Here is a 243,793-nt window from a genome sequence, read left to right on the forward strand (position 1 = left end):
GCTTTGGAACTTGTAATTACAAAAAGAAGTGTATCTGCACAAAAACAGCCAAGCTGTGAAAAATGGCGCAGCCTTAAAAAGCCATGGTGAGTAAAGTTGTGAAATCAAAGGTGGCTGTCAACAAATGGCTGCTCTGATGTTAATGCTAACAGATTTTAATAATGGCTGTGTGGATTGTTAAAATTTATTAACATCATTGCAGCCATTTGTTGGCCACCACCTTTGATTTCTCAACATTTTTTTTACCCAGGCTTTTTAAGGATGCACCATTTTTCACAACTTGGCTGTTTCGTGTGGATATATAGATACACTAACAAACTGTGGGTTATGCTAAAGACAATCTGCTATATTGTAGCTAAATACTGCTAGGAACTAAAAACCAACATCCTTGCTACAATACTCATATACCAGTGAAGAAATACAAAGTATAATCATCTTTTTTTCTGTCTTTATACTACATCAAATACCAACATTCATTTGTTGTTGTTGTTTTGTTTTGGTTATTTATTTGTTTTTGTTTTTTTTGTCTTTTTTGTACTAGGTGCTATGATGATCATTTTGATTATGTAAGCACTCATGTGTATAACTAATTGCATAAGTTGTTGCATACGTGATTGATATCTGTTAATGTCCATATGCCATGCCTTTTGCTATATTGTATTTTTTACTGCTTGTATACAGTGTATGTCACTGAATAATCTTTCTTTTTTGTTGTGTACATACGTGCACTATTTAAAACAAGGCCATAATATTAATATTGTCATCTTGCAGCAGTCAACAATGTTATATGCTGTGTGCTAACATGTAATGCATTAAAGTTTCGCTTGCGTGTGAGCATGCGTGGTTAGTGTGGATGTATCAATTGTCTGGATCTGCAGTCAACATTTCTTCTCTCAGTTGTGCATATATTGTAGCTGGCTGAGTCATAGCTGCAGTCTCAGTAGGCTTGCCTATAAACCAACTTTGAAACTTGCTCATTAAACTGGTAAGTTTTGCTATTAAATACGAAATGCTTGTAATCTCATACAAATGGCCAATGTACAGGTAGTATAGAACTGTACATCCGAATTCTGTAAGAGCAATGATGATGAGTGTCTTGAAAATGATACCATATGCAGTACTGGTTGTGTCTGCACCATAGTACATGAACAATATCACCTCACATCCTAAATTAATAGCATAACTGATATAGAGAAGAGCAGTTGTATTGTTCTTAAATGGTTTGAATCCACATAAGTAAATTGAGATCACTCCGAGTACCATACAGTAAATAGCCAATGTTTTAAGTGTGTCTAGTATTCCATTTCCTATTGCAAACACGATCGGACGAACCAAGAGATCTATTCCAAAATAGTAGTAGTGGTTGGCTTTAAGTGGAGCCTGACAAGCATCTAAATATGGCTTTAGATACTCACAAACAAACTTTATTCTGTACGATGTCTTTGTAAAAATAAGACAGAAATTTAAAGGCAGCAGAACACCAAGCAGTACCAGCAAGGATACTACAAACAGAGGAATGTACTGTTTACCAAATAGCTGGATACTTGAATCCCACAACCAGATTTTCTTCTGCTTGATGTAATTTCCATCTATCTCATGTACAGTAGCACTAGAGACTAAGACTTTAGCTGTTACCAGTAATATCTTACTGTATGATAACAGGAAGATGGTGGCCATTACTGGGATTGCTCTCTTTCTAGTAAGTCTCTCAACGTAACTGGAATATCTACTTGTTACTGCTAGAACACCAACAATACAGAGAAGATACAATGGGAAAACAAACTGTAGCCATGTTTTGTCATATTCTGTCATGCCATTATAGAAACATGTCTCAATTCCAAGATCCAGGTTACATAAGGATAACATTGCAAACAAGACTTTATTGCTAGATGGAAATGTATAACGGCTATTCACAGCAGTTAAATTAGCATATAGTATAAAGCCATTAATCTTACCATCCACTACTGTCAAGTTCAGAGTAAACAGACAAAACACTAACAATATTCCAGCTATAAAGAAAACTGGTAGTAACCACAACATGTCATTTGAACACTTCTTGCAGCTCAAGGAACCAAATGTAGCACTTAGCCCAGGAGGACATTGTCCACATTTCAATCCCACCCTGTGTCCAATACATTGAGTATTGGGATTATCTAACTTAAGGTAACTAGGTTTATCAGTACAAAATGTGTTACACATCTCAACAAACAAGATAGTGTTGGGTTTGGAGTACGATATCCAACTGTTAGCTCGACGATACAAAGTCTTAGACTCTATGTCACATCTCAGAGATGGAAATGCTGCTTGTAAGTACCTATTGCATTTACATGAACCGTTCCGATGCTCAAAGCCATGTGGACAGCTCTTTCTGAATCCTATGGGATAGCAGTAATGGTTGAAACTGGCAACGCTAAAACAAGCAGAACACGGCTCTGAAGTATTAGTAAACACTCTGTAAAATAATGGTACACAACTTTTGTGTATTGACTGTGACCAGTTTGTTGGTTGGTATGGCATTAACTGACACGGTTCAAGGTTATGTTGGGATCTAGCTGGTGCTACATTTTGCCAAAAATAAAACACAGTTGGTGTTATATTTCTGGTTGAAACTTGCACCAAATTAATAGGAATTATCTGGCCAGGGTATATTGGTGTGGTAGTAAAATTGTCTTTTAAGCAATCTGCTTCAGTAATGTTATCACAATAGCAAAATGTAACTTCTTGTCTTGCAATGATATTGGTTGTCATATCAAACTGGACTATACTTTTGTACACATCTCCTGGAGTGGAATTTTGGAATATGTTCTGTTTCCTCCAGTGGCAACTGTTTAATACTGTATCATATAATATGCTAGTGTAATTGTGATTGTTTCTGAATACCACGCTAAAGTTAACACTGTTGTTATTTGTGTATCCTTCATCTAAACTTCCTTTCCTCAAGAGGAATTGAAATATACAGGGATAATTATCCAACCTTTCTTTAAAATATATTAAAGATTTCGGCTGTGTTGATTTTACATTTAATGCATTATTGTTTGAGATATCCAAAGTGGCACCCTCTCTTAAGAATATCCAACTGTTCAGACTGATAATAACATCAGCGGTGTTAAAGGAAAACTTGTTGTGTCCTTCAAAAATTGGAACTGTTTTGTCATATACAAGCAAGCCTTGTGTTTTTGCTGAGTGTTGCAATGAATTGTTGTAAAACAAGGTGTCAATTAAAGTAACATTATGAATTCCTTTAATGCATATTTTAAAGCCACTGTTTGATACAAATGTACAATTTGTGATAGTTATTAATGCCATCTCCTCATGTGTTGGTAGTATCCAGTGACTTTCTGCAGCTTTGTTGTAGCTGAAAACTGTGGAGATAATTTCAAATCTCACTATCAATTGTGCATTTTTAATCAGTTTATTGAATTGCATAAAGTTTGCTGTGTTTAATTGAAATAAACAATTGCTTAGTTGAAAATAAGTAATTGATTTGTGTGGATGATTCCAGTCTGCCGGAGTGAAATTCAGAAATATTATGGGATAGTTTGTGCTCACAATGTTTGTAAATTTGCTCTTATTAATAGAAACTGAATTAGCCATGCTTGAATTATATTCAGTGTAAACAAGTGGAGTGTTTTGAGATGTAATATCTTTGATGCTGAAATTTACTATTGCAACATTAATTTTAAACATTTGCTGGTGAAAATACAAACCCATTAGGGAGGATATAAGTAAACCATTAACTGCTGTAAACAATTTCAGATTGGGTTGTTCACTCATACAACATATTATACAGTTCTGAATGAGAACATTGTTCTCCAATTGTATTTGGTTGTGATGGACACCATCTATTGTATCCACATACACAAGGATAATTCCACCCATTGGTCTGAGGGAGTTACCTGACAAGTTGTTATTGTGATACACTGTGATGTTTACAAGTGTTGATGATCCCAGTACATTTATACCAACTATACCATGGCCAAAACTGTTCTGAAATGTTATGTTGGACAACACTATTGACTGTACATTGAGTAAACTAATTGTTGTTTTAAAAATGAATGGAATGTCATTGACGAAGTATGCTTCATTTACTCCGCAATTCACAAATTTCACATTATGTATTCTCACAGCTATCGAGTCATTGATGAATATAGCTGTATCATTTGTGCATTTAAAAGTTACTGCAGACTTTCCGATTATTGATACATTGTTAACACTTTCTATTGTTAACCGTTGATCAAAGTTGTACTCACCTGACAAGAAGCATATTTCCGTGTGAGATGTTAAATACCTTGAGATGTTATGTTGAATGGTTGACCATTGTAGGAACACTTCTTCTGTTTCATTCTCATCACTGTAAGGTCCTCGTGTAATGTAATAGGTTGATATGCTATGAGCTAAAGTTCCCTGTACTGTAACAGCAATCAGCACCACCAATATCTCCTTCATGATACAATACACCTTCCTCCGCATTACATTATGATTAATCTGTTGTACAGGTACGATATATAAATGTTTTGTGGTACTGCACTATCAGTTTCAATTTTATAATGTTGTTGTACATTGGGTGTTTTCCAAATTTGTATGTACCTTTTGTAATGTTTACTGTTAAAATGCATGTTTACTGTTGAAACGCATGTTTACTGTTGAAACGCATGTTTACTGTTGAAACGCATGTTTACTGTTGAAACGCATGTTTACGATATTATCTATAACACTCAAGTGATATGACTACAACATATGCATAACTCCCAAGGATGCACAGCACCCAAGAGAGGGTGTGGGTATATTTCAGTCATATTATGAGTAAATGTGTAATAGGTACATGTATATACAAGGCGTTAGGAATTTTAAGTTTAATTAGGAAACATAGAAAGAAGTAGGGAAACAAGAGAGGTTGCTAAGCTATACCTACAGATATACTAGAGGACATATTTTAATCCGTAATTCAGTCATGGATATAGACTGAATTAGGGGTTAGTGTATCTGCAGGTGTAGGCAACCTCCCTTGTTTCCCTATTTTTTTCAGTTATCCTTAATCGAACTTAAAATTCCTAATTTTTCCTTATATTTGTTTGTTTCCTGTTTTGTAACATTATTTTATAACTGGTGATCCTACACATACCACATCATGACACCAGAGTTAATGTTTCATCTGAACACGCACCCCAACTATCAATTACTGACTCGAAAGTGAAGTGTCCATTGTGCTTCGCTTTCAGCTATGTTCAGCTCATTACACGGCGCTGCAAACAAAGAACAGTGGGAGAAATGCCTCTGCAATCAATACATCACAACCAAAAGCAAGGACAATTAGTTCAGATGTCCCTGACTATTGATTACTGAAGTGGCCAGTACACTTTGCTTTCAGTTATTTTCACAGCATTACAAACAAAGAACAGTAGGAGAAGACGCTCTGCAATCAACACAGTCACCACAGAAAATATGGACAATTCAAATTTACAAATGTGGGGTAAGTCATCACGCTACCGCGAATTGACACCTTGGGCTGTCAACAAAAAGAAATAGTACATATAGGAGGACAAGGAAAATCCATGATGCATGTATTGTATGTACTGTGGCATGCCAAAAGGCACGTCTATGGATAAAGCAACGTTAAACAGTGCAAAAATCAAGCCTTGTACACAGCAAAAATAGTGTTCCAGTACTACTTATTCTAACCCTGTCTTTATTCAGTATTGGAACAACTATTCTAAAAAACTCCCTATAATGAGACAAAACGAACCTCAAATCTATAAATGACTCAATTGTCATTCACTATTGAGGGCTGTGATCTATTTTTGTTTGAGCCAAGGTAGAATTTTTGGACTATTGGTTCCAACACCAAAACATAGACAGAATAAATACAGTCGGTATTTGTGTATGAATCATGTTCTGGTAGCCTTAGCCACACTTGCCTGAAGGAATCAAACAGGTAGGAAGTTAGTCAGTAGAATATTCCATTGAATAAACTTTTTTTTTTTAAATTCATAATCTATTGGAAGTATTTAGGGTTGTATTGAAGGCACATTTAGGCTTGGTTATACCTAACCAATACTGCCAAGGCACCAGGATAGCATTGTGAAGTTGGTTTTTGGGTGATATGTTTGGTCATAAAAGCCCATACTAAGCTATCTTTAGTTTCAACAAATGATGGTAACAGTGTGTATGTAGTAGTTGTAACATGGACACGAGTCATTTGCCTAAAATATACACACGGGCACGAGGGGTGCAGCCCCGAGTGCGAGTGTGTGTATTTTAGGAAAATCACAAGTGCCTATATTACAACTAATATATTCCACTTGGTTGACTCACCTGCAAGTGTGGGAAACTGCAGGAATGCTTCACGAGTGCATTTATATGGGACCATGTGAATTTTGATTGTGGATATCGTCATAAGAGCAATGACAGGGTGCTGCTGAGAGGCCAAACGTAAGTGTATTGACACAAGCATGCAGATCGCTTCGATTGTGGGTACATAATTAAACACAGGTAGCCCAAATGCAAGTTGAGCAGTTCATAGTGAAGCTTAAGTGCACTATGAAGTACTTACTATACTAGCCGTGAATAAACTGAAGCAGTGGATATGTTTACAGCACTACAATGGCCTAGTCAATTAAGCGCCATGCCCAGTCACTACACGCATTTGACATTGTACCAGGTGTCAAAGCAGCATTATAAAGATGATTCAAGTGCACTAAAGTACTTACTTTACTAGCCATGAATAAACTAAAGCAGTGAATGTGTTTACACTAATGGCCAAATCAATTAAGTACTACACCCAGTGTCTGGACTTCGCCACATGACTAGATTACAATCACAACAGCAATATAAACTAACCTGTGACCTTCTTCATTCAGTAAAACAGCATCTCAAAGCCCACAACTTATCTATGCTTTGGCTCACTTTACAAAACTAAAACCCACTATCAATCCTATGAAATATCACTATATTAACGCAGAAGAGATCACACAGTTTCATCAAAGAAATCACATGATTTCTTAGAATGCTTGGAATCCATTAATGCCATGAGAATAGGAGATAGTATTATATAGTTATACAACGGCCACGAGTGCTCTGCCTGATATAAACGCACAAGCCTGAGGGCCGTTAGGCCCAAAGGCAAGTGCGTTTATACAGGCAGAGCACGAGTGCACGTTGTATAACTGTCATGTACCACTCACCTAATAGGTGGGGAGAGTCTCGCAAGACAGCTGTAACACTTATAAAGGCCAGGTTTGTAACATCGATTGTGGGTAACCAAGCCGGACGCTGCGATGACGTTCCCCCTGCAGTACTGCAGCCACCTGAGATATTGAAAGCTAGTACGCTATGGGTTATATCACTAACCTGCATTCGCTGTTCGACTCTCATCATGTAGTGTTCAACATGCCAGCGTGCCATATAGACTAAGCACCAGACTAATCGCCATAGTGATTCTCTCGAGCAAAAAAAGCAGCTAAATAGACGGTTTAAGTAAACAAAACCTAACTACTAAACGATACTAGTCTAATTCTTACTATTCACACTGGCTAAACTCGAATCTGGTGGCATGACAAAACTTTTTTTTTGGAGCAACCGAAGAAGTGCTATATAAAGGGAAAAAGCACTAAATACAGCTACAATACAAACTACTCTACAACTAATTACAACAGGGGTTTGGGGAAAGGAAAATCAGAGTCCTCACGCTGCAAAGCCCAGTACCGTAAAATCATATGGGCATTGTTCATCCATAAAGAAACTGAAAGTTGTTGTAACAAATGTTTATGAGCCTGTTTGGTTGACGCACCACTTCTGGCTGTGGTGTGTTCAGCGATGGTACAAAGGGTTTGAAGCGCAAATGGTGACCAAACACCAAAAGTTTCTACAACAAGCATGACAAACTGGTTACCACAATCGAACGTAAAAGTTAGTATTATTTAGAATATATTTGTTTTATTGAGTCATTGTCGAAGTGGACTACAATTTAATCTGGGCTAAGATGGTACCAGATTAGTAAGGTATATAATTACGTTTATATATATGTAGACTAGAGTTGTGGCCACCCGCTTTGGCTTTTTCAATCGCCATTGGCTGCTTGTAAACATTATACGTATTGGTGACGTTGTGGCCCACAATCGACCTTTACATGTCAGGCTATAAAAGAATTGTGAAGTGTCTTTCCACCTATTAAGTGAGGTGTCGTAGTGGTCTTCGCCACTGTCACTTGTGCTATGCTGCACAAAACCGCAGCCAGTGCAATATCTGTATATTGCACCGCGGTCGGTGCATTATTTAATAGTTATACCATGGCCACTTGGGATTTGCCTGATATATATGCCCAAGCCCGAGGGCCACAGGCCCGAGGGCGAGGGCATATATATCAGGCAAATCCTGAGTGGCCATGGTATAAGTAATATATACCACTCTGGCATGCTCACCTAATAGGTGAAGGAAGACAAACCTGCATTCACCACATTACTTTTATACAGAGGTTTGCAAAAATCGATTGTGGGTTTAAATTGTGGGCATAAAAAAGAAATGATTGTGGGTTTCACTGGTTGTAGTGATACCATTTTAAACCAAATAACCACTTTGTGGATGAATAAAGTTACCTAAGGTGCTAAAATAAACACTTAGACATATAGGTTTTGAATGATATGTACTCTGTAGAAAAACAATCCCCACATTGCAAAAATGATTATTTAGTGATGCTTAGTAACTGAACTATGCAATTCTGACTCACTCAATTCTTTTTACTTCACAACAATGCCCCTAACTAAATCAACATGTTTAACTCAAACCCACAATGCAAAACTTTAAGCAGTTCTAATTCAAACCCACAATGCAAAATGTTAAGCATCTCTATATAAATAATCAAAGGGAACTGAAAGGCAGTTGTGGTCAGGGCTATATCATGATATTGCCCTAACCACAGGGTGATATCTAGATATTGCCCTGTGGTCAGGGCAATATGTGATATATAACCCTGTGGTTTCCTTTGATCTGAGATGTCAAAGTGGTATATAACTTGTTGTGGTCTACAAAACCACAACCAGTGCGTTATAATGCACTCGCTGTGGTCTCCAGCAGTGCAATATACAAATTATGGCATTGGCAGTGCCTTTGAACTGCCCACGCTGAGTGGTACATATACAAGTTATATCCCTCCTAGGAGGGATATAACTTCTACATACTACCTCCATTCTTGTTAATACATTCCTGAGCACTGTTAGCAGACTATTATACCATTATACACCTTCCCTTCCCTTTGAAGTGAGGTGTGAAAGTAGCATATATCTAGTTTGTATAATGAGACTATTTCCTGTTGAGTGTTGAGTTACTGTTACACATGAATTTTATCTCTTCTATAATGGAATATTTCAGTATGAAAATGCCACTTTGTTCACAATCTCATGCCTCTAGGTTGGCTATCACAGCTTATTATTGTGCTAACAAATATTTGAAAAATGTATTAACAAATCGAATAATATGATGCCAACCAAATACTTGAATAATTGTTTTAGCACTACTAACTATTTGTTGTAGTTTTACATATCAAAGCATCAGACTTCTTTCATCATGAAACCCAACTTTGCACATACAGCGGAACCTCAGTTATCCAAACCCCTTGGAACCAGGAGTGGTCCATACATCTGACAAGTCCATATCTCTGAAACTGTGTATAAATAACCTTAAAAGAACCTAACAGTATCAGCTACCCTAATAGAACAGTCATGCAGTCATTTTTGTAGTTCGGTTAACCGAGAATTCAGATAAGTGGGGTCCAAATAACTAAGGTTTGACTATATATCACTTACTCCAAGCTACCTTTTTCTTCTCAATAACCCATGGTATACTGTAAGTCTATCCAACAACAAAACAACATTACAGATATGCTGAATTACCTTCTATGCCCAAGCAGAAGGAGGATTGCTTACAAGATTAAAACTTATAGTACCTCAGCCAACTCCTATGTCAAATACACATTTGTGTATTCCCTTGGTGGGCTTCTCAGCATTTGAAGCTGCAACTTCACCAGAGAATCCCCTTCACTAGACAGACAATGAGTATTTAGCATTCACAATTGTGCTATTATGTCGAGTTTTTTGCAGATTCAGTTACTAATGAATAGAAATACATCATTTGAGCAAAGTAACAACAATTGTGGTTATATGTACTGACAATGTAAAGCCACTTTGGAATTTGTTCACTATGACACTAGCAAATGAGTCAAATAAGGAAGATTCACATTAACCTTAGCTGTTATCGAGTTATGCTTGTCTGAAGGCATCAGTCAGGTAGTCAGTCAGGCAGTCAGTCAGTCAGTCAGTAGAAAATTCCATTTAATAATTAAAAAAAAATTCCAATAGCAAGTTGTTGAATGCATTTCGGGTTGATCTGAAGGCTTGTTCTGGCTTTGTTTTGCCTAACCAATACTGTTTCATCATCGTCTGGGAAAAGTGAGGCTGGTTTTTGGGTGATGTTTTTCATGGGCCATGCCTACTCCTTTGTGGTCCCTACTATACAGTACTGTCGTACTGTATAATAATTAGAGACCCACTACACAGTTTGGAGTTACAGCAACTACGTAACTTGTATTAGTATAAACTATAGGGTTGATCAGTGTTGGACTAGTCTACAATGGCTACTATTATAACACTACTATAGGCTTGGTTAGTATTATAGGAATAGTATTATTTGATGGAGGTTGTCACACTGACAGTGGTCCTATTGACAACTGTTGTTGTCTCCATTACTTCAATGAAAAGTTTTCAGGAATCTATGCTGTTGCTAACTTCTGTGGGGTAAAATGTTCCAATTTCAAAGTGTACTGTGATGCTTCCTCAGGAGGAGGGGGATGGATGATTATTCAGAGAAGAGATGTCAAATTTCCACAGAGGATGGATTGAATACAAAAATGGATTTGGTAGCCTGCACAATGAATTTTGGTCTGGACTGAGAGATATGCATTGTGTAACTAACCAAGGACAATGGGAGCTATGTATTGACTTCACCTTTAAGAATGGAACCAATTAAGTTATACCTACACTGAAGCCATTTTAAAGCAGGACCACCAAATGATCAGCATAGGCTCAGTGTATCAGGATTTACTGGAATCACCATGACTGATCCTTTTGCAACATACTCTCAAATAGAAGGCCATTCAAAATGATGGACCAATCACAAGGATCACACTGTCCTATTAATGGTCATGCTAGTAAAGCACCAGGTGGATAGGGGGTATGGTAACAATTGTTCCTACATTAATCTCAACTGCAATTGTGGCGGACCATATTGCTTGGTAATTGGTACAGTCCAACATTTATTGAATTGAAGATACGCTCTGTTGGGTATGAAATGTGATGCAATAAGTTGAAACATAGTACTCAAACTATTTTTGGTGTTCAAAGTATTAAATGCTATATTTACATTGCAAAACTATTGTACTGATTGTTTGTAATGTTGATCTGTATTTGTGACCGGGCCTGCGAAAACAGAGTATGTGGGCACAAACTACACCCCATCACTCTACGGGTCATATCTCAGTACTGGAAAAGTATATTTCGCGTCTGTAACTTGCATCATGATGCCAATTAAATGTGTACTATTTAAAGCTGAAAATTGCAACGCCATAGCATAATGGTACAAAATGTTATGAGTGATGAAAGTGTGAAAAAGTAGGCAAAAATCATGTGCCCACATGCCCTATTATCGCAGGCCCAGTCACATTTATCCTTTGAAGTGCATTTTCATATTTAGACCCAAGTATTATATATCTATTCCATTGGGCCATGTAGAGTATTGGTATTGATTCATTACTCAAATTTGTATATCTAGTAAATATGATTGAAGGAGCATGCACATTATTAGTTTAAGCTATAGTCATTCTGCTGCATTCAGAGTACTTTGTACAGATTCTAGTGCTGTTGTTCCTGATTAGTTCTTTTGAAAAGGTGATATCTACTTTCAAGCAGCCAAGGGGACCCTGGAGCACCAGAACTTTTGTCAGAAGGTTAGTCAGAAGCTCAAAACACTACACCTGTTCTAATGATTCAGGTATCCACTTTGCAGCTTAGGTAAGTAGTATCCTATAATGTATAACTAGACCAAAATGCAAGATGCCTTTCACATTTAGCAAACTATCAAGTTTTCTAGTGGGAGTGGCGATGCATTTTTATACCTTTCTGGAGTTGTACAGTATAGGTAAATAATAGCTAGTTTGGTATGGTGCACTTTTGCTGTGTTCCAAACTGCTTGAATCGTTCGGACCGAAAAACTACTTTGTCATGTTTCCAACTTCCACTGAAGAAACCATTCTTGCGAAGGTGGAAACATGTTATCAGGAGAAAGAAGTTATAGCTTAACAGTAGCAAAACAGTTTGTAGTGAGTATTTTGTGAGTGCAGCTGGACATTAAGAACTGACAAAATCTGAAGAACAACAAGTTAAACTAAATGATTTGAGCATATTTATATATGTAGTTACAGCAGTGAAATATTACTAAAATTGCACATCTAAGTATCTAATTTTTTAAAGATTTTTCCTTGGGGGAGGGGGGAATGTCCCACAGGTAAGTTTGATGGTAACACAAAGGGACACGTTCACTGGACTGCCGCTGATTTGCTAATAACACAATGACCAAACGGTGGGTGTGTGGTTGTTGCAGATATTCGTGTAGCTACCTAGCTTGGCTAAACTAGTACCTGACCTTGCTATTGAATCAACCTTTTTAGCCTTCATGGATGCATTTCTACACACCATCCACAGCTTTATCTAGCTCCGAATACATGCCATTGATAGAAGCCATGATATCTTTAACTTATAGTATGTATACATGTAAAACATGGATGCAATTACATGTATTCTTGTTTGAATTGGCTCATTTGTAGTACTGCTTGACCTGCTAAAAGCATTTCACAATCTTTTTGTTCGAATACCTAACACAATATTTATGGGCAATCAAAATTTTCACCATACATTTCCAATGAAGAAGCCATAAATGCACTGAGTATTGCTCGAACTTGTAATGGAGCCAAAATGCACATGTCTGTTATTGACACCTTTACTGTCACCACTAATTATCTGGTTGGCTGAAATGTTAATTCGTTTGAGAAAAAAAATTAAGCTTATTTAAAGATTCTGAAATATAATATGTTATATAAAGAGCATTTATAGGTATAATAATTATTTACCCTATTTAAAAAAGCAGTCACAAGGTTTATCAAAAAGCAATTCCCACACAATAATAAAATTAACATAAAATTTCCATGTGCCACAGGCATTTGAATATAATTACATCATACCATAAATTTTAATGAAAGAAAAGGTTGACAAATCAGCTAAATTTACCCATCAAGCACCCAAAAGTGCCTTTAAGCTATATATGCTTTCAGATTATTTCTTGATTTTTGTTTTAGCTAATTTGTCAAAGCCAGATAAAGTGTGGATTGTCAACTTTTCCTTTTTCCTGTCAAAATTTCCTATCATGTGGTAATCCCAAGGAATATAATGCGAAAATAATCTTACAAGAAATTTTGCAGTTTTGAAAGTATGTCTTGCAATATAATTTGTACAGTACATGAAATGTTTCATTGATAAAAGTTTGTATGGACCATCATTGTTGTGTTCAAGGCATCTTATTTTGTCAGTAGTCCAAATTTATTATGTTGACACGATCATAATGATATGCTAACACTGCCAATACAAATTGAACATACAACAATATTTGTTTTAGCCTACAATATTATTTCTTACTCAAAAGTCAAATATTTGTGTATATCAAGTTACCACCAACAAGCTGATACATGTACTTATTATTATACAGTCTTGTTAACAATGATATTGGCATGACTATTTATGACTTCCTGTGTCACTTCTACTACAAGTCAATATTTACATACACCCTACTACCACCAGAGCAAGATATATTTGAGTTGTGGAATGTTAGAAATAGTGTACAGGGTTACATTTACGACACTTTCCATAATGAATCCGAGAACCATGTGTTTTCCATTCAAATGATGATTGTTGTATATAGCTATACCACCATCATTTGCATTCTTTAATTGTAAAATAATTTTCATATGTAAAAATTATAAAATTATTCCACACGATCAAGATACTCTAATAGAACAATCATTTACATAAATCATACAATAAATTTAATATTTTTTACACGAAAACTAACTTTTGAATGAAAAATAAAGCGAACTACACATTATTAAGATATTTCACCATCTTTCCTTTATAATACTATATAATTGCTTGCAGCACCCATCTGTTATTATGGGATAATGTTACAATACCTAGTACACCTAAACTATGTATGAGCTAAAGAGTACATGTGATCAAGACACACGGTAGTGTGTCGTGCGGCCCAAGAAGCCGGCGCGTAACACCCGTGAGTATATTGACAGGAAGAAAGAAAACGCAATTTTCGCACCTCCGTAGCTCTGTGCTTCCTTGATGAAACAAGACGATTTTTGCTGTGGACATTCCCTCCAACTGCAGCACTCCACATTCCAAATTTGAGCGAAATCGCTTCGCGCGTTCCCGAGATATGCGACTTCAAAAATTGGCTCAGTTTCTTCGGTTTTTTTTTCTTCTTATTTTTCTTTTTCTTGTCGCACACTTACAAAAACTGCTATAAAACGCGAACGCCATATCCGATTGCCTTGAACTTTGGCACACAGAAGGGGGATATAAAGGCGCATCTCGGTACCAACTTTGGCTGGAATACGATAAACAGGCAAAGAGTTATGAGCGATTATTCACGAAAAATAACACCAATATGTTGTCACGCCTACAGGGTAAACCGCGTATGGGAAGAAGCTGAAAATCGGTGGGTGAATAGGTTAACTATTGAACCTCAAACCTTTTGTGGTGTGAAAGAAATCGAGCTACAAAACAGGAAGATACAACGAAAAAACCAACAGTGTGTAACAATTACGCAATCGAGATTAGCTAATAAAAAAACGACTACTTGCCACGCCTACCAGATAAACCGCTTGGGGTAATGCTTTGAAAATCGTTGTACAGATGGAATAATCATCTTAGAAAGGCTCATCAATGGTGTAGAAGAATCAGACTTAAAGCCACGGAGTTATAACACGAAATCCAACTTGGTGCAGCAAGTGCGAGATCGAGATACTCTAATAGAGCAGTCATCCTAATAGAGCAGTCACCCTGAAAAGAATTCAAGAGATCAGCTAGAAACAAGAAACCTGTATAGAGATCAGCTACACACAAGTCACCCTGTAGAGAGATCAGCTAGAAGAAGTTACCTTGTAGGGAGTTCATGCAACTATGGAAAGGGATCACCTTGTAGAATTCAGCTACAAAGAAACCACCATGTAGAGAGTTCAGCTACAAACAAATCGCCCTGTGGAGAGATCAATAGAAGAAGTTACCTTGCAGAGAGTTCAGCTACAAAGAAACCATCATGTAGAGAGTTCAGCTACAAACAAATCTCCCTGTAGAGAGATTAGCTAGAAGAAGTTACCTTGTAGAGAGTTCAGCTACAAAGAAACCATCATGTAGAGAGTTCAGCTACAAACAAATCTCCCTGTATAGAGAGATCAGCTAGAAGAAGTTACCTTGTAGAGAGTTCAGCTACAAAGAAACCATTCTTTAAAGAGCTCAGCTGCAAACAAATCACCTGTACAGAATTCAGCTACAAATAAATCACCCTGTAGAAAGATGAGCTAGAAAAAGTTACCTTGTAGAGAGTTCAGTTACAAAGAAACCACCATGTAGAGAATTCAGCTACAAACTAGTGACCCTGTAAAGACATCAGCTAGAAGAAGTTACCTTGAGAGAGTTCAGCTACAAAGAAACCATTATTTAAAGAGCTCAGCTGCAAACAAATCACCTATACAGAATTCAGCTACAAACAAATCACCATGTAGAGAGATCAGCTAGACGAAGTTATCTTGTAGATAGTTCAGCTACAAGCAAATCACCCTGTAGAGAGATCAGCTAGAAGAAGTTTACTTGTAGAGAGTTCAGCTACAAAGAAACCATCATTTAGAGAGTTCAGCTTCAAACAAATCACCTGTAGAGAGTTTAGCTACAAACAAATCTCCCTGTAGAGAGATCAGCTAGAAGAAGTTACCTTGTAGAGAGTTCAGCTACAAACAAATCACCCTGTAGAAAGATCAGCTAGAAGAAGTCACCTTGTAGAAAGTTCAGTTACAAAGAAACCACCATGTAGAGAGTTCAGCTACAAACTAGTCACCTTGTAGAGACATCAGCTAGAAGAAGTTACCTTGTAGAGAGTTCAGCTACAAAGAAACCATTTTGTAAAGAGCTCAGCTGCAAACAAATCACCTGTACAGAATTCAGCTACAAACAAATCACCCTGTAGAGAGATCAGCTAGAAGAAGTTACCTTGTAGATCGTTCAGCTACAAACAAATCACCCTGTAGAGAGATCAGCTAGAAGAAGTTACCTTGTAGAGAGTTCAGCTATAAAGAAACCACCATGTAGAGAGTTCAGCTGCAAAGAAATCACCATGTATAAAATTCTGCCACGAACAAAGTGCCCTGTAGAAAGATCAGTTAGAAGAAGTTACCTTGTAGAGAGTTCAGCTACAAAGAAACCATTCTGTAAAGAGCTCAGCTGCAAACAAATCACCTGTACAGAATTCAGCTACAAACAAATCACCCTGTAGAGAGATCAGCTAGAAGAAATTACTTTGTAGAGAGTTCAGCTACAAAGAAACCACCATGTAGAAAGTTCAGCTGCAAAGAAATCACCCTGTAGAAAATTCTGCCAGAAACAAATTGCCCTGTAGAAAGATCAGTTATAAGAAGTTACCTTTTAGAGAGTTCAGCTACAAAGAAACCATTCTGTAAAGAGCTCAGCTGCAAACAAATCACCTATACAGAATTCAGCTACGAACAAATCATCCTGTAGAGAGATCAGCTAGAAGAAGTTGCCTTGTAGATAGTTCAGCTACAAACAAATCTCCCTATAGAGAGATCAGCTAGAAGAAATTACCTTGTAGAGAGTTCAGCTACAAAGAAACCATCATTTAGAAAGTTCAGCTTCAAACAAATCACCTGTAGAGAGTTCAGCTACAAACAAATCTCCCTGTAGAGAGATCAGCTAGAAGAAGTTACCTTGTAGATAGTTCGGCTACAAACAAATCTCCCTGTAGAGAGATCAGCTAGAAGACATTACCTTGTAGAGAGTTCAGCTACAAAGAAACCATCATTTAGAAAGTTCAGCTTCAAACAAATCTCCCTGTAGAGAGATCAGCTAGAAGAAGTTACCTTGTAGAGAGTGAAGCTACAAACAAATCATCCTATTGAAAGATCAGATAGAAGAAGTCACCTTGTAGAAAGTTCAGTTACAAAGAAACCACTATGTAGAGAGTTCAGCTACAAACTAGCCACCTTGTAGAGACATCAGCTAGAAAAGTTACCTTGTAGAGAGTTCAGCTACAAACAAATCTCCCTGTAGAGAGATCAGCTAGAAGAAATTACCTTGTAGAAAGTTCAGCTACAAAGAAACCATTCTGTAAAGAGCTCAGCTGCAAACAAATCACCTTTACAGAATTCAGCTTCAAACAAATCACCCTGTACAGTGATCAGCTAGAAGATGTTACCTTGTAGATAGTTCAGCTACAAACAAATCACCCTGTAGAAAGATCAGTTAGAAGAAGTTACCTTTTAGAGAGTTCAGCTACAAAGAAACCATTCTGTAAAGAGCTCAGCTGCAAACAAATCACCTGTACAGAATTCAGCTACAAACAAATCACCTGTAGAGAGTTTAGCTACAAACAAATCACCCTGTAGAAAGATCAGTTAGAAGAAGTTACCTTTTAGAGAGTTCAGCCACAAAGAAACCATTCTGTAAAGAGCTCAGCTGCAAACAAATCACCTGTACAGAATTCAGCTACAAACAAATCACCTGTAGAGAGTTCAGCTACAAACAAATCACCCTGTAGAAAGATCAGTTAGAAGAAGTTACCTTTTAGAGAGTTCAGCTACAAAGAAACCATTCTGTAAAGAGCTCAGCTGCAAACAAATCACCTGTACAGAATTCAGCTACAAACAAATCACCTGTAGAGAGTTCAGCTACAAACAAATCTCCCTGTAGAGAGATCAGCTAGAAGAAGTTACCTTGTAGAGAGTGAAGCTACAAACAAATCACCCTATTGAAAGATCAGCTAGAAGAAGTCACCTTGTAGAAAGTTCAGTTACAAAGAAACCACCATGTAGAGAGTTCAGCTACAACCTAGCCACCTTGTAGAGACATCAGCTAGAAAAGTTACCTTGTATAGAGTTCAGCTACAAAGAAACCATTCTGTAAAGAGCTCAGCTGCAAACAAATCACCTGTACAGAATTCAGCTACAAACAAATCACCCTGTAGAGAGATCAGCTAGAAGAAATTACCTTGTAGATAGTTCAGCTACAAACAAATCACCCTGTAGAAAGATCAGTTAGAAGAAGTTACTTTGTAGAGAGTTCAGCTACAAAGAAACCATTTTGTAAAGAGCTCAGCTGCAAACAAATCACCTGTACAGAATTCAGCTATGAACAAATCACCCTGTAGAGAGATCAGCTAGAAGAAGTTACCTTGTAGAGAGTTCAGCTACAAACAAATCTCCTTGTAAAGAGATCAGCTACCTTGTAGAGAGTTCAGCTACAAAGAAACCATCATGTAGAGAGTTCAGCTGCAAAGAAATCATCACTGCCCAAATTTCAAGGCAATAGCTCTTTCCAATCTGAAGTTATCAATTGTCAAAGTTGGCAAATTGGATGTGTGGAAGGCCCCTTTTCGCAAATCCGGTCACATATGTATTATATATATAATTGTACATCTACTGATAAAATATTTAAAGTACGTACATCTACTTCATCTATTCTTCGTCCTGTAGTAAAGAAAAAAAAACATACGTTTAAAAAGTCCCAAAGCTGGCCATAGGCTGGCTTTGGGGTATACAAATACAAAAAGAAATGAAATCTAATCCAAAACAGCCAAGCTGTAAAAAAAGTGTGCGGCCCTCAGAAAGGCTATGGTGAAAAAAGATGTGAAATCCAAGGTGGCGGCCAAGAAATGGCTGTGATGGTAGGTTAATGGTAAAAATTTTAATAACGACAATTCAGGTGAATTTTTGTGCCGCTTCACAAAATTTACCTGAATTGTCATTATTAAAATTTTTACCATTAACCTACCATCACAGCCATTTCTTGGCCGCCACCTTGGATTTCACATCTTTTTTCACCATAGCCTTTCTGAGGGCCGCACACTTTTTTTACAGCTTGGCTGTTTTGGATTAGATTACAGTTATCTCCACCAAAGATTTTGTGAAGGACAGATTAATGTATTCGTGTTATTACGTGGAACCTGTCACATAGATACAGTTTATAGGTCTAATCTGGGTGGAGCCCCTAATTGCTATAGATACTCGTAGTTATTTTTGAACATGCATCAAATAATGTAAACTGAAAAATGTATCCACTCTGTAAACCACATGTTTTGAGACAGCTGTAGCTTGTTGGACATAATACATCCATGGTGCAGAAAAGCTGGAAGAGGCCAAATCAATCCCAACTCAGACACTTGTTATTTTGTGATATTTTCAATTTTGAAGCCACCTCTTGTTAATTCTTAGATTTAGAGCTTATCCTTCTACTTACTCTATTAACTTCTACTAGATATGTTGCTATAGCAATATATATGAAAGTTAGGACTGCATGCAGGTGAGTGCTCCTGTTATTCTGTGTTGTGATTCTTGTGAATAATGGTCCCTTCAGTGCAGTTATATATGTGACCGGATTTGCGAAAAGGTACCTTTTCCACACATTTGACATACCAGCTAACAAAATGATGTAACACTTGACTCCTTATACTGATTAACTTGCTCTTAGTATCACAATGTAGCCAGATACTGTAGCTACAGTCATTGAAAATTTTAAGCAATTATATGCCATGATGAAAAAGTTATGAAGCTTTAAAGTTCAAAAAATGGGTCAAATTTTGTGTGTGAAAAAGGTACCTTTTCGCAAATCCGGTCACATATTGTGCTGGAACTGCCTGAGAAGTCATTACTTTACCAAGTCTTCTCTATATAGCTATATAGCCATTTCTCACATGCTCTGCTCAGGTCTGCTGCAATTTGATAACTGGCAAGCCATGTGAGGCTCATTATTTAACTGATCAGGCATGAGCTTCTATTTTGTGACTATACCACTGAGTCAGACCATTTCACCATGCAGCAACTGTCCATTTTCACACTAGCTGTATTGTATTAGTTGAACTGAATTACATTATGATACGGGATTCAGTTGTGCAGTCATCCATTGATTCACTTCTTTATCTCCAACTTTGAGGTTAGAGCAGAAGCAGAGATCACTGATCTGCTGAAACCATAATTATGCATTCTTCAAAAATGATGGGTGTAACGTATCACTGGACTGGTTTACTGGACTGGACTACTGGACCAAGGTTTTACACTGTTACTAAAATGATGAGTATGAGGAGTGGAGTAAGCAAAAACTGACCTCTAGTAATTTCACTACTTGTTATGCTCTACAACACTTATACACTTCTTAGTGTATTGTGTTTTGATTATGGTGATAGCTAACTGAAAATCATTTTACTATATTATTTGTGTTACCTATCTGTATCCTTGAACTAAAAATGAGTTACAATCAAAAAATTGTAGCTACAACATGAATAGCATGGAGAATACAGATACCATGTACCTATCCTTCCTAGGACAATCGATTGTAGCTAAATTTGTTCCTACATGTAATATACAAACTCATTGCACAACTGTAGGGTTTTTCTGCTTTCATGATTAGTTCTTACATGTGCTGGTTGGCGTATTATATAATGTGACCAAATTTATTAGCATTTTACAAGCTTGCTTTATCGTTGGTCAGCCATAACTAGCATATTCCCTGAAGGAGGTAAGGAGTATAGGTAATATGTACTGTAGAAGAACATAACAAGTAGTGAAATCACTAGAGGTCAGTTTTTGCTTACTTCACTCCTTACACTCATCACTCTAGTAGCAGACTGCAAGTTTTCTGAAGGCCCTTAGCTAGCAAGACTCAATAAAGCCAACCTCAGAATGTGTAAAAAACCAAATATATGTCAGTCCAGTGATTAGTTTCACCCAAAAAGGGTATTGGTTCAATCTTATAACTAGCTAGTAGCCAAAGAAACCCACAAGGTGCATTTGTGCCTTTGTGATGCTTTTATGGGCTACTGAACTAATTCCAGAGCATGTGTCAGGGATGTAACCAGGATTTTTTGAAGGGGAGGTTCCAACAGGTATATTAAGTTACCAGAAGGAGGGGTCTAGGGCAACAGCCCCCAGCCGCTGAGAGACTTTCAATATTTCTATGAATCAAAACTCAGCAAATAGCAATGCAAAAATAGTACATTAATGCATATAAGTGTCCCTGGGATGAAGCTAGTACTACATATACACTGATACAAATGGAATGACTTACAATCAAAAAATTGTAACTACAACATGAATAGCATGGAGTTATTTTGCATGCCCAAGTGATAAATTACTGGAGTTCTATATCTTTACTGCACACCAAAGTTATGGCATTATAAGATTATGTCAGTTTTGCATTTAATGTTATAATGTTTGAAAGACTCCACTAATGAAGCATGTTCTATTAGAGTATACGTGACTGCTCTATTAGAGTATATTAATCTTTTAATCAAGTTTCCAAGAGGGCTCATTACATATGCCTTTGTAAATCCTTCCCTGAGAGATGAATGCAAACCTTATAAATTGTTGTGCCATGCCATACTATTACTCACTCATTTGGTTCTGCCACACTAAATGGTGTGTTTATAGGTAAACTCAGAAGTCTAAATTTTACAGGGGGGGCTCCTGAGCCCCTTAAACAACCCCCTAAACTCCTGATTATATTGACCAACAATAGGTGGAGTAGTATGGCAGTGTTAGATACCAGTGGTCTTCAAAACATACATGAATACAAGTATTGCAATAATAATTATTACATTCAATTCTAAGGGTGAGATTTTAAATTCTGATACTGTAGACAGACCATTGTAAACATTGCTACTGTTATTAGATGAGACCATGATGGTGTTTAAAGTTGTTGACTGTTCTATTAGAGTACATTGCTTAAGCTGGTGAGACATGTCCTTCCTAATTGATTGCACAATAATAAAATACAACAGAACTGTTAGCATGTAGCACTAGCGGATGGCTCAAAAAGTTTAAACACAAAATAATTCAAGTAACTGCACTAAATTTTACAAGCACACATCTGTTTATATAGTACTACAAGGAGAAAGTTCTAGACCTACTAAAAATAGCTATAAAACTAAAACTCTAAATAAGTACACTCCATAAATAAAATTACACACCAAAGATAACACAGATAAACAAGAACATGTGTGGAATTGTGTTCAGTGGAATGAAAGATAGTTACATGTAACGATGACTAGGCCATAAAGAATACATATCAGTTCCAGGGACAACTCCATCAAAACGACAAAAGCTAAAATCACCAACGGTGAACAGTTTTCTATTATGAAACTTAGTCTGCAAATAGTTTCTTAATTCATACTGTATAATGTTGTAATCGTCCTCTTGGCAGTCAGTGTAAATCACTGCTTTTGACGAAATATGGAGAGATAGAAGATTTGGCGAATTTGCTACAAGAATGCTAATCCCTTCAGATGTGACTGAATTCACAGATAAAACAACATGTACTAGTCTGCCATGAGCTGATACCATCTTCATGAATATATCTGGAATGTTAGTGATTGTTGCATTAATGTATAACTGCTCCAAACTAGTAGTGGAGACTGATGAGATCATTAAACATGTGTCCGAATAGCATCGAAAAACTGTCAGCTCCTTACAGTTGGTAATTACATCTTGTATGATATCACAACGATTGTCTTCTAATTCACAATACCTTAGTGCTGGGAAGTATGACAATTTTGACCACTTGGCTGCACTTTTTACACACACATCGCAAAAATCCTCCTGATTAATACATTCCAACTGCAGAGCTTGTAAACTGCAACATCTTTGAAATAAGCTAATCAGCTGTTGACTATATGAGGGATCACTTTCTGTCCAAGGATAGAAAATAAAACAAGCTTCGATCACCAGATGTGTCAGATTAATGCCAGCCAAAATCTCCCAAAATTCTAAGTGACTTTCAACACCAGATGCTGAAATGCTCCTCAAACTTAGCCCACACAAGTCATGACAAAGTTGAGCGATTGTTCGTAGTCCTTGCAAGTTTGCTAAACACCGTTTACTATTATCTAAGTTAAGTCGTTGAAGACTGGGACAAGAAACAGCCAGTTGCTCCAAGTGTTCAGATTTAATTGATGAAGAACAAGCAAAGTCGAACTCAGTAACAAACACAAGATTATCAACAACCTTATTTAATACAACATTATTATTAGAAAAAATATCCTGAACATTACATGACCCAGACACCATTGCATAAACTGGTCTACCATCACAAACACAGTCAACCAAGGAAAAAGTGTCCCATGGTAAACCTAGAAATCCAAAACTACTAAGTTTTACATATGGCAAAATAGCTACCTCACCAAATTCTATCTGAAATTCTGGAAGCAAAGGGAAAAGGTTTAGTGGAGGTGTCCTCACATCATAATATAACTTAAAACAAGATGTGTAATCTTTTAATGGTGTGAAGTTCCACCGTAAAATTGACTCGATAAACTGTACTTCTACTACATTACGAAAAACCTTTTCTTTTATCAGATTTAAATTGCACGGGATAAACTCATTCTTCATCCACTTCTGTACCCATGGAGCACACAGTGAATGGTATCCTTCTGGTACATATACTGTCAGTGTCTTCAATCCACCAATCTGAAGTAACGGCTGGATATCAGTGCTCAACTGAACTTCTAGTTTCTCTAAACCTTCCATGTGTTGCACAGCAACTCTGAGGTCTTCAGAGTCTAATTTAGTTCTCGGTGGTAGACTAAGTTGTGTTACGTTGTCACAATGTATTAACATTTGAAACAACTTTGGTGGGGTCACGTGATCAGGAAATACTAATCGTTTGATGTAGTCTCCACAAGCCTTCAACACTTTGATCACAGAACGTTCCTCTCGACATTGATAAAGTGGCCATACAAACTCACTCCATAGTGATGGTGTTTCGCTCACAGTTCGTAGTGCCCGTGAAACGTATCGCAACTTCACTTTATCACGTGTTGTAGGTAAAAGCGATATGACGTAGACTAACAGCTCCACAGGAAGACTTAAGATGCTGGGCTTATCGTCAATGTCACGCTGTTCTGTGTCAAGTCTGAGTCTTTTGACTTCTCTGCTGTCCTCGTTGCTGTCACACATGGCATGGGCTATCGCTTTGTTCACTATGAGTCAGCATTATGACTGGTATCGGTTTTAATCTTTAATCATAATACTGACTCATTTATACTAATTATTTTATGAGGCGCTTATGGACTCGCCTCCAGTACTAGTCTCGTGCCCAGCCGGGCTCGCGCTACTGCGCGATGTTTGCGCATTAGCGCGAGCCGGGCTGGGCACGAGACTACCCCTGTTCCAGTAGCCTCACACATGGTGGCACGTTCAAATCAGGTGGCGCCCGATCCTCTGCATAAAGCCGCCAGAATAGGCGTGGTTGGAACATGGCAGAATCGTCCATCGTTTCAGAGTTTCTACAGCGTCTGGTTGTCAGTGATGTTGAAATTGGAAAGGAGATTGGTAGAGGATCATTCGGAGTGGTCCTAGAAGCTACATGGAAACAGTCTGTGGTAGCTGTAAAACAAATTCACTCCACTTTCTATAACATCAACGATCCTGATTACCGGATTTACAAGGAAACACTGTTTACACTATGTGAACGAAGCAGTCAACTGTCTCACCCAGACATAGTTCGTTTTATTGGCATACACTGTCCTCCCAGTAGAGTTCCCAATATCAGATAGTAATGGAGCGATTTCATTGTAGTCTAACTAAACAGTTGGAAGAGACACGAGCTACTGCTGCTGCAGGTGACCAGTTTCCTGTGGATAAAAAGTTATCAATTCTGTCGCAAGTTGGTAGAGGCCTGAGATATCTACACTCACAATCACCACCCATCATCCACCGTAACTTATCCAGTGACAATGTGTTGTTATCAGAAAAGTTGGAACTAGCAAAGATCAGTGATCTGGGGAGTGTTCGACTTGTGGACTCAAAGAGACAACTAGAAATTATGAAAACACCAAATATGGTCATGTTCATGCCACCCGAAGTGTTATCAGATGAGCCTGTAGAATATGGAGCTGAAGTGGATGTGTTCTCATTTGGTTGTGTGATGCTCCACACACTATCCCATCAGTGGCCCACTCCTTCACAACCTGTAGGAACTCAATCAGAAGTTGAAAGACGTCAGAAATACCTTGATGTAATAACAGAGCAGAGAGAAACATGGAAGATGAAGCCATTTGAATCAAGTGCGATCATTAATGTGGCAAAGAATTGTCTCAGTAATATTCCTAAGGATCAACCGTCATTGGAAGATGTGTGTTTGTACCTGAAATGTGTAGAGTAAGTTATACAATGTTCTTATATGCTCTGGATTTAGTGAGCCAGGGTTATATGGTCCTGCTTTTGCTGGCTGCTTTTTATAATCTCAGTGACAAGTCGTACAAGCAATCTGAGACCTTGATGGAGTTCTATTCAACCAACATTTTGTCTGTACACGTTCCTATTTCATTTTGTAAATAATTATTTGCTCTTCCTAATCAATTTCATGAAAAACTATCTAAAATGGTGGGAAACTTAGCTGTTGTTTGCTTGTATAGTAAGGTGTAATGTGTGAAAATTTAGTGCATGTAGATTCAACCATTGAAAAGCTACAATTCTTAAAATGGCCTTTCTTGATACTTGCAAAGTCTGTTGTTCCCGTAGATAGTCCCATCCACTTAAATTCATTGTAACAAAGCAATACTGCAGCGTAATATCATGTCACATGTCTATAACTGACTCATCCAATGGTACGATCCAGGATGGGGAATTTGGGGCAAATGCCTGTCCCCATCCCTCCCTTTGTGGAGAAGCCATACTTCTTTTGATTGAAATGCTAAACTTTGTTAGTCCATTATTTATATAACTTACAAAATAATATGCATCATATATTACTACCATTTGTCTAAAACACAAAAGTGCTGTCAAACTGTCACCCAGCACCTTCATACATACTAAATGCCTCTAAGAATAATTATTGTGTCGCTGGTCTTAAGACATTCTGGCCTTTAAACAGCTTTTAAGAATTTACAAAGGCCAAAATAGCAAAAATAAGAAGCAATACAATGGTGATTATTTGCTGCTTTAAAAATACAAGAGAATCTGCTCCTACAACTTAGCCTGTTTTTGCCTCTTCCCTTGCCAGGGATCTGCCCCTGGTATACTCTAAACACACCTCTAGACATTCATTTGATAAAGCAATTACATATATTCCTAGATTCTATGCTTGGTTGTTTCAGCTTTAGCAAGAAAGCTTGGTAAGTGGAGTGGTATTGAGATGTTGTGTTATTAAAGTGAAACCAAATATCACCTATTGGGGTCCAAGTGGTGCCTTCATATACATCTACAGGGGCGGATCCAGACTTTTAAAAAGGAGGTTCCACTCTCTAGAGTTGCAACTTTTCAGCCTAGCTGTAGGTTGAAGACCAAAAAAAAGGTCATCACCCAGAGCTGCTAACTATAGCTGCCCCTCACCATATAACTACTAGCTTGCTACACTGCTCCTCTTAAAAATACTGTGACTGCTCTATTAGAGTACTTCGATCTTGACTGCTCTATTAGAGTATCTCAAGTAAGAGAGACTCTTTCAAAAGGGGGTTCCATGGAACCCCTTGAACCCCCTCCCCCCTGGATCTGCCCCTGATGTATGCAATAAATAAGTACTTGATATGGAAAAGGACGTATCTTGCAATTATCATGTGATGAATTATCGCAGTTGATCATTTCAGCAATCAGGTAGTGACTTTGGTGGGAATCGCCCATAATAATGGTCACTGTAAAGTGCTAATAACAATAACAATTATTAAGTCACCATGGTGATGTGTACATCATATCACCATGGTGATGAGTAAGCACCATGGTGACAGCTTTTATGTGCATTTATTCTAAGAGGATGATTTCTTTTTGCATGTACTTTTTATGTTAAGTACATAATCTCTCATACAGCCATCAGTGACATGTTCTCAACTGTACTCTCTTTTCATAGTAGCTGCATGACTAGACAATACACACATGAGAAAGCAACTGATGACATAGTGGTGTGAATGGTAAGAGTGTGAATCTTATGCGTGGTTCTGAAACATATATAATATGTTATAAAGAGCATTCGTAGCTATAATAATTATTTACCCTATTAAAAAAAACAGTTACAAGGTTTATCAAAAAGCAATTCCCACACAATAATAAAATTAACATAAAATTTCCATGTGCCACAGGCATTTGAATATAATTACATCGACTTGTACATACATACTATATTGTTTGTGTAGTAAAGTCAGTTGGTTTGGAACTGTGGCTGTACCCGGCCCACTAACCTGCAAAAGTTAACAATTAATTTTTAAAAACATTTGAGTTCACAGAGTTCACCTCATGGCACAATGATGTTGTTGCTTTCTCACATTGCCTTTTGAAGGAATATGCACCAAAGAATGATGCATGCATACAGTAATAGTATTAATTATTATAGTGATCTCTGACAGTTTTATTAAGGAACTTGACTTCTTTAGCAGTGGAGTTCCTTCGTAACCTTTATCTGGTAAACCATTGTATTATGCCATAGCCAACGTGGAGGATAAGGTAGTAAAATGAATTCTGGGCAAACTATCATCAGAGGGCTTCTTTGTTGTAAAGGTCTTCAACCCTACTACTCCTAGTTATGGAGTATTAGCTGTACTGTTAATAAACATTGAATATGTGTCATACAAAGCCAGGAAACTATTGATTCACAGTTTATCACCAAATATTTTTCAATTGAGCATTCTTTCACAAAGCCCAGTATTGCCAGTAACTACTGTCTGTATACAAATTTGCCTCAAGGTGTGATCACTGCTTCTCAAGCTAACTATTGTTGTGATCCTCCAGTACTAGTATGTGAACAAGGCAAGGTATAAAGTACAGTAGGACATGGATGTCAGGAAACAACTGTTTGTATACTACACAGCTGAATATGAACTGTTACATCCAGAATTGATCAAAATCAATGAAAACAGTAGAACATTGTCTACAGTTGGTCCTTCCAAGATTGGAGTAGTTCAACTAACACAATAAGTTTTGTGACAGCTAAGTACATCTACAGCATGTCACCAATCTAGCCAACACACACTAAGAATACATGATGTGATTATGTGATAGTGAAGTAGATATAGTTGAGACTGAGTATTTTCTCCATACTCTTTGAAATGAACTCTTATCTTATAGTGTGTAGCAAGCTGTAGCCGCAACAACTAGCTAGCTCATTGCTCTGTTCACTATTGAATCCATCCACCAAACAACCAGTAACAAATTTAATATTTATAGCATGTTCTTTTCTTAGAACCATGAAATGACAATTCCTCAGTGAAATGCAACTACAAAAACCAAAGTAAGCACAGCAAGGATATATGAATGATGTTAGCTAATGGAATGTTTTTTTACACATCATGGGGAATATTTTAGTTGCATTATGTATGTTATTCTCCTCAAACACCAGCTGCAGAAAACCACATCACAACAATAACAACAAAATGGCATAATAACCACATCATGTGACCACTGGTACATGCCCAACACTTGACAAATATTTAGAACAGCCACTGTGTGGTGACTAATGAAAAAACATCTTAATTATTGCTGATGTCTAGAATGCATGTAATACAGGGTTGCTTGTAGCTTTGTTGTCATTAAAATGTATTTTGTGGCTTAGTGTTGCATGCATATATGGCTATTATCTTTATGAGGAACTGAACATTAATCGTATGTATTAGTGATGTGCAGTGATCTCATTAAAAGATTTACGTTAATATGATTTATAGAGATCACGGTTCTGGCCATGACATATTTGATTATATCATAACTCCAATAGATTATGGTGAGTTTCTACATTAGATACGATGTTACTTCTGATGATCACATGAACAAATCACATGAGACTGATAATGTTATATGTACAGTAGTATAGAAAATGCTAAATACTGTAATTCACTTTATTTTCATGCAAAAGATTTTTGTGATAAAATTTCGTGTAAAAATATTTTCATATGATTTACATGAATGACTGCTCCATTAGAATAGTTTCATGTTGTGTAAAAACTTCAATGTAAGAAATTTTTGTACAAGTTTTGCATATGAAAATTATTTTACAATGAAAAAAATCCGAAAATTATTTTACAGTGAAACAAAAAGCAAATTACATACATACACAAGGTACATTATCACTAATTCTTGTGCAATACGAAACTACTGATCAACAGCATACTGCTGGGTCCACTGTTTTGCTACCTCATTAAACTTGGCTAAGTCATCCTTGTACATCCTGGCTATCTCTGGCTCCAGTGGCTCATCAGGGTTAGGATCAAACAACAGTGATATGACTGATAGAAGTACTTTAGGCAGAGTGAGAGCAGGACTCCAATGATAGCTTAACACATCCAAACTGATGTAACCTGCATTGGCACCAGTGGATCCAATATTTGGATGGTATACATTTGTCAGAAAAGTGATCTTGGGTGGTTTGAAAGGATATTCTGCTGGGAGTATCACTTTAAGATGGAATACTCCACCTTCATAAGGACTATCAACAGGTCCCTTGATGGTTGCCTTCCAGTTTAACATATCATCTTCAACTGGACTAACACTGATCATTGGTTCTGGATTGGTTAAGATGATAAACAATTCTTTCTTGAGTCGTTTGGCAGTTGCTGGACTACACAAACAGACAGACAGTATACCCGCAAGCATAAAAACAACAACAGTTAAGGTTCAGCAGGTTTGCTTTCAACTTTAACTGACTAATCTCACCAAAATAAAAGTAATTTAAACTACTCATGGGCGGCTCCAGGAATTTTGGTTCCTGGTTTCTATTCCAGATTTTTCGTGATGAAAGACCTGTATCTTAGTGTGAGAAGCACACCAGCACAAAACACCAACTTAGGCGGTCTGGGGGCATGCTCCCCCAGGGGAAGCTTTGAAAGTAAGATACTCTAAAGTTGAATTTGAGAGCAATTTCAGCAATTCAACACTATTGTGGTATTAGGATGACTGCTCTTTTATCGCCATCTTGCTTTAAAAACCCCTCCCTGGAGCCCCCCTGACAGCCCATAGATAATTAGCTGATGAAAAGCTCATAACAAAATGGTACCATCAGTCACTAAAATCATGAAAATTTCCCTCCATAAATTTTACGGTGACTTACTTCATCACTTGAGAATCTCCATAAGCACGAGCTTCCTTCCTAGTAACATTAAAGATTAACTAATGACACATTGAATGTAAGCACCAGGGTTGAAACTGAGTCAACATTACTGAGTCATGATCAGGTGACCAATACCATGTAGAGGGAAATTTTGGTGGGGGAAACTTTGGCAAATTCAGCAATTTGCTATATACAAATTTGCAAAGTTTAACCTGCTTGCCTCAGATTAGCATGTTTATAGCTAAATATTGAGCTTGAATTTGTCAAAATTCATTTTGCCACATTCAATTTAGCTTGCTATATATTTGCCAAAGTTTAGCCTCACCAAAGTTTTCCTCTATACGGTAGTAATCCGGCTAGGTCAGACCTGGATCTTACCAAGTTGTACAGTGCCTTCTCATAGAGAAAGGGTCAAGACACTACATTCAAAATTGTAGCATGCTAAAATAAAAATTACTATGAAAATGGTTATATCTACTTTATAGTTTCGAGCTGTGCACCAAATGATTGAAATAGAGTAGTCATGCAACTCAATTTCAAAATAAACTCTGCATTATCTACCGCCAGCAATTGTCTATTTCAAAATGTGAGACGCACTTCTGTCATCACTACCATGCAAGGTACGTAGTACAATCAATTCAATACTGTACCTAATCACACCCAGTTGACCAGGACAAAATGTGACACAGATGACCTGACCTGGTTTCAACCCCTGGTGAGATAAATTTTTCATCTAGAGCTTTATTTAACAATTACTTATCACATACAAAATCACCATTAGTGATGCACCAATAGGAGATTTTGCCAATTAGCCAATATTGAGAATCATATAATGGCTCCAGATACCGATAACCAATCTGATGTTTATGAGTACCAAAATTTCACACATATTTTGTGAAACTACCGTGTTGTTTTTTTGGTCTTATTTTTATGAAAACAATACCATCAGGGTCAGCAATAATTAATCGGCTAAATAATCTGCTAATAATACCACCGATACTGATATTGCTGAAATTTGGTCGATAAACCAATTTCTGATTATGTAATTATTTACTGATTACTCGGTACATCACTAATCACCATATTTCTTAATATCATGATATTATTTTTTTTAAACACTGTACCAGTATCACTAGTAATTTGAATTTACCATGTAACCACAAAACAGAAATTAAAGTTGCAAATGAATTATCACTAACATTAATTCACGGCCTATCATCACATGCATTGATATAAAAAATGTCACACACTGACCAAAAATTCTACTAAAGCAATAATAAATAAATATAGCTCACAGTTTTATGACTTCTTTGTTGTCTATAGGGAAAAACCAAGCCTTATCTGGTGAATACTCTTAATAGTTATACACAGCTAGAAGAGCAAAACAATTGCATAGCACAGTGACTATACTGAAAATAAATTACAGATGCTTAATCATAAATCATAAGGACAACAGGCTACAGAGTTGGGGCCCGCACCATTGTGTTCACCACAAATTAGGGAATTCATCAAGGTACAGTTGCTGGCCTATATCTACCCACATACTTTCAAGCAAGAAGACCGTCAAGCTTAGAAATAGAGTCAAGCCGAAAATATTATGCTTTTGAGTAATGCTCAAAAATCCAGCCTATTATGCTCAAAATTATGGTTTCAAAATCAAGATTATGCTCTAGAGCTGACTGTTTTATAAGAGAGCATATCAGCATTTCCTGATTGCTGTAAAGTAAGTGATTGCTCTATTAGAGTATCTTGATATTATATCCACAAAGCATGAATAATCGACCAAAAAACAGTGCAATAATATTAGCTACATGGTTTTTAATATGAATTAAATGCAGTAATTATGTGTAGCGTGTTCACGTTTTTGCAGTAGTTTTGGCACACACATGTACATTTTAATTGAAATTCTTGAGTATTGTCCTATTGACATAATGCTTTTTGCCAGCCTATTATGCTTGAAGTTATATACCAGCATCATTGGCACAAGCCTACGTAGAAACAGCAATGATAAAGATATATTATATCACAATGGAGTCATGGCACAGAAAATAAAACAATATTCTAACTCTGCAAATTTGATGATACATAAGTTTAGTCTTCCTGCACTGTTTAGTAAAACAAATAAAATGTGCGTAAAATTGTTATAATTCAATTTTTTCTATTTTTACCCCAATGCATTTCAATGCAATTACAGAATTATGCAAACTAGTCAGGTTTTCACTCAGCGGGTCACAAATATCGTAGACCAATGAATATTTCTATGAAAATATTTAGGTTTTGATCAATTTCTTCAAATTAATTTCATAGAGTTACCATGGATACTTTATAGTTAAATTTCACTGCCAATTCCCTATTGCTTTAAAATTACGTTCATGGAAAATGAGTTACTAGTGCATTATAGATGAGATACTACCTGTTCTTTACTAAGCCAATTATTCTGATAATTGATATTAAGCAACACAATTAGTTGGCACCAAAAAGAAATGGTGCCGCATGCCCCCAGTTACCAATTATGGCTTCCCTTTGTAATGGAAATTGTCCACACTTTTCATGGCAGCTACTTTTATTGTAGAGGTTCTTTTCAAACAGGTCTTGATTCGTAATGCTGTATAACAGGTTGAACATAGCTAACAACAAAGCATAATGGATACTTCACTATTCTGACACAAGATGAATGGGACACAAAGAAGAACACTAGTAAGTCCATGAAGAATGCATTGTACATACAGTGGTATGCCAACAGGCACCTCTCGGGCTGAAGCGACGTCAAACAGTGAAAAAATCAAGCCTGTAGCCTGAGCCGTTATCGAGTTACGCTTGTCTGAAGGCATCAGTCAGTCAGTCAGTCACTAGAAAATTGTTTAATAGCTTTTAAAAAATTCATAGCAACTTGTTGAAAGCATTTTGGGTCAATCTGAAGGCTTGTTTGGGCTTATAGTTTTACCTACAACTAATACTGTTTCATTGTCGCTAAGGAAAGTGAGGCTGGTTTTTGGGTGATGTTTTTTCATGCACCACGCCTACTCTTTTGTGGTCCCTACTACACAGTACAATAACAGTACTATTGTACTGTATGATGCTCTGTTGGAAACTTCAGGCACTCCATACTAGTCTCATGTAACTAGGGTAGGGAGAAAAAGGTGTGGTACAGTTTGAATCCCACTCCTGTCTTGAAACTACCCCGTCTAATTGGGTAGCATTAACTAGTGTATTGCAGTTTTAAACAGTAGCTACTTGCACTAATCACAAACACACAACTAGAAATCAAATGAATGTCTAGAGGTGTGTTTAGAGTATACCAGGGGCAGATCCCTGGCAAGGGGAGAGGCACAAACAGGCTAAGTTGTAGGAGCAGATTCTCTTGTATTTTTAAAGCAGCAAAATAATTACCATTGTATTACTTCTTATTTTTGCTATTTTGGCCTTTGTAAATTCTTAAAAGCTGTTTAAAGGCCAGAATGTCTTAAGACCAGCGACACAATAATTGTTCTTAAAGGCATTTAGTATGTATGAAGGTGCTGGGTGACAGTTTGACAGCACTTTTGTGTTTTAGACAAATGGTAGTAATATACGATGCATATTATTTTGTAAGTTATATAAATAACGCACTAACAAAGTTTAGCGTTTCAATCAAAAGAAGTATGGCTTCTCCACAAAGGGAGGGATGGGGACAGGCATTTGCCCCAAATTCCCCATCCTGGATCGTACCATTGGATGAGTCAGTTATAGACATGTGACATGATATTACGCTGCAGTATTGCTTTGTTACAATGAATTTAAGTGGATGGGACTATCTACGGGAACAACAGGTTTTGCAAGTATCAAGAAAGGCCATTTTAAGAATTGTAGCTTTTCAATGGTTGAATCTACATGCACTAAATTTTCACACATTACACCTTACTATACAAGCAAACAACAGCTAAGTTTCCCACCATTTTAGATAGTTTTTCATGAAGTTGATTAGGAAGAGCAAATAATTATTTACAAAATGAAATAGGAACGTGTACAGACAAAATGTTGGTTGAATAGAACTCCATCAAGGTCTCAGATTGCTTGTACGACTTGTCACTGAGATTATAAAAAGTAGCCAGCAAAAGCAGGACCATATAACCCTGGCTCACTAAATCCAGAGCATATAAGAACATTGTATAACTTACTCAACACATTTCAGGTACAAACACACATCTTCCAATGACGGTCGATCCTTAGGAATGTTACTGAGACAATTCTTTGCCACATTAATGATCGCACTTGATTCAAATGGCTTCATCTTCCATGTTTCTCTCTGCTCTGTTATTACATCAAGGTATTTCTGACGTCTTTCAACTTCTGATTGAGTTCCTACAGGTTGTGAAGGAGTGGGCCACTGATGGGATAGTGTGTGGAGCATCACACAACCAAATGAGAACACATCTACTTCAGCTCCATATTCTACAGGTTCATCTGATAACACTTCGGGTGGCATGAACATGACCATATTTGGTGTTTTCATAATTTCTAGTTGTCTCTTTGAGTCCACAAGTCGAACACTCCCCAGATCACTGATCTTTGCTAGTTCCAACTTTTCTGATAACAACACATTGTCACTGGATAAGTTACGGTGGATGATGGGTGGTGATTGTGAGTGTAGATATCTCAGGCCTCTACCAACTTGCGACAGAATTGATAACTTTTTATCCACAGGAAACTGGTCACCTGCAGCAGCAGTAGCTCGTGTCTCTTCCAACTGTTTAGTTAGACTACAATGAAGTCGCTCCATTACTATATTGGGAACTCTACTGGGAGGACAGTGTATGCCAATAAAACGAACTATGTCTGGGTGAGACAGTTGACTGCTTCGTTCACATAGTGTAAACAGTGTTTCCTTGTAAATCCGGTAATCAGGATCGTTGATGTTATAGAAAATGGAGTGAATTTGTTTTACAGCTACCACAGACTGTTTCCATGTAGCTTCTAGGACCACTCCGAATGATCCTCTACCAATCTCCTTTCCAATTTCAACATCACTGACAACCAGACGCTGTAGAAACTCTGAAACGATGGACGATTCTGCCATGTTCCAACCACGCCTATTTGCGGCTTTATGCAGAGGATCGGGCGCCACCTGATTTGCACGTGCCACCATGTGTGAGGCTACCTGTACCGGGGTAGTCTCGTGCCCAGCCCGGCTCGCGCTAATGCGCAAACACCGCGCATTAGCGCCAGCCCGGCTGGGCACGAGACTAGTACTGGGGGGGGGGGGGGGGGGGGGGGCGAGTCCATAAGCGCCTTATAAAATAATTAGTATAAATGAGTCAGCATTATGATTAAAACCGATACCAGTCATAATGCTGACTCATAGTGAACAAAGCGATAGCCCATGCCATGTGTGACAGCAACGAGGACAGCAGAGAAGTCAAAAGACTCAGACTTGACACAGAACAGCGTGACATTGACGATAAGCCCAGCATCTTAAGTCTTCCTGTGGAGCTGTTAGTCTACGTCGTATCGCTTTTAGAGTAAAGTATCAATTATCGGACAATATGATGTTCGGACAGCTGCCATTCACTTCCTGGGAATCCTGCAGCTTTGGTTATTGTACCAAAAGGTAGGCTACAATAAGCAATAATTATCCTCCAATAATCAGCTTTGCATGATTAAAAGTTTAAGAGTTACAGCTAATAGTATGCTTAGTCCGATAAAATCTATGCTCGGATAAAACTATCAGTTGTCGGACTTTGATTTTTACTACCAGTAAACAATGTCCAATTTATTTCAAATTTGTATGCAATATACCTGTACTCATTAGCTATTAATGGCCATAAAATGGTTTCGTTATCTTTAGCATAGATGGAGTACGAGCTCCCCAAGTTTTAGCGGTATTGTCGGACGCCTTCCGCTTTAATTTAGCCATGCCCACCAACAGAGTTCATGCTTTTTGCAACAAATGCACCAGTGCTAAACCACAGAAGAAGGTAAATAAATATCTTTCAAGAGTAGAGGTGTGTTTTAGTTGATATTCAAGATATTTCTATTGGAACGCAGTATTTTTGGCTCCTAAATTAAGGAGATGCACGCTAGGTGGAAAAATGAAATTACGAGGCACAATTTTCTGACCAACCACATTTGTTAGTCTTGGTGCCTCAATCGCGAATACCACCTAGAAATGAAAAGATATTCCATTTTCTACCTTCTATGGATGCACAAAGCAACATTTTCGTCCTTTTTGTTTCACCCATACAAAGTAGAGAAAGAAAAGCCTTTCAATTTTCGTGACAGTATTTGTGATAGGACACCAAGACTAGCATATGTAGGTGGTCAGAAGGTGGTTTTGCATAACTTCATTTTTCCACCTCGCGCGCATCTCCTTCATTTAGGAGTCAAAAATACTGCGTTCCAATGGAAATATCCTGAATATCAACTTTAAAACACACCTCTACTCTTGAGAGATGTTTATTTACCTTCTTCTGTGGTTTAGCACTGGTGCATTTGTTGCAAAAGCATACAAACTCTGTTGGTGGGCATGGCTAAATTAAAGCGGAAGGCGTCCGACAATACCGCTAAAAATTGGGGGGCTCGTACTCCATCTATGCTAAAGATAACGAAACCATTTTTTGGCCATTAATAGCTAATGAGTACAGGTATATTGCATACAAATTTGAAATAAATTGGACATTGTTTACTGGTAGTAAAAATCAAAGTCCGACAACTGATAGTTTTATCCGAGGATAGATTTTATCGGACTAAGCATACTATTGGCTGTAACTCTTAAGCTTTTAATCACACAAAGCTGATTGCTGGAGGATAATTATTGCTTATTGTAGCCTACCTTTTGGTACAATAAACTAAGCTGCAGGATTTCCAGGAAGTGGGTGACAGCTGTCCGAACATCATATTGTCCGATAATTGATACTTTACTCTACCTACAACACGTGATAAAGTGAAGTTGCGATACGTTTCACGGGCACTACGAACTGTGAGCGAAACACCATCACTATGGAGTGAGTTTGTATGGCCACTTTATCACTGTCGAGAGGAACGTTCTGTGATCAAAGTGTTGAAGGCTTGTGGAGACTACATCAAACGATTAGTATTTCCTGATCACGTGACCCCACCAAAGTTGTTTCAAATGTTAATACATTGTGACAACGTAACACAACTTAGTCTACCACCGAGAACTAAATTAGACTCTGAAGACCTCAGAGTTGCTGTGCAACACATGGAAGGTTTAGAGAAGCTAGAAGTTCAGTTGAGCACTGATATCCAGCCGTTACTTCAGATTGGTGGATTGAAGACACTGACAGTATATGTACCAGAAGGATACCATTCACTGTGTACTACATGGGTACAGAAGTGGATGAAGAATGAGTTTATCCCGTGCAATTTAAATCTGATAAAAGAAAAGGTTTTTCGTAATGAAGTAGAAGTACAGTTTATCGAGTCAATTTTACGGTGGAACTTCACACCATTAAAAGATTACACATCCTGTTTTAAGTTATATTATGATGTGAGGACACCTCCACTAAACCTTTTCCCTTTTCTTCCAGAATTTCAGATAGAATTTGGTGAGGTAGCTATTTTGCCATATGTAAAACTTAGTAGTTTTGGATTTCTAGGTTTATTTTGGGACACCTTTTCCTTGGTTGACTGTGTTTGTGATGGTAGACCAGTTTATGCAATGGTGTCTGGGTCATGTAATGTTCAGGATATTTTTTCTAATAATAATGTTGTATTAAATAAGGTTGTTGATAATCTTGTGTTTGTTACTGAGTTCGACTTTGCTTGTTCTTCATCAATTAAATCTGAACACTTGGAGCAACTGGCTGTTTCTTGTCCCAGTCTTCAACGACTTAACTTAGATAATAGTAAACGGTGTTTAGCAAACTTGCAAGGACTACGAACAATCGCTCAACTTTGTCATGACTTGTGTGGGCTAAGTTTGAGGCGCATTTCAGCATCTGGTGTTGAAAGTCACTTAGAATTTTGGGAGATTTTGGCTGGCATTAATCTGACACATCTGGTGATTGATGCTTGTTTTATTTTCTATCCTTTGACAGAAAGTGATCCCTCATATAGCCAACAGCTGATTAGCTTATTTCAAAGATGTTGCAGTTTACAAGCTCTGCAGTTGGAATGTATTAATCGGGAGGATTTTTGTGATGTGTGTGTAAAAGGTGCAGTCAAGTGGTCGAAGTTGTCGTACTTCCCAGCACTAAGGTATTGTGAATTAGAAGACGATCATTGTGATATCGTACAAGATGTAATCACCAACTGTAACGAGCTGACAGTTTTTCGATGCTATTCGGATACATTTTTAATGATCTCATCAGTCTCCACTACTAGTTTGGAGCAGTTATACATTAATTCACCAACCACTAACATTCCAGATATATTCATGAAGACCGTATCAGCTCATGGCAGACTAGTACATGTTGTTTTATCTGTGAATTCAGTCACATCTGAAGGGATTAGCATTCTTGTAGCAAATTCACCAGATCTTCTATCTCTCCATATTTCGTCAAACGCAGTGATTTACGCTGACTGCCGAAAAGATGATTACTACCTTATGCAGTATGAATTAAGAGACAATTTGCAGACCAAATTTCCTAATAGAAAACTGTTCACCGTTGGTAATTTTAGCTTTTGTTGTTTTAATGGAGTCGTCCCTGGAACTGATATGTATTCTTTATGGCCTAGTCATCGTTCGTATCATTCATTCCACTGAACACATTTTCACACATGTTCTTGTTTAGCTGTGTTATCTTTGGTGTGTAATTTTATTTATGGAGTGTACTTATTTAGAGTTTTAGTTTTATAGCTATTTTTAGTAGGAGTACTATATAAACAGATGTGTGCTTGTAAAATTTAGTGCAGTTACTTGAATTATTTTGTGTTTAAACTTTTTGAGCCATCCGCTAGTGCTGCATGCTAACAGTTCTGTTGTATTTTATTATTGTGCAATCAATTAGGAAGGACATGTCTCACCAGCTTAAGCAATGTACTCTAATAGAACAGTCAACAACTTTAAACACCATCATGGTCTCATCTAATAACAGTAGCAATGTTTACAATGGTCTGTCTACAGTATCAGAATTTAAAATCTCACCCTTAGAATTGAATGTAATAATTATTATTGCAATACTTGCATTCATGTATGTTTTGAAGACCACTGGTATCTAACACTGCCATACTACTCCACCTATTGTTGGTCAATATAATCAGGAGTTTAGGGGGGTATTTAAGGGGCTCAGGAACCCCCCTGTAAAATTTAGTCTTCTGAGTTTACAGCAAAACCCTATCAACACACCATTTAGTGTGGTAGGACAAAATGAGTGAGTAATAGCATGGCACAGCACAACAATTTATAAAGCTTGCATTCATCTCTCAGGGAAGGATTTACAAAGGCATACGTAATGAGCCCTCTTGAAAAAGACTGATATACTCTAATAGAGCAGTCATGTATACTCTAATAGAACATGCTTCATTAGTGGAGTTTTTCAAACATTATAACATTAAATGCAAAACTGAGCATGATCTTATACTGCCATAGCTTTGGTGTGCAGTAAAGATATAGAACTCCAGTAATTTATCACTTGTGCATGCAAAATAACTCCATGCTTTGCATATTGTAGTTATATACAATTTTTTGATTGTAACTCATTTTTAGTTCAAGAATACAGATAGGTAGCACAAATAATATATATAGTAAAATGATTTTCGGTTAGCTATCACCATAATCAAAACACAATACACTAAGAAGTGTATAAGTGTTGTAGAGCATAACAAGTAGTGAAATCAGTTTTTACTTACTCCACTCCTCACACTCATCATTTTAGTAGCAGACGGCAAGTTTTTTGAAGACCCTTTGCTAGCAAGACTCAATAAAACCAACCTCAGAATGTGTAAAAACTTTAGTCCAGTAGTCCACTCCAGTGTTCCACTCCAGTGTTCCACTCCAGTGTTCCACTCCAGTGTTCCACTCCAGTGTTCCACTCCAGTGTTCCAGTCCAGTGATACGTTACACTCAATCATTTTTAATGATAACTGAAGAATGCATAATTATGGCTTCAGCAGATCAGTGATCTCTGCTTCTGCTCTAACCTCAAAGTTGGAGATAAAGAAGTGAATCAATGGATGACTGCACAACTAAATCCCATCACTGCTTGAAGTTTCTTGGTTTACTAGAGTAGTATATCCCCAGTATATCTATGGAACATTGTTATTTTAGTAGTTTTCAGTAAACCCACATTCACTGATGTTTTACTGAGAATTTAAAACCTAGTAAAACAGTTATGTTTCATATACTTAAAGTTACTGACATTTTACTATCAGTATAACTGGGTACAACTACAGTAAAGCAGCTTAACAAATTAGTAAACTAACAACCTTCAAGCAGTGCGTATCATAATTCAACTAATACAATACAGCTAGTGTGAAAATGAACAGTTGCTGCATGATGATCATGAAATGGTCTGACTCAGTGGTATAGTCACAAAGTAGAAACTCAGTTAAATAATGAGCCTCACATGGCTCAAATTGCAGTAGACTTGAGCAGAGCATGTGAGAAATGGCTATATAGCTATATAGAGAAGCACCAATTGACCTGGTAAAGTAATGACTTCTCAGGCAGTTCCAGCACAATAACTGCACTGAAAGGACCATTATTCACAACACAGAATAACAGGAGCACTCACTTGTAGTCCTAACTTTCATATATATTGCTATAGCAACATATCTAGTAGAAGTTAATAGAGTAAGTAGAAGGATAAGCTCTCAATGTAGAATTAACAAGAGGTGGCTTCAAAATTGAAAATATCACAAAATAACAAGTGTCTGAGTTGGAATTGATTTGACCTCTTCCAGCTTTTCTGCACCATGGATGTATTATGTCCAACAAGCTACAGCTGTCTCAAAACATGTGGTTTACAGAGTGGACACATTTTTCAGTTTACATTATTTGATGCATGTTCAAAAATAACTACATTAAAGTATCTATAGCAATTTGGGGCTCCACCCAGATTAGACCTATAAACTATTTCTATGTGACACAATCAAACAGATTCAGGTCATCAATCCCATGTAATAACATGAATTTGTCCTTCACAAAATCTTTGGTGGAGATAACTGTAATCACATGTACTCTGTAGTTCATTCAAAATTTAGTTTTTGTGTAAAAATATTAAATTTATTGTATGATTTATGTAAATGATTGTTCTATTAGAGTATCTTGATCTTGTGGAATAATTTTATAATTTTTACATATGAAAATTATTTTACAATTAAAGAATGCGAATGATGGTATAGCTATATACAACAATCAAAAAATCAATTGAATGGAAAACGCATGGTTCTCGGATTCATTAGGGAAAGTGCTATAACTCTGTACACTAGTTCCAACAATCCACAACTCAAATATATCTTGCTCTGGTGGTAGTAGGGTGTACGTAAACAGGAACTCATAAGTGCCGCAAGGTGTTTACGAGTTCCTGATGTAAATATTGACTCGTAGTAGAAGTAACACTAGAAGTCATAAAAAGTCATGCCAACATCATTGTTAACAAGACCGTATAATAATATAATTACATGTATCACCTTTTTGTTGGACAGGTGGTAATATACACAAATATTTGACTTTTGAGTAAGAAATAATATTGTAGGCTAAAACAAATATTGTTGTATGTTCAATTTGTATTGGCAGTGTTAGCATATCATTATGATCATGGCAACATAATAAATTTGGACTACCGACAAAGTAAGATGCCTTGAACACAACAATGATGGTCCATACAAACTTTTATCAATGAAACATTTCTACAAATTATATTGCAAGACATACTTTCAAAACTGTAAAATTTCTTGTAAGATTATTTTCACATTATATTCTTTGGGATTACATCAGTGGCTAAAAAAACTATTTTTTACAACTAGCCTAAACCTGAGACCAGGGGGGATACGTATAAACAAAAAAATTTTCTTTGTGTTTGAATTACATATTTTATATTTTGTGCTCTACAGGAGTATATTGTCATTATTGTTGTGTAGCAAAATGTCAGTGAACGGAATGATTGAAGGGATTTCAGGGGAGTGTGGGAGCATATTTACCTAGTTGAAACATAATTGTGGCAAGGGAAACAATTTGAGATACCTGGAACTAGGGAATAGAAAACAAACTTACAGTGACGTACAAGCCAATTCTTTAAATCAAATTATAGTTTTATAAGATTTTACTATAGCTATAAGTTGCAATTTTAGTGGACCAAAAGTGGAAAATTTTTGAAAATGGCAATCTCAAGACTGGATCTTGAGGTACTTTTAGTCAAATCCCTGTAAACATGCACAGCACATGTATGGAACTTTTAACTTTATTCTTTTCTGTGGTGCAGCTTGCTATTTAGTCTGACTTTTACTAGCCAAATCAACATTTACAACTAGCCAAGTCATTTACAACTAGCTTTTTGGCCACAACTAGCCCCTTTTTTAGCCCCTGGATTACATGATAGGAAATTTTGACAGGAAAAGTTGACAATCCACACTTTATCTAGCTTGGACACATTAGCTAAAACAAAAAAAGTAATGATCTAAATGTATACCTTTGTGCTTGATGGATAAATTTAGCTGATTTGTCAACCTTTTCTTTCATTAAAATTTATGGTATGATGTAATTACATTCAAATGCCTGTGGCAATTTTACGTTAATGTTATTATTGTGCGGGAATTGCTTTTTGATAAACCTTGTAATTGTTTTTTTTAATAGAGTAAATAATTATTATAGCTACGAATGGGGACTTCAAAATTGACACAATGTAAGGTAGCTACCAGTAAATAATTTTGAGGTTGCTTTTGAAAGTTCGAAGCACTTTTTTGCACTAGTCACATTAACATGTTTCATTATAAAATAACAATATATGTTAGTATAACTATTATAACATGCGTACACAATTAACACCTGCAAGTTGTCATGGTGATTATGATAACACTGTATAAGGGGCTGCTGCTGCTGAGTCAGGGGAGAAGGGATATAATGAGATGTGTTATATCTTGTGAGTGAGTCTACAAAATAAATTCCAAACAAAAAATTGTGGTGTGCACTACATAGAAATGAATTTTACGATGAACAAAAATTTGAAGCTGTATAGTGAAATGTGTTGAGCATAATATTATAATGTAATCCTGTGGCCTCATGAAAATGATGATTGTCAGTGGCTGATAAGTTAGTTAAACTTAGTTCGCCAGTTACCACCTAATGCTCTTGCAAAGTGGTCCTCGACTGAATCTGACACTGACGATACTTCAGAATGGACGCTTCGTTGTTGCTGTGTTGGAACAGGAGTTGTTTCCATTATCTGTCCACCACCGTCGTCTGTGTTCATTGGGGTGGGCACTATTTGGGATGACGAGTTTTGCGTTGACAAACTACCACCACTGCCATTGTCCATATTAGTTGCTAAGGTGACAATATTAGACCCACTAACACTTCTTAATTGGTGGTGGCCAGTCTCGGAGTTATTGACAAGATAAACTGGTTTGAAGTTGCTTCGTTGCACCATTGCTGCTTCATTATTATTTTCTACGGCAGTGTTTCCAGCCGCAGGGACCGCTGCTGCTATAGGTACTCCTTGAAGCATTTTTGCTACATCTTCACTGCTCAACGTAGTATTGCCTTGTTGTAGAAGAGTGGCAGCTTGGGCATTCATTTGTGGCACAAGCAGTGCTAACAAGTTAGGATCCATACTGATCATTGGAGTTGTGTAGTTTAGTGCTCCAGCTGCAGCAGCTTGGTGGTAAAGTCCTCCAGGAGTTAACAGTATTGTAGCATAAGGGTTTGTGGTGGCTGCTACTGCGGTGGGTACGTGGACATCAGATGTTTTCACTTGCTGGTCATGACTTGGGGGCTCATAGGAGGAGGCAGTTAGTTGTGAAGATGAATGATCTCGTGTGACTGGTGTTGTTGAAGTGTGGGTAGGTGTTGATGTGGCAATAAGGTTCTCAATGTTGTGTGGGTTACGTTGAGATTTTGTGGGAGTGGTAATTGTAGGTGTGACAACTGTCTCTGTGCTCACATGATCTGTAGATATGTACTCTTTCTGTTGTGCAGCATAAACTGCGGCTGCTGTGTTGGCAAGTGTGATCTGCTGCTGTTGCTGTAATGCTGCATTAAGTAGAGGAGTTCCGCTGGCGACAAAAGTGTGACTGTTAGGTGCCATTGTAACATTGACTACATTTGTGCTCGCTTGTGTGGAGGGCTCGTTTGAATTTGAAAGTGAATTCGTTGAGGCTGTAGCAGCAGCCGTGCTGTTTGACAATAGTCCTAAACTACGTCTGAAATGTTCTTCAACATCTAAGTGTCTTTCATTGAATGAGTCGATAGTTTTCTGATGTTGCTGTAGTTGTAGTTGCTGTGTTGTCTGTGGTGTAGTAGGCATGGTGAAGATGATTGGACCTTTCTGTTGTTGTGGTTTCTTTGATGTGGTTATACTGGCTGTGCTGTTGTTGGTTACCGTTGTCATGGTGATCTCCATGGGCTGCGGTTGTTGTACCTGCTGTTGCTGTGGTAACCACTGTACAGGTGTTATTATTGGCACTAAGTGTCCATTAGATGCTAACATTGGTCCAGTTGGGCCCATCACATACTGGAAAGATCCCTCCGGTAACATTCTATAGAATATACACACCAATAGGACAACTATACAAAACCTACTGACATAACATATGATGTGCACAAATGAATACCTAGCTAAATGTGTACATGGAAACACACTGTGTATACAAAATACACATGCACACACGCACATACTACATAATGTGACCACCTGAACAAGTAGGGATAATCTTTTTACAATGGATAAAAATGATAAGAAGTCATAAAATGAATCTCAAGAAAAAAGGATGCCTTTGCTTAGTGAGTCATATACTATATACAATATTAGCACACTATCACTAATCCTACTACAAAACTCAAGCACTAAACTTTACTTGTACCAACAACTTGTAACTTCATTTAGTGCTAATACACTAGAGGTGATAAAGGTAGCTCTATTAACAAGGCTTCATCAGAATGTTGCTAAATATAGAAGAATGTTGCTAAATATAGAAGCTAAACTCCCATGGGAAGGATCATGATAGGACATGGTGCAGGCTTCAATATCATATACATTGTCATGGAAACTAAACTAGTTTATTAAAACCCGATTAACCAGTTTTGACAAGCTAAAGGAATCAAATTATCAATAGGAATTTGATTACAATTTTGTATGTGTGGGAACCAATTACAGCAAATTGTTTGATAATTTCAATTAATAGCATTATTATCATAAACTGACCATTCTCCCTTGAATAGAAACACACAATTGGGGATTATTGGTCACATGTCAAAAACAATGTCAGCTGTTGTCTCTATACAAACCTCAACCAATTCAACCTCATTCAATGCTCTAGTGTTGAAACCAAAACGTGAAACTACAGACATGCCAGAAGAAGCCACTTATTTACCATAGCAAGCCTAGCTTGTTACCATTTGGAACTCGGACAGCAAAAAATACCGTAAGATAATTTTGGTGTTGTTCCATGGATCATTAAAAATGTAGTTCATAATTTCAAGTGCAACAGAGGACCTTCTCCTTTCAATTTGCATTTATGTGTCTTAAGATGAGCTATGGACAGAGCATTTTTGTCCATATAGTTGTTTGTGCACACAGCTATACACACACAGCTATACACACACAGCTATACACACACAGCTATATGAACAAAAATGCTCATGGCAAATTAAACTTTATGGATAAAGTAGTCTACGATTCAACAATAAAGAGTACTTCCAGAGGAGGGTGGAAGTGCTGCTCAAAAATATTACATTAATTGCATACCTGCTTAGAATTTCACGTGAGCCTCAATAGTCGCAATACAAAACTAGCAAACAGTGGGGATCACTGGAGATCATTAGATATTTAGATTGTACTTCGTGTAAGCATTACGATGATGTACTTTGTTTTGTAAAATCACTTAGTTTTCAGTGCAAAACTGATGAAACACTTTCACACGTAGTACGCTTGCATTAACCAGGTATGTATATTCTTCAACAAGGCAATGATGCCATACTTCGTTACACCATTTACACGATTTAGTTAATCGCAGAAAATGAGCATTTTGCATAATTCATTTTAATGGGCTTATTTACCGCTTCCACCCTCCTCTGGAGCACTTCTAGACCAGGCCATGTTTACTAACACATTTATACTCCTGTGACACATGACCACCCTGTCCTAATAGGTAAGTATCATATGTCTCACTTGCCTAATAAGGTAGTGGCAATTAGTGTACCAATTACACATGATAATTTAGATAAGAGAATTCTACAAATAAGGAAGTGTCACTTACAAACCATACATACTATATTTAGCAACACCACAATCAAGAACACAATTACAAAGTGCTCTATTGGTTATTTTTTCGCACACTATATTACAGACCATTTGAATATCTTTACTAATAAAATACTTTATAGAACTTAGCATGGGCGAGATCAAAGGGAAAGTGTACTTTAAATTTCATAAAGTACACTTTAGCGCAAACAGTACTTTATTGCCCACAAAGAGTGCATTATTGCACTTTATTGCCCACAAAGAGTGCATTATTACACTTTATTGCCCACAAAGAGTGCTTTATTGCACAATGTAACACTTTCACACCTCAGATCAAAGGAACCACCCGGGCTACATTTCATATGTAGCCCAGCTATGGGCTACAACTGGGCACTGATTATATAGACATAGATGCCGAAATCAATTGTGGGGATGGAATAATACTCACATGATTGGGATACACGACTTGGATTTCGCCATGTAAACCACACAGACGGAGAGCGTTTTGTTATCCTCGCCATCCTACGAGTTGAAAAACGTTGGGCTAAGGTGAAAACTAGTGCTATAGCTTATTCATTCGATCGTTTCTGCACGTTTTCGAATACAGACACACCCCCATCACGAAGCTACCACTCTGCATGGAGTAACCACTCTACAAGCAAGCTTACCTGTCTAGGCCTTAGTGAACTGCGTAGTTTTCCCATAAACGATTCAATAGCACTGATTAAAACATTACACTCGCATAATGTAAATTCTCCGTGATATTTCTAGGATATGTCCGTTTATCATAACCGAACGTAACCAGAACGTACTAGATGCTGACCCATAATCGAAAATTTTAGGTATGCATATACAATACATCCAGTGGCTGCACTCGTATTGGCTTGGGTGATTGATCTCCCTGCATAAGCTATCAGCCTAATAAGTGTTACCTGTAACATGGGCATTCAGGCTTTGCCTGAAATGTATGCCCTCTGCCCTCAGGCAGTCAGGCATACATATCAGGCAAAGCCCTCATGCCCATGTTACAACTATTACATAAAGCACACTTTGCGGTGCAATAAAGCACACTTTGCGGTGCAATAAAGCACACTTTGCGGTGCAATAAAGCACACTTTGTGGGTAATAAAGCACAGTTACCCACTTGCTCTAGTGTAAGCTAAGCTAAGCCCGCACCATTACGACTAATCACCCAAGCTGGTAAAGGCTGATAACCCTCACCGCACTGAGTGGTCAATCACCCCAGCCAATACAAGTTCTACCCACTGGATTGCTTTTATAGACATATCTAAATGCTACGATGATGGGTGGGAGAAGGTAACGTTGCTTTTACGTTTGTTAATGTAAAACCCAAGCCTGTCAAAATATATGATGATCATCTATCATGCCAATCTATGGTGAACTACATGTGAGTTACTTTAATTTGTGTGCAATCAGGCTGCTAATAATTCGTGCAACGCGTGTTACTTACGAGTCCTAGTGTATGGTGGAGCTATACAACTAGAAAGTTCCATAAATCATTAAAAGCATTGCCGCGAGTGCTATATGAAAAATAAAAGCACAAGGCCAAGCGCCGAGTGCTATACTTTTCATATAGCACTCGCGGCAATGCTTTAACATATACATATTGTCTGTACGTAACTTGGTACTATTGGTAGCTGCACTGTTGCTTTAATTGTGGCTGTGTAAGATTTATAGGAACTTCATTATAGTGAACAGCAACAGTCAGTAACATTATCCTTCGACAGTGACATAACATGTCTAAAATACTTTGTAAGATTTTAAAATGTGTCTACTTGCCATTCATTGGCTGATTTTCACAAGAGTCAATCATATTCAGTTGTAGTAGTACAGCTACTGGCATGCAACAACCTGGAAACCGTAAACACGCAATTCACTAGACGTGACCAGCATGTTGGCACCATGTGATCCTGTACGCATGTTCACACCTCACCACAGAGGTTCTAATAGTTCTTGCACAACCACAAATAGTGAAATGAAAGTCAAGTGCACAAGACAGCCTACAGATTAGGCCTGAGCAAAATTATTTCTTGTAAACTTCTAATATCCCGTTCACAGTACCTTCTAACCTGGATACAGCATTTCAAAATAAATTGCAGTATGAATCATTGAGAGGCCAAGCACAGCACAACGATATGGTTGCTCCAGACTAGGATACAGTGTGAAGTATTGTCAATACAATTTCTACCTAAACTACATTGTGTCATAGAAACTGCATGCAAATTTGGTTACAATCTACTCCAACATGGTATAGAATTGGGAACAAAAACTGCCTGTCTAAGTAAAAAAGAAAGAAACAGAATCCATTACATAAATGCCATTATTATACTGTATAAATGAAGCACTATTGTGCAAAACCCTTGGGGACATATGGATGTACTATCTCCAGATCTGTAGTGCCAGGTGACAACATGTATTGCTGCTTTGTCTCATTTTCTATAGCAGGGCCACGATTACTATGATCACCTCGATTAGCACACAAACCAGGCGTAAAATGCAATTCGTACCTAATGAACAACTTACAGTAGCTAACTTGCACAAACAAGCAGCAGTGAATAGAGTGGTAATACCTCGGACATCACATGGACCGTAGTCTTGTTAGGCATTAGCCTTTTATAGCATGCCAACCACGTGCTCCATGAAGGCTCGTTAATTTAAAGAGCCAAGAAGCTTCTAGTCTAAATCCGAGGGACCCACAAGAAGCCTGGCCTGAAATGTTGTAGATCGCTGGTAGAGTCTGCACTAGTTAACGACAATTAAGATCTTATGAAAATCTTGTCCTTGGTTTTGTGGAGTTTGTTGATCCCTCATCTAAATCAGTGGAGTATCACTAGATGTAATACACTATTATGGTTGAAAAGAATTTATTCCTATCACTTTTGTACACTGAGAGTTCATCAAGAAGCAAGGAAAGCCAAGACAAACAGCATAACTCTTGAAAAGTGTTTGTGGAACAATCCACACAATACAATTGTTAAACTCATCAAGAGAAGCCTAATGGCACCTTGTTTTTAACCTATGAATGAAGTACACAGCAATTAAAATGGTAACAAAAATTTACACAGCTGCACAAGATAAATACAGTAACCCTTGGCACCCTGAGGGTTAAATATTCACACAAACAACATCTTGTTTTACAAGCAGGGTTTGCTGACAAGTCATGTTGTGACATAGAATGTCAGACATGTGTGATACGAAAATTACTAAGTCCTGGAATGTTTGTAATGTTGTTGACATAACCCACAACAGAATGAGCTAATTTGATTGGCTGGAAGTCAATGCACAACATCATTCACACAGTCAATTTAGTCATTGTCCAGCCACACGAGCAACAAATATTCTTTAAAGGCATTCTAATGGCTTCCAGGAACAAATTTGTCCCTACAAGGATGGAAGGACTATACAATAAGTGCAGAGATCTTCTATAATCAGGCTGCTGTACAGAGGGATAGGACATGCTACTTCTAAAAATTAGGCAGCCATGCAGTTAATACTTCCCACTCTAACTAAATAGGCAATTAATCAACCATGTATATTTTATTCATGATATTGCTATTATTAATTCAGCTAGATAGTTGGATTTGTAAATACTGTAATTTAGCGTATTTCGTTATTCATGGATTATTTTGTAATTACGTTGCTATGTGCTGCTAACGAAGTGTAACTATAACAAACCGCTTTAAACCAGAAATTACGCACAGAAGTATCTTTTCAACTGGTTTATAGTGTGTCTATTGTGTTTTCTCATGCAAATTGTTTAGAGAAAGCCTTGAGGCTATCCTTCATTTTCGGTCGCATAAGTACGGGTAATGCCCCCTTTCAACTTGAAGGATACACTATCTCTGGTAGCCTAAGAGGCCTATTGTTTTGACGTTGTTAAACGTCTATAAAACCGAAACAGAAGACTGTTCACAAAGAGTCGCCATACCCGTGTGTCAGATCCAGCTGAGACCACCAAGAAGAAACCACCCCAGAGCAAAGTTTATGTGCGTGGAAGTTTAATACAGACTCAATTTAGCTTTCAATTCTTACTGCTTTTTACCATTTAACAATTTTACTTACGTGGGTGCGTACGGACAAACATAGACAGGTACACACACATACGCACGCACGCACGCACGCACACACTGTTACAAAAACAATTCAGTAAACCACACATGCACTCATAGCTGGCCTTCGGCGGGCTGTGGGTGTACCTGGTTTAAAAATCTCCAAATATATGGCAAGGTAGGTTTTATTGTTAACATCTGTACCAGTAAGCTACACAGAATATGAGGCAATAACTTAGAGAGAGGTGTTCTATTGTAACTTAGGGGGGCCACTTCATGATCGACACAGCTAAGACACATTAGTAACAGAAATGACATAGTGCTACAATAAGGGAGGAGAGGTAAGCTTAAAACACTTCACTCACAATGAATCATAGCAAACTTAAACTACTCAACGTATGAACTGAATTCAAAGTACTCCAGTAAAAATAATTGATATTTCCAACTCCTGACTATATTACATCACAAACTTGCAGTGTTAATCCCAGATGGAACACTTAATCTTTCATTCAGCCAGGCAACCATCAACAAAGTCTGAATTTGGAATAACTTGTGCAAAATTTCATTGACACTACTTCAACACACGACATCTCAAATTACAATTGTGACAACGAGATCAACAACAACCACACAAAGATACATAGAGATGTGTGCTTGAGGTTTCTCAGTAAGTGTCACTTCAACAACAGTGATGTTCAAATGTACCAGCAGAGAACTGTGCTACTTGAATGAATGCTATGACATTTAAAGATACAGAGCAACCTGATCTCTCAACAAACAGCAGCTATCAACAAGCCAGCTGAATCACCATTGCTTAGTAACCATTTGTAAACTAGAAGTGTCTCACTTACACACCCACAACCCTTATTATCTCATGTAATTTGTAATAGAGTAATCAATTGATCTACAGCAGCAAAACCATATTTGGTAGCCACCTCATTAACAAGATCACCTCATTCTAGAGGTGCATCATCTGTTATTATCAGTATAGATATTGTAATATCGGATATCACGATATCGGTAATATCAGAATCAGATAATTGTATAGCTTTATGTGTGGTTGATCTTGTAGCACTATGAAGCAAGAGGCTTGAGATGACAACTGTTTCATAGTGCCCGTGCTCAAGTGAAGCAACTTTTTATAGAAAATTGTTCCTGCTACACATTACTTTTAGCATCCTTATGGATTGAGACCTTAACCAGTAGTGATTTGAGGAACACCAGTAGGTGTCCGTTTTATGATTCACTTATGCAGTGAGTTAATTTTGCACATCTAACGATAAATAACCGTGTTTTCTTATATATTGGTACTTTCAAAGAACTGAAACCAGAGCTTTGATCCTCTTAAAAAAATTAATGCTTCATTCAAAGCGTAAGTCACTAGATCTAGATTTGGTTGCCGCTAATTGTGCAGTCGTGATGTAATGTTGACATGTAACAGTATGCCATTGGGACACAGCAGATGAAAATCATTTTACTGGTGGCTCCACAGCATTTAGCAGTAGCCATACAATAGTCTCGCCACTTCCTGGCAACCCATCCCACTTCCTGCACTGTTAAGGCTCCACAGCACACAAACTCTTGAGGCCACATAAGTGTACTACATCATGAAAGTAAAATCTCATTGTACTTTGGGGATGTTTAGGGAAAAGTATCCGAATAGGGCTTTCAGAAAACCATTCCTTGACTTCTGCTTGGTCCCATAATAACCCTGGTACCATTTAATCCTGGTACCATTTAATCACTCGAGTCTTACAGCAAAAATGCACACCGCGTTTTGAATAAACACCGGGTGCCTTAGTGCAAACATTTCTGCATATGACAAGATCAACAACAAAAGACCATAAGACTTGAATGTGTTATAGCGTGCAGGATATATTATTATTAGAGCTTTACGGTGGTCAGCACTGAAAGTCTGACAGCAAGATGTGCTATAGCCTTTGGATTACCTAATCTAACAAACAGGAGCTAGACACTTAATATATGTTGCATCAAGGAGAGTACAATTTTAAAATGATTCCAAAGAACACTGGCCTGTATATGGTCGCCCATCTTGTTTAGTGGCCGGGGTAAAAAGTTGCTCGAAAGAAACAAATAGCTGGACCAATTCGAGACAATACAGTAAATGCATGACATGAATGCACCCCTAATGACTGGATATACAATAAAGGTTCTTCCATACACATCAACTTTACCAATTTTGATGATAAATAACTGTAGATTGAAACTTAAACAATAAACTATTGACTGGTCAACAGCTTGTAACAAATGGTTTAATGGGAAAAAAATTGCAGAATTAAACAAAGTTATGCAATTGAGTGTGTGTGTGTTCTGTGTGTAGTGTGTACTGTGTACTGTGCGTGTAGTGTGTGTGTGTGCGTACGTGTGGCGTGCGTGTAGTGTGTGTGCATGCGCACATGGAGGTTCTGCTTTCCAAATCTGATCACCCATGCAGACCATCAACACACATTACATGCATATAGGTACATTACAACTGTCCTTTTAACCTCTACACTACCCACACTATAAAGCAATCTGTTAACACAATTATCCCACTAATCCCACACTCCTGATGAGCAGCTCTACTAAACATAATATGACTACATTGGAACCTTCTATGTAGCCTCGCGAGCCAGCCATATTTTCTGTATGTGCGGGCACATCATTTCTGTCTGAGGAAACTGTATTCTGCCTGCCTAAACAACTTGAAATTTCCCAAACCCACGCATAGCAAACCAGGCTAGCTTGGAAAATTAGGATACCTTGATAATTGGGACACTATTGGTTAGCCCCAAAGCCACAGGTTTTACTGTAAGTCGAGTTCAAACTAACAATTCACAATATTACATACTACTCCTCAACGACATGTGTTTTGGTCCAACTGTAAGGAAGACCACCAAAGTACGTTAGTAACAGCAGCAGCTGGTGAACTAATGAATTACAATCACCTGAATTTGGAGGCAACAGCAAGGGGAAACATGCATCAAAACAGAAGAATATTGTTCAAGCCAGAGTGGCCACTATTACAGATGGTCTACAAGTGGTTTAATGTCATGACAACAAGATACTGGTAACTACTAACATCACACAATGACCCAGCAACAGTTTGTGGTCTACAGTAAATCCTAGTTCCAAACATTGCTATTTGTCCAACAGTGTTGATCTAGCTAGCCACACAATCATTCATGTGAAACCACATTAGCCACTTCTAATAGATAGTGTACCTTATAAGGCAGTATTAGCACAGGATGAAGATACCACAGGAAGCTTGTAGGTAGAGCAAAGGGTCTTTTTTTTGTTATCAACTTTATTAACAGTTAGACCCCACTGGCAGAAGGAACTATTCTGTATCTTGTATTTAGAAACAAACCATTCAGTCATTCTCATTTATTAAATTCAAATTAATACTTCCTCTTTGTCCAGCTTCTGTAAATACCAACAAGTGCCTACAGGAAGTAGAGCCAACTGAGCTGTATAATGAGTTTAAATGGACTGTATAGAACATGTTATATAACGCCTAATGAAACAGCATATGTAAGCATTATGATTTTACACTGATAACAAAAATTAAAATTTCAAAGGGAAGTCCATAACTTCAACATATGTTCACACCATATGGTGATTTTGCACTGGTGTACTTTAACCCTCTAAAAGTGACCAATTAGCCTCAGGGGTCAAGCAACAACACACAAGACTACTACACAACAAGGCCTCAAGCATGCCTCAAGCATGCAGCAGTGGTGTTAACAGGTAACTCTAAACAGTGTTTAAAAGATTCATTGTTGATATTTAATTGTGGCAAGCAGCAATGGTGGAGTGATGAATTAGGCTGTGTGTTTTATTGCAGGGTGATAAGTGGTGCTGTTGTTATGGTAACAGATAACCTTGGTAATCACTACACACCTTGCCTTTATTTCTCTTACCATGGAAACATCATACTAACCAGTAATTGGTGGTTGAATTGAAATAGAAAATCAAATTAAGATGTGTAGTGTGTGTGTGTTATTGTGTTTTGCATGTGTGTTTTGTGTGCATGGTCAGCCCAAGTATGATGCTCACATTCAAGACATCAATTGAACAGCAACCCAAAAAATTGTCAGGAATTCAAGAGGTCACAATGTCATGTCTACATTCCATAGGGAAACCCACCAACTAAGTTACCAGTAAACTACAACACAATCATCATCACCAAGAACTGGATCAAGTAACAGAACTAGTCAGTGAAACAGTATCTCTCTATTCTAATTATAGCCCATCTGACAAACAGGTGAATGTTGCTACAGAGAAATTCTGGTAGGCAACAGAAAGAAAATCACTTTTTTTTTTTATAAATGTTAAAACACTCATCCAAAGCAGACAGAGAGAGTCTGTTACAAAAATATTGATAACACCTTGTGAAAGCATAGCATTATAATGAAACTAATCAAGATTGCTAATTGGTGGCAGTTTGAAATACCAACGTGATGGGAAGTCTTAACATGCCTTAAATGCTAACAATCAATTAGTACAGAGCACAGCAAAGGCATCCTTTTCTTGCAGCAGTGGCAGCAACCATTGAAGTTACCAGCCCATGAGCAGTGAATAGATTCATTGTAGTGGTCTGAACAATGAGTAGTGTTAATAGGTATTGACACACCCAGTGTAACAGAGTGATTGTTGTTATTGTATTGGTATTTAAATAGGAAGTGAGGTGAAAACAAAACATATTATTATACACATGTGTGAGCACGTACACACACTACATACATACACACAGCATGATGCAATACACTACACATACATGTACACACACACATACACACCAACAGTGTACACATACACACGCATGCACACACTACACACAAACCCTAATAAGCTACTATAAGTTTTCAATTAAATGAATTCAGCACTCTCATCACATTAATAAGTTTAAATTCTGACCAGATCTCAACCAGAAACTTCAACTGAAGACCAACAAGACCTCAAATTGACAGTCATTATACAATCATAGCTTTTGGTTTCATATACTAAACAAACTTTTCAGTTATTGAAAAGATGTAAAAAAATCATTCAAACCACACCTTTGCCATTGCAGTGGCATTCACAATATTAAAAGAATTTTAGCTTGCAAGTGTGAAATATTTTAAGTATTCCTTTAGAAAGCCTGTATGCCCAATTAGCACTGAACTTGCTGACAAAAATGAATTAGTAAAGGAATTGGTACAGCAAGGTGTTAGTAGAGGCTTCCAAACCTGTCATTCACACTGTGCGAGTTATGTCGGAGAACGCGCTATCTCCCGCACATACTGTTTAGTATTGAGTTGTACTAATTGACAATTTCCCAATTGCAGCTCATCAAAACATCATTTATAAAACCATCAACACAACAGCTAAGACGATGAAATGCAAGCGACTTGTACACCAATACAAACCTGAGCTGGATTAACGCTGCGGCTTGTTGATGGACAACTCTCGCTTCATGTATTAATTTATAAAAACAAGCACGCGATATACGATATATTATATTGGCTTACCCTGCCTGTGCGATTCCCGCGACGTTTTTCTTGTTAACTTCCTCGCTTGTCTCAGCGTTGGGTCGTTTTCTACTCGTATTAGCCATCATCTTCAATACCTTCGCCACCCTGACAATATACGGGAACTAGTAAACTACGTTTGCCTTATCACGTGGATTAACCGCGAACAGGATATTCTAAATAACGCCTCAGTTAAATCAACTTTCTACGAACAACAAGAGAAAAGAGAGCCACAGATTATTACATATAGCATTAACTAAGCTTATTGAACGTGTCCCTTAGTTACGATGGATGTGGCTTTGCGCATGTCTGTATGACATCATTGGCGGGTTACACCCAAAGCGTGCTAGTTTCCGGAGAATATAACGAAAAAGTTCACGTTCAGGGTAAAGATCGAGAGAGTCCTGACGCTTTGACAGCGTATACCGACAACAGGCTAGTGTACTGAGAGAAACTACCGTCAAAAGGTTTGTCAATGTTACTGTAACAAAACTGTGAGAATTTGGTTACCAACTTATCCGCTAAATCTTGCTGTGTCATGTTTCGCCCTCCCACACTTCTTGTCCGTTTGGAACTTGGTGACGGTTACCATTTGTGGCTGTTTACTGTACTCTTAAAACTTTTTTTCATTATCATTTCTTAGGCGTTGCGTTTTAAATACTTTAGGGTCAAAGTGACAGCTTGGTTGATTCCTATTAAATGCCGACCTTTGGGTTTGTATCCGTGTGGTCTGGTTAAATGTCTCATTTGTCATGTTTTTATTACTACAGTAAGCAAATTTAGGGGTCACATGGCTTTGAAAAGGATCAATAAAGAGTTACAAGATCTAGGAAGAGATCCTCCTGCTCAATGTTCTGCTGGGCCTGTTGGAGATGACCTCTTTCACTGGCAAGCAACCATAATGGGACCACCAGATAGCCCTTATGCAGGCGGAGTATTCTTTCTCACGATCCATTTCCCTACGGACTATCCATTTAAACCACCTAAAGTGGCATTCTCAACAAGAATTTATCATCCAAATATTAATTCCAATGGTAGTATATGCTTAGATATATTGCGTTCACAGTGGAGTCCAGCTCTTACCATATCAAAAGTGCTTCTATCTATCTGTTCGTTATTGTGTGATCCTAACCCAGATGATCCATTGGTACCAGATGTTGCTAGGATATACAAGACCGATCGAGCAAAGTACAACGAGTCAGCAAAGGAATGGACTCGCAAGTATGCCATGTGACCAATGGACCCAAAGTTGGCCGGAAATTTTGTACCATATAATAATTGTTATGTGGTTTATATAATGTAAGGCTTATTATGATGGCCACCGATCACATCTTTTTGAACTGTATGTCCATCACACGCCATTGTTTTAAGTTGCTTAATATTATTATATTTAACATAGTATGAATTGTGCGATTCTCTTTAGACACCTGGGAATGTTTGTGCCGACTTTGCATAAATTTGAGTGGGGTGCGCGGATTATATAGAATACAATGGCTGGGCAACCGTATCGCGAGACGGATGGCAGCGACGAGAACAGAAGACGGTTGGAAAAGATTAGTCCTAAACTTTCAAAAGACGATAGCGGCTTTCAAGTGGACAAGGTTATAAAGTTGCTCCACAAAGACGGGATATTGAAGAAATATGACTACGAGAAATTGTCCAGTAGAGACACGACCAAAGATAAGACCTCCGACTTAGTTGATGTTCTTGCTGAACGCTTTCAATCTGATGATGAGGAGCCAACGTACGAGGTGCTTGTTAAGGCATTGTTTAGGACAGGGCAGGAGAAATTGGCACGGAAAATTGTACCAGATTGGCCAGCGGAGAAGATCCCAAAGCAGGTTTATGTGAGCATGAAAATATTATGGTTATTTGCTGAAACCGGTCACTGTACACATACCTTAGAACTATTGGATAGAATTTCTGCAGACTCCGAAGTACCTTGTAGTTTTCAGCCTATAGTGTTACCGGGAGTACAAGGTTCTGTACACAAAGGACAATTTGATACAACAGACACAGAGATTTGTTGTGTAGCAACACATCGCAGTGACTGCAACACCGTATCAACTGCCACTGCTGTGGCTGTCAACGAATATGATCCCGACATGGTACTGTTTAGTGGGACGTGTGCTGGAAATGAGAATTGTACTAAAATTGGTGATATTGTGGTTTGTAAAGAAGCCTTCAATGTTGACATTGGTGCAGTTTATGGTCGGACTGGCGTAAAGTTTGATGCCAAAGCCGAACGTCCAGCAGCTAAAGATGTTTCAGCATTAGAGGTACACCTTAAAAGACTAACTGAAAACAGACAAGGACTGTGGATAGATAAGAGATATTACTTACAAGTTCCACAGGTATCTCGTAGGTATGAAGTTTACTGGCTTACCAGACTATATTTGGAGTTGGATGAATTAAAAAATGGAGGTGGTTCTGAATGGCTGAATAAAATCGGCTGGGACTTGACTAGCCTGAAAATCAACACAAATAATTCTCAGGTTTTAGAGACACACTTACGGTCGTGGAAAGGTAGGCACTTAATAGACTATTTAACCAAAGAGACTGCTACGTGGGAAATTGATCGTACTTCGCCACTTACAGCTAAGCCAAGTGATGACTTGGTAGAAAGAGTTAGCAGCGAACGTTGCTTTGAACCAAACTTTCCTGTCCCTGATGATTTTGACAGAGAACCTAACTTGGTTTATGCTCCAATTTGTACCAATGTTTCTGTGAGACAAGATGCAGGTCTGGTGTTTGATGAGGTAACTAGAATGAACCACAATATTGCAGCATGTGACACAAACACTTGGGGCTTGTACCAGCAAGCTGCACTGTGTCAGAAGAACCAGAGGTTCTTTGCCGTCAAAGGTGTTACCTCGCACGCTGATGGAATTGAAGAAGATGGACTGGTCCCCCATGTAGTGAGATTGTGTGGATTAGTATTGGTAGACGCCATAAGATATTTCAGAAATATTAAAGGACCGTCATGAATGAGAATTTGTGTTTGTAAATTTAAATTTGTACTTGCATGGCTTATTGTGCCATAGTCTCTGTCTGTAAGGTCCTGGTTAAGTGGTCTGCGTGGATATAGCTGGGTCACGCGATAATTAAGTAGGCGTGGTTCTGGATGGCGGAGTCGTTCATCGTTCCGGAGTCTCTACAACGTCTGGTTGTCAGTGATGTTGAAATTGGAAAGGAGATCGATAGAGGATCATTTGGGCTGGTCCTGGAGGCTACATGGAAACGGTCTGTGGTCGCTGTAAAACAAATTCACTCCACTTTCGTCAACAAGGACACGTTGTTTAAAGAATGTGAACGAAGCAGTCGTCTGTCTCACCCAAACATTGTTCGTTTTGTTGGCATACACTGTCCTTCTCCCGATAGAGCACCCAATATAGTAATGGAGCGACTTCATTGTAGTCTAACTAAACAGTTGGAAGAGACACGAGCTACTGCTGCTGCAGGTGACCAGTTTCCTGTGGATAAAAAGTTATCAATTCTGTCACAAGTTGGTAGAGGCCTGAGATATCTACACTCACAATCACCACCCATCATCCACCGTAACTTATCCAGTGACAATGTGTTGTTATCAGAAAAGTTGGAACTAGTAAAGATCAGTGATCTGGGGAGTGTTCGACTTGTGGACTCAAAGAGACAGCTAGAAATTATGAAAACATCAAATATGGTCATTTTCATGCCACCCGAAGTGTTATCAGATGAGCCTAGAGAACACGGAACTGAAGTGGATGTGTTCTCATTTGGTTGTGTGATGCTCCACACATTATCCCATCAGTGGCCCACTCCTTCACAACCTGTAGGAACTCAATCAGAAGTTGAAAGACGTCAGAAATATTTTGATACAATAGCGAGGAAAGAAGTATTAAAAGTTGAGCCGTTCAGATCAGTTAAAATGATGAAGAGATGTCTAAACAATTCTCCTAATAACCGACCATCTATTGTAAACATATGTGATTGCTTGAATTGTATAAAGTAAGTGAAGTACCATATAGTAAGTGAAGTACCGTATAGTAAGTGAAGTACCATATAGTAAGTGAAGTACCATGTAGTAAGTGAATAGAAGTACCATATAGTAGAAAACTTTGGTGGTACAAAACATTGACAAATTTGGTGAATTGTCCTTTAATTCACCAAACTTTTTCCACCCAAGTACATCATTTCTATATGTAATGTACAGTGACACGTAACGAAGTGTGGCGATTCATCCATCAATCAGATTTTGCTTAGGTTTTATACCGCATACTTTTGAGTATTAAATTACTCTAATAGATCACACACAATAAGCACTTCATGGTTGGGGGGTAGAGATAAGATGACTGAACTGTCTGGGGTATACTCTCTTAGGAAAATATTTAAAAATTTTAATATCCTGAGTATGAATTTCAGAGTATTTTTGACGGTGAAACAAACTTGAATCATGCCATCAAATACAATAGTGTATACTTACTTCTCTAGCTTACCTGTATGTCAGCCATGTTAGGATTGTTGGTTGATTCTGATTGATAATTGTAGAGTACAGTTATTTGTCCATCGATTATCCGAACTGTGGAAGTGATTGTTCTATTAGAGTATTTTGCCCGAAGTGTATGTTCTATTAGAGTGAGCTCTATATACAAATGTATGGGCTTTGGTTATCTGAACTTTTCCATTATCTGAACACACCTAGGGCCCAATGAGTTTGGATAATGGAGGGACCACTGTAATCTGAAATGTTGGTGGTAAGAAGACAGTTGAGTACTTAAGAGATGTCACAGAGGTCAACAAGTAATGAAGTATCTCAGGATGTTTTGTACTCCAATAAATTTGAGAAGTCATGTGCCCAAGTCAGTGTAGAAATATCAGCTATTCAGCGGGTAGGTAAAATTCGAGGAAAATGGGAACGGGACGGGAAAAGAAAGCGGGAACACGACCCACTAATAAAGGTCATCATACAATATACAAGTTGGATATAAGTTATATTTACAGCACAATGTTTCTTTGCAGCGTTGTTCGGATCCTTTCGCTAAAATTACCGAAACACTCTAATAGAGCAGTCACCTGCATTAAATATTCTAATCATACAGTACGGCAGTACTGTATAGTAGGGACATTGAAGGTGTGGGGGCGATTCGTGATATAAAATAACGCAAAAACCTGCCACAATTTTTCCTCACAACGACATGACAGTATTGGTTGAGTAAAACCAAGCCCAAAAGTGTCTTCAGATCGATCCGAAACGTTTCTATCAAGTTGCTACAGAAATTTTTTTTGTTAATTATTTAACGGAATTTTCTACTTGCCTGCCTGCCTGACTCCTTCAGTCAAGCGTAGCAGAAAAACTGGCTACAGCCCTAATTCTTTTGCAGAAACATTTCTAGTTCGCTTAAGAAGAAACCTTTGGTATATTGATAAACATACAATGCTTGCGCTATTGTTTTCCTTTTATCCTTCTTTACCATGGCCATCAGTCAAGGTTGTACCACTAAGTGTTAATAAACTACAGTACGGCTTCCATCTACCAGCATCAAACTATTTGAATACACGTGGTCGCCGGTTGCACCAAAAACATGCGTACGTCACTTGCTGTTGATATCGATCAGAGGGAGCAACTCACTGCGAACTATATAGCAATGTGTAAGTCAATAAATGTGACTGAATTTGACAAAACAAGGCTTCGACGCACAAAGCTTCGTTAGGAGATATGGCGATTTTAAGTAATCATTGTGTAATAACTTCCCAGTGCCTACAGCTTTGCAAACACAATTTGCACCAAGTATGCATCTATTTACTAGCTATCACTGAGTGGGTGTATACATTTCTGATACCCAAAATTAGTCCTGTTTTGGGCAACTTTTCTCGAGCGGGTAATAATATCACAGGTGGTAGTAATAGGGTGGGGGGTGGTGGGTGGGCTCAATATAGGGGTATAAAATGAAGCAAGAAGACGATTGGAATCCAGAGGCCAAGTTTGGGCTCTCCATGGCCCTCAAATCACTCCAAATTGACTGAGAACACTATTGGCGAGCTCTCTGTGAAGTCCCAGCTCACTACACACCATTATCACAAAGCCATGGCCATTCAATGGTACCAATCTCCCACTTGTGGCTTTGACAGGGTCGGAAGAAAGCTGCCACAGAAACCAGACTTGCCAGTCCTGAAGGAAGTACAGTGTGGAATATGATAATGTGTTAGGCCAGCAATCCATTTCTGGTAAAAACGTAAGTTTGATCTTGTGTGTGTGGAAGCCTTGTTATGTGAAATCCGGTCACAAATATAGTTTATTTAGTAACAATGTTAAACCAAGTCAGGTCATCTAGGTCCTGCTTTACAGATTATTCGGGTCTGACCCCACATGCTAAATTAAATGTGGACTCATAGTGTAGCTCTACTTCTTTCGTGAGCCACGCCCACTTACATAAATTATTTTCTGTAGACATATGGTAGCCACGCCCATTCATCAGTCCGTATGTATGCACGAATCCACGTCCATTATTGTCTGCAGGCTTATGTAGAGCCACGCCCATTGATTAGTTGTTATTGTATGAGTCATAATCTAGTATAATAGTGCTGTGATTAACTCTTTTAAAATATTGTGACTAGTTCTGTGAAAAGCAGGCTATTTAGTGGTCAAACTTGCAAAAAAAACTTCACAAACAAGTATAAGTGCACAGTAGGGATATTCACTTCTTATTGTTTTACAGTATTTGGACATTACGTACTATGATCCAGCTTGTTTCAGTACTTTTTATTGCAGCACTATACACTGTCCCTACTCTAATTTAAAATTCCTTATACTTGTAGTCAATAATGTTTTACTGACTATCCCACAGGTACCTACATTAAATAAAAGCCTGGTAATTGATGGAATATAGCTGTTGTAGATACAGACTAGCTAACTACTCTCTTGAAGCCATGCATAAAAATAGCATGAATAGGTTTACAAAGGATTCTAATTAACTAACAGTGTATACATATAGATGCGGAAAGTTGTGCCTGCAATATCAGGGAAAAATGTCACATGATGGGTGTGTGGTAGTTGCATAAGGAGACTGAGGACAATATGACCAGTCATGGGAAATAATGACCGGTCATGGGGACTCCTCTTGGAGTCACTTCAGCTTGACAAGCATACCAGTGCTACGTGCATACTCCCATCATATGAATTCTTATCTGGAAGCAGTAGGTGCAGTTTTTGAAGCATATAATAGGCACTCAGTTACTAGAGCACTTCGTAAATCTCAGTTTTTAATATAGTTGAATATTAAAAATATATATTATATTTGTTACTGTGCAGCAATCAAAGGATGTTTATTGTTTCAAAGGAGTAGCTAACTTTCAACATTAATGACTTAGCTACCTTATCTATAGTCCATCAATTCATAGGCTATCAATGTGGGTCCCAGGTGGGATAGTTAACTTTCTATTAGAGTATTTTAACACAGGTGACTACTCTATTTGAGTGTTTCTATCATTTTAGCGAATGGATCCAACAATGCTGTAAAGAAACATTGTGCTGTAAATATAACTTAGTATATTGCATGATGACCATTATCAGGCATCTTCCATAGGTTGTTCCCGCTTTCTGTTCCCTCGAATTCTACTTACCCCTATTCAGCAGCTTAATTATGATAGCTTGGCATGTGTGAAATATAATCAGTTATCTACTGCCTTGTAACTAGTCTATTTCTAGTTTTGCATGATAAATTAGCTACCAAGAAGTGGCGGTGTTGTCAATACATTTGTAGTAATAGAATTACTACTTGGCCATCAAATTGAACCAGAACTCTTGATGTTTCTCATTAATGTGTTACCACTGTCAATAGCTAACAAGATCAAATTAAGAGCTATCAAGCATATATGAGTTATTTATGTGATGAGAGAAGAAATTAAACATATTGTAAAGGTACATATCTTGGAGACATATAAGGTATAATGGAGAGTCTCACGTCCATAGGAAATGTCTCAGTCTACAACAAAAATGGTCCACTTCGAATTCTGTGTGGACATAGTTGCATTACTGACTGATACATCAAAATCAATATCCATTTATCCAGTACACACCGTCTAATACACTAGTACTAGTCTTTGTTGGCCACACAATACACTACGCCATGTGTCTGGATAACTCATGTGTGCATGTCTGTTATTAGGAAAGAATTACCTGCTGTAGTCAATGTGGGAAGGTGAGCTATTACAAGTTGATCACAGAATGGTATTTAACAACAACTGATTTAGGGTCAAACGACTCAGGAAGGAATTTTTAACTATCTTGGCAGATCCCCCACCTTCAATCAGTGTTAGTCCAATTGAAGATGATATCTTAAACTGGAAGGCAACCATCAAGGGACCTGTAGATAGTCCTTATGAAGGTGGAGTGTTCCATCTTTTAATAGCGTTTCCAGTAGAATATCCTTTCAAGCCACCGGATGTCACATGTCAGACAAAGATATACCATCCTAATATTGGATCCACTGGTGTTAATGTAGGACACATCAGTTTGGACTTGTTGTGTTTTAATTGGAGTCCAGTTCACAATATGTCTACAGTACTTCAATCAATCATATCACTATTGGTTGATCCTAACCCTGACGAGCCACTGGAGCCAGAGATAGCCAGGTTGTACAAGGATGACTTAGCCAAGTTTAATGAGGTAGCTAAACAGTGGACCCAACAGTATGCTGCTGATCAGTAGATCCGGTGCAGCTGGATACCCTGGTATTTGTGAACGGGCTGGCATGACTATGCCGTTGGTACATGTGTGTGTATGTAGTTTAAATCTCCAATACTCCATTTCATATTTGTATAATATTAAAAAAAATCTCATGTGATTTGTGAAGTGTTGATACATATAAGTATTTTGTGGCTGCCGGGGATTTAGAGGCACAACAATTACAAGGCGATAATGCGCATGCACGTGCATGTGACAATTAAGCTACGTTTTTTAGGGGAGTGGTTTGAGTACACGTGGTGATTAGATTAGATTAGATTATCAATTTTTGTCAAAGACATGGGTACACAAAAGGCACAGCCTACAAACGTGCTCCCCATACAGAACATACAAGTACAAAAAACAAACACATAACAGTAACACAAAAACAAAACACATGATTGTGTCTAACATGGCAGAGTTGCTCAGCATCCCAGAGGCTCTACAACGTATAGTCGTCAGTGATGTTAAAATTGGAAAGGAGATCGATAGGGGATCATTTGGGCTGGTCCTGGAGGCTACTTTATTGAGCGTAAGTGCTTCAATGAGTTGCGACATCTAAATATGCTGCTCAAGGAAAGTACCGATAGGAAAAATTAATGCCTCAATATGGTTTCATTGCATGAAGAAGGAAGAAGACTAACCTGATTGAAGATAAAAGGAAAGACAAGGCGCAGGGGACACACACTTGTCGGAACCCCAAAAGGTACATCCCCATTTGTTATTGTGGCATAAAATGGTGGCCATGCGCTACTTTATTGGCTTCTAGCCTTGCGACTGTGGTCAGGCAGGCAGGCTAGAAGTGAGACTAAATCCATGTTTTAGCAATTTAAAAAATTCTATATATATCCAGCCGCCTGTTAGTGTTTTCTTGTTTTTAATGCAGTATTTGATGTTAGATGGACTAATTCCATAAAGGTGAATTTCATTGTGTAAGATGTCTCTAGGATGATTTTTGAAGGCGGAATTTTAGGTAGCTCGTATCATTGGATCCGGCCCTACTTAAACAGTACTATGATAATGAAACAAACATTTCAATATAATAGTGCTTTAAATACAGCACTGTTGTCTCATTAAGTATGCAGTGAAGGTCAGTACAGTATTCTGGGCAGCTACCTTTGCTTCTTGTCAAGTGCCAACCAGCAACGTTGACAGTATACCATACCGATTTCTTTTTGCATAAAAACTAACACCTTCTACCATAAAGCCAGGAAAAATTTGGCATCAAAAATTTTTTTGTCGTTGAATATTAAAACAACTAATTCTTTTTTCACTGCAAAGCAAACTACCTCGTGCACGCGCACACACACTCACACACTGCATGCGCACCAATTGTTACATAGCGCCATGAGTTCATGAGAGACTTTTTGTTTGTTCTCCAGTACAGTAAACACCCAATCATAAGAAGCTTCTTATCACCAGCTTGGCAGAGCTACCAAGCTAGGGTTAATGGACTAGGGTATGATAGCTTAACAAGCTGCTAGTGTTCTGGTAATATCTACTAGCAGGGCAGACTTTTGGGCCTAGGCACAAGAGCTTAAAAAAAGGTAACTTCATGCTCACATTGGCAGCCTTCCACAAAATACTGATATAAAAATCCTTATTATAACTGCACAGTCTTCTCTGAATAGTGTGACTGCTTTATTAGAGTGATTGACTGTTCTATTAGAGCATCTTGATTTTGATATTTAAATTATTGATACCAGGACCTGGGCCCCGGGTTCTGGCTACTTCTCTGTCTACTAGAAAATGAAGTATGAAGTAGGAATCTAATTGATAAAAATTAGTGAAACAAGAGGTAAATGATGCTATTACAGCATAGCTTGGTGGGAAAATCCCTACATTAGCAATGGCAGATCCAGCATGAGCCATTTGGGGCACATCCCCCCTTCCCTTTTGTGGGGGGGACTATACTTTTGTGATTGAATTACCGAGGGGTTAGCAGCAATCTTAAAATCTCATAGGGTGATTCTGAAGATCTTTATGAAAGTTCCTGAAATATTGAAATCTGAAATATGTCAATTATCTGCAGTTGAAAGTAATTTTTGGTTTCTATGGCCATTGTGAAGGCAAAATTTTTCCAAAAAGTCTTAGAAATCTGTGAAACTGTTCAGAAATCTCGGAATCTTTGCTAATATCTGCAATCTCATAGGTGATATTGGGTGGTTGCTGCTGTGCCCTCATGAAATGCTAAACTTTGTCAGGCTGAAATCAATTTACAACTCATGAAAATTTGCATATTACCACCGTTTATTACAAACTGAAACCAAAGACAAACCAATTGTCTATAGCTATACAGGCAAACTATGCGCCTCTAAAAAATATAATTATTATTTCTGGTTTTAACACAACTATCTGTAAAGCCCAAAATTTGGCAGCGAGGCACTTACTAAGAGGTGAGTATTTCCTGCTTAAATATAAAGCAACTAACAAGAGAATCTGTTCTTTCCCAACTACCTACAACTTAGCCTGTTTGTGCCCCTCCCCTTGCCAGCTCCTGGATCCGTCCCTAATTGGCATGTTATAGCAATTATTTTGTTCACTGTTAAAGTCGGGGATTTTTCCACCGAGTATACCAGAATTCTCTCGTTTCACTACTTTTTATTGCTTGGATCTCTACTTCGTTTTAAAATTATTATACTAGTTTGGATGAAAGTTGCTAACCTGAAGTAATATGCACTGTTATCGAGGGATACCTGTAGAATAAACAGTAGCAAGGAAAACTTTGGCAATTGTACACCTGCAAAACTTCTGTTGTTGTTGTTGTTTTTTTTTGTTTTTTTTGAAGTAGGTGAAAACGTTATTGCTCTCAAGTTTGAAGTGCACAATTATGTCTATTGTTAGCTTTTCCCCTGAAATGTATGCCAAATTTGCTGGAGCTAGCTGGGTCTTTGTAGTATGAACATTTTGTAGCCTGTAAAAGCTTGAAGTAATCCTTTAGGAAGACAAGGTAAAGGAAGTGAAAGCCAGCATGGACAATGAGATGGATTTTATGTATGTATATATCATCTAGTGACCAGCTGAGCATGGTGTTACAACAACACTATGGGGAGAAATACCTGGACCTACCATTGAAAGAAAAAAGAAAGCAACATTCACAGGTTTAAGCCTATAAAGATGATACAAAGTTGTGGATACTTATCTTGAGTTGCACAGGCATACATACAGTTTAATAAATAAAATAATGTTCACTAGGTTCCCACTAGGGCTACTTTGAGATAATTAAGTCACTCTCTAGAGTTCCTATGGATACAAATACTTGAAATTAACAAGAAGACATCCTGACCACCTAGCAGACTCCTATAAGCATTCGAGTGTTAATCGGAGGCTGCCCAAGTCCAATCGTGGATTTTTTCTCCTTTTTCCACCTTTTCAAACATACTTCCTGTAACAACTTTAAACAGGCTATGGAACCAGGTGTCCTACAGACCTTCAGCACTTGTGCTGTAAAGTCTTAAAAAATAAAATAAATAAATAAAATTACCATGCAACAAGTCAGATTACAGCAGCTTTTCATTGGCGAGTTTAGAAGAAAGAATAGGAGAAGTATGCTTGTTCAGAAGGATGGGACTATTTGCAAAGTTAGTTGTTGAGAAGTTTGGTGCAATTAAAAGTTAAAAGTTGTTCTAGAAGTGTTGTACTCTGAATGTGGAGGTATCAGGAGGTTTGCATTTGGTAATTAATTGGGACAGCTTTGTCCCTGTCTCAGGCTAGCTAAGCAGGAGAGCAAAGATGACAACTGCCAGAGAACAATAGCATTTGAGTGTAGTATGATGGGGATTCTGCTTTAGTTGATGTGGAAAGGAAAGACCACCCCGTGTTCCCTTCTTTTTATTTCCAGCTGATGCAGAGAAGCCCAAGATGATATTACACCATTTATTGGGTCTCTTAAATAGTGTAGATACTCGGATTTGTGCAATAACCTACTCTTTGATGACTACTGACAAAATTCCAATTTGATCGTCCTCCATGTACTATATCATACAGTACGATAGTACTGTATAGTAGGGACCACAAAGGTTTGGGTGTGGCACATGAAAAATATCACCCAAAAACCATCTTTGCTTTCCCTGACGACGATGAAGCAGTATTGGTTAGGTAAAAATAAGCCAAAACAAGCCTTCAGGTCTACCGGGAACGCTTTCAAAAATGTTACTATAAAATTCAAAAAAATAATAAACAGAATTTTCTAGTGACTGACTTAGTGACTGACTGACTGACTGACTGACTGACTGCTGACTGACTGATGCCTTCAGACAAGCATAACAAATGCATTCTTTATGGACTTACCAGTGACCTTCTTTGTGTCCCATTCATCTTTGCTAACAGCAAAAGTTGTCGATTTGGCGGTGGCTTCTCTTTGTAACAGAAATCATCCATATTTTTCCTAGAGCTGGGAGAGTAGCTTAGGTTATCGCACAAATCGAGGTATCTTCGCTATTTTAGAGACCTGAAGAATGGCACAATAATCACCGAGGACGAAGGAATGGCACCGAGAGCGAAGCCCGAGGTGATTATATGCCATTCCGAAGGTCTCTAAATAGCAAAGATACCGTGGATTTGGGCAATAACCAATTTAGACTATGGCTCGTACGGCTCTGGCCAGTCATTGCCCGGAAATAATGGCGGCTTCCTGATCGAATTAGTGTTAAAACACCTCTCTGGTAGGCTTCCTAGATGAATACAATCATCTCTATTATCCAGCGATGTTTTATTCACACTCTAGTGATGATTTCTGATGGCTGTTGTAACTGGAATCCAGCTAAACATGTGACACATGTGACAAAAATTTTAGTCACGGGTATCTAACCAGTTCAGATACCTACCCGCGGGTATCTATTGGATTTTAAATACCTCGTTAACGACTAAACTTCAAAGCATACTATGCATACCATAGTCTAATATCGATTATGGGATTAATCGTGATTATTTTTGAACATCGTGATGTTGATATGTGACATAGAACAATCGTGATGTTGTGACATCATAAGTAAATGAACATTAGTAAATTCAAAAAGGGTGGCACATATACTGCTGTGGAAGAACTTGTCAATGATCTGGAAAACAAGCCAACACTTTGGAACAGTTCATTGTGTGAATTAATCTTAGCTACAACTGGTGATCGAATTTCTAAGCATAACACATCAATTATTTACTTTAACTGCATGCCTACAGCCTAAATCATATTGATCAGTTGTAAACAATTATCACCTTGTTTTGTTAAAATAAATCATTCACACAAAGTTATGTATATCCAATGCTATTAGTTTATAACATCGTCATGGTTATCATAATCATGATATGTTGCACCTTACAATCGTGAAGGTAACAAAATTTCATAATCGCTCAGCCATAATTTTTCCTAGTGGCTACTTTAGTTGCAGAGGTGCTATTTGAACAGTTGTTGATTCGTAATGCTATGTAAAGGGTGAAACATAGCTGACAACGAAGTGTAATGGATACTTCACTGTTCAGACAATAATTGGTAGCTGGGGCCTACAGCACCATTTCTTTCTTTTGATGCGGTATGCATGGGTTCACCAGCCATAATTTTATTTTTCAGACAAAGTTAACAAACAAGTACACAAAAAATTGTTTTCAAACTAGAGTAGGGACCATAGCGCATCGATAAAAAGTAGCTGGAGTAGTGCATGATATTAAATCACAGTAAAACATTAAGAAGTGTTATATCCCTACTGTGCTCAAGGGAAATGCACAGTAGGGATATAACACTTCTTATTGTTTTACTGTGATTTATTGTTTTGTGTACCTGTAGCCATTATGAATTATGAATGCAATAGAAAACAAGCCATAATCTTTTGTCACTATAGTTTTAGGAACCTTAATATTCTGGACAGTTGTAAATATATTCTTTATTTACATTCGTAAAGGGAATTTCCTCCACCCTATATTGTAGTAGCAATTGCCTATGGTGACAACTGGGATTAGTAGCATCTTGCCTTCCTTTCAAATACTAAGGTCTCCTTTATTACAATGGGGTAGGGTTTTGTTAATTCACTTTGCACCAAGTTAATGCAAATATCAGACAACTCCCCATCCATGAAGACTTATGTGTTCATTGCTTATGTCACTTATCGTGGCTAGTGGTTCACTGCTTGACTCACTGCCATCAGTGATCAAAACTGAGGAGTATATCAACATCATGCAGTGACCATGAAGCTGCTTTCTGCGAGTATGAGGCACCAGTGACAACACCTACAGTTTTCATTTGTGGATCATCAGAATTTAGTATACTAAATATATACATATATCTTTCTTCCTTTTTTTCCTTCTGTACGGTTTTTGTTTAGAAGTTAAAGGTTATAATGGCATGGCATTTTTGAATCTCCTTTTGACATGACTACAGTACTCTAGTATTTGTATGATACAGCACTATAGCTCCCCTAAGATGTAAACAAACAGTTCAGGGCATGTAGCTCACCTCCAGCTGGATTACTAGTATTGCTTTGTTAAATATGAACTAACATTATCTCATGGGATTGCCGCTGTTCCTTAAAAGCAACATATTGGTCTTGTGAAAGGGAATGATAAATGATGTCAGTGACAAGAAGTTCTCAAGAGTAGTCATGCAACAGATGGTTGCCAAAGCTATCCACTTATAGTAGAGAGGCAAGTGTACAATGGCAAAGGAGAAAAGAAACAAGCAACTCCTAGCTACAGTCAAAATCCAACATCCGACTCTGTGTCGGGAATGGTCAAACCAAGACAGGTTCTAGCTTAGGAAAACGTTTTAAGCCATGCAGCCACTATTGGTGCCAAGAGATTGTGCAAGAGCAAAGCCTGACCTTAATACTGGAAGATGCAAGTAAGTCGACAAAGAGATGTTTGTCGAATGTGGCTTGAAAGGCTGAGAAACAAAGCAATCACTGGAAATAGAAAAAAAATATTTTTGGGGTTTTTCACACAGGTATCACAAGAGTTGGTAAAGGATGATTATTGTGTGCTAAGACAATGGCGATATAACTTTCTGTATTGATTTCCACTCTCAACTTTCAAGCAATGTGTCTAAGAGCCAAATCTCCAGATTAGTAAATTTGCCAAAGTTTTCCACTACCTATGTTTTACACTATATGGTTTTATGTCATTGATATCACAACAGTATCACTACATTACCTAGATCTGCATGAGGTATATAAGATTCTCTTTTGCTCATGTGTCCGTATTTCCACCTGACCAGCTCTGTCCAATCATGCTTACTTTGAGAGTTTCACAAATGTTTAATACCATTATAGGAAAGAAACTCGTATTTGTGGTGATTCTCAAGAGATAATGTAATCTATTCTGATATGTAGTTACAAATGTGGGTACTATGTGTCTGTGTGTAGTTTTGCAACCACCAGATGGCTCAAGAAAGAATTATTCACCATCTTAACTAATCCAGAACCAATGATCAGTGCTAGTCCAATTGAAGATGATATCTTAAACTGGAAGGCAACCATCAAGGGACCTGTAGATAGTCCTTATGAAGGTGGAGTGTTTCATCTTGAAATAACTTTTCCAGTAAAATATCTTTTCAAACCACTGGACGTCACCTTTCAGACTAAGATTTACCATCCAAACATTGGATCCAATGGTGTTAGTGTAGAGCAAATCTGTGGTTTGGATTTATATTTTAATTGGAGTCCAGTTCTCACTCTGTCTACAGTACTTCTATCAATCATATCACTATTAGTTGATCCTAACCCTGATGAGCCACTGGAGCCAGAGATAGCCAGGTTGTACAAGGATGACTTAGCCAAGTTTAATGAGGTAGCAAAACAATGGACTCAGCAGTACAGTGTTAATCAGTATAGCCTTGTGTGTCATAAATCAACTAGTATACATGTACCCTTCTGTATGCATATCTATTACTTTATGTAGTAGTCTCATAAGATTATGTAGCGGTATGTATAGTGGTGCAGTAAGGCAGCAATACACAATGTGTCTAGTGATATGATACTGTAAAAGTCATTGGGAGGCATAAGGCATGGTTGTGAATGTAATTGTGAATTTGCTAAAGCCATATTAAATGTGGCTGAGCCGTTCTTCATTTCAAAGTCTCTACAACGAGGGGTTGTCAATGACGCTGAAATAGGGAGATTGATAGAGAATTATTTGGGCTGGACCTGGAGGCTACTTGGAAACAGTCTGTGGTGGCTGTAAAACAAATTTGCTGTAACAGCATCAACAAGCTGAATTATTACAAAAAAAATCTGTTCACAGAATGTGAACAAAGCAGTCAATTGCCTCACCCTAACATTGTTCATTTGTTGGTTTGCACTGTCCTTTTGAGAGCAACTTCATTGTAGCCTAATGGTTGGGAGAGACATGATCTGCTGCTGCTACAGGTGACCAGTTTCCCGTGTATAAAAGTTATCAATTCTGTCAAGTTGGTAAAGGCCTGAGATATCTACACTTACAATCACCACCCATCATCCACCGTAACTTATCCAGTGACAATGTGTTATCAGAAAATAGTGCTCGACTTAAGAACTCTAAGAGACAACTAGAAATTATGAAAACACCATGCAAATATGGTCATTTTCATGCCACCCAAAGTGTTATCAGATGAGCCTGTAGAATATGGAGTTGAAGTGGATGTGTTCTCATTTGGTTGTGTGATGATCCACACATTATCCCATCAATGGCCCACTCCTTCACAACCTGTAGGAACTCAAATAGAAATTGAAAGACATCAGAAATACCTTGATGTAATAACAGAGCAGAGAGAAACTCCTAAAAATTGACCATCGATGATAAATGTGTGTATGTACCTGAATTGTGTCAAATTAATGTAATGTGCAAGTAACTGTGGAGTGGCCTGATTTTACGTAACCATTATCAGGAGTGCACTAGCTTCTATCAATAAGTACGTAGATTTTACATTGCAGAATTATACTTGTTTCTTTATATCCTGTCATTGACATTCACTGAAATATCATACCAGATATATAGTCAAAGTTCTATATCCTAATCCGAACACTCTAGCTGCTCTGAAAGATTAAAAGTAGTAGGCTCACATTGTTTAGAAATGAACCAGTATAACATGTCCTTTATCTGTAGAAATACCTGTCAGGCTTTGATGTGTTTGTATATTGTTTACGCACATTCACACATTTTACTTGTATTCATAATTCTCAGTAGTTCCATCCAATTAATTTCAATGTTTTACTTTAATATCATTATAGGAAAGAAGCTCATCCTTTTGGCGATTCTCGAGTGATAGTGTAAGCTATTCTGTTTGTTATGTAGTACTGGGTAAAGTTTGTTAATGTAGTCTGGCAGTTGTCAGGCGACTCAAGAAAGAATTATTCACCATCTTGACCGATCCAGAGCCAATGATCAGTGCTAGTCCAGTTGAAGATGATATCTCAAACTGGAAGGCAACCATTAAGGGACCTGTAGATAGTCCTTATGAAGGCGGAGTGTTCCATCTTAAAGTGATGTTTCCTGAAGAATATCCTTTCAAGCCACCAAAGATCGGTTTTGAGACAAAGATATATCATCCCAATATTGGGTCCACTGGTGCTAAAGCAGGACTCATCAGTTTGGATGTGTTATATGATAAATGGAGTCCAGCTCTCACTGTGCCTAAAGTGCTCCTGTTGATCAAGTCACTATTGGTTGATCCTAACATTGATGATCCACTGGAGCCAAAGATAGCTAGTTTGTTATATGATAAATGGAGTCCAGCTCTCACTGTGCCTAAAGTGCTCCTGTTGATCAAGTCACTATTGGTTGATCCTAACATTGATGATCCACTGGAGCCAAAGATAGCTAGTTTGTACAAGAATAACAGAGTCAAGTTTAATGAAATAGCAAAACAATGGACCCAACAGTATGCTATGTAATCAGTAGTTTTGTTCTGTACAGGTGTTCATGAATAATTACTGTGTGTATGTATATTGGATATATTTGACCTACTGTATTTGTAAAAACTAAAACATGCATCAGTCATCTTGGCCAGTCTCATAAGTGTTGTACAGGTCATGCAAAGCGGCATGGTTTCCGCATACTGTAATATGTAAAAGTCGGCAATACTCTATCCGAACATTTAGTTATTCATTTTAATTTACTGGACGGACAGAAAATGTTTAATGCGTCAAGGACTCAAGGGGACCCAGTCCAAAAGAACACAATCACAACACATATGGAAACAGATCTAGATTCTTTGTAAGCATGTCAATTGCAAGTTTTGCAAATGTGAAATTTATATATAAGAGCATTCAGGGTTAGCCTGTTTTGAACTTGAAAGGGAGGTGAGGTAGCTATATACCTTGAACACATGTACAGCCAAACTATTCTATGCCAGTATCAATAATGTAATGTTCACCTTACCAGATTCGTTCTACTGCAAATAATATATATATATATATTAACTATGACACAGACTTTAGAAATGAATATACAGTGCGTAGTTAAAGTAATTTACAATTAATTTTCAGATCAGAGTGTTTACTACATTATTTATAAATCAAATGAATTATGTTGGAGGGAATTCCACAGTCTCATAGTCAATTGGAAGAATTATAGAAGGAGTGTAAAAAAGGTGCTGTCAGCTGAATATAATTCATGTACATGTGTCCATGCTAATTAGGCACAGACAGAGTTACGTAGTTATGTGGAATTGAATCTTCCTTGACTTGACTTCCACTTTAAGATGGGAGTGTGAGATATATTATTGGTTTAAACTGGGTACAATTGTTATTGCCTTCTGTATACTATGCCTTCATGTGTTAAGTCTGGAAATCCTATTAATTCTGAGTGACTATTCCATTAAAGTATTTCAAGTGGCTTACCATAGTGTTTGTATTTGGCTACACATTAATCAGGTTACTTTACTGCTATTTTAATGGTGTTATATATGCAATTTGCAATAAGCTTGACAATAATTACTCAAATCATCAGGATATTATTGTGTGCTCTAACCCTCAAAATTTTGATAAATCAGATAGTATGTGTGAATTATTATCGTGATGGGAAAAGATAAAGAATAAAGGTGCACATTTTGGAGACATCTAAGGTATGGAGAGTCTCACATCCAGAGGAAACATTTGTGACACTTTAAACTCCTTTATTGATTCACGAAATTTACATTTACGTATCTCGGCATTTATACTTGTCTGCAACTGATGAGGAAGTGCATAACTGGAAGGCTATACCATCAAGGAACCTTGCATGTAGATATATACCGGCATGTGTAGTCCTGGGATCATTTTCCTTTCAAGCCACCAGACATCACATTTCACTGAGACAAAGGAATTTCATCCAATATAGGCCAGTCAACTCTATGTACAATACTTCTATCACTCATATATTGTTTGATCCTAACCCTGTTGAGCCACTGCAGTAGCCAGATTGTACAAAGATGACTTAGCCAAGTTTAATTACGTAGCAAAACAGTGGACCCAACAGTATGCTTTTGATCAGTAGAAAATACCTCCCTGAAATGACTTATCAGTCTGGCTATGCCACTGGTATAGCTACATGTGCGCATTTTTAATTTTTTTATTGATGCTTTACGGCACAAGTGCTGAAGGTCTGTAGGACACCTGGTCCTACAGCCTGCTCACAGACTTTAGCTACATAAGGTGTGTGTCTAATAACCAGAGTGCATATGCAGTTTATGCGTTTATCCTGTGGCTGGATAGCAGTGCAACAGCACAAAAAGCGTGAGCTCGTAGATGTGGCACGTGACCTTTTTAGAGGCGTGCACGCATCATGAGTCTGCAAAAAATCGATACACTGTATTCAAACATGGCTGACTTGTTCATTGTTCCGGAGTCTCTACAGCGTCTGGTTGTCAGTGATGTTGAAATTGGAAAGGAGATCGATAGAGGATCATTTGGGCTGGTCGTGGAGGCTACATGGAAACAGTCTGTGGTAGCTGTAAAACAAATCCACTCCACTTTCGTCAATAAGGACACGTTGTTTAAAGAATGTGAACGAAGCAGTCGTCTGTCTCACCCAAACATTGTTCGTTTTGTTGGCATACACTGTCCTTCTCCCGATAGAGTACCCAATATAGTAATGGAGCGACTTCATTGTAGTCTAACTAAACAGTTGGAAGAGACACGAGCTACTGCTGCTGCAGGTGACCAGTTTCCTGTGGATAAAAAGTTATCAATTCTGTCACAAGTTGGTAGAGGCCTGAGATATCTACACTCACAATCACCACCCATCATCCACCGTAACTTATCCAGTGACAATGTGTTGTTATCAGAAAAGTTAGAACTAGCAAAGATCAGTGATCTGGGGAGTGTTCGACTTGTGGACTCAAAGAAACAAGTAGAAATTATGAAAACACCAAATATGGTCATTTTCATACCACCTGAAGTATTATCAGATGAGCCTGTAGAATATGAAGCTGAAGTGGATGTGTTCTCATTTGGTTGTGTGATGCTCCACACATTATCCCATCAGTGGCCCACTCCTTCACAACCTGTAGGAACTCGATCAGAAGTTGAAAGACGTCAGAAATACCTTGATGTAATAACAGAACAGAGAGTAGCATGGAAATTGAAGCCATTTGAATCAAGTGCTATCATTAATGTGGCAAAGAATTGTCTCAGTAACATTCCTAAAGATCGGCCGTCAATGGAAGATGTGTGTTCGTACTTGAAATGTGTTGAGTAAGTTTTAGTGTAGTGTGTGTGTGTGCACGCGTGTGCATGCGTGCATGTGTGTGGTTTTAAATTTATATCCCACTGTGTGGCTGTGTCAAAGTGTATACTGAGTGATATCTACCATACAGTTAGACATGGTATGGTGACTTTGCTATTGCGCGATAAGTGGTAACTACTTATCCTGTGGTGGAGCCACTCAGAATAGCTTATGATGACATAGCAACTACAAATGGTATTGCTTATCAATGAAGCAAACAGTCAAATGTGGAAAATGTTAACAAGTAACCACACCAGTACAGCACTTACACCTGCTAAATTTTACAAATAATGGACATTATGCTATTGCAATGGAAATGTCAAGACCAGTCTGTGTCACTTTTTAGTTCAACCATCAGTCCAAGCAGTGTACGGTGAATATTCCATTGCTTTATCTCAGAATAGTGCTCGCTACTTGTCAGTCTTTTTAGCTTTGGCATGTTACACAACACCACTCCACTAATCACAGACAAAGGCAAATAATACCTGGAAACTGCTGCTTCACCATCACTGTGGTTTATTGCCTGTACATGGTGCCTCTCTCTACCTGTAGTTATGAAGTTAATCTCTACACAACCTGGACGATACCTTGTGCACACTAGCATGAACTCAAACAGAAACTTACCTTTAATATCTGTAAACTCCCACACCCTCACTGTTATCACTCTTGTAGCAGAATACAACTATCACTGGTGTACCTGTAGTGTAGAGAATCGATTATCGACCTTGCTACTAACTCTTAATGAAACAATCACTATAGTGATTGTATTTCTTCAAGAATTCTTATGTGCAAATTTTAAAAATCAATTTCTAATCTTAAAACAATTCCAGTTTCTCCTTCAAGTGTGTATTATCAATGTACTGTAACTTGCATTAGCGTAAATTTAGATGCAAGTCACAGCTCTTATCATCTGAGAGCGGCTTTTATGACAATATTTCAGGGTTGCACTGTTGGCTACTATCCATGGTTGGCTATTATGAGCTGCAGCTATTAACTTGTAAAATACCATATGCAGTGGAACCTCAGTTATCCGAACCCCTTGGGATCAGGGGTGGTCCATAAGTCTGAAAAGTCCATATCTCTGAAACAACCTTTAAAACATTTTTAAAAATTTCAGTGTCTCAACTACCCTAATAGAACAGTCACTACTCTAATAGAGCAGTCATTTCCGTAGTTTGGTTAACCGAGAATTCCGGATAACTGAGGTTCCACTGTACTCTTTTAGAGCAGTCAAGTAATCAATATCCATGTACAATAATACTGAATATAGTATTAGTGATCGTCAAGGTTTACACTTTCTCAGAAACCAGCCTCACAATACCTTCATTGTGTCTTGGCAGTCTTGGCAGTATTGGTTAGGTAGAATCAAGCCCAAATGTCTTCAGAACAGATATATATTTCTGTGTCTGCTACTTATTTACACATGTTACTGATCCGACACCGATATGCCAAAACAAGGCTGATATAGCCAATAGCTGATCCAATTTTCGGTACACCTCTAGGCTATGGGGGTGATTTTTTTCACTGTTAGACATTTGCTTCGTGCCTTTTGGCATACCACAGTACGTACAATGTACAGACTTCTTGTGTCCCATTTCTTCTCACTGACAGTGCAAGGTGTCATTTTGCATGGCTTCCCTATATGTTTCTAACAGACATCATTTCATATTTCTGTAATACCTGAGTTGATTGCAGAGGTGTTTCTCGTAATATTCTTCATTTGTAACACTGTAGCGGGCTGAACATAACTGAAAATGTAGCGTAATGGCTGCATCATTTTTATTCCATTTTTGGTAGTGGATCCATGTCTGTACGTATAGCCCCTATAGCTACTATAAATGCAACTGTCTGGGTACAATAATATCATGATTCAACGAAAAGTATAACAACTCCCTTTCGGACCTTACATGTCTTAAAACTAGAAAACACTTACAAGCTTCCAGATATTTTTAAAAAAATTACCGACAGTTGAATTTTGGTCTGCTAGTCTACCTGCAAGGCTGGAGGCCAAGTTAAGCAGTGCACAGCCACCATTTTATGTCACAATAGCAAACTTACCAGTGGCATGAAGTGTTTGCCCCCTACACCTGTCTTTCCTTTTATTTTCAATCAAGCTGGTCATCTTGTCTTATTGGTCTAGTTGGTAAAATAGGAATAGTGACCCACCCCTTTAGTTTTTATTATAGCATATAGCTGTACACATGTGACTGTTCTATTAGGGTGACTGCTGTATTAAAGCGCCTCTCGCCTTCATAACAAAAAGTAGTATATAAAAATGAAGTAGGGGTCCAAGCAATAAAAAGTAGTGAAGCAAGAGATGAATGATGGTATTACAGCATAGCTCAGTGGAAAATCCTTACTTTGGTATCAGAATAATTGTTATAACATGCAATGTAGAGATTTTCTCACAGAACATGCTGTAATACCATTGTTCATCTCTTGTGTTACTACCTCTTATTAGTGATGCACTGATACCAATACTAGTATCGGTATCGACCCTATTTTGGCGGTATCAGACTTGTATCGGTAAAGCTAAAAATGCCCAATACCAACCGATACTTTAAATGACGTCATTTAATTACTTATCAAGATGGCAGCGTACATAAGCCATGAATTCCTTAAAAGAAGCCAGCTACTAGCATTATTAGTACAGTGGAAACTGAAGTAAGCCACGGAATAAGATTCATTGAAGCCATAAACTTATCTTCGCGTAATTGATAGCCACCAAACCAGCAAACTGCAGTTGATGGGATTAACAAATGAGTTTAGTAAGCTAAATCACTAGCTGTTTCTTGTGAGAAATGCCTGTGGGGAAAAGTATCAGTATCAGATCAGTATCGGCCATTTCTGGCCTCAAATGTATCGGTATCAGTGGCGTGCCCCCCCATCACTAAGTGATGTTTTTTTAAACTTCCGTCACAAGCTTTCCAGGAACTGACACGCAACCCAAATTACTGCCATTTGTGCGCTACTACGCGAGTGCACACAACATTCAACTCGTTTGTGAATGGTGATAATAATACGATGATTTCTTGCGCGTTACAAGCAATTAATAAAACGATGTGCTAAAAATAAGACATGCCCGAATCCCCAGGGGTTCCCCGTATAGACACTAGGCATTCACCGAACGAAAATATTAGACACAATTCTATATTTAGCCTACACTACTCACGTGATAGTGTATTTTTCGAATCTAAAGACAGATGACCCGCTCAAAGTGACTTCGCAACAGTCGCAACTCAGAAGTGACAAGTGATATGCAATGATGCTACAAACCTACGAGGTGATAAGTGTTAAATGAACCAACTTTATTTTCCCAAGTTAATCACACTGGATCTTCGTACATTGTAGTGGCATACTAGTTTAATTTTTTTCATTTTGTCAGCCAGTCAGATGATCCGTCACAAGCTTACAAATCCTGCTAACAGGAAAGGTATAGAGTTGGGATTTCGTGCCAATACATGGCGTTTGAATTTCGCCGGCTGAAGTGAGTAAGTTCGTCATACTATGCCAGTGTATAGTCTCGCGTGGCCAGACCGCTTTTTTCTCTTTGTCATTGGGTAGGGAGAAAAAAGGGTCTGGAACAGTTCGAATCCCACAATCGTCTTGACATGTCACGAGGCTACGTCACAATATGCAACCCATGCGCTTAAACTCCATTGTAACAAGAATGCCGCAGCACAACAATAAACAAAGACTTAGCTTACCTAAACAACTAACAACCGATTCAATCTATTATCGCCTCAAAGGCAGCTTTAGATGCTGATAGGTTTATAAATACGCGCTTGTAATTGATCGACGCAAGCGGCTACTATTTGAAAACACATCACGTTTCTTTGGTTAACACCCCCGAATTAACCGGGGAGTGTGGGATTCGAACTGTTCCAGACCCTTTTTTCTCCCTACCCAATGACAAAGAGAAAAAAGCGGTCTGGCCATGCGAGACTAGCCAGTGTGCTAGGACTGCAGCACAGACTGTGGCTGATGTAAGTAACTGTGACACATTGTATTTGTACTAAAATATTCACAATATAGTTCTACTGGATTGTGGACGAATTTGTTGGAGTACAGTTGTGGCACGTGTGATGATGCTCGACAAAAATATTTCCATTGATAAGTGATAACTGGTAGCAATCAGTAATGAAGTAGTTATGTAGCTAGTTACATACACGGTAAGCTGTAATAATACAACACCGTATGTTGGCTAGCCCATCATTGGGTCATTAGCCTTTTGTGCAATTACGAACAATGTTGAGTGTTTTGCCACCACCGTCTGGCTAGCTACGCCCCTGATCGGTATCGGATCGGTAGTGAAAAAGTGGTATCGGTGCATCACTACCTCTTATTGCTTCATTTTAAAATTAATAATTGTGACTGGATCTCTGAAAACCCGGTGTAATGTGCAAGTCTGATTAAAATGTGTAAAGCACTAGTGTATTTAAAAAAAACGTAAATTTTTAAAGCAGTTTTTTCTTCATAAAGTATTGTTCTAACAATAAAACGGGGATATCATCTAATTCACTTGACCAAGAGGAATTTGTTTCACATTGCAGTACACCAACTCATACATGAAAGTTGATTTTTCTGTTGTTGCTACTATATAGGGCTGTAACTCCAAAATTTAATGGCACACGAGCCTGAAACTTTGCCAAAACATACATTTGGCTATACAGATTATAAGTCAATAATCAAGATTTTGAAAAATATACCGTTGTGCTGGATTTGCAGATCCGGTCACAATTATACTAGTAGCTATAAGGCTTTGATGTGTTTCTCATCTCACACTTTTCTACATATAATTGTATCATAATTCTTAGTACTTCCGTTTGACCAGTTCCAGACATGCTGAGTGTTTTATAAGTTTAACCTGTATCCTTATAGAAAAGCTCGTCCTCGTGATGCTTCTGGAGTAATAATGTAAGCTATTCTGATAGTTAGTATGTGTGGGTACTATTTCTTTGTGTAGTCCAGCATTTGTCAAGCGAATTAAGAGAGATTTATTTACTGTCTTGGCCAATCCAGAACCAATGATCAGTTACGGTTTAGTTGAAGATAATATTTTAAACTGGAAGATAACTATCAAGGGACCTGTAGGTAGTCCTTATGAAGGTGGAGTGTTCCATCTTAAAGTGATATTTCCACAAGAATATCCTTTCAAGCCACCAAAGATCACATGTGAGACAAAGATATACCATCCCAATATCGGGTCTACTGGTGTTAAAGCAGGACACATCAGTTTGGACGTGTTGTGTTTTAATTGGAATGCAACTATCACCATGTCTAAATTGCTACTATCAGTAATGTCGCTATTGGTTGATCCTAATCCTGATAAACCACTAGGAGGACCATTGGAGCCAGAGATAGCCAGTTTGTACAGGAAAGACATAACTGCGTTTAATGAGATAGCAAAACAATGGACCCAGCAGTATGCTGTCGAGCAGTAGCTTTTATACTGAACAAGTGCTGTATAGTGTTTATAGTGATAACATCATTGCCGTATCGTGTGTATGTGTGCATCTAGCATTTATCCATACTCTATCATTCAGTTTAATGTATTGTCCATCAGTCTCATGTGATTTGTTATGTGACTATCTTCAGTTTGTGGCCGTAGAGTAATATTATAGTAGTGTAGTAAAGGTGGCAATGCACGTGTATGGGTGTGGCCATACTCTTTGCTATACCAGTACAAGTTACACAAGGCATGGTTTGCAAAAATCAAGTCAAACATGGTAAAGTGACTCATCTGTTTCAACATATCTCTACAACATCTGGTTGTCAGCAATGTGGAGAATTGGAACAGAGATCGGTAGAGGACCATTAGGGCTGGTCCTAGAAACAACATGGAAGCAATTCAAAACAATCTGCGGTTGTTGTAAAACACATTCACTCCACTTTTGCTAACAAGGAAATGAATGTGAACAAAGCAGTCAACTGTCTCATCCAAACTTAGTTTGTTTTGTTGGCATACACTGGCCATCTCTGATGAGTACTAAATATGGTAATGGAGTGACTTCATTGTAGCAGTTGGAAGAGACACGAGCTGCTGCTGCTACTGCAGGTGACCAGTTTCCTGTGGATATAAAGTTATCAATTCTGTCACAAGTTGGTAGAGGCTTGAGATATCTACACTCACAATCACCACCCATCATCCACCGTAACTTATCCAGTGACAAAAGTTGGAACTAGCAAAGATCTATGATCTGGGGAGTGTACTTGTGGACTCAATGCAAGCTGGGTGTAATTTAAGGCGGTTCAGTTAGCCCCTCTGAATTTTATTTTGTGAGCTTGTAGTAGGCAAACCAGGCTACAGTGTATATTAGTTTGGCAGCACAATATGCAGAAAATATGGGATCAATAGAGCTACAGTGGTATACGAAACTTATTATGATTATTCAAAAGGAGAGCAACGTCAAGGTGTGTTTTGAAAACCTTTATGAAACAATAGTAGTCATAACTACTCTAATAGAACATTCATTATTTAAAAGGCATTAGTCTGAATCCTGTTCATATTCAAAATTAAAATCATTAAAGAACAATTATATTATTATTATTACTAGTACTGTACAGTGGTTAGCTCTGAAGGTCTGACAGCAACTTGTGCTGAAGCCATAATAATTAACAAACTAACTCTTGTAAATTACTTTAAAAGTTGGAAGACAACTACTTCAATTGGGAGATGATTCCAAACCTTAGTTTTTCTCCCTTTATCTTATCCTGTGTAGGGCGTGAACAAATGTCAAACATTCGTAAGAATGTTTGTTAAGCTTAACATTTGAATGTAAATTTCAACATTAGTTATCTCATCCATGCTCAATTATTGTGGTTTTTACTTTTAAATGATTGTCTTTAACGTTGTGGAAAAGTTTCACAAATGTATGCAAACTTATCTTTCATACAGCATAGTATAATGTTTACAATGCAAAATATCATTTTGACAATGACAAACTAGTTTAACAGGTGTAACAACATTTGAACATTTGTTAAAAAAAGTAAAGAATGTTCTGTGTATGCCCTAATTCTGTGGTGAAGCCACTCAGACTAGCTCATGACGTCATAACAGCAGTAAACGATGTTGTTTACTAATACAGCAAACAGTCAAATATGGAAATGTAATAAGAAACCACCAGTACAACACTTGCTCTGCTAAATCTAATATATAAAGCCGTCTGTCTGACCATCTACAATTCCGATGATATCCAACAATTTTCTCACCAGCTGATACACATATCAAAGTGTGTTTTGTGCCAAATGAAGCGTTTCATCATCCAAGAATTACCTCACTTTTAAAGAAAGCTTGCATCGTTCGTCATTTACAGTGTGATTAGTGCAAGGTATAGACAAAAATTTGTTTGAATTGTTTCTGTAAACCGCAAGTAAACACCTATTCCATACAACTTAAGCATGCCTTTATAAACAACTTATAAATACACTCTAACCGCTAATGACATTTAGTCTATATGGTAAAGTATGAGGCTTGAAACTGGTAGGGTGTGAGTGTAAATCCCACTTGTATTGCTTTTTTTTCCAAACCTTTTGGTTACAACTTTTTCAACAACCTTTGTTGCTACTATTTTTTTCATTTTGGCAGCCTTTTTAGTAACAGGTGTCCTTTTCTCATGCTACAGTCTAACCTGTGTATTAAAGATACCTTGGGACTGACCAAAAGTGCTCTGATTATCAGCTGGGTTTCCTGATTTTTCAGGTCAGTGTACCTGGTAAGGGATACTTTAGGAGCTTTACCAAGTGTGTGGATTGCAATTTTAAGTGTCCTGATTAACAGGTTCCGCTGTATTGGTTGACTAATAGTTAATAAAACATACTTGTATTTCACATGATATTGAGTCTGGGAAGATTTTGATGTAGTGCTCAAAATTTCATTGATAAGTGTAAATCTTAATAGTTTCCAGGGCTCCTGTACTGTCCATCCTGTAGGTATCAGTGCATGCTACCCCTGAGTCTATAGACCGCTGTAGTTAGCTATGTTGTAGCTAGCTGTATTGTCTTAACAAAATAATTAAGATGTCTCTCAGCACTTATATAAAATGTCCTGCTATTAAAAATTATTTTTTTATACTCTGTTTAAATCGGTGGCATATTAGGTATACAGTATAATCGATCTTCACTGCTAAACGAGAATAAGCCCCTTCTCCCTCCCCCAAAATGAAGGAAATGAAAGCAGAGTGCCATCATAGTTAAAAGGTATGGCAGTGCAATCTTAATATTATAAATAGAAGGAAAAATTAGAATTTTAAGCTAGATTAGGGATCAAAGAACAAAAAAGCAGGGAACAAGGGAACAGTTAAAAAGTTGTGAAATGAGGGAGGTTGCCTATACCTGCAGATATACTAGTCCTAATCCCTACTCTTCTGCCTACAACCATGACTGAATTAGGTATTACATGTCCACTAGTATATCTGCAGGTATAGGCAACCTCCCTTGTTTCACAACTTTTTAGCTGTTCCCTTGTTTCCCTGCTTTGATCCCAACTAACTGATGCCTTCAGACAAGCATAACTTGACAATGGATAAGGCTACGGGCTTGATTTTTTCACTGTTCGACATCGCTTCATCCCGAAACGTGCCTTTTCGCCAACCGCAGTACATACAATGCACGCATCATGGATTTACCTTTGTCCTCCTTTGTGTTCCAATTCTTTTTGCTCACAATGCAAGGTGTCGATATGCGATAGCATGATACGGCTTCCCTCTAGAGGACTGTGTCATGTTTTTCACCCGCCTTTTCTGTAGTGACTGGATTCATTGCAGAGAAGTTTCTTGTACTGTTCTTCATTTGTAATGCTGTGTAACGAACGGAGCAAAGCGGCCTATTCCAGCTTAAAATTCCCATTTTTTCCTTCTACTTGTTTGTCTACTTTTTAAATAACACAATTATGACTACTGAATCCACGTGTACCACATTAAAAGAAAGAATGGCGCCAGGCATTCCATAAAATAATTTTGCATCTGAATGCACGCCCCAATATTCAACTATGCACTGAAAAGTGAGGTGGTTAGTCAGTAGAAAATTCAGTTAATACGAATTTTTAAAATTTCCATAGAAACTTGTTGGAAGGGTTTGGGGTCACTCTGAAGGCATTTTTGGGCTTGGCTATGCCTAACCAATACTGCCAAGCTGTTATGAAGGAAACTTGAGACTGGTTTTAGGGTGATATTTTTGGGCAAGAAAGCCCAAAACTGCATGATCCCTAATATACGGTACTACTGTACTGTATAATATGCATACCGAGCTAAACTGCCATACGAGTAAAGATCTACTGTACGTGTACGGTACAAAATACGCATATGGTATAGAGCACATATATATCATTATCGTACTGTATAGTAGGAACATTGAAGGTGTGGGGGCAATCCGTGATATAATATAACCCAAAAACCAGCCATGATTTTTCCTCACAATGACATGACAGTATTGGTTGGGTAATACCAAGTCCCAAAAGTGTCTTCAGATCGACCTGAAATGTTTGCGTCAAGTTGCTACAGAATTCAGAAAAAAAAATTATTCAACAGAATTTTCTACTGCCTGCCTGCCCGCCCGCCTGCCTGCCTGCCTGACCTGACCTGACGCCTTCAGTCAAGCGTAGGGGAAAAGTGGCTACAGCTACAACCCTATTATTTTGCAGAAACGTTACTAGTTCGCTTAAGAAAAACTTTTGGTATATTTGATAAGCATACAATGCTTGCACTATTGTCTTACCTTTTATCCTTCTTTACCATGGCCATCAGTCAAGGTTCTACCGCTGAGTGTTAATAGACTACAGTACGGCTTCCATACCAGTGTATATTGCATCAAACTATTCAAATACACGTGGTCGCCGGTTGCACCAAAAACACACGTGTACGTGACTCGCTGTTGATATCGATCAGAGAGAGCAACTCAAGGTGAACTATACAGCAATGTGTAAGTCAATAATATAGTTTATTTAGTAACAATGTTAAACCGAGTCAGGTCATCCAGGTCCTGCTTTACAGATTATTTTGGTCTGACCCCATGTGCAAAATTAAATGTGGATGTGTTGCTACACGTCATAGCATAGCTCTGCTTCTTTCATGAGCCACGCCCACTTACGTAAATTACAGTCTGTAGACATATGGTAGCCACGTCCATTCATCAGTGTGTAAGTATGCACGAATCCACACCCACTTACGTAAATTACTGTCTGTAAACATGTGGTAGCCACGCCCATTCATCAATCCATAGGTATGCACGAATTCATTGTCTGCAGGCTTATGTAGAGCCACGTCCACTGATCAGTGGTTATTGTATGAGTCATAATCTAGTATAATAGTGCTGTGAGTAACTCAGCAGATATTTAGTGGTCATGAGCTTGCAAAAAAAAACTTCACAAACAAGTACAAGAAAAAAATTGGAATTTTAAATTAGATTAGGGACAGTGTATAATGCTGCAATAAAAAGTACTGAAACAAGCTGGATCAGAGTAGTACGTAATGTCTAAAACTGTAAAACAAAAAGAAGTGAATATCCCTACTATGCTGTGCAGCTTGTTTCACTACTTTTTATTGCAGCATTATACACTGTCCCTAAAATTCCAAAATTTTTTCTTATACTTGTATATATATAGACTACACACATAGCTTACTACACTGCTTCTCTGAGGAATACTGTGATTTTCTATTAGAGTATCAGCTTAAAGTATCTTGAATTAGGGCTCTTTCAAAAGGGGGATCCATGGAACCCTTTGAGCCCTTCCCCCCTCCTCCCCCGTAGTGTCATTTCATTTTGACTCCCCCTTCTTTCCAAAAGTCTGGATCTGCCCCTGGTGTTTCAATCTTGTTTGACAGCCATCTTAAAAGTAGTCCACCACAACTGTAGTTGTTTCTGAACTACAGGGTACACCATTTGTAGCTGGAGTTTCTGTGTTAAAGTAATTGTGTGCAGTTCTAATTAACACATGCTAGGGGGTTTTCACTAAATCGTATATGACTATAGGTGGGCATGGCAGCCGCTCCTACCAAGTAACGTAGTCTTAGGAATGAGTGCAGGTATTTATGAGTTTCAAAGTATTTTTGTTAAATTGTAATAAAAATCCTACAGGTTATTTCAGGGCCTCCACACTACAATATTAATGACATTACCATCTGTTAGCATGTCGGCTCTAATGTCACCACTGCTTATAACAACCATGTGCATAGTGATGCTTAGTAGCTAATTATATAATATACAATTGTCATAAAATTTTGATGATGAAGCAGTACTGGTTATTCCTAATATTTAACATGCAACTACACAGAAGTGCCTTTCTTAGCCAGACCCCTTTTCACGTCCAAAAAAAATCTGTTTTTGATCTCATTAGTTTTCACAAGATGTTACAAAAAATGATGTGATAACTTTATGTGTTAATATATTATTGGTAATCACTAAATACTTCACAGATGTTATGAAACTCAGTGAACTATCAAATTAATTCTTTCATGACATAGAGCTCAAGTGGTGAATAAGCTGTGATGATCGGGTGAGATTTCTTAGGGTGAGGGTAAAGGTCATTACAAAGCTTGTAGTATGGTCTCAGATAAACAACTTTGTATTCTATTAGGGATATGATGGCCTCCCATTTAACCTCCTTGAGTAAAGTATCCAAATACACATAGCCACCTTCTAGTTTTGTGATTATGCATAGCAACTCTTCTCTATTCCAGATTGGTGGAGAATTCAGAGGGTTGCGGAAAGAAGGAATCATTGTCAAAGACTTTGTTAATTTAAGTTGTGCCTGACACAAATGAGAAGATTCTGTGGCCTTTATACCTCCGGAGACATAATCATAGTATATAGCACGCAAAAGAAGCATGTTGCCCCCACACACATTGTATGCTTCATCAAATAACAGAGGCTTCTGATCACGAAATCATTTGCTGGCAAGTTCTGTGTGTTCCAGTACATCTTAGCTTCCAGTTTGGAAAGATTTCCAATAACAATTGTATTAAAACGGTCATTACCTAGTAAATCTGTTAACCAGTTGTACACGAAGCTGTTGCTGCTGGACATAACCACTTGAAACAAGCCTTCCTTTGTTATTGACGCTAGCCAGTTAACAAATCTGTTTAGTTGTTTTTGTCCTTTGATGTTATCTATTACTGACTCTTGCAGAACATGTGCATCATAAATACACAGAACAGTAATATCCAGTCCTTGGTACATGCGACAGTGCAACACTTTCTGTTGAAGATTCATCTGACTGATCTTGTGTAATGCCTCATCCATAATCCTTGACTTGCCTGAGTTCACTGGACCAGTGATCAAGGTAAATGATGGTGGCCTTTGAAGAACACCAACCAAGAATTTAACCTCCTTTTCCCTGTTGAAGACGTTTTGTACTTCAGTGCTGAATGGAATCAAACCTGGGTTGATAACAGAGGTTGTCTTGCCAAAGTATAATCTTGGTGTCGTGTAGATGCTAACTGGATACCACATATGAGATAAACCTCTTAGAAAGTAGGGTAGCATCTTACCTAAAATTATAATTTTACTAAGTACAAACTGCTAAAGTTATATTATTAAATGAATAATGGTTGCTGTCCTAATTGTTTTATAGCAGTTAAATGCTGACTATGCCTGACACACACCAGCTCAGCACAAACCTGATATTTCGAGTCACTGATCACAAAGTCCCACTACATCCAGTGTTCTAAAGACTTGCTAATTATATGAAAAGATTGATGATTATAAGACAGTATATAACTTTGCAAGTAAATAACAAAAATGGTTTCATCCAATCTTCTGCTGTCTGTCTATAGAACCTTCATAAGGTATTGATAGCTATATCTATTTTGCAACAGAAAAGCCTTTTACTAAAGAACCATTCACATTACAATCATTACCACTGTTTATTACTCTTCTCTAGAACATCCTTTTAATGCAACTACCTCCTTGTCAATGAGCAATATGGTTTTAGAGCTGGGTGATTTTGTGCAATGCAATTACTCTTTGAAATGAACAATTGGACTGATGCACTTCAACAAGGAGTATTTATTTATTTATTAAGGCTTTACAGCACAAGTGCTGAACACCTGGTCTTACAGCCTGTTTAGAGTACCCATTAATGTCCTTGGGCTTTTGACTCTGTGCCCTACCAAAGGTTATTAGTTAAAGAGTACAGTATTCAAGGTAAACTACTGAATTAGATTAAGGCTTTTAGGCAACAGCGAGTAATGCCACAGGGCCACAGCCCACAGTCCGGACCACTTTTCATCTAGTCTTATACAATACAACATGTTTACACAATGTCAGTCTTTTTATTAGCCACGGCACATCACGCAATGCCACTCCACCAATCCCAGACAAAGACCTGGGAGATGCAGAGCTGCTTCATAAAATCATTAAGGTAGTTTATAGCCTAGCTGTACATAGTGTCTCTCTCTAGGAAGTTAATCTCTACACAATCCAGATGGAATCTTGTGCACACCAACAGGAACTCGAATAGATGTCTGTATACTCCCATGCATTGGGATATAAAGTCCTATAGGTGGGGAAAATATTTGGCAAATTGAACTTTGATGAGTTTAAATTTGACAGTTCCTCTTGCTTGCTGGGGTCTAGAGAATTTCAGATGACATCATGAAAGCCCAAGCAATAGTCATTATCAGTATAGCTGCATCCAAGGCCAAGGTTACCACAAGTACAGATGTAGCTACATTAGCTGTCTGGGATGCATCAGTAGGAAATTCACTTGGTAAGACCAAATGCCTTGCAGGTGCCTGTTCAAAATTCTGAGAAATGTTTAGCTGCAGCTGTGGGACCATGCTAGTATTAGTAGTTAGTATATCTACCAGATCTTTTGTCAGAAAAAGCTGCGTAGGTTCACAGGTCTCCCCTTGGATTTCTCTGTGTCTTGATCTGGTTGGCAGAGTTAAAATTGACAATTTCAGTGAAAATTCTCTGATCGCCAAATTTAATTCCATCACATTTTCTTATACAGTAGGTATTCATTTGGATGATATCATTGTTGTCACCTTTGTAATTGTAACTGGTGTACCTGTAGTGTAGGGCACTCACTTATCAGGATTGTGTGTTACTGCCAGTAGGTGTATGTAGAGCCACACCCATTATCAGTAAGGTGTAGACGCCATGTCTGTTGCTATCTGCAGGTTTACAGCCATGCCCACTGCCTGCATGCCTGCCACATTTGCAAGGCTGGACGCCAACAAAGCAATGCATGGCCACCATTTTATGCCACAATAACAGACTCACAGTGGCATGTGCCTTTTGGGGTTTTGACGGATGTGTACCTTCTGCACCTTGTCTTCCTTTTATCTTCTGGTCATGATCATCAATGCAACAAAACCATGTCAAGGTGTTAATTTTCCATATCAGCACTTCCCTTGAGCAGCATATTTAGACATCACAAAATTATCTGAAGAGCTTAGGCTGCTGTTAAAGGTACTGGACACCCAGTAGATACTTAATTGTATCTTCACAGCCCATGCCCATTAATGATCTTAAGAAGTTATTCCCTCTTCACATGACGATGTATAAAAAGCCATAACTTGGCTGTACTCCATCCTATTGACTTCCTATTGATGTTAGGGCTCTCACGATTAATTGATAATATCAATTAATTACAATTTTATGGTATATATAATATCTACAAATTCTATCTACATGGATTATGTATGCAATGGTTTATAATTTCATCTCCAATATCACTATAGGAAAGAAGCTTGTGCTTATGGAGATTCTCGAGTGATAATGTAAGCTATTGTGTTTGTTAATTATATAGTACATGTTTGGGTACTGTTTGTTTTGTGTAGTCCAGCAGTTGTCAGGCGGCTCAAGAAAGAATTATTCACCATCTTAACCAATCCAGAGCCGATGATCAGTTTTAGCCCAGTTGAAGATGATATTATAAACTGGAAGGCAACGATCAAGGGACCTGTAGATAGTCCTTATGAAGGAGGAGTGTTCCATCTTAAAATAACATTTCCAGTAGAATACCCTTTCAAACCACCAAAAATGACATTTCAGACAAAGGTGTATCATCCTAACATAGGATCAACAGGCCATCATATGGGGTGTATTAGTGTAAGATTGTTGTGCTGTGATTGGAGTCCAGCTCTCACAGTGTCTAAACTGCTCTTAGCTATTCAGTCAATATTGTATGAAGCTGATACTGATCATGCCCTGGAGCCTGACATAACTCGTGAGTATAACACTGACCGAGCCAAGTTTAATGAAGTAGCAAGACAGTGGACCAAGCAATATGCTCTTTGATATATAGTATGGCCTTGTGATGAAATTCATTTAAGTGACGTTTTGTAAGTTTTAACTTCAACGAAACAGTATTTTACTTTTTTGTGCCCACATGTGTGCACGGCTATGTAGTAGCTATAGTTTATTATTTATCAACACTGTAAAACAGAAGGTTATGCACAGTTAAGATTTAGCTATTAGTTGCAAAGTAATGATTACATAATGTACTGGTCCAGTGTCTGCAACTCAAAAATATGACAAGGTAGTAAGTTCCATGCGCCATTGTCTTGATTTAGGAGGTATGAAGGAGTAATTTTAGGTATCAGTGTTACAAAATTGATTATAACAGTCTGAACACATGGCATGATCTTGTCTGTAATATGTCTGGAGGTAGAACTCAGGTATGTATTTCGGGTGGTAAGTAAACGTTTTGGTTGAGAATATTGTATAACATGATTATGGAAAATTGTTTTCTTCTAGACTCCCACCTGAGTTCATTGAACATCTGTGTTACACTGGCATCATAAGTGTATACTCCTTTAACATATCTTGCAGCCTTTCTCCAAAGTGATTTTATCAGTTGATAGTAGTTGCATATTCAAGTTTCGGACGCACCAAACTGAAGTATGCTCTCTCTCTCTCTCTCTCTCTGAGGTGAGGTTCTTAAATTGCACTTCAATAGTGCAAGCATCTGGTTTGCCTTGAAAGTAATTGATTGTATATGTGACTGGATTTTGGAAAAACGATCCAAATCGCACATTAGAAGTTTCGAGATAAACGGTTTTAAAGAATTGAAGCCAGCATAACTCTCCAAGGATAGCAAGCACGCGTATGAAATTTACACAAAAGATGCATCAATCTTTTACCTTTCAAGTCACTTCCAGTACTTGTAGCTGCTTGTACAGTTTCCCGCCAAATAAGATAGAAAATCTGAGCAGTTGGACGAGCGAAGTAGTATCACGAGTGCTCACAAAGGGGTGGAGGCTGGGGGGATGTAGCAAACTGATCTACAGAGAACACGTCTGGTCAACATTATAAGGCTGTCCACCAGTAAACCACTGATTCTTGCCAAGCCAGGTCCTTCACAAGGCCTGAAACCGCCATTTGGGCACCCCACACCACCCAGAAAAGACGTCCATTAAAACCAGCCTCGTGTAGTTTGAGTAGTGCTGAGGGTCAAAACTTGTAGTACGATAGTGTAGCTATCCACTGGTGGTGTTAGTTTGATTTTGCCTGATGTGCGATTTGGTTCGGTTCTGTAAAATCTGGTCACATATGTTGATGCCACTTCAGATCATGATACCTAAATATTTATAGTTGACATTTAACAGAAGGTGGTTGTGCAACCTGTTGGGTGCATGTAGTAATTTTGTTTCTCCTAGGGTGTAAACCATTCATAGTAAAGCTTTCGATACATTTAGTCTCATCAGTCATCAACCACTTCTTTTGCCAATTTTCTAGTGCACTTAGATCTTCTTGCAGCTTCACAGCATCTTTGGGGTGGATGAATATTATACAGTCATCAGCAAAAAATTTGACTTAACTATGCAAAATAGTTTCTGGCAGATCATTTATATAGATGGAAAATAAAGTTGGGCCAAGAACTGTGCCCCGAGGGACACCAGAACATCTGGGAGAGGAGACCCCATCCAAGACAACACACTGTGTTCTGTCATGCAAAAATGATGAGATCCAGTTGTTTAGGTTGCCTCTAATACCGTACCATTCTAGTTTTACAGTAATCAGTTGTAGTGCATTAGTTGTTATTGTAGTTGTGTGTTGTAGTGCTATTATTATTGATTACTATTGATCTAATCCCGACACTACACATGCTGTCACGTGTCATTCCTGACCACGTGCAGGTGACGTTAGTTTTTACAAGCCAGATGGCTAGTCTCGTGTGTCCCACTCTACTAGATGGCTGGGATCAACATTCTTTTGATAGCTAAACCTCCACGGCGAGGGATTGATGCTTCAGCAGCTGAAATAGAAAGCGAGATAGAAAGAATGCAGCCTGAACATTTTGTTATCAATAATGTTCAATTAGGGGTAGAAATCGGTAGAGCCGGGACCACACGCCAGGATTACGGTAGCAAGATGGAACGACTTAGGGGGCATCTCCAAACTGATTTTGGTACGCTTAACGTCATAATGACGTAAGGGGGAAGGGGGGTTCAGCCCATGACGTTATTAATTTTTATTAAAGCAGTTATAGTGTAAACAGCTATAGAACAGAGAAAGTGACGTGATTAAACAGCTATACTGTTTGTAGACTATGTTTTCAGGTAAAGAATATAACGTTTTGTGATTCTATTGCCAATGCATTATTTTCATAGTGTGACGTTAAGGAGGGGGGGGGGGGCTGAAGTTAGCGTCATTATGACGTTAAGCGTACCAAAATCAGTTTGGAGATACTCCCTTATTAGTTGTTAATCAGCAGGACCCTCCAGGGGTATAATGCTGATGTGCAATTACATGTGTACAATTTCAATCCCCCCCCCCCCCGGGCTGGATGGACTGCCCTTGCCTACCACCCCCAGCACAAAGAAAGCACGTGCTGGACAACTGAATAAAAAGGACCAGATTGCTAAAAGTTTAAAAGTCCCTGTGCTCATCAATGCGGCCCATCTCAGGAGAGCCGGGCATCAGAGGAGCGATGCGAGATGGACCTACTTCCACGTACGCACATTGTAGCTGACCGAAGTAGAGAAAAAGACAATGTGCATCGGATAAAAGCCAGAGTCTGACTGTAACTAGTAGAGCCGCGGCGAGATAGATGGTCAGCCAAACGACGGTAGAAAACTATTGCCTCCCTAGTACCTCCAGTGGTCGCAAACACAAGGGGAGTGAAGGAGGCCTGCTCAACCTCTCTGAAACGGTCACCATACTCACGTTTCTTCTGTGCCTCGTGACGTCGATACAAAGAGGGGACACTGGTGTTGCAGTAGCTCGGTGTATTAGGATGAAACACCCTTACGTCAAAAAAGGCACTTTGCCGCTGCCCCCAGAATCCCCTAGCATGTATGTCTGCCCTAGCCTCATCCTGACGGTTGGCAGTCTTAGTTGCAATGATCTCCCCAGTAAGTGGCTGTAAAGGTGGCTCAAGGGCCACACCATGACATGTCTTGGAAAGCCACTCTGCAGTGATGTTTCGCAAAGCATTGTGGCGAACAAATGTGAGGCCTCCATGTCTGCAAATCATAGCATGATCCGCAGAAAATGGGACCCCACAAACACAGTGACTGGGTATGTTCAGGAGCTTCCAGCCATATCTAAGATGCAAGGCATCCCAAAATTCTTGCTTCATCAGATGGAATCCCTGCTCTGCTAAAGGCAATGCTGTCAGCCAGGCAGAAGCACCCGGTTCACTGTTCAGGTCTAAAACTCTTTGGGATTGTGACGAAAGATTAGATTTGATCGTAGAAGCCCTCCCCCTGAAAGTAGAGCGACGATCCTGATGAATCTGAGCCTTGATAGAACTAACGTCGGGTAGAGGGGCTAGTAGATTCTGAGCAACAATCAAAGATCTCAGAGAGTGTGTGATTTTGATAGATGCAGTAAACTGAGAATCAGCAATGTCTACAGGATTGACAATACCCAAGCCACCTAGGCGGCAGGGTAGAGAGAGCACATCACGCTCTAAGGCAGAACAAGCACCATGGCCAGTGAGGGCAGGGATCAGCTTCAAACGGATGGCATCCTCTAGAGGCTGAAACAGGGGCCCGACATTGGGGATGGCATCCTCTAGTGAATATGTTTTACTGCATGATACACAACTATTTGTGGTCCACCAGACAGTCCTTATAAAGGCTCCCTAAAAATCTTGTTTTGAACAGACTATCCATGGAGGCCTCCTATGTGTGGTGATCTTCCCAACATCAATGTATTATCCTAACCTATATTGATGGTATTATTAGTGTAGAGATACAGTGGGGAGCCCACGTGCACAAATGACCTACTCTTGTCACTTCAGTCACTATTGTGCCTGATGAGCCATTAACACCCGAGGCTGCTAAACTGTACAAAACTGACCAAGCAAGATATGATGAGCTCGAGACTGTAAGAGAGTGCATGGACTCACAAATATCCTAAGCTTTAACTATATAATAATATTATAGTAAAAATTAATTTGATTGCATATAAATTTCTCTTTCAAAAGCCACTGAACAAAATGTAGCTGATTGATACCCCAGAGATTTATGGCTGCTAAACACATAAACCAGTAGAAAAAATTGAGTAGAAAATATGGTGTCCATTTTGCTAAAGTATAACAATGCATGCATCAAAAACCACATGTGTACTGCATGCTGTACACATGTGTACTGCATGCTGTACACATGTGTACTGCATGCTGTACAAGGCCACTGCTGTAAAATAAGCTTTAAAAAGTCATTGCACTATGGCATTGTTATTACTACATGTTTTTACCATAACAGTTCTCAAGCCTTTAAAATCTTATCCATGGGGGAGGGGAGGGTGCGACACCCCCAGACGCCCTGAAATACTACTTTATATTACAGCCATACACAAGTAACAAAACAGTCGTCATGCTGTGCTCTGCTATATGCTCACTTCCATTGTACTTCTAACAACTGATCTGATCATTATACTGATATAGTCTGATGCAAATACAAATAATTAATGTTGTTCACTAACCATATTGACTGTGTCGACCTACAGCTGTATGCCACTCTGCTTCTGATCCTATAGCTGCTTGTTTGTCAGTCCTCCCTCAGTCTCAGCTGTTCTTTCCAACATTTTAATTCATTTAAATAATCATTAATAAACCATATTGCAATATAATACATATTATTTTATAGTGCTTTTTCTATAAACATGTCCCACACCCTCTTGTGCATGAAAGCTATGTACATACCACTTAACTATGCCATGTGTAAGAATTTATAACTAGGTTCAATTGCACATAAGGCAAAATTTGACTAGCTAGCACCTTCAGTAGATATCTAATGCACTACCATGGGGTCTACTAATTTTATGTTTCAGCAGTCCTGAAAGTGTATAATAATGTTTTTGAGGGTACTTTTAATAGTCACATTTTTAGAGACCTTCACAGTAAATTCAAATGGATCAATTCAACCTCCATGGGTAAATTTAACCTACAAAATTTTTTGTTAAAATGACCATCTAAAAGTAGTTATAACTAGGGTAGGCTTTTGGACTAAATTGGTCAAAATAACTAGGGTAGGTCAATATAACTGTTCACTTAGGATGTTGAAATAACATATTTGGGTAATTTCAGTGTGTATGGTCAAGTCTACTATGGCACAGATTAGATGACCAGCTACATGGTTAAATTTACAGTACACTAGCCGTTATAACATTTGACAATGTGTTACATCCCACAATCAAAAGTGAACATGGAGAACATAGGTTTTATCTAATCCAAAACAGCCAAGCTGTAAAAAAACAGTGCGGCCCTCAAAAAAGCTATGATGAAAAAAGATGTGAAATCCAAGGTGGCGGCCAAGAAATGGCTGTGATGGTAGGTTAATGGTAAAAATTTTAATAACAACAATTCAAGTGAATTTTTGTGCCACTTGGTCTTGGCAAAAAAATTCACCTAAATTGCCGTTATTAAAATTTTTACCATTAACCTACCATCACAGCCATTTCTTGGCCGCCACCTTGGATTTCACATCTTTTTTCATCATAGCCTTTTTGAGGGCCGCACTGTTTTTTTACAGCTTGGCTGTTTTGGATTAGATTTCATTTCTTTTTGTATTTGTATACCCCAAAGCCGGCCTATGGCCAGCTTTGGGACTTTTTTAACCTGTCTTTTTTTCTTTACTACAGGAAGAAGAAAAGGTGAAGCAGATGTACTTTAAATATTTCTGATTTTATCAGTAAATGTACAAATTATATATATAATACATATATTTATCATAGAACTCTCCATGGTGGTTTCTTTGTAACTGAACACTCTACAAGGTGACTTCTTCTTGCTGCTCTCTCTACAGGGTGAATGTTTGTAGCTGAATAATCTACAAGGTAACTTCTTCTAGCTGATCTATCTACAGGGTGATTTATTTGTAGCTGAACTATCTACAAGGTAACTTCTTTTAGCTGATCTCTCTACAGGGTGATTTGTTTGTAGCTGAATTCTGTGCAGGTGATTTGTTTGCAGCTGAGCTCTTTACAGAATGGTTTCTTTGTATCTGAACTCTCTACAAGGTAACTTCTTCTAACTGATCTTTCTAAAGGGCAATTTGTTTGTGGCTGAATTTTCTACAGGGTGATTTCTTTGCAGCTGAACTCTCTACATGGTGGTTTCTTTGTAACTGAACTCTCTACACGGTAATTTCTTCTAGCTGATCTCTCTACAGAGAGATTTGTTTCTAGCTGAACTCTCTACAGGTGATTTGTTTGCAGCTGAACTCTCTACATGATGGTTTCTTTATAGCTGAACTCTCCACAAGGTAACTTCTTCTAGCTGATCTTTCTACAGGGTGATTTGTTTGTAGCTGAACTCTCTACAAGGAAACTTATTCTAGCTGATCTCTCTACAGGGAGATTTGTTTGTAGCTGAACTCTCTACAGGTGATTTGTTTGCAGCTGAACTCTCTACATGATGGTTTCTTTGTAACTGAACTCTCTACAAGGTAATTTCTTCTAGCTGATCTCTCTACAGGGAGATTTGTTTGTAGCTGAACTCTCTACAGGTGATTTTTTTGCAGCTGAACTCTCTACATGATGGTTTCTTTGTAGCTGAACTCTCTACAAGGTAACTTCTTCTAGCTGATCTTTCTACAGGGAGATCTGTTTGTAGCTGAACTCTCTACATGATCGTTTCTTTGTAACTGAACTCTCTACAAGGTAATTTCTTTTAGCTGATCTCTCTACAGGGAGATTTGCTTGTAGCTGAACTCTCTACAGGTGATTTGCTTGCAGCTGAACTCTCTATATGATGGTTTCTTGGTAGCTGAACTCTCCACAAGGTAACTTCTTCTAGCTGATCTTTCTACAGGGTGATTTGTTTGTAGCTGAACTCTCTACAGGTGATTTGTTTGCAGCTGAACTCTCTACATGATGGTTTCTTTGTAGCTTAACTCTCTACAAGGTAACTGATGTCTCTACAAGGTCACTAGTTTGTAACTGAACTCTCTACGTGGTGATTTCTTTGTAACTGAACTCTCTACAAGGTGACTTCTTCTAGCTGATCTTTCTAGAGGGTGATTTGTTTGTAGCTAAACTCTCTACATGGTGGTTTCTTTGTAGCTGAACTCTCTACAAGGTAACTTCTTCTAGCTGATCTTTTTACAGGGCATGTTTGTTTATAGCTGAGTTCTCTACAGGGTGATTTGTTTACAGCTGAACTCTCTACATGATGGTTTCTTTGTAGCTGAACTCTCTACAAGGTAACTGATGTCTCTACAAGGTCACTAGTTTGTAGTTGAACTCTCTACGTGGTGGTTTCTTTGTAACTGAACTCTCTACAAGGTGACTTCTTCTAGCTGATCTTTCTACAGGTGATATGTTTGCAGCTGAACTCTCTACATGATGGTTTCTTTGTAGCTGAACTCTCTACAAGGTAACTTCTTCTAGCTGATCTTTCTACAGGATGATTTGTTTGTAGCTGAACTCTCTACAAGGAAACTTCTTCTAGCTGATCTCTCTACAGGGAGATTTGTTTGCAGCTGAATTCTCTACATGATGGTTTCTTTGTAGCTGAACTCTCTACAAGGTAACTTCTTCTAGCTGATCTTTCTACAGGATGATTTGTTTGTAGCTGAACTCTCTACAAGGAAACTTCTTCTAGCTGATCTCTCTACAGAGAGATTTGTTTGCAGCTGAACTCTCTACATGATGGTTTCTTTGTAACTGAACTCTCTACAAGGTGACTCCTTCTAGCTGATCTTTCTACACGGTGATTTGTTTGTAGATGAACTCTCTACAAGATAATTTCTTCTAGCTGATCTCTCTACAGGGAGATTTGTTTGTAAATGAACTCTCTACAGGTGATTTTTTTGCAGCTGATTTCTCTACATGATGGTTTCTTTGTAGCTGAACTATCTACAAGGTAACTTCTTCTATTGATCTCTCTACAGGGCGATTTGTTTGTAGTTGAACTCTCTACATGGTAGTTTCTTTGTAGCTGAACTCTACAAGGTGATTTCTTCTAGCTGAACTATCTCTTTCCATAGTTGCATGAACTCCCTACAAGGTAACTTCTTCTAGCTGATCTCTCTACAGGGTGAATTGTTTGTAGCTGATCACTCTACAGGGTGAATTGTTTGTAGCTGATCTCTATACAGGTTACCTGTTTCTAGCTGATCTCTTGAATTCTCTTCAGGGTGACTGCTCTATTAGGATGACTGCTCTATTAGAGTATCTCGATCTCGCACTTGCTGCACCAAGTTGGATTTCGTGTTATAACTCCGTGGCTTTAAGTCTGATTCTACTACACCATTGAAGAGCTTTTCTAAGATGATTACTCCATCTATACAGCGATTTTCAAAGCATTACCCCAAGCGGTTTATCTGGTAGGCGTGGCAAGTAATCGTTTTTTATTAGCTAATCTCGATTGCGTAATTGTTACACACTGTTGGTTTTTTCGTTGTATCTTCCTGGTTTTTAGCTCGATTTCTTTCAAACCACAAAAGGTTTGAGGTTCAATAGTTAACCTATTTACCCACCGATTTTCAGCTTCTTCCCATACGCGGTTTACCCTGTAGGCGTGACAACATATTGGTGTTATTTTTCGTGAATAATCGATCATAACTCTTTTCCTGTTTATCGTATCCTAGCCAAAGTTGGTACAGAGATGCGCCTTTATACTCCGCTTCAGTGTGCCAAATTACAAGGCAATCGGATATGGCGTTCGCGTTTTATAGCAGTTTTTGTAAGTGTGCGAAAAGAGGAAGAAAAAAAAAAACCAATTTTTGAAGTTGCATATCTCGGGAACGCTTGAAGCGATTTCGCGCAAATTTGGAATATGGAGTGCTGAAGGTGGAGGGAGTGTCCGCAGCAAAAATCGTCTTGTTTCATCAAGGAAGCACAGAGCTACGGAGGTGCGAAAATTGCGTTTTCTTCCTTCCTGTCAATATACTCACGGGTGTTGCGCGCCGGCTTCTTGGGCCGCACGACACACTACCGTGTGTCTTGATATACAATTTGAAACTTCTATAAGATCAGGTATGTTAAAGTATTAAGATGCAGTACGTAACAACTATTGCGAATATGTGATTACTGTATGTTATTACTAATGATGACTGACTTGTTAATTAATGTAAACAAACAAATAAACAAATATTTTGTGACGTGAGTTAATTTTACCACAGATGGTTAAAATAACCATGATGGTAAGGTTATTTCAAACACTTGGCTAGAGGTTGAAGAGACTTTAGGGCATCTGGGTAATATAACTATATCTTACAAAGTTAAAATAACCAAGTACATCCTTGGGTCATTACTACCAAAAAATCGGTCATTTGAATTGCAGGTAAAACAACCCAAAAATTTGGGTCATTTGTACCCATTTGAATTTACAGTGTTGCACGGTTTCTGTCCTAGTCAGAAGGATTTATAATTGTAGCTTTGACAGGAGAAGGATTGCTGGCTGTATAGTTATGGTCAGCTGGTTATGTGCAGTGGTGCAGTTTAGCTACTTGTGCAGAAACTTGCTCAGCTCTCTACTTTTCTCTTTATTTCTTGTCATTCATGTCATATGATGTACAGTAGATTGAGTAATGGTACCCTTAGGTTATCTTGTGCCCATTGTTCAGTTCAGGAAAGCTGCAAGGTTTGATATTAGAGATTCGATGGTGTGTGTGTGTGTGTGCTAAAGATTATAATATAGGTAATCACACACATTTGAGTGCAATTTTGGCTGTTACAAGTACAATTATTCACTAATTGCATGAAAATGTGTGTGATTGCCTACTAATCACATAGTGATCACCTTCCATGCTAGCAACTGTTACTAAGCAACAGAAATTTGAAAATAATCATGGCAAAAGGGTAATTATGTTTAGCAACCTTTGCTATGGTACAAATGAATTTGCCTTGGTAACAGTTACCTAGCAACTATTGCTAAGCAAATATTATGTTGTTACACTATCAGCATTTATCACTATGGCAATACCATTTGTCGTTTGGTTCCAATAGCACCATACTGTCAGATTAACAGTGCAATTTTAGAAACTACCAGTGTGATTTGGGATATAGTTGCACTCCTACTGTTTGGACTAAATGTATGGCAAACCAAATCACTATGTGATTAGGGTAAGAAGAGTGAATTTCTAGGACATATAAAATATTATATAGATCATGTATACACTTGGTGTAGACAGGGTCGCCCAGAGAAATTAAGGGGCCCAAGGCAAAGAGTTGAAGTGGGGCCCCAGGGGCAAGGAGGTTTCCATTCTGAATCACAACTTCACTCAAGCTGTAAGTTGAAGACCAAAAAATAATAATAATAAAAGGTCATTACATGCTGACAATGACAATAGCTACCCCTCACCAACCATATCTCCTTATTTATAAGCTTGCTACACTGCTCCTCTGAAGAAATACTGCAACTGCTCTATTAGAGTAGAGTATCAGATCTGACTGCTCTATTAGAGTATATTAATCTTTTAAACAGGTATTCAAGAGGCCCTCCTGGGGCCCCTTTCAGGCTGGGATCCGGGCCAAAATGCCCCAGTTTCCCCCCACCCCCCTGTGGGCGGCCCTGGGTGTACATGAATGCCATTTTTTTCTGCAGTGAGAGAAATTATTCATCAGGATAGGATAAAATCCTTGCTTCAGTCTAGAAGCCTATTCCAAGTCTTTCAGGAGCTTCTATACCAAACCTAGACTGAAAGTGCATGTTTTCAAATACAGTGTGGGGCAAACTCATTGTCAAATGTGCCTGTGATTTTATGTGACCACTCTTGATTGTGTCATCTTAAATAGATAATTTAGTAGAGATAGTTAGATAGTAGAGTGGATATCAATAAACACTGGCATGCACTGACTTGTCATAAACTTTATTTCTTCGGAGCACTTCACCTAGCCTGGCTACCGCTCTTTTTCATTTGCTTGCTTTGTCTGGTTTTTTTCTTTTTTCATTTTCAGCTCAGTTTATAGTTTCTCATGATACTTGAGCTCGTTTGTGGTCGCAATCGCATGTTTATCAATCACTTCTTGTGATTTTCATTGATAATTTAAAACATAATATGATGTAGGGTTCTAATAAGTATTAGTATCAATCACGTGATGACTCAACGCCGCATTAGAGGGGCGTGACGCATAGGAGGGGAACCATGCTATTGCGTTTCTCGCGATTGTATACCTAGCAGCCTAGTCTTGCTTTCACTGAGGCAGAGCAGGCGCTTAAAACTAATCGATAAGCCCCTGCACTGAAATACAGAGCGGTTTGTGCCAGACTCGAGGGGTGCTCAAAGCGATGCAAGGGTTACGAAATGAGAAGTTACATGCTTCACCACTCGATTCAGAAAGCTGTGAGAGAGTTGGACCCTATTGTGATGATATTTTCATTATCAATGTTCGATTAGGAAAAGAAATCGGAAGAGGAATACACGCCAGAATTGTGGCAGCGAAGTGGAACCTTTTAACAGTTGCTGTGAAAGAAATCAGACCCTCTGTTGTTAATGATATCAAGCTTCGGATTTGCAAAGAAACTTTCATGCAAGAATGTGTGCGAAGTGGTCGGCTGTCTCATCCAAACATAGTTAAATTTATTGGGTTACATTACCCTGTTGGTGCCAGCATTCCTAGATTGGTACTAGAATGGCTTCATTGTAGTCTTACTTGTCGACTGGAAGGGAACGATCACTGCCACCAGCCTATTAACTTCATTGAAAAGTTGTCAATTTTTGTGCACATTGCAAGAGGTCTTGAATATCTTCATTCACAATGTCCTCCAATTGTTCATTGTGATTTGACCAGTGATAATATATTATTGTCTGAAAAGGTAGCCAAGATTGGTAGTTTGGGGCTGGTGAGAATTGTTGATCCAGAAAGTCGATCTCAAATTATCAGGGCTCCAGGTACCAGGGACTTCATGCCACCCGAAGTGTTATCAGACCAGCCACAATATGAAACTGAAGTGGATGTGTTCTCATTTGGTTGTGTGATGCTCCACACATTATCCAATCGGTGGCCTACTCCATCAGAATCTGTAGGAACTGATCCACAAATGAGGGAGCAATCTGAAGTTGAAAGGCGTCAACAATACCTCGATATGTTGGCATATGATGGCTCAGTCGAGAATGATCAATTAGAGATGTTGTTATATGTGATCCAGGATTGCCTTAGTGATCTTCCAGTAGACAGACCAAAAATTTTTGGTATTTTGGAGTATCTGTAAGTGAAAATATAGACCGTTATAACTGAACCACAGTATACCTATATAGGATTTGTTTCCCATGGGTTTCTAGCTACAGTATATATTATGTGTGTAGATTTCTCTAGTATGTATGTACGTCTATTTCTTTGACTAGGGTATTATAGTTACAACACGCTTACGAAGGATATAACTAAAATATATGCACGACCTCCCAAGAGTGCATTTATTTAGCCATATTGAGTAATTGTGTTATTGTTATAACTATGATATTTTACACCCCAGTAGATGAAACATAGATAGCAATTTATAGTGAAACAGCACCTCAAAATCAGTAGAAATCCTTGATGGATCAGACATTTAGACTCTTTAGTGGTGCCACACCCATCTACTCCTGATTAGTGAGTTATCCACGAAGGAGACAGGAGTTCACTTAAAATCCTTTTTCTATCTCAAGTGAATAATACTTGGCTGATTTAGGTGCTTGTTATGAGAAACTTGTTTACTGTTTAGATAAGGATTTCGCGGAATGTGTGAAGTTGCACCATATATGGTAATTGTAACCACAAAGTGTGGTATATCAGTTATATACCACAGTTTGCCATGGTATATCAGTTATATACCACAGTTTGCCATGGTATATCAGTTATATACCACAGCGTGGCGCTTTTGATCTCAACAAGTATATACATACCACACCTGTGGTTGAGATCAGAAGCACACACTTTGTGGCTATGCTTACCATACATGGTGTAACATCACACAGTCTGCTAAATCCTTCCCTAAACAGTAAATAAGTCTCCAATAACAAGTGCCTAAATCAACCAACAATAATTACCTGAGCTAGTGAGTGTATAGGTGATGAACTCTTCATGGACAACTCAGTAATCGTGAGTAGATGACATGGCTCCGCTAAAGAGTCTGTTCATCAATGCATGCACGATTTCAATCTCAAACAGGTACTATTTTTTTACTATAAATTTCCATCATTAATCATTTCATCTACTGGGGTATATAGACTATAACAGGAATATGACCAAAATATACGCACTCTCCTTCGGGCGCTGCACATTCTTGGGAAGTTGTGCATATATTTCTGTCATATCTCTCCTAAGCAAGTTATAGCTATAAAATATATTTAAAATGAAGCAGGAATTCAAGTGATAAAAAGTGGTGAAACAAGAGACGAATGATGGTATTACAGCAAAGCTCTGTGGAATCATAGAAATGCTCTATACTTTAATCAATGAATTAATTTAAATATTTTTAAATTATTAAATCTCTATTATTTCAGTATCTCGGTTAATTCAATGCTTATATAGCTATAGCAGGGGATAGCTAGTATGTCTACATCAGCGTTGAAACCGGGTCGGGTCATCCGGGTCACATTTTCTCCGGGTCATCTGGGTCTGACCCGGTTTACATGTGAGAAACGAAATTGTTTATTTGACAACATGGAAACTTATAAATGCTAGTCGCATAGCTCTTTCATGAGCCACGCCCACTTATTGCAGTACAAACATATGCTCAGCCACGCCCATTTATTAGTAAGTGCAGTTTGTAGCCTAAAACTGTGCCCGTTGGCTGTCTGCAAGCTTACGTGAGCCACCCCCACTAATCGATTATTGTAAGGGCGCTTATAATCTCTAATCGATAAGCCCATAGATAATAGACATCCCAATAAGCCCCAGCGGATAGGGTCTGCGATGTACCAGACTAGTCTATAGTCTAGTCTTGCAGCAGGATAAATACTTTTGCGAGCCACACCCACTTCAATATATTGGGAAATTGTAATACTAGGTATGCACAAAGCCACACTCAATTGCTGTCTGTAAACTCACAGTAGCTACACGTGGAACCAAAACCCACTGACTGATTTTAAATTATAAACTCACCTGCTTAGTTATCATATAACTACTCGTTTACTCAATACTAATTGAATGCTCAAAACGTAGCTTCGCTCGCTCGAGACTACCTGAAATATAGCTCTTATCGCATGCCTCGGCTTTAATTAATCCGGGTCAAATCTGGGTCTGACCCGGAATTCTGTCCGGATCAGTGGGTCATCCGGGTCAGCAGTAGTGACCCGGTTTCAATGTTGATCTACATAGGTGCCTGGTTTTAGAAGTACGTTGCTCAACATCAACTTTAGTTACTGACTTGGCTAGGCGTAGTCAGACCAAATAAGTTGCATTCTCAGTCATGAGAGTCATCTCACCCTCTAGCATGGCTAATTTATGGATGGGAACTAATTATTTAATTTTGTATAGCCTAATTTTAATATTGGTGGTAAATACAAAATAGATGCACACACTGCTTTGTGATGAGACCAAAAAAATATGAATTTGTCATAGGTTTGTTTTTTTGTTTATTTACAGAAAGATTAATGGGACTAGTAAGCCAGTGCCACCAAAGAATAACTCAGGTAATATACATTGTTGACAAAAACGATTTACTGTGAGTTATCTGAGTGTATTTCAATGGTTGCTTATATTTCTTAAAGGGTAGTGACCTTTTCACTGTAAAGAACCTAGTGACAGGTGTTCAATTTAACAACTAAATTTTTTACCTTGAACAAAACTTTAAACATGTATGGGTTTACAAAGGTGCTAGGGATGTCCAAGTTACACCATCACCTGTAGAGTATCTGACTTGCATTCCCTGACTGAGGTTCTACAATGGAGTTGCTGTAAGTGGCAACTGTTGGGTGGTCAATGATCCAACAGCATACCATTTCATATATGTAAAAAAAAGGTTTCACCTACGTTGTAGAGTACTGGATAATGCTTGGGATAAATTTGACATCTTGTTATCCACTTAATTGCGTGTGTCTTGAGGAGAAAGATTTTCATATTATACTCAGCTTTGCAGCATTAACCAAAACCACAACAAAATTTTTCAAAAACAGGTTTATGTTATGGTATTCGGTCTTGTAAAGTTTGATGAGGTACATTAGGACCTTGATTATCTGAACCCTCGATTATCCAAGCAGTAGCAGTGACTGTTCTATTAGAGTATTTTGTCACAGTTGTATGTTCAGTTCAACAGAGCTCTGTATATAAATCAATGGGCTTCATTTATCCGAACAAATTCACTTATCTGAACACTTTTATGATTCAGCTGGCATACAGGTGTTCGGATAATGGAGGTCCTACTGTATCCACATTGCTTTTGTATACTGCCAACTTTTCTGTGCTAAATATATGAGTCAACTCATACTCATGTACACAGCTAAATCTTTATCTCTCCATTAATTGTTTCATGTCCAATGCTAATGTATGGAACTGCTAGGTCTAGCTGTCTCTATGCTTGTGTCATTGTTCATAATTTCTGCTTATCTAGCAGGCTTAGAGTGTTTCATTTACATTTTAAAAATGTATGTTCAGATAGTGTCAGGCTAACCTGGATAAGCATGTATACATAGGCATGTATATATGTGGATAAAGTACAGGAGTGTAATAGTGAATGTGCAGTACTAGCAGGGCATGCCTTGGACTGTAGTGATGCAGTGAAAAGAACTGGAACAAAAAGGACAAAAGCAAGTGTGTATTGTAACATATTTAAAGGCACACCTCGGGACAAAGTGACGTGAGCAGTGAAGAAATTACACATATGCATTGGAATTGCATTTTCTTTCTTCCTGTCAATATTCATGCTGGCTTTCTTGGCTGCATGCGTGTCTTGATCAAGTGTATTACCAGAAGCTTATATAAAGTAAGCTGGCTTCTTAAACAGCATTGGAAATACTGGCCATTTCTTGTAAGTAATGCTCATGTCAGGAGTAATAATTATACTTATCTTAATCAGATTGGCTGTAAAAAGGTGGTATCGTAAAGTGTCGATTCGCAATAGGGCAATGTGGCTTTTGATCATGCAGTCAAATGTTCTATTGGAGTAGCTATGGTATATGACTGCTCTAATAGAGTAGCTTGATCTTCACACACAATATTCTTCCTTATCATATTGAGAGTGTTCTTTAAGTCTGCAAGTACCACTTCATCCACTTGACCTATATTCAGTAGTCCCTTGTGCACTAATCACTGTTAATATAAATTTCTAATTTTACTTTATTATTATTAAGACATGTACTTTCTGTTTTCTCCAGCTAAATCAAAAAGGATATTGAAAGAGTTGCAAGAAATGGAAGAAAATGAGTCCCCCTTTGTTACAGCAGGTCCTGTTGCTTCCGATATTTATCACTGGCAAGCCATCATTATTGGACCACCTGGCAGTCCCTACGAAGATGGAGCTTTCATTCTCAGGATTAATTTCCCCACAGATTATCCCTTTAGACGACCAAGAATTGTGTTCAGCACAGAAATTTACCATCCAAACATTGATTTAAGTGGTATTATTAAATCTGAGATACTGGAGCTTTCATATTGGAATCCCTCTATGACCATTACCACAGTGTTGTTTCGCATCAGTGACCTATTAAATTGTCCTAGTCTTGACCCTGTGTATGTGGTGCGATCAGACGTGGCTGCTATGTATCAAGAAAATCACCCACAATACATCCAGTTAGCCAGAGAATGGACTCAAAAGTATGCCACATAAGTCAGTGCTGTGTGGCATATATTAAAGTTACAGTGCTACACACTTTACACTACATAACTTGACTGCGTGTGTGCTTGTTATACAGTCAACACAACATGCAATTCCTTGCTGTATCATAGTTAATGTATTGTATGTACTTGAGAGTCTGTTACATTACAAAACTAAGAAATACTGAAACAAGTGACATAATGGATGTGGGAGAATCTTTACTGAAAAATCGTACATGTCCAACATCAAGTTCATATGTACCCTGATGATTGCTAGTAGCTAGTCAGTTTGAACTTACCCACAATCTGCATGCTCTGAATGAAACATTAGGAATTTGTGGATGCACGTGGTCGTGGCAATAAACTACCTTTTCCCGGCCATACCAATCTGATCTATACCCAACAGTTATTATTGTACCAACTCATAGTCACTAACAAGCACTAACTCACCATGATGATATGTTGAATATATGTGCATCATCATAATGATAATTTTGCAATAATTATGAACATGTACCATGCCGTACAAGGTAGGTTTCATACATTAGTGAAACTTAAATCACAATGTTAAAAACAACCATTTTAAAAGTAACAACAACCATAATAATTGAGCGTGGGTGAGATAATGAATGTGACATTTGTTCATTCCCTACATATCATCACTATTGCATCCATAATTCATGTGTTACTTGTCTTAGTCATAGTTATGATTGCATAGTAGCATGTTAAAAGTTTCACTACCTTAATATTATCTCAACTTACATGTCAAGTCCATTTTCAGGGCAGTTAGATGGCATAGCCCAGAATTCGAAGCACCTAAATTTGCATTTAATTGAAGTGTAGTGTATCACCTGATTCACCTTACAGACCAGAATACAGAAGCCGCAAGTATAGCTATGTACTCTAGCTATTTAAAATAGCCACATGCATTGTAATATTCTTTGTCAATAACTATACGTATGGTGTCTAGTAACTGTTGTCATTCACTCCATCAAGTATGTGGACTCCTTTATCCACAAAATTGCCTTCTAAAGGTATAAGGTTTAGTAGCAGTATACCTTTAATGATCAACAAAATTAAGAATATTATAATATGTATTGATGTGTACTATCGAACTTATCGTAGCAACTAGGTGTAACAAACTACAATGTTATATGTTACAATTATATAATAGTGTTTGACCTCATGGTTTATACAACAATCTTAGATGATAAACTGTGAACCAGGCCTACTGTTGACTCTTGTACAAGCTAACTGTGCCGGTTGCTTTGTTAAACACAAGCAAATTGTATAACATTAGAAGTGCTACCCTAGTAATGACCTCTGAGAAAGTCTGTAAATATGTACAGGAAGTCCAGCTAGTGGTCCTATGCCATATAGCTATACATGTGCCAATGAAGCCTGAGCAGCTAACCAATGGACTAAAATAACAGCATTAACTTCTTGCCAACTGAAAGGTTCTTTTTTGATCACAAGATTGGATCTGGAAGCTATTGAAAGAAGTTAGACTATAGAAATTAATCCTAAACTAATTATTGACAATAAATTATTAACATTCACACCTATCATCATCCATTAAAATAGTTGAATGCAATCTGTTAAAATGACAATGATATACAACGAATTAATCATGGTGATGTAAACTCCTTTACAACTTTTCTAATAGTCTATAGCCATGACAACCAGTCCTCAGCAGTTGGTGCTGTCATGACAACTCGTTCCCCGTAGTCAAGGAGAACCTGTTATGCTTGATGTGTTGCTTGACTGATGTGGTGGCATCACTTTTGTCATCCATTTCAGCTACAGTACAATCCTTTAATGAGATACTTCCTGACAACTTACTCTCCTGTAACGGAGGACATCTTCCCAATACCCATTGTGAGATTGAATCCTGAGGCATTTTTGTCCAGCAGGCAGTAGTATTATTGGTGCTTCACAACAGACTTGTAGTAGAGAAATGGTAATTTTCAGGAGGTGATGGCTTTTAGGCCTCTCTATATACAGAAATTCTGTTGACTTATTATATGGATGTTTTAAGCTATCCTAGGCTACATAATGTTCAACATTCTTGGTCAATTAGAAAACTTTATTTTACACAGCCCCCATGAATACTAAATTATGAAGATTCATGATCAGATAACTGAAGTTATTTTACCTAGTCAGCACTTTACGTGTATACACAGAGACAGTATGTAGCTTTACATGATGGACACACCTTTCACCCTTTACAGTAGTAGCTACAAATATGGTGAATTTTCTCTGAGTACTGATAAACTTGCAAGCCTTCCAGTCCTGCTTAGCATGTTCTAATCTCTACAAAACAAACACAGTAGTGGGATTACTAACAGGGAAACTCTCCTTGCAATCGACCTCATAAGCCGAGTACCCGCTTCTCACCCCAGGCCCTAAGGTAGTCTGGCGCCGCCCGCCATTCGCAAAACTTTTGCGAAGGGGCGGGCGACACCAGACTAGTCCTGGCGCTAAAGTCTTCCTGCCCTGGGTATATACCCATGGAACAGCACAAAAGTATTTATCCATATATACTCGATCCATAGCTACGTCCCCACACTGCCACTCACTTCCTGGCGCGATTACAAAACATCGCATCGATGTGTATGAAGTGACGGGTTTTACCATAGCATAATAACATTCATTATAACAATCCAGATAAATGAAGTAATGAGACGTGACTGTATACCATTGTGGGTCATCCGCGATGTTTGATTTTGCGAGAATTTTTGTCGCATTTGGCGTTCCATAACAGACTACCTGTATATAGTAATTTCTAATAACTCGTACTTATTTGATAACGAAAATGCTCGCCGGTAAAGTGTTACTCATGACTGATTGATATTCGTCGAACGGCGCTCAAATATTAAGTCAAAGCCGTCAAAGTATTTCACTTTCAGCTGCTATATAGGGACTGAGCTATCCACGCAGTACCGCTAAATGTCACGATCGAGGTCACGATTGACTGGAGGTCCTGGTCATGCCTCTCATGGGATACCACACTCCCTACAACAATTTGTCATCAATGATATTCAGCTTGGAAGAGAAATTGGGAGAGGATCACACAGTACAATTGTAGAAGCACAATGGAGAGAGTCAACAGTTGCTGTTTTGGAAATTCACTCTGTTCTAGATGGTCTCAGTATATCCGAGCTTCAAGCATACAAGCAAAAGTACTTTCAGAACTGTGAACAAAATATCCGACTGTCTCACATTAACATTGCTCATGTTTTTGGCATATACTACTCTCCTGGTGCCATGTTACCAAGACTAGTAACAGAACGATTTCCTATTCTAACCGGTTGGTTGCAGGAACGCAGCCCTTTATTTCTAACCTCACAAACCAAGTTATCAATCATTGTTCAAGTTGCACGGGGTATAAAATACTTGCATTCACTCTCTCCTCCTGCCGTTCATTGTGATCTGTCAAGCGACAATATATTGTTAGGGGCAGACATGGTACCAAAGATAAATTGCTTAAATGCTAATAAATTTCTAGATGGAAGGATACTAGTCAGGGTGCCAGGAACCAGAGATTTCATGCCACCCGAAGTGTTATCAGATGAGCCTGTAGAATATGGAGCTGAAGTGGATGTGTTCTCATTTGGTTGTGTGATGCTCCACACATTATCCCATCAGTGGCCCACTCCTTCACAACCTGTAGTGACTGATCCTGTGACTCGTCAAATGAAGGCACAATCTGAAGTTGAGAGGCGTCAACGATATTTTGATGTTATGGAAAGCGACAAGTCATTTCAAAAGATACAGCTGGGTGTATTGATTTCTCTAATCAAAACTTGCCTCAGTAATCTTCCAAAGGATAGACCAACAATTGTGAGCTTGTGCAGCTACTTGGATCACCTGTATGTTTTAAACAAGGTTTATATGACATAACTAAATTTATAACTATTTTGTGCAGTATTATACCATAAAAGTGCATGCTAGGAATTGCCATCATAGCTATATACATAAATTACTAACTTCTCTCCAGCCAAATACGGTAATATCAAAGAGGTGAACATGTGTTCACTCCCAATGGTGGAACAAGTCATGTTTTTATGTTGTAAACATGTTTGCATGCCTGAATCATCCATACTAAATGTATTGGAAGCCTCATCACTCACTTGTTCTTACTGGTATCAAAGCACTTTATTGATAAACAGTTAGGGTGTTTAAAGGGCTTCACAATACTACTAAATGTTTGGGCAGCTGGCCAATGCAACAAGAGTTATTTACAAGAAATGAGTGCTCAGGTGAACGTGAACAGACCATAGTAGTAGTACAGGTTTGCAAATGCCTTTGGCCCCTTTTCTGTTACACCTTATTCAGTCTGTAAGTTAAGTCACTAGGTCTAAGTCCTTGTAGGGTAGGTAATCCAAAGGCTGCAGCACATGTTGCTGTCAGACCTTCAGTGCTGGTCACTGTAAAGTGCTAATAATAAATACTTTAGGTTTAAGGAAGAAAATCCATCCCTCCTGGAGGAAGACTGAGTGTGGCCCCGACTAGACATTGGGTGACCTGCAGTTCGAATCCTGGGGTTGGAGGGATTTTTTTCCTTACTTTGGTCCCTTTTCTGTTACACCTTATTCAGTCAGTAAGTTAAGTCACTAGGTTTAAGTCCTTGTAGGGTAGGTAATCCTAAGGCTGCAGCACATGTTGCTGTCAGACCTTCAGTGCTGGTCACTGTCATATTTACTGTTGTTTCATTGTGTGTATGCTGTAAAGTGCTAATCTATATATTAATTCTCTTCGCCCACGCACGTGTTTTTCGAGCACTGATCCGTCATTCCTGGTCGGATTTCAATCGGATCGGTACCATTCAATTCTAGAATTTGAGACAAATCTTATGATCCAGGATTGGTGGCGATTCGTTGAACTACGGAAAATAACCTTTAAACCACCGTAACTACCCTAGGAAGACACGAATTCGTCCATAACTTCCTTGAGACCCTTATCGTGTTACCAGCCTTCCTCATCCCAGCCTACAATAGATTTTTCACTCTCCTGTGGCCGACAGAACGAAAAACGTTAAAATCGAGGCCATAAAATTTTCAAACACAAACTCCTCCCAGGTTTTTCCCCCGATTAGCTTCAAACTCGCTAAATCAACTACCCGTCCATAACAATGTGTCATAAGGTGGTTTTCGTGTCTATCGTTACGTGCTAACCTTGGTTGGGAGATACTTATCACTGTCAATGGCCATTATAAGTTTATGATACGCGTATACGGCATCCCGGTATACACACGTTGCCAATAGAAATCAGATGACGTCATGGTTAAAATTTAATATCTAAAAGCTTACAGTGAGATAGGATCAATCACTTTTTCATGATTTAACCAATCACATCAGCGAATTTGATCATGTGATCTGGTGTGTACGCTATCATCCGGCAACTTAAAAAAAAAATTTTTTTTTTATCACACCCACCAGTATAAAAGGAGAGTTTTGTAGTTGGTGTGGCAAGTCTACGAGCTATGATCGGGCTATTTGACAGTCTACAGAGGGAAGACTCGCCGGGAATACACACACTCTGCACCCTGCTGTGCTGTCCACTACAAGGATAGAGAAGTGTCAACTACTGCGACACGAATATAAGCAGGTCAGGGACTACAGACAGACCTAAAACGTAGGATTACCAACAACACCACTGTAAGGGAGAAGGAAACAGTCGTAGTAGGTGTGGCAATTTAACGAGCTATGATCACTCCAATCAGGCTACCTAACAGGAAGATTCGCCATTATGAGAGAGGAAGAACGTATGATTACGTTCAACTACTCTAATTGAACATACATCTACCTTACCAGGCTACGAATCGTGGACAATATGTGACTGGATTTGCGAAAAGGAGTCTTCCGCACACATCCGATTTATCAACTTTGATGACTCGTAACTTTTGAGTGGAAAAGGCTATTGACTTGAAATTTAGTCAAAAGTGAGCATCAACATAGCTTAGTGGATGAAAAAAAGTTTCAGGTTAATGTGTTTCTTGAGCACTGAGTTATGGTATTCTGAGTTCATATAATTGGATTTGTGTGGAAGACCCCTTTTTGCAAATCCGGTCACATATCATGAAGTTGCTATTGCAGTCTTCAATGTGCAGGGAGACACAAGACACATTTTCACTCCTTGGTAACTCCACAGGGAGAGCTGAAACTTCTCGAAGCTCTATTACTTTATCTCCCTTGAACTACCCTAATCGCGATATCTACCCTAATTGAACACACACAACCTCTCTACGAACAATCAATTTTCAATCAGTCAATCTCTCTATAGTGACCACTCTTCATATGAAGGATTCATCTTGGTAATGCACCTTGATTCGGAACACAACATAATACAACTCTTCTCTATCCAAATCCACATGGTTGTGTTGACCTTGCTCAGTACAGCTGATAAACTTGAATACCCAGACTCAATACTGTACTGCATACACACTTTGTCATGCAATAAGTATACATAGTACCATGACTAGGATGTAGAAATGTAGCTACAATTCAGTTACTCAAAATTGACTACATAAATATACAAAATGTATGCGACAAAAGCAAGTTGAATTAGAACATAGCTCATTGTGGTGATGCATCAACTATTGGTAAATTGATCCTCATACCACACTCATACACTTTATGTTGGTTCATGCAACATCATCAAAATGAAGTTGAGTACATCCCTGCTGCTCAAAACTCATGCATGTGCATGGTTGTATTGGGACACATCTTGATACACCACCTTCATGAGAACTGTGTTCTGCATGAGTACTGCACAGATGTGCAGAAATTCCCTAACTCCACCAACATTAATATAACTAGATGTTAGTGCCACACATAATTGAGGAAATTATGCGTGCACATCAGTAGCTAGCGTAATCATGTCTTTGTTGGTATGTAATGATGTGATTACCCTTAATCATTAGTAATGTACAAATTCACACAATAGGACATAACAATTGTCTTAGTATCACGCGCATTTTGCGCGGGTACCACTAGTAATAATAATAGTAATAAATAATAATAACAAATATCTTGAAATACGCATATTACCCAATAACTGCATGTGCTTCCTACTCAGACTGCAGCTAACCTAAGCCTATCCCTACCTCTTGACACTATCCTCAATGTAACATTCATGTAATATTGTTTTCACATTCCTTAGATTTAAAAGTTAAAGCTTTGAGATAAATGGCTTGATTTTAACGATTTATTGGATAACTTTATTACACAACGAGGTTCTTCTTAACTTTGCATTTATTTGTCCAATTCATGATTGCAAATTATTGCTGTGTGTATGTTATTTGTCAAAAATGGCTGTGATGGTAGGTTAATGGCAAAAATTTTAATAACAACAATTCAGGTGAATTTGCATTGCCTCCTCCAAGTTTCACTAGGATTCAGCACCAAATTCACCTGAATTGTTGTTATTAAAATTTTTGCCATTAATTACCATCACGGCCATTTCTTGGCCGCCACCTTTGATTTCACATCTTTTTTCACCCTGGCCTTTTTGGGGGCCACACTCTTTTTTTACAGCTTGGCTGTTTTGGTTTAGATATCACTTCTTTTTGTTTTGCAAGCCACAAAGCAAGCCATAAATTGGCTTTACATGGTGCTTCCTTTAACTTGTTTTTTTCCTTCACTGCAGGAATTGTGGAACAAAAGAAGCAATTGTGTGCATGTATACCTTTTTGTCTGATTAAATATTTGTATATTTAACACTGAATGATTATCACATAGGTAATAAGGTGACTTCTTACATAACTGAACCTTTGCTGAAACTCTCATCTCATTGTTTGTAGTTTGCAAGTGAATTTACTGAAGATGACTGTTTGAAATCAGGTGACCTTGGCTTCAGTGACTTGTTTCTAGTTGAACTTTCTACATGGTGATTTGTTTCCAGTACATATTTCTACAAGGTGATTTGTTTGTAGCTAATCTCTCTATAGGGTAACTTGTTTCTAGCTGATATCTCTACAGGGTGACTTGTTTCCAGCTGATCTTTCTACAGGATGATTTGTTTGTACTGAGCTGATCTCTCTACGGGTGACTTGTTTCTAGCTGAACTTTCTACTGGGTGACTTGTTCCTAACTGATCTTTCTACATGGTGATTTGTTTCTAGCACATATTTCTATTGGGTGATTTGTTTGTAGCTGAACTCTATAGGGCTTACTTGTTTCTAGCTGATCTCTCTTCAGGGTGACAGCTCTATTAGAGTATCTTGATCTTGCTACACCAAGTTGGATTTCGTATTATAACTCTGTGGCTTTAAGTCTGATTCTTCTACACCATTGAAGAGCTGTCATGCTACAACTGGTCCCCCCGGACCAGTTGCAGCAACCATACTTGGCCCCCCTGGACCAGTTGCAGCAACCATACTTGGTCCCCCCGGACAACTTATGCCGCCACAGTTGGTCCCCCTCTGCCATTAGTGCTGTACAGATAATTACTCCATCTGTACAGCAATGCATTACTCCAAGCAGTTTTTCTGGTAGGCTTGGCAAATAGTCGTTTTTAATTAGGCCACTCCAACTTGATTTCCTGTTTCCCGTCCTAGCCAAGCAAACTTTGCCATGTGGGCAGGCGGGTGGCAAATTCCATTATTCCATTATGGCTAACTAGTACACATGAATACAGCTACACGTGTTTAATTTTGTACATGTCTATTGCACAGCTACAAGGCAGACAAGCCATGTTAACTACTACTACTACAGCTGCAGCATCTAATGATCATGGTGTACTTGTGGCCATTCAGTTCAACACGAGGATCGCTCAATGTGGGTGAGAAATTCGTATCCTAATCACTAACTTTAATATATCCTGCCTAAATAGTCAGCACACTTGCTGGCGCCATGCGTTCCCTTGTGTCTAATTAAGAATCCGGACTAAGCTAGCTAGTGTTACTAATAATACGTCAGTTTTAGGAATAATGGAATTCTGCTGTAATGGGGTGGATCTGGTGCTGCTTGTCTTTTTCACTTCTGAGGTCAGCAATTAGATGTTTGAGGGGTTCTAGATCCTCAAAGGGGTCCTTTTGGTCACTCTTTAGGATCAGCACCAATTGACCTCATTCAAGTAGAGTCAAGAATCCCATCAATTATGCAGTAACTCTTATTGCCTTTTTTCTTTGTACTTTTAATTTGTTGTTCTTGTTATTTTATTATTTCTTTTTGCAAAAAAAAATAAAAAATTCTGACTTGGCAAAAAAAAAACCATGCGGGAGGTGGATGGGAAATAGGAAATCAAGTTGGAGTGGCCTTAGCTAATCTCGATTGCATAATTGTTACACATTGTTGGCCATTTCGTTGTATCTTCGTGGTTTTTAGCTTGATTTCTTTCAAACCACAAAAGGTTTGAGGTTCAATTGTTAATTTATTCATGCACCGATTTTCAGCTTCTTCCCATAAGCAGTTTACCCTGTAGGCGTGACAACATATTGGTGTTATTTTTTGTGAATAATCGCTAATAACTCTTTGCCTGTTTATTGTATTCCAACAAAACTTGGTACTAAGATGTACCTTTATAGCCCCCTTCTGTGTGCAAAATTTCAAGGCAATCGGATATGGAGTTCGTGTTTTATGGCAGTTTTGTAAGTGTGCGAAAAGACGAAGAAAAAGAAGAAGAAAATGAAGCTAAGCCAATTTTTGAAGTCGCATATCTCAGGAACGCTTGAAGTGATTTCGCTCAAATTTGTGTGTGGAATACTGATGTTGGTGGGTGTGTCCACAGCAAAAATTGTCTTGTTTTGTAATGGCAGCACAGAGCTACGGAGGTGTGAAAATCGCATTTTCTTTCTTCCTGCCTATATAGAGCGATAACTTTTACGTCACAAAATTATGTTAAAATGTGTAACTGCAATTTCTGCTGGGCAAGAAGTTTTTTTAGTGTTTTACAACCAATAAAACAGACCTCTCAACTTGGAACTAGGGTTAACCTTGAGACATCCAAAGTGTATGGCCTCATACAACAGTGGGGCTCATGCACACACACACACACACACACACACACACACACACACACACACACACACACACACACACACACATTTTATTGATAAAAAAAAATGTCAACAAGCATGAACTAGCTATACTGCATGCATACTGCTGTTATTTGCACCTTATTTCTATGCTCTGTGGTGTTATTCTACACATAGAATCTAAGCAACCTGGAATTCCAAGCACGGTGTAGCATCATGTGAGTCACAAGTCTGCTATTCAGCTTTATGCCTATCTTTGTGATGACTGTAGATATCACTAATCCTTTCACTAGGTCTGAATCTGGCCTCTGCCCTGGCATGTGATATATTTCCCTCCCTCTACATTCATAACCAAGTCCATTTATAATCGATTAATGCTAGAAAAACTTATTTAATACTAAACAAAAACGAGAAGTCACCTTATCATGCTGTAATACAGCATTGGGCTACAGGTTAGCTCCAGTCTTTTATTGATTTGAGCGCCATAAATTTAAATGCTTATCACGTGAGTACTATTTCATATATTGAGTTGACAAAATTAAATGTTTTCGATTGTGGGTTTGAGTTTTGTTTACAGGCGACATAGATAATAGACACCCCATAGTAGGTGTGTCTATTATCTATGCAGGCGAAAACCATGAGAATTCTTGAGATCTGGAGCGTGACCTTGAGAAATTGGTACCTGACGGTGAGACCTTGAGAAGGGGCTAAAAAACTTGAGTCTCATGGTGAAACTGTGAGAGTTGAGAGGTCTGATAAAATAACAAGAACAACAAATTAAAAGTACAAAGAAAAAAGGCAATAAGAGTTACTGCATAATTGATGGGAGTCTTGACTCTACTTGAATGAGGTCAATTGGTGCTGGTCCTAAAGAGTGGCCAAAGGAGCCCTTTGAGGATCTAGAACCCCTCAGACATCTAATTGCTGACCTCAGAAGTGAAAAAGACAAGCAGCACCGGATCCACCCCATTACAGCAGCATAATTTGAGTCCCATTTATCTGATAACAAGGAAGCAAGACGTCTGTAAAACATGGTTGCTTCGTTAGCCATTCCTCCTGTGGCTGAAAAAATTAAAGGAGTAAAGGAACTCTGTTCAACTTCACGTATGTGAGCTTTGGATGAATGTTTCTTACACAATTCATGTTTTCTGTAAATGGCACTGGCACTGGTGGTACGATTACTAGGAGCGTGTGGGTTAATTAAAGATTTTAACATCAATGTAAGTTTTCTCACAACGGCCACCCCAAAAACCATTGGCGGAAATATTTAGTCGAGCACCATCTTCGATGTTTGATGAGGCTAAGATGAACTCCTCACCTGTAATAGGTTGTAAATATGGTTCAACATCCACCTCATGGCAGACCTCAGTAAGTAAGCTCGCTGTTAAGTCATGGATCTCGTTGTGACAGATTAAAGGGAAGCCACCGTAAAGGAATGTTCAACAGTGAGCTTAGTTCCACAGGCGCAATGTTGAGGAAGCCTGGCAGGATCCCATCCATATCTGAGAGCAACAGCGTCATGAAAGGCAGGTTTGTGAAGGGAATTATTGTGCTCCTGCAAAGGCAGAACAGTTAACCAATTTGAAGCTCCCTTTTCAGAAGCTAGCTCAATTGATCTCTTCAGACTAGTTGTAGCCCCTTCCAGTAAAGATGCTTTGTTAGAAGATGTCATGGAAAATTTCAAGCAATATATTTCATTTTTTATTAAAAGTTGTTCACCACGAATATCACTTGAGAAAGCACTGTGGGGGAAAGAAGTGGGGCAAATTCAATGGTGGGGCTCCTTCAAGAGGCTACAACTCGGCTTTTGGTCATTCAATCCGCATGAAACATAGAACAGAAGTTGGGAAAGACAATGAAAAATGTTTTTTGGCCATCAAGTTGGTTTTACCCAGGTTAAAAGAATAAAACAGCTGTTTTGGACTCAACTCGAGAAAGCGATTGTCACCAAACAACATTTCAGTAAGAAAGAATGATCAATAATGAACTATTGTACATCGATTTGTTGATATAAACATTGTGGAACTCTTCTATCGTACGTTTGAAAGTGTCCGACAAAATCTTTGTGTCCACACCTTTTTTGCCAATTATCAGCTGTAACTCGCCCAGCATGGATCAAACTAACCAGCACTACTTGAATATCTGTTATACTACTCTTTTCCTTGCTTCTGATAATGTGGTTTCATTTAGAGAGACAGTCCCAACAAAACTGAGGCGATGTAAACTCATGCTCCAATAGCATACATACATTTTCTGCCCCGCGGATGTGATTATGTAACTACTGTGACGTCAGGTGTTACTGCTCTATACTCAGGGTGTTGCGCACCGGCTTCTTGGGCTGCACGACACACATGGTAGTGTCTTGATCTAATCCAAAACAGCCAAGCTGAGAAAAAAGGTACATGTGGCCTTCCAGAAATAAGCTAATATGAATAAGATGTGATATCAAAGGTGGCAGCCAAGAAATGGCTGCGATGATATTATATTGTCACTTAATTTGTGACATTACAAATTAATTTCATTGCAGCCGTTTCTTGGCCATCACCTTTAATATTGCATCTTTTTCATACTAGCTTACTTTTGGAGGGCTACACCCTTTTTCCACGGCTTGGATTAGATATTTCTTTTTGTATTTGTATGTGCTGGCTTTTGTCTATCTTTTCATTTTCCTACAGGTAAACAGAAGAACTAGACTTTTGTACTATTTTGAAATAAATTTTTTAGTTGCTGAACATCGCATGTTCTATGTAGGGATCTCAAAACATGCTTGGTGCATGCATGTGTGGTTGGTTTTCATGTTTTACAGTGAAACCTCTATAATCCGACACTCATTGGGATAAGAAAATTGTGTCGGATTAGCAAGGATGTTGCATTGGGTTAGGGTTAGCATAATAAAAGTCTTTTTGGTATACAAAACAATGTCAGATTATTGAGGTATTCTGGATTACAGAGGTTTAAGATTAGAGAGGCTTCAGTGTAGTTACCTGATGCATTCAAAAAAGCAGTTTAGTTGCTAGGCATGACAACAAATCACAGCAAGGCCAACTGCTCCTTTAGGGCATCTTGATCGCATGGCTCTTGTGTATGTTTGGTAAAGGCTATTTTTATATTAATGTTTTTATGATACTCTAATAATATAGCACACATTTATTTTCTGAGCACTGCACATAGCTAGAATGTTCTTGAATTTCCATAGACAGATCTATGAAATTATAATTTATTCTGGTGTAGAACTTTCATTATGTAGAAATTAAGTGAAGTGAACAACTGACAACAGTGGCAGATTATGTAGGTGTGGCGCTTCCTGGTTCTAACCTTGAGCAATTTTTAAACCAGGAGCTCCCACACGAAGAAATTACTTTCCAGAAAAACCTGTGTTTGTTTCTATTATTTGTTTTTCTTCCACACTCACGTGAGCAAAAATGGCTAAAAGCAGCCTGTATGTGAGGCTATACAGTACCAGTTTGAAGCGGTTTATTCGTGTCAGCTTGAAAAACAGGTGAAGCAAGTTCCTGAAGACATTATGAATGCCTTTCACAATGGGTATATGGGCATAAAACAACTGAAAAACAGTGTATCTGGCTTCATAAACTATCAGAAGAAAGGGTGTGTGTCCTGTACGTATGCAAAAGAAATGAAGGGCAGCTTTCTCTAAACAATTCGCATGAGAAACATGACAGACACACCATATAACAGTTGAGAAGATAGTTCTGTGTGCAATTTGTGGTCTATTTGAGCATCATACAGTACAATTGTACTGTATAGTAGGGACCACAAAGGTGTGGGTTTGACCCATGAAAAACATCACCCAAAAACCAGCCTCACTTTTCCCTGACAATGATGAAGCAGTAATGGTTAGGTAAAACTAAGTCCAAACAAGCCTTCAGATTGGCCTGAAACACTTTCAACAAGTTGCTGTGAAATTTAAAAAAATTATTAAATGGAATTTTCTACTGGCTGAGTGGCTGAGTAACTGACTGACTGATGCCTTCAGACAAGCGTAACTCGATAACAGCTAAGGCTACGGGCTTGATTTTTTCATCGCTTTAGCTGAACATGTGTCTATATACTGCAGAATGTGCAATGCATTCTTCATGGACTTACCAGTGTCCTCCTTTGTGTCCCATTCATCTTTGCTGACAGTGAAAGGTGTTGATTTGGTTGTAGCACGTGATGGCTTCCCTACATAAGGGAAATCGTCCGTATTTTTCATAGTGGTTGCAGAGAACAGTTCTTGATTCGTAATGGTTGAACATGGCTGACAACGATGTGTAATGGATACTTCACTTTTCAGTTCAGACAATAATTGATAGCTGTGGAGCGCAGCACCATTTCTTTCTTTTCATGTGGTATGCATGGGTTCACTAGTCATAATAATTTTATTTTACAAAAAAAAGTTAACAAACAAGTACACAAAAATTTTGGAATTTTCCACTAGAGGAGGGACCATAGCACATTGATAAAAAGTACTGAAACAAGCTGGAGTAGTGCACGATATTAAATCACAGTAAAACAATAAGAAATGTTACGTATATCCCTACTGTGCATTTCCATTATGGTATCTTAAGCACAGTAGGGATATAACACTTCTTATTGTTTTACTGTGATTTAATATTGTGCACTACTCCAACTTGTTTCAGTACTTTTTATTGATGTGTTATGGTCCCTACTCTAGTTGAAAATTCCAAATTTTTTGATGTACTTTTAGATATACTTTGTCGTCTGTTCGAGCAAATGTTCCTGTTTTGCTCTGATAAATGGTGAGGAAGAGGCTTGTGCAAGTTTCACTTCATTGGTTGCAAACTTCTGTCATTACAACAATCTATTTCTCTTTGATACAAGCACAGCAAGTGTAACAAGGATGTTTGTGATGTAATAAATGGAATTCCAATAGAAATGTATCGTATTTCCTCGTATAAAAGCCCAGGGCGTTTATTTCTTATAATAAATCTGTGAACCAGCTGAAAAATCTTGTAGCAGCTGCTGTTGACATACCTTTGACAAGTCACAGGTTTCAGTAGACATATTGTTCTACAAATTACCCTATTGTAATCTGGTAGTACCCCTTGTATTAAGGTAGTGCCCCTGGCCTCCAGCAATTTATTTGATTGTGGCTTTTATATGAAGAAATATGGTACGTATTTAGTGATGTCACGTTATTGCATTTCCTAGCTATCCCTTTATATACTCCATGGTTTGAGTTACACTTCCTTAGCAATGCATAGCAATGTAATTACCAAATTAGCAACGTAATTACTAAATTACAAAATAATTCATGAATTTAAAAATACGCTAAATCACAATATTTACAAATCTAATCACTGAATTAATAATAGCACATAAGCTAAATTATATACATGTTTGATTAATTGTCTATTTAGCTAGTAGTATACTGCATGGGTGCCTGGTTTTAGAAGTAGCACAACACCAACTTGTTTCAATGCGTTGACATACTTTTGACAAGTCACAGGTTTCAGTAGTTGTAGTAAGGCTTGTTCTACAAATGACATTATTGTAATCTTGTACTACCCCTTGTATTAAGGTAGCTCTCCCTGGCCTTCATTTAGGTTCAGGCGTTTATTTGAATGCGGCTTATATATGAGGAAATATGGTACATATTTTCATGTCACATTATTACGTTTCCTATCCCTTTTATATACTCTATGGTTCGAGTTATACTTCCTTAGCAATGCAACATAATTGCCAAATTACAAAATAATTTGTGAATTACAAAATACGCTAAATCACAATAATTATTTACAAATTTAATCTAATAATAACAATAGCATGAATATAATCTAAATTATATACATGGTTGATTAATTGCCTATTTAGCTAGATGGGATAGTATTAACTGCATGTTGCCTACTTTTTAGAAGTAGCACAACATCAACTTGTTTCAATGCACATTATTTTTGCACTTCTTGGTGACTGTTCTATTAGAGTATCTCAATTATGTTTGTTTCACATGTTTACGTAATACTCTCAGTACATTTGGATCACAAAAAGGTCCATGCTATGATATTCAGCCTATCTGCATACCAATATTAAGTTGTTTCTATCAGTAGTTTACACTGTAGGTTTGAAAATTGCACTTGAAAATCACTTGTAATTGTGACCGGATTTGCGAAAAGGTACCTTTTCCACACATTTTACATACCAGCAAACAAAATGATGTAACAGTTGACTCCTTATATGGATTAACTTGCTCTTAATATCACAATGCAGCCAGATACTGTAGCTACACTCATGGAAAAGCTCAGGCAATTAAATACCATGATCAAAAAGTTATGAAACAAAAAAATAGGTCAAAAATTGTGTGTGAAAAAGGTATCTTTTCGCAAATCTGGTCACAATTTTATTGTCCCACCCTGAAGTATGTTTCAAATGGGCTATTTCTGTTTAGTTTACAAATGCATGAAAATTGTGTTTTCACTTGGTTCCTGTAAAATACACACTTTTCTGTTGCACACCTGGATGAGTTAGCTTTTCTTGACCACACAACACACTTTTGTGTGTCCTGATAGTATAGCTTATTTTGACAAAAGTATTGTGAAGTATGTGGCTTGTCTGTACATTTTTAGGGACAAAGATATAATTGTTGTACTTGAGAATGCCACCACTCCCAGTGTAGCGTAAGTTGTTATAAATGTGTATGCTCCATCTTTGAATGTGTGTATCTTGACCTGAAATTATGGGCTTTGTCCATCATGCAGCTATCAAGACACACAGTGGTGAGTTGAATTACCCAAAAATTTGGTACAGCACACCAGAGTGCTATTAACAGGGTAAAGAAAACATGATTGTCATGTATACCTACCCCCATACTACATTTAGAAACAATTTTTGCTATGGAAATCAGTAGTCTACACACCAAAGTTGAGTTCCTGTGGCATTCCTGAGATGCAAGCTTAAGAAATTGACTAATTTTTCTTATTTTCTTCCTTTAAGCATCTTCACAATCACACAGAGAGTTTGCTAGGGAAGAGAGGCAATGCATACACTTTTGATCTTATACTATACTTTTGATCTTATACTATAGTTGCACCATACAAATGTATTTCATGGATTTATAGTTAATGATGTACATATATAGTAACTTGCATTTATAGATGGCAGAAGCTGAGTTATAGCTGTATAGAGTCTGTACAATTGCTTCAAGGGTTGAATTGGATTTATTGTTTTGCTAGTGAACTTGCACTTTCCAAAGAGATAAATTACTTTTGGCTTATGAGTATACAACTGTTGATAATAATATTGTTTTATATAACAGATTTAAATATGAGTGGAAACTCACCTTTAAAGCAACTCGCTCTGAGCACTTGTGAAACTAGTTAATGTTAACCCTTTTGTCTGCTTTCAAATGCTGGCCTGTCACCTCTTTAGGATTAATGTTGGTACAAGACTAGATGATGTGAGCACATTCCTATAATGGGATGCATATCATGTGTTTTGATCTGCACTAAATAGAATTATCATATATCCATGGAAATGCCCAGTTTATATATATGTATATATACTTGTGCCTTTGGTCCTTGGTGATCATATTCCCAGTTAGTAAACATGTTTGTAAGCCTTGTTGTATCAAGTAAAATAATTCTAACTGCATTTCGTATTATCCTTAGTACTTGGTCATATAGCCACATTACATTTGCAATTTGTCCAACAAAGTTTTAAAAGAACTAGTGTCGGTGACCATAACTAAGTCACATTGTAAAGAATTCCAATCATTAGCTAATGGCTCTTACTGCAATTACTTAATGCACCATGGCCAAGCACACGTACGTTGAAGATTACTCTAGCATAATTGGCAGGGAGTGGAAACATTTATTTGTGTAGGCTGTGTAAGTTATTCTGTTCTATTCTTACTCTTCATCTCTAGGTACTTTCTTAGACACCTTAGTTTAATCAGAGCCTTGAATGGTGAATGAAAGTTTCTTCTCTGTTCTGTTACAAAATTGTGTAGACGCTTCTACCATGCATAAGACCTTGACAGCTCTGATCTTAATTTGTTGGCCCATTATGATCAACACATTGGACCAGTTTTAATGGTGTTCATGTGGTCAGTGCCACAGACTAATGAATCATAGTGTTTCTCTCATATGCAGGGTTCAAAGGTTGACTAGGGAGTTGAGAAGCTTCAAAAACCATGTAGCAGAGGCCACAATTAATGCACACCCAATTGGTGATAATGTGTTTCAGTGGCATGCAACTATTGGTGGTCCACCTGACAGTCCTTATGAAGGTGGAAGATTCTCATTAAGACTCCTGTATCCATCAAGCTATCCATTATACCCTCCTAAAGTGACATTCGTAACACCAGTCTATCATCCCAATATTGACCCTACTGATGGCACTATCAGTTTGGATCTTTTGCAGACACAATGGGCCCCATCACTGACTATTGCAACACTTCTCTTGTCACTTCAGTCACTGCTGTGTTCTCCTAATCCTGATGAGCCACTGGCACCTGAAGCAGCTAAGCTGTACAAAACCGATCGAGCAAGATATGATGAGACTGTAAGGGAGTGGACACTCAAGTATGCAATATACTAGACATTTCAACCTCTTGCAACTTTAATTTGTACTTGTATGAAGTGATAGATTTAATATTTTAAGGGAAATGCATGCAGTCAGGTACTATTAATGTAGCCACACACAGAAATTGTGTTTATATTATTTTTTAATAGTAGTACTTGTCAGATACTCTAATAGAGCAGTCAGTAAAATACTCTAATAGAACAGTCACAGCATGATGCATGTACTACAACTATTGCTGGGTATGAAAACTGTACACCTGCAGCAACATCCCATGGACACACTTAACCTCGTAGACGTTTTCTGCAAATACAATGCACCTCAGTCCTTTGTATGTCATTTTACATTACAATATACTTTAGACTCATCATACAGTACTATAACAGTAGTACTGTAAACTAACTAAACTGATGCCTCCAGCCAAGCATAGCTCGACTAGCCATGGATAAGGCTATCAGTTTGATTTCTTCACATATACTATCTGATGTCACTTCAGCCCGATATGTGTCTTTATGGACTTATACCTTTGTCCTCCTTTTTGTCCCAGTTCTTTTTGCTGACAGTGCAAGGTGTCAATTCATAGTAGCGTGATACGGCTTCCCTGTGGCTGTAGTGGTAGCTATTATACTTATGCCTGCATTTTCCATAGTAATTGCACTACTTCTCATACTGCTCTTCATTTGTATTGCTGTGTAATGGGCAGAACATAGTTGAAGATGAACTGTAATGGTTCAGAAATTGATTTTTGGGGTGGGTGCTCAGATGCAAAGTGCCATAATTCTTATTATGGCACAATTATTACATGGCTGGTGCCATTCATTAGCTCTCTTTTAGAAGCAGTATATGTGTGGATTCATTAGTCATAATTATGTTATTAAAAAAGCAAATAGAAGGAAAAAAAATGTATATAAAAATAGCTAGCAAAAAGGTAGTGAAACAAGATATACCTACAGATATATGTATAAATTATAGTTATAACATGTTTACAAGGGATGCGGGCCCTTGTGCGTATATTTTTGTCATATCCCGAGTAATTGTGTTATAACTGTTATATTCTACACCCCAGTAGATGAAATGATTATAGATAGCAATTTATAGTGAAACAGCACCTGTTGAAGATCGAAATCAGTAGAAATTCTTGATGGATCAGATGTTTTAGACTCTTTAGTGGTGCCACACCCATATACTTGCAATTAGTGAAGGAGACAAGAGTTAGTGAAGGAAACAAGAGTTAATCAAAAATCCTCCTTGCTCAGCTGAATAATTCTTGGTTGATTTAGGTGGGCAATTGGAAACAGTGGAAATGGAAACCAGAAATGGTCAAATCGTCATATAAATGCATGTACCCAAGAGTAAAACCCTTGTTTAGTGGCCACCTTTTAAAAACCACCTTCTTATAAGACCACCTCTATACAAAGACCACATTGTAATTAGATATCAAAGATGGCTAAGGACCACTTTGTGGTCACCTTTGATAAAAACCACCTCTTGGTAATAATTGGTAAGTTTCAAACATGTATTTCATGACTCGTATCAATATAATCTCTTTGTTCACACTTCACTTAAGTCATATACCATCATTGCTTAGTTTGTACCAGCATAGATAATACTATGGTATCAGAATGTGTCTCATACAAAAATATATTCCATGCAAGTGAAATGTAGCTAGTATACTACAACCTACTGTATCAACGATGATGACCTTAAGAGCCTAGTCTTTTTAGTTTTGTGTAGATAAAGTGGTCATGACATATGTAGGATGTTTGGAATCTAGCTATTATTGCAATGTGAAGAGGTGGTCTTTGTAAAAGGTGACCATGAAGTGGTCAGTATGCCTTAGCTATCTTTGAGATCTAATTACAATGTGGTCTTTGTACAGAGGTGGTCTTTATAAGAAGGTGATCTTTGAGAGGTGGCCACTAACAAAGGTTTACTCTAGGGTGCATTTATATGACAATTTGGCCGTTTCCATTTTCTGTTTCCAGTTTCCATTTCCACTGTTTCCAATTTCCCAATTTAAGTGCTTGTTATTAGAGACTTGTTACCATTTAGATAAGGATTTCGCGGAATGTGTGAAGTTACACCATATATGGTAAACGTAGCCACAAAAGGCATGGTATATCATCTTTTTTATGATGATATAGTTACTACAATCATTAGTACTTTGAATATTACTAGTGATGTCTGAAATGGTACAGTTTTGATTTTTGAACCCTTTTTAAAGAGTAAAAGTAATATTATTAAAAGTACGTTAAGCTGGTATAAACTTCCCCAATGGGATTTCGTAGAGCACATTTTACTGTAACAAAAGTAGTTGAAACTGTTTTTAGTTAATAGCTCAATGGTATAATGACTGGACGAAACTGTATTATCAGAATATCGCAATACTTTGTTGCATATCTTTTTTTGGAAATGTGAAGGTCTGGTTTCGTACAACTTTTATTTTTGTTTTCATGGCCTTAAAAGAAAACAGCACATAATGTATAATAAACAAATACAAGTGAACTTAAATACAAGCCTCAGTGACCTGCACAGCAATCAGTGCCTCAGCAACAGGACAGCGCAAACTGGACCTGGCACCGTGAATGCACATAATTGCAGATCTCTACAAGGAGAAGCTTAATTTATGTTTCAACCATCCCATTTCTACTCCATAAGAAAGACTGTGCTTAGCATTCAAAGGTTGGCCAATCTCCTATAAAACTGAGTGGCAGAATCATCCATTCCACCAGTAGTGGTGAAAATTAAAGGAGTAAGAGACATTCTCTACTTCATGAACCCGTTGTTGGTATTCACGTCTCTGTTCCTTATAATGACGTCGGTATGCAGAATGTAGGGGTTGATTTGAGGGTGCATTAGGGTTAAAAATTCTGACATCAAAGTATGACCTCTCAAATCGTCTTCCCCAAAAACCATTAGCTGCAATGTCAAGCCTTGCGTTATCATCACGATTAGCTGTTTTGTATTGAAGGGTCTCACCAGAAAGAGGCTGAAGGTGGGATTCAGTGACAACATTGTTACAGACCTCGGAAAGTAAATTGACAGTTAGATCACACACTTCATTATGTCTCAGAGAAGGAAACCCATCCTTTGGGCAAAACAGAGCATGTTCTATGGTAAAAGATTGACCACAGGTACAGGAAGTAGGGCAGGTAGATGGTAGCCAATGATAGCGAAGTGCAATTGCATCACGAAAAGCAGTTTTATGAAGCACAAAATTATGCGACTTCAATGAAAGACAAGAGAGCCAATTCGATGCACCCTTCTCCTGAGCCAACATGACTGAGGAACGCATGCTAGGAGGAAGTTAAATTTATTGGGTTACATTACCCTGTTGGTGCCAACATTCCTAGTTTGGTACTAGAATGGCTTCATTGTAGTCTTACTTGTCGACTGGAAAGGAATGATCACTGTCACCAGCCTATTAACTTCATTGAAAAGTTGTCAATTTTTATGCACATTGCAAGTGGTCTTGAATATCTTTGTTATGAACCGTACGCGTATTTTGCCCCGTATGCGTATGGGACATCCCATACACATATGGGGTACCCCATATGCGTATGGGGCAGATCACCTGCCCCATACGCATATGGGACGCCCATATGCGTATGGGACAGCTCTCCTTTCTGTTTTAGCTACCTGGGTTTGATGGACTGCCATCCCCAGCTCGCCCCAGCCGCAGGTGGCACGTGTATAAGTATTAGCTACAGACCCTGCCCAGGCCAGTCAGGGGCGATTGTGAGGTTTCCAGAAACTGAAATATTAATTGTTGCAAAAAAAATCGAGATGCCTTAAAACTAAAATAGATGTTGCAAACTCAGTGGCTGTTCTAGGATTTTTGTAAGGGGTTTCTGAAATAATAATGGAAATAAATAAAAGTTCTGAGGAAACCCAGCTAGAAAATTTTGATATTCTAGTAAGTTTTGAGATTCTAAAAGATTTTAGGCTACCTTAACTACTAAGCACTTAACTAATTTGTGGCAATGGCTCAAATCTTAAAGTACCAATCTCAGTGTGTCAAAATGCTGTGCAATGTTCTCTCAGGAGTACCACAAGGTAGTATCCGAGGGGCCACCATTATTATCAATGGTTTTCCAGAGAGTATTCGCTCTTCAATTCCTTTTCTGTTTGCTGATGATACTAATTGACCGTAGATTATCAATTCATATAAACCAAGGACTTAACATCATCTCACTCTGGAGCTGCAACACTAATATTATTTACAACGAAGCTGAATTTAGCTATCCATGTACAATTCTGGCCAAGAGCTTCAACTCTCCAAACAAAGCATTGCACAAAAAAGACCTCGGTTTGATTAATTTTACTGACAATCTGCAATTGTCAGAGCACTATAGCTATAAAATCATTGCAGGAAAAGCCTAACAAACCCTGGGCATGAAAAACAGCTAGGGCATGTGGGAACAAACTACACCCTATCATACTAAACGTCACGGAACAGAATATTTTCATTCTGTAACTTGCATCATGAAGCCAATTAAATGTTTGCTTTAAGTGATAAAAATTTCATTGCCATAGCATATTGGTATATGAAGTTATGAGTCAAGGAAGTTTGAAAAAGTAGACAAAAATCGTGCCCACATGCCCTGTTTTTGCAGGCCCAGTCACATATACTCACATTGGAATGCATTCAATGCAACGCAATGAAATTCATAATACATTCAATGCAGGTCAATGAAATTCATAATAAAATTATTAAATCTTTTAACTTTTAAAAACTCGACTTGAACAGCTACAATTGCTACCACTAATGTACACATACTACTACACAGTATGAACTCAAGGGGTTTGGATAACTGAGGTTCCACTGTATATACACTGCGTATCACGCATAATATTATAATCTTCATTTGTAACTACCAAGCATTTATTGTAGCTATAGCTATATACCATTGTTACCTAATGAATCAGCTCCTCTTAGCCATGGAGCTAAATCTGTGATATGGAAACAGGTATGGCAGTAGTGTTGAGCATAATGACACATTTAAATATCATAATTAGTATGCATGCTCCTTAGCTTAGTGACACTTTGTTAGCCTTAAGCACCAAATAAAGTGTAAAAGCAGAAGGCAGTCAGTATACTAGTAGCTATTAGTCATCCTTAGCAAGGTGTATGCAGCTATACTTGCATTTATGATGATGAACTTTCTGAATTAATTTGCTGTTGTGATTATGAGTCAACTAGATCTGCCAGGTCATGAAGACTGCATGATCTAGCTACGTAGCTACAAATGCCAGCACCATGCATAATCCACAGCATGGGGTCATATCAGAAGGTAACTGAATCAGATACAAATTTAACATTCGTAGACAAAAGTAAGTAAATATGCTATAGCTATAGCTACCTTATCAGACTGTCAATTACCAAGACTACAGTTTTGCTAAATGGCTGAGTTAGGAGCTATATACTGACTATAATCAGTTAAACCAACTAACACTTTGAATCAAACCACATAATATTATTATCACCTCTTATAGCCCATAGAGGAAAACACTGGTTAAAACAAAACCCACAATTTAAACTTCTGTAACTATAGAGATGCAACCCACAATCAAAACCATTTCCTGAAGAACTCTTGAAGAAGAAGAAGCTGCATATACTCTCCTTGAGCAGAGTTGAACAATAGGTATAATTACATAGACATCATTTGTGTTGATAGTGATGTATATACTGTAGTTCCTCAAATAAGCCTGCTTTGATACACATAGAGGATTTAGGGTTTTATTGGCCAAGTACGTACTAACTTAAAAAGGAAAGGGCTGCCCCCTCCCTAAATCCGCCCCTGTCATCTACCTGTAATCAAAACATCTCTTTAGTACATCAACTTAAGCAACATTTATAAACTATCTCCAGGAAGAATTCTTAATCTTGCAAATTTCATACTGTCTATTCTTATTATTGATGATCAGCCATTCCAGTTTTAACTAATTTCCACACTTTTAACACAATTAACTCTGATCAGTGACTCAACACAATTTACTTGTAATTCACTCATGCAAACACTGTGTGCAAAGCTGCAATTTGTTTTCAGGCTACAGGACCGTCGAGTCCTGTAGACCTCCAGCTTTTAAGCTGTGAAGTTTTAATAACTGTCAAATAAACTAACTGTAGAGCGAGAGTTGTGCTAAGTTGTAGCCTGACTGCTCTATTAAAGTGACTGTTCTATTAGAGTATCTCGATCACTTAATAGCTATAAAATCAAAAGTAAAGTTAAACCGTCTAGATTCGCCACTGCATGAAACTGTCAGGACTTGAAAAGCCGCTAGTTAGCTAGCCTAGGCTAGCTAGTTGGTCAACCAGAAGGTTTAAAATGAATTTTTATCATCTCCTTGGATGAAAGATCATATCAGAACAATTCAATATATTATTAATGTCATTCAGTTATAGTATGACAATGTACTGTTTGTTCAATTAGAATTTTTTAAAAACTGATTCTACAGAAACCTGTTAATTTTAGCAACTTTTATATGCTCACCTGTATAGCACGTATATCATATCTTTGATATTGTATAGAGAGAAGAACCATCAGTATTATTGATGACACAAACAATTACAATCAAATGTCCTCAGCAGGGGCGGATCCAAAGGGGGGGCTTTGGGGGCTGAAGCCCCCCCCCCCTTCATATTTAGGCTTTACTTAATCAATATGCTGAGCATTATAATGAAATTTTGTCTTAGCATAATTATATGATCACTAATAATACAAATACTCATAAAACCACCTTATAAACATCTTTCCAAGGTATTATCAGTGGATTTATGCTAAAGTTTATGCAACAAGGACCTGGATCAGCATTGGAGGCGTACAAGATCGAGATACTCTAATAGAGCAGTCAGCTAACTACTCTAATAGTAGGCATTCCAGTATCCGAGATTTTTTAATAAAAAAATTCTCCGTATATTCCCCAATAGAACCCTGGCACAAAATGACAACTCGTGTTCAACTTGGGATTGCTCCGTCGTCCGAGCTCCAATGAGGGTGAAAATCGCTGTGGGGTTTGTCCACACGCTGATCATCATGAAAATCTTAGTTTTATCGTGCGCGTTACATATAAGTAAGTTTTGTGTTGTTTTGTAATCTTTTCAAGCCTTGTAATGTATGTAGAATACTTTAAAAAATGTACGGTCGGGTGGAAGGTAGTCACTGGTGCTTACTTTAAAGCGCGTAGTTACTTCGCTCGGGTTAGCGATTTTCAGCTCCAGAGCAATTTTCTGATGGTTGTGTCATCAGCTCAAAAGTATAAACCACTTCAAAGTCGGCATAATAATGCCATAATTGAAACCACAACTCCACCTTAGGTATTGTTGCATCATTGTGGCACCTCCACTTTAGTTGTTTACCTTTATAAGTTGTTAACTTGATGTTTTTACTAACTTGAGATAGCCACTTGCCTATGGGCATACACCATTGTATTGAGAAGTGTGCAGTAGGTGAAACATATTTGCTCACCACAAAGCATACAAAGATCGCTGAGATCCAATAAGACCTGAAGTTACTCTCATTACATGTACAAACTTGCAGCTAGAAGCAACTGCAGTTTCAAGATAGTCCAGATTGCTAGATGGCTTCCTGATTCAATTGTGCCATTTTCCCCTGTAAAATGTATGGGGAGCCCTGGAGAAAAAATGTACCTTTTTTCAGTTTTTAAGCACTGTGCATGCCAAAGTAGCTAATTCCAACCCAACAAACTATATATTTCTGAGATCAGCAATCAATACTCTATCTATTGAGCATATAAAAAGCCCGTTTTTCCAAAATTTTAAGATCAGTCTGGAATGCCTACTAATAGAACATTCACTGGAAACATGTAGTTGATTCTGTTATGAAATTTTTCCAAATCTGCCTGCACCTATACATACAATGAAGTGCATTGGTCTGTTTAAAGGGCTTCATTCATCTACTTGTGTAGTTAATATGCACGGCAATACTTAATTCAGGTACACAATCTCCATTGAAAATGCTCTCAGATTCAATCTTGTATTGTTCAAATTTCAAAATTTTCCACTTTCGACATTATTATTCTAACATGCACCTATTCAGTGTTGTGCAATTGTGAGAGGGGTGCATCATGTACTTGGTTGTCTGTACCTACCCAAACTTTTCCATTAACAAAATGCTTCAGAGAGCCATACCTATAATCTATAGGCAGTATATAAAATATCTACAGGCAGAAAATATTATGAATTTTATGTGGAAATGTCCCCAAATTGCAATATTTAGCATCTATTTTTCAAAATTTTCCTTAGGGGGCATGCCCCCAGACCCCCTAGTTCCAGCATGTTGGGAAGTGTGCTTTGCACACCTCTACCCAAGAGATTAGTACCTTGAGTTAGCCCCCCCCTTTTATAAATCCTAGATCCGCCCCTGCATTGGATGTTCCATCGTTGCAGATTGACCGGTGTGGGGAGAGTGTCGGAGGCAGCCCGAAGAATAAAGAAAAGCTGGCCTGGATTGCATCCCAGTAACAATCTGTTCCAGGTACCACAACAAGATTCAAGAGACACTGAGTCCTTCAGCTTACATTGGACAGATAGTGTGTCTAGGTGTTTATCATAGCGTGAGCGCTCATCAGCAGCAGCCAGCTTCTTAGACTGCAAGTAAGGTGACGGGCCATTGGGATGGATGATAGCTGAGAGCGGGCTTTAGATAGGATGGAGTAGTCCGAGCTTTGTGTCTGCAAATACTCATCTCCCAAATGTAATTGCAGACCCAATTCCTGAATTTGATTATCAGAAGGTGCACTAATGCAGGACAAAAGGCTCAATTTTGCCTGTTTAGAAACCTGAGAGATGCTTGGACAGCACACCCCTGGATAATATAACACAGTGCGGGTGGCACTTCTTGGGAGGTTTAGCCATTTCTTGAGGTGCCGAGTGGCAATGTTTTCCATTTTAGTAATGGCACCAGTAGTGACAGAGTCTACAGAGAGGTGGAAACGTAGCAGGGAGACAATGTAGTTACGATAAAGCCACAACTTGTACTCTCCTCGAATAGGTAATAAATCGGTAGTGGACAAGAGACGAGATAGCACATCACACATTTTCTTACTAGCAGCCTTCTTGGTGGCACTTAAGGACACTTCAAGGGACTTCCCCAGAAACATGGTGCCGCCCCCAGTTATTAATCTTGTACTGCCCCCAGATAACTGAATTCCCTGTTGCATGTGATGACGACCATCAAACAAATGTGACACACATTTGACTGGTTTGAAAGAGAGATCTAAATCCTTGGCTCTCTGATACATTAGTTTGCCAGTGATAGTTATAAACGGTGAACAGAATGTAATGAATTGCCCGCCCACGCACAATTTGCGCCTTCGTTAAAATGGCCTTGCTCAAAGACGATTAAATGTCTAGGACGTAGTTTTCTGTATAAATACTTTGGTTTGTTTATCATGCTGTAATATTGTGCTGCTGTGTTATGCTGCTGTGTTATGCTATAATAATATTAATGCTTATAAAATTATTATTATTTTAATGATGTTTCTATTACTTTAGTGCACGGTGGGAGGTGGAAGCGTCCATGATGACGATTGGGCACTGCAATTAAGGTGAGTGTACATGTATGCTTTGTACAAAGAAGCCCACGTAGCTTATTATTATTATTATTATTGTTAATTAGCAAAGCCCACTAGGGGCAACACGCTAATGAGCATTACAATCACACATTATATTATATTACTTCAGCGTTCTTAAATGTTTCAAGATCTATCGTGTCGATGTTAGGAATTTGAAGGGAGTTCCATTGAATAATTGTTTGAGGGAGGAAGGAGTATTTGTACACATCAACTCTTGTTTGCAATTGAGTTAGCTTGAGAGGATGTTGAGCACGGGTGGAGGACACTGGAGTTGGTGACGGTAAGCAATGATCAGGTATTGCTAGTAAGTTCCTGACAATCTTGAATAGGAAGGTGAGTCTAGCAATTGTTCTTCTGTTTTCATTCAAGACTGGTTAACATGTCTGTGATGCTATCATGGTTTTGGTTAGATCTGTGCCAGGGTTTGTTCAAAATGAAACGAGCAGCGCGGTGTTGAATCATTTCTAGTTTACTAATACTGTGCAGGGCTCATCTTCTGTACAGGCTCAGCTTCTGTATAGTCTTTTTGTTTTTTTTGAGGGGTAGCCAATGCCCATGCAAAACACCGAAATGGTGTACCAAAGGGGTTGCCAACGCCCACGCAAAGCACCCAAATGGTGTGTACGAGAGTCCCAATCTTTATGTATTTTAAAAGCATTTAGTGAGATTGCTAACTAGTAACTACCTGTACAGTTGTTGATCTACATCTTGTTTTAGCTATTCGTGATCGATCATTGTCTACTTTGTTAAACTCACTTTCTCCATTATTTTTACGTGATTTAGGATTTGGTTTCTAAAACATTTGTGTATTTCTGATTGGATTTCTCACATAGTGTACAAGAGTCCCAAGGCATTGGCTACCCCTCGCTTTTTACCAAAAGTCAGTTCATCTCTAGTTGACAAAGGTAGTCTGACCATCTAATTATGATATTAGAATCTAAATTAAATTCTTGATCACAGATACACATTTCCCTTGTTGCTATATGTGGTGGACCACAAAATTAACTAATGTAAACAACCCTTACCATACCTTGTAGTGTTTTATTTTTATGTGAATATGTAGTGTAGTGTAGTGTATAGTGTGTGAGTGTGTGCGTGTGCGTGTGTGTGTGAGTGTGTGTGTGTGTGTGTGCGTGATAAAGATTTTTTTAAATTCACCAATTAAAATGTGACCGTTTTTTCCACAGGTTTACATGCTGGAGATCTGCAAACAGCTAACTTGAAAGTTTTATAATGATATTTTTTTTTAAAAATTAATACTTATTTGATTACATTTACAAAGTTGGATCATGTGATCAAAATTGTTTAACATGTTATTAGCATGATGTACAATGGCTATTGACCATTGAAAAGTTGATGAATTAAACATTCACGAAAGGTCGATCTCAAATTATCAGGGCTCAAGGTACCAGGGACTTCATGCCACCCGAAGTGTTATCAGACCAGCCACAATATGAAACTGAAGTGGATGTGTTCTCATTTGGTTGTGTGATGCTCCACATTATCCAATCGGTGGCCTACTCCATCAGAATCTGTAGGAACTGATCCACAAATGAGGGAGCAATCTGAAGTTGAAAGGCGTCAACAATACCTTGATATGTTGGCATATGATAGCTCAATTGAGAATGATCAATTAGAGGTGTTGTTATATGTGATCCAGGATTGCTTTAGTGATCTTCCAGTAGACAGACCAAAAATGTTTGTGTTTTGGAGTATCTGTAAAGTGAAAATATAGACCGTTATAACTGAACCACAGTATATCTGTATAGGATTTGTTTCCCATGGGTTTCTAGCTACAGTATATATTATGTGTGTAGATTTCTCTAGTAGCTATGTATGTCTATTTCTTTGACTAGGGTGTTATAGCTATATATAACACACTTACGAGGGATATAACTAAAATATACCCATGACCTCCCGAGAGTGCACATCACTCGAGGGAGAGTGCATGTGTTTGAGTAATTGTGTTATAACAGTGATATTGTACACCCCAGTAGATGAAACATAGATTACAATTTATAGTGAAACAGCACCTCAGAATAAGTAGGAATCCACTGGATCAGACATTTTGGTGGTGCCACACCCATCTACTCGCGATTAGTGAGTTGTCCACGAAGGAGACAAGAGTTCATCTAAAGTCTTTTTCCTAACTCAGGTGGATAATACTTGGCTGATTTAGGTGCTTGTTATTAGAGACTTGTTTACTGTTTAGATAAGGATTTCATGGAATGTGTAAAGTTGCACCATCTATGGTAAGTGTAGCCACAAAGCGTGGTATATCAGTTATACATCAGAGCACAGCGCTTTTGATCTCAACAAGTGTATATATATATACCACACCTGTGGTTGAGATCAGAAGCACACACTTTGTGGCTATGCTTACCATATATGGTGTAACTTCACACAGTCTGCAAAATCCTTCCCTAAACAGTAAACAAGTATCCAATAACAAGCGCCTAAATCAACCAACAATTATTACCTGAGCTAGTGAGTGTATAGTTGATGAACTCTTCTCTCCTTCACAGATAACTCAGTAATGCGAGTAGATGGGCGTGGCACTGCTAAAGAGTCTGTTCATCAATGCGTGCATGATTTCAATCGCAAACAGGTACTATTTTACTATAAATTGCCATCTATAATCATTTCATCTACTGGGATATAGAATATAACAGGGATATATGACCGAAATATATGCGCTCTCCTTCGGGCGCTGCACGTTCTTGGGAAGTCGCACGTGTATTTCTGTCATATCCCTCCTAATCAAGTTATAGCTATAAAAAAATATTTATAGTATATTTAAAATGAAGCAGGGATTCTAATGATAAAAAGTAGTGAAACAAGAGATGAATGATGGTATTACAGCAAAGCTCCATGGGAAATCATAGAAATGCTCTATGCCTTAATTAATGAATTGATTTAAATACTTTTAAGTTATTAAATCTCTATTAATTCAGTATCTCGGTTAATTCAATACTTATATAGCTATAGCAGAGGATAGCTAGTATAGTTACATACAGAGGAGGTTGGACGCGCTCTAAGCGCCACATAAATATATTGCCCTTAATTGCATTGTTTTATTTGTTATTTCACATGACCCTCAATAGTCATAATACAAATTTGAAAAACAATGGGGTTGGCTTGGGTTGATTAGATATTCAGATGGTGCTTCACGTAAGCTTCAAGGTGATGTACTTTTTTTTGTAAAAGCACTTGGTGATTGGGATGAAATTAATAAGTTGCGGTTTGGTGTGTAGAACTTCTCCAGAATTGTCATGTACGTATTCTATAATCAGAATAATGATACTTTACCGAATTAAACTGAGATCGATGTATAAACCTCTTCAATAAAACGAGTTTTGCATAATTTGCGGTTTTAGGGGTGCTTAAATCGTGTCCAACCTCCTCTGAGCTACATAGGTGCCTGGTTTTAGAAGTACGTAGCTCAACATCAACTTTAGTTACTGGCTTAGCTAGGTGTAGTACAGACTAAATAAGTAACATTTACAGTGGTCCTTCGATTATCCGGCCATTGATTAACCGAACTTTCGGTTATCCAAACTGTAGCGATGACTGCTCTATTAGAGTATTTTATAATATAAGGTGTGCATTCTATTAGAGTAATTGAGCAAGGCTCTGTATATAAATGAATGGGCTTTGATTATCCGAACTTTTCGATTATCTGAACACACCCAGGGCCCAACGAGTTTGGATAATCGAGGGACCACTGTAATAACATTCTCAGTCATGAAAGCCATCCCACCCACTAGCATGGCTAATTTATGGATGGGAATTAATTATTTAATTTTGTATAGCTTAATTTTAATATTGGTGATAAATACAAAATACACGCACACTGCTTTGTGATGAGACCAAAAAAAAGCATATGAATTTGTCATAGGTTTTTTTGTTTATTTACAGAAAGATTAATGGGACTAGTAAGTCAGTGCCACCAAAGAATGACTCAGGTAAATTGTGTACATTGTTGAAATAAATGATTTACTGTGAGTTATTGTGTATTTCCAATGGTATTTCTTAAAGGGTAGTGACCTTTCACTGTCAAGAACCTAGTGACAGGTGTTCAATTTAACAACTAAATTTTTTTACCTTGAGCAAAACTTTAAACATGTATGGGTTTACAAAAGTGCTAGGGATGTCCAAGTTACACCATCACCTGTAGAGTATCTGACTTGCATTTCCTGAGGTTCTACAATGGACCTGCATTTGCTCCAAGTGGCAACTGTTGGGTGGTCCATGATCCAACAGCATACCATTTCACCTACGTAAAGAAAAAGTTTCACCTACATTGTGGAATATTGGACAATAGTTGGGATAAATTTGACGTCTTGCTATCTGCTTAATTGCGTGTGTCTTGAGGAGCTTTTCATATTATACTCAGCTTTGCAGCATTAACCAAAACCACAACAACATTTTTCAAAAACAGGTTTGTGTTATGATATTCTGTCTTGTAAAGTTTGATGAAGTACCCATATTACTTTGTGTACTGCAAAAACATGTTTAATTTTCATATGAGTAAACTCACTCACGTATACAGCTAAATCTTAATCTCTCCATTGTTTCATGTCCAGTGCTAATGTATGGAGCTGCTAGGTCTAGCTATCTCTATATGCTTGTGTCATTGTTCATAATTTCTGCTTGCCCAGCAGGCTTAGAGTATTTCATTTACATTTAAAAAGTGCATGTTCAGATAGTGTCAGGCTAACCTGGGTAGGCATGTATATATGTGGATAAAGTACAGGGTGGTGTAATAGTGAATGTACAGTACTAGCAGGGCATGCCTTGGACTGTAATGATGTAGTGAAAGAACTGGAACACAAAAGAGGACAAAAGCAAGTGTGTATTGTACATACTTAAAGGAACCTCTCAGGACGAAGTGACGTTGAGCAGTGAAGAAATTACATATATGCATGGAATCGCATTTTCTTTTTTCCTGTCAATATCCATGCTGGCTTTCTTGGCTGCATGCGTGTCTTGATCAAGTGTATTACCAGGAGCTTATGGTACAGTGTATATATAAAGTAAGCTAACTTATTAAACGGTGTTGTAAATACTGGCCATTTCTTGTAAGTAATGCTCACATCATAATTATACTTATCTTAATCTGATTGGCTGTAAAAAGGTGGTATGTAAGGTGTAAATTCACAATAGGATGATCCGGCTTTTGGTCATGCAGTCAAATGTTCTATTGGAGTAGCTGTAGTACATGCTCTAATAGAGTAGCTTGATCTTCACGCACAATATTCTTCCTTATCATATTGAGAGTGTTCTTTAAGTCTGCAAGCACCACTTGACCTACAAACATTTCAGTAGTCCTTTGTGCACTAATCACTGTTAATATAAATTTGTAATTCTACTTTATTATTATTAAGACATGTACTTTCTGTTTCTCCAGCTGGATTAAAAAGGATACTGAAAAAGTTGCAAGAAATTGAAGAAAATAAGTCTCCCTTTGTTACAGCATGTCCTGTTGTTTCCGATATCTATCACTGGCAAGCCACCATTATTGGACCACCAGGCAGTCCCTACGAAGATGGAGCTTTCATTCTCAGGATTAATTTCCCTACAGATTATCCCTTTAGACGACCAAGAATTGTGTTCAGCACAGAAATTTACCATCCAAACATTGATTTAGGTGGTATTATTAAATCTGAGATACTGGAGCTTTCATATTGGAATCCCTCTATGACCATTACCACAGTGTTGTTTTGCATCAGTGACCTATTGAATTGTCCTAGGTTTGACCCTATGTATGTGGTGCGATCAGACGTGGCTGCTATGTATCAAGAAAATCACCCAAAATACATCCAGTTAGCCAGAGAATTGACTCAAAAGTATGCCACATAAGTCAGTGCTGTGTGGCATATGTTATCTTATAAAGTTACAATACTACATATACACGCTTTACACTACATAGCTTGACTGCTTGTTATACAGTCAATACAACATACAATTCCTTGCTGTATCATAGTTAATGTATTGTATGTACTTAAGAGTCTGTTACATTAAAAACTAAGAAGTACTGAAACAAGTGACATAATGGACGTGGGAGAATCTTTACTGAAAAATCGTATATGGAGAAACTCTCCAACATCAAGTTCATATGCATCCTGATGATTGATAGTAGTCAGTTTGAACTTACCCACAATCTGCATGCTCTGAATGAAACATTAGGAATTTGTGGGTGCACGTGGTCCATGGCAATAAACTACCTTTTCCTGGCCATATCAATCTGATCTATACCCAACAGTTATTATTGTACCAACTCATAGTCACTAACAAGCACTAACTCACCACGATGATATGTTGAATATATGTGCATCATCATAATGATAATTTTGCAATAATTATGAACATGTACCATGCCGTACAAGATAGGTTTCATACATTAGTGAAACTTAAATCACAATGTTAAAAACAACCATTTTAAAAGTAACAACAACCATAATAATTGAACGTGGGTGAGATAATGAATGTGACATTTGTTCATTCCCTACATATCATCACTATTGCATCCATAATTCATGTGTTACTTGTCTTAGTCATAGTTATGATTACATAGTAGCATGTTAAAAGTTTCACTACCATAATATTATCTCAACTTACATGTCAAGTCCATTTTCAGGGCAGTTGGATGGCATAGCCCAGAATTCGAAGTGTCTAAATTTACATTTCATTTAAGTGTAGCGTATCACCTGATTCACCTTGCTTTCTACAGATCAGAATACAGAAGCCGTAATTATAGCTATGTACTCTATAGTTAGCTGTTTAAAACAGCCAGATGCAGTGTAAAATATATCATTCTTTATCGATAACTATAATGATGTCTAGTAACTGTTGTCATTCACTCCATCAAGCACATAGACTCCTTCATCTACAAAATTGCCTCCAAAAGGTAAAATGTTAAGTAGCATTATACATTTAATGATTAACAAAATTAAGAATATTATCATCACTATAATATGTATGGACGTGTACTATCAAACTTGTCGTAGCAACTGGGTGTAACAAACTACAACATTGTATATCATAATACACAGTAGTGTTTTATACAATAATCTTAGACGATAAACTGTGAATCAGGCCTATTGTTGACCCTTGTAAGAGCTTACTGTGCCAGTTACTTTGTTAAGCACAAGCAAATTGTATAACATTAGAAGTGCTACCCTAGTAATGACCTCTGAGAAAGTCTGTAAATATGTACAGGAAATCTGTAGAATCTTTGCACTAAACCTCTGTTGAATGTGTACAGGTAATGGTCGTATGTAACATTTACATGTGCCAATGAAGCCTGAACAGCCAATGGACCAAAATAACAGCATTAACTTCTTGCCAACTAAAGGTCCTTTTTTGATCAGATCGGATCTGGAAGCTAGTTAAGACTATAGATATTAATCCTAAACCAACATAATTATTAACATTCACACTTCTAATTATCCATTCATGTAAAAAAATAGTTGGTATACAATCTGTTAAAAATGACAATGATATATATATATATACAATGAATTAATCATGGTGACGTAAACTCCATTATAACTTTTCTAATGGTCTGTAGCCATGACAACCGGTCCTCAGCAGTTGGTGCTGTCATAACAACTTGTTTCCCACTGGCAGTAGTCAAGGAGAACCTGTTACGCTTGATGTGTTGCTTGACTGATGTGGTGGCATCGCTTTTGTCATCCACTTCAGCTACAGTACAATCCTTTAATGGGATACGTCCTGACAACTTGCTCTCCTGTAAGGGAGGATCATAAGACATAGGATAGTTTAAAATATCTATATAGGGAGGCCTAAAAGCCACCACCCCTTGAAAATTACCATTTCTCTACTACAAGTACTATCTGTTGTGAAGCATAAATAATACTACTACCTGCTGGACAAAAATGCCTCAGGATCCAATCTCACAATGGGAAGGCATCTGCATCCCCAAGCAGGCTACATACTGTTCAACATTCTTGGTCAACTAGGAAACCTTATTATACACAGCCCTCATGCATATAAAAATTATGAAGATTCATGATCAGATAACTGAAGTTGGCCAGCACTCTACACATATACACATAGACATGTTGTTTTACATGATGGACACACCTTTGATCCTTTACAGTAGTACAAATAAATTAATATGGTGAATTTTTTCTGAGTATAAACTTGCAAGCCTTCCAGTCCTGCTTAACATGTTTTAATCTCTACAAAACAAACACAGTAGTGGGATTACTAACAGTGAAGATTGTGCTGTGCTTGTTACCTTCTTCATCAGAAAACCTTGTTTGATAACAGGACCAGCAGGATCACCTGGTGCGGCCTACAATATGATAATAACAAAGACTAATAATAAACTGGTAACTGTTAGTTTGTAAATGTTCATGTTAAAATAGGTAGTGCTGGCATGCCACACCATGCATATGTATATTGACAAGAAGGAAGAACACACAATTTTCACACATGCATATGATAGTTCCATGATCCCTTCTCCAAGCACATTATTTTTGCATCATAGCTGTCTGCCTGCCACATAGCAAATTTGATTGAATTTGAAAATGATGTGAACTTAGGCTAGCCATCATAGCAGTGCCTTTTGATGAAAAGAAGTAAGAGTTACAAATAAAAACCAAATACCTGTAAATCACAGGGTCTAGGTACTCTAATAGAGCAGTTGTCATAGAGACAGACATAGTGCACTCCTTAGGTAAAATGATGTAACAAAGACAATAAGGTTGCCAGTCAAAACCAGCCAACTTGATAATTCCCCAATGTGTCATTTGAGTACAAAGTGAGCTACCAAATATTGTCACCTACTTATGTACAACATTAATTTTGTAAAATTGTCTGATGGTAACTGATAAAGTACGATGTTTGCCAGGTTTCCTGTGCGTATATTGGAAATGATTTGTGGGCCTACAACTGGTTAGTCACAGGTGCACACTAGTGTGGATGGCTGATTTTCCACAGAGAAGTGGGCAACATTCATGATACTTAGGGAAAGACCAAGCAATGATATAATAATTTTGTTTTCTTTTTTTTTATAATTGAGGATAGCTATAGTGCTGGTCAGGGACGCGACTAAGGCACACCATAGTAATCAAGTATTTCAAGTGCCCCATTTCTCTTGGTTCCTTCTACTGTCACTTATACTGATGGTTGCATCTCACTTTGCATTGTGCATGATTGTGTGGAGCTAGCACTTTAGCATGATGCAATAAGTTAGTCTCTTGTGGTAATACTGTATGATCAGGCTCACACCATTCATGATCGTTTGATTTGAGTACTACTACAAATCTCAGTAGCTATAATTATCCCTGCTCACTGCATGAATGCTGAATTCATGATTGTGCACAGAGGGTTGGTGATACAGTTATAGCTATATAGGCCCAGCTGAAGGAACTTTAATCTTTAGGAATAAGATCTTTTTACAAAAGACATAAATTTGATGGGGAGAAAATAGTCACAAATGCATCTAATATAGTGAAATTCATGAACACTTTTGATTCCCAATGCATATTATACAATACATTTTGCCATCACTAAATACTCTAATAGAGCAGTCATGAAAGTGTAGGCTGTAACTATATAGATTTTGGTACTAAATAGGTGATCGTCAAGTGCAAGGTTACTGGTAGTGTGTAAGCACATGGCACACCATTACATGGTACACATACAGTACTCACATGGGTGCAGTCACACGTACGTACACACACATATAAGTGCTAATAATAATAATAATAACTCACAAGGGTTTTATCCAAGTCCTGAGTGTTTGATGCTGTAGTGAGCAAGTCATTATCATCAGATCTAGAGTCACTGTCATCGCTGCTGTCCAGTATAGGTCCAGCATGACCAGGGTTGAATGCACTCTAATAGGAATAGCATGAAGTTTAACATCCTCGAAGGTTTAATCTTACGAAATTAGATTAAACCTTCGAGGGCACCGTTAGTAAATGTCACGGCACCACAGCTGAAAAACTTGGCCGAGAAGAATCACTGAGGATGGGACGAATTTCGCTACTTTCGGGATCACGTGTCTTGATGTCTCTGCATTAAAGGGCAGCCCCGGAGAACGATTGCAGGCTTTGCCTTTCGTCAACCTTGTCTTACAAAAATCGATGATCTAATTTAATTAATCTAACGCACAGACCCAGCCTCGGGAACAATGTATAACATCAGCACCACAGGGTTACCGATTACATAGAGTATATAAGCCGGCATGCCCTATGTTCGACCACCATTGGTTCGGACGCGATTTTTCTTTAAACCTGCAAAGAAAATTTCTACTCTAATTGCTATGCCTTTGGAGAGGTCTAGGCCATAAACTCTTGCATGCAAAATTTCAGACCTGCAGCTTTCTTTGTATGGCTGCAGGGGCTGCAACGTGACCTGTCTGAATGTTCTCAATTCTCGGACAAAAGTATCTATTATCGGTCGAGTAGCACTGCTCGTAATGCTTGAAGCTGATCAAGTCTTTCTGTGCTTGATATAAAAGAGCAATTCTTATACTCTCCAATATATATGTAGACATTGCGGGATTAGTCAGGCTTATTGGGTGTGAATTACAAAGCTCCAAAGTCACCTCTGTCGTGCAGTCTTAAATTCGGCCACATGTGAAGCTCGTGCAAATCAAATAGTTTTTTTTTTTGTTTGTTTGTTTTGATGGGAAATAAAAAAAGATAATATAAATCAATAATAAATTCTCAAACATTGGGCAGAGAGGCAAACTCTGCCCAATCTTCTGATGAAGTAATTGTTGCCATCAAATAGTTACCTATATTGAATTCAAAGTTATTTTTATGAACATTGAGAGCATCAGCTACCGTTTCATAATAAATAGATACATGCACGATGACCACACCTTGATTTTTGCCAATAGCTACATTGCATTTAGGCTTCTCTGACAGTAGCAGCCTGGCTACTGCACCCAGCACACATATATCTACGCAATCCAAATCCACTTAAATGGGGTTTAACTATAACCCCTGTCTAAAAATGTCAAAATTTTCTCTCCAAAATGTCCAGGACATTAGCCAGATCGAAACACTCTAATAGAACAGTCACCCACTATACAATTTCTGCATACATTTGGAGAGTATAAGAGTTGCTCTTTCATATCAAGCACAGAAAGATTTGATCAGCTTCAAGCATTACGAGCAGTGCCACTCGACCGATATTTCAGAGTGGCACGGCATTCACGTGATTTGAATAAACGGAGCAATTTTATGTAGATCGCTGTCTGGAAACTACACGTGCATGGCTTTTGGCGCGCAAGTTGAGCTGTATAGTGTGAAACGGTACCTACTGTGTGTAGGTTTTGCATAGAATAGATTCTTGATGCTTCGGTGCGGGGATGAATTTAAAAGTTACAAGGATCTCCGAGAATTGAGAACATTCGGACAGGTCACTTTTGCAGCTCCTGCAGCCATACAAAGAAAGCTGCAGGTCTGAAATTTTGTATGCAAGAGCTTATGGCCTAAACCTCTCCAAAGGCAAAGCAAGAGCAAAAATTTTCTTTGCGGGTTTAAAGAAAAATCGCCTCCATACCAATGGTGGTCGAACATTGGTGGTTTACTCTAGTCTGGCGTGGCCGCACCTTTGCAAAGGGGCGGCCGCGCCAGACTACTAATTACAAGGGGCAGTCAGTACCAATAGTTAGTCCATCTGCGAATCAAGATATTAAATTATAGTTTGACAGTAGCTTGATCGCCTGGAATGGGGCCTTGATCATGATTGCTTTAACTAGCTAGCTACCAAGAAATTTTCGTGGTAGCTATTAATTTTCATGGATTGCCAAGAATGCAAGGAACTATGTTCTCCATGCAAATTGTTAAGACCCTGTGGTGTTGATGTAAGGCGACTATAAAGTTATACAATTACGATTTTAAATTCATTGTTCCCGGGGCTGGGTTATCGATTTTGGACAAGGGTTACACAACGGCTAGGCCTGCAACCGTTCTCCTCTTACAGAGACATAATATGTACAACTACAAGTGCAACCTCGGTGGAGTAGATGCCAAGGTAGATGCTATAGACCGGTCGCGTTCACGTGATCATTTCTTAAAATAAAAAGTGCCACGCGCTAAAAAGTCAAGAGGTCTTATAATACGAGGACTGAGCTATCCACGCCGTATCGCTAACTATAATGTCACGGTCGAGGTCACGATTGACTGGAGGTCCTAGTCATGCCTCTCATGGGATACCACACTTCCTACAACAATTTGTCATCAATGATATTCAGCTTGGAAGAGAAATTGGGAGAGGATCACACAGTACAATTGTAGAAGCACAATGGAGAGAGTCAACAGTTGCTGTTTTGGAAATTCACTCTGTTCTAGATGGTCTCAGTGTGTCTGAGCTTCAAGCATACAAGCAAAAGTACTTTCAAAAGTGTGAACAAAATATCCAACTGTCTCACATTAACATTGCTCACGTTTTTGGCATATACTACTCTCCTGGTGCCATGTTACCAAGACTAGTAACAGAACGATTTCCTATTCTAACCGGTTGGTTGCAGGAACGCAGCCCTTTATTTCTAACCTCACAAACCAAGTTATCAATCATTGTTCAAGTTGCACGGGGTATAAAATACTTGCATTCACTCTCTCCTCCAGCTGTTCATTGTGATCTGTCAAGTGACAATATATTGTTAGGGGCAGACATGGTACCAAAGATAAATTGCTTAAATGCTGATAAATTTCTAGATGGAAGGATGCTAGTCAGGGTGCCAGGAACCAGAGACTTCATGCCACCCGAAGTGTTATCAGATGAACCTGTAGAATATGGAGCTGAAGTGGATTTGTTCTCATTTGGTTGTGTGATGCTCCACACATTATCCCATCAGTGGCCCACTCCTTCACAACCTGTAGTCACTGATCCTGTGACTCGTCAAATGAAGGCACGATCTGAAGTTGAGAGACGTCAACGATATTTTGATGTTATGGAAAGTGAAAAGTCATTTCAAAAGATACAGCTGGGTGTATTGATTTCTGTAATCAAAACTTGCCTCAGTAATCTTCCAAAGGATAGACCAACCATTGTGAGCTTGTGCGGCTACTTGGATCACCTGTATGTTTTAAAGTGTGATTTGCAAGGTTTATATGACATAACAAAATTTATGACTAGCTTGTGCAGTATTACACCATAAAAGTGCATGCTAGGAATTGCCATCATAGATATACACATAAATTACCAACTTCCATAACTAGTTGGTTCGTATTCACCTGAGCGCCCAGCCAAATACGGTAATATCAAAGAGGTAAACATGTGTTCTCTCCCAATGGTGGAACAATTTATGTTGTAAACATGTTTGCATGTCTGAATCTCTATACTAAATGTATGGGATATTTTAAAGCCTCATAACTCACTTGTTCTCTTACTGGTATCAAAGCACGTTATTGATAAATAGTTAGGGTGTTTAAAGGGCTTCTGAATGTTTGGGTAGCTGGCCCATGCAACAAGAGTTATTAACAAGAAACAAACACTCAGGTGAACGTGAATTGACTAGTAGTAGTAGTACAGGGATGCCAATACCTTGAAATATGCATATTTACCCAATAACTGTGTGTGCTTCCTGTATACTGCTAACCTAAGCCTATCCCTAACTCTTGACACTATCCTCAATGATGTGATATTGATTTCACATTCCTTAGATTTAAAAGGTTAGAGCTTTGAGATAAATGGCTTGATTTTAACAATTTATTGGTTTAGATGACAACTTTATCACACAACAAGGTTCTTCTTAGCTGTGTGTATATATTATCTAATCCAAAAAAGCCAAACTGAGAAATAAGGTGCATGTGCATGGCCTTCCAAAAATAAGCTAATATAAGATATCACAGGTGGCAGCCAAGATATGGCTGCAATGATATTATATTATCACTTAAGTTGTGACATTAATTTCTTTGCAGCCATTTCTTGGCCACCACCTGGAACATTCATACTAGCCTATTTTTGGAGGGCTGCACCCTTTTTCCACGGCTTGGATTAGATATCATTTCTTTTTGTATTTGTATTATGCTGGCTTTTGTCTTTTTATTTTCCTACAGGTAAACAGAAGAATTAGAGACTTTTGTAGTTAATTTTACTTGCCAAACACCACATGTTGTATAAAAGGATCTCAAAATGTGTTTGGTACATACATGTGTGGTTGGTTTTCATGGTATACAGTAGTTATCTGACACATTCAAAAAGGCAGTTTAGCTGATAGGCATGACAGCAAATCACAACAAGGCCCACTGCTCCTTTAGAGTATCTTGATCACACGACTCTTGTGTATGTTTGGTAAAGGCTATTATTATATCAATGTTTTCGTGGTACTCTATTCTGAGCACTGCACATGGCTAGAATGTTCTAGAACTTCCATTTACAGATCTATGCAATTATAATTTATTCTGGTGTAGGACTTCCATTTGTAACATAGAAATTAAGTGAGGTGTACTACTGACAGCAGTGGCAGAGCATGTAGGTATGGTTCTAACCTTGAGCAGTTTTTAAACTAGGTGCTCCCACACAAAGAAATTGCTTTCCAAAAAACCTCTGTGTGTTTGTATGTATGTATGTGCGCGCGCGCGTGTGTGTGTGCGTGGGTGTATGTGTGTGTGTGGTATGTATGTATGTATGTGTGTGTGTGTGTGTATGTATGTATGTGTGTATGTATGTATGTATGTGTGTATGTATGTGTGTGTGTGTGTGTATGTATGTATGTATGTATGTATGTGTGTGTGTGTATGTATGTATGTATGTATGTGTGTGTGTGTGTATGTATGTGTGTGTGTGTATGTATGTATGTGTGTATGTATGTATGTATGTGTGTATGTCTGTGTGTATGTATGTATGTATGTATGTGTGTATGTATGTGTGTATGTATGTATGTGTGTATGTATGTGTGTGTGTGTGTATGTATGTATGTATGTCTGTGTGTATGTGTGTATGTATGTATGTGTGTATGTATGTATGTATGTATGTGTGTATGTATGTATGTGTGTATGTATGTATGTATGTATGTGTGTGTATGTATGTATGTATGTGTGTATTATTTGTTTGTCTTTCCACATTCATGTGAGCAAAGCTAAAAGCAGCCTGTATGTAAAACTATACAGAACTGGTATGAGGTGGTTTGTTTGTGCCAGCTTGAAAAATGGGTGAAGCAAGTTCCTGAAGACATTATGAATGCCTCTCATAATGGGTATATTGGCGTAAAACAAATGAGAAATGGTGTATCTGGCTTTGTAGAGTCACACTATCGTAGACAATTAGAAGAAAGGGGGTGTGTCCCATACTTGTGCAAAAAGAAATGAAGGGCAGTCTCAAGGCTGTCTCTAAACTATTTGCATGAGAAACATGATAGAGACAGTTGAGAAGATAGTTCTGTGTGCAATTTGTGGTTTATTCGAGCATCATACAGTACGATAGTACTGTATAGTAGGGACCATAAAGGTGCAGGCATGGCCCATGAAAAAACATCACCCAAAACCAGCCTCACTTTTCCTGACAACGATGAAGCAGTATTGGTTAGGTAAAACTAAGCCTTCAGATTGACCTGAAACACTTTCAACAAGTTGCTATGAATTTTTTAAAAAGATATTGAATAGAAATTTTCTACTGGCTGAGTGACTGAGTAACTGATTGATGATGCCTTCAGACAAGCGTAACTCAATAATCTATGGGCTTGATTATTTCACTGTTCAACATCGTTTCAGCTGGACACGTACCTTTTGGCATACCGCAGTATGTACAATGTAGTTTTCATGGACTTACCAGTGTTCTCCTTTGTGTCCCATTCATCTTTGTTGACAGCAAAAGGTGTCGATTTGGTTGTAGCACGTGATGGCTTCCCTTCATAAAGAAAATCGTATTTTTCATAGTGGCTACTTTGATTGCAGAGGTGTTATTGAACAGTTCTTGATTGGTAAAAGGTATACTTTGTCATCTCTTAGAGCAAATGTTCCTGTTTTAGTCTGATAAATGGTGAGGAAGAGGCTTATCACAGTTGAAAGTATATGAACTATAATTGCAAAGGAAGTTATTGTGCTTTTTGGGCCATTTCAATTTAAATTTGTGACTGTCTCTGGGAAAACCGTTCTTATCGCCCATTTAAAAGTATTGAGAAATGCTGGTTTTAAATATTCAGAGTGTTGTAGCTGGACAGTGGTGGTAGCTATGTATACCAAATTTTCACACGTTTTACAGCAATTTCTTACCTTCCAGATCATCCACTGAAGAAGTAGCCAACAGCTAAGTTTCCCACCATTTTAGATAGTTTTTAAACCGAAGTTGTCTGTATCAGGCGAGCTCCAGAAGGGTGGGAGGCGGGGGCCCTGGAAGCCGGGCAAGATGTTGTTCAAAAATTGAAAAGGAACGTATTGGGATGAATTAGGCCAAGTTATGGGCCATTCAGGGCTCAGAACTGGCTAAAATGAAAGGAAATTTACAGCACAGGTCATTGTCCAACACCACAGAGTTGTACAGCCACACACAGCCATCTCCTGGTTGGCCAGGACCCCATCAAGACTCCAGACCACTCGTATGGGTTGCCACTGTGCTTTAAAAAGCAGCCAGCAAAAGCAGATCACTTTACTCTGGTTGACTGTGACAGTGAAACTTGATAGTGCATTCATTAAGCTTTGTGTTTTTTTGTGAAAAAATCAAACTTCCCCGTCTTGGGAGATACGAATGGTTTTCACAGATCCAGTCACATTTATTCATTTGTTCCTTGTAGCAGCTGCTGTTGACACAAGTCATGTGTTTCGGTAGTCATGGGCTTGTTCTACAAAATTACGCTATTGTAATCTTAGGTAGTGCCCCCTAGTCTTCATTTAGGTCCAGGAGTTTATTTGAATGCAGCTTTTGTACGAGGAAATACGGTACACATTTAGTGACATCACATTGTGTTTCCTATCCCTTTTATATACTCTATGGTTCGAGTTATGCTTCCTTAGTAATGCATAGCAACACATTTACCAAATTACAAAATTCATGAAGTACAATACGCTAAATCGAAATATTAATAACAACTCTTAATTAGTTATTTAGCTGAATTAATAATAGCTACATTATATACATAGTTGATTAATTGCCTATTTAGCTAGAAGGAATAGTATTAACTGCATGGATGCCTGGTCTTTAGAAGAAGCACAACATCAGCTTGTTTCAATGCATTGACATACTTTTGACAAGTCACAGATTTCAGTAGTTGTAGAAAGGCTTGTTCTACAAATTACGCTCATACCGCCCCTTGTATTAAGGTAGCGCCCCCTGGCGGTCTAGGAGTTTATTTGAATCCGGCTTTTATACAAGGAAACACAGTACAAATTTAGTGACGTCGTGTTATTGCATTTCCTATCCCTTTTATACACTCTATGGTCGGAGTTATGCTTCTTTAGCGATGCATAGCAACATAATACAAAATAATTCAAAATAATTATGCTAAATCACAATATTTACAAATCTAATCTAGCTGAATTAATAATAACAATAGCATGAATATAAGCTAATTATATACATGGTTGATTAATTGCCTATTTAGCTAGATGGGATAGTATTAACTGCATGGATGCCTGCTTTTTAGAAGTAGCACAACGTCAACTTGTTTCAATTCACATTACTTTTGCACTTCTCAGTGACTGTTCTATTAGAGTATCTCAATATACGTCTGTTTCACATGTTTACCTAATACTCTCAGTACTTTCAAATCACGAAAAGGTCCTCACTATGTTGCTCAGCCTATCTGCATACCAATTTTCTATCAGTAGTTTACCCTGTACGTAGGTGTGACAAAAATTGCAGTTGCAATTTTTGAAAATCACATGTAACTTTGCACCAAGACCTGCTTTGCACCACTTCTCTACCAATCTGTTCACAAATTAGAAGGTAAATGCACTATAAAATACTATTTATGCCCTCCACATTTGAAAAGAATCCAATAAAGCTTGTGTGAGTTATGACAATTTTTGCAAATGGTGCAAAAAGAAAATTTAACAAGATAAAAATATGAAATAATACATAATAGAAGGTATGTACTGTAAAGGCATGCAACTTGACCGATTTAGCTCAAATTTGGAATGGAGCACCCTGAGGTATGTTTCAAATGGGCTATTTCTGTTTAACGTGTGTCGGAATGCATAAAAATTTTGGTTCCTTTAAAATACACATACACTTTTCTGTTGCGAAGCTGGATGAATTAGTCTTTCTTGACCACACAACACACTTTTATGTGTCCTTATAGTATAGCTTATTTTGACAAACATATTGTGAAGGATGTGACTTGTCTGCACATTTTTAGGGACAAAGATATACTTGAGAATGCCACCACTCACAAAGGAGCAGCGTAAGTTGTTGGAATGTATATCATGTGTTTTGATCTGCACTAAATAGAATTGTCATATGTCCACAGAAATTCCCAGTTTTTTATATACTTGTGCCTTTGATCCTTGGTGTTCATATTCCTGGTTGGTATACATGTAGGCCTTGTTGTATCAATTTTTGTCAGTAAAATAATTCTAACGCATTTTGTATTATCCTTAGTACTTGGTTGTGTAGCTACAATACCACCAGACTATTATATATGGTAGGCCATTTGTTTCAAAATGATTATTTGGTATGTGCAATGAATTATTTGGTATGTGCAATGAATTATTTGGTATGTGCAATGAATTATTTGGTATGTGCAATGAATTATTTGGTATGTGCAATGGATCATTTGGTATATTCAATGATTTTAGTGTTTTATTATTTTGTGACCTATATTTTTGCGAATTATATATTTTGCGTCGGTAAATAATTTGTGTTAGATATTGTTATCATAATCGGGTTGTTGTTTAGTATCGCTATAGAGCTTATGCAGGGGCGTGGTAATTATTTCTTAGCGCCTAGCTCTCACAAATGTAAGACATACATTGCCATTCAGTTGTAGGGGTACTGTATCACTTTAACAGCAACAAGGGGTAGTCATTTCCATACTGATACCACCAACTGATGCGCTTGTGACCGGGATCAAGAAGTTTAGCTACTCAATACCTCGATAAATTGAAGCTGATTTGTTGCGAGGAAGATCCTTACTGAAACGCTAGCTAGCTATTGAGTGGGCATGAATGTCCAGATGTACTGTATGGAGGTGTATATAACTACCTCAAACTGACACCCAGTCTTTATACACTCGAGCAACTAAAATCTTATAAAAAGTCGTCAAGAGGAGTTCAGTGTCGTAAACGGATGGATGAGTGATAGTGTTTGCACTGTCAGTAGATCAATAGTTCTTGTTTACAGCACTTGTAAAACATTCTCAAAGCTTTTCCTTATGCCATCATCATAAAATTCCTTGTTTCCCATCACCACCCGCACACAGTGATCAATTTTTAGGTAGCCACATCAAATTTTAATTATTTGATTATACTTTATAGATTTTATTTTATTATTTTCCAAAAATGTGCAGCCTCAGTTTGAGGATTAATGCACATATGAAGCATGCATACAAAATGTTTTAGATCACGTGTATACACTAGATAGAAGGAGGCACAGATTGACCAAGCTTTAAGGTAAATGCATTAGCTGTGCCTAGAAACATAGCAGAAGGGTGGAAGATACAGTCCTGCATGCAGCATGGCAGCTTCAAGATCGAGATACTCTAATAGAGCGGTCAGCGATTGAAATAACAAGAATCAAGTGTATAATAAATAATCACCTCCCGCCCACATTATTTTTTGTTCCATTGGGTGATGGGAAACAACCAATATAATAATGATGACCTAAACTGAGTGGCACTTTTCGAAGTGTCCCCTATTCTGAAATCAGCAAAATAGATTTCACCACACCAAAGCATAAGTGCAAGCAAGCTGTCACTGAAGGTTGTGGAGAGCCCACTACAAAAAAGTAAGAAGTTTTCTACTCCTAAGTCTACTGATTCTGATTTAGCCACTTTTCATTACAAAATGTCTGAAGGGCTGGGAAAAGCAGTTGTGCTGTGATTGATGGCTGAGTATAATGACTCGTATGTCCCACAAACAGAATCTGTGGTTTTATCTAAACCTTTAACAGACCTGCATGAACCAAGAGCAATGGAACTGACATACAATGACCTTTTGACCAAATATGAGCAAATTTATGGGTCTATATCTTTTACATTAACCAAGCAGTCATGGTGGAGGAACATACAAGAGATCAGAGTAAATGTCATGCTTGGTTTGACCAACGTGCAGGCAGCATAACAGTATCCAAGTCACATGAAGCCTTTCACACTAGCAAGTCAGCAACCATCTGTTTCTCTGATCAAAGTTATATGCTATCCTGAGTTTACATCCTCTGCATGCCAGTATGAGTGCAAGCATGAAGATATTGCCAGGGTAGCATACACAGAAGCTTGTCATAAAAAATGTATGGTGATACAATGTGGCCTTATTTTAGATCCAGAATTTCCATTCATGTGCCTCACCAGATGGTCTAGTCTATTGTGTCATGTTTTAGAAATCAGGTGTCTTTTCTCTTGCAAAAATAAGACATTCTCTGAGGCCATTCTTCCTTTTCCTTAGAACATGACAGTAGCACTTTAAGAAGATTATATGCGTGTACTATTATCAAGTTCAACTGCAAATGAAACTATGTCGTATACAATACTGCGATTGTGTAGCTAGGAAAGAAGATGAAATAGAAGGTTGAGCTGGATTCTGATTTTATTGACTCTGCTATACGTGATGTCAAGCCATTTATTAAATTAACCATATTGCCTGAATTAGTGAGAAAGTGGTTTAGAAGGAACCAATAATGCCACTACATTTGTCAGGCAGTACAGCTATTAGTGATGCAGATGGTACAAGCTCAATTGTTGATGTAAGCGAAGTAGATTCTACTGACTCTCAGGTTGGTGAGGGGGATGCCACTGCTAGCTTTAGGAACAATGATGTCCATGCTTCTTCAAGTTCTTCTAATGACCAGCAAGGGTACTGCTATTGCGGTAAAGTGGAAGATTATGATGTCATGATTTGCTGTGATAGCAGGGACTGTGTGATAAAATGGTTTCATTTTTGTGCTTACAAATAACTGGAAAATATGGCCAAAATGGAAAATATTATTGTCCAAACTGCCACAAGCTAAGGAGCTCAAGGAAATCAAAGAAGACAAAAATCACTAATTATTTTACATGTACATTTCAATAACATAAATATCAACAATGCACATTATTTCACATACTAAATATTAACAGTGTACATTATAAAAAGATAGGTGTACTACCGAGTCACAACAAGTACATAGTACACCTATTTTTATCAATAGGAGATATGCTCTCCTTAATCACCTTTGAGCATATTAATAAAAAGAGTTGATTGCAATATCGAAAACTTTTGCCTTACCAGCCCAATAACTCTTTCAACATGTATCCTAACTTGAGACAGCTGGCAATCAGTGTCAATTTCTAACTTACTTAACTGTTTTTTTCCCCTAGTAAAAGGATGTATCTTGATATCTGCACAGTGCAGCCTGATCAATTGTGAAGCCGCAATCCACTAAGATGACATCTCCAGGCAACAGTGTTGAAAGCAGAGTACAATTTTCAGTCAAGTGTACATCGGATACCCTTCCACCCCAGCCTTTTGAGTGATGCCTATTAAAAGTTTGTATGTGTTATGCTTCCTATAGTTCAACCAAGTTTGAGCCCTTGTCATGCCAAATCTTGATGTGAAATATTTAAGCACAATTTCTTAAGAGCCGATCAAACATGGAACAGCCAGAAAAATGGCATTCAGGTATATAGCTAGCAAAACTGCAAAAGACGGCAGCCCGGTATAAAACTTCATCTGCTTATTGCCATCTTCTAAACTCTGTCTGTCAGCTGATTGTAACCAATTGACCTTCATGTTCAGTTTGGCTTCTCTTGTTCTCAGGAGTTCAAGCTCTTCCATGGACTTATACTTATACTATTGGAGTAGTTCATCATAAATATTTCTTCAGCTCGTTGTAATCTATTGAGTTCATCCAACCTCAACATTTTTCTTACTCTAGCTCATTCACCTTCTCTTGTTTCTTCTTCTCTTAACAATCTCTCCCTCTCACCTTCATATCTCTTGCTCTCCTCCTCTCAGTAATCTTTGCTGGTTGTACATGTTTTTCTTTCTTCTTCCAGTTTCCTTCTGCTAGACTCTGCACTCCTTTGCTTTTCAGTTATCAGCCAGATTCTCGGTCTGTTCCAGTATCCTTCATTTTCTGGAGGCTGCTCTTCTTTGTCTGTGACTAGCCAAGTTTCCATTTTTGTCTCTTTGGACTGTCAACACATTTGAAGACAGAAGGGATGTAGTTCAATGCAAACTGGTTGTTAGCTACTCTTTTTCTCCATTATTGCATGTTTACCACTCGGCTACATACGACCGTATGCTTCACTGCATGGCCGGATAGCTAGCTATCAATCCTTTCTGTTGACATGCAGCACTGCAATCCATTTATTTCTTCGATCCAGATCTTTTGGAAAGTATAAAAATTCGATCCACTTTCTTTCGCACATAGATATTAAAGAACAATTCACAGCACAACACTCCTGTCCGGCCTAGTTTGGGATCTTTCATCCCCTACGGCAAATGGTGGAGCAGCTCTAATGCGTGTCAGCTTAAATTTGTGTGAGCTAGGCATTTAGAAATAATTACCACGCCCTCTGATAAGCTCTATAGCGATACTAACAACAACCCGTTTATGATAACAATATCTAACACAAATTATAGCCCGCAAAATAAAACACTACAATTATTGAATATACCAAAAAAGTTTATTGAATATACCAAATAATTCATTGCACATACTAAATAGTTGTTTTTTTGTTGTTTTTTTTATTAAGGCTTTACAGCACAAGTGCTGAAGGTCTGTAGGACACTTGGTCCTATAGCCTATCCAGAGTTGTTACATAAAGTGTGTTTGAAAAGGTGGAGAAAGGAGAAAAAATCCATGACTGGACCTGGGCAGCCTCGAACCTGCAGCCATCCGATTAATGCTCGAACGCTTACAGGAGTCTGCCAGACTGTCAGGATGTTTTCTCCTTGTCAATTTCAAGTATATATATATCCATAGGAACTCTTGAGAGTAACTTATTATCCAAAGTATCCCTTGTGGAACCAAATGGACATTATAATAGTTTATTTATTAAGGCTTTACAGCACAAGTTCATTGCACATACCAAATAATTCATTGCACATATCAAATAGTTCATTGCACATATCAAACAATCATTTTGAAACAAATGGCCTACCATAATTATACCACACATTACATCTGCAATTTGACCATCACAGTTTTAAAAGAATTAGTGTCAGTGGCCATAACTAAGTCACACTGTAAAGAATTCCAATCATTAGCTAATGGCTCTTACTGCAATAATTACTTAATGCTCCATGGCCAAGCACCTACAATAATACATAATTGTGTTGAAGATTACTCTAGCATGATTGGCAGAGAGTGGAAACCTTAATTTTGTTTGTGTAGGTTGTGTAATTTATTTTGTCCTATTCTTATACTCTTCATTACTTTTTTAGATACCTTAGAGCCTTGAATGGTGGATTTTTCTCTGTTACAAAATTGTGTATATGCTTCTACCATGTATAAGATCTAGATAACTGTGGCCTTAATTTGTTAGCCCATTATGATAAATAAATTGGATATAATCAACCAGTTTTATTGGTGTTCACATGGTCAATGCCACAGATTGATGTATCATGCATAGTGTTTCTCACATATTCATGCAGGGTTCAAAGGTTGACTAGGGAGTTGAGAAGCTTCAAAAATCATGTAGCAGAGGCCACAATTAATGCAAACCCAATTGGTGATAATGTGTTTCACTGGCATGCAACTATTGGTGGTCCACCTGACAGTCCTTATGAAGGTGGAAGATTCTCCTTAAGATTCCTGTATCCATCAAGCTATCCATTCAGCCCTCCTAAAGTGACATTCGTAACACCAGTCTATCATCCCAATATTGATCCTACTGATGGCACTATTAGTTTGGACATATTGCAGACACAATGGGCCGCAAACTTGACTATTGCAACAGTGCTCTTGTCACTTCAGTCACTATTGTGTTCTCCTAATCCTGATGAGCCACTGGCACCTGAAGCAGCTAAACTGTACAAAACTGACCGAGCAAGATATGATGAGACTGTAAGGGAGTGGACACTCAAGTATGCGACGTACTAAACATTTCAACCTCTTGCAACTTTAATTTGTACTTGTATGAAGTGATAGATTTAATATTATAATGGACATGCATGCAGTCAGGTACTATTAATGTAGCCACACACAGAAATTGTGTGTTTATATTATTTTTTAATAGTAATAACTTGTCGGATACTCTAATAGAGCAGTCACAGCATATGAAAATTGTGCACCTGCAGCAACATCCCATGGACACACTTAACCTGGTAGGAGTTTCTGCAAATACAATGCACCACAGTCCTTTGTATGTCATTTTACATTACAATTAACTGTAGACTCATCATACAGTACTGTAACAGTAGTACTCTATATTAGGGATCATGGAGTTTTGTACTTTCCTGCCCTTCAGAATCACCCAAAATTTAAACAGCTTCAATTTTCCTTCAAAACAGCTTGGTGGTATTGGTTAAGCATAACCAAGCCCAAAAATACCTTCAAAGCAGCCCCCAAACCATTTCAACAAGTTTCTATGGAATTTTGAATTTTCTGCTGACTTACTGACTAACTAACTGATACCTCCAGCCAAGCATAACTCGACTAGCTATGGATAAGGCTATCAGCTTGATTTCTTCACTTGTACTATCTGATGTTACTTCAACCTGATACATGTGTCCTCCTTTGTGTCCCAGTTCTTTCCGCTGACAGTGCAAGGTGTCAATTAAAAGTAGCGTGATATGGCTTCCCTGTGGCTGTAGTGGTAGCTATTATACTTATTGCCTGTATTTCCATAGTAATTGCACTACTTCTCATACTGCTCTTCATTTGTATTGCTGTGTAGTGGATGGAACATAGCTGAAGATGAACCATAATGGCCACTGCACTTTTCAGTAATTAATTTTTGGGGTGGGTGCTCAGATGTTAAAGTTCATATTATTGTGGCATGCCTGGTGCCATTCATTAGCTGTCTTTTAGAAGCAGTATGCATGGATTCATTAGTCATAATTATGCAGAAGGAAAAGATTTTATACAAAAATAGCTAGTGAAACGAGATACCTGCAGATATATATTACAGTTATAGCTAACATGATTACGAGGGATGAGGGCCATTTTTGTCATATCCCAAGTAATCATGTTATAACTGTTATATTCTACACCCCAGTAAATGAAGTGATTATAGATAGCAATTTATAGTGAAACAGTGCCTGTTGAAGATTGAAATCAGTAAAAATTCTTGATGGATCAGACATTTTAGACTCTTTAGTGGTGCCATGCCCATCTACTCGCAATTAGTGAATGAAACAAGAGTTAATCAAAAATCCTTCTCCTTGCTCAGGTGAATAATTCTAGGTGCTTGTTATTAGAGACTTGTTACCGTTTAGATAAGGATTTCGCGGAACGTGTGAAGTTACACCATAATTTTATATGGTAAGCATAGCCACAAACGGCATGGTATATCACTTTTTTTTGGAAGTGGTTACTGAACCGAAAGATTTTTATTTTCGTGTCTAGTGGTCTCCCCGAGCATTCGACTTTAGGAGACACACCCAGTAGTTGCCCCGAGCCTTCGATTTTAGGGGGCACGAAAGTAGCGTTAGGGTTAGGGTCGGGTTCAGCCTTGGTTTCTTCTCCACCTTTAAGTTACATTCTTCTTACTAGGGCTGCACCGATTCTAGTATCGGTATCGGTATCTGGCCGATACTGCTGTTTTCATGAAGTATCAGAATCGGCCATTGTATTGTTGCAGATACCGATTCTTATCACGTGCACGGAGAATAAAATAACGTTCGTTTACTTGCTTATTTTACTAGCACAGTGGACGCCTAAAAGCATCAAGTATAACACTACCAGCAAAATTACTGATCTATGCTGAAACCTACGCGTGAAAACGCTTTACTGAGAAAAAGATCGATATACTCTAATAGAACAGTCAATAACTCTAATAGAGCAATCAGGTAGAAGTGACTGTTTCAGTATTATCATTATGATATTATCTACACTTCTCCAGAAGAATACTGGAATATCCACTGGTTTGCATTTCAGTGACTTGAATCTTGATTGGCTACTTCATTATAAACATGAACCATACTGAAAAAGTGTACAAGAATACCATGAAATGCACTATATAATAAATGTGTGCACTATGAAGTAGCTACTTTAAGGTACTTGGTATCGGTACTTGTACTTGCAGATACTTCCCAGCTGAGTACTTGGTATTTGAAGTATCGGTAAAAAGTGGAATCGGTGCAGCCCTAACTATATGTAGTGAGACTACTACATGCATGAGTAACATTTATAAGGTAGAAAAGTAGAGCTAGTAGGGGTAGTGGGTAGCTAGCAGCAGTAGCACAGTGTTTAGTCCATTGCCTACAGCTCCAGTAGTTCAGGGTTTGAGCCCAGGCTGAGTTTTGTGTGTGTGTGTTTTTTTGTAGTTTTTTTTGTTTGTTTACTGACCTTTTTTGTCTAAGTTTTACTGTCAGTTCAATAGTGAGTCCTGCTTATTGTCAATTCAGTAACCACTGCCTTTTTTTCATGGCCTTGAAAGAAAACAATACTAAAGCAAATACAAAATACGAGCCTGCAGCTACCTGCACAGCAGTCGGTGCCTCAGTAACAGGACGAGCACAAACTGGACCTGGCACCGCGAATGCACATAATTGCAGATCTCACCAAGGAGAGAAGCTTAATTTATATCTCAACCATCCCATCACTACTCCGTAAGAAAGATTGTGCTTAGCACTCAAAACGTTGGCCAATCTCTTATAAAACTGAGTGGCAGTATCACCCATTCCACCATAGTGGTGAAAATTAAAGAAGTAAAAGAGGAATTCTCTACTCCATGAACCCGCTGTTGGTATTCACGTCTCTTTTCCTTATCATGACGTTGGTATGCAGAGTGTAGGGGTTGATTTGAGGGTGCACTAGGGTTAAAAATTCTGACATCAAAGTATGACCTCTCAAATCGTCCTCCCCAAAAACCATTATAGCTGCAATGTCAAGCCTTGCATTATCATGATGGTTATATAGCCATTTTGCATTGAAGGGTCGAGTCACTAGAAAGAGGCTGAAGGTGGGGTTCAATGACAACATTGTCACAGACCTCAGAAAGTAAGTTGGCAGTTAGATCACACACTTCATTATGTCTTAAAGAAGGAAACCTGCCCTTTGGACAAGACAGAGCATGTTCTATGGTAAAAGAGTGGCCACAGGCACAGGAAGTAGGGCAGGCAGATGGTAGCCAATGATAGCGAAGCACAATCGCATCACGAAAAGCAGTTTTATGCAGTACAAAATTATGCGAGTTCAATGGAAGACAAGAAAGCCAATTGGATGCATCCTTCTCCTGAGCCAACTTGACTGAGAAACACATGTTAGGAGGAAGTTCATCAAACAAATGATTGGCTATATAATTGAAGTTGCTCTTGCAGGCTCCTAGAGTGAAACTTAGACCGCAACTGAAACTGTGCATCAATACAGTCACCTAGTTGATGTGCGTGAGAGATAATCAAGCCAATAAGACCAGCATTTACTTCTACAGAGCTGGAATGCTGCTGTGATGCAACAATCAAAGGATCAAAAACACCAAGGCCTCCTAGCCACACAGGTAAGGAAAGCAGCTTTCTCTCAACATCACCAGGGACTGTATGTTCGACCCAACAGATACCACAGTTTGCCATGGTATATCAGTTATATACCACAGTTTGTCAGTTATATATCACAGCGTGGTGCTTTTGATCTCAACCACAGGTGTGGTGTATATATATATATATACTTAATGGACATTAATTTTAATCCCTAATTCAGGCATAGTGTACTGTATATAGATTGAAGTATAGGGATTATAAGTCCATTATAGTATATCTGCAAGTATGGGAAACCTCTCTTGTTTCGCTACTTTTTGCTTTTCCCTTTTTTATTCTTAAGATTTCTAATTTTTCCATTACTGAATTACTCATGACCGTTACCAATATGGATCAGTTAGAAAGCTTGGTTTATTAGATGTTAGTGCATAAAACTACGTACTTTACACCAAAAATTTCAGTCATGAAACATAAAATTGTGTATCTACTCCATATATATCTACTATCCTGGTGCACACCCCTCCCCCTACAAATTTGGGACATGGGGATCAACAGCATTTTTGTTAAATTTCTATGTAGAAATCTTAATGTAATAGTGTTTTTCCTCAATCCTGATATATTCTTGATTTCTGTTGAATTGTGGTGGAAGCTAGGGATCAGACACTGACCTTCATGAACAACTATACTTTGTGTTGTGCAATTGTACATGTACACTTTAAATGTTTTCTTTTTTTCTTGAGACGACCAAGAGAATCGTATTCTACACAGAAATTTGCCATCCAAACATCAGGTCTTATTAAATCTGAGATATTAGAGCATTCATATTGGAATCCTCCTACAGTGTTGTTGTCCTAACTTTGACCCTATACGTGCATGCAGATGTGGCTGCTATGGATCAAGAAAGTCATGCAAAATACACCCAGTTAGCCAGAGAATGGACATAATGGATGTGGGAGAATCTTTACAACTCTCCAACATCAAGTCCTACAATGTGATAGTCTCACAATGGCTGCTAGTTTTCATTATTATATTATCTCAAATTACTAGACTATAGATACTAAACTATTGTAATTATAGGCAACATAATTATTAACATTCACACTTCTTATTATCTATTCATATAAAAAATAGTTGGTGTAGAATCTGTTAAAAATGACAATGATATACAATGAATTAATCATGGTGATGTAAATTCTTTTATAACTTTTCTAATGGTCTGTAGCCATGACAACCGGTCTTCAGCAGTTGGTGCTGCCATGACGACTCGTTCTCCACTGGAAGTGGTCAAGGAGAACCTGTTACGCTTGATGTGTTGCTTGACTGATGAGGCGGCATCGCTTTTGTCATCCATTTCAGCTACAGTACAATCCTTTAATGGGATACTTCCTGACAACTTGCTCTCCTGTAAGAGAGGATAGGATAGTTAAATAGGTCAACAGGGATTTTGTAGGGAAGCATTAAAGCCATCACCCCTTGAAATTTACCATTTCTCTGCAAGTACTATCTGTTGTGAAGCATAAATAATACAAAATGCCTCAATCTCACAATGGCTATTGGGAAGGCATCTGCACTCCCAAGTGTTCAACTTTCTTAGTCAATTAGAAAAGATTTAGATAACTGAAGTTATTTTACCTGGCCAGCACTTTACGCATGTACACATAGACATGTTGCTTTACATGATGGACACACCTTTGATCCTTTACAGTAGTACAAATATGGTGAATTTTCTCTGATTATAAACTTGCGAGCCTTCCAGTCCTGCTTAACATGTTTTAATCTCTACAAAACAAACACAGTAGTGGGATTACTAACAGTGAAGATTGTGCTGTGTTTGTTACCTTCTTCATCAGAAAACCTTGTTTGATAACAGGACCAGCAGGATCACCTGGTGTGGCCTACAATATGACAACAACAAAGACTAATAATGAACTGGTAACTGTTAGTTTGTAAATGTTCATGTTAAAAAAGCTTAAAAGTTTTCACAATGAGCCAGACAACAAATCAAGACACACGGTAGGTAGTACCAGCACGCTACACCACATGTATATTGACAGGAAGAAAGAATGCATGATTTTCACACATGATTTTCACACATGCATAATATAGTTCCATAATCCCACACCATTTTTGCATCATAGCTGTCTGCCAGGTAGGGCAGGCCACACACCAAATTTGATTGAATTTGAAAATGATGTGTACTTAGGCTAGCCATCATAGCAATGCCTTTGATGATTTGAAAAAACAAAGAAGTAACAACTACACAGTAACAGCTACAGAGTAACAGATACAGAGTAACAAAGAAAAACCAAACGAGTATAAAATTGTTAGTTTAGCTTCAATCTCTTGCAAGCTAAACTAACAGCAACCTTATGACGTGCTAATAAAATTGTAGAGTCTAGATACTCTAATAGAACAGTCGCCATGGAGACAGACATGGCGCACTCCTGAATTTTTAAAATAAAATAGTTGATGTAACAAAAATAATAAGGTTGCCAGTCAAAACCAGCCAACTTGATAATTCCCAATGTGTCACTTGAGTACAAAGTGACCTGCCTAATATTGTCACCTGCTTACAACATTTGTAAGACGGTTAGTCTGATGGTAACTACTGAAGTATGTATGTTTGGCAGGCTTCCATTGAAATTACCATACATTGAGAATGATTAGCAGAAGAAAATACTTGTGAATGGCCTATCCTTTTCTCATTCATGAGAAAATGTTTGTGCAAAGCAATTTAGCATTTGGGGTGTGCTTACAACTGGTCGGCCATGGGTGTACACTAGCGTAGGTGGCTAATTTTTGGCAGAGAAGTGGAAAACATTCATGATACTGAGGGCAAGACCAAGGCATGACCAGCAATGATATAATTTTTTTATAAACAATAATAATTATAGTGTTGGTTTGAGGTGAGACTAAGGCACACCGTAGTGATCAACTATTTCAAGCGCCACATTTCCCTTGATTTCCTTCTCCTGTCATTTACTGATGTTTGTACCTCTGTTTGAATCAGGTGGCATTGTGCATGACTGTAGCCTTGCACTTTAGCTTGATGTAAAAACTTAGCCTCTTGTGGTATTACTCTAAGATCAGGCTCACACCCTTCATGATTGTTGCATGATTCGAATACTACTACTGTACTTATAAATATACATCCCCACTCACTGCATGAATGCTTAACTCACGATCATGCATGGAGGGTTGGAGATACTGTGCAAGTATAGTTACAGCTATACAGGCCTGCTAAAGGAACAAAAAGTTTAACATTACTCCAGGAGGCATTTAATTAAAAATATTTTTACACAAAAGACATAATTGAAATATGGTAAGAAAATATTATAGTAGAGCAGCACAGTGCGATAGTTGTACACTTTTTGATACAATTATGAAACTTTCCATATAAGTTGTATATTTTTTAATATAGTGCCATCACATATTTGACCTTTACAGCCATTTTTGTATTGAAAATTCATCGTTTTTGTCTTTATCTCCTTGAGGCAACAATTTATACAGTTTCAAATTAAAGGTACTGCTAAAACAAACTACTCGGCTTTTACTTGAAGTTAATAGGTGATTGCATTCCAAAGTTATGATCATTTATATTAACCATGAAATTCTATGAATTACTTGCCCATTAGTAATTTATATCGCAAGGGAAAAGAATTTTAAGACTTATAAATTCTGCCTTTTAAAAACCAGGTTAGAAACTTCTTATGCGACGAAAATCACCTTTATTAGTCCATCTAACATCAAATGTAGCAAGAAAACACTTACTGGCAGCCAGATATAGAATTTTTTTTTAAATCGTCAAAACTTGAAATTTCGTCTGCCTCACTCACTCACCACAGTCGCAAGCCTAGAGCTCAAACGAAGCAGCGCACGGCCACCATTTTACGCCACAATAACAAACTCACTAGTGGGATGTACCTTTTGGGGTTCCAATGAGTGTGTGCCCTCTGTGCCTCGTCTTTTCTTTTATTTTCAATCAGGCTGCTTGTTTTCTTCTTCATCCAACGAAACCATATTTAGGTGTTAATTTTCCATATCAACACTTTCTTTAAGCAGCATAATAGAAGCCACAAAATTATTTAAGGTGCTTAGACTACGCTACTGTACGGAGGTACCAGTACTCCACAATAGGTCACAAGATCACGCCCATTCTTTATTCTATGTATTATTGAATGAGACCACGATGACCACACCCCTTTTACGCTAGCTGTATTAGTGACCACACACCTTCAAGTTGGTAGGCTGACTCAAGATACTCTAATAACCAATCAAAACCACGATGATCACACCCCTTTTTGGGCAAGCACACATCTTTGCAGGCTGACTTGAGATACTCTAATACAGCAGTCACCCTAATAGAACAGTCACATGTTTATAGCTAGCTGTATGTTATAGCAAAAAAGTAAACAAACTAGTATATTAAAAATTATAATTTAAAAATGAGGTAGGAATCTAAGCGATAAAAAGTAGTGAAATAAGAGATGAACAATGGTAGCTAGCTCAGTGAGAAATCCCTATTTTGACATGGTATATAGTACAACAATTATTTTGTGTTCGATGCCAACGTAGGCATTTCCCACTGTAATAGCTACCATTGTTCATCTCTTATTTCACTACTTTTTATCGCTTGGATCCCTACTTCATTTTTAAATTCATAAATTTTAATCTAGTTCTTAGAGCAACACCTTTGATTTGATACCATGTTTTAACAGTGTAAAATAATGCCTCAGGGAGATAGACAAAAATTATTAATTTTCAATGAAAAAATGGCTGAAAGGTCACCAAAGGTCAAATCCGTTATGCTCTATATAAAAAACATATGTTATGAGGAGCACAATTTGTGTGGAAAGTTTCATAATTGTATCACAAAGTGCACGAAATGCTCATTTTTGGTGCTATTCCGCTCTACTATAAAGTCGTGAAATTCATGAATGTTTTCTTACGTCAATAACTCCCAAAGCACAGCATACAGTGCCTATTGCCATCACTAAATATTCTAATAGAGCAGTCAGAAAAGTGTAGGCTGTAATTAATGGAACTAAATAAGTGATCATCAAGTGCAAGATTACTACCGGCAGTGTGTATGCACAGACACACGTACACACACATATAACTCACAAAAGGCCACGGTGAGTCCTGAGTGTTTGCTGCTGTAGTGAGCAAGTCATTATCATCAGAACTAGAGTCACTCTCATCACTGCTGTCCAGTAGATCCAGCATTTGACCAGGATTGAATGCACTCTAATAGGAATAGCATGAAGTTTAACCGCTGGTAATATGTGTAACAAGTAAGTTGGAAAATTCAGCAAACAAGGTGTACCTTTGTAAACCATTCAATAAAATTGTTGTTGTTTTTTTTGTTTTTTGAAAAATAACAAATCCACTAAGCCTTTATGTTCCTTCGCAAAAATTCCTAGTTTACGGGATATATTACAAAGCAAAGCAATCACCACTCACACAACTTTTGATTACCTGCAATTCACATAATAAGCCTTAATTGTTTAAAATTCTTAGCAAGTAAATTAGTAAAGTATTTTCTTAATCATGAGCTCTATATACATAATTTTCCCAACCATATAGTTGTCACATTTATCATTCATAACAATGTGACTACCTCTATCACACCACTGTGCTATTCGTTAGTACAGTGCCCCTTTGAACCTCTATTGTCTGAACACTTGGTTATCCAACCAGTCGAAATGACTGCTCTATTAGAGTATTTTGTCTAAGAGTATTTGACCAGTATTCTGTATATAAAAAAGAATGGTTACTGTTACTGGCTACCTTACAGTGCTTTCTCGATTATCTGACCCCCTTGGAACCAAGAAATGTTCAGATAATCAAAGTCTTAGTGTTACTATCACAATGTCACCCTTTGTGTTGTATACAGTGTAGCCATTCTATAAGGGACCCTACGGAAAAAAGTTTCATTAATAATTTCATTAAAACAAAGAGGTACATATGTCCATGTGTACCTCCTTCATATGAAGCCAGAATTGTTGAGACCACACACCGTTTGTCTTTACTATAACAACGTTTTTATTGTATCCCTGATTTGGGGAGTTTGTTAAGAGGCTTGTCACTATATTAAACTAAAATGGTTGACTTACAAACTTATAGTAGACAAAGGAAGAGTCAATGAACTCTCTGCACATAATGGTCGGTGTGATCTTCCTTTGGGGGCCGCCCACACAATGTTGTTGTATTAGTTCATGATCCACACATTGGAAGTGACCCTCCACTAGAGGTGAGGTAATATGACGTGATTATGATATTATATAGTGAGATGGTGTATTATGTACAGTGGGTAGAAATGCACGCACACACACACACACACACACACACACACACACACACACACACACACACACACACACACACACACACACACACCACACACACACACACCACACGCACACACCACACGCACACAACACACACACACCACACGCACACACACACACCACACGCACACACACACACCACACGCACACACACACTACACACACGCACACTACACACACGCACACTACACACACGCACACTACACACACGCACACTACACACACGCACACACACACCACACACACACACACACACACCACACACACTACACACACACACACTACACACACACACACTACACACACTACACGCACGCACGCACGCACGCACGCACGCACAGGGTTGGGAAATATTGAAAAAAGTGCACCACGATATATCATGGATGTATTTTGATATTATCACAATATTACATGCAAATTAGAAACATTATGTAATATTAATAAGTGGACATTTTTCTATCAAACTCGTATTGTGTATCCATCCCAAAAAAAACAACCCTTTAGCTATAAAAATTACACATATTAAATGTAGTTTGCTGTATTTGTACGACAGATATACATTAATGATATTTTATTTTACATTACAATATATCATGAACTTGATATATCACACTGTGTAAAAATAGCCTCAATACAATTATCGTCTTATGCTTTTATTATGATAGCAATGATATATCATATTGCCCAACCCTACCACACACACGCATGCATGCACACACACACACACCACATTAGACGTACATAACATTTCTCCAGCCAGACTAACTGCTTCATTTCTGTCCTTGGCAAAGTACCAAGCAATCAACCAATCAATTGCAGCCTCTCCTAATCACCAACAAGAAAGACTTAAGTAAACTCTATAACGTCATATTTAGTGTATAAGGATGTCACTGAAGATAATATACATACAGCACATGTAATTGCTTTTCACTACGTCAAGTGTTTGCCTGAGAATAGGTAGAAACCAAAATGGAGTAACTTAGTTTGTGAAAGCTCATTATTACTATACGTATTGTACAGTACAAATTGTACGTGCATGCTCAAACAGTGTTCAATCTAGTGGGTAACTGCTGATCATTTTAAACCCACAAAACAATGCATGTGAACTATAGCAAAATAGTAGTGTGTGGTTTTTAATTGATCTGAGACATTTTCTATCCTTGAAAACAAGTAGCTTGATGCAGAATTCTAACTTTTTCGTAAAAAAGAAAATTTTGATATGCATGACCATTGTGTATACAACATACCTGAGAAGCACTTTTTAATCTGTATAGTTTTCAGTGTTACATCTTGAACTTTGACCCCAGCATCTCGGTCCTGCATTGCTTGTAGGATGTCCCTGTATCAAATGTAGCCAATGAAACAACAGTACATCATGTTGGTAAGGTGTCCTCACTTTTGACTGGCAGGTGGGGATGCTGTGTTACGTCTCATGCTCCCCGCTCCACTAGCTTGAAGTGACTGTAACAGAGAGGGATATGTATATAACAGGACACAGCTGGACCTTATCATGTGTCTATTAAACGTCTTTCTGTTAGATAGTACAGTGAAACCAGTGTTCACCTGTTTTTAAACTGATCATTATCAAAAGTGTAATTTGTGTACAAAGCGATCTAACTTATGTAGCCGCCTGTTTAATAAGGTCACTGTGTAATAAGGTCACCTGTAATAAGGTCACCTGTCCTACCAGGGAACTTGCAAATGTGTCATAATGTTGACATACTTGTGTACAAAGGTGACCTGCCTAAATCCACCTGCCTTAAAAAAGTTTTGGCCTTATAAGGCAATTAAATACATGGATAGGTTTCCATCACTCTCCATCTAACAGGTCACCCATAGTACAGGTGATATAACGTAACATTTGCACACAATATACACTTGGTTTATTGGTTCCCCCAATGGAAATGTAACTCCATCCTTTAGTTTAGGCTTTGTACATAACTGATAGTTCACACATATACTGAACTGACTGAAATCATTAGAGGTAACAAGCCTCTACTAGTACACTAACTTGTTTTGCCTGTTCACTGATCACCTTCTCAATTGAGTCAGCCCAGTCAGTCAGGGTGGCCTGGTCTGGTGCCTGTACTAACAGCTCCTTACCACACAATGAACTGAGCTGCATCAGAAACTACAACCATTATCAATAATAACAAATACTGTACAATACCAGTAAAACATATGGACATAATATAGAACTTCTCCTAACAAGGTAACAATGTAAAAGAACAAAACAAAGTTGTTATTTTTACAGACCCATAATTTATTCTATGGCTATTGCTACAACACTATCAAACATATCGGTTGTATGAAGGTAAATTTAAAGTTAGTTTGAGGTGAGCTGGCATGAAGAGTTTAGTCCCAACAGGTCCAGTTTCATTCCCCCGAAAGAGGACACCTCTCTATTGCAGCAAATATAAGTCAAATATTGTTCACACAAAAGCATCCGTCACACAGAGGTTTCACTGTATTTGATATTATGTACAGTACTGGGGTACTATGGAGCTTGAATACCAAATAACTGTAATATCAAGCCACTGACCTTATAGCAATGACTATTGTATATTTTGCTTTGAATATCAAATTAAATTACACAAATACAGCAAAACAAAATGTACTCTCTGTGCAAAATGTAAAGCATGTTCTTGCCTAGTAGAGGCAAATATTTCATCTTGATATTGTTTTAATTAAACATTACATATAGTAGGATAGATGTCATTTACTAGAAACTTATAATAGACACTAGTTCTAAATGTTTCACTTAAGTTACTTAAAGATGGAATTCTGTCAGCAGCTGATCGACTGCAGTATACCCATACAGTAAAAAACTTTGGCAAATAGCGTTACAATCACCAAAGTTTTATCTGCAAATTATTTTTAGCAATCACATGAGCAGATTAGCCATGATGAAAAGATGGGTATCGAAGTATCGTGACAGGTATCGTGGGTATTTCCAAGCATTCATTGTCTCACAAGAGTTCACGAAAATCTAAACACTTCTTTTGACATTACAAGAACCAGCGAATGATGCTTACACTTGTACAGTAGCTACCATTAAAATTCAACATTGTTACGAGCTAGTGCAAGTGATCAAAAGACTTGCTAATTAAGGAGTGTGGCAGTCGTTTCCTTCATGAGTTGTCATCCATTAATGTGAGGGATAAAGACTTACGATTGATGTGGCTGCCACGCCACTTAATTGGCGAATTGTTTAATCACTCACATGTAGTGAGGTTGAATTTGAGCAGCACAGTACATGGTAGTCAGGTGAAGCCCCACTCGCCAAAGTTTTTTTTCATCAATTTTGAAATAGTGGGTCTTCACAAAACTTTTTTACTGCCAAAGTTTTTTACTATACGGTATGTGTTTGATGCTTATAAGGGTACAGAGTGATGGTGATTGAAACCAAACACCAAAGGAAGGTGTTGATATGAGCTCAAAGGAAGGTGTTAAAACAGACAGCATAAGAAGCCATTACAGTTCAGATTTGTGGGACAAAGCCAGTAATACCACAACACATGTTGGTATAATTCAATACTACTTCTTCAGTATTGTCAACAATAAAACTAAAAATGATAGTAGTCAATAACATAGACAGGTTTACATGTGACTTAATTGTTGATATTACATTTAACTAACCATGACATCTCATTAAGATCACACATTAGTATCCCACACATGAAACCTGATATCTTATACTATAGCATACACACATTGGCATACACCATACACACACATACGAACATACACATGCATGCACACACCCACACATGGCACACACTACAACACACACAGCACACACTACAACATATACGTATGTACACACACGTACGCATTACACACACACACTTACAGATTTCTTAGTGGTTCCACTGTTGGGTACAATTAACGATGCTCCAGCCAGATCAATACTCCCAGCTGGCATGGGATCCTAAAATAATGCAAAGGAGTTAAATGTGATATATTGTTTGTGTGCATAGGAAGTGGTAGTCCCTTAGGGTCTCATAGTATTTGACACTTTGAGACCAGCTATTTGCGACTGCTTTATAGACAATATTCCCTTTTAGAGGTAAAATTGTATTATTTATTGCAACAACAGGATATGATGATGTAGAGCCAACCTGATTCTTATTCCAACCTATCATGCATGCACATTTAGTTACATTAGAAATGCCTGGTAGCAGCTACGTACAATACATTATATCAAATTTTCATCTAATCTGTCTATTAAAAACTCTGTTACAATGTGCATGTGATTTGAATGGAAGTCCTGAAGTCAGGAAATTTCTGTGAAATTATTGAGCACATTTGGTGTAATATACCAAACAATTGCACACTGGCCTTCAGTAGTGTCTCTAGTGTGAAGATCTAGCAGTCAAGTGCTTGTGTATGTTATATAACAATAAAATGGATGGCACTAATCTTTGCACTTACAGTACTAAACCCTATGTACAAGTACAACAGTTACATGTATACCAGTAGATATCAACACTCATGATACTATGCAAAGAACACCTCTCAGTCTTAAAAAGTAGGCCAGACAGACAGACAGACAGACATACTCCTCTGTTCTTGTAGTAATGTAAAGTATCATCCATTAGTGTGAACCATCTAGTCCTCCAGTTACGACGAACATGACCCTGTAACAATACCAATTGTGTGGATGTGGCTGTGGCTGTGTGGCAAATATGATTACAAATTAATACTTATACAGGCTGGGAACACATTAATTTTCCAGATTCACAGCAAAGTTAACCTTGTATATAGTGTTCAAGGGAAATACAGCACAAATGATTATACTGTATGGAGTCAAATTTTCGTAGTAACATAATTTTGCAATTTTCATAAATAGCTGGCAGTTCTGAAAATTTTTCCTACGAATATTCAGAATTTCTGCTAATTACTGCGAATTGGTGAAAATGTGCCAGCTTAATTTGTTTCACTTTTTCAAGGCGTCTTGGAAACCCTCACAAGTAGCTTGGCCCGTTATCTTGAGAAATACCGTCAACTGCTATATCCGAAGCCAACAAAGAAGTTGAGAAAACCCTCAAGAATAAGCATGAAGATGCGAGGAAGAGAGGATGCTACCAGAGACATGACAGGAAACAGAAGGCTGCTATTGGAAACCATGCACTGGTAGTACATGTGAGCACCCCCGGAAATAACAAACATGTTGAGCTAATCTTTTTCAGCAAATTCCAAACAATATTTCCACTCTTTGTTACCTTTACAGCAAATGGATTGTGCACATTTCCTATCTCCCTCTGGCAAAGGAACATTTCTTCTTGAATCAGCGTCCACCTAGCTATCCTTGTATATGTGAAATCCTCTCACGCAGAAAGAAGACTGTGTTTCTGGCATTGTCGTTATCGATCACTAGCACCTCAGTTGATTAGAAGTCCATCTGCGTCTCAATTAAATTAGCTATAATTATGAAAATTAACCGCCAGTATAGCTCAGCATATTTTTACAATTTTTTATCACGAAAATTTTGTTTGGCAAATATTTTCAAGTTTTACGAAATTTTTGCGCTACGAAAATTTGGTGTTATACGGTACTACCTTACTGTAACTATATGAGATCCATTAACAATGTCAGTACTCCAACTGTAACTTTTTAACACCATCTTACCCCTCAGGCTAAACAATCAGTGACACCATAGCTACAGTTTATGCTGCAATAATTGTTACCATTAACAGGTGAGGTCATACACAGTGTCACTGTGCTATTTCAGGATGGAAGCCATCACAAGTCATTGCCTAGTAACTCACAAAAATCAATTTTATACCACAAAAACTTTTCCAGTCCCACAGTAATTATTTCATTCTTAATAGCATGAACTGTAAAAACTGGTGAGAAGATTCCACTGGATTTTGATTATAAGAACCAACTCTAATACACATTAGGAATACACAACTGCTGATATCACGGGCCTAAATGCATGTCATTCAACTAGTATTTTAAAATAAGAAACATTATATTTCTCTGCTCATCTTTTCAATATGTACATACATAACTGATCAAAATCGTCAACATGTTATTTCAGGGTCACACTCAATTGTACCTATACAGTAACATGTTAGTAGTTGACTTTCAGTATTTGATACAAGTTCATTCACACACGCACAATTGATATAACACAACACCATACATCTATCATTAACCTGAACAACAGTTGGTCCCTAATGTCGAGATTTGGCAACTGGTGAATATAAACACGTCATTCATCATATGTGATATTGCACTACAACCAGCTCTCAGTAACGAACTCTTTAAACCCAGAATTTTAACTGTTTCAGAGGTAAAGATGTATAGACTAGGACCTGTATGTTGGGACCAAACTCTTTGTGGAGGTAACTGTTCTAATAGTTTTTCCATTGTAGTTCACTTTTTTTTGAAATGCTATTGACACCGATTGTCGGTGTCAATAAGCACCACCTGAAGCTACTGACACCAACCAGACAAAACATAGAAAAAAAAGAAAAACAAAAATTGCAAATCCCTGACCCTTAGCCATTATATGGCGTGGTTCATGGTGCTAACCATTCAACTACCATGCAGTGCCAACTGGCAACATCTCTTCTTTTCTACCTTATAAATGTGAGTCGAAAAGGATGCTCAGGATACTATGTTTAAGAAGACCAGTGAAGAAGAAACCAATGCTGAACCCGACCCTAACACTGAAAAGTTTGCCTGTTTAGCATAATCATGTCCTTCACTGTCTGTATGAAGGTATAAGTTTTTGGTGAGTTCAAGGTGAGCTAGGGTTGGCCCGGCTTTTCCAGGACAGTTGCTTCGCTCCCACTCACCTCGAACTCACCAAAAACTTACCTTCATACACTAGTATGTTTGATTTTTGAGTTGCTTGGCCAGTGTCAGTAGCTTTTAGTGGTGCCTAATGACACCGACAACTGTGTCACACTGTGTAATTTGGGGAAGGTACATGCTTCGTCAACCAAATCTGTGAAGATCACCAGATGGGTCTACAATGATTACCGGTTCCCTTCCATGCACACTGACACATTCAGGCCGGGTTGTGCAAGAAAGCTTTATACGTAACAGCAAGACTGGTAAAGAAATATCAGGTTCCTCAATAGTAAAATGTTATCCTAACGTATTATGGTATACCTATTCATAGATAATTATCTATGACTTATTCAGCTAAAACACTGGCTACATTCAGGCTTCCTATGTACACCATGTGCCCACCAAAATGGGAGGGCCTAATTACTACAATATAGATATTTCCATCTCCTACACGAATGAAAGCACTGCATATGTTCAAGGGCCTTAAGGAACAGTCTACGTGTAGTTGCAGATTATAGAGACCGCTCTTTATCGTCTACGGTGGGATTACATTAAATGACTTCTCTCCGAGCTTCTCTCAAGGGCAAAAGGTCACGGTGTGTGTATGCTAAATCAAACATTAACAAAATTGAGACAAAGACCTTCCACATAAAGAACCCATAGTTTTATATGATCCATTTGTATTATAAAAATGCAGGGTGTTCGTGGTCATCGTACAAGTGCCCGTTTCAAATACCCAACAAAGAAACACACGCTGTGCTCTTTGTTCTCAACAAATGAGTTACTAGCTAGTTAGTTGTGTACCTTTTTGACAAGAAAGCCTTCTTTGATCGGCTTCTTCGCCTCGCTCTTGGCAGCTTCCGACATCATGACAGTCCGAGATCTTCGCCCATAAATTAATTTTGAATTTTTTTATTTCAGAGTATTTATAACTCTATTCGCCCACAATCACAATTACGCATTACGTAACAAGCGTCTGTACGGCGCGGTGGATCCGCAGGAGGTCATGCTGTATATTTTTGTTTTTGTTATTTTTACTGGAGTAGACCTGCCAAACATTTTCAGCAAGGACACAAATGCAGAGGAGGCGAGAAGCTGCTCGCCCTCGCGCCTTTTCCACTGACGATATCGATGAAGTTCAAGCTCGTCGTATTGACGAAAGGAAAGGTGCCTTCGGAGAAGTACCCGAATGGGATCCTACCATGTTTCGTGGTTCTAAAACTAAGTTGATGTTCAACAAAGCGTACTACTACACTCCTGAGCCATTACGTAGTTCTATCAAGCCACCTACGAGTTGTGAAGACTGGAAGAGTTTCTTCCTCATTCGTGTACCCATCATACAATGGCTGTGGAGTTATAAGGCTAAACATCTAATAGGAGATCTGGTGGCTGGAGTAACTATAGGAATGACCCACATTCCGCAAGGTGGGTGTACTTGCAAGCTAGTAGTTATACTATTAGCTGTGCTCGTAGCTGTGCTATTTTGCATTTTAACAATGTCTGCACAAGGGGGTTTTAGTTATGCATCTATTAATTAGTCTGGTGGCGCCCGCCCCTTTACATGGAGTAAGGGTCTGGTATGCTTAGTATAGTGGAGTTGTACCGGATTACCAAAAACTGGTGCAACCAATCAGAACGCTCCACGTTTAATCCGCGCATTTTTGTTTATGTTACGTCAAAAGAATGAATCAAATGCCCTAACAGTACTGAAAGAAACAAAAGGAGTTAGCGAATAAAGAACAAAGAGAAGAAAGTGTTATTTCGGGAAGGGCTTTTCGCCTTGTTTGATATGCGAAAAACCCGGGTTATGATCTGATTTCCTAGGTAGGGAGACATGTGTATTCAATGAAAGTAGACCAATCCACTTTCGCCTGTGTAAAGGTGAAGGAAGTTCAATATCACTGCCACAGTTTTGAGTGAGGCACTTCCGTTAAGACCATGGTGGGGAAACAGTTTTGTGTCAATTCCCTCGGTAAAACTCCACCTATGCCCAGGAAGGGGGAGGAGGGGAGAGAGTGGGGCAATATAATGATGGATACATTGTATATTATTTGCTACACTAAATATGACTGACACCAACACCAGAGAGGCTACAATAACTTTACACACCCCCCCAGCTTAAATGTCACATGCTCCATCATATAGTTAGCTAATAAGGAAGTAGGCTCATCATGACTGACATAGAAGGAAATTATTATGATATCTAAGTATTCTATTTTACACAGTGGCTTCACCTATTTGTGATGAATGTCAGTATAATTTATCATTGATCAGTCAGACAGTGATGGTATTCAGCAGTGTTTATCACAATTATTCATGCTTAGAAGCTTTTTAAAAGTTTGTTTTTAAAAAATCAGATGTGTGTATTTCCTGCCCTTCTGTTAGAATGACTGCAATTTGATTGGTGTATATACTTGTATGGTATCTATGTAGTGATGCCTACAAACTGTGTGTAATTCCCTAAAAAAAATTCTTGTGAAAAATTGTTTTTAAAAAGCAGGAAATGGAATATAGATACCTGGAAGTGATTCATTTGGCTGTATGTAGGTGTGGGAAATGATCATAATGAATATTAAACTACATTATGTGACTGTCTAACTCATGTGACCGTGTCAGCTAAAACCCACCTAGTTCACACAATTTCCAAACTTCTTTTATATTGGTTCAGCATTAGCTATCTACAGTGTCCAAGGAATGGGTTACCAAAGTTTCAGCCTATTGTGGTGGGTAGTTTTGGTACCACTAGACAGTAGGAAGAGCAAGGAAATTGATTTGTATAGCAACTATACTGAAAATAAACTACAGGCCCATACACTTGCTGTCGTAACTTGTGTTAATTTGTGTTGGTCTATAAAGTTGTATTTTGACATACAATGTTCGTCATCAATAATATTGAAAACTCAACCAAGGTATAGATTTTGCCTTGTAGTCACTTACGCACGAAGAAAGTTTTAAATGAAATGATGACGATCTTGCTTACATCTACCGCATCATAAACAAATGTGCATGACACATATCATTGGGGCTACAGCAACAAAGCAGAAATACTTGAACTCTTCACGAGTAGGAGAATAAGATTGTGTAGAGGTTTAATTGATTTGAGACTTGCTTCCCTGAGTAGTAGCTTGATTATAACTTACATTTGTTTGTTTTGCAACATGTGTTATTTTACCAAATTCCAAAAGGTATGCTTGTATGAACTAGGCTGTTTTTTTTTTTTTTTTGCAGAGGTTGTTATTATCATCTAGCTAAGTAGTTAGCACTAAAGGGTGTACTTGTAAGAGTTGTAAGTCTTGCACAAGTTGTAACTAATACAGCTAATGACAGATGTCTGAAATATTGTAATTGCTTTGTTTTCTTGCTAAACGTTTTCGTGATAGAATGCATGTAGAACTATTTTATACTGAGCGAAATTTATTTTACGAAGTGACTGATCTGTTAGAGTATCTCAATGTTTTGCAGTGCCGCAGTGTTGCTTGATGTGACTTAGTTGAAAATTAATAGTTACATACAGTAATAAAGGTAGAGAGCTACATATACACACTTTTCCAGTGACTCTGAGCATCTTCAACGAGGCTTATTTACTTTACAACAGGGCAAAAAGTTGGGCAAATGAACTTTAACTCAACTACATAAGTGTGTTCATCTTATACAGTTTCAAATAGACATCACATCATTGGACACAACTATAACTTATCTAATTACTTAATTTGAAAGGTATTGTTATTAGGAATATCATTTGATGGACATCATATTTGGAAAAACCATATTAACAACATCTGCCATTGCTACATGTAGTGTTCTCCTACTACTCCTACAGGTATTGGATTTGCTCTACTAGCTCAGTTACCAGTAGTACATGGATTATATGCTTCGTTTGTACCTGTCATCATTTATTCCATATTTGGAACATCACGACACATTTCTGTTGGTAAGACTGAAGTAATATTGTTACATAGTTGTTGCTAGCTACTGCAGCTGTGCAAAACCATTATAGACTAATTTTGTACATAAATTTGTGCTATAGATGTTAACAATCATTGAGCTGTGCAAAAATTATGTGCTAACATTAGCAATAATAGTATATCATAAAATAATAGAATTAAGTGGGGATCAAAGGGATCAAAGGTTAAATTAGTTATTTTTATTATACTAGTTGTTTTTTTTTGTTAACGCATACAGCTATACACATGTGAGTGTTCTATTAGGGTGACTGCTGTATTAAAGTATCTTGAGTCAGCCTTTTGTCATTATTTCATATTTTTACTGTGCTAGCATTAGGAGATCAGCTAGACCAATAATAAGGGGTGTGGTCATTGTGATCGAGTGAATAGATTATTAAGAGATATGGTCCCCATGCTCGATCAACCAAGACCATTAATGAGCGTTGTCTTGAACCTATCATGAAGTTACAGGTATCTACAACTGTATCAAGCGTATTAAAATAAATTTGTGGCATCTAAATATGCTGCGTTGATACTGAAAATTGATGCTTTGATATGGTTTCATTGCATAAAGAAGAAGAAGATGACCAAAGATAAAAGGAAAGACAAGGTGCAGGCTCCGCGGAACCCAAAAGACACATGCCACTGGTGAGTTTGCTATTGTGGTGTAAAATAGTGGTTGTGCTTTCAGAGCTTATGATAAGAATTCTCTGTTGTCCTGCCACAATGTCCTGACAAACCAAAATCGGCCAGACAATTGCCAAAATTGACTGGACATGAGATGAATGCCCAACATGTCTACTGTAGCATAGCAAATAAACATTATAGTGGTAAGACATCACATGCCTTACTGCAGCTGTTATGTGGTTAAAGTACACCAGTGGGTTGGCAATGGTACATTTATGGTCACTCCCTTGGGTTGTAAGAATGTATACTATCTCCTGGCAACCAAGTGAATGTTATTGTTGATAGCATGCCAGCTCAGCCCTTAGGCTCCTTCTTTATGCTTTGATGGGACACTGTGTCCGGACAATTGCATTATGGTCAGACATCTATGCAATTTGACCGGATTTTGTCCGGTGTCCGGACGTTATCATAAGCTCTGTGCTTTGGCCTCTAGCCTTGCGACTGTGTTCAAGCAGGCAGGCAGGTAGGCAGAAAGACAAAAAATCGAGTTTTGGTGATTTTTTAAACTATATCGGGCCACCTGAAAGTGTTTTCTTGTTTTTAAAGCAGTATTAAAATTTAGATGTTAGATGGACTAACATTATTCCATAAAGGTGGTTTTCTTCATGTGCAGTAAGATGTTTTTTTAAAGATGGCATTTATGGCGACGTACGTCACTTTTGGGAAGAATCCCTACTTAAACGGTACTACCGCACTCTTTGATAGTTCAGGCTAACACCAATACTTCTAATAACAGACATGATCTTGTCTAAGTTTCAAGTGTTTAACACATAAATGTATGTAATAGCTATATATATACAGCAGTGATACGTACAATACAGTAATGTTGTTCAAAGAGCTTTACGTTTGTTTGTGTCTGCATTTTTGAGTAGGTACTCAAAAATTTTAAATATAATTGCCAGTGTTGTTATGCTTGTTTGCAAATTATGTCTGTAGATAGCTATTATTATTATTAGTGCTTTACAGTGACCAGCACTGAAGGTCTGACAGCAACACGTAGGATTACCTAACTTAACAGGAACTGGAGACTTTAAATGATTACTTAACCTAGCTGACAATAAGGTGAAACAGAAAAGGGCCAAAGAAAGGAAAAAATACCTCCTACCCCAGGATTCGAACTATTATTACTCTTAGTACTCATAATATAAATCATTTATGAAATTAATCTGCTGAGTTCTACTATAGTACAAGAGTAGCCATTCAGGAATTAACATGTTAATTAGGCACATAAAAGTCAATGCCATTACTTGTGGGCCTACTTCCTTAATTTAGCTAGCTACCATATATATTGTATATATCAAGGATGTACTAAAAGATTAATGGGTAAGGCAAATGTGACTGCTCAATTAGAGTTAAAGAATAGTGTGACTGCTTTATCTCTGACTGCTCTGTTAAAGTATCTTGATCTAATTTGATCTTCATTCAGAGCATATCATAATATTCTCTCGTTTCAGGGCAGTTGCCTTGGTTACTTCAATGGTATGTAGTTACTGTACTTATTCCATTTCATAGGTACTTTTCCTGTTGTGGCTCTCATGGTTGGGACAGCTGTCCAACGACTGAGTGAGTGTAGTGACATGATAGTGGCTACAAATGGAACTAGTGATGGTGACATTATTAATACTACCGTCACTGTGTGTGATAATGATCCTGTGGATATTGCTGTCACCCTCGCCATGATGGTTGGAGTGTTAATGGTGAGCTAGTACAAGTAGTTTAATATGTCTGAAATAATTATCATGTGAAATAAAATAATAGTGACTTAAAATTTAGCAATTGAAGGTCATCACTAAACTTAATCAACTTTCTTGGTCTTCCTACTGTCTAGTGCTATAATTCCAAACTACTGACCACAAAAAGCTAAACTTTGGTGATCCATTCCTTGGACTGTTGGACACTGTAGATAGTGCTGGGAAAATAAAAAAGTGAATGTTGTGTGGACAAGTTGGATTTTTGCTGAGACGGTCACAAATTAGTACATGATTCTGACTCACAGCAGTTATGAGCAAACATTTGTTCCAGAGTACTTAGACATTTGCAAAATCATATGATAATCAACGTAACTATACTTTTCATTACATGTAGTACTGACGTTGTGTAGGGATGGTTAATTTCCCCCTGATGTCACTGAAGCTATATGTATTGACATGTTGTAAGGCACATAGTCACATTCTATTCCTAATATGTTCTCCTTTAGATTTGCCTATAAATGTAACCACTATATTATATGTGACCAGATTTACACTTTTTGCACAAAAATAAATAATGTTGTAAAAATTTGTCAATTTAAAAAATGAAGTAGGGATCTATGCAATAAAAAGTAGTGAAACAAGAGGTGAATGATGATATTACAGCGTAACTTGGTGGGAAATTCCTTACTTTGGTACTGAATAAAATAATTGTTATGGCTAATGTGCCAAAGTAGGGACTTTCCCACCGAGCTACTGTACGTATGTATGCTGTAATGCCATCATTCATCGTTTGTTTCGTTACTTTTTATTGCATAGATCCCTACATTTTTTTAATTGAAAATTTTTTAAAAATACTACTAGTTTGTTTAGTTTTTGTTGTAGCTCAGCTAGACTTGTGACTGTTCTATTAGAATATCATAAATGCATGACTGTTGTATTTGAGTGAGACAAGGGGTGTGCAGCTAGCTACACCAATAAAGTCTTGTTTTCTGTTAAGTACATAGCTAGATTGTAAAGAGGTGTCGTCTCCATACTCTATCGCGATTAGTCAACCTAGGTGGGTGTGATTGCAAACCTGTCGCTAACTAGTTTGGCGGTACCTGCCCATTTGTATGGTGCCACCGGACAAATTGCGAATGGGATCCCAATCACGAGGTTGCAGATATCTAGCTAGTATACCACTTATAGTAGCGCCAGGACTGAAGTGCTTCAAAAATCCAGCTCTGAAATAATTCTGTGGCATCTAAATATACTAGTGGTGATACGGAAAATTAACACCTCGATATGGTTTCATTGGATGATGAAGAAGACAAGCAGCCTGCTTGGAGATAAAAGATAAGGGGCAGAGGAGGGTCTGCATTCGTCGGAACCCTAAAAGGAACATCTCATTAATGAGTTTGTTATTGTGGTGTAAATAGTGGCTGTGTGCTGCTTTGTTTAGGCTCCAGCCTTGTGACTGTGGTCAGTCAGGCAGTCAAGCAGGCAGTCAGGCAGTCAAGCAGGCAGTCAAGCAGTCAAGCAGTGTGAGACTAAAATTCTAGTTTTGGCGAGTTTTAAAAATTTCATATCCAGTCACGTTTTGATATATTTTATGCTGTATTATAGTATTATATATCATATGGACTAGTATTATAGTATTATATATCATATGGACTAGTATTATAGTATTATATATCATATGGACTAGTATTATAGTATTATATATCATATGGACTAGTATTATAGTATTATATATCATATGGACTAGTATTATAGTATTATATATCATATGGACTAGTACTATTCCGTAAAGGTGATGTTCGTCGTGTAAGATGTCTCTAGGGTGATTTTCAAAGGCGGAATTTTGGGTGGCACGTGAAATTTTCTGGGCGATCCCTTCTTAAACAGTACGATACCACAGTTAGTTGGCTAGGCTGTTGTACTATTGGTTTCCACTGTTATTGTTCTGCTGGGTCTGCCTTTGTGCCCTGTTTATCCAACGGTGATGATTTGAGGATCTGATTTTTTGGAATAGCATACATGTATGCATGACTTGGCAAGACAGTAGCAGTTGGCTGGATACTTTCTAGAACTGTGACGAGAGCTCTCAGTGGATAGTAGGGTTGAGACAAATAGTTCGAAGCTTCGAAGCTTCGTTCGGTCTCATAACATTCGGATGTTCTTTTACCCCACCAAAGCTTCGTTACTATGGATACCAACATGTTAAACCAGTTGCACAAGTATTATCACTCCTTGTGGAAGCTGCCATTTACATATTTTTTGATGTAATTGTAGTTTAAACAATGGTTATACTGGAGCTATAACAAAGTGTAGGAGTTTGTGCTACAGTGTACACCCTAAGAACCATCAATTGTGGTCATTAATAGTTGACATGACATTTGCAACAAAGCTTCGAAGCTTCGGTAACATTTTGAAAAGAAGCTTCGGAGGATGTATTTGTACATTCGTTCCAACCCTAGTGGATAGAGAGCCTCCACTGGCCTAAAACAGAGCCTGGCAGCTTCACTGCCCACCTAATTACTACCGGATTGAAAAATCCTTAAAAGTATGTAGAAAAAGTATTGGGGTGGTGTTGCAGTACCACACCATGTGATTAGCTCCACTTGTGGTGAAACTTTGGTGGGCACAACCTAGCCATTAACACGCTATGATTGATTGAATATATAACTATTTTCCCATATTGCACCCTTTCGTAAATTTTATTGAGTCACATAAAATATTATACCATTGTCAACCTTGTATAGGAGATTGTATTATTCAGTGGACCATGGCCAGGAATGTAACAGTATTTACTTTGACTGGAAACTCTCTTGTTCATTCTTTTTATTAAAGTAGTATGAACTTGTAAAATTGTTTTTGCTTAGGTGCTTAAATATGGGAATCACTTCAAAAGATTCAGTTTTGATATGAATTATTGAGTTTGTTTATAACAGCCAGCATTCCTTAATAAATTTGTAGTATGTCATGCTTAGAGTAGCGTCCTGCATTATTTCTGTATATTTCAGGTAATGGCAAGTGTTCTACAACTGGGCTTCATCACATTGTTCCTGTCTGATGCACTTGTCAGCAGCTACACTTGTGCTGCTTCCTTTGTCATCTTCACTTCACAAATTAGATTCCTACTTGGCCTGGATCCCAGTGATTCTAAAGTTGATCCTGGACTGTTTGATACTCCTAGAGTAAGTAATCTAAGTTGTTCACATTATAGTTATAAGTGATAAGGAATATTGTAGTTATACAGTGTACACATGGTTACTGCAGTATGGTTGATATGCAGCAAATGTGATGTCATACTGCACATAATCAGAAGAATTAAGTAAGCCAGTCACTTTTCCTCTTTTGTAGAAGTTTGTTCGTTACATGGACTTGTTGTTTCATGGAGGAGCTAATGCAGGAGCAGTAGTGACATCATTTCTCTGTATAGTCTTCCTCTTGATAATGGCTTATGTTAATGTGTTCATTAAGAAGAAGTTCCCTCGTTTCCCCTTCCCAATACCATCACAGATCATATTGGTAATGTGCTGTTGGGTGAATGTTTTGTTGAGTTTGCTATTTCAGGTGATTATAGCTACTGCAATATCTTTTGGTGCCAAGTTGAGTGATGCTCCAATCAGACTACCAGTAGTAGATGATATTCCTACTGGGTACATTGTCAGCTGTAATGAGTTTGTGTATAATTGTCTCAAGATTTGACTCCCCGTATCTAGAGGCTCTAACCTTCTCTAGCAAAAGAATTGCCTATCCTGTATACGTATACGTATAGATCAAAGATCTGTGATAGCTTTTTAAAGTTAATACAATGGAAAAAGAGTGTAGTCTGCCAGTCTTGCCCTTCCAGGTCCTACCTTGTATGTGTAAATATTACAGGTACACTAGCTTTGTGGTATTAGTTTAGCATTCTCCATCCTCCTCACAGAGCTCCACCCTTCACTCCTCCAGACTTCTCCTTGTTGTCAGAGTTGATAACAGATGCCATCACTATAATGATTGTCAGTTATGTTATTAACATATCACAGGCCAAACTGTTGGCTAAGAAACATAGTTACACTCTCTATCCTAACCAGGTAATGGCTACTGATTTCTTGTGTTAAATGTTGAATACCATATGGCTACATGGCTATAGACAATGTATGTGAATGCAGCTGTGTGTTTGGAATACGTAATAAATTTTGTCTGTGTAGGAATTCCTTGCGTACGGACTAATGAATTTTGCTGGATCATTTTTTGGTGGATTTGCTACAGCAGGTTCTTTATCACGATCCATCCTACAGGATATTACTGGAGGATGCACTCAGGTACACATCATGTTGTATATACACAATAGTTTAGTGACAGTAATAGTGCTATTGGATCTGTGCATCCTAATTATATATTATACTGTATAGTGGGAAATTTTCAAAAGGTTAAGCTTCACAAATATTGACATTGAATTTTCAAAAATCAGAAATACGGGTACAAGTATCATCTCAGAAGTGATAATCAAGGTGAAAAGTATACACAGAGTTCAGGTGTTTACTTTAAGGATCAGTCTAATTTACTTTCATCTTCCTATTTTTCTTTCCAGGATTTTTATTTTTATTTTAGTCTATTTTGTTCATCATTTTTCCTGAAGTATTGTATTTTGCTTGGAGTTTATTAACATAGAAAATGCAGGTCCATTAAAGTGTCTCAATCTCCAATAGTGTTTCTTTGTGAAATTCTGAAGGAGGCACAGAATCACATGCATCATTGTGTATATTTATGCCACTCATATTTGCTTTCAATTTGTACAATTGCTTTTGTTGTTTTGTCCTTTCATGCCAAATTATTCTGGCAATACGATGTTGTTGTTGTTGTTTTTTTTTTAATTTTCAGTTAGCTATACAGGCAATGGAAAACAAAAAATAGCTACCACGGGTCTTGGAGCTACATGTATTAGCAACGTAGTAATCAATTATGCTTTTTTTGTAGCTGGTTGGTTTGGTGTCTTCTGTGATAGTCTTCATTGTTATCTTGTTCCTGGGGACACTGTTTGAACCACTACCTGAAGTGAGTATGATGTGTTAGCTGTGTACATTGTGATGTGCTCCTCTTGATAGGCCAGGAAAATTGATTATTTCTTTCTCCCGTATGTGTATAACATGTATGTTCTATTAGAGTAACTATATGTTATGTTTTTCATTGCAGCTTTCGGTTTATTTCATATTTTGCAGGCAACATTGGCTGCTATTGTTGTGGTAGCTCTAAAGGGACTTTACCTACAAGTGAAGGATGCACAACAATCATGGGTGATTTCCAAACCTGACATGGTTAGTGTTGGTATGATATGGTTAACATTACATATCATGTTATTACAGTTAGTCTGGGTGGTGGTGTTTGTGTGTACTCTGTTCATTGGACTGGATATTGGTCTACTTATTGGAGTAACATTCAGTTTGTTACAAATTATTATGTTCACTATACTGTGAGTGGTGAGCACTACCAGTAGCTCATAAGCACTGCTGGTACTCCTGAGCTTCTGGTGGTGCAACTGACAGGTATTGATCATGATATTTGTTGTCCCCACAGACCGCACTCACCCTCATTAGGAGTGATAGACATGTGGCAACCAGATGAGGAAATCTGCGAAAAGAAAGTGAGGGACACTATAAGTTTAATGCCATTGTTGATCCATATTTATAGGGAGATCCAGTGAAGGGTGTGTTCATTTTCCAGTTTCAAGCTCCACTCTATTATGCTAACATATCAATATTCCGTAAGCGACTATCACTTGGTACCGGTATTGATCCACTGGTGATCAAAGTTGATGAACAAAAAGAATTTGGATGTTTTGAGGCTTGTTTACACAAGGTATAGTTGGTAGTTACTACCTTAAGGTGACTAAACTTAGTGATTTTAGTAAATTTAGTACACACTAAACCTACAAAATGTATTTACATCAATTCGCAAATTCATAAAATCGCTAAATTTTGCATACACTAATTTTGCCAATTTACAAAATCACTAAATTTAATGTATCGCTAAATTTAGTCACCTTAAGGTATTTGATGGTACATATATATGATACTTGTTTTAAGATCAGGTATAAGGAACATATTTACAACTTGGAGGAATCTGTGGAGAATGGAACAAGAACAATAATAAGAGATGACGGTGCTAACTATGCATTACAGACTATTCAGGAAGAGAATCGTTCCACTTCGCATACCCCACAGCCACCTCAGGAAATGACTGATATTACAGGGTATGTGGGTTTGTTTTGAGTTATCAAATGGTACGGTAGGTAGGGATTGCGGTGAAAATTCTGCATGCCTTCCAAAATTCTGCCTTTAAAAATCATCCTAGGGACCTTTTACACCACGAAAATCACCTTTACGGAATAGTACTAGTCCATATAATACTAAACAACATTAAATACAACAAAACATGCACTTACAGGTGGCCAGATATATATTTTTTAAAAATTGCCAAAACTCGAATTTTAGTCTCACTGCCTCACTAACCACAGTTGCAAGGCTAGAGGCCAAACGAAGCAGCACACAGCCACCATTTTACACCACAATAACAAACTCACCAGTGGGATGTGCCTTTTGGGGTTTCGATGAATGTAGGCCTCTTCGCCTTGTCTTTTCTTTCATCTCCAATCAGGCTGCTTGTCTTCTTCTTCATCCAACGAAACCACATTGAGGCATTAATTTCCGTATCAACACTTTCTTTCAGCAGCATAATATAGATGCCACAGAATTATTTCAGAGCTGGATTTCAGAAGCGCTTCAGTCCTGGCGCTACTATAAGAAATATACTAGTTAGATATCTGCAAGTTCGCAATTGATATCCCGTCCGTGATAGGTTCGCGACCATGCCCATCAATTAAAGATCTAGGTGAACTAATAGCGATAGAGTATGGAGACCATACCTCGTAACCAATCTAGCTGTATACTTAACAGTAAACAAGATGACCTCACCCCTTATTGGTCTAGCTAGCTGCACACCTCTTGGCTGACTCGATATATACTCTAATACAACAGTCACAAGTTACTATGTAGCTGCTACAACAAAAACTAAACAAATTAAAAATTGTTAATTTAAAAATGAAGTAGGGATCTATGCAACAAAAAGTAGTGAAACAAGAGATGAATGATGGTATTACAGCATAGCTCAGTGGGAAAGTCCCTACTTTGGCACATTAGCTATAACACTTATTTTGTTCAATGCCAAAGTAGGGACTTTCCCACCGAGCTATGCTGTAATACCGTCATTCATCTCTTGTTTCACTACTTTTATTGCATAGATCTCTACTTCATTTTTAAATTAACAATTTTTAAAAATACTATTGAATGTACCGTATATTAGAAAACTTTGGCAGATATGCAAATTGTTCACAAAGTTTTTTTTTTCACTGAAGTATATTTCCAGATGTTGTTATGCAATATCTATGTAGTGACATGTGACAAAATGTGGTGGTTCATCAAAGTTTTTCTATCAATCAGATTATTATACTGCCAAAATTCACCATTATGTGGCATTTGCTTTGTACCATACACTGTTCAGTTTAGTACCATATTCACATATGGTCACGTATTTGGAAAACTAACCATTTTTATGCCATCATCACATCACTATACAATCTAGTTCTCAAATTTCACACTAATTTGTCGAGGCTCCTTTCTGGAGCTGCACTCTTTTATGACAGGGAATAGTACATATTTTTTTGTGTTTATGACCCCAACAAGAAATTATTTCCTTTTTTATAGATACTTTAAACAGTTTTATGAATACACTGTAGCTCTTAAAAATTGACCTGTGTAAAGGTTAGTAAGTTATTTACTGCACATCTGTGAATATACCTTGTTGATTTTCTAAAATCTGGTTGAATATTATGACATTTCAGCAGTTCAGTAGATCTGAACAATCCATATGTATATGGGTACGAAACGTATGAACCATAGCAGCAATGCCATCTACATGCATCATAAAGATATGCTATATCACTTACCATTTTGCAAGTGACAAACTTTGTCACGTAACTTACGTATGTGGTACTGTTTTGTTTGCTAATAGTCTAACGATAACTGGAGGAGGTACTGAAGGTAATAATGAACAGACCAGCACTAACAATGAATCATTATCATCATCGTCATCATCATCCTTAACTAGTTCACACCAGCAACACAAAGAGAAAGAGCATGAATTTTTACAACTTCTGTCTAGTAAGGACACAACAAGAACTGATAGACAAGGTCAACCACAGGAAAACATTGGATCTCTATCTTATCGACTACGAAGTGTTAGTCAAGCTTATCATCATCAACATAATACACTAACAAGGTCATACCACCACAATACTAACAGTATGGACACTAATAGTATTGTAGAAGAATCAATGAAGAATTCCCTTCCTTATCACACTATTATAATTGACTGTGCTCCAATCACTTTTGTAGATCAGATGGGAGCCAAGGCATTATATCAAGTGTGTATAGTGTGTGTGATTAGTGTCGGTCGTGTGTGTGTGTGGTGACAGCGTGTGTGTAGTGTACCACACATATGTACAAGTCATGTGTTTAGGATAGCTACGTACGTACCTCATTATGTGGTTTCCTGTAGCTAATTAATGAATATGATAAATTGGGTATACAAGTTCTACTAGCTGCTCCAACATGTAAGTTACCCAGAGACTGTACATCCTATGGATCTGCTGTTATATAAATTGCAATATTATTTTGAACTGAGTTGAACTTTTTCACATTTTATAGATGCAATTTTCTCTGTGAATGTATAGGTGTCAACCCATAATTGTGAATGGTTTGTCAAATTCCATTTAATGCAAGCAAGCATTGATTCTTAGAATACACTACCAATTGATAGCTACATTCATACACTAGCATTGTGAGAGTGTCTATACTTTTCTTGCTCCCTTTTGGCTTTGTTTTCTTTCCAGGGTTACTTTTGTACAAGACTGTCAAACATGTGAATGGCAGTCTAAGTTTTACCGGAAAGTGTGGCAGATGGAATTAGCACTTAAGTATTTAATAATTAGTTACATTTTTCTGACTCCATGTATTCACAAGCTTTAAGCCTTCTCATTCAATCACGCATCTTGTTTTTTCACCTCTTGCTCTTCCTGTTCTGAGTACTATTATCAATCGCCCACCTATCCACTTCCTTATTCAACCCCACCTTCCATCCGGATGTCGTACAGCATCATTGAATAAACTTTCTAAACATGTACAGTGTACCCTGAATAAATTTCTAGATAAAAAATAGGAAGTGTGTTTATAGTGAAACTTTGTGGTCATACGCAGCCTTAGCATGTGACAAGTTACAAAATGAATACTTTAATATGTAGTATCTGGCAATCTCTCATGTGTGAACTTACAGATCCAGTCTTTAATAATGCAATGGGTTTTTTTTCCAGTATATAGCACTAATGCTACATCTCGTTGCAACTTGGGAAAAACATACAATAGTAGATCTACAAATTGGGCTTCAATCCACCATGCATCTTTTCAGATGTTGTATAACGGTGGCTGTTAAGACAACTCTACATCAAGTACTTTAAAATTACCTGTAGCTAATTAAAGTCCTATTTAACAAGTGCATAATTCATAATGAGGACTGCTGTTTCCTTTTCACTGAGATGTAATTCCTTAAAATGTAGATCCAGTTTGTGCCAAGCTCAAGATAATTGGTTTCTTCCAAAGATTTGGTCCACAGTGGGTGTTCCCTTCAATACAAGGAGCAGTGGAGTTTGCAAGATCAGGAGAGAAAGTGGTTAGTATAAAAATTATGTTAAATCATTGTGTGAATTTACATTATTACTTATGGCTACATGTGTAATATGATATACATCATAAATAGAACCTCAATTATCTGCACACCTATTATCTGAACACCTGATTATCCAAATGCAAAATTGACTGCTCAATTAGAGTATTTTGTTAGCAAGTGTATGCTTTATTAGAGTACTCTATATATAAATGTATGGATGTTCGATTTTATGCACTATTAGATAATATGAACATTCCTTTCTCCAATTAATTTGGATAATCAAGGTTCCACTGTATTGGCTTGTGAATAATGATGATATCTTGAGATAGGAAAGACATAGGGATGTTGTGATTATACCATTAGGAACAATAGCATATGCGTCAGACATTTATAAAGCTTTAGGAGTCAAATATTATCCCCTATTGGCTGAACCATCACATGTCATGTATGCATCTGTGCATTGAAAGTCCAAGTACACATTAGTATTACCTGGTTAGGATAGAGTGTGTGACTGCATGTGTTACCTAGCTAGCAGTTTAGCCATATCAAGATGGTATCCAATGCCTGCATTGCCCTTTCATAACACATTGTGTTGTAGTGTTACATCATATCGAATATTTTAGTATAATCTTAGTAAACTTCAGCATACAAGGCTTTGCTGCGAAAGGCCCTGTTGATAGGAGTTGATACATATAATACAATAGTTATCATCACAAAAATGTGTTAACTTGCCTCAAGGGGTTGTAAGCATATAATGTAAGGATAACGTGCATTACAATGCATTTTTACGTGTGGGTAAACATGTGGAGGACAAGGGAAAATACTATTATTCTCTCTGCTATTGTTAATAACAATGAAGAAGAACATAACAGCAAAGAGACTTGTGGTAAGAAACCAGTCACCATTACAAAATGTGAGTGGGAGAACAAAGAGAGTCATTTCTTGCAAAAAGCATTGACCTATTAATGAACACTAGTAGACACTACTGATGGCCCAGCTGGTAAAGAACAGTGACAATACTAATCATGAGGACCAGCCACTCATGTGTGTCAGGAAGTCTTGCTGCAATGCAATGTGAGCTTAATACTTCCTTCAGCAGGCAGTCTTTATTACAAAAGGACTTTGAAATAGGCCAATTCTACAGTACAGCTCACAAGTAACGTCGCGAATATACACATGCAAGTAATGCTTATGTTTTCTCTTGGGACCATTCTTTTGCAATGAACTGCACAATACCTGTGGAATATCGCGTGGATATGCACTAGCCGCGCAAGAAACTTGGCACACATGAGAATGCTTGCTACTGAGTTTAGTAACTTCAAACAACACTTAAACCACGTAAACATTTGTGACCAGTCCCATATGTTCATGCAAGCCTAGCTAGCTAATTTTACAGTAGAATGCAATAAACGCACACTGGACCCGCAGAACACAATGGGTGGAATATTTACGAAATCGAAAAAAAAATTGTATATTCTAAAGCGCATGTTTCACAATGAAGGGAAGTGATAACACCAAAAACCTTGGTAGCATCATGATTCCAAAAACAAGAGGAAATCAAAAATCGTTGTCTCGTGTCAGTACTCTCAAGGAGACAGAAGATATCAGCGTTAGTCTGCCTTGTGTTGGACGAGCGGTTCACTATCGCTTTTTCTCATGTTCGTTTGCCTTCGCCGATCCCCCCTGGTCATAGGAAAGGCCTGGAAGACAAAACTTACCCAGCAATGGATTATGGAGAATTCGATGGTGCAAGTTGCATCTTGGTAGAAGACTGCATCCGTATGTTATCATTGTTTTATTGAGTGCCTGTAGTTTATTGTCACTGTACAAATCGATACAGTGGAACCTGTGTTACGGTCACCTGGATTAAGCGGTCACCTCTGCATAACAGCCATGGACACGAGGTCCCAAATATTTTCCCATACAAATGTATGCATTGTTGTCTGCATTAAGCGGTCACCTGTCTAACGCGTATAACGGCCAACCAAGAATTTGCCTATGAATCACTGTATACATAACTTTCTCCTTCACATAGCGGTCGCTACCTTTTATGGTGGCTTGTTAAGCCAACTGCCTGGCACCACGGCACCGTTTCAATTAATGCACAATTATCACGCTTCCTGCCTTTCAATGAATACTATATAAACTATCAGGCTTCATTGCTTAAACGTATTCAATAGCTATAACCAACATTCATAACAAGCTCACCTTGTCCTTTCTGTACTAAAAAAAATTAATATTTCTGCATTGCGGTTGGCGCGAGCCTCTTAATAATAATAATCACTCATTTATAACGGCCATAGCCACTAAAATGCTGCTGACCACCTTATACAGGTTTTCTCTATAACAGCCACCTGTATATAAAGGCCAGATATATCTGGTCCCAAGGTGACCATTATAAACAGGTTCCACTGTATTTTGCTGTTACCACTTTGTAGCGCTGTAACTTCGAAATTTCTTGGCTTTTAGAGTTGAAACTTCGGTTGACCATTCCTTTAACTAACTATCTAAAATGTGAATTTAAAAAATGCACTAACCGGGGTTCTGTGGCATTACTTGGTGACCAGGTCTACGGTATCTACTGCTAACTACAGTACTGACTGTAGTTCGTGATAGGTGAAGTCAGTAGGTAAGTGAACAAGTATTTGGTAGCTACAACACAGCCATTGCAACAGAAGACCTCACAGCTGGCAGAACTGAGCCAGCGCCGCCTCCCAACACCATAGGTGAGACCTGTTATCTTGTCTTGTGTGACGCTCTTGAGTGAAGTTAGCTATCGTGGAGCATTCCTGTAGCCTTGCTGCATCCACGCGGGTCACTCGAACGTACCTCACACGCGTCGTGCGTGTACATGCGACATTACCCGTGAGCTGTACTGTAGTATTGCCACTGTTAAATGCTCAATTGCGATCTTTGTCACCTCTACTGACTAGCTGCTATTAATTGCAGTGGTACAGTGCCTGTGATACACTATAAAAAAGTGCAATGGCTATTACCAAACACATGAAGTGATTGCAGGTATTCCCCTAATACCAGGTTTGAAAGAGCAATACAGCATTGGATACTTACAAACATATAAATTCTCAAATATAGCAACCAATTTGAATGAAGCAATATATTTGAAGCTAAAACATTGCTGCTCTAGCTAGTCTACTACATATTGATGGTATTATCACAAGCATAATTGTATTAGATTGGGCACTGATCCAAAGCATAACATAGTATTATGTAGTATTATGTTCATAAATTATGCAGTACGGTAGTATTGTATGTTGAAGGATTGCACCTTCTCACAAAAGAAGTTGACCAGAAAACCAGTCTTACAATACCTTCATGGCTCCTTGGCAGTATTGCTATAACCAAGCCTAAAAATGCCTTCAGTATAACCTGAAATACCTCCAATAGGTTGCTACAATTTTTTTTACAAAAAAAAATTATTCTGTAGAATTTTATACTGACTGACTGATGAAACATAACTCAATAGTACCTAAGGCTACAGGCTTGATTTTTTTCACTGTTCGATGTCGCTTCAGCCCGATAGGTGCTTTTTGGCATACTACAGTATGAACAATGCATGCTGCATGGACTTGCCTGTGTTCTCCTTTGTGTCCCATTTGTCTTTGCTGACAGCACCAGGTGTCGATTTGCGGTAGTGCCACATGATGCCTTCCCTACATTTGTAACCAGAACATCTGAGTTTTCCATTGTGACTGGATTGATTGCATAGATCCTTCTCCTAGTGTTGTTTGCTTGTAATGCTGTGTAATGGGCTGAACATAGCTGATAATGGAGCCTAATGGCCACTTCTTTATTTCAGTATTTGATAGTCGGGGTGTGCGTTTGGCTGACAATGATAAGCCTAGCACTATTCTTTCTTCGGTGGTATGCTTGGGTTCACTAGTCATATTAATGTTACAAAAAAGTAGAATTAGGAATGTTAACTTCGATTAGGGATTGAAGAAATAAAAAGTAGTGAAACAAGGAAAGTCGCTTACACCTGAAGATGTACTATTGAACATTTAATCCTTAATTTGGTCATGGGTATCATACAGTATGACAGTACTGTATATTAGGGATCATGCAGGTTTGGGCTTTTCTGGCCAAAAATATCACCCTAAAACCAGTCTTATAATACTTTCACGGCACCTTGGTAGTATTGGTTAGCTATAGCCAAGCCCAAAAATACCTTCAGTACGACCTATAGTAGCGTGCATCAATGTTGAAACCGGGTCACTACTGCTGACCCGGATGACCCACTGACCCGGATAGCAATCCGGGTCAGACCCGGATTTGACCCGGATGTGACCCGGATTAATTCAAGCCAAGACGTGTTTCGGCTAGTCTCGAGCGAGCGAACGAGTCTACATTTTGAGCGTTCGATTCGTGTTGAGTAAATATTGCAACTTCAGCCTAGCTGTAGGTTGAAGACCAAAAAAAAAATGAATAAAAATAAAAAAAGGTCTTCACCTACTGACAATAGCTACCCTTCACCATAGATACCCTCAGTTTCGTGCTACATACTGCACTTACTAACAAATGGGCGTGACTGAGTGTATGTTGGGAATGCGATAAGTAGGCGTGGCTCACGAAAGAGCTACGCGATAGCATTTATAAGTTTCCACGTTGTCAAACGAACAATTTCGTTTCTCACATGATCCAATCCGGGTCAGACCCGGATAAATTGTAAACCGGGTCAGACCCGGATGACCCGGAGAAAATGTGACCCGGATGACCCGGATGACCCGACCCGGTTTCAACGCTGGCGTGCATAGCTTACCTTTGATCATAGTAGCAGTGGCGCTCAGATCTATGGCCTACGATGGTACGTGTTCTATTCACCCCAGCCGGAAGTTTCCGGTTTGAACGAACAGGTCCTTTCAGTTGTTTGGAGCTTAGTCTCAACTAACAGGATGAAGTAATACATACAATTTCCACTTGAGTACTATCCAATCACATGAATCACTCACTGATCTTGCCATCCGGCACTGAGTGGCTGAGTCAGTGTGTTCAGAGGAACAAGCCGTCGAGTATCAGTCCGTCTCAAATCTCTACGTCGATTGCAGTCCAGGCGTTGGCAAAAGTCGAAATAACAACTCAGCAGCCTTAATGTTTCACGTGCAACACTTGAAATTATAAGCGCCCCACTCTTTCAGCAGCATAAGCGCTTTCTGAAATAGTTTTGTGGTGTCTACAGAAAAGTGTTGATACGGAAAATTAACACCTTGGTATGGTTTCGATGCTTGAAGAAGAAGACAACCAACCTGACTGAAGATAAAAGGAAAGACAAGGTGCACAGGACGTACACTCATCAGAACCCCAAAAGGCACATTCCACCGGTGAGTTTGTTGTTGTGGTGTAAAATGGTGACCGTGCACTGCTTTGTTTGGGCTCTAGGCTTGCGACTGTGGTCAGGCAGTGAGTGAGGCAGTGAGACTAAAATCAGAATTATGGCGATTTTTAAAAAATTTTATATCTGGCCACCTGTAAGTGTTTTGTTGTATTTAATGCTGTTTTATGTATTATGTGGAATAGTACTATTCCGTAAAGGTGAATTTTGCCACGTAAAATGTCTGTAGGATGATTTTTAAAGGCGGAATTTTGGGTGGCACGCAAAACATTCACCATGATCCCTACTTAAACTGTACGACCGTACCGTTTGATACACTTTATAAATGCAAACACTACATAATTATTATGTTATGGTAGTTGTATCTGCTGATAATGATATTTTATTGTTTATATAGACACCTCAGCTGGCTCAGGAATATGTAGACTACCAATTTCAGAACTGGGAGGAAAGACAGATTATGCACAATCTGAAGAGAAAACACTGAAATCACTTAATCGCATTTTTGTATAGCGATAAGCTGTTAATAATTATTATTGTTTCACTGTTGTTTACTACCACTTATTGACTCCATAGGGTTGTATGTTAACAATGGTGCATTGATCCAGGATGGGGAATTCGGGGCAAGCGTCCCATGCATACCCTTTTCTTTTAAGCTATTTCATATGTAAGATCAAAATCAGTTTATCAACTCGTGAAACACTTATAACAGGTTTTAGTGACTTATTGCATAAGTCTGATTCTCCAGGTCAGTTTATATACAAAACAATAGGGGACCTCATCTTAGTGCCTGGACTGTGTATGTAGTTGTCCTGGTTCCATTGCATGCACAAATGCAGGCACATACACAAATACAAGCACATAAGTTTACAAATTGTCAGGAAGCAAATTAAAATTTCAGTTGCTCCTAGTGTTACACATACAGGTATAGCCTAATAATTATATTGAGTGGACAGGTATGTATAATAAAGAATAGCACAACTATCCTATTTGTGGCACCAAGAGCAGGCAATAGCGTAGTACTGATTATCATGCATGTGATGATTGTGTATGATCGAACTGCACCTGTTAATGGTACAGTGTTTTGTATGTTGATTGTCAGTCGTACAAAAATTCCAAATGGGACTCACAAGGAAACCAAACAATGATAGGCAGACAGACTTTTTCAAATTCTTATGAAGTATCTGATTGGCTGTTTATAATGTGAAACCACCAGGGAAAAGAATTGACTCTCTTGCAGCATACTATAACAATTATTTTAGTTACATGTTTATGACTCCCTGTATTCACAGGTTTTAAGCCTTCTCACAGGTCCCTAGTGCATTCTCAGAATTATTGTAGCACAAACTGTGGCTAGCATTATGGGCTACCACAATGGTAAACCCAATTTGATCCTGAAGATGGTGTTAAAAGACAAGAGATGGAGTACTGATACTAGAAACGTGTGAGATACCATTGCCAAATGCATGATGACATTGATGAGCACTTTAAAAATGAATGTTTTCTGTATATCCACTCACTTTCACTGGAAGCCATTGCAGTCATGATTTTGTCTGCACAGCTCAAAAATAAGTTTGTTCCACACAAACTTTTCTAGACCTAGCTACCGTAATTTTATAACTGTAAAAACTGGTGAAAACTACATTGCAATTGGATTTTGATTACCAAAAACCAACTCTAACACGTAAAGGTTTATTTGAATACATAACTGCTCATATCATGAGCCTAAATGTATGTTATTAAAACTAGTATCACTGAATTAGTATTCCTTTGGTCTTTTCAATATGACTGACTCAAATTAAATTGTAAACATAATGTTAGTTCAGGGACACACTAACTGCTTCTATAGTATGGAGTAACATGGTTAGTAGTTGACTTTCAAATAAAACTGATTTCAGTATTTTGATACCAGTTCATTCACTTGGTCATTCTACAACTGATAGCTAAAGCTAACACAAACATCACATATATACTTCACATTAATCTGATCCCTAGTTGGTTCCTAACATTCATATGACTGGGATTTGGTAACTGATCTGAGCTAATAAAAACATTTTTATATTTGGAAAAACTATTCAAAATTTTGATGATACTAATGTGCATTCTTTTCATTACAACTGCCCTTGTTGCCATTGTGTCACAACGTCAGTGACACCCTTGCACAGAAAACTTACCTAATTAATTATTTTATTTTTGTATTTCCCACTTTCTTTAGTATGAGTCCCTAGCAGCACTTGCCAGTGGCTCTCACTACCTTTATTTGTACTGTCAAACATTAATTATAATTATAGTTATTATAATTTTATTGGTACCATAGATGGTTAACTGATTGAGTGGCTAGTGTTAATAGTGCAGCTGTATTCTTTACCTTCAATCCTGAAATATATAGTTATAAATATTCACAGATAGGTGTTTAAAGGAGATTAATGTGTTTTGAATTACACCAGCTGTCCATGCTGAATCATAGGATCTTGTGGTACCCTTCCTACAGCAAGTTAAAATTCTGGGTTTCAAGCAGCGGCGGAGGAAGTAGTTGATATGAGGGGGGGCTCCGCTGAGCTGATACAGACTTATTTCTATAGTTTGGTAAGGTGAGACCAAAAAAAAAAAAAAAAGGTGACAACCAACTGACAAGAGCTTTCCACCTCACCAGCTACCATTTCTAGCTGATAAACTACATAAAAATCCTTACATAGCCAGTGTTGGGCAAGTTACTTTGTAAAAGTAACTAGTTACATATTACATGCAACTGAACTATTTAGTTACAGTTACATATTACCCATTAAATAAAGTAACTGTAATAATATTACATATTATATTACTTTGTGTCCACAGCCTTAAGCTGTCACGTGTGAAACTACCACCTTATCACGTGACACGATTGCGCTGTTGGACAATATGCAAATTTTGGTTATAAGTAAGAAGCTGGTGAATAAGCTTCATTCAGTAGGCCTCGTTACTTCGCTGTGGCTAGACATTACTCAAAGGATAACTAACGAGATTAGTAACTTCGTTACTTATAGTAGGCATTCCAGACTGATTTTAAAATTTTGGAAAAACGGGCTTTTTATATGTTCAATAGATAGAGTATTGATTGCCGATCTCAGAAATATATAGTTTGTTGGGTTGGAATTAGCTACTTTGGCATGCACAGTGCTTAAAAACTGAAAAAAGGTACATTTTTTCTCCAGGGCTCCCCATACATTTTACAGGGGAAGATGGCACAATTGAATCAGGAAGCCATTTAGCAATCTGGATTATCTTGAAACTGCAGTTGCTTCTAGCTGCAAGTTTGTACATGTAATGAGAGTAACTTCAGGTCTTATTGGATCTCAGCGATCTTTGTATGCTTTGTGGTGAGCAAACATGTTTCACCTACTGCACACTTCTCAATACAATGGTGTATGCCCATAGGCAAGTGGCTATCTCAAGTTGGTAAAAACATCAAGTTAACAACTTATAAAGGTAAACAACTAAAGTGGAGGTGCCACAATGATGCAACAATACTTAAGGTGGAGTTGTGGTTTCAATTATGGCATTGTTATGCCGACTTTGAAGTGGTTTATACTTTTGAGCTGATGACACAACCATCAGAAAATTGCTCTGGAGCTGAAAATCGCTAACCCAAGCGAAGTAACTACGCACTTTAAAGTAAGCACCAGTGACTACCTTCCACCCGACCGTACGTTTTTTAAAGTTTTAAAGTATTCTACATACATTACAAGGCTTGAAAAGATTACAAAACAACACAAAACTTACTTATATGTAACGCGCACGATAAAACTAAGATTTTCATGATGATCAGCGTGTGGAAAAACCCCACAGCGATTTTCACCCTCATTGGAGCTCGGACGACGGAGCAATCCCAAGTTCAACACGAGTTGTCATTTTGTGCCAGGGTTCTATTGGGGAATATACGGAGAATTTTTTAATTAAAAAATCTCGGATACTGGAATGCCTACTTATAGTAATAATATTACGTAATATTAGATTCGTTATAGTAACTATATTACTTAGGTAACGCGTTACATTTGTAAGTAAAGTAGCTTGCGTTATATTACCTGTTTTTATAACGTATTTCGTTATATTACTTTGTTACCACAAAAGCAATAATATTACGTAACGCGTTACATAAGTAGCGCGTTACTCCCAACACTGTACATAGCTCACTACACACTGACTACTTTATTAGAGTGACTGCTCTATTAGAGTATCTCGATCTTTATCACGGTTTTCAGCCCCACTCCAAGAAAGATAATTTCGGTGTGATATCATTCTTAGGGGGGGGGGGGGCTTTAGCCCCCTAGCCCCCCCTTTCCGCCGCCGCCTATGGTTTCAAGTACACGTGAAACCCAGAATTTTAGCTTGCTGTAGCTAGCAAATAAATATGAATACAGTTGTTTGAAAAGAAAGCCCTGTATTTGATCTTCGCCTCCCTTCCAATGTGGCCTAGTTAGCTCTAGCAATGTTGATTTCTATAACTTGAGGGTATTTATAAATCCTGCATAATTAAGTTACGCATTACGTAACAGGCAGTTTGCGCATGTCTGAGACGGAGGCCATGAAAACACTATTATTTCGTTACTGGAGTAGAGCTGCCAGACGTTTTCAGCAAAGACAAAAATGACACAGAGAAGGCGAGTGGCTACTCGCCCTCGCGCCTTTTCCACTGACGATGTCAATGAAATTCAAGCTCGCCGTATCGACGAAAGGAAAGGTGCCTTCGGAGAAGTTCCTGAATGGGATCCTACCATGTTTCGTGGTTCTAAAACTAAGTTGATGTTTAACAAAGCGTACTACTGCACTCCTGAGCCATTACGTAGTTCCATCAAGCTACCGACGAGTTGTGCAGACTGGAAGAGTTTCTTCCTCATTCGTGTACCCATCATACAATGGCTGTGGAGTTATCAGGCTAAACATCTAATAGGAGATCTGGTGGCTGGATTAACTATAGGAATGACCCACATTCCACAAGGTGGGTGTACTAGCTAGCTATAGTCTAGTTACATCTCTCTCTCTCTCTCTCTCTCTCTCTCTCTCTCTCTCTCTCTCTCTCTCTCTCTCTCTCTCTCTCTCTCTCAACAATAATACCTAGAACGTTTTATAGCTAGCTATTATATTCTTGTCCCGTTAAAAAATGGATATTTGTGCTGTCAAATTATATATTGCTACGTACACTGCAAGGAATACTGGATCTAGTGCCGTATAGTGGTCAGGTCATCTAAGTAGACTATAAGCACCATGCACAACATGTATATATACCTCTAGAAATTAAAGCATATATATTAGTGCTCTGAAATGATATCTGGAGCACTTTTAGTTTCAAATTTTGATGTTTACTGTACCACTGATGTCATGCAAGGTTCATCATAATGGAAAATGCACTTATTTTTTAAATTTGTTATAACTTTACTGGCTAGGTGTATATACTGCTAGATCTCAGTGGTCTTGCATTATAAAATTTAATGTTATAGTGACTGAAAGTGGTAGCTATATATAAAATGGGTAAAACTTCAAAAAACTTCACCCCCTACAACTAGTGGTAACTATTTGCTTTATAGCTAGGAATGCTCCATCATATGGTTACTCTAATAAGGATGTTTGTCTAGACTCACTCATTATATTAAGGGAATCATACAGGAAATATGCTATAGCTTATAAGTATTCTATTGAGCCAGTTTCTGATGAAATAGTCAAACAATATGGTAGCACTGTTTAGTAGGGTTCCACCTAAAATGACGGACACCACTAAAAATGCCACATCTAAAAACCATCATAGAAATATAATACATGATGAAAATCACCTTTACGTATGTAATAATAGTCTTACTCCATTCATTCAACATCACTTTGTTAAAAACAAGGAAAGACTTACGGGTCAGATGGCCAGATATCCAAAACTCAAATTTTTGTCTGCCAGCCTAACCACAGTCACAAGTCTAGAGGCCAAATGAAGCAGTGCATGGCCACCATTTTATGCCACAACAACAAACTTATGGGTGGAATGTGCCTTTGTTGTTCCGACAAATTCCTGCCTTCTGCACTTTGCCATTCCAATTAAATGGTTGGCTTCTAATGGAATTAATTTTCTGTGTCAACACTTTAACATATTATTTAGATGCCACAAGGCTATATTTGTGGTACTTAACAGACCAATGGCGGATCCAGGATGGGGCATTTGGGGCAAATGCCCCCCCCCTCTCCACCTTGTGGAGGAGCCAGCCATGCTTCTGATTAAAACAGCTAGTAAATTTTATGTCAGGCCAACCGAGATCAGTTTAAAACTTATGAAAATATACACATTTTACTAGCATTTATTACAAATTCACCTGAGATCAAAGCGAACCGAAGTCAAACTAACTGTAAAATAGTCACTCAGCACCTTCGTGCGTACTAAGCGCCTCTAAAAATAATTATCGTGTTGCTGTTATTTAAGACATTCAGAGCCTTTTAAACAGTTTTTAAGACTTCACAACCATCTGAAAAGGCCAAAATGGCAAATGTCAACAGTGAGACACCACTAAGAGGTGATTATTTGCTGCTTTAAAAAAGCAGCACTGAACTATAGAGAATATGGTTCTCCCCATCAGTGGCGTAGCCAAACCCGGGCAAGCCAGGGCATTGCCCGGGCATCAGACTTCTTTGCCCCACCATCAGCTCCTAGAGTAATTATAAAGACGTGGGCTGGATAGCTCGAGATTTTGCTAAAGTTACTTAACTAGTCACTGCACAACTTATACAACACTCACCGTGCCATTTTCGCCGATTGTTTCCTTCTTTTTGGCTAAACAGAGATGGGGTTATCCAAGGGATTTTCCCTACGAGTAACTTGATTGTGCACAAATAGAAGCAATAAATAGAAGCAAGATCACGTGATTACAAAAAACCGCGTAGCATTGTGGCAAGGAGTGAAGGACAAAGAATTGGTTTCACTATAGTGGGCTGGACGGTTTACATTTGGATTAAGTGATCACGGTAGTTATTGGTGTGGTCAAAACTCGGGAGGCAAAGCACTCTAGAGGTATTTGTGAAATTAGCACCCATCTATCCGTGTGGATACTGCTCAGTTCAAACGGTATGGAGTACTTGTTCAGTCAGCAATTCTTTTCTTTTAGTTTCCACTTTTCTAGGCCAACAACTGTAGTGGCAGAGCATAGTCATCACGTGATAGAGCGCCTCGTGATTTAATTCAAGAATCTTTGTAGTCTGGTATTAAGACACATGTAGCTAGATGTATGTAATATGTTAGAAGGCCAATAGCTAGCTAGGCGTTCGCTTCTATTAGGGTGATATTAGTCATCTTGCATACAGTAGTGTAGGATGATACATAAAGCATTTTAAAAATGTTATATTGATGTCCATATGAAGATGGGCATGTGTACGTGTGTTGCATGGGAAATGGCTTGCCCACCCATTGCCCAGGCATGGCGAAAAGTCTGGCTACGCCACTGCTCCCCATGCATGCAACCACCTACAACTTACCCTGTTTGTGCCCCTCCCCTAGCCAGCTCCTGGATCCGCCCCTGCAGACTGTAGTGTCCCTGATAGTATCACATGACTGACTAAAGAAAAAGTGATGAATCAGTTAAATTCATCAAACGTCCTTAAGTGCCCCTATAAGTAAGTATGTGTTTAGATATTTAGATCATGTGATTTCTTGATTTTTGTCAATACTGATGACGTCAATGGCGGTTCTAGTATGGAGCATGTGCATTTGGGGCGAATTCCCTTCCCCCCTCACCTTTTTAAGAAAGGTATTCACATTGATAGCCAAAATCAATTTATTGCTCAAGAATTACTGACATATTAATACATTTAGCTTAAAAGGCAGACATATTTCCTCCCTTTACTGCAAATTCACCTGAAATCAAATTCAAACTGTTACCCAGCACCTTTGCACATAGTAACACCTTCATACCTCTAAAAATGATTATCACTTGACATGTTTTAAAGCCATCAATAATTTCTTTTACAACATTACAACCTGCCTAAATGGTAAACTTCAACAGTGAAACACTTAGTAACACTACTGAGTGGTAATGTTGTACAAAATTGTCATCATTTAATCATTAATGGTTTTCTGACTTTTCTCTCTGATTGTTTACTGCTATAGTTATAAGATACATCAACTAATAGTATAACTGGCTGTAGCCATATACTAGCTGCTCAGAGTGGCTTCCCCTTTTTAATGATGTGGATCTGAACTTGTTTGTGCTCCTCCCCTTGGATCTGTCCCTGGAGGTGTGGATTTGTCAAATTTTCCTTTCATCAAAATTTCCTGTTATACGGTATCAGGTAGCAGCTAAGTTGCACTTATAAAATGATTACAATGGGCCATCCCCCTGTAGACAATCAGAACATGTTACCACACCTCTAGTAATCAGTACTGAGGCCATGCCCATCAATGATCTAGCTCCACAGAAAACAAGGAATTGTACCACGCCACAGTCATTTGCATGCAGATATAGATTTGTAGTAATCACAGCTCCATTAACCCTGGTAATTTACCAGCCAAAAGTACAGTTGGGCCTAGAGGTTGTTGTTGAAGGTCCTGGTGTTCCAGTTCCAGCAATGATAGATAAAATGGTGAGAGGTAATTAGGTCCCTAGTGAGATAGTAGGTATAATAAATTAGTCCTAAATGAAATACACTGTTCAAGTATTACATGCAGAGGAGATTCTGGATCATAGGCTAGTTGTATGCCTCCTCAGGCACTTCTTACCTGTGGATCAAGTCACCACATACATTTTCATGTTCAACTACTGACTCCCTGCCACACAGGCTTATTGTAGCCTCACTTAAGGTTTCTAGTGGGATATTAATAAATAAACAAGTGACATGTATCGCTAAAATCATAACTGCCATCTTATAAATAAAATGGTGCATTAAGGTTAGCCATGAGTTTGCATGCTACTCCATTTTTATACTTGTCCATCTTATAAAGCAGTAGCTCCTCCAAAAATAGGGTGGACACTAACTAGCTATGTGTGTAGATTGTAAATTACACGCAGAGTAAATGGATCTAAGATGCAACAGTGTTTGGTGCTTATGTGGATATGGGGTAATAGCAATGCTAATATAATGATAACAGTTAATAACAGCGATAAGTAAAGTGTGTTTATAGTAAATACTCTACTTGAACAAATTGTAAAGAAACCTGAGTACAGAGAAGTGAAGGTGTTACCGTGTTACCTAACAAATGGTTATGAGTATGAGGGTTGTTAAATGTCAGAGGTGCTTTATTAGATCAAGTGAGTTACGAATATTTTAAATTAAAGTTTAGGTGAAATCAGTTGTGTAGTGAAAATGATATTCACATAACAAGGTGGTTGTTCCAATATAGAACCACTGAGAAAAGAAAATTCATTCATCTCTTTGATGTCACTGAAATTTGTGGGACCTCAGGTGAATACTAGATTTTGGTATAAATGAATCACTGAGATAATATTATGAAACATATATTATGATTTTGCACGAATACTTAAATTAATTCCCTGAATCTAACTACAGTAACTCTTACAGTTTGTATATTTATCAGTTTGAAGCTTGTTCATTGGGTTGTGACTACTCATGGTTAAAATAATGTTACTAGCTGTTCTCCCACTACTCCTACAGGTATTGGATTTGCTCTACTAGCTCAGTTACCAGTAGTACATGGATTATATGCCTCATTTGTGCCTGTCATCATTTATTCCATATTTGGAACATCACGACACATTTCTGTTGGTAAGGCCAAACAATATCAACACACATGTCATATATATAGTTAAAACCAATATTATCAAAGCTGTGCAAAGATTTATGATAAACATTATTGTTAAACTGGTTGTATCCATGCATAAATGTGCTCACACTTAATTAGGTCAGTAGTTTTAGATAACTGAAGGTTTTGAGGTAACCTATTATGCTCTTTCAGTGTTCCCATTATGTTTGCATTATTCTCCTAGGTTAGCAACATTTCTTACAATATCCTTGGAACATTTGAATCAGTGAATGCTCTATTAGAGTATTTCACTACAAAACGACTGTTCTATTAGAGAGTATCGATCTAAGGAGCTAATGCTCTATTGCAGTCTGCAGTTTCCACTGACTGCTCTATTAGGGAGTGTCAATCTATTTTCAAGGAATTAAGCTCCATAGTTTAAAATATCTACCTAATATGTTATCATTATGCTGGCATAACACTCTTGCCTGTTATGCTTGTTATTATGCTGGCATATTAAATTTGATGTAGGCCTAAAAATTACCATTCAAATAGCTACTCTGATAGGACAATCAACTACTCTAATAGAACAGTCAGTTTTGGGTTTCAATACAAACTCAGTCTATGAGATTTTGTTGTCATTAATCGCATTGTATACAGTAGTACTATACCATCACAACTATATTTAACATTTATTGTTCTCATGCTTGTTTGCACTGTGCATCTCTAGCTAGATACTTACTGTACTCTTGTTAATTTGAGCCCAGTTAGGCTGTTGATCTCAGAGTCACTAGTACAAGTATAGCCACTAAGGAATTAATATATATTTATTGCATAAGATTTAATGTGATTTGTGTGCTAGCTATGTAGCAAATCTTTTACCACATTCACTAGGCTCTATGTGATAAAATATTTTCATAGGTACTTTTCCTGTTGTGGCTCTCATGGTTGGGACAGCTGTTCAACGACTGAGTGAGTGTAGTGACATGATAGTGGCTACTAATGGAACTAGTGATGGTGACATTATTAACACTACTGTCACTGTGTGTGATAATGATCCTGTGGATATTGCTGTCACCCTCGCCATGATGGTTGGAGTGTTAATGGTGAGCTATTACTACTCCGATTGCATTCTATGTAATATGTATACAGTAGAACCTCGATCAATGTATCCTAATCCCTGGGGACTACTGTACCTTGTGTTCAGATAACTGAAAAGTCTGTAACTCTGAAATAATGTGCAAAGTCACCTCAACACAGTGTATTTAGCATTTTTGCAAACAACAACAAAAAAAGAATTTTTACTACTCTAATAGAATACCCACTACTCCAGTAGAACAATCACTTTCAGAGTTCAGATAACTTAGGTTCTACTGATACACAAGTATTAGGAATTTAAAGTTTGATTAGGGATTCTAGAAAAAAAAAGTAGGGAAACAAGGGAGGTTGCCTACACCTACAGATACACTAGTGAACATTTAATCCCTAATTGAGTTTATACCCATGACTGAATTAGGGATTAAATGTTCACTAGTATATCTGCAGGTGTGGGTGACCTCCCTTGTTTCCTTATTTTTTCTATGATCCCTAATCGAACTTAAAATTCCTAATTTTTCTGTTTGTTTACTTTTTTATATGATTGATGAACCCGCTCATACTGCATCATAAGAAAGGATGGAACCATGCAGAGTTAATGTTTTCATCAGCCCCAGCTATCAATTCATAAGTGAAGTGGCCATTGTGCTTCACTTAAATTTCAGTCATTACACAGTGCTACAAACAAAGAACAACAGGAGAAGCACTTTTGTAATCAATCCAGCCACTATGACAATATGGAATATTTGTGCACCCCAACTATCAATTACTGACTCGAAAGTGAAGTGGCCATTATGCTTCGATGTCACCTATCTTCAGCCTGTTACACAGCGTTACAGATGAAGAATGCCTTTGCAATCAATCCATTCAGTGGGCAGTCACCACAGAGAATACAAACAATTCATTTACAATTGGAAGGCCATGCATTGCGCTACCAAGAATTGACACCTTGGGCAGTCAGTAAATAGAAATGGGACACAAAGGAGGACAAATTAAAGGTAAACTATGATGTGTGCACTGTGGTATGCCAAAAGGCACATCTAGGGATGAAGCAATGTCAACAGTTAAAAAATCAAGCCTGTAGTCTTAGCCATTATCAAGTTACACTTGTTTGAAGACTTAGCTAAGCAGACAGGCAGGCAGTTAGTCAGTCAGTAGAAAATTCCATTGAATTTTAAAAATTTTTTGTAGCTATCTATTGGAAACATTTAGGGTTATACTGAAAGCACTTTTGGCCTTGGTTATACCTAACCTGTATTGCCAAAGCACCAGGATGGTATTGTGAAGCTGGTTTTTGGGTGATATTTTTAACCATAAAACCAAAACCTCCATGATCCCTAATATACAGTACTATCGTACTGTATGATATGCTGAGGTACACTTGCACGTGGGTGTGTAGCAGATGACTGCACATGTACAGGACATATATTCAAACCTCAAGTGGTATGAATCTAATTTAAGCTTTTTAAAAGATTAATCATAACAGCCAACATTTCTTGCATCAATTACAAATAAATTAATATACTTACACCAGGCTAGCGATTTGCAAATGTAATGTTCCATTAATGTTTTCTGGTTATATTTATTTTGGGTCTGGTTATAACTGGTCTGGTTATAGCTGGTCTAATATGATTGTTTGTTTTGTGCATTTTAGATAATGGCAAGTGTTCTACAACTGGGCTTCATCACATTGTTCCTGTCTGATGCTCTTGTCAGCAGCTACACTTGTGCTGCTTCCTTTGTCATCTTCACTACACAAATTAGATTTCTACTTGGCCTGGATCCCAGTGACTCTAAGGTTGATCCTGGACTGTTTGATACTCCTAGAGTAAGTCATCTATTGTATGAATAAATGTGGACAAGAGGAATTTTTTTTGACTAATAGTAAACTACTTTTGAATACTGTAGTGGCACACATAGCTGCTACTTAGGCAACTGAGCTGCTTCAGTAGCTATAAGATGAGATTTTGTTACTACAAAGATGAAGATGCTCTAAACTAAAACAGCCAAAGAGTCTAATAAAACAGTCACACTGTATGTCTTTGATGCTAATAGAGCATGTATCTCACCTATGGCCCTATACTGCCATGTTATGTTAATGGAGCTGTGATGTACACAACAAAATATATTTCATCACATACTGCACTTATTGTGAAAAATTATAGTTACTTTCTCCTCTAATATAGAAGTTCATTCGCTACATGGACTTGTTGTTTCATGGAGGAGCTAACGCAGGAGCAGTGGTGACATCATTTCTCTGTATACTCTTCCTCATTGTAATGGATTATGTTAATATGTTCATTAAGAAGAAGTTCCCTCATTTCCCCTTCCCCATACCATCACAGATCATATTGGTAATGTGCTGTTGTGTGATATCAGTTGTGTTTGAGTATACTATTTCAGGTGATCATAGCTACTGCAATATCTTTTTGTGCCAAGTTGAGTGATGCTCCAATCAGACTACCAGTAGTAGATGATATTCCTACTGGGTATGTAGTATAGTATATACACACTGTGTGTTATGACATATTTGTAGCAAAGAATTGCTTAATTCCACCTACACAGAGTACAAATTAATTGACATAACAGTATCATTCCACTATTTCTTGGCCTCCACCTTTCTTTTCATACTAATATAGCCTATTATTTTTGGAAGGCTGCACCCTTTTCACAGCTTGGCTGTTTTGTATTAGATGCTTGCCAATTGCATACTTACCATAGCATGCTATTTCACAACTTGGATGTTTTGGATTATCATTTCTTTTTGCATTTGTATATGTACAAGCACTAAAGCCAGCTTCGGGGCTGGTTGTTTTCTGCCTTTTTTATTTGTCTAATGTTTTATTGTATTATTTTGTTAAATGTTGTGTATAGTACTTCTCCAGTATTGAACTCGAAATGCACTACGTGTTTGGTATGCATTTTACAACACATTGATATTTAAGATTTCCATCAGATTACTGAAGACTTGTATCTTGATAATTTACTGACATGTACAAGAAAATTCAACTAATCTGCATAAGTGGTTTAGGAGGTCACATGACAACAAATCACATGTTGCTGACTGTTCTATTGTTTTATAGTACATATCTCGATCATGTGATTATTACAGTAAGTATGTTTGGTATAGCCTATTTTATTTGACTGTTTGTTAATTTTTTTGTAGTATTCTAATAGAGTGCAACTTTTTCTAATACAATGCATAAAGAATCATTGATAGATCTATGAAATTATAAAACATTACCAGTCTGGTGCAGTAAACCGCTACAACTTTCATTTATAAGGTATATAGAAATTAAGTGAGGTGAGTAATTAACAGTAGTGGCAGAGTGGTAAAAGGTTTGGGTATATGGTTGTGGAGGTCCCTGATTCGAACTCTGGATAAATTGTTTTTGACATTCATGCCCTTTTTTTTTTTTTACTTCTTGGTGACTGTTCTATTAGAGCATCTTGACCATGCTTGCTTTACACATTTGAGTTTGCTTTATATACATCTTCTTTGCTACTATTCCCAGTACTTTCAAATCACAAAAGGTTTATGCTACTTATTTACAGACCTTTTTTTCAACTCGTAACGAAGAACCTGTTCCATCAACTTTCTGTTGCACTATGGATGAACAATGCCAGAATGATCAAGAGCACTTCAGAGTGATGATGTTGATAACAATCTCCTTCTTCCTTAGCTATAGTATTCCCTACATGTTGTAGTAGTTCTGTGGTATAGTAGTTTATAGTGTAAGTATACTTTGGTTAGTTTATGTTGTGCTATTATGCTGTGTCTATTTTCAATTTGTTTTTATAAGCAGTTTACTCTGTAGGCATGAAAAAAATTTGAACTTGTAATTTTTTAATTTTTTTATAACTTAGCAGTGCATTATGCAATCTTTGCACAGATCAAAAGATGCATGCATGGTATAGGGGTATTATGCTCTTTGTACCTTCCAAAGCTGAAGTAAATCAAATAAAGCAGGTACGAGTTATAACGATTTTTCTGAAGTTTGCAAAATGAAAAGGAAAGTAGTTATGTAATTAAAAGAAAATACAAACATTGAAGTCTCATAGATGGCTGGCTAAAATGTGAAATGTAAGGTGTTCCACCCTGATAAAAATTTTCCGCAAAAATGGTATGTATGTATATTTGTGTTGCATTACAACCGACCTACAAATGTGTGAAAACTGCATTTTTTGGTGTTATAGTGTAGTACACATGTACACTTGCTGTTGCGTGCACCCTTACAGACTTTACTTGGCCATGCAACGTGCTGTCATGCACCTTGATTTGTGTTGAGAGAGAAGAAAATCCACCAGTTTTACTCTTTTTAGTGCATGGTGTGAAGTTTGCATACTTGTGGTAATAATGGTTGTACATTTCTTCATCTTCTCCACAGAGCTCCACCCTTCACTCCTCCAGACTTCTCCTTGTTGTCACAGTTGATAACAGATGCCATCACTATAATGATTGTCAGTTATGTTATTAACATATCACAGGCCAAACTGCTGGCTAAGAAACATAGTTACACTCTCTATCCTAACCAGGTAACACTACATTTGCTTGGACTTTCAATTTAGTATAGATGGGATGTGGATACAGGAATAATTTTGTCTCCACAGGAGTTCCTTGCCTATGGAATGATGAATTTTGCTGGATCATTGTTTGGTGGATTTGCTACAGCAGGTGCTTTGTCACGATCCATCCTACAGGATATTACTGGAGGATGCACTCAGGTTATAGTGACAATACAATAGTGCTATTGGATCAGATCTGTTTGTGTGTGTATATATCACACCTTTATAGGTGTGATATATAGTTAATATTTGCGTTATCTGATAAATCATTTTAGATGTTTTCTTGTAGCTGGTCGGTTTAGTATCTTCTGTGATCGTCTTCATTGTTATCTTGTTCCTGGGGACACTATTTGAACCACTACCTGAAGTGAGTATGATTTGTGTTAACTATGTACATAATTATGTATTCTAATTATAATGTGTTTCCTTTGTCAAATTTGTAAAATTTTAGGTCAAAGATTTTGTCAAAGAAAATGTCCTAAGTCATAGTGAACACTGACTATTTGTTACCATGATGGTCCTGATTACACAATTTATTGGCAGAAACACGTACATGTTTTCTTTGCATAAATCAATATCAAAATACAAAATTACTGAAAGTGATGTTGTTGGGATTATTGAGAATAACAAGTAATAAGGTCTGCTGGTCTATGGAGGAGATGGCTTGGGTTGTGTGCAATGTTATTCCTGCTTGTATGCCTTTAGATCTTCTTAATCAAAGTAGTTTTTATACTGTTTTATTGTCTGCCTATAATGTGTATGTTCTATTAGTTAATTTATTGGTGCTTTTCAGCTTCTTATGTGCATTTTTTGCAGGCAACACTGGCTACCATTATAATAGTAGCTCTAAAGGGACTTTACCTACAAGTGAAGGATGCCAAACAATCATGGGTGATTTCCAAACCTGACATGGTTAGTGAGTGTTGGTATAATATGGTTAACACTACACATCATGTTATTACAGTTAGTCTGGGTGGTGGTGTTTGTATGTACTCTGTTCATTGGACTGGATATTGGTCTACTTATTGGAGTAACATTTAGTATGTTACAAATTATCATGTTCACTATACTGTGAGTGGTGAGCACTACCAGTAGCTCATAAGCACTGCTGGTACTCCTGAGCTTCTGGTGCAACTGACAGGTAATGATATTTGTTGTCCCCATAGACCACACTCACCCTCATTAGGAGTAATAGACATGTGGCAACTGGATAAAGAAATCTATGAAAAAAAAGTGAGGGACACATTGCTAGCACCATCAATTGTTGATCCATATTTATAGGGTAATCCAGTGAAGGGTGTGTTCATTTTTCAGTTCCAAGCTCCACTCTATTTTGCTAACATATCAATATTCCGTCAGCGACTATCACTTGGTACTGGTATTGATCCATTAGTGATCAAAGTTGATGAACAAAAAGAACCAGGATGTTTTAAGGCTTGTTTTCACAAGGTATACAATCAGTAGTTATTATTTGATAGTATCATGACACTTGTTCTAAGATCAGGTATAAGGAACACGTTTACAACTTGGAGGAATCTGTGGAGAATGGGATGAGGACAGTGATAGATGGTACTAATAACTACGTACAGACTATTCAGAAGTATACCACATCCTCTCTACCACACACTCCACAACCTTTTCAGGAGATGAGTGATATTTCAGAGTATGTATTCATTTATAATATGTACTGCATGCCCCTTTAGCAAACATATTAACATGGGTGGCTAGTTGACTGATACTGTAGACTGTACCATAGACTGGTTCCCCAGTTATTCAAACACATTCGTTTCTAAAGTTGAACAAAAGCATTCAGATAAATGTACCACATTGGTTTATACATGATGATCTGTTCGGTTACTGTAATAGAACACACACTTTTGCTCTAATAGAACACACACTAGCGATGAAACACTCTAACTGAACAGTCATTTTTGGTAGTCAAGGTGTTTGGTTAACTGAAGTTTGAATATCCAAGCATGCTCTGCATATGAATTTCAATACTAGGAGAAAAGGCTACTATTTTACATTAAGTGCAGTTAGTACAGTAACCATAGCAGCTATGCCACGTACATGCACATTGTAACACCTACTGTACAATAATATACCATGGGCTGAACATTGCATAACCTATCATTATAGTAATGTTTTGGTTTATTGACAATAGCTTAACAATAACTGGAGGAGGTACTGAAGGTAACATTGAAGAGAATAATGCTAATAATGGATCATCATCCATGACTAGCACTAATTCACCTCCACACCAGCAACACGAGGAGGAAGAGTATAATTTTTCCCAACTTCTATCTAGTGAGGACCAGACAAGAACTGATAGACAAAGTTGGCTACTGGGTAACATTGAATCTCTATCTCATCGACTACGAAGTGTCAGTAAAGCTTATCATCATCAACACAATACACTAACAAAGTCACACCACCACAATACTAACAGAATGGACATTATAGATGAATCACTGGAGTATTCCCTCCCATACCACACTATAATAATAGACTGTGCTCCTATTGCTTTTGTAGATCAAATGGGGGCCAAAGCATTGTATCAGGTGTGTGTGTGTAGTGTGTGTGTGTATAGTGTGTGTGTGTGTGTGTGTGTAGTGTGTGTGTGTGTGTGTGTTTGTAGTGTGTGTGTGTGTGTGTGTGTGTGTGCATAGTGTGTGTGTGTGTGTGTGTGTAGTGTGTGTGTATAGTGTGTGTGTGCGTGTGGTGTGTATAGTGTGTGTATAGTGTGTGTGTGTGTTTGTGTGTGTGTGTGTGTGTGTGTGTGTGTGTGTGTGTATGTGTGTGTGTGTGTGTGTGTGTGTGTGTGTGTGTGTGTGTGTGTGTGTGTGGTGTGTGTGTGTGGTGTGTGTGTGTGTGGTGTGTGTATGTGTGTGTGTGTGTGTGGTGTGGGTGTGTGTGCATGTGTGTGTGTGTGTGCGTGTGCGTGTGCGTGTACTACATCTATGCATGTATCATGCTATGTACAAGTGTGTCATGTGCTTGTGTCATGTGTTAGGTTACCATGTACATTTATGTGTTTTTCTGTATATAGCTAATTAATGAATATGATAAATTGGGTATACAAGTTCTACTTGCTGCTCCAACATGTAAGTTACCCAGAAACTGTACATCTTGTGGATCTGCTATAACATAAATTTATACATAGTATAGTAACTGTACCTGAGTGAAGTCACCATAATTATCTTACTGTGATGTAATTCTTTTTTTTTTAAATGTAGATCCAGTCTTGGCCAAGCTCAAGATAATTGATTTCTTCCAAAGATTTGGTCCACAGTGGGTGTTCCCTTCAATACAAGGAGCAGTGGAGTTTGCCAAGTCTGGACAGAAAGTGGTTAGTGTTAAATTAATGTGAATTACTTACAGCTACATGCGTAATAATGATGTACATGCACAATGAACAACATGTTGGCTTGTGAATAATGATGATTTCTACCATTTTGAGATAGGAAAAAAATATAGGTATGTTGTGATTATGCTGTTCAACCCCTCAGGCCCTGGGGCATCATCATGACACAGGGCCTTCAGGTTACTAAATTACGTAAACCCCCAGCTTGTGGTCTAAAGTCTCAATACAACCAACAGTGCTTTTCTTAGAGTGTTTAATAAAACTAATTGTTGATCAGACTTGATATGAATAAATATGAACTTTGATCTGTAACAGTAGCAGAACAATTGGTCACATCGAGTTTGATCTGCATATAAATTTGTCAGCATACCATCCATATCTCACCTGTCAGTAACTGACAACATAATACATAATACCTAATGTGTTCCATAAATATAAAATGGCAACAACCATGTATGGGCTTGTGTACTAATTAACTTACAATGTTTGTAAGGATTCTGAGTCTTCAGTGACTTTCTCTCCCAATTACAACCCAACTTCAATTTCTCTCAACAAAGTTGTTGTTTACTATTTCAACTTATCCTAGGCTGACCTTATTAGCAACTTTGTCTGACTTAAATTTGAAGGTATTATAATTATGTGTTTTGAATCGTGCATATGTATTTTAATTGTAAAATGTGGTATAGTCCTATCATGCATAAATACAAATACTACACATTATAGTAGTTTATATGCTGATAATTTTTATTACTCATATAGACACCTCAGTTGGCTCAAGAATATTTAGACTACCAATTTCAGAACTGGGAGGAAAGACAAATTATGCATAATCTCTAGAGAAGACACTGAAATCTCTCTTCATTGCAATTTTGTATATAATAATAATGATAAGCTGTTTATTATTTCACAACATAACTTATTTGTGACTGGATTTGCGAAAAGGTTTAACAAAATAATGTATATATAACATTCAAATTCTTATACTGATTAACTGTTTCAAATTGCAGCCAGATACTCATGGGTAATTATGCAATGATGAAAAAGTTATAAAGCTTCGAAGTTCAAAAATGGGTCAATTTTTTGTGTGAAAAGGATACCTTTTCACTAATCCTATCACATATACCAGAAATGTTGTTTATTACCTCTTATTGACTATATGTTAAACTCAGTGATAATGCTCTAATAGTGATTATTTTGTGTGCCTTTATATCAAGACACACAGTAGTACACAGCCAATGCTCCACTCCGGAAGGAAGGCAGTAAACACCATTATGCAATTTTACTCATACATAACTCGATGGTCCCACCTTTTCCCATATTGCACCATTTTTTCTGCCATAGCATTGTTTTCACTTAGAGGGCTAAAGGAGCCAAAATTTATTTACACACTTTGTAAAAATTGCTACAGATAACAAAACACTTAACTTGATCGCCTATATTAGGTTAATTCGTATACAAAGTTTGCTGCAAATCTGATAAAAGTTGCCTTCTTGGAGATTTCCAACATTGTTTGAAGACTGGCCATATAGTTTGATGAGGGAAATTTTTGACAAATCAGATGATCAAACATTGAAATGCTACATGTAATAGTTGTAACACTGTAAGGAGTGCATTGCCTGATATGTACGAACAGTTATTTGCAAAACACCAAAATCATTAAGTTCCCTGTTGATCTTTTAATTGCTTTATACGGTACATAGCCAAATTTCACTTCATGAAACCACAAGCCATCCCAGCTTTGAGTACAGTATAGTTTCAGCTAAGCCCCAGAGAGATCTGACAGACTTCTCTCTGGCGGTGTGTGAGGGAAAGCTCACAAGTGTATTCTGCTTGCCATGTCAAGAAGCCATAAATATTAATTTATTCTATGGCTATATAATTATGTCCTATATGGTAAACTTTAGTAGTCTGTAAAGCCGTGCAATACTGATGTTGGTGAATTGACAGGTCCAACTTTTAATTCCTGTCTCTAGCTACCTGTTGTTTTTTTTGTTTTGTTTTTTCTTAACTAAGCAGGGGCGGATCCAGGGGGGGTTCAAAAGGTTCCATGGAACCCCCTTTTTGAAAGGGCCTCTCTTACTCAAGATACTGTAATAGAGCAGTCATGGTAGTCTATTGAGGAGCAGTGTAGCAAGGTATGTATCTAGTTATAAAGAAATATAGTTGGTGAGGGCATCTATAGTGAGGGACAGCTATTGTCAACAGATAATGACCTTTTTTGGTTTTCCTAGACTGAAGTTGCAATTCCAAAGTAGAACGGCCCCCTTTTTAAAAAGTCTGGATCCACCCCTGCTAAGGGATTAAAATTGCATGTATTTCTGCCCCATAATTCTGTCACAGTGCTCACTGTTTCATACTGGTAATTTCCCATGATTACTGAGAACACCAAGAAACCTTATCATATTATGCTGTGTACTTTTTTGCTTTTTGTAATCTATGAATTTACATAGATCTCACAAGCTACATACCTGTATGTGGAGCTCATAATGCCAACACTCAGAGCCGCAGGGGCAGATCCAAGGGGGATGCACCAGGGTAGTAGATTTATGGTCCTTCATATGCCATTCCTGGTTGAGTTAGTTACTCATGCCGGGATGACTGTACAACTCATGATCAGAAAACAAACTGCTCCTTCAGTCCTGAAACATAAACTCTGGGGGATTGACCCCCTACTTAATGTAGATACAAGGTTATTGCCCCACCTCCACCCCCTTGGACATAGGTGGGGCTATACAGGGAGAATTGACACGAAACTGTTGCCCCACTATGGGGAATTTGACAATCATTCATTAAGCACTCCCAAGTATTTTTGTTGTAGCTAACTTTCTATGCTATGTCATATCCCCACATTACAACTGGGGCCACATGTACTGTGTGGATTTGACACTAGCTATAGGTTTGTCCTACTATGGGGCATTTGACGTTCGGCTGTGTCAAATCCCCACTATAGCAGTATAGCCCCAGCCATGTATGCTCGAGGGATGGTGGGGTAATACGTTGATAGGTGCATAATAGCTAGTGGCTATTAGAATATTTGAGTATCTAGATCTTATATTAAAGTTTTTTTGTTTTTTTTTGTGGGGGGGCAGGTGCCACCAATGGCCCCCTCCCTCCCCTGGATTCACTACCATTGACTACGCTATTGTCTCGGTCCCCTCCCGCCCATCGCAAAGTAAGGGACGGGCACAAGACGGGCAGCCGGCGCAGCTGTTTGGCTGAGAGAAACCATTTGATTATATTATGGCCTGCTACATGGGGAATACCCTTTCAGTTATTAAAGGCGTAAGTGTAAGTGGCATGAAAAAGAGAGAACTAACGTCAACTCTGCTACAGTCATGAGCGACAAGAAACAGCAAGGACATAAGAGATTCGAAGGCAAGACCGCGATAATCACTGGTGCGGCTGGAGATCTCGGGAGCACTACAGCACGACTGATTTCCGAAGAAGGAGCTCGACTTGTATTGTGCGACCTTCCCAACACTGAACCAAAACTAAAACAGCTAGTAACAGAACTGGGTGGTCAAGGTGTGATATATATATGTGGTGACGTCAGTAGTGTTGAAGATGTGAAGAAATCAGTACAACGTGGAGTGGATGAGTTTGGAGGAATTGACATACTGCTCCACTGTGCTGCTGCAATAACTAAAGGTCGACTGCAGGAAACTGATGATGAACTGTTCAAAAAGACACAAGATGTTAATATATATGGGACATTCCTGATGATGAAGTACGTATCAAACAAGATGATTGAGGCGGGCAAAGGAGGTGTCATTGTTAATGTGTCCAGTGATGCTGGACTGGTGGGAATTGATGCAATTTTCGCATATTGTGCTTCAAAATTTGCCGTCTGTGGGATGACAAGGGCTGCAGCAAAGAGTCTTGCTAAACACAACATCCGTGTTTGTGCAGTTGCTCCATCTATTCTGGAAGGACATACACTTGAAAACAATCTTGATGTGATAGTGAAGATGAGTTAGTTAATTGTGTGTATACAATCCTGTGCATTGTTGCACTGTAAACAGGTAGTTGTGTTTATCTAATTGAAGCCTTTGTGTTTCCTTAGTGAAATGGCAAAACTTTTAGCAGTGTTATGAATCCCTTGAACTGTTTTTCAAGAAGCTATCAGCAAGGACATGCATGCCCTTTTGTGAGGCCTGCATAGTAAAAAAAAAACCCTAAGTTGTTTAATTGGTAGGCTTTGGTATTCCATTCTCTTAATATCAGTGATGAACTTGTACCAAATATGTTTGATTATTCCATCACTGGATAAAAACATAATTATGTTGCTGGCTTTTATAGTTGCTCAGATGGCCACAAGAGATTATGGAGTATAGTTACTTATTGTAAAACTTGAGGTTGTTCCAGACCCCAGTTTATCTGTCATGTTTTAGTCAACTAGGCTCAGCCTGGTTTTTGTCTGAGCATGCCCACAATGCACGGTGGTCAGCAATGATCAGTATTCAAATAAAATAATCACCACTACCACCCAGCAACACCTCTGACTTACACAGGTTAAGGCTGCTACACATTTTACCCTATTGTAAACCTCCTTGCAGAGATAGGCTATATGATAGAATTTGAAGACTTTCACCATCCCAGAAGTCAGTTAGTTACATATAGCACAGTTGGAGACATCATGTGTATATCGTGACAGTTGAGGAGGATTACTGAATGTAGGGTACAAGATGATAAGTTGGATGCCAGTGGTACCATTTGGCTATACCAGTAGTTAGTGTTCAAACTAGTAGTTAAACCTGCAATTAGCATAATATATACGTAGGCATAATAATATAGTGCCAGGTAGAAATTTTGTGTGTTTAGAATTAGAAACTGTATCTCCACATATTTTGCAAGAAGCAGAGTTGAATACTTACGTATAATAAACACAGGTGCACATAGTAAAATGTCATTTATAGCTTCTTGTTTAGGAAAAGTGAATGAAGATTGAGATGCTATAATAGAGCATGTGATCACCACATGTTGAATCATTCTGTTACTCTAATAGAGCTATCAAGATGCAAATTTCTAAGAGCATAGTTAGGACACAATTTGAGCATAATAGGAAAAGTTGATTAAAAGCGTAATATTAAAGCATGATCAGTTCAGGCCTATTACAGTAGTGGGTGACAATGAAAGTTTAAAGAGTGGTACAATGTTACAGTACAGTGGAACCTCTCTTATCCAGGCGGTCTGGTACATACTACCATCCATATCTCAGAAATGTCCGTAACTAAGAATAACATGCTATTTTGCTAAAGTGACTAACTTATTGCTATCAGTTAGTACTATGCAGTATAGTGGGCTGAGGGGGAAGTCACTACAGAGCATTCATGATCACTCTCCAGGGCTGTAAAATGCATTGTCACCTGGCAACCAAGTGTTAGTTATTATCAAACGGTACGGTCGTACTGTTTAAGTAGGGATCCTGGTGAAAATTTCACACGCCGCCCAAAATTCCACCTTTAAAAAACATCCTAGAGATATCTTACGAGACGAAAATCACCTTTACGGAATAGTACTAGTCCATATAATGCATAAAACAGCATTTATTACAACAAAACACTTACAGGTCACTGGATATAAAATTTAAAAAAATCACCAAAACTTCAATTTTAGACTGACTGTCTGGACTGACCACAGTCACAAGCCTAGAGGCCAAATGAAGCAGTGCACGGCCACCATTTTATACCACAATAACAAACTCTCACCAGTGGTATGTGCCTTTTGGGGTTCCAACGAGTGTGTTCCCTCTGCACCTTGTCTTTTCTTTTATCTTCAATCAAGCTGCTTGTCTTCTTCTTCATCCAACAAAACCATATCGGGGTGTTAATTTTCCATATCAACACTTTCTCTAAGCAGCATAATAGATGCCACAAGATTATATAAGGCGCTTAGACTACACGCTACTGTATGGAGGTACCGGTACTAGATAGATTTCACGATAGGTCACAAGATCACGCCCATTCTTTATTCTACGCATTATCGATCTATCCATTGAGACGCATCCCTTTAACGCTAGCTGTATTTCAGTGACCACACACCTTTAAGTTGGAAGGCTGACTCAAGGTACTCTAATAATTGATCGAAACCACAATGACCACACCCCTCTTGGGCAAATGCACATCTTTGCAGGCTGACTTGAGATACTCTAATACAGCGGTCACCCTAATAGAACAGTCACATGTTTATAGCTAGCTGTATGCTTTATCAAAAAACTAAACAAACTAGTACATTAAAAATTATAAATTAAAAATGAAGTAGGGTCCAAGCGATAAAAAGCAGTGAAACAAGAGATGAACAATGGTAGCTATTACAGCATAGCTTGGTGGGAAATCCCTACTTTGGCATGGTATAGCAATTATTTTGTGTTCAATGCCAAAATAGGGATTTCCCACCGAGCTATGCTGTAATAGATACCATCGTTCATCTCTTGTTTCCCTGGCTTGGATCTCTACTTCATTTTTAAATTTAATTTTTAATGTACTAGTTAGTAGAGTAAACAAGCCACCAAACAAATAAACAGCAACCTTTAGGCTCCTGCATCATCTAAACCAAACTTCATTATGGTCAATAAACTACAAGCCACATGACTAATTTGAGCTGTCCAGACAATGGTGATGTCATGATAATAGAGGTCCAGATAAGGGAGTTCCACTGTATGATGATTTGTATGACATTTCCTATCTGCTGTGGCTTGTTATCTCAACACAAATAAATGCCTAGGTGTAACAGTGGACCTGGGAACCAAGGACCCGGGACCCACGAGGATCCAACTTTTTTGGAATTTTGTACATTTCACAATATTCTATACTTGTACTAGGTACCTCTGCAAGCAGTCTTGTGTGGCCAACTCGTCACAGTGTCTCACACAATGTTTATGCCAATTAGAAATTAATTATAAGTGCCTCTGAAAAAGTGTCTACAACTGATAGCATTTGTTGGCCACTCGCCTGCTGCGCAATGAGCATACTAGTCTATTATGTCACCTAGCTACTAGAGTAGTTTAGGAACATTGTGCAATCAATTATTCCAGGGAAAAAACAATTACTAGCTTAAATTAGCTAAGTTTCGTAGCCAGCAAGTTTCAGCCTGGGAACTCTACAACCAGACCTCTGGTGCATTTTCACAATGTTAGTAGCTAGGCAACATAATTTTATTTTATTTTTATTTATTAATGCTTTACAGCACAAGTGCTGAAGGTCTATAGGACACCTGGTCCTACAGCCTGCTCAAAGACTTTAGCTACAATAGACTAGTATCATAGTAGTATGCCCATTGTGCAGCAGGCAAGTGGCCTATAAATGCAGTCAGCTTCATACACTTTTTCAGAGGTGCTTATAATAATTGGTATAAACATTATGTGAGACACCATGATGGGGAAACAGTGGATTGGCCATGCAAAACTACTTGCAGAGGTACCTAGTACAAGTATAGAATATTGTGAAGTGTATAAAATTCCAAAAATAACTGGATCCTCATGGGTCCCCTGGTCCCAGATCTGTGGTCCCCAGGTCCACTGTTTATACCTGCCCCAAGTAAACAATGAAACAAGTAATAGTAGGTTCATGTATCTGTACCTGAACCCTGCCAAATATGGTGATATCAAAGAGGTAAATGAGTGTTCACTCCCATTGTGTACTGGAACAAGCATGTTTTCATTTTATATACATGTTTGTGTGCCTGAATCATCTATACTAAATGTATGGGATATTTTTAAAGCCTCATAACTCAATTGTTCTGGGCTGTATCAAAGCACTTTCTTGATAAACAGTTCTGTGTTTACTGTTTAAAGGGCTTCACAGCACTACTAAATGTTTGGGCAGCTGGCCCATGTAACAAGATATTATATTAACAAAAAACAAGAGCTCAGGTGATGATGGTAAGTACCAACTATAATTAGTTTTATTAATAGTCAATAAAATTAATATCTTACAATAGGCAAATGAAATATTTATTACATACTATACTCAGTCATAATGAGATCATATATGAATGCAAAAATTGTACAGTTTGACAAAGAATGATGAATCATACAGTACTAATAGTAGGGACCACAAAGGAGTAGGTGTGGCCCATGAAAAACATCACCCAAAATTCAGCCTCAATTTTCCTGACGACGATGAGGCAGTATTAGTTAGGTAAAACTAAGCCCAAACAAGCCTTCAGATTGACCTGAAATGCTTTCAACAAGAATTTTTTTAAATTATTAAACAGAATTTTCTGATGACTGACTGCCTGACAGAATGATGCCTTCAGACAAGCATAACTCGATAATAGCTAAGGCTATGGGCTTGATTTTTTCACTGTTTGACGTTGCTTCAGCCCGAGAGGTGCCTTTTGGCATACCACAGTATGTACAATGCATTCTTGATGATTCTTCATGTGTCCTCCTTTGTATCCCATTCATCTTTGCTAACGAAAAGTGTCGATTTGGTGGTAGTACGTGATGGCTTCCCTTCGTAACGGAAATTGTCCGTATTTTTCATAGTGGCTACTTTGATTGCAGAGGTGCTTTTGAACAGTTCTTGATTCATACTGCTGTGTAACGGGTTGAACGGAGCTGACAACGAACAATAATGGATACTTCACTTTTCAGTCTATGGTATTAAGGCACACACAAAATGGTGACAGTGGAAATAGGGATATCCCCAACCATAATTGAAGGCTGACTATAAACTCAGGACCAGGAATAGAAAGACCAAGAGAAACTTGAGGAATAACCTTAAGCCACCCACTATTGGTGCCTAATGAGTGAGACAAGACTGTGAGATGAGCTCGCTCCCGGATACTTGATGAAACAAGAAGCTACAATAATTGATTTAGTTGGGGTGCATGGTGCCATTTTTTTGTGGTATGGGTGGGTTCATCAATCATAATATTGCTTACAACAAAAGTTAACAAACAAGTACACAAAAAATTGGAATTTTCAACTAGAGTAGGGACCATAGCACATTGATAAAAAGTACTGAAACAAGTTGGAGTAGTGCACGATATTAAATCACAGTAAAACAATAAGAAGTGTTATATCCCTACTGTGCATTTCCGTTACGGTATCTTGAGCACAGTAGGGATATAATACTTCTTATTATTTTAATATCATGTACTACTCCAGCTTGTTTCAGTACTTTTTATCGATGTGCTATGGTCCCTAATCTAGTCGAAAATTCCAATTTTTTGTGTACTTGTATATATACTACCAGTCTAGCAAATACAATTTTATTTTACTTCTAAAAGGAAGATGGTTATTGTACTTACCATACAACTATATGACATAGTTTTGATATGTTGCTTAGCACTAGGTGGTATTGTGGCTTTAGCATTACAAAATCGATTAGTATGATTTGAAATACATTTTCTCATCATAATTATGTGATTTAGTCACAGATCTTCCCTACTATAGATGCTGCACAATTCTTCCTAGCACACATGATGTACATTTTACCTGTTGTACATAATAATGTTTGACAACCAGACAATTTCTGGTCAATGTTGGTCAACTTTGTTATTGTTCAGATATTATGTAAATAGTTGCAACATGAGTATGAGGGCTTTGGCGGCCTGAGGACAGAGGGTATACATATCAGGCAAAGCCTGAATGCCCCATGTTACAACTAATATGTAACACTTATCAGGTTGATATAGCCTGTACAGAGTGATCAATCATCCAAGCCAATACGGGTGTAGCCACTGGAAGTAACGTATAGTAAAAACTTTGGCAGTAAAAAGGTGTGGCGAAACACCTCTGTTATAAAAATTGGCGGAAAAGACTTTGGCGATTGAAATAATATTCGCCCAAATTTTTACCGCCAAAGTTTTTACTGTATGGTACGTAAGGATAACAACAAGGTGTCAACTCATCAGTTAAGTAGTGTAGTAAGTATATAGGTAGCTAGTGTTGTTGTTGTAGTAGTACTTTGTAATCTTTATGGTTTTTGTATTTTGTGTTGCTATAGCTACTGATCTAACGACGTGCTAGCAAAGGCGTGCTTCGCTATCTACTGGTCGGTTCTGTGGGCAAGGGTTGTAAATTAGGTAACACTTGTCCATTGGCTGCTTCGATTACTCCTGGTGGTATTTTGCTGCTTAACGGTCCATGTGGAGTAGGCAAAACAATGTCTTCTTTCTTCTCTTTGGCAGGTACCGGCTTATAGTATTGAAGGATCAACTTCAGTCTCAACTCAACATCAACTCAACCTGGTGACTCAATATGCTCATGTGATCATCTAAAATAATTGACAAAAACAACTTTGGCAAATTGAATGCTATTCTCCAAATTTGCCAAAGTATTTTACTGCCAAAGTTTTTTACTATATGGTACTATATATGCATACCTAAAATTTTCAATTATGGGTCAGCAGCCAGTATGTTCTGGTTATATTCGGTTACATATCCTAGAGATATCATGTAGAATATTTTGTTATGCAAGTTGAATGTTTTAATCAGTGCTATTCAATCATTTATGGAAAAGTGCAGAGTTCACTAAAGGCCTAGATAGATAAGCTTGCTTGTAGAGTGGTTGCTCCATGCAGAGTGGTAGCTTTGTGATGGGGGCGTGTTTGCAATGTTCGTATTTAAAAACGTGTGGAAACAATCGGTGAATAAGCTATAGCACTCATTCTCACCATATCCCAACGTTTTCCAACTTTTAGGATGGCAAGGATAACAAAATGCTCCCCGCCTGAGTGGTTTTCATGGTGAAATCCAAGTTGTGCATCCTAATCACATGAGTATTAATTGATCCCCACAATTTATTTTGGCCTCAATGTCTATATAATCACTACCCAGCGGGCTACATTTTGTATATAGTCTGGCTAGCTGGGCTACATACAGCCCAGGCGGCTCCTTGTGAAAGTGTTACATATAATAGTTATACCACGGCTGCAAGGGGATTTTGCTGATACATGCATCCAAAGCACGAGGGCCATGGGCCCGAGGGTTAAGGGAGCATATGTCTGAAGCAGTTGTAGTATAAGTGATATATATGTCACTCTAGGCACACTCACCTGATAGGTGAAAACTACAGAGCACTCACTCTGTTCCTTGTATACATCTGATGATTGATAATTGTTTTAATAGCGTGGGCTAATAGCCATTAGATTAATGTTGTTCATACTTTACACACAGTACCAGAAAGATTGCAATTGTGGGATCCAGGTTTTTTAGTTTTAGCTTTTTGTACTACATTAAGCCTATACTATTGGAGCAGTAAGGGGCATTAAATTATTATACTAAGTTAAGTAGTTAGGACTATAACAACTATTTAAATCTAGTTGTCTTCTTAGTGGTCTGCTCAATGTCTGACACATGTTGGGTAGAAATACACATCCACATATTGCCCAAACAATTATTTTACTGATCATTCTTCATTTAGTAACTGTCAACTAGTCAAAACTTAGCAACTACACTAAGCCTAGCCTAACCTGTGAACCCAAACTCACAATTAAACACTCTGTGTCGCTCAATATATGACAAGTCAAAGTATATCGTATCTTTGAACTGGTTGAGCATCAAAGCCATGTGGAAACCACATTCCCATTATATTGCCTGAGCAATATACCCTGAGCGGTGCCTAGTTAAAGTATTACTTGTCTGGATAACTGAGAACACTACTGCCACATAGCAGCCTTACAAAGGCAGTCACTATGGCATTTCATTATGGAATTATGAGTAGTTTGTGGTAATCACAACCTATACCTCAAAGAGATTTTGAAGTTTGAGCACTTGTCAGCCAGTAATGTGATAAAACCTGTTTATACATTTAGACACATAATAGTGTTGGTGCAGCCATAGATAGCCAGGGTGCCCCACCTAGAAGAATTATAAATGTATAAGCTGAAATTCTGTCTGTTTGTCACACTGCTTACTCTCCAGTCTTCTGTGTGCTTCAATTCTATTAATGAAGTGCTCATGCATCATTAAGATATTTATTGCACGTTTCCATGTGCTTTCGTTTGTCTACAACAACATGTTGAAAGCCACCATGGTCCAGAGAAAACTTGAGCCACATTCCTTTGAAAACAACAGCACAAACTGCTAAAGTGCTGCCAGAGTGTCTTGAGTTCTTATCCAGCTGGTAGAACAATTTTTTCCTTACCTTTACTTTTTGTGTTACTTAAAAGTTCAACTTTTAGCTCATAGGAATTTTAGCAAAATTAAATGCCTGAGAACTCAAATATTGCTGCTGTAAATCATTGGCTGCTTTTGCTCTGGTCTAGGAAAGACTAGCTGAAAAATAGAACTACATCCTGTCAAAGCCACAAACAACTGTACATGGTGTTCGTACATCAATCTGTTAACACTAAGTTATTCACCTGCTTAGGTTCAATCCCTGTCTATGTCATAATGCCATTGTATGGTACCAGTTGCTTATATTTTCATGCACCTAATTGCACAAGCTTACAAACAAGTTCTACTATAATTTGCTTTATTTTGTGTAAAAAGTTGTGCTATTAATGATATGATGTTTAATCAATAACTAGTTAGGCTTGCATGCAAACTGGACACATAACCTACACCCCATGCACATACTGTGAATGATGGAAGTTTGGTGTCAGCATGCAAAGCAGGTTGGCAGACAAAAGTTTGGCAAATTTACCATGCGGTTAATACTGTATAGAACAAAATACTGAATAGCTGGTGAATATAGTTTGGCAAATTTCCTCGATGTGCCAAATTCACCAAACTTTAGTCACTCCAAACCTTTGTCGTTTACAGTAACAGGCTATTATTGCAGTACTGAAGTGTAACTTGTATTGCAAACAAAGCCAATTAAACATTTAATAAGTGCTAACAATTACATGGCTATAGCACAATTAGGGGTGGCTCCATGGGGGTTTCTTAGGTTTCCAGAAACTTATTCAGGCAATTAAAATTATTGATTGGCAACTTTAAGGGTAAAATACTCTAATAGAGTAGTCAACAACTTAATAGAACAGAAACATTTTGCATCTCTTAAAAAAACTTTTAAGTAGCTGCTGTACCAACACTCTAAATACTTACCTCAGAGTGTTTAAAACCTGACATTTTCCTGGAGGTTTTCTTCCAGGCCCCCAGAATGGAATCCATGTCTATTGTGTGCTTCAAACTTCACATTGTTCCATCCCTTAACTCTTTGGCCTGCTACTGCTACTGCTACTGCTACTGTGCCAGCAAAACAAACCACTAAACCTGTGTCAATAATTCTTAATGTAAAGTGAGTATGACAGCTTTAAAGATTTTTTGTTGAAAATTGCAGATCCAGTTTTCAGACTAAATGATTTTCTAAAATACCTGTGATAGCATGCCCCCAGACTCCCTTACATTTAAGTGTGCGTGCAACAAAAAGTTTGGAAACAAGTCACTGAAATTTCTTGAGCCACCAATGGTGAAAGAGTTTTACAAAGTTTGTGGTGCCTGCATGCTGTTTTTTTTGTAGGCTTGGTTACACATGTTAGTTTTCTTCTGATCCAAAAATTAATGGAATAAGAAAAATGAGCATTTAAAAACAAACATTTGACTATGTCTAATATGGTTCTCGATATTGCATGCACACTTGTCTGTCCACTGCCACTCATCAGACAGGTCATGTGGTCTTCCAAATTAAAGGAAGCAAAAATGACAGTTGGTTTTGACAAGTTCTTTTGCTGGTCCCATTCATCTGTGTACTGCTAAGTCACCTCTACTTCTAAATGACCTATTACACATCATATCATACTACACATACACACTGCTACACACAATATGTAAACCTTACTTTTCATCACTAATCTGCCAATTGGCAGTACAATAATTGAATCATTATTCCTATATATATAGCAACACTATAAGAAGTAGCTAACACAAAAGGTTTATACCTTATGGTAGGATATTACCTCAATATGTTTCTTTAAAGGCGGAATTCAAGGTAAAGAGCAAGCAAGAGCTGCAATGATACAAGTTAGTGCAATGCATTATACGTGCGTGTGTGTGTGTGTGTGTGTGTGTGTGTGTGTGTGTGTGTGTGTGTGTGTGTGTGTGTGTGTGTGTGTGTGTGTGTGTCACTCATTGTCATGGGTCCCTATTTAATGTGCATCATTTTAAATTATTAATTTTTGTGCTTATCAGTAATGTAGTAAAATATACTATAGACAATTATCCTATTGAGTGTTATTGTGTTTGTTGAAGATATACCTATTACATGTAAGTGGTGAACTGTTAGCAGTTTTGGAGCTCTACAAAATCTTTATAATTAAGTTGTAAGCAGATTTGCACATTTAGACAAACAGTAGTGTGTTGTGCAGCCCAAGAAGCTGGCACACCACACTATGAGTATATTGACAGGAAGAAAATGCTATTTTCATGCATTCATAGCCCAGTGCTGCCTTTATGAAACAAGACAATGTTTGCTGTGGAAAAGCCCACTACTGTCAGTAGTCTACATACTGAATTTGAACAAAATCACTTCAAGAATTCCTGAGATATGAGACTTCAAAAATTGATTTAATTTCTCTTTATCATTTTGCACACTTACATAAATGCGAATGGGTTATCTGATTGCCTTGAAATTTGGCACACAGTAGGGGGTTTAAAGGTGCATCTTTGTACCAAGTTTTACTGGAATACGATAAACAGTCAAGGAGTTATTCATGAAAAATAATACCAATATGTTGTCACAGCTACAGCGTAAACCAATTATGGAAAAAGCAAAAATAGGTTAACTATTGAATCTCAAACCTTTTGTGGTTGAACAAAAATTGGGCCAAAGACCATGAAACTACAGCACAAAACCAACAGTGTGTAACAACTATGTGATCAAGATTTGCTGATAAAAACGATTGCTTGCCAGACAAATCGCTCAGGAGAATATAAATATAGATACTGGGTAGGCAGCAAGATGCTGCTTTTTCCCAAGAGCACAGCCTTAAAGATACATACAATTTGTACAATATGAAGCGTTGCCTAATAGTACACTAGTATTTTTTTTAAAATTATTAATTTAAAAACAAAGTAGGGATCTATGCGATAGAAAGTAGTGAAACAAAGGGAAGAATGATGATATTACAGCATAGCTCAATGGGAAAGTCCCTACTTTGGCATCGAGCGAAATAATTGTTATAGCTAATGCGTATGCCAAGGTAGGGACTTTCCCACTGAGCTATGCTGTAATATCATCATTCATCTCTTGTTTCACTACTTTTTGTTGCATAGATCTCTACTTCATTTTTAATTTTTTTTTAATGTAGTTTTTGTTGTAGCACAGCTACAATGCAACTTGTGACTGTTGTATTAGAGTATATATCTTTAGTCAGCCAAGGGGTGCTAGACCAATAAGTGGTGAGGTCATCTTGTTTACTGTTAAACAAACAGTTAGATTTTGTTAAGAAGGTGTGGTCTCATACTCTATTGGTATTAGTCCATCTAGATCTTTAATTGATGGGCATGGTCGTGAACCTATCATGAATGGAATACCAATCACGAACTTGCAGATATCTAGCTAGTATATCTCTGAAGAGCTTCTGAAATCCAGCTCTGAAATAATTCTGTGGCATCTATATATGATGCTGAAAGAAAGTGTTGACATGGAAAATTAATACCTTGGTATGGCTTCGTGGATGAAGAAGACAAGCAGCCTGATTGAAGATAAAAGAAAAGACAAGGTGCAGAGGGCCTACAGTCGTCAGAACCCCAAAAGGCACTTCCCATTGGTGAGTTTGTTATTGTGGCGTAAAATGGTGGCCATGTGCTGCTTTGTTTGGCCTCTAGCCTTGCGACTGTGGTCAGGCAGTGAGGCAGACTAAAGTTTGAATCTTGACGATTTAAAAAAAATCTTTATCCGGTCACCGGTAAGTGTTTTCTTTTTGCTGTATTTCATGTATTGACATATTATTCCACAAAGGTGATTTTTGTCTCGTAATATTTCTCTTGGATGATTTTTAAAGGTGGAAATATTGGTGGCTTGCATAACTTTTGGGCGATCCCTACTTAAACAGTACTACGATACTGTTTGATAGTTTAATTAACTATAATATGAGGACCGGTGAGTATATAGATTTTACAGGATATCCCTTGGAAAGTGCTAATTGAATCAGATTCAATCACAGCTGTGAATAAATTTTTCCAATCACGGATTTTTCTGGGATAGGAGCTACAACTTCAGAGTACTCATGAAGGTTGTACTTAATGAAATTTAGCATTTTAGATATATAATATGTGTGCTATGAATGACATGGAGAATGAGTTAAAAGTTGGTGTATAGATGGATTAATCATCTTAGGAAGGCCCTTCAGTAGTTTAGAAGAATTGGATTTAAAGCCATTGAGTTAGAACACAAAACCAACTATGTGTAGCAAGTAAGAGATCAAGATACTCTAATAGTGCACTCATCCTAATAGAGTGGTCAGCTAAGAAATATACTATATTAAATCATTCAACTATGTCACAAGCCACCTTTATCTGTTATAAACCACCCTGTATAAAGTTTAACTACAAAAAGTCACCTTGTAGAAATTTAGCTACAATCACCATGTAGAGAGTTCAACTGCAAACAAACCACCCTATATAGAGTTCAGCTACATTAGAAGTCTTTTTGTAGATAGTTCAGCTACAACATGTCACACTGTGGAGAGTTCAGGTACATTAGAAGACACTCTGTAGAGAGTTCAGCTATGTTGTCACCCTGTAGAGAGTTCAGCTACATTAGAAGTCATGTTGTAGAGAGTTAATTCAGCTACAAATTTGTCGCCCTCTAGAGAGTTTAACTACAAATAAGTCACCCAAAAAGAAGTGATATCACCAAATTACCTGAATGGTCATTATTATTTTCTTGCCATCACAGTCATTTCTTTTGCCATCACCTTAGATTTCATTTCTTTTTTCAGCCTGGACTAAATAAGATACTACAAACTCTTTCATCCAGTAGAATAGAAGTTTTGCTTGCTAAGAATGATTTTGCCACAATTTGTCAGAGTTATTATAAGGGCTGCACCCTTTTTCACATCTTGGCTGTTTCTGTTTAGATACAATTTATACTACTAGTGAAATATACAGTATGATTCAGCGTTGAAACCGGGTCACTACTGTTGACCCGCTGACCCCAACTGCTACGTTTTGAGTGCTGACTAGTGGGCATGATTCCATGTAAGTTTGCAAAAAAGCAAGATGCGTTTCCTGCAAGTAGGTGTGGCTTTGTGCATACCTAACGCACCATAATTTTAAAAAGAATGACACATCCTGATATGAAGTGGGCGTGGCTCACAAAAGAAACTGGCCTTGACCTATCTCGTAAAATAGCAATCGATTAGTGGCTGTGGCTCCACATAAGCCAACAGGCAGTTATGAGCATGGTTTTCGTGCATACGTATAAACTTGAGTATCACCAATAAATGGGCGTGGCTGCATGTATGGTTGCAGGCAGTCATCCGATAAGTGAGCGTGGCTCACAAAAGAAGCTAAGTTGCATCAGGACTTGACTATGACGCATTTATACATTTCCATACCGTCCAACTAAGCAATTTGCTTCGCATGTGATCCAATCCTGGTCAGACCCAAAGCCGAATGGTCCGGACAAAATGTGACCCGGTTGATCCAGGTGACCCGACTCGGTTTCAACGCTGGTATAATTGTCAGTGACTTATCTGTTCATCCCTCAAAGGCTCAAGTTTTATTCAAAAGAATTGTTTATCATTAAATAAATTTAAAAGAAGCAAAATTTAGTTTAGATAACATAAGTAGCATTGCAAAGTGGAAAATTATAAATGGAATTAATTTTAATTTTGTATGTAGTTTGAGAGTTTTCTTGTCATGCCACAATGTGGTGTTATTGCATGTGATCATGATAAAGTAGTTAACATTTTAAATCACAAAAATGTGAGTCTTTATGTGAACGGCATATTTACAGGCTAACCCGATGGGTCGGTTTGGTGAGATGAGAGAGGTGGCAAATGCCATGTTGTTTCTTAGCAGCAAGGAAGCATCTTACATCACTGGTGTTGTATTACCTGTTGATGGAGGAAAGCTAGCTTAATCAAAGGATTGTGTATTAACTTGATATTGTGTCTATGATCTATCATAACTTAATGTTTTGGATTGAATTTGACATTATGTAATTATATAAGATAAATCCACACAATTAGAAATAGACAACAGTTTTTATGTACCAGTGTCAAGATTGTCAAATGATGTAGTCATACAAAATATGGAAGTTGGGATAATATCACGAGAATTCTGAACAACCTAATAACTAAAAAAATACTCATGTCTTCTTTGAGGTATATATTATGTACTGAGGTACTGTGATGATTGTAACATGTTACTGCAGAATGTGAATCCATTCAAACACCAAATGATTTACCACATGGTTGACATTTACAATGGGCTTTAACTTTTGGGTGGTGTTTGAAGGGTAATAGATGAACAAACAGTGTAGTGCTGATATTTCATCAACAGTACAGTACAGTGTTGTCAACTTGATATTGCGGTGTGACTACATATAGTGGCTTGCATTAGTTGATGATCTGTAGTTCTAGAGTTAGACCCTAATCATTTTCAATAATGGTACAGAACTATGTTGAAAGCCAACTGCAGCATATTCATATTCATTCATTCATATGTACTTCAAGTACACTTCTTGACACAATCTTAATTGTTTTAAGATTTATGTTTTAGAATCCACATCACGTAGTAACGTAACTTAGCAAAATTATTGTTACAGGGTCATGTGGATAAAAACACCATCTTTGGTACACAAGTTCTTTATGGTGTACTTATCAATATTAGAAGGTGTGCCCACCAAACCTAATTATGTGTTGGCTGAAAACAAAATGGCCATCAAGTAACCCCATGCAGTATAGTACATTTACAGTGTATCATACACTTGAGTATGGAGTGAAATGCACTTATGTGGTTTTCCTATTTTATATTAATTTTGCAGTCAACATGTACACTGAGACTTGTCAAATGAATTAGCAAATGACACTGTAAGTTAACTTTTACATGTGTGCAATTGAGTAGACCAGTTGGGTGGCAGTAATATACCAATGTTTAAGATACATGTTCACAACCATGCTGTGGTCAATGCATTAACAGACATTTGGATTAGTTAATAATACACAAATTTTGGCTCAAGCTATATACCTATAGATACTGCAGTACGATAATGAGTGCTAATTTAGACCCAGAAAGAAGATCACTCATTGCATACATGCTTACAGTACAATTTACTAATTCATTTGACAAGTTTGTACATATTAAAATCAATGCCAAATATAATTCAATTAAAATAACTCCCCGTTGAAGTGTATGATATACTGTAAATGTACTGTGTGGGACTACTTGATGGCCATTTTGTTTTCAACCCACACATAATTAGGTTTATACAACCTTAGTTTCGACCAATAGTTCATTTGCTGAACAACCTCAGTACCCTTGCATCTTTAAACTGGCTTGTCATAGAGACAATACTAAATATTTCACATTTGTGGAAACTTTAATGGTCCTGAGAAAGATGCATGAAATTGTCTAGAATCTAGACGGCTTTCTTGGATGGCTACTATAACTACACTTGCCACCAAACACACATTCTTACTTTTCCCTTGAAAGCAGGTCAGGTTATAATATTAGAAAAGAGTCTGTTACATTGGCTTTTTTTCCAAATTGCCTCAACATTTTAGCAAACTATTAATCTCTATAACTGTTTGAGCCACAAATGTAGCTAATTAGATACACTATGCTATGCACTATGCGACAATAAGATGGCTATGGCTTTTCAAGCATTTACTTCACATTGGTCTGCAAACCTTTCCTGATACACATGCTGTATTGTTACTATGTGGCATATTAAGCGCCACAGAGCCACCACCACTTTAGTATAGATTGTCTTGATACAATGTTCAGTAGTAAACTAGTTTGCAGTAACCACATGGACAATTCAGTCTGTTTACTACTTTGCATTTCAAGTACCTCCACTATAACCAGGTATGTAGATTTGTTTGCTGACATATACTGTATGTTTCTGGATGCATCTTTTTGAATCTTGGATTGCCTTGTAGATTGTCTATTCAAGTGACACTCTATCATGTCATCTACATTGCATGGTGGTAAAATTACATTTTGTATAGCCATAATAGGGTGGACCAGGTTGTTATCAATTACTACACTATCCATGACATGCAGTAGCTGAATGTACTTTTAAAAGCTCAAAAAAATACTTACAAACTAGACTGGCCAGCATAATAGGATACTCATCAACGTAATTATGTCACATATATAAATGTTAGTTGGAAGTACACCAAAGATGTAAACTGTTGATTTACACTGTGCTGTGCTACCATGGAATTGACAAGTTTAAGGGCAAACAGGTTAAAATTAGACTTACTGTACACTGAATAATCTACTTAAGAGAAGCCAAAGAAAGTGCCTTCCCCTATCACTACAAAAAACAATTCAAGTTTCCATAGCTTTTCTGGTCATTGGAAAGGTACTGGAACAGCTGTATTTCTGCACATTTCCATACCTTTCCAGACTTTGCTTATAAAAATAATGAATACGGCCCAATGACAAGGAAAACTATGGAAGTTTGAACCATTTTTGTAGTTTATATTCTTAACATGCAGCAAGCCAGAGAGTGGGAGATAGGGTAACTTTGGAAATGAAATTACATAGTGAAGTTTGAATAATATACAGCAAATTTGGATGCCATTCTGGGATCATACTCCCCAGGATTATAGAAGGTCTGTTATAACATTTTAAACTGTTCTTACATTTGACAGATAATTATAAATTATTAGCTACAGCTTATATATATATAAGGAGATATTTACAATAATATCTGTTAGTAGTTGACTGCTCTATTAGAGTGTTTAGATTGTTTTTGCTACAAGCAGTGACCAATAATAATGGGGGCTTGGCACCTTCAAAAATGGTCCAAATGCTTCAACAAACCCTCAGAAAAAATTGGTGCTTTTATCACATCATAATAATTTCCTAAACTTTTTACCGTACTAACAGTGCGGTAGTCAAATTATTGGACGGTATCAAAAACAGATACTGTGGATTGATTAAAATATTGGTCAGCAATAGATGAACACATTAATGCAAACTACAGTGGCATCCCTCTTGAAGAAACCTGTACATTAATAAAGAACAGTTTAAGAGGCCCTGTAATGACAAGTCTTTGACTATTCAGTCGGCTTGACCATTTTAATTTTGATCCATTCCTACACTATTTGAATATTCATTAGCACTTTTAAACTGTGCTCAGATGGATGAAGCCACCTCAAAGCTTTAGACAGTGAACAAGTGGCGGTGTAAAATTCTAGTTTAGCCAGTTGTGAACAAAATGACTGAATGTTTGATTATTCTTTAAGCATGATTTTTAAATAAGTAAAGTCTGAAAGTTGTTTTAATTGCACTAATTGAATAGCCAAAAAATACTATTTTGTTTCACCACTATTATATAGACCTCTACCAATACAATTTTACCTCTGAGAATTGACACAACTTCACAGTAACATTTCACCAAAATCAGTTGGTCTCAAAGTGTCAGCTGCAGGTTCCACTGTACAATTAATTCTAACATACTGTGAATGGTATGTATACATCATCCTGTTGGATCTAATGGGAAGATGATGTTCCAGTATTAAGTTATAGTTAGACTCCAGACCACAGGGGTCTAAGTAACTTAGACACCAAGGGTCTAAGAAGCCAAAGAAGTTGTCTTCAGACAGGGTGGATGATAAGAGTGTACCTATGGCCAGTAAAGCTAAACAAGAACCAGCCAATGATGTTGCAGGAGAGGAGAGTGGTGGAGCTGGTGATACAGGCAATACAGAGTACATTAGTTTTGCTAGTAATCTTCTGAGAAGTTTAAATATTAAGTGTGTACCTTACATCCTTTTCACAATTTTCTTTGTGTGATTTCTGTCACCGTGAACCCGTAGCTATAGACCCATGCACCATATTTGTGCATTTTTTGATACCCCACCCCTGTGTCACACACAGTGGAACCTGTGTAGTAAGGACACCTTGAAACCACAACTGATAGTGTCCTAGTTTTTCTATGCACTGAGGAATAGTCTGGGATATTGTCCTTATTATTGCCAATAACACTATACATATATATGCCGGCTTGTCTGTCTTTGTCTAGTGTGGTGATACATACATATTGCTGATGTATTTGTGGAATCACAAAAAAATTACTGGTACAAAAATTTATTTGCAGATGAGCCTGAAAGATTGGTTATGTGGAGTCTGAATCAAAGGTGCTAATTTGTACTCCACTACTACCACAGTACTAACCACATGTGTGTTTGATACTAGTTACAACAAAAATGGCACTGATATTGGATTAGTCTGAATTGTGGTGGCATGCCATCATTGCACCACTATGGCATGGACTCTACATCACATACAACCAACCAAAACTGTGTACAAGAGATGATAAGACTGCAATGTTCATTAGTAAACTATTAGGACATGTTACCAAGTAGGCTTGCATAATAGGGATGAAAAGCATAAAGCGTAATGCTGGCATAATGGGGAATACAAATTAGGAGCATAATGGGTAAATTTCTGTCACAGTAAGTATAACTTCTGCTTTAACAGTCACAAAGTCAAGGGCTAAATGGTGAAACGAATCCTGATAATGAGTAGAAAAATGAACTACTGTAGGAACTTCCACAGTTCAATATATACAATTTAATGAATAGCAGCAATGGTGCAACAATGACAACAACAATGACAACAACAGTTCAAAGCAATAACAAGACCAGACAGGCAGCACAAAAGTACTTCAAGCCATTTATATCAGTAAGGTCATACAAATGAGTTCTAGAACATTCTGGCTAGTTCTAGAATCTATTTACACCTATAATCACAGAAAGTGTCTATAAAACCATATACAATAGTTATTACTATGTTGTTACATCTGCCCCTTCCTTATAATGGCTTGTCCCATGTCAGGAATTATCATTGTCATCTCGGTATCTAAGTGGTCTTCGACGATTTTCACATATGGGATACCTTCTACTAGTCTGTATGTCGGACTGTGTGTTGCTGGTAGCGAGATTTTCATTTGCCAGTGGTGGTGATCGAATTGCTGCTCACATTGTCATCATCATCAACCAGTTCCAAGTGGCTCAGGGTGATTACCATTAGACTTGCTCCTTGAGGTTATATCTGGAGTTGAATGCTCTACTACATGACTGTCTGTATGTAGCTAGCTTTTGAGGGGGTACATGACAACGTTTCAGCCTATCAAAATGCATAATTGTCTTCTCCTTCTTAAACGGGTATCCTGTATTCTGTACACAACTTAACAATTTTAAATGGTCCTATCCAAGGACAATACAGCTTTTTGACTGTCCCTTTTGGTACTGTTGGGTTATGTAACCAGACATGGTCTCCTTCCTGGTATGGTTCACTAGGTACTTGACGATTGCAACATTCTTTCTGTCAGCAGCTGCTCCAAGGTTCTCTCTCACCATTTTAAAGCATTGTTCAAATCTTTCCCATAGATTTTGAGCATATTCACAAGTATTAGTTACGTACCTCACTTGTTGGGGTTCCAAACACAATGTCAAGTGGAATTCTTGCCTTACGTCCAAACATTAAGTAGAATGATGAGAAACCTGTTGATGCAGGTGTTATAAGCGAAACAAACTTTTGACAGATGGTCTTCCTATTCCCCTGCATGATTGTCCAGAATTGTTGCAAACATTGAAAGGATTGTCTGATTTAATCTTTCAACTAAACCATCCCTTTGTGGATGGTAGGGTATAGTGTGAGTTTTTTTGGTACTAAACACCCATGTCAGAGTGGAGCTGTTCAGGTAGTGAGTGTCTACAAAAAATGTTGTCAATCAACTTTACAGCAACTGTTGTAGCCTCTTGGTTGAGTATGGCATATGCTTCAACTCATTGGGTGAAATAATCAGACATCACCAAGATAATATTATTATATTTGTTGTACTTCTTGGATAGGGGCCCATTATGTCCATAGCTATTATCTGCATGGGATATCCAGACATTATATAATTACATACATACATTATCCAGACAGAATGTTAATGCATTATTATGCACTTGTCATGCCCCACCCCCCGGCGTCCCCACACCCTAGGTGGGGATTTGACATTGCTTCTTGTCCCCACCCCTGGTGCAATTGACAGCTGTCCAATTCACTGACTGATTTTCGGTATTTGCATTCTAAACAAAAGTACTCGTTATAATTGTACTAGCTACAGGTGTACTACTAGTCGCATGTATGAAATATGCATTTAGTCAACCTTGAGGTGTTGTCAAATCCCCTACTAGGGGGTGGGGATTTGACAGCCAATTTTGCCCCAGTAGTGGGAACTTGACACCATGATTTGTCAAATCCCTTGTATTCCCCCACCCCCGGGGGGTGGGGCATGAAATTGACAAGTGCATTATGCATTACAAACAAACGTTACCATCATTCCTATTACCTGCCACTAGCTGTGAAGAACTGAAATAAGTTTGTCTGGCCATGGGATACTTTGTTTGGCAGACCTCTACAAGCATTACCTCTTTTTTGGCCATTGGAATAAAATTATAGAAAACCTAATCCCACAATACATTTATACAATTCCAAAAAGCCACAATTATACTTTTTAGACCAAATAACATGGTGTGAACCTGTCCTTAGGTGTCTAACAGTGATAAATATGGAAGTAAACATGCTTCTAAGGTGGGTTTATATGCATTTGTGTTGTAGTGATGATATAATTGTAATAAGACAAAAGTCCATTGTAATCTTTTGTGTATTGCAGTGGCGGATCCAGGATGGGGCATTTGGGGCAAATGCCCCCCCCCCCCCCCCCCCCCCCTCAAGAAATTGCATACAAGATCGAGATACTCTAATAGAGCAGTCTATTACTCTAATAAAGCAGTCACAATGTTCATGAGGCAGTGTAGCTTACCTATGAAGCTAT

The 243,793-nt window shown here is 37.9% G+C and overlaps 13 protein-coding genes and 3 long non-coding RNA genes across 23 annotated transcripts; 12 read left to right on the top strand and 4 right to left on the bottom strand.

Moving 5' to 3' along the window:
• Positions 1-24,624: 24,624 nt before the first annotated feature.
• On the top strand, positions 24,625-29,322 carry LOC136252455 (uncharacterized). Its single transcript, XM_066044883.1, has 3 exons — positions 24,625-25,540; positions 28,551-28,598; positions 29,029-29,322. The coding sequence occupies exons 1-2, from the start codon at positions 24,939-24,941 to the stop codon at positions 28,561-28,563; spliced, it is 615 nt and encodes a 204-aa protein (XP_065900955.1). The 5' UTR covers positions 24,625-24,938; the 3' UTR covers positions 28,564-28,598; positions 29,029-29,322.
• LOC136252454 (uncharacterized) lies at positions 29,275-35,517 on the bottom strand. The gene is made up of 3 exons (XM_066044882.1): positions 34,565-35,517; positions 30,408-30,446; positions 29,275-29,918 (listed from the first exon to the last, which is right to left on the bottom strand). The coding sequence occupies exons 1-3, from the start codon at positions 35,461-35,463 to the stop codon at positions 29,453-29,455; spliced, it is 1,404 nt and encodes a 467-aa protein (XP_065900954.1). The 5' UTR covers positions 35,464-35,517; the 3' UTR covers positions 29,275-29,452.
• Positions 35,518-43,256: 7,739 nt separating this feature from the next.
• LOC136252456 (uncharacterized) lies at positions 43,257-56,546 on the bottom strand. Its single transcript, XM_066044884.1, has 2 exons — positions 56,328-56,546; positions 43,257-45,041 (listed from the first exon to the last, which is right to left on the bottom strand). The coding sequence occupies exons 1-2, from the start codon at positions 56,414-56,416 to the stop codon at positions 43,598-43,600; spliced, it is 1,533 nt and encodes a 510-aa protein (XP_065900956.1). The 5' UTR covers positions 56,417-56,546; the 3' UTR covers positions 43,257-43,597.
• Positions 56,547-57,117: 571 nt separating this feature from the next.
• LOC136253917 (ubiquitin-conjugating enzyme E2-17 kDa) lies at positions 57,118-57,561 on the top strand. Its single transcript, XM_066046576.1, has one exon. The coding sequence runs from the start codon at positions 57,118-57,120 to the stop codon at positions 57,559-57,561; it is 444 nt and encodes a 147-aa protein (XP_065902648.1).
• A 1,810-nt stretch (positions 57,562-59,371) lies between these two features.
• On the top strand, positions 59,372-65,149 carry LOC136252457 (uncharacterized). Its single transcript, XM_066044886.1, has 3 exons — positions 59,372-60,314; positions 64,472-64,504; positions 64,557-65,149. The coding sequence occupies exons 1-3, from the start codon at positions 59,452-59,454 to the stop codon at positions 65,011-65,013; spliced, it is 1,353 nt and encodes a 450-aa protein (XP_065900958.1). The 5' UTR covers positions 59,372-59,451; the 3' UTR covers positions 65,014-65,149.
• A 7,562-nt stretch (positions 65,150-72,711) lies between these two features.
• LOC136252458 (ubiquitin-conjugating enzyme E2 D4-like) lies at positions 72,712-74,956 on the top strand. Its single transcript, XM_066044887.1, has 3 exons — positions 72,712-72,798; positions 74,217-74,255; positions 74,306-74,956. The coding sequence occupies exons 1-3, from the start codon at positions 72,794-72,796 to the stop codon at positions 74,877-74,879; spliced, it is 618 nt and encodes a 205-aa protein (XP_065900959.1). The 5' UTR covers positions 72,712-72,793; the 3' UTR covers positions 74,880-74,956.
• A 1,771-nt stretch (positions 74,957-76,727) lies between these two features.
• On the top strand, positions 76,728-93,084 carry LOC136252459 (uncharacterized). Of its 2 annotated transcripts, none has more exons than XM_066044888.1 (3): positions 76,728-77,660; positions 82,573-82,608; positions 82,658-83,293. In XM_066044888.1, exons 1-3 carry the CDS (start codon positions 76,750-76,752, stop codon positions 83,133-83,135), a joined length of 1,425 nt encoding a protein of 474 aa, XP_065900960.1. In that variant the 5' UTR covers positions 76,728-76,749; the 3' UTR covers positions 83,136-83,293. The 2 variants fall into 2 exon arrangements, with proteins under 2 accessions (XP_065900960.1, XP_065900961.1); XM_066044889.1 differs by lacking the exons at positions 82,573-82,608; positions 82,658-83,293 and adding exons at positions 92,376-92,414; positions 92,475-93,084 and having other exon boundaries at positions 76,734-77,660.
• Positions 93,085-104,142: 11,058 nt separating this feature from the next.
• Positions 104,143-110,228, top strand: LOC136252461 (uncharacterized). Of its 2 annotated transcripts, XM_066044892.1 has the most exons (4): positions 104,143-104,375; positions 104,430-105,240; positions 107,599-107,645; positions 109,326-110,222. In XM_066044892.1, the coding sequence occupies exons 2-4, from the start codon at positions 104,561-104,563 to the stop codon at positions 109,775-109,777; spliced, it is 1,179 nt and encodes a 392-aa protein (XP_065900964.1). In that variant the 5' UTR covers positions 104,143-104,375; positions 104,430-104,560; the 3' UTR covers positions 109,778-110,222. The 2 variants fall into 2 exon arrangements, with proteins under 2 accessions (XP_065900964.1, XP_065900963.1); XM_066044891.1 differs by having other exon boundaries at positions 104,143-105,240; positions 109,326-110,228.
• Positions 110,229-112,496: 2,268 nt separating this feature from the next.
• Positions 112,497-162,136, top strand: LOC136252460 (uncharacterized). Its single transcript, XM_066044890.1, has 5 exons — positions 112,497-113,636; positions 126,328-126,378; positions 127,852-128,283; positions 156,165-156,209; positions 161,599-162,136. The coding sequence occupies exons 1-5, from the start codon at positions 112,714-112,716 to the stop codon at positions 162,044-162,046; spliced, it is 1,899 nt and encodes a 632-aa protein (XP_065900962.1). The 5' UTR covers positions 112,497-112,713; the 3' UTR covers positions 162,047-162,136.
• On the top strand, positions 135,163-139,110 carry LOC136252462 (uncharacterized). The gene is made up of 3 exons (XR_010699574.1): positions 135,163-135,355; positions 137,799-137,851; positions 139,066-139,110. It is a non-coding gene; the product is annotated as an uncharacterized lncRNA (long non-coding RNA).
• On the bottom strand, positions 139,200-140,166 carry LOC136254260 (uncharacterized). The gene is made up of 3 exons (XR_010700398.1): positions 139,912-140,166; positions 139,470-139,594; positions 139,200-139,419 (listed from the first exon to the last, which is right to left on the bottom strand). It is a non-coding gene; the product is annotated as an uncharacterized lncRNA (long non-coding RNA).
• On the top strand, positions 140,282-143,920 carry LOC136254259 (uncharacterized). The gene is made up of 3 exons (XR_010700397.1): positions 140,282-140,486; positions 141,797-141,843; positions 143,289-143,920. It is a non-coding gene; the product is annotated as an uncharacterized lncRNA (long non-coding RNA).
• Positions 162,137-166,653: 4,517 nt separating the features above from the next.
• Positions 166,654-179,664, bottom strand: LOC136252463 (pleckstrin-like). The gene is made up of 12 exons (XM_066044894.1): positions 179,544-179,664; positions 176,495-176,572; positions 175,786-175,863; positions 173,944-174,063; positions 173,329-173,393; positions 173,180-173,271; positions 172,674-172,757; positions 171,699-171,829; positions 170,707-170,829; positions 167,421-167,477; positions 167,272-167,361; positions 166,654-166,984 (listed from the first exon to the last, which is right to left on the bottom strand). Exons 1-12 carry the CDS (start codon positions 179,607-179,609, stop codon positions 166,760-166,762), a joined length of 1,209 nt encoding a protein of 402 aa, XP_065900966.1. The 5' UTR covers positions 179,610-179,664; the 3' UTR covers positions 166,654-166,759.
• A 60-nt stretch (positions 179,665-179,724) lies between these two features.
• On the top strand, positions 179,725-200,712 carry LOC136252464 (prestin-like). Its single transcript, XM_066044895.1, has 18 exons — positions 179,725-180,164; positions 182,560-182,670; positions 184,883-185,067; positions 188,067-188,240; positions 188,407-188,574; positions 188,620-188,705; positions 188,978-189,125; positions 189,243-189,356; positions 190,012-190,089; positions 190,254-190,349; positions 190,398-190,504; positions 190,609-190,675; positions 190,723-190,890; positions 191,118-191,284; positions 193,102-193,513; positions 193,648-193,702; positions 194,702-194,814; positions 200,556-200,712. The coding sequence occupies exons 1-18, from the start codon at positions 179,816-179,818 to the stop codon at positions 200,643-200,645; spliced, it is 2,688 nt and encodes an 895-aa protein (XP_065900967.1). The 5' UTR covers positions 179,725-179,815; the 3' UTR covers positions 200,646-200,712.
• Positions 200,713-204,752: 4,040 nt separating this feature from the next.
• Positions 204,753-220,006, top strand: LOC136252465 (prestin-like). Of its 6 annotated transcripts, none has more exons than XM_066044899.1 (19): positions 207,015-209,409; positions 209,502-209,563; positions 209,774-209,884; positions 210,783-210,967; positions 212,611-212,784; positions 213,143-213,310; positions 213,360-213,445; positions 215,345-215,492; positions 215,568-215,681; positions 215,812-215,889; positions 216,339-216,434; positions 216,487-216,593; positions 216,689-216,755; positions 216,804-216,971; positions 217,022-217,185; positions 217,687-218,083; positions 218,572-218,626; positions 218,759-218,871; positions 219,646-220,006. In XM_066044899.1, exons 4-19 carry the CDS (start codon positions 210,806-210,808, stop codon positions 219,721-219,723), a joined length of 2,175 nt encoding a protein of 724 aa, XP_065900971.1. In that variant the 5' UTR covers positions 207,015-209,409; positions 209,502-209,563; positions 209,774-209,884; positions 210,783-210,805; the 3' UTR covers positions 219,724-220,006. The 6 variants fall into 6 exon arrangements, with proteins under 6 accessions (XP_065900968.1, XP_065900969.1, XP_065900970.1 ...); XM_066044901.1 differs by having other exon boundaries at positions 207,015-207,233; positions 207,274-209,563; XM_066044900.1 differs by having other exon boundaries at positions 207,015-207,233; positions 207,289-209,563.
• A 2,107-nt stretch (positions 220,007-222,113) lies between these two features.
• On the top strand, positions 222,114-236,955 carry LOC136252468 (uncharacterized oxidoreductase TM_0325-like). The gene is made up of 3 exons (XM_066044902.1): positions 222,114-222,858; positions 232,757-232,800; positions 236,741-236,955. Exons 1-3 carry the CDS (start codon positions 222,222-222,224, stop codon positions 236,864-236,866), a joined length of 807 nt encoding a protein of 268 aa, XP_065900974.1. The 5' UTR covers positions 222,114-222,221; the 3' UTR covers positions 236,867-236,955.
• Positions 236,956-243,793: the final 6,838 nt, after the last annotated feature.

Source organism: Dysidea avara, chromosome 4, assembly GCF_963678975.1.
Source record: "Dysidea avara chromosome 4, odDysAvar1.4, whole genome shotgun sequence".
In the NCBI taxonomy this organism is placed as follows: Eukaryota; Metazoa; Porifera; class Demospongiae; order Dictyoceratida; family Dysideidae; genus Dysidea; species Dysidea avara.

Bases quoted from the DNA above. Each gene is read 5' to 3' on its own strand.
- LOC136252457 (XM_066044886.1), top strand. From the start codon at position 59,452: ATGGCGGAGTCGTTCATCGTTCCGGAGTCTCTACAACGTCTGGTTGTC. The intron at 60,315-64,471 runs GTAAGTGAAGTA...GTCTGTTATTAG, and splicing joins GATTGCTTGAATTGTATAAA to GAAAGAATTACCTGCTGTAG. The intron at 64,505-64,556 runs GTGAGCTATTAC...CAACTGATTTAG, and splicing joins GCTGTAGTCAATGTGGGAAG to GGTCAAACGACTCAGGAAGG.
- LOC136252461 (XM_066044891.1), top strand. From the start codon at position 104,321: ATGCAAGGGTTACGAAATGAGAAGTTACATGCTTCACCACTCGATTCA. The intron at 105,241-107,598 runs GTAAGTGAAAAT...GTTTATTTACAG, and splicing joins TTTGGTATTTTGGAGTATCT to AAAGATTAATGGGACTAGTA. The intron at 107,646-109,325 runs GTAATATACATT...TGTTTTCTCCAG, and splicing joins GCCACCAAAGAATAACTCAG to CTAAATCAAAAAGGATATTG.
- LOC136252465 (XM_066044896.1), top strand. From the start codon at position 204,782: ATGACACAGAGAAGGCGAGTGGCTACTCGCCCTCGCGCCTTTTCCACT. The intron at 213,446-215,344 runs GTATGTAGTATA...TCTTCTCCACAG, and splicing joins GTAGATGATATTCCTACTGG to AGCTCCACCCTTCACTCCTC. The intron at 215,493-215,567 runs GTAACACTACAT...TTGTCTCCACAG, and splicing joins ACACTCTCTATCCTAACCAG to GAGTTCCTTGCCTATGGAAT.
- LOC136252459 (XM_066044888.1), top strand. From the start codon at position 76,750: ATGAGTCTGCAAAAAATCGATACACTGTATTCAAACATGGCTGACTTG. The intron at 77,661-82,572 runs GTAAGTTTTAGT...GTATCCTTATAG, and splicing joins TCGTACTTGAAATGTGTTGA to AAAAGCTCGTCCTCGTGATG. The intron at 82,609-82,657 runs GTAAGCTATTCT...TTCTTTGTGTAG, and splicing joins GATGCTTCTGGAGTAATAAT to TCCAGCATTTGTCAAGCGAA.
- LOC136252463 (XM_066044894.1), bottom strand. From the start codon at position 179,609: ATGATGTCGGAAGCTGCCAAGAGCGAGGCGAAGAAGCCGATCAAAGAA. The intron at 173,394-173,943 runs GTTAGTGTACTA...TCTCTGTTACAG, and splicing joins TCAGTGAACAGGCAAAACAA to TCACTTCAAGCTAGTGGAGC. The intron at 172,758-173,179 runs GTATGTTGTATA...GTTGGTGATTAG, and splicing joins GATTAAAAAGTGCTTCTCAG to GAGAGGCTGCAATTGATTGG.
- LOC136252468 (XM_066044902.1), top strand. From the start codon at position 222,222: ATGAGCGACAAGAAACAGCAAGGACATAAGAGATTCGAAGGCAAGACC. The intron at 222,859-232,756 runs GTTAGTTAATTG...GTTTCTTTAAAG, and splicing joins TGATGTGATAGTGAAGATGA to GCGGAATTCAAGGTAAAGAG. The intron at 232,801-236,740 runs GTTAGTGCAATG...GCATATTTACAG, and splicing joins CAAGAGCTGCAATGATACAA to GCTAACCCGATGGGTCGGTT.
- LOC136252458 (XM_066044887.1), top strand. The intron at 74,256-74,305 runs GTAAGCTATTCT...TTGTTAATGTAG, and splicing joins GGCGATTCTCGAGTGATAGT to TCTGGCAGTTGTCAGGCGAC.
- LOC136253917 (XM_066046576.1), top strand. From the start codon at position 57,118: ATGGCTTTGAAAAGGATCAATAAAGAGTTACAAGATCTAGGAAGAGAT.
- LOC136252464 (XM_066044895.1), top strand. From the start codon at position 179,816: ATGCAGAGGAGGCGAGAAGCTGCTCGCCCTCGCGCCTTTTCCACTGAC. The intron at 182,671-184,882 runs GTAAGACTGAAG...TCCATTTCATAG, and splicing joins ATCACGACACATTTCTGTTG to GTACTTTTCCTGTTGTGGCT. The intron at 188,575-188,619 runs GTAATGTGCTGT...TTGCTATTTCAG, and splicing joins TACCATCACAGATCATATTG to GTGATTATAGCTACTGCAAT.
- LOC136252460 (XM_066044890.1), top strand. From the start codon at position 112,714: ATGTCACGATCGAGGTCACGATTGACTGGAGGTCCTGGTCATGCCTCT. The intron at 126,379-127,851 runs GTAAGTTGTTAT...TCTCATATGCAG, and splicing joins GCCACCACTCCCAGTGTAGC to GGTTCAAAGGTTGACTAGGG. The intron at 128,284-156,164 runs GTATGCAATATA...GCACATTTTTAG, and splicing joins GTAAGGGAGTGGACACTCAA to GGACAAAGATATACTTGAGA.
- LOC136252456 (XM_066044884.1), bottom strand. From the start codon at position 56,416: ATGATGGCTAATACGAGTAGAAAACGACCCAACGCTGAGACAAGCGAG. The intron at 45,042-56,327 runs GTAAGCCAATAT...TATATTCTATAG, and splicing joins GCGGGAATCGCACAGGCAGG to AATGTTACCGGAGGGATCTT.
- LOC136252455 (XM_066044883.1), top strand. From the start codon at position 24,939: ATGGAGCGATTTCATTGTAGTCTAACTAAACAGTTGGAAGAGACACGA.
- LOC136252454 (XM_066044882.1), bottom strand. From the start codon at position 35,463: ATGGCAGAATCGTCCATCGTTTCAGAGTTTCTACAGCGTCTGGTTGTC. The intron at 30,447-34,564 runs GTAAGTTATACA...TAATGTTACTAG, and splicing joins TTGTACCTGAAATGTGTTGA to GAAGGAAGCTCGTGCTTATG. The intron at 29,919-30,407 runs GTAAGTCACCGT...CTGTTTGTGTAG, and splicing joins GGAGATTCTCAAGTGATGAA to TCCAGCAACTGCCAAACGAC.